We start from the raw sequence: 285,212 nt of genomic DNA on the forward strand, positions 1-285,212 counted from the left end.
CAACAAAAAATCTAACATCCCAATTAAAAAATGGGCAAAAGACCTGAACAGACATTTCTCCAAAGAAGATATACAAATGGCCAACAGTCATATGAAAAGATGTTCAAAATCATTAACAATCAGGGAAATGCAAATTAAATCTACAATGAGATATCACCTCATGCCCGTCAGAATGGCTATAATTAACAAGACAGGAAACAACATGTGTTGGAGAGGATGTGGAGAGAAGGGAACTCTCATACACTGCTGGTGGGAGTGCAAACTGGTGCAGCCACTATGGAAAACAGTATGGAGATTCCTCAAAAAATCAAGGATAGCACTACCATACGATCCAGCTATTCCACTGCTGGGTATTTATCCAAAGAACTTGAAAACACCAATTTGTAAAGGTACATGCACCCCTGTGTTCATTGCAGCATTATTCACAATAGCCAAGACTTGGAAGCAACCTAAGTGCCCATCAAGGGACGAATGGATAAAGAAGCTGTGGTATATATACACAATGGAATACTCCTCAGCCATAAGAAACGATGAAATCCAGCCATTTGTGACAACATGGATGGACATTGAGGGTATTATGCAAAGTGAAATAAGTCAGAGGGAGAAGGTCAAATACCGCATGATTTCCTCCATTAAGTAGTAGATAATAACAACAATAAACAAACACATAGAGACAGAGATTGGATTGGTGGTTACCAGAGGGCAAGGGGGGAGGGAGGAGGGCGAAAGGGGTAATTCAGCCCATGTGTGTGGTGATGGGTTGTAATTAGTATTTGGGTGGTGAACATGATGTAATCTATGCAGAAATAGAAGTATAATGATGTACACCTGAAATTTATACAATGTTATAAACCAATGTTACTGCAATAAACAAAAAATTAAAAAAAAAAAACAGAAGAATGTGTAGTGAATAAAACAAGTTGTTAACGGTTGTTGTTCAAATCTAGTTCATCTTTACTCTTTTTTCAGCTTGACCTATTAATCATTGAAAGAAGTGGATTGAAATCAACCACTCTGATGATATAGTATCAATTTCTCCTTGTAGTTCTACCAATTGTTAATTTATATATTTGGTATCCACTTTTGCAAGTTTAGAATTATTGTGTTGATATGGAGTAAATGTTTGTGTCCCTTCAATTCCTTGTTGAAATCTAATCCCCCATGTGATGGTATTTAGAGGAGGTGCCTTTGGGAGGTTATTGGGTCATGAGGGTGGGGCCCCCATGATGGGATTAGTGCCCTTCTAAGAAGACGCCCCAGAGAGCTAGTTGGATCTCTTTCCACCACTTGAGAACACAATGAAAAGTCAGCAGTCTGCAACCTGGAGGCAGGCTCTCACCAGAACCTGACCATGCTGGCACCTTGATCTTGGGCTTCTAGCCTCCAGAAATGTGAGGAATAAAGGTGTTGCTATGGTAGTTTGTTATAGCAGGCTGAGCTCACTAAGACCTATATTTTCCTGATGGATTGAAACTGTTGTTATGTTGTGACCTTCTCTAGCGTTAGTAACACTTTTTGTATTAAAGTTTATCTTGGCTGATGTGAACATTGCCACCAGCTTTCTTTTGGTCAGTGTTTGCATTTCCTTCTTGGTTCGTGACTTGAAAGCATTGTGTGTTGTTACTTATTAGCTCCTGTAGAGAAGACATTGCTTAATTTTGTTTGTATGCCCAATATTTGTCTTTCCATCCACCACATGGTTCAGATTATTTTTCTGGGTCCACTTTGTTTTCCTCCTGGAGCACTTTTTTAGAAGTCTCATTATTGTAGGTATACTGATATGATTTTCTCTGTCTTTGATTTTCTGAAAATGTCTTTATTTTATGCTCATTCATTAAAGTGTCTTCACAAATTGCACAATTCTAGGTTGAGAGTTATTTTTTCTCAGTACTTTAAATTATAATTCCCCCTTTTGTGGGGGCTTCTTTTTGTTGCTGTTTGAGAAGTCTGTTCTCAGTCCACCTGTTGCTCTTTTGTAGGTGACAGATCTCTCCTTTCCAGCTGCTTTTAAGATATTGTGTTTACAATAGTCTCTGATGCTCACTTTTGTAACTGCACCTTTAATTTCTTAAAAAATTTATTTGTCATTAGTTCATACTCTGTATAAGATCATTATAATATCTGAGGTCCTTGAGGTTCTAAATCTATGGCTTGTTTTTTTTGCTTGACTGTTACTCTCAGTAGTTTGTTTCCTTATGTCTTTGATGATCTTTGAGTATGAACTCAGGCTCAGTTTATCTTAGTCTAGAGAACTGGGGGCCCAAACTGAGATGCTTCGCTACAGAGAGCATTTGTGCCCAGGGGCACCTCAGGCTGAATTCCCAGCAGGTTGCTTCCTTTCTTCCCTTCCTCTTTCTTTCTCCAACTTTCAATATGAAAACTTTCAAATATACGGAAAAGTGGGGGGAAAGTTTTCTTTGATTGTACCAATCAATGAAAGTTATAGACACCGTGGAACTCTGCCCCTGAATACCTTGGCATCCATTTCCTAAGAATCGAGACACTCCAGTTCATCATCACAGTATCTTTATCACTCTTAAGAAACTCAAGTCAACTGGCCATCTAATAATTCCCCCAAATCATCCAAGACCCAGTCCATTCTCACATTTCCCTCACTGTCCCTGAAGGCACTTCTATGGACTTTTAAAAACTAGGATTCAATCAAGGTTCATTGCAATTGATCATTATGTCTCTTTTATTCTAGAACAGTCCCTGTACCTACTTTATATAAAAGAAAAGTTTTTTTCTCTCATACATAATTTCCTAAAGGGGACTCATGGGAGACTGGCTCTCCCACCCACACCACGTGAGTTCCATCCTGGGCCCAAGCTGACTGCTCCGGCTGTCCCTTTCTCCCACCATCAGGAAGGAAGAAAGTGAAGTGGAAGACAGACCTCCTCCTCCCAGCCTCTAATCCACCCCTTCCCTCATCCCTCCACCTCCTCAATCACCCTCCCCGTGGGGCGGACTGTCTCCTCCCCAGGTGGCAGCTGGCTCCTCCCCTGCAATCTCACAGCGCATTTGTGGGGGTCTCTTCCCAGCACTTGCGTAATGGTTGGATCACCCCATTTTCACAGCAAGGAAGGATCATCATAGTCACCCTCCTTTTTAAACATGAAAATGTCAAGGCTGAGAGTAAGAAGGGCTGGGAGAGGTCTCACCTGGACAAGTGGAGTGCTGGCTCCTGAAAGAGGTCAACAGCAGAAACAAACAAGATGCTGAGCTCCACAGGTTTTTGCAAAGTGAGCTGAACCCCTCACTCCTCACCAGCAACTCCCACCGAAATCAAGGTGCAGCGGCCAGGAGTGCCCAGCAGCCTATCTCGCGTGCTCACAGGCACAGGTGTGCACACACGTGTGTGCAGGGTGGGGGCACAGGAGCTGTGCACTGCCACCCTTAGGGACCGAGGCCATTCTTTTGCACTCCCCAGCTGTGAGCAGTGAGATCTGACTCTGCAGCACCCTCCCAGCGTCTGATGGACCATCCCCCTGGGGTACAGTGGCACCTCCTTGGAGTTTTGATTTTCTCTTCCATGATGACTTTGATAGCATCCTGACTCTCTCTCTTTCCTCCTGAGAACCTTAATTAATGCTCAATAACTAAGCATTTACTCCCTGCTTGTTGAAGCACTGGGAGAAAAGTTGGTGGAGGGAAAGAAGCCCATCTGTGGGGAGAAGGAAGTTTGCCTGTGGTGTTCCAGGTGTCTCTCTTTAAATAATATCTGACCGAAGAAAATGTGCACGGACCAGATTTCATCAGGGCAGCTCGAGGCCCAGGTTTATGGTCATTTCCAACCAGGCCCTGGAGGCAGGCTCTGCATCGGATTACTGTCTGCGTCTTCCTCCAGCAGAGACTTAATCACTGTGAACTGCTTCAACATATGAACTGGCTTGCATTTCTTCTCTGTTTATAATTTGTCCTGTCCTGCAAAGGAAATATGATTACAATAATAACGCTTACTTGCCTTATTCTTGACGAGGGCCAATGTCCTTCCCTATATATTCCGATGTATTCACTGGCCCTCACAGCAAACCTGTAATGTGTTAGATTTCAAACCTCATCTTGTTAAATTGCATTTTTCTGATTATAAAATTTTGTCATAAAAATTTTGTAAACCACGAAACCATTTATAGAAGAGGAACAAACAAACACCCATACTCTCACCCGCTGGAGACTCGTGCCTGGCTGTCTGCACATCTGCCCTCCTGGGTCCTCACCACACATTAGCAAGGGCGACACTGAGGGGAGACCCCAGCGTTGGGCGCACCAAGGACCACGAGTGATTGCGCAGCTTGCCCTGACTCAGCGGCCATCGCTGCTCTGAAACCCTGGACCCTCGGCACCGTGAGACTCAATGAACCTTAATCCATGAGCATTTGCTGAGCACCCTCCTCTGGGACCTGAGGAGGGGGCCAAAAAACCAAATAAGAAGTGGCCACGGTGCTCCAGGAGTTCACAAGGGAGGGAGACGGAGGCAGCTATATAATTATCATTCAAGACTGTAGTAGTTTCCTGGGGCTGCTGTAAGATATAACCCCAAATGGGGTGGGGGGGCTGTTTTACAACAGAAATTTATCCTCTCACCACCTGGAAGCCAGGAGTTGGAAATCAAGGTATCAGCGGGACTGTGCTCTCTCTGAAACCGGTAGAGGAGAAGGTCACCTTCCTGCTGTGTCCTCTCCTCTTATAAGCACACCAGTCATTGAATTTGAGGCCCACCCTAAACGCAGAATGACAGCATCTGGAGATCCTTAACTAATTGTATCTGCAAAGACCTTATTTCCAAATAAGGTCACATTCTGAGGTTCCAGGTGGGCATGGGTTCTGGGGGGACCCCATTCAACCCACTACAAAGAAAGACATTGAGGAGTGGGAAGGCGAGGGAGTGTGGAGGGAGGAGCGGTATGGGGCAGTGGTGGGGCTCCTTCGATGAAGAAGGAGCCAAGTTGGCTCTTAAATGGTGGATGCGTTGATCGTATTTTGTCTTACCAGTATCCAGCTTCCCCAACTGACATGGCTCCAATAGGGCGCCAAGCTATGTGTCTCCCCGACAGCCCCTTGCCTCAAGTGGACTCAGAAGCAAGGCTCCAGGCTGCCCAGTCCAAGACCCTGGGTTCCTGGCACAGCGATTGTCCCAGGAGTGAGCACATGGTCCTGGCAGGGCCAGGAAGGCTCTTGGCAGAGATTCCAAGGAAATGCTGAGACTTTTCACCCTTTCAATGATAAATTTGGAGTAGGCAGGCTAGGGGGTGCTGGGCATCGTCCCTGCCATGTGACCTGGGAATGACCCAAGGCACAGGGTGACACCCTCCTTTTGTTTTGTTGCTCCTGCTGGTGTCTAGAAAACATGATTCGGGCCTCAGGACCATTAAAAACGTCCATGAACCAACCCTGCTGCTCTGGATCCCACTCCAGTTGCTACTGGAAGGTTTCTGGCTAATGCAATGGGTGAGACTCTGCAAGGCAGAGGAGAGTTTTGGAGAGTGCCCAGACATGCAGGGATGGCAGAAAACAGAGAAAGGATCACTAGTGGGAGTTGGGGCGACCAGCACACAGGTGTGTGGGGGGAGGGGCTGGAGTGGGGCTGGAAAGCCAAGGGCTGGGGTGCTGGCCTGCCCAGCCCTGCCCAGAGCACACATGGTACATGTGTTCCGCTAGGCATTCCAAGGTCAAGTTCGTTGAAAGGCTGCATTAAACTAAAATAAGTGGGGTTCTTGCCTGCAGCATCTCTCCAATGCATTCAGACACAGCATCTCTTTTCTTAGGGTTTTCCTCAGCACATGTGCTGTAAAAACATGCTTTGGGGGATGCTCTGAGGCAATAGGAAGCAGCTTTTTTTAGAGCAAGGAATGGATAAGACCCTCTCTACATTTCATGGAAAATGTGCTGGTGACTGAGTGACAGGAGGGTGTGCGGTTCCAGTGGTCCTGGCAGGAAGCGGCGAAGACCTGAATGGAGGCTGCTGCAGTGGGTGTGAGTGGAGAAGCTAGGGAGGAAGCTATTTCAGGCAGATCCTTACGACTTGGAGACAGATTGGAGGGATGTGGAGTGAGGAAGGGAGGTGTGGAGGAGGCGGGGGCAGGCGGCGCCTGGAGATCTAGGGAATCCAGTGGGCTGGGGTGGGGTCTGCTCACATTTCCCATGGGCTGATCTGAGCGTTGTCATGAAGAGTGTGACCCAGAACTGCCACCCCGTTCCCAGCTCTTCAGCACTAGGAAGTGCGGGCTTAGCTGAACCACAGCGGGAAGTGCGGGCCTGTGGGCAGCGTGGATCTGCACCAGCCTCTGCCCTGCGCAAGTGCCGGCTGGGAGCCCCTCTTTCAGGTGCCTTTGTGCCGTGGCTGCGTGCACAGCAAAGTCCCTTCCCCTCACAGGAGACTCAAAATGCATTTGAAAATCCTTCTGGAGTTTTGGTCTTCCTTTTAATCCCAGATGGCTTTTTCAGCCTCTGGCACCTATATTTAACCTATTTAATGAGATTTCTTTTGCAGTAATTCCTGAAACTGGTAATCTCTAATTGGGTCAGATTCTCTACCCACAAGCCAGCGATTCTATTTTTAGTGCAAATCCTCAGGCTGAAGCTTCCCTGCCTCTCGGGCGCAGCTGTCAGAGCCGACTTTCAGCCGCGCTCGCTCGCTCTCCCGGCAGACCCTATTTTCCGTCTTCCCCGGTACGTTTCAGGGGAGCCTGTGGGTCCGGCCCTCTCGCCTCCCCCATCTTCAGCTCCGACCCCCAGGAGGGTTTACACAAGTCTATTTAATGCTGGTCAGCTCAGGTCCCCTGTGTCACTGTGAATCACAGAGTCGGTTGCCGGCTTTGGGGCGGCACTAGTGCATGCCTCTCCTGCAGCCTTTTGTCCCCATTGTGGACGGTCCCCCAGGGAGAACGGACACTGAGAGCATTGTTTCATGAGTGCAAAGACCCTGAATGTCACCAGGGAATTCATAGAGAATCCTGCCCTTGTCCTCATTTAGCCGGGGGACCACACTCCGCCTCAGCGGACACAGGCACCACTTCCTGCCACTGCCCTCCTGCCGCCTTCAGGGTGGGATCCCTTTGTCCACACTGACCCCGGTCCTCTCCAGTGGCGGAGCTGACTGCCTGGACACTGCCTGTGTCCCTGCCTTTCTCCAGCTGGACTGTGAGCTCCTGGTGGGCAGGGTGGGGCCTTTGTCACTGCTGCATCTCTGGAACCCAGCCCCAAGTGTCTCCTAAGGTGGCCCTGCCTGCAGGGGCCTGACCAGATCCCCTGATTGAAGTGCCTGCATCTCTGTTTTGCAGCGCATGGGAGCTGCTGCTGGGAAGAGGCCCCAGCCATCTCTGGTGTGGATGTGTGTGTCACTGGAGCCCATCCCGCTCATCAGGTCATCATGGACACCCACAGCCAGGAAAGGCTGAGCCCCGTGTCCTTAAAAGCAGGGGAGCTGGGAGAGGGAGACAGGCTCATGGTGGAGACAGAGCAGTGTCTTGGGATTCTTGCTCCTGTCCCCCGATTGCCCTGTCTACTTCTCAGTGGTCTCTGCCAAGCTGCTGTCTTCCTCTGGGCCTCTTCTGAAAGGTACTGCTCTCTTCCCACCTCCCAGGAACACTCAAGAGGAGGACAGTCAGCCAACGCTCCTTTTCCCCTACCGTTCTCAGGTCTGGATGGAGAGGTCATTCCTAAACTCAAACAATTTCCCATTGACAGGCCTTGGTCTGGTTTTGGTCCAGAAAATCGGGACACCCTCTCTGGTTCCTTTCAAGCCCAGCTCCCATATCCAGCTGATTCCAAATATGACCGCCAGTGTCCTTACTGAGAAACCATGTGTGACGTGGTTCCAAATCAACCAAGAGGTGCTCAGAGGAGCATCAGAGTTGAAGCTGTGTCCTAAACATGCTCTTGGGTGATGCTCCGTCAGGGCGAGGGGCCCGGACACCAGTGCTTCTCTCTCCTGACTCCACATCCCCAGCACCTTCCAACATCCGTGCCATGGCCGCCAGGGATCGCTGCCCCCTGAAGACACACCCAGGCCAGGACATGTGGTGGAGACTGGCACTATTTGTGAAGTCATTCATTATCCCAGGGACAAGTGAAACCTGTCCAGGGAAACCATACAGTGACTGATATCCCTGAGGGTGAGCCACGCCCTCCTCAGCATGGCACAGACTGGATAGACCTCAGAATCGGGAACCAGCAAAGTCCTGCCTGAGACTGACGTCCCTGAGCCCTGGGACATGTGCAGGGCCCGGAAGCCCAGCAAGGACAGAGAGCCACTCCTGAGCATGGCACACAGACCTCAAAAGTCCACTGCCGGATGAGAGCTCCCTTCCTCCTCGGAAAATATCCAAGCACACCTGCCCAGAATCTAATTGCTTTTGAATTTAGTAGAAATAAATTGCAGTTTAGAGAGAATAGGAAGGGGATGCACTTGCTTTGGCTTACTGAGGGAGGTGGGGTTACATTCGAGAAGACGGTTCTTCCCTAGAACACCTGAGAGGGTATGGATGGGCTTGAACCAGCTGCTGTCTCCACCAGAGCACATCCACCACGTCCTCTCTCCCAGGGTCATCTGTACCCTTCTACTTGGCCCATGGCCAGCATCCACTCCTTGTGAGGCCGCTTGTCCCACCAGGACAACACGGAACCCTCACAGGGACCCTGGCTCTGTGCAGGAGAGGAGGTCAGCCCCCCGCCCACCCCGTGTCTGCATCCTTGTCTGGGCACCACAGTGTGCTCTGAGCCTCGAGAGCTTGGGGCACTAGGTCTGCCTGCTGCTGCCAGTAGCCCACCCTCATTGGGGCTCAGGGGCTACCTGCAGAGCCCAGTGTGGCCTGACTCCTCTCCCCCCAACCAGGGGGCTCGCCTGGGGACACATCCTGTGGCTGCATTCTTTGGGAACACTTGCCATGGTGTGGTCACATATTTATCTGTGTGATTACTGGGCTGGCCCTGGCCTCTCCCACCAGCCAGGAGTCCTGCTCTGCTTGATGTTGAATCCTAAGTGACAAAGGCACAAGTGAAAAGGGCAAGTGCCTGTCACACAAACCTCCCCCTGCCAGCTGGGTCTTCCTGCAAACCAGGCACAAAGTCAAACCTTATCTGATGCCTGTCACCCTAGGCCACCTGAGACCTGAGCCCAGAGGTCAGGACGCCAAGTCCCCCAGGACTCATGAGCCCATGGTCACGCAGAGAGGAGCGGCAGAGCTGGCTCTGAAGCCCCACTTAGCATTCTCCCCGGCCCACACGGTGCAGGAATAGTGATGCGTTAAGGGGCTGAACCTGGGACCCCAGTTCCTCTGCCTCTGCTGTGTGGCCCAGTGGGTGACATGCTGGTTGTCTGCTCACTGGTCATCCATCCACTCGTCCAGCTCGGCCCCTGCTTTAGCTTGAGCACCCTCTTACCCTCGGTTCCAGCCATCTGGGCCACGCCCCACAGTTCCAGGGGTGGACACCTCCCTTCCGTGGCCTCGGCCAGGCCGGTCAGGGTGCAGCCTCGCCAGGCCTCCGAGCTGTGGGCTAAGACCATGGCCATTCGCTGCTGAGCGTGGTCCTGAGTCAGCCGTCCAGGCTTTCAGTCAGGAGAGTGAACACAGATTAAGGTATTTGGGGTTGGAGTCTTCTGTCCTTGTCTGTATGGAGGGGTCCTAAACAGATCCCCATGACCATTTCTAATCACTGTCCACAAATCGTGTTCCTGGGCCCCGCACTCCCCAAATGACAAGTCCACCAGGAAATATCTGAGAAAGGCTCGGGAAGCGTGCCCACGTAGTGCACCAGAGGAACACTGTGTCGGCCCTAGTGACGGGAGGAGGCTGAGCCCCACATGTCAACTGACTTCAGGCTTTCTCCACTTTAATGGCTAATCGAGCCCGTTGTGTGGGTCATCTGATTACCTAGAAATGGCTGTGACCAAATTAACTTTACTGAATGTAGTTCCCTATTGAGTGTCCACGGCCTCTTTCCTGACCAACCTGCATTTCCACGAGCTGCTCAGAGTCAATCCACCAGAGGCGGGTCTCTTCCCTATAAACCCACAGGCGAAATTCTGTCCCAAAATACAGCGTGGGAGTGGAATAAGAAACACTTGTCTAGAAGCCACATCTCTGACCAAGTCCAAGGAACTTGGCGCGCTCTCCCCTGAGAGAAGCTGTCTTCGAGCAACTTCCCTGGCTATTGTGGTCTCTGTCCCGAATGCCTGAAATTCATACATTTAGCTCAAAGAGTTTGAATGACGCTTGCCCACTCCTGTGTGCCCAGACGCTGACTTGTTAGAGGCAAAAGCTGTCTGTACTGTGTGCTTACGAAATGCAGGCTCTTTGTGCATTTAGGCCTCTCTTCCCAGTATTACCTTCTGAACCAGCGACTATTACATCCCTAGTCCAGGGAGGAGATGAGGCACAGAGGGATTGAGTATCCTGCCCAGAGTCACTCAGCTGGGAGGGAGGTGCTGGGACACCAGCCTGGCAAGGAGACTCAGGGTCCACACCCTTACCCATGATACCACCCGGCCCCCTGTGGTGGTCATGGTGCTGGACCTGGCTCCAGACTGGGCCCACCCTCCACCACCCCACCCACGATCCAGGGAAATTGGTTTAGTTTCTCCAAGCCAGGGCCCTCAGCCCTGGTGTGAGGTTCAAATGCAAAGATACACACAGTCTTCGTAAAGGGTGAAAAGTCAGAGGGAGGCCCAGCGGCGTTACTGCTGCAAGAAGTGCTACGTTTGTTTCTGTCTCAGGAGTGGCACCAGCCCTCCGTCCTGAGGTGGGGAGAGGACTGTGAGCCGCACAGGACCGGGGGGCCAGTTATCACACGTATTTGTTTTATTGAGAGGAAGGCATATGCTTGGTTACCAGGACATAACTGAATGCCTGTCTTCCCAGACCAGCAGGACACAACGTGACTGACTCTGGTGCTCCCCATCTGCCCCCTCTGACGGGGAGGGGGAGCTCCCCAGAGGAGCAGAATTTCTGGCTGTGACCTGTGCAGGCCCTTTGCTGCTGGTCAATATTTACACTCTCACCATGGAACATTATCCAGGGTAGACCGTATGCTAGGCGTGTTAGTCTGCTAGGGCTGCAGTCACAAAGTACCGCAGACGGGGTCTTAAACAACAGAAATTTATTCTCTCACAGCTGTGGGGGCCAGAAGTCCGAGATGAAGGTGTGGGCAGGGCCACGTCCCTCTGAAGGCGCTGGGGAAGGATCTGTTTCCGGCCTCTCTCCTGCCTTCTGGTGGTTCCGTGGCTTGTGGTAGCATCACTCCAGTCTTCAGGTGTTCTCCCTACGTGTGTCCAAATGTCCCCTTTGCAGAAGGACACCAGTCATATTGGATTAGGACCCACCCTACTCCAGTATAGGCTCATCTTAACTATTTACGTCTGTAATGACCTTGTTTCCAAGTAAGGTCACATTCTGAGGTACTACGGGTTAGGGCTTCAGCATATGAATTTTGGGGGGACACAATTCAACCAATGACACCCACCGAGAACATGGCGTACGCGCACTTCCCTGTCTCTCAGATAACTTCCCCGTTATCCTTGGCTGCAAACTGCCCATCTGAGGCCTTCTCCTTGCAACCCCGCAAACGGGAAGAGAGAAGATTAACCCATCAGCAGTACAAAGTCCACACGGTGACAGGTGACAGTAACTACCCCTCCCATGGGGTTGGTGTGAGGAAGCCTGAGCTCCCACCGGGCTCTGGCTTGTCCTGTCTCTGTGACTCGGGCAGCGCACAGGTATCTCTAGGCCTCTGCCTCCTCGTCAACAGAATGAGGTGGTGGTAAACCTTCTTTCTGGGATGCCACAAGGAGCAAATGGGATGATGGACATGAGAGTGACCTGTGAACTGCACCACGAAGCCCTGGATGCTTTGTTAGGATGAGCATGGGTGGCAGTAAGCAAGGGCATTGTGCCCACGTGTGAACGCTTCCCATCAACCCTGATAAAAATTCTCACAGGCTCTTGAGAAAGCAGGTGGGGCCAATCCTGCCTGTCACATTCGTCGGGTGAGAGAAGAGGGCACTATTGACTTGTGAACTTTGCACCCAGATCACTTTATCGTAATTCTTTCATTCTCATGTAGTTTGATCAATTTTTGGATATTATTCAGGTTTCCTTCCATAAAATCATTAGGACATAAAAATACACTGCACTATTTAAAAAGAGAATCTACTGTTGATACTTGAAAAGAAAAATCCTGCAGACTTTGCCAGCATTTGGGGACAGGCAGAGGGCTAGATGACGGAAGGTGGGCACTTCGCGAAGTCATCAAGAACAGCGGTGGGGTCAGGCCATCTTTCCGGGGCCCTCACTGTTCCAGGGGCTACCAGTTCCAAGAGGGGAGGGAGACAGACGACCAGATGACCAGATAAAGTGAGGAGCATGAACTTTAGTGGAGGGGTCATGGAGGCTCCACAGAGGAGGTGCCCTGCATGGGGAGGCAGTTCCAGGAGGAGGGACCCGGTTGCCACCAAGTATTTCCTGATGTGAGCTGCTGGGGTCATGAAAGAGCCTCCGGCCTAAGCAAAGACAGTGAGGCCCCAACCCCACAACGGTCAGAGCTGATACCTGACCACTTGGGACCCTTCACAAAAATGGCAACTTCATACGGCTCAACTAATACTGATTCCGGAAAAACTACAACCCCTTAAATTCTAATCCTTAGGCCCATATAATTTACCCCCATATAACGCAACGTGGTGCCGGGGCTCTCATCCCTAGAGCCCCCTGGAATCCCTGGAGCACCTGCACCTGGACCACACCAATTACACTGGGTGTCTGGAAGTGGGCCTGGGAAGGACTGCTTGCAGGCCGGCTAGCCTCTTGGTGTCTGTGATTTTCCGGGACGCCAGCTCCTGGTCCACCCATATCGAGCAGTGGCTGAGAAGCAGCGCGGGAGAGTGGCGGGGGTCAGGGGTTCAGCGGGGAGTCCTGACTCCTCTCCATGCCTCCTGGAGCCAGCTGCTTAGTCTGGGATCCTCCTTTGGAAACGGGGACAGAGGCACCGACCGACCCCGGAGGCCATCGTGAGCACCAGTGGAGATACGCAGGTGAAGCGCCAGCACAAAGCCCCTTCCCTTAGAGTGAATGAGTGCAAGCGGTGGGACGTGGGTCGCTGGGTGGACCCACAGGCGTGTACAACCTTCCCTACATTCGTCCTGCTGGAAGAAAACATCTCCGCCATCACTTCGGTTTCCAGCTTAGGGAAAACTGAGCGCCCCTTCTCCTTTTGTCTCCCACTCCATCCCTGCACAAACAGCCTTACACCTTCTTCCCTAGACGTATCACCGCCAGGACTCTAACCTGGCTCGTTAGGCACCCAGGAAGCTCAGCCCCACGCCCCGCGGCCTTGGCCCTCGGGTGGGGCTCTGCTTGTCGTACCTCACCACCTCGCCACAGCTCCTGCGCCCCCGCACTCGCTCACAGGGTTTGGAGAAGCCAGGGCAGGACTTGCCCACAGCCCGCCGCGTGGAGGGTCCCTCGTGCAGAGGGGCCGGGGGAGGGCAGGCCGCCACCTCCCTCCTGACCCTCGGGATCCTCCGGCATTGCTTCACCTTGCAGGGCCCTGGCCCTGGGTCCACAGTCGAGTGCGGGCCCTACTGAGGGCTTGAATTGGGAGGCTGGTTTTATTGAGGGGGCACACATTGGCAGGGTTAAGCCCCCTCATCCCCACGGGGAATCGCGCAAGATTTCAGCATTTTTAATGCTCTAAGAGACCGCCCAAGAGACGGCATAGTGGGTCGCACTGTGCACTGGTGGGGAAACTGAGGCTCGGACGAGCAAGGCGGGCGCCCAAGGTCACGCGGCCTCCGGAGCGGCGCGGGGCGCAAGTTTCAGAGTTGGGGCGCGGGCCGGGGCGCGCGCGTGGGCGGTGCGCGCCCAGGCCAGCGGCTCGGGGCTCGGCTGTCGCAGCGCGGCCGCCGGAGGGCCGCGGCCAGGCGCGGGCGGCGCCAGTGCGCAGGCGCGGCGGGCAGGAGGGGACGCGCTCGGGGCGCGCGCGCGGGCAGCCGGCGCCCCATCTCGGCCCGCCGCGCCCCGGCGCCTCGCCGCCCGCCGCCGCCCCGGCGCCCCGGCCGGCGAGGGCGCGCCCGCGGCCGCGGCCGCTGCATGGCGCTGGGATGGCGGGGGCGCCGCGCGGCCGAGGCGGCGGCGGAGGCGGAGGGGGCGCAAGCGAAGGCGGAGGGGGCGCGGGCGAGCCCGGGGGCGCTGAGCGGGCGGCCCGGCCGGGCGGCCGGCGCAGGCTGCGGGCGTGCGACGAGGAGTTCGCGTGCCCCGAGCTGGAGGCGCTGTTCCGCGGCTACACGCTGCGGCTGGAGCAGGCGGCCACGCTGAAGGCGCTGGCGGTGCTCAGCCTGCTGGCGGGCGCGCTGGCGCTGGCCGAGCTGCTGGGCGCGCCGGGGCCCGCGCCCGGCCTGGCCAAGGGCTCGCACCCCGTGCACTGCGTGCTCTTCCTGGCGCTGCTCGTGGTCACTAACGTCCGGTCGCTGCAGGCGCCCCAGCTGCAGCAGGTCGGCCAGCTCGCGCTGCTCTTTAGCCTCACCTTCGCGCTGCTCTGCTGCCCCTTCGCGCTCGGCGGCCCCGCCGGGGCGCACGCCGGGGCGGCGACGGTGCCGGTGACTGCCGACCAGGGTGTTTGGCAGCTCCTTTTGGTCACCTTCGTGTCCTATGCCCTGCTTCCTGTGCGCAGCCTGCTGGCCATCGGCTTCGGGCTCCTGGTGGCCGCCTCGCACTTGCTGGTCACCGCCACCTTGGTCCCCGCCAAGCGCCCACGTCTCTGGAGGACGGTAAGTGCCGCCGCGTGCCACCCATCCGGTCTGGGACGCACCTGCCCGGGAGGGAGTGGGGCGCTGGGAGCCAGGCGCAAACCTACCGATTGGGTAGGTGCGGAAACTGAGGCTTCGAATGGGGGTGGACGTTCAAGGTCACTCAGCGAGTTGGGAATGTACTGGCGGCTGGCACCCTGGGGTCGGGCTCTCTTCCGAGTTACAGGGCTCTCTTCCGAGTTACAGTCCACATAGTGGCCCTGGATGTGGAGTATGGAGACGGGAGATCGTGGAGAGGGCAAAGATTGGCCCAAGGTCAGGCAGCTGGTGAGCGGTCAAGCGGGGCCAGAGCCGGGTTTCGCCGCTCTTTGGCTGCACCCATCCCCGCAGGAGGGACGGAAAGTGGGCGCGGGGAGCGGCCCCGGGTGGGCAGGGTTCCTCGCCGGCTTGCGCACAGCCCTGGTCTCCTCTCCTTTGCGCCTGGAGCGGGTGCGGGGCTCTCGAGTCCCCCTCCCAGCCCTCCAGCCCCAGGGGATGTGAGGAGGGGGAAAAGACTTTGGTCTCCTCTAGTCGCCCTGGCATCCCTTGTGGACCTGCCTTGGGTCCAGAAGGACAGAGTTTGCCAAGGTCGCACAGGGCTCTGGTCTCTACCGCCCCCGCTCCGCCGCGGCCCCGACCCCAGCTCGCAGCGCCCGAACTTTGTCACTGTCTTGTGGGCCGGGTGGGCGAGACGGTGGCGAGGACAAGGACCATGCGCTTCCCGCGGCTCCGCCCCGGAGCCTGGAGGCGGATGTCTTTGCCGCGTGGGGCTTTCCGAGCTTCTCGCGCAGCGCAGCTCAGTGCACCCGGCTTGGAGGGCGCTGAGAGAGGGTTTGGTTTCTGCCTCTGGCTGCATTTTGGCAGGAGGGTGGCGGACCCGGATCGGGGAGCCCCGGGGAAGGGAAGGCGGCAGATGAAGGAGATGGGGGCGACAAAGGGAAACTGGACAACTGGCGGGGGTGATGGAAGTAAGACAGCTGGGGTGTGAGGGGACCGAGGGCCCCCACCCAAGGACCGAGGGGCGTACCCCCAGATGGTCATGCCCTGGATGCACATGGTCACAGGGGCCATGGGACACACAGGCCAGAGCCATGGCTAGAGCTGCCTTTTAGGGCCCAGAAAGGCCAGCATGTGCTGGGGGCTGGGAGAGGTGGAAGAAGGTGTGTGTGGAGAGGAGCCAGAGAGGGGCGGCAGAAGAGAGGAAGAGGAGTAGGAGTGAAGGCCAGAGACAGAGATGGACTAGGCGGAGATAAAGGCGGAGAGACAGGGAAAAGGGCCAGCCGGCTGCATGCCCAGGGAGGGGGGCTCACAGGGAAGGGAAGACAGAGGGGGAGGGGAGGGGTCTCTAGCAGGCCTCCTGCTTTGCATCCTGTGAGGGCAGGTGGGCCTTGCTTGACCTTCTGGGTGGGGGGGGGCGCTCCTGTACCTCTCCCCCTACAGCCTTCCCATCTGTTGTGTGTTTGGCCCCCACAGCTGGGTCCTCACAGCCAGGACCACCTCCCTACCAGGACCAGTAGGCAGGCCCAGATACCAGGTCAGCTCTGGATGAGAGGGGCCTGAGCTGACCTGGACAGGCTGGGGCGCAGGCAACACTGAGTTCTGGTGTGCCGCGAGTTCAGCTGGTTCAGTGAAAGGCTGTACTATTGTCTTCTTTTTAAATAATGAATGTTGTATGATAGCCTCCAGTCATTCCTTTTAAAGAATTAAAAGATTTAGGGCCGGCCCCATGGCTTAGCGGTTAGGTGCGCGTGCTCCGATGCTGGCGGCCTGGGTTCCGACCCTGAGCGCGCACCGACGTGCCGCTTCTCCGGCCATGCTGAGGCCGCGTCCCACATACATCAACTGGAAGGATATGCAGCTATGACATACAACTATCTACTGGGGCTTTGGGGGGGAAAAAAAAAGAATTAAAAGATTTAAAGAGAGAGAGGAGAGAGTCTGTACAGGTGCCTTGGGCACAGAGAGCTCGGTCCCCCCCACCCCAGGATAAGATGAGCCCCTGTATTCCAGCGGGAGGGAGCCCATCCTGGGAGAACAGATTCTTAGGGAGCTGATATCTGGGGTTCACTGCTACTAGCTGTGACTCCCTGGGCAATGCAGACCCTTCCCTTGCTGAGCCTCAGTTTCCCCGCCTGAATAAAGGGGGGAAGTGGTGTGGTGAAGATGAAAAGTTCATATGGGAAAAGCACATACTTGAAATCTCCTGCCACTTCTAAATCCTTTTGACTTCTTCAGAATGTTCGAATTCAAGTCCACCTGTCGCTATGGGTGGTGGCGATATTGACAGATAGATGGGGATGGATGCAGAGAAACATATGGTGAGGGGACTGGACGACACCTCAGGGATTCTCCCTCTCAATTAGAAAATTCTGGGAGTCTGTGACCCTGTCTTTAATGAGCTCTGCAACTTGGTACTTGACACGAGTGGGGAAGATGGCACCCACATTCACAAAGCATGTCCATTGCTGCCCACTGTTTCACCACCTCCCTGCCTTCCTGCAGTGCAGTCACCTGCTGACAGCGCCAATTCCTCGGGATCCAGTTTGGGGCAGGCAGAAGCTGGTGCAGGGTATGGGGTAGATGCCCAGGAGACGCTCAAGGACTGGATGCATGAGGCAGTCTGTGCAGGGGTGTTGCCTTTGCTGCATACGCGCCGTGTGTCATGGGCCCGCTGGAGAAAGCGTGCTCTGGAGGACTGAGACTGGGGTTCGAGTGTGGGCTCCCAGGGCCTCTGCCCCTCCGCAGGGAGGCTCTTGAGGTTTCCTGCATCAATCCCATGCGGCCCTGGTGTGTGGGGTGCTGGGGATGCGGTCCATGTGCTTTGGGGCTCTGTCGCTGGGGCCTGAGAGCACGCAGAAAGCCGGGTGCATGACTGACTGCACAGTTGACATTCAGGGGGTAATGCTCTGCCCTTCCCCAGGAGGGAGGGTGTGCCTGATGCTGTTCTCCTCTAGGGTAGAAAGGGTTTAGGGGAAATGGCCCTATTCCCACCCAGCCCAGCACTGAGGAGCAGCCCCACAAATATAGACCAGACTAGGTCTCCCCTTCCCAGTCCCTTGCTCTCGGTCCACTGGCTGTACCTAAACTAAATACAATAACTCGTTTTTATTTAACTGATGTGTCAGAACTGAAGGCATCATGTTCAAGAACACCCAGGCCTGCTCAGAGGCAGCAGCAGGGGGAAGGCCAGGCCAGGGTGGGCCGGAGAGCGTGGTGAGCGCTGCAGCCTGGGGGGCCTGGGGTATGAGATGGGGAGGCAGGAGGGGGAGACGCCAGATACAGGACCTGAGCTCTCTTGTGGTGGCACTCACCGATTTACAGAGCCTTCAGGAGCCCAGCTTGGGGAGCAGGGCACAGGCTCAGGGACTGGGGGCAGTGGTGGGGAAGTAGAGTTGGGGTGCTCATGCGAAGGGAGTGAAGGTCCTTGCTGGGAGTGCTGGTGGAGGAGGGCATCTCTGGAGAAGGGCCACCTGGGCAGCTCACCTGCTGGCTCAGGGTGCCAGCCCACAGGGTGACCCCTCCTGCCCTGCCGCTCATGTGCCTGGGGTGTGCGGCCTCCGCCAGCCCAGAGCTTCCCCGCTGTGGGGCCTCTCTCCTCACAGCCCCAGATGCCCACTTCTTGGCCAGGGGGGTCAGGATCCCTGTATTTGGACGTAGCAAGGGTCCACTGCAGTGTGTTTCCAATTTGGTTGCCTATCAACGTCAGTGAAATATGTTCCGTTCCTGAAAGTTTGAACCACAGGCTGCATAACAGAAATCACGACTGTTGCGAGGAGTGAGAGCTGCCTGGAATTCCCTGCCCTCCCCTCCTCTCCCCCCTTGTCTGAGCTCCTGCTGGGAACCCAGCGCTGGCAGGCTGAGAGCAATGTAACCGCTCTCAGAACCACCGGCCAGCTGATGTGCGCCCAGAGTGGGCCCAGGGGTGCGCTGTCCGCGGCTGCCCACCCGGGCTGCGCTCCCCGCTGCCACTCCGCCTGGGCGCACGCGGTGCCCACCACCCCACTCCTCTCCTCCTCTTCCTGATTCAAGGCGGCCCTATAGAGTCCCTCCGGATACCTGTGCTCCTCCCCCAGCGCGGCCCTCCCCCTGCTGCCCCGCCCCCAGTCGCCCTCTCCTAGTTCCGGGTGTCTCCCCCACTAACGTCTCCCCCACTGGCCCCCTTCCCTGCTTGCCCTCTGCCCCATCCCCCAGAGGCCCCTCCTCCTCCAGCTGGTTCTTCTCTTGCTGGAGAAGAACCTGGACCCCCTGGGCACGCCCAGCTCCGTCTCCCCGCCGCCCTGCTCCTCAGCCGGCCCCTCTCCCCGCTGGGCTCCTCCTTCTCCAGCAGGGCTCTGCTGGACCCCTCCCCAGGCTGGGCCCCTTCTCTCCTGCTTGCACCTTCCTCCCCCTACCCTGCCCTTCTGGGCTCTGTCACCCTTCTGCTCACCTGCTTATGCGGTCCACCTGCTTGGGCTGACCCACTGCTTCCCTGGTGGACGCTGGAACAGGGAGGGAGACAGGGGTTCCTCCTGGGGCAGGCTGGGCTGTGTGAAGGTGGAGCGTGGGCTTCCCTGCTGTGGTGAGGGGTGACCCTGCATGCAATCTCTTTGTCCTTGGCTGGACACCCTTTCCCTAGGCCTCTGGTCACTGGCAGGGCTCAGCCCCCACCGCTCCTGCTCTTATAGCCTCTGGCTTCCTATCCCACTGCACATTTACAGCCCTGGCTGCTCCCTGAGCTCCAGGTGCATGTCAGGTGCCTCCTCGAGGCCTCCAGGTCCATGTCCAGTGGGCATCCCGCAGGGACCACCTGGTTCCCGGGACCGGCGCCATCAGCCTCCTGCCTGCCTGGGTGGTTCCCCCAGTTGTCTCCCCACCACCTGGTCATTTCCCTCAGCCTCCTGTCATCCTCCCTCCAAGGCAGCTGGTTCTAATTTTAAAAAGCATCCGGAATCGCCCACATCAGGGCATCAGGACTTAGGATGAGGGGAAATGGGGCCTGGAAGGTCAGGGAGGATTGTTCAGGCATCCCGCGGGCTCCCACCTGCTCTCCTCTGGGAGGTCCTCTGGGCCCGGGCTTCTCTCTGCTGCCCCAGGATGTGCCAGGTAGGAGTTCTGCTCCCACGGTCCCCTGGGCTGTCTGTGTGCTTGGAGTCCAGTCCTGCTGATGGACCTGGCAGAGGGGCTGGGATGAGCTGGAGCAGATACGAAGCATCTGCGGCTGCTTGGTCTGTGGCACCTTCTCTGGATAGTTCTGTGATCCACACTGGGGTGCCAGCCCCTGAGCTGGGGGCTGGGGACACAGTGGGACCCTGTCCTCCGGTAAGCTACAGTCTGTGGGGAGACCCCAGTCAACAACTGGGACCACAGTCTGTGCCTGGGGTAGGGACGTGTGAACCTCAGAGGCGTATATAGGGGACAAGGCAGATGGGGCTCAGGGCAGCTTCCTGAGGACAAGATGCTCCAGCCAAGATACTGGATGAGGCCCAGGGCTGCTGGGTCTGGGGGGGCATCCCTCAAAGTCCTGGGGGCTGCAGGTGCTGGCTGAGGGCTAAGAGGGGACAGAGAGAGGGAGGAGGGGGTGTTGGGGGGGAGGCCCCTGGATTGCGGGCCACAAGGAGCATTTGCCCTTTCTTCTGAAAACATTGCCAGCGCCCGGAAGGATAGTAAGCAGAGGAGGGCTCTGATCAGTCTTCTGATTGGAGGTCCCTGGGGTGCAGTGGGGAGCATGGGTCACACGGAAGCAGAAGAAAGCATGGGGAGGTGACTGCCCTGGGTGGAAGCCTCCTCCCGGCTGGCTGGTGTGGCCAAATGTCTGCTTGCCACTATCCCTACCTGCTGTCAGAGCTGCCGGCCTGCCTTCCGGGGACTCATGATGGTTTTCGGGCGATGTCCTTCTCCTGTCACCTCTCTGAGGTCCAGAAGGCCTGGGTTCAGCTCCTGGTTTGACGGGTAACCTGCACTGTGTTCCTGCAGGCACGGAGCCCAGAAACTTTCTCAGACCATTTTCCTACTCAGGTGGGGATGGGTGGGCTTGTGAGGTTGGTGGAACTCCCAGTGCTGCAGGGGCTCCGCTGCTAGCTGTGGGGCCTTGGGCAGGGGACTCCCTGCCATACCTTGGTTTTCTCCAAGGTTGCTCCCATGGTATTGTAGGGGCAGATGCATCCTTGGGTACCCCTCCCGTCCCCTATTCCCCCGTTACGGGGCCAGCACTCAGCAAAGTGGCAGCTGCCTCTTGTTGTCACTAATTGGTTGTAGCCTGTGACCTATGAGTTTTCTCTGACTCAGGGAACCCATGTCTAGTCGTGGTCAAATGTTGGAAAAGATGCCCCGGATGCTGGTGGCAGGCAGTCTGTCCAGACTGATGTCTTCTGCATGTTTTCCGTCACTTCTGGCCAGTTGTGCTTTTGGGAGCACTACTGTAGCCCTGTCCAGCCAGAGGGAGGCCTGTGTCCGTTGGGGAGGCTGGCCTCCTCGGGTGGGGCTCCACTTGTCCATATGCCGGGCTGGGCAGGGGGCATGAATTTGGACGGGAAAGGCAGCATGGCAGCCCAGCAGCCTGGGTGAGCCTGGTGGGCAAGACCCTGTTCCCCACCCACCAGCTGCAGGCACCTCAGCTTACACGGAGGGGCTGAGCCAGGAAGACAGAAAAGACCTTTCCCGCCCTCAAGTGCTGGCTTCTACCACATCTGAGAAGGTGTCACATATGCCCCTCGTCTCTCTCACACACACATATGTTCATTACACACGCATGTGCACACACATACTGTCACATACTCGTGTGCACACACAAACACATGCAGACACTCACGTGCTCTCACACACACACACATACACTCACACACTTGCAGACACGTTCATGCATGCTTACACAACGCACTTTTATTAGTATTACTACTTTTTCAGGTGGACACATTGTCCTCGTCTGAGGGAAATGGGGCTGGGCAAGGGGTGGCAGAGGCCCAGCGTGGGGCCCAGCTTCTGCCCCTCCAGCCCTGAGACCTTGGGCAACCTCAAGACCTGCCCATGAAGTGAGACCAGCCCCAGGCCTTGCCTGGATGGGGAGGTCAGGTGGAGAGGCCGTGCACGTGGGACTGAGAGCTATGGGGATGAGTGATGAGGGCCAGGACTCTCTCTCCTCTCCATCTTCTTTGTGTGTGCAGTCAGGCAGGGCCAGGCCACGCTTCCTCAGGCTCATGTCCGTCACCTCCCCACGTGTGGGGCGCAGGGTGGGGCCAGTTCCGCCTACCCCCATCCACGGCAGGTTGCCCCTCACTGCCCGTATCTGTATCCCTCCTGTCCTCGACCTCCCTCCCTTGGATCCTCCTCTGTGCCCTTGAGCCCTTGACCTTGTCTTCCTGGATTGGAAGGCGGCAGGACCTGCTTTGATCTCTGAGCTGCAGTGTTCACGCTGCCTCCAACTCAAGGCTGGGAGGAGAGCTTGGAGTTGGTGGGAGCAGAGCTTTTTGCTTCTCAGTGCTCTGGGCAGGACTGTGCAGAGCCTGGACATAGTTCTTGGGGTGGGACCTTTGTGTGTGCACATGCATGTGTGCATGTATATGTGTGCACATGTGTGTGAGCAAGTGTGCATGCATTTGGCTGTGTGTGCATGCCTGTGAGCGTGCATATGTATGTGTGCACACACGTGTGCGCATACATGTGAGCACATGTGTATATGTGTGCATGCTCATGAGAACATGTATATTTATGCACACGTGCTAATGTGTGTGCATGTGCATGACTGTGTGGATGTGTGCATGCACATTTGTGCATGTTTATATGTGTGCACAAGTGGTTGCACATGTATATTCATGCGTGCACATGTGCATGCATACTTATGTGCATGAGTGTGTTCATGCATGTGTGTGAGTGTCTGTGCACGCGTTGGAACATTCAGAGGTCCCAGTCCCATCCTAGACGTGCAGTGTCTAGATCTCTGGGTTTGAGGCGTCCCACTGTCCTCTCAGAATCCGGGACAAACCCTGTGCCAGGCTTGGTGCAGGGTCTGTGTCCTGAGGGCTCACAGCCTGGGTAGCAGGGACATGAGCCGGGTGATCTTGTGTCCACGTCTGGAGTGAGGAGCATGCTCTGTGGTGGGCAGTGGGGCTGGGAGGGGAGCCTGTCTGAGTGGGCACAGCCCTTGGCAATCCTATCGGAAGTGGGGCTGCTGTAGGCCCAGACTCAGGGCATCCTGGCCGTGCTACTGAGGCACGCCAGGTGAGGGACCCTGATGTGGGGAAACAGGATGCCCAGGTGAGGGTCTTAGGTGCAGGGAGACAGGACGCTCATCCAGGTGAGGAACCCCAGGGACAGAACTCCTGCCTGTGGTGTAGATTGCTAGGCTCTCCCCTCCTGCCCCCCGCGCCCTGCAGAGGGGGATGTCCTTGCCCATGGGATGTTCCGAATCTGAAGGCAACTCTCTGTTTTGGTTCTAAAATACAGAGCAGTTGTATCAGGTCCAGCATCTCCTTTGTTGAAGTGAACTCTTCGGCCTTTTGGAAGTGGCCTCGGCTTGGCCTGAGGAAATGCAGGTGTGCCTGTGAGAGGGCGGGCTCTTGTGTCAACTGCTGCAGTGCCCTTCTCTAGGTGACATGGCTCAGCTGGGCACTATCATGTGCGCCACTTATGGTGCACACCTGCTCAGGTGCCCTGGCTTCCTGTGAGCACAGCTGCCTCTGTTGGATGGACAAGGTGTCATTGCTCACACAGTGGCCCATGTGGGGCCTGAGGCGCCACATATCCAAATTTGGGAACATCAGATGTAGCACTCAATGAGGAGAAGGGCCGTCCACAGCAGGGCCTGCCTGTCCACATCAGGCTGTGCCTGGGATCCTGGCACTCCTCCTACTGTCTGACCTGACCCTGTTCTCAGGCTGGCCCTCCCACTTGACCTTGTGTCGCTGTATGTGGTCCTGCTAGCTCCTCCCTGGCAGCTGCCCAATAAGCCCGTGTGATACTGTTTTTTTCCAAGAGTGCCTCCCACATCTGCACTGGCAGCCTTGTGCCACATCTGAGTGAGGGCATCTGCTCTGGAGCATTCTGCTGCTGCTGGGTAAAGGTGATCAAGAGCATTCTGGAGGAGGGGGTGTGGGGTCATCATGAGCCTAGTGCTGGAGTGATGCTGAGTGATGACCTTCTCTGAAATCGTTAGTGTGTATTTCGTGGTGCCTTTGCCTAGTTTCCCTTATGAGAGAAACATTCTTTTGTTAAGAGAATGCGTTGCCTTCCTCAATCAACCATGGCCTCAAAAGGGATCTGAAATGCTTGCTCATTGAACTTGTTTTCTGAGATGGCTGTTTTCTCAAACACTGCATGCCCTGCTGCGTGGATGGCTAGCTCAGTGACCACGTTTTAGAAATCACTGGTTTAGCCGTAGGATTTTGAAACATCCTGATACTTTATTTTAAAACAAATCTTCACTTGCAGATATCACAAATGTTTCCTGGGCATTGACCATGTTGCTGGGGGGACCCCATGGGTGGGACCCTTTTCTAAAGCCCAGTTTGCTCAACCTTCAGAAATGGGCAATGATGTGAGAGCCTGTTTGGGGCTAGAGTCGGTGTCCAGGGTCTAAAGGTGAACGGAGGTGTTGAAACATAGCAGGTACTGTGGATGGGTGGGTGGGGACCCAGAGGCACATTGGTTATGCCGTCCAAGGTGGGCGTGTTTGTGCCTCAACTAGCCTTTCCGGGAGGCACAGACGGTCACTTCGCCATCGGTCACCCACTGGGCAGGGGCGTGCGTAGCTGCCCGTCGTTGATGGAACTGTCCTGGGTGCTCTGCCGCGTGGGGACTTAATCTGTCTTCCTAACGCCACTGCCCTTGTGTTCCTCTCTCTCTCCTGATGGCATCAGCGTATCAGCCTCTCCGAACATGCTCTCCCCTTGCCCTCTGATCTGAAGAGGGAGAGTCCTGGCTTGCTTGGAGGGGGGCTGTGCCCCAGCAGATGAGTGAGCTGGAGTTGCTGCACGAGGGCCCCGACACCAGGAGGTGCCCTAGAATGAAGATCCAAGGGTTCCATCAGAAATGTCACAGCTCCCCCTGGGAATCTGCCCCCAGGTGTGGCGACCACAGCCTGGGTGGTTCAGCTTCAGGGTGCTGGAAACCCCACGGCAGGAGCTCGTGAGAGCCCGTTGCATTCTTTTTTTTGTTTACAATTTGTTTTTATTTGAATTATGGAAACTTCAGACATACACAAGAGTAGAGAGACCGGCACGATGATTTCTTGGGTACCAGCCCCGAGCACCAACAGTTATCAACATTCTGCCATTCTTCTTGCAAATGCTGCTGTTCCTAAAACACTTGTATTAATTCGAAAACAGAGAGCTAACAAGCAATTATGTGAATTTAAAAACACACTTGTGAGTGATGTTGAAAAACCAGCCACGCTTTAAAGAATGACATGCTGCACCTCCCAGCCAGCACACACACTCAGTGGCAGGGCCGGGCGGGCCCCACTCCAGGCGCTGCCCGGGAGGTGAGAGGGAGCCCGATGGGTCATGGGGCCTGGCCCACAGACCAAACCCACAGAGACTTTGCAAGGCTGGGGGGCCCTGCGTGGATTTACCAACCGGAATGTATGCAGTGAGGTGCGGGGGCAGTTGTGTGCGGGCCTCAGCTCCGTCTTTGTCCTGTGGCCAAACTGCTCTCTGTGAGTGTGAGAAGGCCTTCCTCAGAGCACACCTCGTGTCTGCACACCTGTGCACTCCTCCGCAGGAGAGTCTGGTCTGGAAAGCTGTCTCCGGGGCTGGTTCTGTCATTCTTACAGACGTTTTTAATGCTGCCGAGGCTCTGTGCCCTGTGGAGAGGTTTGAGTGCTAAAGAGGGATGGTCTTGGGGTGCTTCAGAACCAGTGGGGGGCCTCCCAGCCCAAGTCAGGGGGTCACGGCGCCCCTGAGTGAAAGAAGGGAAACCCTTGCTGGCAGAGGCAGCAGTGAGAGGGAGCGGTCCCAAGGGAGAGCTGGGGGCTGCATGCACCGCCAGCGCATTTATACGTGTGTGTGCATGCACATGCGTGTGCACCATGCCGTGCACACGCAGTGGAGGGATGGAGACGGGAGAAGCCAGCTTGGGGAAGTGCGCAGAGCCCAGGGCTTGGCGGGTCTCAGGTCCGCCGTGAAGGTAGACAGTGTCCTGGAGACCCCGGGGGTCTGAGTGCCGTGAGCACATTGTGGGGTGACCAGGCTGGATTATGTCCTACCAGCTGAACCCCATGGAATTAACTCTAGCATGGGGGTCCCTTAGGGAAGAGGTACAGGGTGGACCACACTCCTGGGTCCGTGTGGGGACCAGGACCTTGAGCAGCCTCTCAGTCTGGGACCACATGAGTCCCAGTGGTCCTGGTCTTGTCATTCCTAGGAAAATCAGCCTCAGGCAGGGGATCTGCACACTTGTTTTTGCTAGTCACCCATCCTGCATTTGGGGGCACCTGTGTGCCAGCCCCTACCAGTCCTTGGAGCAAAGAAGCCTGCAGGCACGCTCTGGAGGATGGGGTTTCTTTTGGATTGCTGCCTCTCTGTCTCTCCAAGCCAAAAGGCATCTGTTCAGCCAGCGTCCATGGCTCGTGGGTCCCTCAGGAGTGGGGGGCGCTTAGAGATTCCCACCTTGGAGGAGATCCCCTGGGGGGTGCTGAGACGTGGTGCAAGTCTTCCCCAGGGCCAAGTGGAAGTTTCCCACATGGGCCCCCAGGGATACCCCGGGACAGTTACAATGCGTGCCAACTGTGGGCTGCGGTGGGAGCCCCAGGGCCCTCCCTTGGAAGAAGCCTCATCTCACCTGGGCTAGGTGAGGAGTGTTGCTCTCAGCGACCCGCCTCTGTGGCAGGTGATTCTGTCTGGACTGGCTTCTAACTCACCTGGCCCAGGTGCTGTCCTGGAGAGCCTGCCTGATGACCTGCTGCTCTTTTTTTCCTGTGCTGAGCAAAGACTGGCCTAACTGTCCCCATGGACCCACTTGAAGTGTGGATGGCCTTGACCCAGCCTCTTCTGAAGATCACTGCTCCAAGTGTGGTTGCAGGCGGGCTGGGGTGGGGTAATGGCTCCTCTACCCCAACTCCTGATCCTGCAGCCTGTGGTGCAGCTCACGGTGACCTCAAGCCTGCCTGTCTCGTCATTTCTGCACGTTTTGGCAGGTGCTAAGCCATGTGGTCACCATCTTCTGTGCAATTCCAGCCACGAATTCAGAGAGCTTCTTGGGAAGAATAGGAACCCTCAATGGGGAAAGCCTTGCGGGTTTGCATCAATAGATGGTGGGTGAGCCCTGGGGGCTCTCAGGGTGGGATGACAGGTGGTTGGCAGACGCCCTCACTTAGTCTTCCTGCAGTGTGCCTGCTCCCCAGCAATCTCATCTCAACCAGTCCCTTAGACGGGTTCTCCTGGGGGCAGCTCCCACTTCACTGGGGACGGGTGGGTTTCCTGCTGGCATGAATGCAGGTGGCCTGAGCGTGGAGTGGGAGCATCGGCTTGTTTGTGAAGATGCCTCTGAGACATCCTTACTGCAGTTAGTGATGGCCCCGCCTGCAGGACAGATCTGTAGCTCGTAGAAACGAGGTGAGTCACCGGGTGGAGAGGGAGGACAGCTGCTTCCCTGTGAGTGGAGGCTCCAAGGCCATGCAGAGCTGAGTGGGGGACACAGTGGCCGGGGGGTGCATCCAGAGCACCTCGGTGTTGTGTGCTGTGTGGCAGTGAGGGAGAACAGCGGCCCTTGGCCCCGCCCGCTCTACTTGGTGGCCTAGGACCCTGTCACATGAGGATGGAACACCGGCTGGTGGGTTGTCTTGACCAGCTAACGCACCGGCTATTTTGTGCCCCACTTCAACTTCCCGTTCGTGTTTGCAGGCTAACCCCAGAGGTGGGAGAAAGCAAACTAAGATGAGAAAATCTCAAAAGGGAGGTTCCTGTTTTTCTGAATCATAATTTTCATTTTAGGGGCTAGGGTCCACCTTCCACTTCCTTTACAAGGTGGATCTCAGCCTCCGTGCAGGCCCCTCCTCTGGCCTCGTCAGATCAGCTCTCGTGGCTCCAGCCCCCCTTGCAGTTTGATGGCCTCCCTGCTCTGGCCCTGACCCTTTCCAGACCCCCGTGTCTGGTGGGCGATGGGGGTCTCTGCTGCTGTCTGGATCTTGCATCAGAGTCCATCTGTCTCAGCAGTCTGCTCACATTCTTCTCTGCGCCCTGTGTTGCAGCCACTCCCTGACTCCCCTGCACTCATGTCTGGAATCTGCTTTGCTGCTCCTCCCTTAGTTGTCCCTCCTCTCCCATCCCCTGCCTGGCACTCAGGCACTGACTGGCATTGGGCTCACCTCACACTCAGGCCCCACCTCACACTCAGCCCCACCTCACACTCAGCCGCACCTCACACTCAGGCCCCACCTCACACTCAGGCCCCCCCCACACTCAGCCCCACGTCACACTNAGGCCCCACCTCACACTCAGCCCCACCTCACACTCAGGCCCCATCTCACACTCAGGCCCCACCTTACGCTCAGGCCCCCTCACACTCAGTCCCCACCTCACACTCAGGCCCCACCTCACACTCAGGCCCCACCTCATACTCAGGCCCCCTCACACTCAGCCGCACCTCACACTCAGGCCCCCTCACACTCAGCCCCACCTCACACTCAGGCCCCACCTCACACTCAGGCCCCACCTTACGCTCAGGCCCCCTCACACTCAGCCCCACCACACACTCAGGCCCCCTCACACTCAGCCGCACCTCACACTCAGGCCCCACCTCACACTCAGTCCCCACCTCATACTCAGGCCCCACCTCACACTCAGGCCCCCTCACCCTCAGGCCCCCTCACACTCAGCCCCACCTCACACTCAGGCCCCACCTCACACTCAGCCCCACCTCACACTCAGGCCCCATCTCACACTCAGCCGCACCTCACACTCAGGCCCCACCTCACACTCAGGCCCCACCTCACACTCAGGCCCCCTCACACTCAGCCGCACCTCACACTCAGGCCCCACCTCACACTCAGGCCCCCACACTCAGTCCCCACCTCACACTCAGTCCCCACCTCACACTCAGGCCCCATCTCACACTCAGTCCCCACCTTACGCTCAGGCCCCCTCACACTCAGTCCCCACCTCACACTCAGGCCCCACTTCACACTCAGTCCCCACCTCACACTCAGGCCCCATCTCACACTCAGTCCCCACCTTACGCTCAGGCCCCCTCACACTCAGTCCCCACCTCACACTCAGTCCCCACCTCACACTCAGGCCCCCCACACTCAGTCCCCACCTCACACTCAGGCCCCCCTCACACTCAGGCCCCACCTCACACTCAGGCCCCACCTCACACTCAGCCCCACCTCACACTCAGGCCCCATCTCACACTCAGTCCCCACCTTATGCTCAGGCCCCCTCACACTCAGCCCCACCACACACTCAGGCTCCACCTCACACTCAGGCCCCCCTCACACTCAGCCCCACCTCACACTCAGGCCCCACCTCACACTCAGGCCCCACCTCATACTCAGGCCCCCTCACCCTCAGTCCCCACCTCACACTCAGGCCCCACCTCATACTCAGGCCCCCTCACACTCAGCCCCACCTCACACTCATTCCCCACCTCATACTCAGGCCCCACCTCACACTCAGGCCCCCCTCACCCTCAGTCCCCACCTCACACTCAGGCCCCACCTCATACTCAGGCCCCCCTCACACTCAGCCCCACCTCACACTCAGGCCCCATCTCACACTCAGGCCCCCCCCCACACTCAGGCCCCACCTCACACTCAGTCCCCACCTTATGCTCAGGCCCCCTCACACTCAGCCCCACCACACACTCAGGCCCCCTCACACTCAGGCCCCCCACACTCAGGCCCCACCTCACACTCAGTCCCCACCTCATACTCAGGCCCCCTCACCCTCAGGCCCCCTCACACTCAGCCCCACCTCACACCCACCCCCCCCTCCCACTCAGGCCCCACCTCACACTCAGTCCCCACCTTATGCTCAGGCCCCCCTCACGCTCAGCCCCACCTCACACTCAGGCTCCACCTCACACTCAGTCCCCACCTCACACTCAGGCCCCACCTCACACTCAGGCCCCCCCTCACACTCAGCCTCACCTCACACTCAGTCCCCACCTCACACTCAGGCCCTACCTCACACCCAGGCCCCCCCTTACACTCAGCCCCACCTCGCACTCAGGCCCCACCTTACTCTCAGGCCCCGCCTCACACTCAGACCCCGCCTCACATTCAGGCCTCACCTTACACTCAAGCCCCACCTCACTCTTGGCCCCACCTCATACTCAGGCCTCCCTTCACGCTCAGGCCCCACCTCACATTCAATCCCACCTCACAGTAGACCCCACCTCACACCCTGGCCCCACCTCACTCTCAGCCCTGCCTCACACTCAGTCCCCACCTCACCCTCAGGCCCCACCTCACACTCAGGCCCTGCCTCACACTTAGACCCCACCTCACACTTTTCAGGCCTCACTTCACACTTAGGCCCCACCTCACACTTTGGCCTCACCTCACACTCAACCGCACCTCAGAGTAGACCCCACCTCATACCCTGGCCTCACTTCACACTCAGGCCCTGCCTCACACTCAGGCCCTGCCTGACATTGGGCCCGCCTGCCCTGGGCCTCCTCACTCTTAGCCTCTACTCCTGTCCTGTCTGGAGGGCAAGGGGAGGGTGAGGCCACAGCCCTCCCTTTACCAGCCATGTGTCTGGCAGCCCTGATGGCCACTGCAGCCCACACAAGGGTCCATGGGTCCTTCAAGGCCCATCCACCTATGCCTGGATCCAGAGATGGTTTCTGTGGTGTGGCTGGCACTGGAGTTACAGCCTGTGTTTGGGACATCAGGGCCACTCCTTGCCTCATGACCTCGGGGAGGTTTAACCTCTCTAAACCTCTGTCTTCTGTCTGTGTGTGGCCTCCAGGCTTGGTTTACATTCTGCCTCTTGGGTGTGGGCACCCTCCTCCCATAGCCCCCTTGGGGCCCTGCAGTCCTGAACAACTGCCCATGGTGTTCAATAGGTTTTCCCTGGTTAAATTACTTATCTTGAAACCCCTCAGCAATGTAAGATTGACGGCGATGCCTCTCATCGGCGCAGCCCACATCACGCTGGGGCGTCCATGCAGGGCACATTTCATGTGACAGGTACACGTAGAGAGAGAATGTGCCTGCATGTGGGGGGGGGACAGTGAGGCTTGTTGTGCAGGCAGTGGAGCCGCTGTGCACTGTGTGGAGCAGGGCATCATGGTGGGGAAAGAGCACCAAGACAGCGTTCAGTAGTTGGTGGAGATTTAGGAGCAGTGTGGGGTCTCTATCTTCCAGGAGGCCTGGGGGGCTGTGCTGGGTGGGCCAGGTGGTGGAGTGGAAGGCACAGCTCTAGAAGGAGCTCAGAGAGGCCGAGGTGAGGTGGTGGGCTAAGGAGGGAGCAGGGACATGAGACGATGAAGTGCAGGCTGCTGTCTAGAATTCCTAGTGTGCATGAGAGATGCTCCCTTGAGAGGCCTCCCAGTCCTGCCTCGGAAATTAGCCAGGAGCTGGGCATGTGCTTCCTTCTCGAGGGCTGTGGGGGCAGTGGGGGCACTGGGCCAGGGCCCCACTGGAGAGCAGTTAGGTGTGTTCCTGAGTGAGGGGCTGACTGTAGGGATGCTAAGGAAGTGACCGTAAATGCCCAGAGATTTACCTCCAGAGATCCTTGCCCTGCATTGTGAGAGTGACAAAATATTGGAAATCGCTAAGAATGCCATGGAGAGATCATGGTTATGTGAAAGATACCGTTCTTTGCGGCAGTGCGTCCCGCAGTCATTGAAATAGTGACTCTGAACACCTGACAGCCAGAGAGTGTGCGCTCTGTCACACTCCTGGGGGAAGCCAGGTCCTAACTACCTGCTCCAGGATGACAGCCACAGAAAGGCACCACAACGAGAGATGCAAAATGGCCCCAGTTGCTCAGCGGGCCATGGTATGGTGGTGGGTCCTAGGTGACTCACTTTCATGCCTGCGAAGTTGTTGGCAATGTGGCCAGATTACTTTAGTTTTATTTCTCTAAGGGTGTGGACGTTTGGGGTCAGCCTCAGGCCTGGCCTGCTCCGCAGCTCCCCTGCCTGCTGTGAGGGCTGCAGACTGTGGTTCTAGCCCAAAGCCCTGGCAGGTCAGAGGCTAGGTAGGTGCAGTGCTGAACCAGCATGTCTGGTTTACAGACAAGGCCTTGGGGAGGTGGAGTGCCAGCTGGGCGGTCATTTCCAAGGCCGAGAGACACTCCCAGGCAGGCTCTCGACGTGAGCAGGGGCCGCGGGCCTGTGCCTGTTTGTCCTCCTTCTGTCTCTGTGCTCTCCACCATCTGCAAGTAGACATTTTCGTGTAATGGGGACTTGTTTCCCCTCAGCTTTAAGGCAGCTGTCAGAAACCGGAAAAGTGAGCCGTTTAACGACGTCTAGATCTAAGCATTGAGTCCCAGATGAAAACCACTGGCAATATCGGGACTGCCTTTGAAACTCAGCAGAACACGTATTCGTATATTTATGTTTTTATGGAGTTTTACGAATGTCACCAGTTGGCCTTTTGTGTCCAGAAAACTCTGTTGTAGTGACCTCTGCCTGTATTTCCCCATGGAAACTTGCAGATGTGAAGGAAGTGGGAGTCAGCAGAGATGCAGGGCTCCAGAACTCCAGCAGCCCGACAGGGGCCTCCCAGGAGTGGCCTGCAGGGTGCATACGCCCTGAGCCCAGCCCCCGCCTGCCCCCTTGGGGGAGCCGACCTCAGGCACATTGTTTCCTCTGGGCTGCTTCTCCTCCGGAGTGTGTGTTCATGGGGGTGGAGGACGCCACAGCATCGTTCCCCAAATGTGGTTCACCGCTGCACTCCTCCATGGGGAGTGGGCGCCCCTTGGAGGTGTCCCTGTGCAAACACTCAGGCTGAGCGCTCTGTTCAAGGCTGCCGGTGTCCTTTCCTGTCCTGCCCTTAGGCTCGGGGTATTCTGGTGGGCACCGTGATCCTCCGAGGGTGGGTCGACAGTGGCAGCTGGAGGACCTGGGGCATGAAGGAGCCAAGTCACAGGGCAGCGATGACCCCGAGGGGCGCTGACCCTGATGGCCACTGCATGTATTCGGGGTTGGGGGTCTCCCAGAGCGCCAGGGCTCCAGCTCTGGCCGGGGGAGTCTCTGGTGTCGGGTCTGTCCTCACGTGGTGTGCACATGTGTGGGAAGTTGTCAGGCACTGGGCTCATGGCACGGGGTGAGGGAGCCCCCCGACGTGGGTGTGGGGGGCTGGCTGTCTCTGCTGTGGTGAGGTGGATCCAGCTGGCATGGCTGGCCCTGGTCAGGGCCTGCTGGCTGTGACAAGTGGGGAGCTGGGAAAAGTGGCACTGGCTAGGGCAGGAATGTAGGACTCGGGGGCCTGGCAGCCTAGCTTGCCCCCACACAGGCTCTGGCCGGGCAGGGAAGCCAGTTCTCCTGGCTCTCCCCCGCCCAAGGGTGGGCAAGCCTCCAGGGTCCCCACCTGGGCAGGAGCGGCCCAGGCCTGGGGAGGGGTCTCCTGAAGGGGTGTGACTGGGGCTGAGGCAGTCAGGGGTGTTGCCAGGGGGCTTCAGGAGCACAGCCCCCTCTCAGGACCCTTGGAGCACTGGGAGTTCAGGGAGGTCCAGTAGATCATGTCTTGAGCCATGTGGGGCCATCAGACCTTTCTGGTGTTGTCCCATGAGCTCTCCCTTGTCAGTCCCTTGGGCCCTGGGGATGGTGATCCTGGTCCGGACTTTTCCTCTGCTGGCTCCTTAGGCCCAGGCCTTGGTCGGGCTGTACCAGATGCTAGGTCAGTGCACCAGGATGTCTAGTGCACCCTGGGCACATGCATGACTGTCAGAGTGGATGCCTGGGAAGCCCCCGATCCCCAGCGGGGCCAATTAGGGGAGGGGACATAGACATGAGGCGGTTTTATGTTTTTCAATAACTAACCCCCGCACCTTTGCCCTCTAGGTGGTGGCCCTTAACCTCCTGGCCGAGTCACTGCCAGATGTGGAAATGGCGTCATTGCCATGTGCCAGACCCCCAGTTTGTTTTAAATCCAGCCTCAGACCCTACTCAGAGCTCATTTCCTCCCAGCTCATGAAAGGCTTACCAAGCCCACTGTGTCCTGGAGTGGCTGGGGTGGGAGGGACCTGCCTGCCATGGTGGACATTTGGACCCACCTGCTGCATGATGCCAGGTCCTCCCCTCTCTGCACCGGCCGTGGGACCCCAGGTACCCACTGTGGGGTGGGGGTCAGCTGCCTGCCCAGTGGACAGGGGGCTGATGAGCGAGCCCAGTCATGCACACCTGTCTGCAGGTGATTCCATCCCATTCTCCACAGTGCCTCTCCCACCAGCTGTGTGCCCAGGTCCACAGGCAATGGTCTGCTTTGAACCATTGCCGCCCCTTCTGGCATCACAGGAGGGGACCTGAGCACCTTTCCCCGCCGCCCTGGCTGTGGATGCCACCTGCCTGCTGTCCACACCCATGTGCCCTGTGCCTGGTGGAAGGTCCGAGGTCTGCGTCTCGGCGTCAGTTCTCTATGGAGCCGAGGGGAACGAGGACAGGACTTCCTGCTGGGCCAGCGCGTGGAACAGAGATCACACATTTCCTGTCCTGGGGTTTCTGTTTTCTGAAATCAGGTTGAACGAGGACTGAAAATACTGTTTGAAATGATGTGGCCGCTGTCCTGTGGCAGGCATGCTCCTTGGTGTGACGGCTTTGTGAGATGTGGTCAGTCACGGTGAGGCTGATTGCCTGACCAGAGACCGCTGGTCTTTTCCCACATCCGTTACTGCTTCAGACGTGTCCTGGATAGTTCCAAGAAGTGTGGGTGTGGTGCCCACACAGAAGAACCAAGGGCTCCATGCCGTTCCCGCTCTGCAGTAATTCATGCACGACCTTGCACAAATCACTCTCCTTGGCCTCTGTTTCCATCTGTGAAATGGTCTCGTCTGCAGCAGGCGTTAGGGGCTAGGGTTCGGGAGGAGGCATGTAGGGGACTGGCCTTGCTACTGCACGGCTTCTGCCATGCACCCTAGCTCTGTTCTGGGGCTGCGTGACCTGGTCTGCGTGTGCACATGTGTGCACCGTGTCCCATGCCATGCACAGCTCCCGCAAGCCTCAGCCTGCTCCAGAGCCAGTGTCACTTCAGACATGACAGGTCGATGCATTGCCCCTTCTATGCCTGTATCGATCTTGGAAAAGCTGGGGTCCCTCCCACGCGCCCATCCGAGGACGCATGTGAGAGCTGGGAAACAGAATCTCATCAGGCCTCGCCCGAGACAACCTGGAGAGAGAGGTCGGGGAGTGTTGGAAGCAGTAACTGCTATTAAGAACAACAAAAGGAAAGAAAGAAAGAAATAGAACTAAGGGACTAAGGGGAGGATCCCTGAAGTACCTGTGGGGGTTGGTGCATTTTCAGATGTGGTAATCAGGGTACGCTGTTTTGAGAAGGTGACATCTGAGCGGAGCTCCTGGGGGTCAGGCATGAGCCACGTGCTGTCTGGGAAGAGGGCTCCCACCCAGGGACCGCAGGGCAGAGGCCATAAGAAAAGCAGGCCAGGCCAGGGGGACATGAGGAGGTCAGGATGTGTGGGGGCACCCGGCCTGGGCCACAGAGGGCCTTGGGCCCTGGGGGGACTCCGGGCCAGGCCTGTAAAGCAGGGGACAGACCCACTGACCACTAGGCTGCTTGGTCCAGGGGAGCCTGAGGGACAGGAGGAGGACAGGAGTGATATAGGAGGTCAGGTGCCCCATCTGCTGAAAGGAAGTCCTGCCAGTAGGATTTGCTGATGGTGGAAATGGGCCGCAGGCCTGAGAGGTTTCTAGGGGTCCTGGTTAGCTGAGGTGGGAGAGGCTGCTGGGGTGAGTGTTGGAGGGTGATCAGGGGTCCCACCAGGGCTTGTCCCATGCAGGGGTGAGTAGACAGCCAGCTGGAGTAGCTGAGTGGGCCAGGAGGGGTGTGGCTGGACTGGGGCCAGGCTGAAGGTATTGATTTGGGGTCTTGGGCACGGGGATGGGTCCCAAGTTGAGTGTGGATGAGACACCAGAAGTGAGTGGTGTTAGGGGAGGAGGGGGCCCAGGTGTGAGGCGTGGGTGGACAGACCAGAGGAGGCTGGGGAGGGCCGGGGGAGGGGGCTGGTAGCCCTGAGCAGGTGGGCCAGGCACTGGGGCCCGAGCCTGGGCTCAGGATGCAAAGGCGGCCCTGACCTGGCCACAGACTGCCCAGGGCAGCTGTGGAAGGGAAGGTGGGCTGAAGTGGGGCTAAGTAGGCGTGAGGCCTTGTCAGGAGTTTCACTGTGAAGAGGAGAAACATGGGCAGGGCTGGGGGAGGAAGAGGAGTCAAGAGAGGGGTTTTATTTTCAGGTGAGAAATAATCACACGTTGTAGGTTTGCTGCCAAGGACGATCCTATAGAGAGCGGCAGGTCCCAGCTGGGGGGCAGAGGGGAGCCCTGCTGGTGTGGGAGGGGTGAGGGCACTAGCGAGGCGGGCAGAAGGACGTCCCTGAGGGAGGAGGGACAGATGATGACTCCGTTGCAGCTTGAGGAGCATTTGAGGAGCCAGTTGTGCCCTTTAGGAGCCTGCTCGGTGGGGCAGAGGCGTTTCCTTCGCCAGGGCCAGCCGCACACATGGAGCGGGCTTTGACGAGGCGACATTTCCCCAGGTGTTGGACACAATGGGAGAGGGGCAGGGGACTGTCCTGCTGGGCCCTGGGATTTCAGCTGGAGAAGGAAGAGAGAGAGCACAGGGCAGGGCGTCGAAGGGCAGGAAAAGGTGGGAGGTTGGGGTCCTGGCAGAGCCCAGGTGTCCAGGGCATCGTGGGCCATGGGGAGCAGGGGGCAGTGTGGTCCTCAGCGGCCTGTGTGCTGAGGCCAGGTGTGCAGGGCAGGTACCCCAAGGCCAGGTGTGTGGGGCAGGTATCCCGAGGCCTAGACTCCAGGCCGCTGGGCATGTGCCACCCTTGGTAGCTGGGGAGCCTGGCACCTCCCCAGTGCCTGTGTGTCTGAAGAGCTGGGGATGCTAGGGTGGGAGGTAGGACTGGTCACTGCCCAGAAAACCAGTGCGGCTGCCTGCTGTGGGCTCCGGAAGCATTTGCTGGTGGCAGTGGGCAGAGAGAGGCCAGTGCATCCAGCTTGTGCTCGCTGAGACCCCACCTCCAGAATACAGCTGGAGGAGCGTGAGAACAACTGAGGCAGGAGTCTGGTGGGGGAGGAGGGGCCCTGGCGCTCCTGAGGGCGGCATCCCGGGGTGTGACGGCTCAGATTTGCGGTTAGGGAGCAGCAAGCGACAGCTCCCAAGTGGCTGTGGGACCATGAGGAGGGGCCAGGCCTGGTGGCCCTGAGACCCCGAGAACAGGCAGCTGGCACTGGGGGTGCAAAGGGGGGCTGGGTTTCCTCAGAGCGAGGAAGGGAAGAGGGTCCTGGACTTAGGGTGCCACTGCAGCAGGCCGGTCCCCTCGCAACACCGCAAACCCAGAGACCAGGCTGAGGCGTGGGGAGGCCGGGGGGCCACGGGAGGCAGCTCCGCCCCGGCCTCACCTCCTGCAGCTCTCAGGGTGCGTGGTGCTCAGCCTCTACCCCAACACATGCCCTTCCCCCAGCTTGGAACCCCCTCAGCTGAGTTTGCCCACCGCTGCTGCCCCTTCTGCTGCCAGCCTGACCCAACACCAGCTCCAGGCCACACCTGTGGGCAGGTGACCTCTGGACACGTGTTCCTGCGCTGTCACCCTCATCACTGATCACTGACTAGGGACCCAGTCCTGAAACCTCTCTGTGCCCTGTGGGGGTGTGCCGAGCCTCTTGTCATGGCTGTGACTCGTTGTCATGGCCCTGATCGTGGGGTGTGTGTGGAGGAAGGAGAGGACGGCAGGTGTGCAGGTGGCTTTGCCTTCATGTGGGTGGCCTCCTCTTCTGCCTTGCTGGGGGAAGGTTGGTGGGGTGCATGGAAGCCATCCGGGTGTGTGAACACAGAGGCCCAGGCATGAGGCCCCCCCCGATGATCTCTGCTCCCCTTCACCTTGCCTGCCATATTCCAACTGTGGGGCGGCCCATGGGGCTCCTTCTCCATGTGAGCAGCTCAAACGGTGTTATTGGGCAGCTGGGTACTCAGGGACCACCCAGTCCGGCCTCAGTTTCCCTGGGGAACCGTCATGGCTAGAGTAAAGGGAAGGTGTGCTGAAGGGGGGTGTGGAGGTGGTGAGGAGATGGGGCTCCTGGGTGGCCCCGCCTGCCTCCACTCTGCTCTCGATTTCTCCCTTGACCAAACTGTCCAGCCTCTGCTGGCCCTGCTGCACCCTCCCCCTGTCTGCCCCTCAGCCCCTCTGACGCACCCAGACCTCAGTGGGGACACCCACCTTCCCTCGTCTCCGCCCTGGGCTGGCCGAGGGCTTGCTTTCTGGAAAAGCCATGTCTGTGGGGCCCATGACCCTGATCTGTGGCATCCTGGCCCCCTGTGCTGAGCTGACCCAGGGTGCCATGGCCGTTCAGTCGAGTCTCTTGTCCTCCACCCAGCTGTGTGTCCCCCTGAGGAGAGTGACAGCTGAGAGCTCCACTGCAGGGATTCACGGAGGTTGTGGGGGTGCTGGCCCGGGAGGGCATCTCAAGAGGGGTCCGTTGCTGCGTCCCAGGAGGATGTACTGTGTGTTATAGGTTCTAAATGTTCAAAACCTTAAATCGAGGCCAGGAGGAGGCATGTAGAAGCCAAAATGGTTGTGAGACTACTGGGAAGAGAAGCAAGCTTGGTGCAATGACTCACTATTATGTGAATTTTTAGAAATGTGCCCACTACTGTGCCTGTGGGCATGTTAAACACACTCAGTACATGTTTAAATATTGACTACAAAACTGCAATTTGTTATTTCATATATGCTGGTCTTCCCACTGCCACCAGACGAGTGCCTTCGTAAGCAGGTTGGCATGAACTGATCTCAAAATACAGCAGACGGTCTGTTAGAGGACAGAAAACACTGGCCTAACCAGCGGGGCCCAGCACATGTCCCCTAGGCACAGCCAATGCTACCATCCATGCCTCGTGAGAGGCTGGTACAGGCGCCACAGAAGCATTTGCTTTCAGCTCTGCACCTGGTTGAAGCATGGAATACTCCAGCTAGGAGAGACCACCCAGATTTAGAGGGACTGGAGATGTTCATGGTTACAGTGAAGAAGTTCAGGGTCACATGGAGATGATCAGGTCACATGGAAATGTTCAGGTCACATGGAGATGGTAGGTCACATGGAGATGATCAGGGTCACATGGAGATGATCAGGTCACATGGAGATGATAGGTCACATGGAGATGATCAGGGTCACATGGAAATGTTCAGGTCACATGGAGATGGTAGGTCACATGGAGATGATCAGGGTCACATGGAGATGTTCAGGTCACATGGAGATGGTAGGTCACATGGAGATGTTCAGGGTCACATGGAGATGTTCAGGTCACAGGTCACGTGGAAATGATCAGGGTCACATGGAGATGTTCAGGTCACACGTCCCATGGAGATGATCAGGTCCCATGGAGATGATCAGGTCACATGGAGATGCTCAAGGTCATAGCAGGCACTGTTTTGTTAGGACTTTGGGCCACTCTATCAGATGCCCTCACAGAGGATGTCTGTCCCTCTCTCTGGCGCTCAGAGGCGACATTTGGGAGGAATGTTTTCCACCCGTGTCTATGTGGATGTAAATGGTGTACCCACACTTCTGTCAGTTGTACATGAGACTAGACTGGCTCTGTTGAGCTTGCTCTCGAGTTCACTCCTCTGTGTTAGGGAGATGACGGCGGTGTACGGGAGCCCTACAGGTTCATGTCCCTTGGCTTGGCTCCCTCTCGCCTCCTGTGCGCAGCTCTAATATCTCTAGGTGGACATCACTCCCGACTGCAACCCCGTACGTCCATCCTCCCGAGGGCCAGGTGTTTGAGGCTGTCACACACACCTGGAGTCAGGCCAGTCAAACCTCCCCTGTGTGCCCCAGTCTGTCCTCCTCTTCGCACCACCCCGGCCCAGTCTCTGCCCTCCCACCTGCCCCCGGCCCCCAGTCCACGCCCAGGTGCTGTGGTCTCTGTCCCCATGGCCTCTTGGTGTCCCCTGTCCCTGTCCTGCAGCCAGTGCTCTCCAGCCCGGCTCACCCATCATCTGCTGTAAACTTCCGTCCTGCGTGCCACTGTCTGTGCTGTCCCGTGTGTTGTGTGCAGCACGCAGTCCGTGTGGGGAGTGTTTCTGGTTAATCCATTAGGAGCAGTGACACTTGGAACCTGCAGGAAATGCCTGAGTTTAATCAGATGTAGAAATCCTCCATTTTGCGGTGCCTGAGGGGCAGCTGTTTTGTCCAATGCTTATCAACACCGCAGTCCCAGGGAGGTGAGTGGGCGTCCTCTCTCGCTGTTAGCTGCCTGGGGGCCTCGTGAGATGTGCCGTGGTCCTGCTGGCCTGTGAGAGGTGCCCCTGCGGGGCCCTGGGCCCTGTGGCCATGAGAGGTGGGGACAGACCAGCTGGGGAGGCTGAGTGGGGGAAGTGGTGTCTGATCCTTTCCTGGATCTGCCATGATGTGAGGTGTGCCCCAGGGCAAGTGAGTCCTTCTGCCATTGCTGGTCCCTGTGAAGTCCCCCAAGGTCAGTCCTGGGGGGTGTGGAGTTAAGTTAAGGCCAGTGAAAGCAGGAAGTTGTGAAACACTCTCTTCCTTGTACACCCTACTTTAGCTCATGTGTGCGGCGTCCTTTCCTGGTTGAGCAGATCTGAGCGTCTGAGGGTGGGTCTGAGCTGGCGCCCCAGGAGGAGTCCTTCTCACCTGGGCCCCTTTTTCATTTCTCATCCATAGAAGTGGAGTGAGAACCCAGGGCGCCTGGCAGAGCGCAGGGCTCTGAACGCTGTGTTTTCTTCATCTTCATACATACGTGACAGGTGTTCACTTCACACCCAAATGCCGTCCTTTCTTCTTTTTGTTTTTTTTTTGTTTTGTGAGGAAGATCAGCCCTGAGCTAACATCATGCTAATCCTCCTCTTTTTGCTGAGGAAGACCGGCTCTGAGCTAACATCTACTGCCAATCCTCCTCCTTTTTTTCCCCAAAGCCCCAGTAGATAGTTGTGTGTCATAGCTGCACATCCTTCTAGTTGCTGTATGTGGGACGCGGCCTCAGCATGGCCAGAGAAGTGGTGCGTCAGTGCATGCCCGGGATCAGAACCCGGGCCGCCAGCAGCGGAGCACACGCACTTAACCGCTAAGCCACGGGGCCGGCCCTCTTCTTTTTGTTTTTAATCAACTCTCCTTCGCTGCTTCTTTGCAGAGCATTCCATGTAGTCTTTGTGGGAACAACCACTCTCTCTCCACGTTCATATTTTCTAGGTGTAATAGTGTCCTAGGGCTGCCATAACAAATACTGCAGACTGGGCGGCTTAAACAACAGAAATTCATTTTCTCAGTTCTGGAGGCTGGGAGTCCGAGATCAAGGTGTGGGCGGGGTTGGTTCCCCCTGAGGCCTCCCTCCTTGACGTGTAGACGGCTGGCTTCTCCCTGTGTCCTCACATGGTCGTCCCTCTCTGTGTGTCTGTGTCCTCATCTCCTCTTGTAAGGACAACAGTCACATTGGATTAGGGCCCATGCTAGTGACCTCATTTTGACTTATTTACCTCTTGAAAGACCGTCTTGCCAAATACAGTCACACTCTGAGGTATTGGGGATTAGGGCTTCCATATGAATGTTAGGGGGCACACCTTGCATTCTTGCATACTGTTCCATTACCTGACAAGCTTATGGCGTGGATGGGCCCTGCACAGGATGAAGGATGCGCCCGCTGCCTGGGCTCGTGGCCGCGTGAAGCTGACTTTGTGCTGTGGGTCTGGCAGCACATGTGGCCGCCCTGGACAGCACGGTTATTTTGTGGGCTGGTTGTCGGAGGATGTTTAGGGGCTTCTGCCAAGCTTAGGCCCCCTGTGCATGGTGCTCTGCCTTGTTCTCTCCCTTCCAGCTCGGGGCCAACGCCCTGCTCTTCCTCAGCGTGAACATGTTTGGGGTCTTTGTGAGGATCCTGGCCGAGCGCTCCCAGAGGAAGTCCTTCCTGCAGGCCCGGAACTGCATCGAGGACCGGCTGAGGCTGGAGGACGAGAATGAGAAGCAGGTCGGTGTGGCGGGGTCTCACTCACGGGGACATGGGGAGCACAGAGCGGGGAGCACCAAGCGGCCCAGCCTGGCCTGTCTGGGAGGTGGTGGGGCCTCAGGCCTCGGTTGGCCCCCTCTGCCCTCTGTGGGCTGGCCCTTCCTCTCTCTGGGCTGCATGTGCTTCTGGCCCCCTCGGCAAGTCAGAGGAGATGGGGCAGCTGCGGGAGGATGGTGCCCTGGACGTGGAGGTGAAGGAACCGCCACCCTGTCATCCCAGGGCCTCAGTTTACCCATTGGTGACACGAGGTATGGGGCTGTGGAGGAGATGCCAGGGGGCTTCGTGGGACTCGGGTGGAGGCAGAAGCGAGGTGGAGAGCCAGTGCTGCGCGTTTGCTGCCGCTGGAAGGGGCTGAGCTGCTTGAAAGCAACTGACAGTGACATTTGGTTTGCTGGGGGTGGGCATTGGGGCAGGTTGGCCTCCAGATGCAGCCGGAATAGGCTAACTTGGCATTGGTGGCCAACGCGGGTCCTGGCCGGCCTTGGCGCACTGACCTGTGGCCTGAGGGACCCACAGAGGGGCGAGGCTTCTGCTGACCCTGAGCGTGGGGGCGTCTCGGGCACTGTGCCCGTGACCGTGGTTGTCATGGTAGCCCTGCACTAGCAGCTCGGCTGTGAGCCCTCAGAGCACCCTGCCCAGCTCCTGCCACGGTCTGCTGGGGCAGTGGGACTGTCGCCTCCAACCTAAAGGCTGCAGGCTTGGAGGCAGCTGGGCTAGTTTCCCACTGTCCTGAGCCACTGTCAGCCGTCTCCCTGGGCTCATCCCTCGGCACAGTGTTTCCTCATCTGCTGCTGTCCTGGGGCCCAAGAGGCTGCTCTGAGAGCTCTGGGCGAGGCCTTTCACTGGGAGAACCTGGACTCTGCTTCACGACAGTGCTGGTGGCTGAGGCTTATTTTCCTGGGGGTGGGACAGATGGGATTGATTTCTAAATGAGATCCTACCTTGATTGTAGATACAAGGTTAAGTACTGACTGTACATTTAGAAAATGCACACGCATATTTTCATTTATAGATATTATGGTCATACCTAGCATTTACAGTAAAGGTAGGATCTTGCTTAGAAATAGATGGTGTGTGTGGATCTGTGGGGGGGTATGTCTGTGGGAGATATGTGTCTGTGTGTATATTTGTACATTTGTGACATGCATGTGTGCAGGTGTGTGTTGTGTGTGCGCGTGCATGTGTAGATAGGTGTGCTTTTGTTTGTGCGTGTACACGTGTATGTTTGTGGATATGTGGGGCATGTTTGCAGGTTGTACATGTGCACATGTGCGTGTGTGTGCATGTCTCTGTGTGCATGTGTGTGGATTTGCATTCATGTGGACTGTGTGTGTGCATGCCTATGTTTCTGAACGTGTGCGCATGTGTGTATGCTTGTAGATATGTGGGGATATGTGTGTATGTGTGCATGTGTGGGTGCAGATGTGTGTGTATAAGTGTGTGCACACGTGCATGTGTGTGTATAAATAGTGCATCTTCTGGGGCTGTGCCCTGCCGCATGTTTTCCAGACCGGGCGTCAGCACTGATGGAGCATCTCTAGCGCTCTCTGAGAAACACTTGAGCTCAGTGTGATGCTTCTACTCCCAGAAGTGACTCTTTGGAGCCCTCTCCCCTTCACTATACCCCTGAAGGTGACTGGAAAAGTGACTTTTTGGGCTATTGTTATGTGTTTCTGAATCTTCCTTTCCTTTTTCTCCTATTCTCTCTCTCCTTTCTGTCTCCTTTCAAATATCTTCCTTTCCCATCTCCTATTTTTGTCTAATTTCATTTCTTTTCTTGCTGCCTTTCCTGTAGACTACCTCGCTTCCAGCCTTGAAGTATTTTCTAACGCTTGGTGTCCCCTTGTAACTCAAGGTCGGTCCTGTCTGTCAATGCCGGTAGCGATGGTGACGATGCAAGCAATGGCGACGATGCTGGTGATGGCCGTGGGCCACTCTGTGTGCTTGTGTGCTTGTGTGCGAAGATTCTGCAAGGCTGTGTTCTCTCTCTCTGCACCCACGTTCCAGCCCTGGGAATATAGTGGCCACACAGATAGTCCTGCTGTCACGGAGCAGCCACAAGTCTAGCATTTGCGGCTGTACGCATGTCCTTTCACGTGCTTTTACAGCAGCTCCGTGAGTAAGGGTGTGTTTTCTCAGTCCTACAGAGGAGGAAGCCCAGACTCACGGAGGCTCAGAGACATGTCTGAGTTCTTACCACAGAGCTGATGTTCTTAGCATGAAATCTGCAAAATGGTAAATGTCACCCAATCCTGTCAATCCAACTAAATGCTCTGTATTTTCAAGGTTTCACCTTTATGCATATTCTTTTCCCACATCATTGTCATTTTGGTGTATATGTAATTTTATTTCTGCATTTGACTTAACATTTCCCACAGGTATATCCACCCATGTTCTAAACGTAACTGAAGGCAGCTGCTGCTTCTTCCCCTGCACGTGTAACTTGAGTGTTCCCAGCATCTGACATTTAGGCATCATGTTTTTAAAAATGTTTTTTCCTCATGAGCGTCTTTATTCACATAGACTTGAAGTATTTCCTTAGTTACATTTTGAGCAGTGCAAATATGACATTGTTTCTCTCTGTGGGTCCTGGGTATTTTCCAACAAACGTTGTGCTCCATTGTATCTTTATGAGTAATACCTAATTAGGCTCAGCTCTGGGTTGCAGTGGTTCTCTGAGTGGGGCTCAGGGCTGCATCTGATGGGCCTGCCCCTCCCTCCCTGCCTCTCTCTGTCTCTGTCTCTGTCTCTGTCTCTGTCTCTGCTAGGACTTGGTACCTCCTATTTATTCAGATGCTGCTTTCCCTATACTAATGCAGACAGCTGGGTTTTCATGCGTGTTTTCCTCTTGTGTTTCTCTGTGGTGTGCATACTGATCCCTGTGGGTTTGAACGAGCTGCTCACTGTACAGAGGCTGACGCTCCATCAGAGGGATCCCTGTATCCCCGAATCTGTTCCTCTAGCTTTGCTTTTCTTTGTGTAACAATTCAGTCCTTCGTGTTTTCAAACATATCTTTCATTTTCCTATCGAGTTTCATCTGTTGCTTCAAAGCTGAGCAAATGTGTTGGAATATGAAAGTGAGTGAGGCCAGGTCATTTCCATGAGTTCACCTGGTGGGTGAACTTTTTCTGTTGCAGCCTGTGGGGTCACATCACATGACCGCTGTCTCCCTGGGCAGTCTTGTAACTGGCGCTCAGGTCCGTCCCTGCATCTGCTGGCCTGATTTTAGCTTGGGAAGCCTTGTCTCTTTAGGGTGGCAGAGGGGAGCGCTTGGGCTCAGACAGGGCTCAGCCACCTCTTGGGGGCTCTCAAGGCACCAGTGGGCACTCGGTATGTTACAGTTACCCAGGGACTGCCTGGTGAGCCTGGGAGAGCCTTGAGATGGCTGAGGCAACTCTAACCAGCGTGTCAGTGTGAAAACTGCATTCCCCCGAATTATAGATGAGAGACATCCCGACCATACAGGCTTGTCATGACCTGTCTGCATTTTCATGTTTCAACTCATTAACAAAGGAATTCAATTCAATAGCTGCTTCTAGAGTCTTCTCCAGGCCCTGAAACAGTAACTTGGCATCCTGGGTGATGTGAGGGGATATTGGTGGAGCCACCCCAGTTCTGGGAGTGGATGCTTGGGGTGCACCCCAGTTTTGTGGAGGAGATGCTGGAGATGCACCCCAGTTGTGTGGAGGAGATGCTGGTGAATGCACCCTAGTTATGTGGAGGAGATCTGGGGGTGCACCCCAGTTTTGTGGAGGAGATGCTGAGGTGCACCCCGGTTGTGTGGAGGAGATGGTAGGAGATGTACCCCAGTTGTGTGGAGGAGATGCTGGTGGATGCACTATAGTTGTGTGGAGGAGATCTGGGGGTACACCCCAGTTGTGTGGAGAAGATCTGGGGGTACACCCCAGTTTTGTGGAGGAGATCTGGGTGATGCACCCCAGTTTTGTGGAGGGGACGCTGGGGAATGCACCCCTGTTCTGGAAGGGGATGCTGGGGGGACACATCCTGATTCTGGGAGGGGATCCAGGGGGAATGAACTCCAGCTCTGGGAGAGGTGCCAGGGGTCTAGCTCTGGAGTGACTACTGTGTGGCGGTAGGTGTGGGCCATCGGCTTCTGCAGAAGTGGGGAGATGTGGACTGGGACTGGAGGGGTTGGGAATGGGGTCATTGAGGGAGGTTGAGTCGGGCGAGGAACGTGAGCAGAGATGCTGAGCAGGAATGTGCTTGGTGGTTGAGGGGAGCCCTTGAATTTGTTGTGGCCTCAGCGGGAAGGAGACAGGGGAATGTGAGAGAGAGGCCGGGCTTCGCACACTGTGGAAGGTGTGTGCACATGACTGCGTGGTGGGTTTTCCGACATGTATGAGCAGGAAAGAGACCTGGTCAGATGCACGTTTGGGGGTCAGTGCAGAGGTAAGGATGTGGAGGTGGGCGGGAGGCAGACGTACTAGGAGTTTGGCGGGTTGTTCTTTCCTCTCTCCCGCGGTGACTATCTACCCAGAGGTGCCAAGGTTGGAGGCTTTGTGAGACAATAGACGATTGTGCTTTAATGCTCGAAGCAGATGTTTCACTTGAGAGACCCAGGAAACATCTCCCTGGGATGTGTCTGTAGGACAGGCTGTGCTGTGCTTGTGTGGCCACCACTGGCCGGTCAGGGTTTGCGGGAGCGGGGTGCAAGAGGCCCTGCTCTGAAATGCAAACACCCAATGTTAGGAGCCTTGCGTCTCCCAGCTGCCCCACCGTTTTGTTCCCGGACAGGAATCAGCAGATGGAAACTGTTGAGAAGCGTCACTGCTCCTGAATCCTGGGCAGTAATGTGTGTGGGGACTCAGGCTCTTCTCCACTCTTTACAAACCTGAGGCCAAAATTGTTTTGGCCCCAGGTCCTTCAGTTACTTTTTTATGCAGATAGTAAGGCATGCTTGACCTCTGACCCTGGGAAGAGTCTGATTGTCTTAGATAAGGATGCCACTGTGAGCTTTCACCACTTACCCTGCTGGGCTAGGACACATCCTGGGCATTTTGTGCCTGTAATCACTGATTTTGTGGAAACCTATGAAGAAGGTGATAATTGCCCAGTAATCAGGAACGTCCCCTCCCCTCCTATATGGTTTAGAACTAATAGCCCTGCAGTTGCACGGAGGTAATTTTAAAAGAAGGTACCACCACTTTGCGTGCAAAATCTGAGTTTTCATTAATCTCCTGCCCTGCCCCCAGCTGACGCAGACAGGCCTGGTCTCCCCTGAAAGACCCTCAAAGTCTCAAAGACTAGGGCCTCCTCCAGTGTTTTCACAAGTGGAACTATTAGAACAACTCTCCCCTCCTTCTCAGGGCAGCCCAGAGGGAAGCCAGAGGGGCTGGGAGAGGATGGGCAGGAGGCCTGTCTGCTTCGTTGGACACTTACTGTACTTCTAGAAGGTTCTCTGCTATACTTTGAAAAAGCTACCTGAGTAGTCCCTGAGGTTGACTCCTTTGAGAGGGACGTGGATATGCTGATGAGACCTCTTCTCCCACCACATCAGAACAAGCAACGGCCCTTACCCTGTCCCGGGGCTGCCCAACTGTCCTGTCCTTCAAAGTCTTGGCAGAACAGAAGGAAGTGGAGGTCCGAAGGTGTTCTTCCTGTATGAGCTCTTAGATCTTCAAATCTCATTTCAGGCCTGTGCATCATGGGCAAGCATATAAGAACTTGATTCCATTTTATAAATCTGAGAACTGGGGCTGGCTCGGAGAATTTAAATGGCTTAGGAAGGATAATGAAACCAGTGACAAAGTAGCCTTGGCAGAGCGGGGACAGCAGAGGCCGGAACCCAGAATCCCCTCAAACCAGCCGTGACCCACTTTCTCCCTCGACAGTGCCAGGTCTCCTCAGCCATAAAAAGGCTCACACAAGGGTTTTGGGTTTCTGGATTCCCGAGTTAAAATATTCCAAAGGGCTCTGAGGGGCCTTTTAACAGGGCTCTTTCAGTTTCAGAACAAAAATGTCAGAAGTTAGTTCTTTGAAGTAGAAAAGCCTTAGAGAGACCGATGGAGAAGAAATGAGTATTAGGGGTGGGAAAGCCCAGGCTCCAGATAAAGCGGGGTTAAAAACAGATAAGAGGGAAACACTAAGAATGACCTTATGCCAGAATATTTGAAAACTTAGACAAAGTGGACAAAGTCCCAGAAAGGTGTCAGTTACTGAAACTGATTTAAAAAAAAAACAAAAACGCTGGAACATCCTATGACCATTAAAATATTGACTCAGCAATGAAAAGCTTACCAAAAAGTAATCACCAGGCTCAGATGGTTCTACAGATGAATCATACAAATTTCCAAGGAAAACATCATTTTAATCCAATCTCTATAGGATAGAAACTCCTCTGTGAGCACAGGATACCCTTGCTCTGTGATTATGGAGGACAGAGCTAGGATTCCAGAATCTCAGAAATGCGGGTCAGATGGACACACGGGGAGTGGCCCCTGTCCCCCAGTCCTGTGTTCATGAGCAGAATCAGCCCCAAGGCCCTTTGCCTCTTGGTGCCCGAGTGGGTTGGGAGGGACCCAGGTGCCCGCGTGTCTGGTCCCCTTGGCAGTGTTGATGTGTAATGCACAGGGCTCTGGGAGGCGAGGGCCGAGGTGTGTTGCCGGCGAGGGGGACACTACCCTGTCGTGTCGTCACCCCACAATTGCCAGGACACCATGGAAGCAGAGCTGAGGCCACGGTGCTCAGCCCCAGGCCCCCACAACGGCCTTGGCTCAGGCCGGCCCCAGACCTCCTGTCTCAGGCTGTGGGGCGGAGGCTTGGGAGCACCAGATGACCTCCATCCCTCTTCCCACGCAGAGCCAGCTCTGGAAGGCAGAGCTGCTCAGCAGTCCTTCTTGCCTTGAATGCAGGGTGCCTCGTGGTGGATGGTCAGCATGGGTACAGTGAGACATCACCGCCTTCCAGCTGGGTGCTGTATTTCTGTCTACACACACGGCAGACACATCCCACTGGGTTCTTAAAACTCCTCACGTGGCCTCTGCTCAGTGCATGTGAATGGGGAGAGAAATCTCTCTTCCTCTTCTTATAAGGACATCAGTCCTATCAGATTAGGACCCCACCCTTGGACCTCATTAAACCTTAATTACTTCCTAAAAGCCCCATCTCCAGATACAGTCACATTGGAGTTAGGGCTTCAACACACAAGTTTTGGGGAGACACAATTCAGTCCATGGCACCCACCAAACAACATACAATACTCTAGTTCAAGTAGAAGTCAAGTGCATGATTTGAAAGTAAGGAGAAGCTGGCTGCAAGTCCTGGCTGGGTCATGGTTGTGAGGCCTCGCATGTGCACAGGGCTAGGTGGCCCCTGGCCTCTGGGCTCGAGACGTGGCCTCTTTCCTGGGTGGCTGTGTGACATGGAACTCTCCTGCGGTTGGAGGTGGAGAAGCAGCCCCGGGATGGGGAAAGAGGACCCTCCTGCTGGGCTTCTCCCTTCCTTCTTGCTCTGAGCTGGGGAGGCAGGAGGCTGGAGCAGGTGCCAGGACCAGGTTCTTGGCCTCGTGAATGGGTCGCTGACAACCTCTGGGCCTCACATCCACCAGCTCATGCACGGCTCTGGGGTTACTGGTGTGATTATGATACATTTATGGCAAAAGGGAGATTATTCAGTGGGTCTGACCTAATCACCCAACTCCTTTGAAAGGAGAGTGTTTCCTCCTGCTGCGAGCAGAGAGGAGCTCATGGAGGCTCCAAGCAGAAGTTGAGGGGCCTGAAGGTGAAGGGGCCATGTGCCCAGGAGTGCGGGCAGCCTCGGAGTGCTGAAAGTGGCCCTTGTTGACAGCCAGCAAGGACATGGGATCTCGCTCTTCAGACCAAACGTGGCCAGCGTCTGCTGAAGCCTGTGTGAGCTGGGAGCAGATTCTCCCTTGGAACCCCCAAGAGAGTGCTGCCCGGCCAACACCCGGATCTTGGGACTGAGCAGAGAGCCAGTCATGCCATGCTGGGGTAAGGCCTGGCTGTGTCTTAATTTGCCACGTTTGTGGAGAAGGAATAGGTGCAGCTGAACTTCCTGCTTCAAAGTCAGTGTCCTCTGCAGGGCACGCTCACCCATACTCTCCTTTCTCCTTGGCTGCTTGGGAGAGCAGAGCCCCCTGGGCAGACAGGAAGCCACATGCAGGAAAGAGCTGGAGGTTCTGCCGCAGGCCTGGTGGTACTTGTCTCTGCAGCACACGCTGGCTTTCTGACCGATATGGACTCCTGACCATGCCAGGCTGCGTTGGCTGCAGCCCAGAAAGAAGCCAAATCAGAGGCCAGATGGACCGTGTTGAACCGAGCCGTGCACATGTGTACAGATGCCTGGTGCATGCAGATCAGCCGAGATAAGAAGTTCATTTCCTACATACTTTCTTCTCTATTTAAGTAGACATTTCTGGGCCTGACAGGTGATGATGTCTTTCAGTTTCTGGCTGACTATCACACATGTTCCTGTTTCACTCCCGAAGCTGCTCTTAGCATATCAGAAATGCACACAAAATGCATCTTTCTGGGCCCGCTTCCTTGTTTCCATCGGGGACACAGAGCCACCACACCCCAGATAGCGCGTGAGAGCATTTCAATATGGAGAATAGGGAGGTTGAGCTAAGACATCTCATATTGTGAGTTGATTCAGATTCATAAATAAGTTCTAAAACTGAAGCAGTTATGAAATTCCTGTGGAGGATGGTCACCCATGACCCAGCACATCTGAGTGCCTGGCCCATGCCAGGCGCTGGAGACACTGAGACAGAGGTCCCAGTCTTCACCTTGCAAGATGTGGTATAACTGTGGATGGGAGACAGAGAGCAGCAGTTGGCCCCCATGGAGCGTGCCATGTGGAGGATGGGGGTGCTGGGATATGGAGGAGTGAGGGGTCCATGGGATGTGCAGTGTGGAGAAGGAGGGTGCATCGTGAAACATTTGGCCAGGGCTTTGACGGACATGTGGCAGCTTGCCAGGGAGAGGCTGGCAGGTGAGCAGCAGAAGGTGGCATTCAGGCAGTGGGTGGGAGGTCGCAGGTGTTGTTTTGGAGATAGGGCAGGCAGGTTGGTAAGCTGCAACTCTGTCTTCCCTCAGCTTGGAGAGGGTCAAAATGGGGCTGGAAGGGCCACTCCATGGGTGGTGAAGACCACCTGGGGGCCTCGGGGTGTTCACAGCTCCCCACGGGGTCTAACCATGAGGTCTGAGCCTGTCATAGCTGGAGAGTGTAGGGAAGGGGGCCAGAGGCCTCAGAAGGTCATGCTTAGCTCCTAGGGGGCCTCCTCCCCTGCTGCTCCCCACAGCCCAGCCAGGAAGCCTGGGCTTGCAAGATCCTACCCCTGAGATCAGCTTTCTTGCCCTGAGTGCGGAGGCTGCCGCTCCAAGGGCCCTGCTTTTCCTCAAATGCCATTATTAAGTCATAATTCCAATATAACGTACAGCTGTTTATAAAGCACATACTCAATTTGTCATTGTAACAAGGTAAATGGGACAATTTTGGTTCCCCATTGCATAAAAAAATTTATCAAGAGGAAGCAAGCTTCAATTTAAGTGATATAGGATGCATTTTTAAAGAGGTCTGGCCTATTCACAGCACCCTTTAACCTGCACAGTTGTTACTTATTTTTTAATTAAAAAAAGCTTTATTGATCTATAGTTTACATACCATAAAACTCAATTTAAAGTTCAAAACAACTAAATGGTTTCCTCATGTTTAGAGCCATGTAACCGTCGCAATAATCTAATTTCAGGATATTTTCATCACCCCTAAAGAAACTTGTATCTGTTAGCAGTCGCTCCCTATCCCCTCCTCCCAGACCTAGGCACTCACTCATCTGTGTTCTCTCTCTATGGATTTGCCCGTTCTGGATGCTTCATATAAATGGAATCATACAATATATGGCCTTTTGTATCTGGCTTCTTCTACTTTGCATAATGTTCTCAAGGTGCATCTGCATTGTAGCACATGTCAGTGCTTCATTCCTTGTTATGGTTGAAGAGTATTCTACTGTATGGATGAACCACATTCTGTTTATCCATTCGTCAGTTGATGGCCATTTGGGTTGTTTCCACTCTTTGGCTGTTATGAATGATGCTGCTATGAACATTCATGTGCAAGTATTGTGTGGACCAATGTTTTCCTTTCTCTTGGGTGGATATCTGGGAGTGGAGTCTCTGGGTCCTGTGGTAACTCCGTGTTAGCATTTTGAGGAACTGCCAGACTGCCTCGGAAGTGGCTCTACCACTTTACATCCCCACCAGCAATGTATGAGGGTTTTCTCTACATCCAGAATTTGTGTTTTTCCTTAATTCAGCTTTTTATTTTGAGCTAACTGTAGATTCACGTGTAGGTATAAGAAACAATACAGAGAGATCCTGTGTATTCTTCACCCCATTTCCCCAGCAATAACATTATGCAGAACTATTGCACAATGTTGCAGCAGGATATGGACATTGGTACAGCCAAGACATAGAACAGTTCATCACCGCAGGGATGCCTCTTGCTGCCCTTACATGGCCACACCCACTTCCTTCCTCCCCATCTCCAGTCTTAAACCTGGCAACCACTAATCTGTTCTTCATTTCTCTAAATGTGTCATTTAAGGAATGTCCTGTAAGTGAAATCATGCGGTATGTAGACTTTTGGTATTGGCATTTTCCATAATCCTCTGGAGATCCATCCAGGTTGTTGCTGAATCAATAGCTCATTCCTTTACTTCTGAGTCATGTTCTGTGGTGGGGAGGGACTACTGTTTGCTTACCCACTCACCTGTTGAAGGACATCTTGATCGTTTCCAGTTTGGGGCCAGTATGAACAAAGTTGCTGTGAACCCTCATGTACAGGTTTTTGTGTGAACATACGTCTTAATTGCGCTGGCATGAATGTCTAGGAGTGCACTCGCTGGCCTGCATGGTAGGTGTATGTTTAGTTTATTGAGAAATTGTGCAACTGTTTTCCAGGGTGACTGTACCATTTTTCATTCCTGACAGCAAAGTATAGGGGATCCCATTTCTCTGCATCCTCGTCAGCATGTGGTGGTGTCACTGTTTTTTATTGAAACGATAGGTATGTAGTAATGTATCATTGTAGTTTTAATTTGCATTTCCCTCATGGCTATGATGTTGAACATCTTTTCATGTGATTATTTCCTATCTTTGTATCTTCTTTGGGGAAATGTCTGTTGATGTCTTTTGCCCATTTTCTAACTGGATCTATCTATTTATCTATCAGAATAGATAGATAATCTATTAGAATAGAATCTAATAGAATAGAATATCTATTCGTCCATCTATCATCTGTCTATTTATCAATCTGTCCATCTAACCATTTATCATCTATCTGTCTGTCTATGTATGTATGTATGTATGTATGTATGTATGCATCCATCTATCTATCATCTATCATCTGTCTTTTACTCTTGAGCTCTGAGAGTTCTTTATATATTTTAGATACTAGTTCTTTGTTGGATATTTGTTTTTCAAACATTTTCTCCCAGTCTGTAGCTTGTCTTTTGATCCTCTTAACAAGGTTTTTGCAGAGCAGATATTTTTAATTTTGATGAAGTTCAGTTTATCAACTTTCCCTTTTATGGATTGTGCTTTTGGTGTCAAGAAGTCTTTGCCTGGCCCTAGATCCCCAAAATTTCTCTTATGTTTTTCCTAACAGTTTTATAATGTTATTATTTACTTTTTTTTTTTTTTTTTTGGTGAGGAAGATCAGCCCTGTGCTAACATCTGCCAATCCTCCTCTTTTTTTTTTTGCTGAGGAAGACTGGCCCTGGGCTAACATCCATGCCCATGGCCATCTTCCTCGACTTTATATGGGACGCCGCCACAGCATGGCTTGCCAAGCGGTGCGTCGGTGCACGCCCGGGATCCGAACCGGTGAACCGGGCCGCCAGCAGTGGAGCGCGTGCACTTAACCGCCTGCGCCACTGGGCCGGCCCCTATTTACTTTTAAATATATGATATTTTTTAAATTAATATTTGCATAATGTGTGAGGTTTAGATCAAGGCTTATTTTTTTTGCTTATGGATGTCCAGTTGCTCCAGCACTGTTTGTTGAAAACACTACGCCTCCTCCATTGAATTGCTCTTGTACCTTTGTCAAAAATCAGTGGGCGTTTTTATGTGGGTCTATTTCTGAGTTCTGTGTTCTGTGCAATTGCCCTATGTGTTTATCCTTCCACACAGTCTTGATTATTGTGGCTATATCATAAATCTTGAAATCACATAGAGTGATTCCTCCCACTTTCTTGTTCTTTCTCAGAATGATTTTAGTTATTATTGTTTGTTTGCCTTTCTGTATAAGTTTTAGAATAATCTGGCCTATATCTACCAAAGACTTTGCTGGGATTTTGATAGGATTTTTGTTAAGCCTATCAACTTGGGGAGAATTGACGTCTTGACGATATTGAGTCTTCCAGTCCAAGAAAATGATATGTCTCTCCATTTATTTAGATCTTCTTTGACTCTTTAATCAGTGTTTTGTAGTTCTTAGCATGCAAGCCCTATGCTTGTTTTGATAGATTTACACCTAAATATTCCATTTTTTGAATGATTTTAAATATTGTATTTTTAATACCAGTGTCCATGTATTCATTGCTAGTGTATAGAAATACAACTGATTTTTGTATGTTGATCTTGTATTCTATAACCTTCTTAACTCAACTATAGTTCTAGAAGTGTTTTTTTTTTGGTATTGTTTTGATTTTGTAGAGTCCTTTGTATTTCTTATGTAGACCATCATGCCATCTGCAAATAAATACAGTATTATTTCTTCCTTTCCGAAGTGAATGCCTTTTATTTTTTTTTCTTAGCTTATTGCATTGACTGGACCTTCTAGTGCCATGTCAAATAAGGGTGGCGAGAGCTGATTTCCTTGCCTTGTTCCTGGTGAAAGTGTTCAGCGTTACACCATAAGTGTAATGTTAGCTGTAGGCTTTTTCTGGATGTTCTTTGTCAAGGTGAGGGGGTTCCCCTCTCTTCCTATTTTTCTGAGACTTTTCATCATTAATGGTTGTTGAATTTTGTCAAATTATTTTTCTGTATTAATTGCTATGTGATTTTATTTTTGTTGATATGGTGATTGATATTTCAATATTGAACTAGCATTGCATCCCCTGATTAAACCTCACTGGTTAGGTGTTTTTATGTATTGCTGAAATGCTAATAATTGTGTTAAGGGTTTTTACATCTGCTTTCTTCAAGGACATTGGTCTGTAGTTTTTCTCTTTTAGTCTTTGTATGGTTTTGGTGTCAGATAATATTAACTTTATAAAATGATTTGGGGTGTGTTCCCTCATCTATTTTATGGAAGATCTTATGTAGAATTAGTGTTAATTCTTCATGTTCAGGAAAACTATCTGGATCTAGAGCTTTCTTTTGTATCAGTTTTTAAATAAAGAATTTAATTTTTTAATAGATATAGAGCTATTCAAATATTTTGTTGGTAGTATTTATTTCATGTTGGGTGAGGTGTAGTAGTTTGTGTTTTTCGAGAAATTGGTCCATTTCTTCTACATTGTCAAATTTATGTGTGAAGAATTATTACTATTCCCTTTATCCTTTTGATGTCTGCAGGGTCTGTAGTGATATCTCACTTCATTCCTGCTTTTGTTAATTTATGTCATTTCTCTCTTTCTCTCTAGTTTGTTGGTTTTTCTAGAAGTATGTAAATTTTACTGATATATTTAAAGAACCATCTTTTTAGCTCATTGATTTCCTTTATTTATTTATTTTTTCTGTTTTCGGTTTTGTTGATTTCTTCTCATCTTTATTATTTTATTCCTTCTTCTGCTCTTGGTTTATTTTGCTCTTCTTTTTCTAGTTTCTTTAGATTGAATCTTAGATTATTTATTTGATACTTTTCTCTTTTTGAATATATGCATATAGTCTTATAAATTTCCCTCTCAGCACTACATGCCACAACTTTTGATATGTTGTATTTTCACTTTCATTCAGTTGTGTCTATTTAAAAAAATTTGATACAGGATACCTTTGGGATATCCTTTTGACTCATGGATTGTTTAGAAGTATTTTGCTTCATTTCCTAGTGTTTGGAGATTTTTTCTCTTGTTTTCTGCTCTTGATTTCTAGTTTGGGTCCATTATTGTCAGAGAACGTACTCTGTCATTTGAATTCTTTTAAATATGTTGAGGTTTGTTTTATGACCCAGAATATGGCCTACCTTGGTATATGTTCTGTGAGTGCTTAAAAAGAATGTGTATTTTGCACTTCTTGAGTGAGGTGTTCTATAAATGTTGATTAGGTACTGTTGGCTGATGGTGTTCTTGAGTTCTTCTGTATCATTGCTGATTTTTGCCCAGTTATCTGTCATTAATTGATATGGAGTATTTAAGTCTTCGATTGTAATTAGATTTGTCTGTTTCTCCTTTTGGTGCTGTCAGTTTTGGGTTCTCATATTTTGAAGCTGTGTTGTTTGGTGCATTTAGTCTTGCTATATCTTCTTGGTAGATTGACTCTTTTATCATTACATAATGTCTCTCTCTGACTTGTAAGTTTTTCCTTTGAAGTCTAGCTTATCTGATAATAATATAGCCACTCCTATTTTCTTTTGATTAATGTCTGCATTATATATTTTTTTCATCTTTTTCCTTCAACCTGCTTATATTATATTTTACGTGAGTTTCTTGGTGATCCCGTATAGTTGGGTCATGCTTTTTTATCCACTCTGCCAATCTCTGTTTTTTAATTTAAGTATTTGGAACATTTATATTTTATGTAATTATTGTTATGATAGACCTTAAGTCTGTCACTTTATTTTTTTTTCTGTTTTTTTCCTCTGTTTTCTTTTTTCTGCTTTCTTGTATGTTACTTGAATATTGTTTTAAAGTTCAATTTTGATTAATTATTGTGACCTTGAGTGTATCTTTTTGTATAGTTTTTTTAGTGGTTGCTCTAGGTTTTACATTATGCATACATAACTTACCACATCCTATTGTTGTTAACATTTTACCAGATAGAGTGACGTGTAGAAACTCCACCTCCATCTTTGTCCCTCAAGCTCATTTATGATAAAATTGTGTTAAATATTTCTTCTATGTACATTTAGAGCCACATCAGGCAGTGTTACAGTTTTTGCTTTAACCATCAAACAATGGAGAAGGGAAACTATTGCATTTATGCATATATTTGCTCTTACCATGTTCTTTCTTCCTTTTTGATATTCAAAGATCCTTTTCTTGTTTTCCTTCTGTTTAGAGGACTTCCTTTAGCCATTCTTTTAGGGCAAGTCTGCTGGTGGCAAACTCTCTCAGTTTCCCTTCACCTAAGAATGTCTTGATTATCCTTCATTCCTGAAGGGTTCTGGGTTGACAGTTCTTTTCTCTCAGCACTTGAAAAATGTTGTGTCACTTTCTTGTGGCCTCTGCAGTTTCTGATGAGAAATCTGCTCTGATTCAAATTGTCTTTCCTGTATAGGTAAGGTATTGTTACTCTCTCACTGCTTTCAAGACTTGTTTTTCGTCTTTAGTTTTCTGAAGCTTGACTATGTTGCATCTTTGTGTGGATTTCTGTGGTTTGCCCTCTTTGGTGTTCTCTCAGTTTCCTGAATGTGTAGATTTATGCTATTGTCAAATTTGGGAAATTTTCATCCATTATTTCTTTGAATATTTTTTCAGCCACCTTCTTTTTCCTCTTCTGTGACTCCTTTGACATGGATGTTAGATCTTTGTTATAGTCCTATGGATTCCTGTGTTTGTTATTATTTTTTTCAATCTGTTTTCTCTGTGTTCGGTTTAGGCAATTTCTATTGTTCTGCCTTCAAGTTCACTAAGCTTTCCTTTGTTCTTTCCATTCTGCTGTTGAGCGCATCTGTTGAGCTTTTTATTTTATGTTTTTTTTTTTTCAGTTTTACAATTTCCATTTGATTCTTCTTTATATCTTCTATTTCTTTGCTGGAGTTTCTATTTTTTCATTTTTGCAAGTGTGCTTGTGTTTTTTCACTGAATCATTCTTACTATGGCTGCTTTAAGATCCTGTTAGTTACTCTAATTATTCTGTTATCTTGGTGGTGGTGTCTGTTCCTTGATTGCCTTTATTCGTTTGTTGAAATTGTTCCGGTTCTTGGTATGCTGAGTGATTTCCAATCGGAACCTGAACACTTGGAGTATTATGTATGCGGCTCTGTGTCTTATTTGGGCCTTGTGTTTTGGCTGGTTTTCTGTGACTTCACTTGGCAGGGGAAAAGGGGGCCATCACCTGATACTGCCAGCTGGAGATAAAAGTCCAGGATCCACACTGGGCCTCTGTTGGGACTCATGGGGAGGAGGGTTCCTTCTTACTGCCATGCAGGAGAGAGAGTTTTGTCTTTCTGACTGGGAGGGAGAAGCAGGCGAGCCCATGGCCTCCAGTGACTCCGTGGAACAGGGGGCATGTGTTACCAGCCAGAAAGGTGGGGCTCTTTGTGTGGCCTCTTTGACACTCCATTGTGGGGTTGGTGCCTCCTCACAGCCTGAGGAGTGTGGAAGTTTGCATATTTTTCAGTAGTTTGCCTGGAGTAGAGTGGTATTGTCTAATAGTTTTCTTCTCGTGAGGCTGCCCCTATCTTGGTGCTTTGGCCAGAGAGAGCTGGCTTTTCTTGGAACTTCCTGTTGTGCCAACTGGCATTCTGGGTTGCTCACATCTCCAGCACTCAGCTGGGGATACACGAGGCAAAAAGAAAAGACCAGGGCTTCACCTCTGTGCCGTTCCTCAGTTCTGATATCTCTGCCTTCTTCTCTCTGCCTTTCAGAACCTTCTGATGACTGTTTTATGTGTAACATCCAGGATTTTTAGTGTACTTTGTAGGAGGAATAGGGAAAAGTACTTCTCCATCTTCCTGGAAGCAGAGTCCTCAGAATTGTTATTTAAATATCTAATGTTTATTAAGAATAGCACATTTATTTTAAGTCACATTTTGATAGTCAAGATAAATGTATTAAGGTTTTTGCATAGCCCTCATAGGATGCTGGGACACTTTGTATGACCCATATTCATAAATTTGTCCCTTTGATTTCCAGCTTTGTGTCTTATTTTACTGGCTAGAACTTATCAATGTTGTGTCTGCTCCTGATAATGTTTATTGCTGCCTGGGGCTTTAGGACTGGGTTTGAGATTGGATGTGGGTTTCAGATAGTATCTTTATGATGTCAGTGAGCCGTTTTGTCCCAGGTTGTTTGCTGTTTTTGTTTTTCATCAGGGATGGGTGCTTGATCTCTCAGATGCCTATTTTGCTCCCTGTGGGAAAGGTTATGTACTTTGAGTCTTGGTTATTGATGTGTATTGGCTTTAGGTACTACCACTAATCTTGTGGATGGAGCTAATGTTGAGCCTTTGGTCAGAAATACAGCCTGCCATTAGGAACTTCAAATGACAATGGCTCTCACAAGAGTGAGAAAGCTCTTTTCCTCTCATATGCACCTTCCAGGCAGGCATTTTATGGTTGATGTGGCAGATCTGATCCATGCAACCCTCACAACCCAGTCTCTATCTACTTAAATGGTTTGCCATTGCCAGTGTGTGGCTTTCATCCTTCTGAACCAAGGTTGTGGGTAGATATCCAGCCATCATGACTATATCCCCTGCAACAGCAGCAAGGAAGAGAAGAAGAACAAGCTGTCTTTAAGGAATATTCCAGAAGCTCCCACATGATCCTTCAACTTCTGTCTCCTTGGCCACATATAGCTGCACAGGGGGCTGGACAGTGTAGTGTTTATTCCAGGTCACCAAGTCCCCAGATGAGAATAAGGGGCTAGATTGTGGTGCTAGATGTGGAGAAGGGATCCAGGAACAGTGGCTGACTGCCACAGCCATCTCTCCCAGCACCCTGTGCCCCAGCCAGTGTTCCCCTGTGCTGGGGGCTGTGTGCCTGGGCCTCCAGCAGCCTCTTACCCCGTCCTTTGGGATTGGCACTTGCCAGCCCCCAGTGCTCTCCCATCATCTCTTGAGGTCCAGGCTGGTCAGTGTCCCCTCTGCCTTTCAATCCCTCTTTCTTTCCTGGTGTAGCCCCTTGGTCTGTGACTCTTGGTCTCTCCATCACCTCAGCTTCCCTGCCCTAACTCCAAATCATGCAGGGAAGCTGAGGTGATGGAGAGACCAAGAGTCCTACAGGTGTTCCCTCAGACGAGGTCCCCCGCAGGTTGCAGTTCTCTCAGGAAAGTGGTTCCAGGGGTGGTGAGAGAGGGGTGTTTGGAGAATACTGACTGTTAAGGAAGGTGTGAGATAGGCCGTCTTGGGCAATGGGGTGAGGAGTGAGGCTGGAAGGGCCTGGTTGGAGGCAGCAACGTTTCCTCCCTGTGACCTCCTGCTCACTCAGCTGGTGTGCACGGGAAGGCTGGGTGTTCTGCAGGTGATGCCGGCACTTGTCCAGTGCCTCGGGAGTGAGTTGCCTATGGAATGACCATCCAGACTGGGGTGTGGACCCACCTCAGCTCCTGGGGTCAGGCAGGGTCTGCAAGACTGGACTGTGTGCCGGCCATGTGTGAGGAGGGTCTGCATCCCCTCATCCAGGGAAGCTCCTCAGTGCCAATCTCACTGGGGTGGGTGTGTCAAGGAAGTGCAAGGGAGGACCCTGCTGTATCATGCAGGCCCATCTCTCCTGTCCAGGAGCGGCTGCTCATGAGTCTCTTGCCCCGGAATGTCGCCATGGAGATGAAGGAGGACTTCCTGAAGCCCCCCGAGAGGATTTTCCACAAGATTTACATCCAGCGGCATGACAACGTGAGGTAGGGCTGGCGCTGGCCTGGTGGTGGGCCCAGGGAGCTGAGGTGGGAGGTGACGGAGTTGGAGGTGATGTTGGAAGTAGAGGTGATGGTAGAGGTAGAGTTGATAAAGGAGATAGAAGTGATGGAGGAGGTGGGGGTGATGGAGGAGGTAGGGGGTGATGGAGAAGGTGAAGGTGATGAAGGAGATGGGGGTGATGAAGGAGATGGGGGTGATGGTAGAGATGGGGGTAATAGAGGAGGTGGGGGTAATGGAGGAGGTAGGGGGTGATGGAGGAGGTGGGAGTGATGGAGGAGGTGGGGGATGATGGTAGAGGTGGGGTAATGGAGGTGGTGGGCATAATGGAGAAGGTAAGGGGTGATGGGGGAGGTGGGGTGGTGGAGGAGGTGGGAGGTCATGGATGGAGGTGGAAGATGATGATAGAGATGAGAGGTGATGGTATAGGTTGGAGGTGATGGCAGAGGTGGGCATGGACCCCATTTGTGAGGAGGGGAGGAGGCAGGTGTGAGTCAGGAGGCCCAGGTGAGCACCTGCCATTCAGGGAAGCAGGTCCCACAGGAGGAGTGGGGCTGGTAGCTTCTTGGGAGATGCATGTCACAGCTGCTCTTTCCCATTATTTTAGCACCTTCTATTTTGTATGTTGTCTAGAGAGGGTCAGAACTCTGTCCCTAAGCCGGGTTTGGGCAGTATGACATTCTGGGCTTGGAATTTGCTCGCACTGGGTTAACAGCTGAGCGTTATTCTCGTTGGTGCCAGGATCTGTCAGGCGTCCTCCTTCTCTCTGCTCATCTCGTGACATCTCCAGGAGGCAGGGGTTATTGTTCCCGTTTTACACTTGGGGAAACTGAGTCCTCAAAGTGAACCAGCTTGCCCCAGATACTCTGAGGTTTGCTTGTTTGTTTTTAAAGATTCTGTTAAAAACCATTTTATTCTATTAAATCATGCATTCCCTTTCAAAGTACTTGGAATAGCTGAGTGTAGCCTGTTTGGGAATAGCACTTTCCACAAGTGTCTCTCAGGTAGGAGATGGTGGTTTGAAGGACGGAAGTGCTCTCCATTCTTGCTGTCCTTTGCTGACTCTTCTGGGTGTTGGTGTAAGGCCTCCCTGCTCACTGGGCCCCTGCAGACACAAAAGGATAAGAAGAACCTCATTCTGTCTGTGTTGAGTGCTGCAGACTGGGTCTCCACGGCTGGTACTTGTTCATCTGAAATGAGCTGAGGCCTGCTGCTGCCAGCCCCTCCCCGTCAGGATCCCAGCTGTCCCTGTGTGCAAGCCAGTATGGCTAACTGCTGTCTGGTGGGTGCACTCACTCCCACCATCGTGCCTCTTGGTTAGGACCAGTGTCATCCTCCTACAGAGGGGTACAATGAAGTCAGGTGGGGTTAAGGCCCAGTGTGTGGGGTCAGCATTGGAGACCAGGCAGGACAGATCTCCCTGCTGGATACTTGGTTCCATTTAATGTCATCACACTCCTGTGATCCACAGGCACTGTCACCTCCACTTCATAGGTGAGGCAATTGTGGTTCAGCAAAATGAGGTGAGTGTACAGGATTCCCTGGCCAGTGAGTGGCGGGGCTGGTGCTGGACCTGGGATTGGCTGATGCTGATGTCTGCCTAGACTTTTCCCATTTTCCCACTGCCTCTCCTTGCTGGGTGAGGACATGATACAGTGACCCAGCCTCCTGCTGAGAAAACCAAACCACCAGAATGTTCCAAGAAGTACCTTGGGGGGCAGAGTGTCTGCACACAGCAGATAAGGAATCAGACATGTGGGGCTGCAAATGGAGGTGGGTGCAGTGCATGGGTGCTCAAATGCCTTTTCCCTCCCTCTCCTCTGACCCGGGATAGCAAATACAGATGTGGCAAGTCACCACTTCCCTTGGCTGCTGAAAAATCTACACCCATGTTCCCTGGTGGGAGCCTTGTTCCCAGCAGCTAGGGGGCTGATGTGCTAGCTGCAGGCATGACAGCTCCAAGATAGGAGAGAAAGCTTAGGCTTCCTGTCGCTGATGGTACCTTCTCCACCCTAGCCCTTCTGGCCACCTTCCAGCAGGGGTCAGAAACGTCTTTCTACAACCTAGATACAAACATCTCATTGTGGTCCCTACCATCCTTCAGTGGTTCTCCATCACTCCAGACTTAAAGTTTACACTCAGTACACCATTCACTACTCAACTGGCTGATGCCATTGGAGTAAAGACATCTGAAAATCCTCCCCTTCATAAAAGCAGTGACGACACTGGCAAAAATGGTCAGAATCAACATTGTCAGAACACTGGAAATTAACCAAAGTCTTGCAAGAATTCAAGAATGTTTATTTAAGAAAAACAGGTAAATGTTGGTAAGAACAGTGAGCTTTGTTGAGTTCTAACTTGCCCTGTTCCATCCTCCCATCTCCCCAGCTCCATGATAGCTTTGAAAACCAGTAGCTGCAATCACAGTGAAAACCTGCAGCCTGGCAGTCACTGGAGGGGGCAAAACCAGATTGTCGGTCTTTCAAAGCCCCATTCTCAGAGAAGTGTCATTATTCGACTGTCTGGAAATTCCCTGGAAAAACCCACTCACACGCTTGTCTTTATTTGAGCTGACTCAAAGCTTAGTGTGAACAGCCTTTGCCCCAGAAAATTGAAAACAGTCGGTGGCAATTGTTTAACATCAGGGCTGCCTTTGGCAGTGATAACAGTTGAGGCAAATAGCAAGGTAATCAAAAAACTTAAAGGAAAAACTGAGGAATGAGATGTTCATCAGGTGCTTTGAGAGGCTCTGGGAATATTTCTGGGAGTCAGAAGACCACTCACAAGCACAGAGATGTGCACATACTCAGGACAGGCCTCAGAAGGCCCCAGGCTCTCACCTCTGGGTGACCATGAGGCTCTGCGCATGCAGGAAGTGAAGACTAAGGCAGAGTTGTAATCTGCCTGTCTGAGTGTTGAAGGCATGCCCCGATATGCACATAGACCCTGTCGTCAGAGACTGAGAGACTTATTGGCTGCAGGCATGTAAGGAAATTTCTGTTCAGTCATTAGCTGACCACTAAGCTAATGAAGCAGAAACTTTAGTGGCTTTGCACAACAAAGAATACAGACTTTACAGATTTAGTTCAGAAAAGTCACTAAACAACAACATATACAGCAACAACAACAAATCCTGAGGTGGGGTATCTGATTTTCATAGTTGCCACATTATGTTATCCAGTTTTCATTAAAAATATGTGAGACATCCAAGAAAACAAGAATGTATGACTTACACTGGAATAAAAAAAGCAATCAATAGAAGCTGTCCCATAAAAGCCCAGACATTGGACTTATTAGACAAAACTTTAAATTAGCTATTTTAAATATGTGTAAAGAACAAACTGTGTTTAAATAAAGGAAAATATGAGAAAGATTTCTTTTTTATCAAATAGAGAATACTAATAAAGAAATAGAAATTATAAAAAAAGTAGAAATTTTAAATTTGAAAAATACAATAACTAAAGTGAAAAATTCGTTCGAGGGGCTCAACAGCAGATTTGAGCAGAAGGAATCAGTGAACTTGAAGATAGGTTGATTGAGATTACCCAGTCTGAAGAACAGAATGAAAAAAAGGTGAAGAAAAATGAACAGAACCTCAGAGACTTGAGGGACACCATCAAGTGTAGCAACACACTCATAATGAGAGTCCCAGGGGAGAGGAAAGAGAGAAAGGGGCAGAAAGAATATTTGAAAAAACAGGGGCCCAAAATGTTCCAAATGTGATGAAAAACATTAACTTACACATTGAAGAAGCTCAATTAGGATAAACTCAAGGAGATTCACACCTAGACACATCATAATCAAATTGTGAAAAGCCACAGACGAGGAGAGAATCTTGAAAGCAGCCAGAGCGAAGCGACTCATCACATACAAGGGATCCTCAATAAGGTTTTAAGCAGATTTCCCATAAGAAACCATGGAGGCCAGAAGGCGGTGGGATGGCATACTCAAGGGCTGAACTAAATAGATGAGAGTTCTGTACCCAGCAAAAGTCACAGCAGCAGCACCTGCTGTGTCTTCTGCCTGGAACCCTCTTCTAGTATCTTCATGGCTTCCTCCCTCCTCCCTTCAGGACTCAAATGTCGCCTGACCAGTCCTAGTTAACATTGCTCACAGCTCCATACCCATCTTCTCTGCTTTATGTTTCTCTATAGTTACTCTTGTCACCTTTGACATACTGTGAGTGTCTACCTCCCCCAACTGGAATGGAAGCTTTTTGAGGGCACTGATGTTTGAATCTTCTGTTCATTGCTAAACCCCAAGCACCTAGAACAATGCCCAGCACATAAATCCTTCAATAAATATTTGTTGTATTGTAACACTTACAAACTGTTATAAGTAATTATAAACAATTGTCGAGCTCTTATCAGGTGCAAGGTATTAGTTTAAGTGCTTTATGTTTGTTAATTCATTTAACCTTCACAACTCTGTGAGATGGACTCTAGTCTTGTTCCCATTTTACAGATGAAAGGACTGACATGTGGAAGTGTTGGATAAGTTGCCTGGGGTTCTGTTGTAAATGGTGGAGCTGGACAGTCCCACTGGAGTCTAAGCTCTAACCCCTGCTCCCCTCCTGCCCTTCCTCGGGTGACTCTCGGGAGCCTCTCATCATGGAGACTCGTGCTCTGCTGCTTACTGCTGGTACCATGTTCTGACCAGTCTGCGTCTCTTGGCCTTTGACAAGTCATTATATGGTTTCTCACCCACCTTAGTTTTACACATGCCATTGGTACTTCTGAATCAATCCTCCCTCCCTCCCTTCGATCCCTTCCTTCCTTCTTTTCTTCCTCCTTCTCCTTCTTCCCCTCCCTCCCTCCTTCCTTCCTTTCTTCTGTGTCTGGATAATTCCTGGGTGGCCTCTGGACCTCGCTCTAGCCTAGGTGCATCAACAATGTGGGTGCCATGCCTTCCTGCAGAATTCTGGCCTTCTCATATCATCGCTTCACTGTACTGTTGAAATTGTTGATGCCTCTGTTCCTCCGTGCTCTGAGCCTTCTACTCCTGGATGTTGAGCTCCTGAGGAGAGGGACCTGGCATGTAAGAGGCCCTCCACACGTGCTTGTCCGTGTGAATGGAGGGTGTTGGGGTGCTTCAGGGGAGGAAGTTACCTACAAGTAGTTGAGGAGGAGGAAAGGCAGGGGGGTTGGCAGTGCTTAGTCAGTGTTTGTGGAACAAATGAATGACCAGAGACTGAAAAGCCAGTGGATAGAGAAAGGTGTATGAATGAATTATTAGTTATAAAGTAGAGAAGGAAGGGAACAGTGATAGGTTTTCCGAGATGTAAATAAGCCTGAATTTTGTACCAAAACAGAAGGAAAAAAACTGTCTCCCCCCACCCCTTGCAGTTCCTTTTCTCAGCTCACCAGCATCAGTTAGTGACATTTCTAATATCCTAGACGCCCAGGTTTTACTCATTCATTCATTCATTTGCTCAGAACCCAGACACTGATCCCCCTTGCTCTGTGTTAGACGCTGTGGGATGTACAAGTCAGGGTCTGCATCCTCAAGCTTCTCACAGTCTCAGGGATGCTGTCCTGCAGTTAGGCGATTATGATAGGACATGAGACTTGTCGTGGGGTAAATACAGCAGCTCTCTGCGCGTGGGCAGGGCATGGTTGACATGTGGTGGGGTGAGGGTCTCATCAGGGAGAAGCCTCTCTGAGATGTGGGTCCCACTTTCTGCATATGATGTGGGCCCTTGCTTTCTGTATATGATGTGAGTCCCCACTTTCTGTGTATAATGAGGGCCCTCACTTTCTGCCTATGACACTAGTCCTCGCCTCCTGCCTATAACAAGGGCCTCCACTTCCTGCATATGATGTGGGTCCCCACTTTTTGGCAATGAGGTGTTACTGAAAATGCAGATCTGGCATTTCAGGTCTGGAGGGGCACCTGGGTGCTGGTCCAGTGGCTCCGTGATCAGGCCCCTTGGCCTCTCCCATGTGGGTTCAGAGGAGCACCTCATCCTGAGATAGGCCCCTGGTCACATCTCCCTCGTCCGTCACACGTATGGGGTCTCGGGCTGCTTGGAGGACTCTTCAGGAAGACCCCAGCTTCTCCCAAGTGTATGGCTCGGGGAGGGCTCTCTGTTTCTCTACAAGCTCTCTGTCCTCCCTCTGTCCTGCCATGTTGCTTCACTATTTAAGACTTTTAAAGTCTTAGTAGTGTCCAGGAAGATGGCTGTGCGCCGTGGGTGGACACTCTGTTGTTTAGAGTGACCCAGGCTCTGTAGTAAATGGACGCCTGGCATAGAGAGCCTTCGACCCCAGAGAGGTGGGCCCCTGCCCTCGTAGCAGACGGAGGGGCAGCCCCTCCACGCAGTGCAGTAATCCTTTGTGAGCTCTGACCGTGCCCCGGCCTTGTGTCACCTGCATCAGCTGGCAGGAGGGGAAAAGAGAGTGCAGAGGGCCCCTCACTTCTTAAAAGCATGTCACTTCTGCTCACGTGCCACTAGCCACGACCCTGTCAGGGGGTCACCTCACAAAGAGGGGCAGGTCTAGCGGACATGGAGCTGCTCCCCCATGTCCTGGGAGGGGTCATTGTGGGTCACCGAGCTGCTCCCTCCTGTCCTGGGAGGGGTCAGCGGGAGCTCTGAATGGCTCCAGTGTTTACTCCCTCTCTGACCATGAGGGACTCCCATAGCTTCTCCCAGCCTCAGTCTTCTCACCTGTAAAATGGGAACAAAGAAGCCTTCATTTCCAGCCTGTGTTGAGGAATAAATGGGGAGATCTATTTTAAGGTGACTTGTAAATGTCTATACAACCCCAGGGGGTTGTAATTTGTCTAAGAGGCTGGCTCCTGTCTGTCTGTGGAGGGCAGCCTGGCACCCCTTTCTCTTGCAGCATCCTCTTCGCAGACATTGTGGGCTTCACGGGCTTGGCTTCGCAGTGCACGGCCCAGGAGCTGGTGAAACTCCTCAACGAGCTCTTCGGCAAGTTTGATGAATTAGCCACGGTAAGCGCAACCTCCCACTTTGTTCAAGTGTAATTTGAATTGCTTCTGGGGTAAGGATGTGCCAGGTGGATTCCTGTGTTGGAGATGTGGCCTGGACTGATTGTGAAACGGTTTGGCCCAGCACGGCTGTTAGTCACCCATTGTTTCAGCCTCACTGTTCATTGATTCGCTTCCTGGGACCTGAGCGTTGCATTTGCAGATAAGAAAATGCTTGCACTAGCACACTCAGCGCCTCCAATAAAGGGTTCCAGGCAGGAGGCCCTGGCTGTGTTGTGAGGCTGTCTGCGGGTAAGGATGCCTGCAGGCCACCTCGCTGCCTTCTGCCCCCATGGCAGACATCGCTGGCCATCACAGCTCCTGGCCCGAGGTCTGCCTCGGTGGAGGGCCCTGCGGAGCAGGTCTGCAGTGGCCCTCGCTCCGGGCCCGCCACTACCTGGACTTGAAACTTGCCTGCTGCGGGCCAGTTGGTGATGGCTCACGATGCCAGGACCCCTCGCCATGGCAGGCTGATGGTTGGGGTTTTGAGACCTTCCTGGGACAGGTCACATCTAAGTCCTGCAGAGGTCAAGCGAAGGCCGGACTAACAGCTTTGGCTTTCAGTGTGCAGGCCTCTGACGGCCTGGGTTTCCCAGGATCCCAACACCTGCCTTCCCTGCCCTGGGAGGACATGGGGGACATAAGGACATGGAGCCAAGTTCACCTTCCCGTCCAGCCCCGCCCAAGGTGATGCAGAGGGGCCCTGAGTGGGTGGTTGTGAGAGGGCGGGAGGGAGCCGCAAACTGTCCAGTGAGAACCTTTCTCAGAGGAGGTGGCAGTAGAGATCTTGGAAGAAAGAGTGGACGTGCCCCGATGAAGATGAGGAGGGGACCCCCAGCTGGGCCTGGCTCATGCAGTGGCCAGAAGTGGTGAGGAAAGCACCACCTGTGTCAGGGCTGGGTGAGGGGTACCACGCAGGCCACAGACTCAGGCTGGCCCCTGGGCAGGGCACAGAACACCAGGCCCCAGAATTGGCCCTTGACCTGTATGCGGAGTGGCAGTGGTCACACTGGGCCGAGGACGGCCAGGTTGGCTGTACCTGGCAGTAGTCTAGGGGACTGAGGCAGGTGGGAGAACACTGGGCAGCCGACTGCAGGCTCCTGGGTAAGCAAAGGAGACAGGTAGGATGGAGAGGGGGCGTGCGGGATTGTGGACGCTGCCCCGCAACCCCCGCGATTCCCTGGGGGTAGTAGGGGTCCTGAGATGTCCAGTTGTAAGGTCCCTGCCTGCTCCTGAGTGGATGAGTGTCGGAACTGTTTCTCATGTGGTACCCCATGGATAGCCTGGGCCAGTGTTCTGTGGACCCCGTTAGGGAAAGGCTACTTTGTCTTCCTGAGGATGAAAGCAGGAAGCTAGCTCTCCACTCGGGACGGGCGTTCCTTCTGGCTGTAGTGACGTTTTGCAGGGTGCGGAGCCGCCTGTCCCCGTACTGCTCTGGCAGCCACTGGGCTTGTTCCTGGAGCGCAGCTGTGACTCGGCCCAAACAGATGGCACCCTGCCCTCCTGGGAGAAAGCCTCCTGGGTCTTCCTCCCTACCAGACAGACTCCCGTGCTTTCGGGGGAAGCGTGAGGTAGGAGCGAAGGGTGTGAGCGTGGCCGGTGCCCGGATGTGCGGCTCGCTGTTACAGCGTGGGCTCTAGCCCCTTCCGCATTTGGGTTAAGACGTGTGTCTTGTCTGATGCCGGGTGGATCCGGGGGTGGTTGTGACTGGCCGAGGGCTCTAACAGCGCACGCAGGAGCTTTCCCAGGCCTGGCCTTTCCTCCCACCCCCTCACGAGGAAGCTTCTGGATGAGGGTCCCCCTTGGCCCACGGGGGCCTTTTCTCTGGGCACATGCTGCCGACAGGAGGTTCTGCGCTCTTTGCCCCATTGTCCATCTGTCTTCCCAGCAGCTGGAGGTCAGCATTATGGTCCCTGAGGGGTCGGGCCTCCTTTGGTCAGTGACTCGGTGGTAAGCAGTGCCACCAGGCTGCCCCTCCACTGTCCCCAGGAGACCCCCTCACAGCTCCAGGTCTCTAACAGCAGCACTTGACCCCCTACCCCCCAAGAAGGTACAGGAGTCTTTATAGATCCTCCATTCATCCTGTGTCAGATACCCAATTTGCAAACATTTTCTCCCCAGCTTTGGCCCGTTTGTTTATTTTCTTAACAGTGTGGTAGGAAGGGCAGTGTCTTAGTTTTTATGAAGTCTAGTTATCTGTCTCTTCTTTTCTGGATGGTAGCGTTCCCAGCGTGGGCACTCTGCTGGCCCACCCGTGTCTGCTTGTGCTGTCAGAGCAGATGCAGGGCCCACCCACTTCCAGGGGCTTCAGAGATGGACCCTCCCCTTGATGGGAGAGCATGGGGCGGAGATGTGGGCCCCGGGAAAACACAGTGTGAAACGGTGACCCGGACATTCCCTGTCCTGTCCTCTTCCTTCTTCATTAGCTTTGAATACAACTTCAGATGTCTCTTTGCCTCTTTCTTTTTAAAGCGGCTGCTGGCATGGCTCCTTGAGTGCCACCTGATGCTCGAGGCCTGTGCCCTCACCCCAGCCCAGCTGTGACATCTACTGTTACTTTCTATCTGCAACGCCACCCGGGGCACACAGCTGGGGGTCCACTGGGCCTGTTCTGGGGATATCACATGCTCCCTCAAAATGTCAGTGTTCCAAGCATCTCCTCAAATCGGAAGATTTACCTTCTTTTTTTTGGTTAAATTTATTGCTAGGTATTCTGTTCTTTTTGACGCAATTTTAAATGGGATTGTTTTCTTAATTTCTCTTCCTGATAGTTTATTATTAGTGTGTAGAAACACAACAGATTTCTGTCTGTTAATTTTGTATCCTGTAACTTTACTGAATTCATTTATTAGTTCTAACAGTTTTTGTTATGGAGTCTCTAGGGTTTTCTGTATGTAATATCATGTCATCTGCAAATAGAGACAGTTTTACTTTTTCCTTTCCAATTTGGATGCCTTTTGTTTCTTTTGCCGAATTGCTGTGACTGGGGCTTCCAGCACTACGTTAAATAAGAGTGGTGAGAGTGGGCATCCTTGTCTTGTTCCTGATCTTAGAGAAAAAGCTTTCTTTCGTCTTTTCACCATTGACTCTGATGTTAGCTGTGGGCTTGTCATGCCTTTATTATGTTGAGGTACGTTTCCTCCATACCTGCTTGTTAAGAGTTTTTATCATAGATGGATGTTGAATTTTGTCAAATTCTTTTTCTGCATCTCTTGAGATGATCATATGACTTTTATCTTTCATTTTGTTAATGTGGTGTATCACGTTGCTTGATTTGCAGATACTTAACAAACCTTCCATCCCTGGAGTAAATCCCACTTGGTCAAGGTATATGATTCTTTTAATGTACCGTTGAATTCAGTTTATTAATATTTTGTTGAGGATTTTTGCATCTGTGTTCATCAGGAATATTGTCCTGTAATTTTCTTTTCTTGTTGCATCCTTGTCAGGCTTGGTATCAGGGTAATGCTGGCCTCATAAAATGAGTCTGGAAGTGTTCTCTCCTCTTCTATTTTTGGAAGAGTTGGAGAAGGATTGGTTCTTCTTTAAATGTTTGGTAGGATTCACCAGTGAAGCCATCTGGTCCTGGACTTTTCTGTGTTTGGAGATTTTTGATTACTGATTCAATCTCCTTACTAATAGTTGGTCTGTTCAGATTTTCTGTTTCTTCATGATTCAGTCTTGATAGGTTGTATATTTCTAGGCATGTATCCATTTCTTCTAGGTTGTTCAATTTGTTGGCGTATAAGATATTTCCATTTTTATTCACTGCTTGGTTCTTCACCAGGACACTTGCTTGTGTTTGGGACACTGGATTAAATACTTTTATCAAGAGAAGTACACGCACTCCACAGAGCAGGTGCTGCACGCATTGGAGCCATGTGGTGGGTTGGCTGGAGTAAGAGATGTGTTTGGGTGTGTGTATGTGTACATGTATGTGAGTGTGTGTACATGTGTATATGTATGTGAGTGTGTATGTGTACGTGTGAGTGCATTGTGTACACATAAGAGACTTGTGTACATGTATGCAACCGTATACATGTACATGCATGCATGTACACATGTTAATATGAGTTTGTAGGTGTACATGTGTGAATGTGTACATGTGTGCTAACATTTTGTTTAGATTTTTTTCCACTTGTGTTTCTGAAGGATATTAGTCCTTGGCTTTCTCTTCTATGTTGTCTTTATGTGATATCAAAGTAATGCTGATCTCACAGAAGAGTTTGGGAGTATTTCCTCCTCTTCAGTTTTCTGGAAAAGTTTGCATAGAATTGGTATTATTTCATTCTTCAGTGTGTGACAGAATTTACTGGTGAATCCATCTGGACAAGGAGTTGTCTCTGTGGAGGTTTTAACTACAAATTCAATTTCTTTAAATACAGCTAATCAAGTTATCTTTTTTGTTCCTTGAATGAGCTTGGTGGTATTTTTTTTTTTTCTGGCTGAGGAAGATTTGCCCTTAGCTAACATCTGTTGACAGTCCTCCTCTTTTTTTTTTGCTTGAGGAAGATTATCCCTGAGCTAACGTCTGTGCCAGTCTTCCTCTATTTTTGTATGTGGGACACTGCCACAGCATGGTTGGTGAGTGGAGTAGGTCTGTGCCCAGGATCCAACCCCGCAAACCCGAAGTGTAGCGTGTGGAACTTTAGCCACTGAGCCACAGGGCTGTGCCCAGGTTGGTGTTTTTCAATATTTCAAGGAATCTGTCCATTTAATCTGAGTTGTCAAAATTATTAAAGTTCACAGTATTTCCTTGTTATCCTTTTAACATCTCTAGTGATGTCACCTCTCCCATTCCTGATTTGGGTAATTTGTGTCTTCCCTTTTTTCCTGATTATACTGGCTAGAGGTTTATCAATTTTATTGATTTTCTTAAAGAACTTTTTTCTGGTTTCATTGATTTCTCTATTTTCCTTTCTGATTTTTATTATTTTTTCTTTTGTTTATTTTGGTTTTAATTTGACTTTTGTTTTGTAGTTCCTTAAGGTAGAAGCTAAGGCCCTTGATTTGAGACCTTTTTTCCTCTTCTAATATAAGCATTTAACTTTGTGAACTTCCTCTGAAGTACTTTAGCAGCATCCAAAAATTACTGATATGTTGTGTTTTCACTTTTATTCAGTTCCAAATTCTTTCTCATTTCCCTTTCCATTTTTCTTAGACCCATGGATTATTTAGAAGTATTTTTTTGAGGTATTTTGCAAAGATCTTTCTGTTTTTGACTTCAAATCTAATTCTATTTTGGTCAGAGGACATACTTTTTAAATTTGAATCTTCTTAAATTTGTGGCCCACAAATAGTCTACTTTGGTAAATGACTCATGTACCCTTGAAAGTAATGTGTATCCTGCTCTTGTAGAGGTCTTGTGTTCTAGAGTGTTCTATAAATATCTATTAGGCCAGTTGGTTGATAGGGTTGTTCATATCTTCTATATCTTTACTGATTTTCTGGCTACTTGTTCTCTCAATTATTGAGAGAGGGGTATTGAACTCTCCAATATAATTATAGATTTTCCTGTTTCTCCTTTCAGTTCTATCAGTTTTTGCTTCGTGTGTTCTCATGCTCTGTTATTTGATATGTCAACTTTTAAGATTGTTAGGTCCTCTTGATGAATTAACTCTTTTATGATTAAGAAATAACCCTCTTTATCCTGGTAATCTAATTTTTCTGATATTAATAAAGCCTTTCCAGCTTTCCTTTGATTATTGTCAGAAGGCATGTCTTTTTCCATCCTTCTATTTTTAATCTGTTTGCATCTTTTTATTTAAAGTGTTTTCTTTTTTTTAAATCAATCTGACAATCTCTGCTTCTACCTGGGGTGTTTAGCCTATCTGCACTATTAACGTGGTTAGGTTTATGTCTGTCATCTTGCTGTTTGCTCTTGTTTTGTCCCATCTGTTCTTTGTTTTTTTTTTTTTTTCCTGCCATTTTAAGGTTTACTGAGTATGTTCTGTGGCTCCTTCTTACCTCCCTTGTTGGCTTGTTGGTTATAGCTGTTTGTTTTGTGATTTTCGCGGTTGCTCTAGGTCTCTAGAAGGTCTCTTTCACTTATAACGGTCTGCCTCCCAGGATTTATCGCACCACATCACTCACAGCTCACAAGCTCACGTGACATGCCTCCGGTTCTCTCTTCTTGGCCTTTGTGAAATTGTTGCTGTACGTTTTACTCTTTCTTGTTATAAACTCCATTCTACACTGTTATTATTTTTGTTTACACAGTCAGTTCTCTTTTAAAGAGTTATAAATAATCAAATACTTTATGTGTTAACTCATGTTGTTCTGTTTCCATTGGTCTTCATTCATTTAGGTGGCACACATGTAGCATAGTTCCATATGTGCTTATTTTTTTTTGCCTGAAGAACTTCCTCTGATGTTTCTTGTAGTGTGGGCCTGCTGATGACAAAACCTTTCAGTTTTCGTATTTCTGAAAAAACTACTTTGCCTTTATTTTTTGGAATTTCTTTCACTGGGTATAAAATTCTAGGTTGACGGTTTTTTCCCCCTAGAACTTTAAAGTTGTTGCTCTGTTGTCTCTTGTATGTTTTCAGCAAGAAGTCTGCTGTCAATTGCTTGTTCCTCTGTACGAAATGTGTCTTGTTTCTCTGTCTGCTTTTACGATTTTCTCTTCATCACCGTTTTTAAGCAGTTTGAGTTCGATGTGCCTTGGTGTAGTTTTCTTCACATTTCTCGTGCTTGCAGTTTATTGAAAAAGCTTCTTGCATCTGTAGGTTTATAGTTTCACCATATTTGGGGAAAAACCTCAATCACTCCTTTTCAGATACTTTTTATGCCTCTCCCCTCTTCCTTCAGGTACGCCGGTTCCCGCCATGTCAGGATCTTGAAGTTGCCCCACATCTCACTGATGATCGTTTTTAGTTTTTTTGGGTTTTTTTTCTTTTTATTTCATTTTGGATGGTTTCTACTGCTGTGCCTTCAAGTTCACTAGTCTTTGCTCCTGCAGTGTGTGACCTGCCACTTACCCACCCAGTACAGCTTCCGTCCCAGACATTGTATTTTCATCTCTTGAAGTGCAGTTTGGATCTTTTTTCCACTTGTTGAGGTGACTGCTAGGAAGCTCAAAATTAAAATGGCCTCATTTTTTTCTTACTCATTGCTTTTTATCTTTTTTCTTTTGTGCAATGGTGGTGTTGTGTATTTTTTTAAATATATTTTTACTCTAATCTGCTTGAGTCCTGTTTTGAGGAGCCCATGGGACGTGTTTTCCTCCCACATGCTTGTCTTGTATCTGAGGCCGGGTGTGGAGGATGCGCTGACCCCCATGAATGCAGGCTCAGAAAATCACACACAGCTGCAGTCCAAACACATCTTTCTTGATGAAGGTCTCTGCCAGGCAGCTAGACAAACACAGAGCGTGAGCTTGTTTGCTTTAGTTTCCACTAGCTGGCGGTTTGTTTACCCCTTATCCACAGCTGAGGGCCACAGATGTGCACAATATTTTTGACCTTTCTCCCATTTATTGGATCCATTTTGGATTTGTGTTTGCTCTGATGTCCGTGTGTATTTGGGAAACTGGCCACATCCCTTTGAATTGATGGAGAGACACCTGTCCTGGGGCTCAGTCTTGCTCTACCACCACCTGTCACGGACGGGGCCCTTCTCTGGAGGTCAGTTTTCTCAGTGGAAAAGTGAACTCGCTGGATGAAGCAGACGTCCCCTGGCTGGTTCCAGGAGGCCGTGGATAGTGCTCAGTGTGCCGGCTGTGGAGACAAGCCTGAGTTCCAGCTTGGCCTCTTATCAGCCAGGCTGCGTGGGCTGGTCCTGGCCCCATTCCTCAGAGGTGATAGGTGATGAGAACACAGTCCTTAGTTCTGGTCAGGACCCCAGCAATCCTCCAGGGACTGTTTCCAGTGAAAGCTCATTTCACTGGTGTAGCTTCTCAGCCCCAGTGTGGCCATTGCCTGGCACAGGACAGGGTTCACAGTGGATTTAGGATGGTGGAGGGGGTGCACTGAGGAATGGCAGCTGATTTTCATGCGTAATTGGGGTGGACAAGTGCAGGAGGCACTTCCTCTCCAGGTCTGAGCATTCCTGGGGGGTTTGCTGACTCTGCTGATTGGGGACGCCCACCCTTGGGTTTTGTGGTCTGCATTGTCTCTGAACACGGACACCCCAGGAGCCTTTCTGACCCACGAGGACCCAGCATCAGGAGCACTTGGACAAGATGTAATGAGTGTTTCCGTCAGGACCATGAGGGAACACAGGAGACTTGTGGTGCCACAGGTGGAATCCTCTTGATGCTGACATGGCCAGGCTTCTGGCCACAGATGGCAGGACAAGCACGTGCAGCGTCACTGTGCAGTCTGACCATTTTGTTCAACCTTTAATTGCTGAAAGATGACTCCTATGACCTATGTTAGTGAGGGCATTATTTCTTAGTTATTTGTGTTACTCCACTTGTTTCCAAAAGGGACCCATAGAAGCCAGTCTGAGGGCCGCAGCTCCCCCTGCTGAGTCCCGAGCTCACAGGGGTATGTGTTCACTTCCACCCTTCCTGCCCCGTCCTTTCTCCTCCCCAGGGAGGCTTTCCTTAGGCTTGATTCCGGGGCTGGGCCTCTCCAGGCAGCTGTGAGGACTTGCCACACCATCCTCACTTCTTGTGCCTCGGTTTCCCAGCCTGTGAGATGTGAGGAGGAGACCAGAGGGCCCCCCAGCCCGTCCTGCTCCGACTCCCCAGGCCTGTGAGCCACTCGGCTGGCCACATTGCAGGCTGAAGTGTGCTTGTCGGGTAGCTGTGACTCACAGTGTTCCTTCAGCAAATGTGCGCTCAGTGTCGGCGAGGACCGTGCTGGGGTCGAAAGACGGACCTCAGCCTGGGAGCTTACAGCCCCGGAGGGGAGACCTGGAGCTAATAACTTTGTAAAACCAGGATTCTGCTGAACGAGGTGTTTGATAGAGTGTGGTCAGGATATCAACTGGACAGCATGAGCGCAGCCTGGAGAGAGAGGCAGTGAGGTGTATACCCCATGCTCAGCTTGAAAAACTGACCCAAGGCTACAATTTGAAGTGGTAAGAGGCGTCTGTAAAATAGTACATAGAGTCCCAATTTTCAGAATATGTGTGTGTGTAAACTTAATTTCGTAGAGAGAAGGCTGGAATGAAATATTCCATATTACTGTGGTTGTTGCTGAGTCATGAGGTAGGATTTTTAGTTTTCTGAGCTTTCTGCATTCTTAAGAGGAGCCTTGATTTCTTTAATTATTCTTTAATTATCATGAAATAAATATTGTTTCTTAAAAACCAGTAGATGTTTGGAATTCTAATGACCCTGTCATTTGTATTGAGGCCACTTGTAGAAACTTGCTCCCACCCCACCCGAGAGGGTGAAGTCCCTGGAGAGCCAGGAGCTGGGCAGCACGGAGGGGCTGGCAACTCACTCGGTCCTCGCGGAAGAAAATGCCTTGTGAGGTGGCCATCGTCCTGTTCCAGGGCGCTGTTTCCTTGGGCAGAGGCTGTGCATTTACTGTAGGTGGCCGGGGCTGGCTGAACACCCACAGGCCACACGGGGTTAATGGGGTGGACATGGGACTGTGACCCAGGGATACAGGATGCCTGGACAACTGACAACAGTTAGGGAGAGAATCTGTCCTTTCTGTGTTGCTAAAGGTGCGGCCCAGAGCAGATGGCTGTTGGCTTGTCCTTTTTGGGAGAAGATTCCATGCTCTCTCTGGAGTGTGACCATTGCTGCCCAGACTGCAGATGTTCGCAGGGAGCTCGAGGCCCTTCTTGCCAGCTACTTGTATGGATGCTCCTGCTGCACCTGCTTCTGTCTGCAGAGAAAACGTAGGGTGCAGTGTGTGCCTTCACATTAATTCCCAGTCGACTTCTATCATTCAGGAAGGAAACTTTATTCAGCAGCTGTGGTGGCTCAGAGCTGTAGCCTGGCTCCTTCATGAAGAGATGTGATCCGGGCAGAGGGGAGAGGGTGAGGGGGAGCCTGTCTCCTTCATGGAGAGACGTAATCCAGGCAGAGGGGAGGGAGGGAGGGAGAGCCTGGCTCCTTCATGGGGAGATGTGATCCGAGCAGAAGGGAGTGGGTGAGGGAGAGCCTGGCTCTTTCATGGGGAAACGTGATCCGGGCGGAGGGGAGTGGGTGAAGGGGAGCCTGGCTTCTCCATGGGGAGATGTGATCTGGGCGGAGGGGTGGGTGAGGGGGAGCCTGGCTCTTTCATGGGGAAACATGATCCGGGCAGAGGGGAGTGGGTGAGGGGGAGCCTGGCTCCTTCATGGGGAGACGTGATCCGGGTGGAGGGGAGTGGGGGAGGGGGAGCCTGGCTCACTTGAGGCCTGAGTACACAGCTCATGGGGGAATTTGGAGGTGAGAGAAGGTCGTCTGGACTGGGACTGGAGGGCCACGAGTGCCACACAGAGGGGGAGGCTGTGGTCCTTCATTCGACAGCGAGGAGACACGTGTTCACAGTTGGTTCATCCATCAGAAAGCTACGGCCAAGTCCCTACTGTGTGCAGAACTGTCCCAGGGGTCATGAGCAAGTCAGACAACCTGCCCTTGAGGGTTTTAAAACTCGTTTTTTGAAAACTTCACATGTGCACAAAAGTAGAGACAATATCATAACACCCCCAGGCACCGCAAACCCCCCTCAACAGTAGCCAGTGTCCGGCCAGTCTCGTGTGGTCAGCACGCTCTCCTCCCCGGAGCCTAGACATCGCTCACTGTGTCCTTACGCCGGTGGTGAGGAGCTCTTTCGTTGCACACCTCCCGGCCAGCCCACCTGACGCCTCTGTCGCACCTACCAACCTGACCACGGGTGCAGTGTTTCTAACTCCCTCTCTGGCTCGGTCACCCTGCTTGTCTCATGAATGTCTCCTCACCACAGCTGGTCTGTTCCAGTCAGGATACCAATGAGATGGGCCCTCGTCGGATTGGACCTGTGGGTTTTAATTTATGGAGGGGACTGAGCGATGACACAGAGGCCAGTGCCATTGATGGAAGGTTTATCACTCACAGTCCCCAGAATGCCAGGCGCAGAGGCAGAGGAGGTGGAGAGTGTGGCCGGCTTTGTTGGGGTTCCCATGGGAAGGAAGGGGCAAGGCAGGCACGGGGCTGGCCTGTCTGGATAATGGGGGCTCTGGGCTATGGGGGACCCCCATTGTCTGGCCCCTGCCTGGTAACTGGTGGGGATAGTGGCCGGGAGTGTGAGAATCAGATAGAGGAGGTGGAGGGGTGTGGAGTCTAAATCAGCTGGTGGGAATAAGAAGGAGCTGTTTACTGTCTCCAGGAATTAGCCAACCCTGGGAGGGGCCGTCCCTCCCTGCCAGCAAGGCCTTGAGACATCAAACTGTCATAGAATACAGAAAACAGAGAACAAGATGAATGCACACGTCGCGCCCAGTGGATAAACGACGTTTCTTGTTTTTGTTTCTTTCTGTGTAATCTTTCCAGGTGCCCCTGCCCTTTGTGGCGGCTTACCCTGGCGGTGGTTGTGCGTGTGCTCCTCCCGCCCCTGCACCTCCCCTGAACCCGCTGACCTTGGAGACCTGACTTAGGTCCCCAGTTTGTTCACTTGTGTTACTGACCCTTCCCTGGATCACCGGGTGCCTCCCGGTGCTTCTCCCCGGTGCGCACGTCCACCCTCTGGCCTCCTCCCGCCAGGTTCCGGGGAGCAGTGGTTCAGGTGCTGGTGGCAGGACCTGCCCGTTACCCCTTCCCATGACGTCGTGCCGAGGCTTTCACAGCGGCTGCCTTGAGGCCCATTGGTATTTCACTTGGGTTTGCACAATGGTGGTTTTCTGATTATGTCATTTCTTCTGCATTTATTAGCTTGTGATTCTTTTAAAAAGAAGAGCATTTACTCATCAGCTCTTTTGTTATTCTCAAAAACAGTAAATGCTTGATTCTTTTCATTTATTGATCAGTTTTCAGATTAAGGAATTGATGCCCTAGAACCCTCCAAGGGCGTGGTCTCTGAGGTTGACACGGTGCGTCGCCTCTGAGCACGTCTTTAGGGACAGTGGGATGTTCCTGCCTCACAGACTTGGCATTTTCCAGAAGCTCTAGTTTCCTTCAGGGGGAAATGTTCTCCAGCTCATAATCTGGGTTGTCCTTGGTCCTGAGACTTTATGGCAGACAGAGATGAGAGATTTTTTAGAAAAAGAAAAACAAATTCTGATTTCTAATTCTCTTAACTTCACTCCTTTGATTTTTATATTTGTGTCTCTTTTCCTTGATGCTGGAAATCCTAATGACAGTAATATAATTCATTTGTTTTATCCTTTTATGTACAGTCAGTTCAAAATAACATTGCCAACATTATACACAGTCAGACCACCGAATGCAATTTAAGATTCCTCTAGTTGTTTCTTGGATTGTTTTGTCTTTGGATCCCAAAGACATCCCCCTACATAGACAGTCAAGATACGTGTTTTCACGTCGCTTGGAACAATTCTTCTCTGTGTGGTCATGTTACCAATGTGGTCACAGTTAGGTTTATTTCATTTTGGTTTTGATTTTTTGGCATTGCTGTTTTCAATTTGATTTTTCTCTTTAAGTACATAAGATATTTGCATGGCTTCGTCCCTCAGTGCAGACTCTAAGACAAGCTACACTGGGAGACGGCTCCCTGCCCACCGTCTCCCCCCGCCCCATGCGTCAGGCATGTGCGCTCAGGTTGGGGTTGCCCCTTCGTTGTTCCCTTTGGGTACCAGCAGCAAATGTGTACTATGTGTGACTGTTTATTTCTGGAGAGCGTGCCTTGACGGCACGTTGACTTCTCTTGGGCCTGACTGAGGCTGGAGAGACTTCCGGTGCTGGGTTGAGCTGACGGTCCCCGCTGCAGGACAGACGTCTGCAGGGTTCTTGGGGCCCAGCTTTGCTGCTCCTGTGTGGTCCCTCCTCATGAGCGGGAAGTTCCAGGAGCACGGGGGCTGGCACGTGGAGGGGCTCAGTAAAAGGGACTGTGCAAGAATGATTTATGAAAATTGAAGTTGAAATGATTATTTCTCCTACCTTCCAGTGATAGCCACGGCTTCTATGTCGATGCGTTTCTTTTCAACTTTGTAGGGAGGCAGCAGGTGAAACACGTACATCGTAATTGTCGAGACGGACTTGCGGAAATATAGCTGTCTAAAATTTTTTATTCCGTTTCCCCGCTGATAGCCCCGCAGCTAATCTTACAAAGTTAATATGACTTGGCCAGTTGGGTTTTGGATGCAGCCACTCGGGGCACAAACTGGGTCAATGCAAGCTCTCCCTCTGCACCTGCCCTTCCCCTCGTGGTGCCCCCAGTCCCAGCAGCTGACCTGCCTTCCCCGAATCCAGGCCCACATGTCGACCTTGGGCCCCACTGGACCCCACTGTTTCAGAGCTGTGCTCAGGAGGGCTTGGGCGTCTTTGGGTTCTGGAATTGCAGTGAGTCTTCCTGATGCCAGTGAATTCTCTGCTTCTTCCTAAGCCTGGGCGGGTCTGGGAGGGCCGGGTAGGAGGGCGTAGGAGCGAGTTGGTCTCTGCCGTCCGAGGCCCTCACCACGGCTGCCCGTGTAGACAGGGCCAGGTGGGTCCAGAGTTCATCTGTGAGCCTGCAGATCACACCTGGGAAGCAAAACATGAGACCCTCCTAGCTGGATCCTCCTGCAGCCCCCTGGGGCTCTGAGGGGGCTTCTGTCGTCATGTTCTGCCATGCTTGTCCCTTCCCAGCGAGCCCCTCCAAGCCCTCCTCCTCGTTTTTCTTCCTTTCTTTGGCTGGGAAACAGCTGTTCAGGCATCATAAATGCTCCTTGAAGGGCAACTCCAGGTGCTGGCTTTCAATATTTACAGGGCAGATTTTAAAATCGACAACACTGAAACCAATGAAAACACTTTTTTGGTCTCTTAAGCTTGCTAACAAAAGCCGGGACATTTGAGATTTAGGAAAACAGGACGATGAGCCAGCATTTTACAGCCACGATTTCTTCTGGGCAGTGTTGGCTGCCTTGCAGTGGAGCCGGCCAGGGAGGGACATGGCATCGCATCTCAGGACGGTCGCCAAGGACACATCTGCCGCTGAAGGGCTGTAGTTATGCGCCCAAACGTGTGTGTGCTGACGGGTCCCGCTGAGGATGGCTGTTTTTTCAGAAACTTCCCGGAATGCAGGGGACCTCGTCTACCCGTGAGGTCTGCCGAGCACCCTCGGCCCCTGGACGGCGCCTGCTGGACGCCTTTGCCTTTGGTCCTTACTCAGAGATCGGCCATGCAGGGTACTAATGGTCACACCTAAGGCTCTCCAGGGGTGTCTGCCTGCCTTCCTCACAGCCCTCTGTTTACACCTCCTTCTTCCAACGGCACCTGTCATGTGGGGCCTGTTGTAGGACTTCCCTTTTCTGTGGCGGCCAGCCCGAGTCTCTGTGTCATGGGGTGAGGGTGTTTGGGGCAGCGCCCCCCGTGGCCCCTGATTCACCTTTGAATCTGATGGCACTACCGCCCCTTACAAGCTGCCCATCAATTCAATGGCCTGTTCACTCACACACACCTGCCTGTTCAGAGGCCTCGTACTGAGTGAGCACCTGCTCGTTTCAGGGACAGCCTTGTGGGGGACACGCAGAGACGAACAGGAGGCCATGAGGTCATGAGTCTTGGAGACAGCCAGGAACACCGCAGAGCCAGCTGGGGGGCACAGGGACGCCTGCAGTCACCCACGCTCATGCCCCAAGGCGATGCTGATGCATGAGGACACACGTCACCTTTGAGGTCCCCAGAATTGGGCTTGGTGACCCTCCCGAAATTGTCTGCAAGAATAGCGCCCACGTGCCAGTAGGTGCTGTCGCTTCCATGCGCTCCCTGGAGGGAGAGGTCTGGAACCTTCAGATGGACCACTGAGAGGAGGGCCTGAGGAGGCGGGCCATCATAGGTCAGGAGTTTGCACAGGGTCTCTGTGCTTGGGCAGGAGATAGGAGGGAGAGGTCGACGCCTGGTAGTGGTCTCTTGTCTTGTCCCTGGGCCTGCGGGTCTGGTGAAGGTGGCCCGAGTGTGAAGAAAGGGAGAGGATGGGGGAGGAGCTGCCCTCCTGGCCTGCACGGAGTGTCCTGACCTGCTTCTGAGTGTTGGGGATGGAGGACACCCCAGCCACAGGACAGTGATGATAGGGACAGGGGGGATGGACATTCTAGAGGTGCCAGGAGAGAACGCAGTGCTGCCTGCTGGCCTGAAGGCTTGTATGAGTGTGGCCTGGAGAAGCTAGCTGGCTGCTTTCCAGGGGCCCAGACCTCAGCTCTGTAGGGTGGGCACCTGGACCCGGCCGTCTGGCTCTAGGCTCCCAGAGTCTGTCACAGGACAGATCAACACCGAGCATAGCCCGCCTGAGGGACACCGAGAGAACCCCTTCCACAGACAAGGAGGCCACTGTCCTAACGGTTAAGCCGTTGGTCGTTCAGAGGCTGAGTGGCCAGCCCCTGGGCCTGCCTGTGGCCAGCTCCCTGTCCACGGGGGAAGCCTGTGGGGCTCTGGGTGGCACAGGCCCGGTTGCTGGGCTGTCTGAGGGGCCTCCCGACAGGTGCAAGCACTTGCTGCACCTGCATGTCCCGGCATCCCCACGCTGAGGGAGGCCCAGGGCTGGGAAGAGCTGGGCCCCGAGCCGTCCACATGGAGGGTACCCTTCCCTCTGCCACGGGGCAGTGGCCTGGGCCTGTAGAGAGCCTTGTGCAGAAGTCGGGAGCGCGTGTGAGCGCGTGGGGAATGAGAGCCGAGAGCTCTCATCCCAAATGCACTTGCACTAACTTGTAGCATTCCATACAACGGCAGGATTCAGCTCATTTGTAAGAAACCAAAGGGCAGAATGAAATATAAGTTATGGAGTGTGTTCTCAGAGTGGGGTCCACAGAAATCTGGGCTGTACGAGACTGTCTTGGGGTCTGTGAGGTCCTCCTCATCCCAGGACGTGCCGTGAGGCCGATCCCTTCACAGACGTGGCACACACAGGAAGCACGACCGAGTGAACGGTAGACCAGAGGATCCAGCTGTCTCTGCAGAAGTGAGAACAATGCCACACTTCTCACCAATTGCTTTTGTGTCGGAAAATGTCATAATTTTTCATAAAATATGTTACTGTTGTCTTTGAATGCATTAATACATTTTTAAGAATTTCTCAGTTGTAGCTTCTTATTGGTAAACATCCATAGCTATAACCCACTTACAGGGGAGTTTTTTGTGAGGTCCTCAATTATTTTAAGAGGGTAAAGGGGTGCTGAAACTGAAACGTTCTAGAATTGCTGTTTTAGTGCTTTCCTTGGAATAAAACCGCAGCCACAGGGGCCGGCCCTGTGGCGTATCAGTTAAGTGCGTGCGCTCCGCTGCTGGCAGCCCGGGTTCGGATCCCGGGTGTGCACCGACGCACCACTTATCAGGCCGCGTCCCATATAAAGTGGAGAAAGATGGGCACAGATGTTAGCCCAGGGCCAGTCTTCCTCAGCAAAAAGAACATTGGCATGGATGTTAGCTCAGGGCTGATCTTCCTCACAAAACAAAACAAAACAAAAACTGCAGCCACGGTCATGATCACAGGTGACACGAGTGGGTTGGCACATGACAGGTGGTGGTAAGCATCTGACATTTCTCTCTCCATCTCCCCAAATGATGGCGAGGTGGGTGCTGACATTCTGACCGTTGTATAAATGTGAGAGTGGACATTCTGTGGTGCTGGATGCCTTCCGAGGTGTCCCTGTGGGTGGGGAGGTCAGGGCTGAGACCCTGGCAGTCCCCTTGAGAGCTCAGGCCCTGGCAGGTGATTCTTTGGGGACAGCCGCTCCCAGGTCCTCTGAACCTCGACTCAGGGCTAAAACCACGTGCGTGGGGACACTCAGGTGCGTGTGGCAGGCCCTTCCTGGGGCTAGTGTGTGTGTGGGTGGGAGTCTAGTACTTTCCAGAAGGGCCGTCACGTGGTGATCTGCCATGGTGGTCAAGAGGGGCCTGGTGCTAGCCCTTGTGGGAGAGGAGCCCCTCCTTAGCAGAGGACCTGTCTCCCCAGGCTTGGGCAGCTTCCCTACATTGAAGGTTCCGTGGGTTGGCCAGGTGAGCTGAGGGATGGGAGGAGTGGACATCTGCTCTCAGGAACAGGACTGCATGCAGTGTAGGGGAAGCATGGATGCCCCAGGAGGACCCTAATCACAACCATGGGACTGCCCCTGGCTTGGGGTGTGGGGCCCTGGCGTGAGATATGCTCCTGGATCATCGGCATCCAGTGGTGGCGAAGGTGCAGGTGCCTGGCCCCAGGTGCATCACAAACGTGCGCTTTCCCTCTCTCCCTGAAGGAGAACCACTGCCGCCGCATCAAGATCCTCGGAGACTGTTACTACTGTGTGTCCGGCCTCACCCAGCCCAAGACGGACCATGCCCATTGCTGCGTGGAGATGGGCCTGGACATGATCGACACCATCACGTGAGTGCCCGTGGGACCCCATCCACATCAGTCGTGGACACTCACCCCCTTTCATCCCAGAAGGGCCCCCTGTAGGCCTGCATTGTCCTGGCCAGTCTGTCCGAGGTGGGCCACCTGTTCCATGGCTGCAGAGAACTGACGCCATGTGGCGAGGTGCTGGGTGGAGTAGGTCCCACTGGCTCTGTGGAGCTGGGCCTCTGTGATCTCTCCTTTGCATGTTATTGGGACTGCATTTCTTCATCCATGTAACCCCAGGTAGTGTCAGATATGCATTAGTCGTGCAAAAGGAAATTACCTTGATAGCTTAGCCAGATAAGACATTCAGGGAATCGACTGGGGAAAGTTTGGCTCAAATCCAGCAATTTCACATGAAAAGGAGCTGTGTATGCTGTCTTCATGTGGGCAGGTGACCAGGTCTCAGGTGCTCTCTGTGGAGAGAGGGTTGGGTGGAGCAGGTGAGTATTCTGGAACATAGTGGGCCTGGCCTGCCCTTGTCTTGGCCAGCCTTGTCTCATCACGGTCCTTGTCACTGACTGGGATGAGGAATTAAGGGGCCTCTATCTAGTTAGGGAAGGTGTGGAGCTCGGAGATTGAGTGATGGACGGAGCATAGATCCACATTCTGACCCCTCAGCGTCATGGAGAGATGGGTACGGTCCAGGGAGATTGGGCTAATGGGCTGGGGTAAACTTCCACATGCCAGAGCAGAGAAGTAACAGCACAAGAATCCTATGAGGAAGATGTGGCGACAGAATGCACAGAGAATATGCAAACAAAAAGGCTTTAGATATAGGGGTAAACAGCAGGCTCACTGTGCCATCCGTGTGAGGTGGACCTCAGCAAACCATGCACCTGCAGACTGTGTGTAGAAACAGGACATTCAGGAGGAGGGAGGCAGCACCTCGCCAGCACACTCAGCCTGGTACCCCACTTCCCAGGGAGATGTGAGTGAAGCAGAGCCCTGCGGAGCAGTGGTTCTTCAGTGTGCTGCATGTCGGCTCGCCCAGGAGAATCGAATCCCCAATACCTGGTCTGCCCTGAGAGCCTGTGTGGCTGGTCTGGGCTGTAGTCTAGGATTGGGGGTGGTAAAGCCCCTCAGGTGATTTCAATGTGCAGCCAAACATGAGAGCCTCTCCTCTAGGTAATGAAGTGGGCTGGAGGAGAGGCTGGTCAGAATCAAGGAGGAAGGCAAGATGCCTGGCTTGGGGACAACTTAGAAACTCAATGACATCTTCTGTTCTCTGAAAGGGTGTCATATATCACATCATGTCATCTATCACATCATGTCATATATCACATCATATATCATATCATAGCACAATACATCATTTATCACATGTATGCTGTATCACTTCACATCAGGTCATGTCATATATCACAGTATATATCATCATTATATCATATATTATATCACATCATATGTCATATATATGCTGTATCATTTCACACAGCATATCATATATCACATCATATGTCATATAATATACTGTATCACACATCATATATATCTTATCGTATATCACATATAACATCACATCAATTGTCTATCATCATATTGTATATCATATCATGTCATATCACTTTACATCATATATATCACATCTTATATCATGTCACGTCACATCATATTATGTGGTACATCATCACATCACATCATACATCATTTCATATATCATATTACTGAGTATAGTATACATCATATGTCACCTCACATCTTGTTTTGTGTAATCTCCTTGGGGTAAAGTGAGGTTCCATGGGTGGCAGCTATAAGGAGACAGATGTCACCTCATTCATTAGTGTTTGTGAAAGCCCCTGCTCTGTGCAGGCACAGAGGCAGTTAAGAGTTGGCTGGTGCATGTAGGAGCCCGAGTCCCTGACACAGGCCTGACCAGGCTACAGCAGGTGGCTCATGGAGTTGAACCAGGTGGCCTTCTGCCCCTGGAGGTGGGTGATGCTGGTTGGGGTCTTCCTGGAGGAACCTGGTGCTCATCAGCCCCTGAGCCTCCCTGCCTGGCCGGGCCCCCAGACATCGCCGCCCAGGCCCCACTGCAGTTACGACGCCTCGTTTCTCACCTGGGGCTCTGGGCCTTCCTGGTGCTGCCTTGTCTTTTGTTCTCATGTCTGTCTTGCTCGATCACACTTTTCATGGATTAGGACATGTTTCTGTGGGGTGCCCTTTCCTGCTCCTGCCTGGAGGCCTGCATCTGCCCTTTGGGTTTGCACCTGGCACTGAGTTGTGTGGAGCTTCACTGACCCACCTGCCTTCCTCTGCTCCATGGTTCCCCTGCTCCGAGAAACAGGGTCCCCTCGACTGTGTCTCCTGGCCTTTCAGCTGTTGGCTTCCGGTCCCTGGGGTCCTGCCAGGCCCTGAGACCCTTGTCTCCTAGTCTTGTTATCTGAGGTGGTCAGCCCAGGGCTGAGTGAGTGTCTTGCTTGGCCTCCCAAGGCTGCTCTCTGCTTCAGCTCCTGATTCCCAGAGAATTCCAGGGCCTCGGGGCCCCTAGTCTTTGTCTCTACAAATCTGCTGGGCCAAGTTCCTGGCCCTGGACAGGAAGGAAGGCCACCAAAGAGACAGCTCCAACGTGGCCTCCCTCCCAACCAAGCCGTCCTTCCCTCCTCTGACTGCCACAGAGCAGGGCACCGTCAGTGTGCGTTCTGTGTGGCTGGCTTTCAAAAGGGGACCGATTCCTGGGAAGGCCACTCCTGGCGTTCCATAGGCCCTCCTTGCTGGCTGCACTGGGCCTGGTGTCCCCGTCTTACACACAGAAACACATGCAGAACAAATTTTGTTTCTCAGAAGGCAGGGCCCATCCAGACAGAGGTGAGTATTTGTGTATTTCTTTTCCGCCTATCTTGGAGTGGAGTTTCTGACTTGGAACTTTGGAAACACGAGACTTCCTGGAGAAGAACTGAGGAGGACGAGGGCCGTGCCCAGAGTGAGTGTCTGGCTGTGTGTGCTGCCTGGGGAGCGAGGTCTGTGTCTCAGCTGCCTTCTGTCTCGAGCCTGTTTCTCCTCCATCTCCCTTCTCCACAGGAGCAGGCCATCCCTGTGGGGCTGGATTCTGGTGACTGTTCACCGACCTTTGTGGAAAGGCCCTGAGGTGGCCCTGGGTGGCTGGCACAGTGCCGTGGGTGACCAGCAAGGCGATGGAGCTGTGGTGCAGCGCTCTCCCTTGCCAGGGCCACAGAGACGTCTGCTCTAGGGTTGGGACCTCTGATTAGACAGAGGAAATCCAGAGGCAGAAGAGATGGTTTGGGCTGGTTATGAGATTCTTGAAGCATCTTGTGCAGACCACGTGTGTGGTTCTGGGGGTGCTCAGGATTGGGGGGCGTTGGATCACTGTCGTCAGCTCTCTCTTCAGGCTGATGCTTCACTGGCAGCACATCCACCAAGATCCCTCGCTTATGAAACCACAGTCCATCCCAACACAGGATGGACTTATGAGGGTCAGGGCGTTTGCTGCCGCTGGTCAGAGGGGAACTGAGTAAGGTAACCATAAAAACCGAGAAAGAAACCTCTGCAGGGGCAGGAGCGAGCAGGTGTGCAGCCAGACTGGGATCTGACCTTTCTTGAGGCTGAGGAGTCGAGGTCCTTTCCCTTGTCAAGCAAGTGAGGAGTGATCTTGTTTTCTACTTGGTAGGAAGTTCATTCCTATGGGAAAAATGGGTGGAAACATTTACGTGTTCCATATAAAAGACAATGCAAAGAATGCTGACTTGGAAGTGGAGACCCAGGGCTCTTACCCCTTAGGGGGAGTCTCAATGCCTCGAGGCTGGGGGCTCTCCTGGGTGGCCTGAGGCCCTGGGCTCCTGCAGCCAGCCCTGGGGAGTCTGGACCCAGCCCTCACCACTCAAATCAGACCCTTTTCTCAAACCTGTGGACCTAATTAAGGTATTCGGAAAGCTCTGTTAAAAAATCAACACACACTAATATTTATTGGTGTGATTTTTAATAATTATATAAAGTCATACATGTTCTCGGTTTGGGCCAGACGGCTCCTGCCTGTGGGAGGAGTGGAGACAGGGGGAAGTGCCCTGCCTGCCCAGCGAGTTTGGTGACTGGCGTGGTTTTGCCCCTGCAGAGCTGTCTGTACAGAGCTGCACAAATAGCTGTGGATACATCACTTGTTCCTGAACGGCCGGGGGCCTCTACTGAGGAAGCAGGCCGGCCCCTGGATTCCTGGCTCCCCATCTTTGAGGTGCTGCTTGAGGTCCTCGAATCCCTGATTTTCTCTGCTGTAAAAAGAGAACGGAGTTTGCACGCCTGAGCCGTCATGAGGATTAAATGGGATCTCAGCTTAAATGGTCTGGCACAGAAATCCCTGGGTCCCCAGGCACTGCGGGCATCGATTCATCAGTCCCTGGAAAAGGAGCCGACGCAGCAGGGAGCGAGCGGGTCCCTGCTCTGCACGCTCCCCTCGGGGCTCTGATGCGACAGCATTCTGTGCACTTAGAGGAACGGGACTTTGTCCGCTCCACAGGGGAAGGCCTCGTCTGTCACAGGCCTGAGCAAATCCTGAATTAGACCACTAAGCATGCGAGGCGCCATTTTGCTAAATAGACTTGGTCTAGAAGTGGCTCTGCCGGTGGCCTGGGTGTTTTTGGTTTACTCTCTTGAATTAAGGAGAAGTAAATGGCATGTGCTCTTCCTTCCCTGACCCTCCGTGTGCTGTGGTCATTGGTAGACCCCAGTCTACGCAGGCTGGGGCGGCCCAAGCCTAGAGGTCGAATGAGAAGGGATGGTTGAGTGAGAGGAGTCATTTCTGATGGTTCTGGAGGCCCAGCCCCCTCCCGTTTTCTCTGTTCTTGGCAAATGCTGCTCGGTGAGAACAGTTTTGATGCACGATTTATTTAGAAGGGCCTGTCCAGTTAACTGCACATCCACAGGTACCAGAATTGAGATATTTGAGGCAGAACGTGCTGAAAGAGATGACAGATGGAGCATATTGGCAGAGAATGTTCTGGGCTTCAGGGTTTGGTTGGAGGCTGGCCGGGGTGCTGCACTCCGGGAACCGGACAGCCTGCTGGAGGAGGGTGGACATGGGTCCCAGAAGGCCCCGAGCCCTTTGCCCTTTCATGACTACAGAAGTAGGAATGCTGAAAATGCACACAAACACCATTTGTAGGTTTGCTTATTTGCATTTCCCCATACTCATTTCCTTTTGTGAATTTTGAAAAAAAAAAAATTTTTTTTTAACTTTGGTTTTCTTGTTTCAGTATGTGTAACTGGAGATTGGCAAATGACTGAAAAAAAGTTAAAATTGAAAGAAAATACATTCAAAATGTATAAAACTAAATAGGTATTAAAGATATGTCCACAGTCAAACTTCCAGATAACCTTTATTGTAAATCTGTGGCACGTGAACTTCTGAGGTTAGCAAAGCTAAACACCCTAGGATGTGTCTGATTCTAGGCTCTGGCCTCTTGTACTCAGGCCGGTGAGGCTTGGTGGGGAGGCAGTGTCTCGGCATGTTTGCGGGGCCCTCGTGTGCTGTGGTTTTGGGGGACAGGCCCTCCCGTGGCTGAAGTGGACAGTGATGGGCAGAGCTGCTCCTGTTTAGAGGACGGGCCAGGAGGGGTTTGAGTGGAGCCGCTTGAGGGCATGGGGGTGGCTTGGCTGGTGGGAAGCCCCGGCAGGAACCGGACGGGCAGTCTGCAAATGAAAGTTGTGGTGAAGCCAAGCTGGGCAGAAGGCAGACGCCATCCTCGCAGGCGGGTGGGTCCAGCGAGCCTCACACATCTCGTGCTATTACTGACAAATGGGGCATCCGGAGGGCTCAGTGACGAGGCTCCTGGAAGGGGTGTGGAGCGAGGTGGAGGGCAGTGGGGGCTGAGCAGGTTTGACGCAGTTGGCTCTCCTGTCTGTTTCCTCGTGGAGCCTCGGTTGGTGTTTCACACCTGGTGGAAAGAGCAGGATGTTGGCTGGCTCCCTTGAGCATCGAGGTGCACCAGGGTAGGGTTTGAACTCTTCCAGAGTTTGTCAGGGCTCATTCAGCCCTACCCAGGATGACATATAGGGAAACTGAGGCTTGGAGAGGGCAGAGGTCATCGTGGTCCAAGTCGCCAGGCTGGATGGGACTTCCTCAGAAACCCTCATTTCTCTCAGTGGTTGCTCCGCCTCTGCTGGGCTCCTCCCGATGCTCTGTCCTCCGTCCCTGCTCATTGTCCCCTACCCCATCCTTCTCCTAGCCGCTGCCTCCAATCCTTGATCCGAGGACCAGACATTCGCACTGAGACCTGCAGCCCAGTGTGTGTTAGGGAGGGTCAGGGGGCTGGAGCTTGTGGGGCCCGGCCCGTGGTGTGCTCGGGTACAAGTGGTCCCTTTTCTAACGCTGTCGCCCCGGTTATAGTGATGGCTAAATCAGGATCACCATAAACGTGTTGTGCATCATTAACCCACTATCAAGTTATCACCGGATAGTTTTCAGAATCGTGGGATCTATTATAGGCTCTTTCGGCCTTGCCCTTCTTGTGGGAATCCTGGCTCTGTCATCTCTCCTGCTGGACAGAATGGTCTCTTTGACCTGTCTGAGGCTTGCCAAGCCCCAGCTTTAGGACTTTCTTTCTCTTCCATTCTTCTCCCCAGCCCTCTGTGATGTCGTTGACTTAAGTCATGTCCTTGTCATATTCATTATGTTCCAGATGAAAGAGTCCAAATCTCCTTATTTCATTGTGATGTGAAGCCCCTTGTCTTCCTTAACTCTTTTTAATTAAGATTTTTTAAGGAGCCTGGGACACCACCAAGTCTCTGGTCAATGTGGGTCAGCCTGGCACATGGCCATGTGGAGACTGGCCCAGCGGTCAGGGCGTGGCACGGAGCAGTCTCCTCTGGGGGACTCTGACCCAGCTGTCCTGCCAGGACCAGAGTGACAAGGGCTGTGGTGGGCGTGAGTGGATTTACTGTGGTGAAGAATCTGGGAGAGCTTCCAGGAGGCAGCACTGGGGCTGGGCCTACATCGTATTTGGAACAAGGTGGGGGCACATGAATCAACCCCAAGTCTTGGAGCAGGAGTGAGATTTTGCCGTGAGCTCATAGGCTCGGAGTGCCTGCTGTATTGGGTGTGGGGGTCTAGATGTGGTGGGCCGCAGGGCGCCTGCTGCAGGGAGGGGGCTGACGGTGGGTTGTCTCTGCAGGGCAGCCTGAGGGTTGGGGTGGTGTGGCCTGTGCACCTGTTGTCTCCCTTCCCTCTCACGACGGATGGCCTAATCACGGGGCTGCCATGTCCCTGAGCCTTGGCTCAGCCTCCCGGCCCTTCTTGGGGTGGAGCTTTGCCCCTGATGGAGGGAGGCCTGTCTGACACACTTGCCAACCGGGGCCACCTAGTCAGGCCCAGCCTGGGGAAGGGCCAGGGTGCTATGGCTGACCCCTCTCCCCTCCTGCACAGCCTCCCTACGCTTCTGGCCCTTGGAGCACACCAAACAGGCCTGATATTGCTTCCTCAACAACAGGCTTGAGAGTTGTTTTTAATAAAATAATTTCTGCCCTTTGGGGAAATGTAGAAAATACAGAAAAATAGCATCAGAGGGCCTCACCACGTACGGGGGCCACCGTGGGTTCCTTCTGCTCTGACCGTGCCATCGCAGGTGCATCATGCACCTCCTGCATTGACGTTAGTGTGAGCATCATAGAGTTGGAGAAACTGTGCACGGCGCCTGCGTGGGCCACTGAGAGGACTTCTGAGTGCGCCACCTACACGACTGCAGGGAATCTCCTTATCCAAGGAGCATTTAAAGCCACCCTGGATTGCATTGCTCAGCGTTTCCGGCAACGCTGCCACCACCTCCGAGGGCCGGCCTGCAGCAGCCTTAGGGACTCACGCTGTCTGCCAGGGGCTGGAGCTTAGAGACACGAGCGACTTAGGGACTCACGGGCAGGGAAGGTGGAGTGTGTGCACCTGGGCCCTTAGTCTGATTTCAGTGTCCACACGTTTTGTCTTATTTTTTCCCACGAGTTGACTGAAGCATAATTTACATCCCATAAAGCCTGCCCGTTGTTCGGGCCAGGCCACAGGCCTCCCGCAGGCCAGGTGTGGAGCCCATTCTCCCAGTCATGGAGCTTGGGGTCAAACCCTGACTGTTCCCAGGGCTTCTAGGCTGTGGAGACTGTCAGGTGTTCCTGGTGGGTAATCACGCTGGCCTCTGGCCACCAAGCCTGCATGAGCTGTCCTGACTGGGTCAGTGGGACACAGAGCAGGATGGGGGTCCTGGGTTTGGGATCCCAGGCTCATTTCCCTTTGGCGGCTGCCCTAGGTGGGGAGGGAGTGAGGGGAGGTTCACCACTGTGTGAGATGCCCAATGGCTGGGGAGCTGGAGGACCTGGCCTGGAGCGGCCCCTGCCCACCTGGGGCCACAGCTTGGGGGTCAGGCTGACTAGGTCAGGAGACCCCCAACTCCTGCTCATTTTGGCACCTCGAAAGACCCTGCAGCAGGGATGGTGCAGGGCCCGGCTCCCCCGGCACTCATGGCTTTGTGGGAGTGGACAACGGGGCCCCGGCCCACACTATGTGCCTGTGTGTTGCAGGTCTGTGGCCGAGGCCACTGAGGTGGACCTGAACATGCGTGTGGGGCTGCACACTGGCAGGGTCCTCTGCGGGGTCCTGGGCCTGCGCAAGTGGCAGTATGACGTGTGGTCCAACGATGTGACCCTGGCCAATGTCATGGAGGCCGCCGGCCTGCCGGGGTAAGTCGGGGCGAGGTGGGGACCCCATCCTGGGCACTGAGGGTAGGTGCGTGGGATTCCATTTGACCCTCCACGTGGGGACCCCAATGAGGGGGAGGCCCATCCTATCTCAGCCCGCTGCCAGCATGGGAGGGATTTGTGCTTGGCTGGCTCTGGTGCCTAGCCCCTCCCAGCTCTGAGCCTCTGTGCACCCTAAAGAAAGCCGGCACTGAACTGAAGACCGAATGCAGCGGACGTCGGCCGGGGGCTCAGGCCGTCCTAAGTGCTGACTGTGGCGTCTCATTTTGCTTTCTTTCTTTTCATTTTCTCAGACTTACACATGCACAGTGCTGTGGCTTTAGAGCCCCACTAGGGAAGTTACAGAGTTCCTTCTAGAAAGGGGATGCGTTTCCATTGGTTCTTGCACTTCAAATGCCTTCCAATTACAGTCTCCTCCTCTGGTCTCATTTTTCTTCAAACCCTTCCACAAAGCGAAGGCGCAATAGTCTATAAAAAACTAACTGGAGAATGGATGGGAGTTTTCCCCTCCTCCCCTAGCGGTGGGTGGCAGGAGAGCGACGTGATCCCGCCGTCCCGTGATCCTCCTATGGAGGGCTTGGCGCACATGCCTGCAAGGACCGGCTGTGGTTCCCAGAGCTGGAGTTGAGCCTTATAGGCCCGCACAGCTGTGTCTGCTTCTGCACGCGCTGTGTGGACCTCAGGGCGAACCTCTGACCCTCGCTGCTGCCTGCCCTCTCCTGCCCCTCAGGATCCCGCTCTCACCCTGGAGGCCTGGCGTCCTCCGGGCCGCGTCTTCCCCTCCCTCCTGGCCCACCCCAGGGAGGTGGTTGGAGCAGGTGGCAGCTTTCCCTGTACTGAGGCCCTGCGTGTGGCATGGGCCGCCGGTCTTCCACAGGCTGCTCGCTCGGGGGAGCGGCTGCGAAATCACACAACAGGAAGATTTACAGGGCACGCGGAAATAGCAAGCACGGAACTTAGAAACCAACGAATGAAGAGAGGGAGGTGGGGGCAGAGACGTGTGCTGGCAACCTTCCTCAAAGCCATGGCTGAGCAGGCCACAGGACGAAGCCATGGCATTTCTAAGCAAGCTCAAAGACCCCCCTCATTGTCTTCTGTGACCCAGGCTGCCTCTGAGCACCTCCCTCCGGGTGGACCTCACTGCCACCGACCTTCCCCCCACACCCCCTTCCCTCCAGCCCTCCTGCAGCCCCTGCTGTCCCCTCACCAAGTCCAGACCCTTAGCCAGGCCAGATGGTGGCGTGAGCTGCCCACTGCCGTCCTACACATTACACCTGCCCTGGGCAGCTCTATGTTTTAGAACAAGCACAAATGCCACTGTCAGGGGCCCTTCTCTGGGCTCCTGCACCTGGCCAGAGCCTCCTCCCGACTCCCTGCTGACCTGTCACCTTCCTCTCCTTACTCCACGGGTCAGACACAGTGCTGGTGGGCAACTTGAAGAGGGGCCTCATCCTCCCTGCCCCTCTCTCCTACTCCTTCCTTCCCCCCTCCCCTCCTCCACTCCCCCTCTCTGAGATATCTCCTCCCAAAGAAATACGGCCAACCTATAGCATAATGTTTGCAGAGCGCCTGATGTGTGCACATCGATGGGGAGCAGACAGAGCCCCAGGCCCCTGTGGAGTTCTTGTTCTTGGGGGACCACGGCGAGCACCATGCGGAACTTGGAAGACAGGGACAGGGGTTCATTTTCTCCTGTCACTCCGGGTCTCCCCTGGCGCTGGGGTGAGAGGTCGATTAGGGGCTAGGCAGGGGTCTCAGCTGGAGGTTGAGTCTGGGGGTCACAGGCACTTGGGGACACTGAAATCCCAAGACTTGATGCCAACCCACAAGAAGGAGAGAAGGTGATGAAAGCCCATGCCTGGCCCCCAACTCCGAGTTCCTAAAAGAAGGGGAGCAGGGAGGCAGAAAGAAGAGTGAGGGGGGCTGTTCCGGCAGCCAGGTGGAGTGTGCTGAGGGGAGGAGGGGGCGGGCTGTGTCCAGAGCTGCTACTCGTTGAGCAAGAGGAGGACTGGACACCGGATCAGGGCACATGCAGCCAATGGAGGCCTCAGCAGAAGGTTCAGGGCACAGGGAGGGCAGAGGTGTGGCTGCCCAGGGGGCAGAGTGTTGCAGCTCTCTCCAGGGGCTTTCTGCAGAGGAGGGCAGGGAAGAGTCAGGAACGGGAGGAGGCCGGGCCGGGGAGGGGTCCCCAGAAAAGAAAGCTGCTTGGTGAGTGGGGACCAGGAGCTGCCGGCCAGCCCTACCCAGTGCCTCTCGGGGCCTGGTGCCTGTGGTGTGGTGTGTGCACCCCTCGGGGTCCTGCCCTGTCTGTGGGAGGGTGATGGGGCTTTCTCGGTAACCTCCTGAGACTCCTGGGCTCCTGGAGATGGTTCTCACCCTGGGGCGTCGCTGCATTTCCTCTCTTTAGGTCCCATCTTTCTTGTATTATTCGTAATTTGATTCCTTCTTTTGCTTTCTTCATCCATCCATCCATCCACTCATCCATCCATTCAGCAGACATTTACCTTCTACTCACTGGGCATTCAGAGAGTGTGGCCAGACAGACAAATGAATGGACAGATGGACAGATGGATGGATGGGAGGATGCACGGATGGATGGATGGATGGATGGATGGATGGATGGATGGGAGGAATGAATCATTGAATGTCTTTCCCCCAACATTTCATGCCGGGACCCCTACGGCTTGGTTCCTGGGCTCCTTCCCAAGGCTGTATGCCCTGAGTGGTTGCCTTGGAGAGGCCAAGGTCAGGGAGGGGTGGAACACCTGTCTGCTCCTTGCACTGGTGATCTCCAGCTTCATGGCTGGCGGGAGGCCACACATAGACTGCTCTGTTGCCTTGGAGCACACACAGCTCCTGGTCTAGAAATGATCCTTTAAAAAATTCTGCCTAGTGGTGTCATCTCTTCCCAAAATTGATGTTCTGGGTGCATGTTCCAGGCTGCCTCGAAGCAAGCAACATTGGGTCCTGAGCACACTGCCCCTTGCCCCAGAGCCCCAGGGGAACCACAGTTGAGTCATCTGCATCTCTCACTCAGCTCCAGGATGTGGCAGGGACCACCTGCCCTGGGCCCCGCATTCCCTCGGCCCTGCCATCTTAGGACAGTCTCATGCATGACTGGGCCTCTGGTCCCGCAGGCCTTAGAGATGCCGGACATTGGGGACCCCCATTCTGCATCTCCAGGGAAGGAGCTCACGTGGCTCCTTCGTGATGTCAGGCGAGCGATCGTCCAGCGTGAGTGACAGGTGCACTTGCTAGTGAAGGCGGCTCTGTCTCCCTTAGTGGCCTTGCCGCTCAGGGCCTCCAGGCCTCTGATTTCTCCCACAGCCCACACCCTGGCTAGGACCCTGCGTGTCGTCCATCCTACCATGTGCTTCTAGGGCACCTGCACGGAGACCCTTCTCTGTTCCAGAGCTGGGAACGCTCTGCGCTGAGAGCAGTTGATAACATTTGTTTCTCCCCGCTGGCCCCTCAGCTCAGCGACAGGGCTGCATTGTCTGTCTCCATTATTGAATGAATGAGTGAATGAAGGACCAGTGAATGCGTGAGTGGGTGCGCATGCATTTCTAGGGATTGTTGGTGCCCAGGCATCCCTTTGCAGTTCAGGACCAGGCTGGCGGGTGACTGTCCTGGGTGTTCTGGGGCCAGCAGTGGGGGGACGCTCACTCTTGCATAGATGCCCTGTGTTGCTTGCAAGGAATCTAGGAACTTGTGCGGTACTGTGAGGACTCCGGGCTTCAGGGGAGGGTTTGCTTGCTGGGCCATTTGCTTTGTGCCCGAAGACGCGAGTGCTCAGGGCTTTGTCGGGAGCGGAAGCTCAGGCTGTGTCTGGGTTGGGGAGGGGCTGCTGTGCATTTTCAGTCTTGCCTTTTCTGCTCAGCTTGCACTGAGGGCTCCTCTTCCTCTCACCAAGAAACTCACTTGGGCGAGCGTGAGCACTGCGCCTACCCCTCCACTCCCGTGGTGCTGTTCCCACCTGCCCTGCCCACCCTAAGACTGTTTGGGAAGGGGCCCTGGTTTCTCCCTCGCCTCTGGCCGTAAACCCCCTACACCCTATCCCTGCTCTCAGCCCCCCTTTACACACTTCCCCTCTCTGCTGGGGTCCCTCCCCTGCCTCTGCCCCACCCTCTTCTTTCCTGGTGACTGTGCATATGACACAGGGAACCTGGATGTTCCTCTTGGAGCTTGCGATGGCGATGGGACGCATTTGCCATGACCCCACAGGGCCTCGGGCCTCAGGCCTCACAGGCGGGCCCGCCTTGACTCTGAGCAGCAGCGGTCGATCACTGCTCCGTTCCAAACCTCTGCCTCCTCTTGTGCAGGAAGGTTCATATCACGAAGACAACCCTGGCGTGCTTGAATGGTGACTACGAGGTGGAGCCAGGTCATGGACACGAGAGGAACAGTTTTCTGAAAACTCACAACATCGAGACCTTTTTTATTGTGCCATCGCATCGGCGGAAGGTAGGTACCAGGCCCGCCCTATGTAGAGCCTTCTCAAAGACTAATGGTCCTGCCCCCTCCTCAGATCACTGCTTCTCCAGGCCTCGAGGTCTGCGCAGGGGAGGGTGTCCCCATTACCCTCTGCCCTGGGCCTGGCCTTTTGTGCATGTCAGGAAAGGCAGTTGGCAAGGGGAGGGGCCTGGAACTCAGAGTCTGAGCCCTGGGGTCCTCAGCGGCAGGGCCATCCTGCGTCCTCCGGCACCTCCCAGGCCTTCACTGCCTCCATTGCAGGGGTTGGGGATAGGGGTGTGCTGTGGATGGACTGAGGGGTGTTGTGCACACAAGAGGGCTGTGACCATCGTATGTAGGGCACTCGAGGTCACTCTGCCCAGGAAAGATGATCTGGACATGATCGAGGATGACCGAGCTGCTTCTGGGGCGCAGGTGAGGGGCGCAGAGCACAGGTGAAGGGTGAAGGGCTCAGGTGAGGGGTGCGGGGTACTGGTGAGGGGTGGAGGGCTCAGATGGCCACAGGGCTCAGGTGAGGGGTGCAGGACACAGGTGAGGGGCACAAGTCTCAGGTGAGGAGCGCAGGGCTCAGATGGCCACAGGGCACAGGTAGGGGCACAGGACACAGGTGAGGGGCACAGGTCTCAGGTGAGGGGCGCAGGGCTCAGATGGGCACAGGACTCAGGTGAGGGGTACAGGGCTCAGATGGGCACAGGGCTCAGGTGAGGGGCACAGGGCACAAGTGAGGGGCACAGGGCTCAGGTGAGGGGCGCAGGGCACAGGTGAGGGGTGCAGGGCTCAGGTGAGGGACGCAGAGCTCAGGTGAGGGGTGCAGGGCACAGGTGAGGGGCGCGGGGCTCAGGTGAGGGGTGCGGGGCTCAGGTGAGGGGCAGAGACCCAGCTGGCCCCAGTACTCCTTCAGGACACAAGCAGGTCGGATATGAGGGAGAGCTCTGAGGTTCACTGTCCTGGTGTGTCCATTGGCCCAGGCTCTCCAGGCCCTGGGGTACGGCAATCTCCTTGTGCTTTGGGTGACGTAGGTGGGAGTGGCTCAGGCTGGGCATGGTGAGCTGACTCCCGAAGAAGGGGGGTGAGTGTGCGGGAGAAGTGCAGGTGTCGGCATGGCGTGGGGGAGGGCCAGGTGAGAGGTGAGGAACATGGGAGCACAGGGCAGGGCCTGAGGAGGGAGGCCTGCCAGCTGCAGGGACCCAGGAGGATCTGATCCAGGGGAACCAGCCTCTGTGCCCTGCGTGGATGTGGCCTGGTCTGCATGCAGACTCAAACAATGGCATCAGGCGTGGTCACAGTTAGAGGGCAAGCGAGAGTGAGGAGGTGGGTACACCAAGCAGCCCCCTTGGAGAAAGTTGGGATGAGAGGGAGAGAAAAAGGCAAAAGGCAGCAGGGGCATCTCAGGGTTTTAAGGAGTCGAGGAGATTTGAGTGTATTTGTAGGAGCCACTGAAGACAGAGGTGAGAGGTCTGCAGGAGGGTCTCCTGGGTGCCAGTGGGTGATATTCAACAGCCAAGCACTGACCCAGCCAGGTAACATTCAGGGCCCCGGGATCTCTCCCCGACCTGGCCCCTAAACCTTCCCTCTGCTGCGCCCCAGGAATCGAGTGCCTCGCTCTGGTTCAGAGGTGGTGGGTGCAGTTGAGAGCCGAGCGTTTTGGAACCAGGTTGCCAGTTCTGTTCACTGCTGACTCCCAGCACATCCCCAACGCCTGGCGCGTAGTAGGCCTTGAGCAAACGGGCTTGTGACCTCCCTGTCCCTGTCACATTCATGCTCCCCGCCCGAGAGGCAGGATGTGCCACTCACAGCCTTTCTCTTTGCCGCGTGTCTGCACAGATATTTCCAGGGCTGATTCTCTCAGACATAAAGCCGGCCAAGAGGATGAAGTTCAAGACCGTGTGCTACCTGCTGGTGCAGCTCATGCACTGCCGGAAGATGTTCAAGGCCGAGATCCCCTTCTCCAACGTCATGACCTGCGAGGATGACGACAAGGTAGGACGGCCGCTTGCGACTCTGAGTCCCGTCCGCCCTCTGAATGCAGTCCTGTTTCGGTTTGGCGACATCAGCCCTCACCCCTCACCTGTCGTAATCTTGTAAATGCTGTTCTGAGCTGGGCTGCTTTGCTTTCCTTCAAAAATCCTTTTATCATCTTGCATTTTTTTGGTCACTTGGCATTGCTGTATTTGTTGGTCAGTTCACACTAAGATTCCCCTGGCGTTGTCTGAGTCTGCCCTCAGGAGATTCACGCGCTCGGGTGTTCTGCAGCCTCAGGCCTGCCTCTGTCCAGCCTGCCTGCAGCCTTGGGCATATCTTCACCCCAGGCTTGCCCTTCCCCTCCGTGGGGAGCTGGGGAGTGTGGGGAGCTGGAGCATCTCCGGCCTCGTGTCTCTCGTATCAGCGGCCCCTGCTGCTTGGTTGAGTCCCTCTAGTTGATGGAGCACAGCCACCAGCACTTGACTGAGGCTTCCTCTGTGGGTGTTCCTGCAGGGTGGCCTGGATGCGGGATTTTTGACCTTTTTGGGTTGGTTAGAGTCACCTTCAAATCTTCTGGTCTTCTGCTGGGGTCATGCGGGGGCCTGGGTGAACGTGTGGAGATGAGTGAGGGGAGCACTATGGGAGGGTCCGCAGCATCTCTTCAGTCACACAGGCCTTGTGTCTGTAATCCTGGGCCAGAGACCCCAATCCCATCCAGGGAAGACCTCCAGTCCTCTGGGGCAGGAGGGCTGTGTCCTGGGAGCCTGGGGTGAAGTCTGGCGCTTCACCACTTCCTAAGCAGCTTTGAGTGTCCTCCCCATGGTGTCATGTCCTTGGCCCTCTGTTCCTGCTGCCACCCACGACTGCCCCTCCTGAACATTCTCGCTTTCTCCACCACCAGCGTTCTTGGGTCGCCTCTGTCAGTGACCAATTTCCTGTGTCCTGAGTCTGCCTTGCTGTCTTCTCCACTCTTGTTTTCTCTGCCTTTGTGGGTTTTGTGCCTTTAAAAGGAATTTCAGGGGCTGGCCCGGTGGCTTAGCGGTTGGGTGCGCGCACTCTGCTGCTGGTGGCCCGGGTTCGGATCCTGGGCGCTCACCGATGAGCCGCTTCTCTGGCCATGCTGAGGCCGCATACCACATGCAGCAGCTGGAAGGATGTGCAACTACGACATACAACTATCTATTGGGGCTTTGGGGAAGAAAAAAAGGAGGAATATTGGCAATAGATGTTAGCTCAGAGCCGGTCTTCCTCAGCAAAAAGAGGAGGATTAGCACAGATGTTAGCTCAGGGCTGATCTCCCTCACAAAAAAAAAAAAAAAAAAAGGAATTTCATCACTGAAGTTTTAGAGGCTTTTCAGGAAGAAGCAAAATTCTGCTGACTCTCACTCTTGGTGGCTTATTGCCTCCAGGATGTTTTGTGGTTTTGGATGTGAGCTCGTATTTGTGAGAACTTCATCTGGAAATTCCTGAAGAGCTCTATGGATGGTAAATTCCATTGAGAAGAATGGCACCCATGGGGATTTACACTAAATGCTTGGCTCGTGGCTTTTAGATGTTCCAGGTAGTGTGAACGCTGGCCCCAGGCGGCAGGTGTCTCCACACGCATTCCCTGGGCCCTTGGTGCAGAGCTGGGTTGCAGGCAGGTCAGCTTCTTCACCGTCCCCCACTGCACGGTCTTCCCAGCTCGATGTTTGCTGATGGAGCCTCTCGGGACCTGGGGCCTCAGTCGAGGGCTTGCAGCTCACTGCCCACCTCGCTGGCCCTGGTTTCCTGGGATTGCCCCATGGAGACAAAGCGCTTTAGAAACTGGGTCTCCTCAGACTGCAGCGGCCCGGGGCAGCCGCACATCAGCTTCCCGGCCTGGATTCCCACCTTCCTGATGTTTCTGGCGTCTGGTCATTTTCCTCACTTTCTGGCCAGCTCACTTGTGTGTTTTGAGGTGTGTGTGTTAGTACATTTATCCAAAATTTGTAACGGGGGAGTTTGCAGGCCCTCTTGTTTGCTGTGTTGCCCAGCAGAAACTCATTTATTTGCTCTCTTCTTCCCGCTGTGCCCGCCCCCAGACTCAAATCAATGCGCTGGGGCTGGGGGGCAGAGCGAGGTGCCCACTTTGGGCTCGCAATTTAAGTGTGTGCCCCAAACTAAGTATCAGGATAAATGATACTTGATGCAATGTTTTTAACAATCAAATTTAATCTGAAAGAATCCACAGTGAACAAAAAATCAAAGTTTTAGATGAAGGCGGGACCATGCAGAGCTGTTTTGGGGTGGGAGGCAGGGACTGATGTCCCCCAGGGCTCTGCAGAGAGAGGAGCGGGTAGGGAGAGGGAGGGAGCGGGGTCATTCCTGGTCATTGCCCAGGGGCCGGCTGAAGAAGACCTAGGAGCCCAGACAGTGTCCTGGGCAGACGAGCTGACTTGGGAGAGAAACCTGTGACTCCTGGATTCCGACTGCACTTGAGGAGCCCACACAGTTAGTGTCATGTCTCACTCGCGGGGAGGAGCAACCTCGAGCCGTGTGGGCCCAGGGACCATCCCCACTCAGACCTCAGAGCACCAGCAGTCCCTCTACAGCGGCTCCTTAGGTTCAGGAGGAATCACACACCTGGGCTCACTGGCCACCTTCTCTGGCCGCCAGCAGCCCCCTCCTGACCATGGTGCCCCAGGAACCTGCAGGAGCCCTGCCTGCCCCATCCCCTCATCCTGCACCGCCTCTGGGCTGCAGGGCCTTCCCTCTCTCCTTTCACACCTGCCTCTGGAGTTGCCACTGGATTCCTCACCACCGGTGTCCTCCCACGTCCCTGGGGAGTATGGAGCCCTGATGTCCCTGGGCTTCGTCCTCATCTCCTATGGGTCTCCCCCATGTGCTCAGGGTCCCCCAGATCCCGGGTCCATCTCCGACACCCCCAGACATCTCTGATGCTCAGGTCACCTCCACCACTGCCTGGCTGGCCTCACATTGACGAGACCTACAGATCAGTTTATGCTCTGCTCTCAAGCACCCTCCTGCCTCGAGACCCCTTCTCTCTCCATCAGGCCGCCTCCGTCAGACTCTGGTCCTTTCTCTGTGTTCTGTGGCCGATGCCGGGCCCTGGCCCCCCAGCCACCTGCAGGTGAGCTGTGCCCTGCTGCTGGCCCCTTCCCGCCATGGGCAGAGTCTGCTGCCTCCTGCTGAGCCACTTGCCTTAGCATGGTGCGTGCACCTCAGGGTCTGCATCCGCCATCGTTGTACCTCTCACCTTGCGCCCTCACTCCAGGGTCCGAGGCCGTGCGCCCCATCCATCGTGCAGTTTCAGGGCCCCCTATTTGCACACAGCTCCCTGCCAGGAGAGGGTCCCCCGTGCATCCCTGGTTAGCAGCTGGCAGTACGTCCAGACTTGGCCAAACATTGCCGTCTCTGTGCCCCCGTGCCTCGGTCTCCATCTCTGACCCCTCGTCAGAGATGCCCGATTCTGGCCTCTTTGCCCCGTAGGCAGTCTCCCTGCTGGAGAGCTGAGAGACGGCCCAGCCCCTGTGGGAGGGTGCTGCGAGCTCCGCTTGTGTCCTTTCCTCACCGTCTGCCTTGCGACTAGTGAAGACAAGTCCAAAATGGGAGGGGGCGGCGGGGGTTGGCAGTGTCTGCACTGTGAGAGGTTATCAAAGGGGGAAGACAGGGCAGGGACAAGGTGGGTGGCCTGAGGGGTGGCCATGGTGGTCCTGGAGGAATGGAGTGGAGAGGCACACACAGGCGGGGCCAGCGCATGAGCTTGGGCCTTTGGGGAGGAGGCCCTGAGTGACCTGTTGAGTGACCCTGCACAGAGCAGCCGCCTCTGCCTGTGGCCGTTCTCCCGGGGGCGTCCCAGAGCCTGCCTCGCCTCAGGATGAAGTCTGTCTCACACGGTCCTGTCTTCGTCTGTCCGCACCGCCAGGCCTGCAGCATGTACAGGCACCCTCAGTGTGCGATGGAGGCAACCCTGGAGTTGGGGAGCTGGCGGGATCAGGACAGTTCGTTCCACCGCCAGCCGTGGACTTAGTGCGGTGTTTGTGAGCAATTTTGTCTGGAGTTCTGGGGAGTGACTCACAAATATCTGTGGTCAGCCTGAGACCACTGTCCTGCTTGGGTTCTGGTGTTTTCCGGGCTCTCCTGGTTCAGGGGTGTGGTGGGAGCTCAGAGCTGGTGCCGGCCTCCCGGTGGTGTTGCCTTGCAGGGCACCTCTGGGTGGGGAGCCTGGGCTTTGGGGGTTTGGTCTCCCCACTTGTGCTTTCCGGCAGCCACGCAGCCCATGCCAGGCTCCAGGTCATGCCCAAAGAATGGCTCTCATGAATACGCAGGGACAAGGACCTCCAGTGACGACGCCCCATGGCTTCCACTCGCTCTAGGTCTTCTTTCAATATGCCTTTCTGATTATAAAGATAGTGTACTGTAGAGAATGTGGAAAAACGCAAGAATGCACAAGGAAGACAAGCAAAAGCATCCATGTGTAATCCGACCACCCCACAAACAACTTACTGTTAACATTTCAGTCCTTCCACTTTCTTAAGTGTGTGCATATACACATTTTTTAATAAAATTGATGGGGTGATGTATAAGCAGTTGTTATTTTTACTTGCCATTATATCTTCATAAACATTTCCTTATATGATTAAATGTCCCTCAAAATTATGATTCTTTAATTATTGTGTAGAATTGCAGCCTAAGGAGAGACCATTTACTTAGTCAACCTTTGTTGATATTTAGGGCATCTCTGCTTTTTCTTAAATCAAAGTAAATAATTCACAGCGCTTTTGCTCATGAAAGTGCATTTACATCTCTGATAGCTTTGTGAAACGAAATCCTGTGAGCCAGGAGTCTGTGTGAGCGGGTGGCGTGTCGCTGGTTGGAGGCCAGCGTTACCTGGAACCACAGGCGGGAGACCTGCCCTCCCTCCCAGCCCGGCCAGCGTGCGGACACGTCCTCCATCTAGTCTCCTGATACTGAGGGTAGATTTGGTCCTTCTAGAATGGACTCCCGGCTCCCAGTTCTTTCTCTCCTTTTTTAAAAAGGCTGCTTCTGTCCTTCTCTTCATATTTAAAACTACTAAGCATATTAATTTTAAGAAACAAGAGTAGCATGTACGCATGATACACAAATCAAGTCCCCAAACTGTTTGCCATTTGGTGTTTCCACCCAGAAAAATTTGGTCGTGTGCCGGAAGGTGAATGCAAACAGGAACTTACTAATCTGTCCCAGAACTCTGTCTTTTCCCTCAGCGTCAGACCTCGGAGATCCTGGGGTCTGGACAAATCCTAATCATTGTAAAGTGGCCAAACACTCTCCACCTGCAGACACGAGTCTTGCTTCCCAGTGCTGAGTTGACGCACGGGGACTTCTAGATTTTGTTCTCCTGGACACCGGTGCCGAGAACACCGTGTCTTCTGTATGTCTTAGTGAACTTTACATGGATAGCCTAGGATAACCTCTTTTTAGTAAAATTGCCAGGTTAAATGGTGTGTGTATTTTAATTTTTTTTTTTTTTTGGTGAGGAGGATTGGCCCTGAGGTAACATCTGTTGCCAGTCTTCTTCTTTTTGCTTGAAGAAGATTGTCCCTGAACCAATATCTGTGCCAATCTCCTTCCATTTTATATATGGGATGCTGGCACAGCCATGGCTTGATGAGTGGTGTACAGGTCCACGCCCGGGGTCCGAACCTGTGAACCCTGGGCCACAAAGCGGAGCGCATGAACCTAACCACTATGCCACCAGGCCAGCCCCTGTGTTTTAATTTTTGATGGCTGTTGCCAAGTTGTTCTCGCTCACTGTTTGGGGGGCTCACTCCCATGACAGCGTCTGTGAGCACTTGCCTCCTGCCCGACCCGCACTCTCAGCACACGGGAAGTATTGCCGATTGCGTTATGGAGCATCACTCCTGTTTCAGGTCCACTGAGGGCCGCTCCTGCCCCATCATCAGGCTTTTTGTTTTAAACATGGCTAGGAATCTTTTAAAAATGTAATTTCCACCATGTCAATCTGAATTTAATAAAGATAAAATTTCAGCTTATGTTTGATCCATACTTATTGAAACTGATCCTAATAACTTTTTACTTAATTCCCTTGGGTTTCATTGGTATACAGTAATATCTATTTCAAATAGTGATAATTTTGGTTCCTCTTTTCCATCCTTTTTGAAATGATAGTGTTGAGTGGTATTCTTCTTCATTCTGGCTTTAATTAGTTAAAACAAATAGAGTTTTCTCATTAGTTGTGATGCTTTGGGTTGCAAGTGATAATAGATGCTAATTATTTCAAGAAAGTAGCCTACGTGAGGGAGTGTTTGCACTTTTCTAACGAGAAGTGGATGTTGAATTTTAGGAAACACTGTTCAGCGTCTGTGGAGGTGATCGGTCTGGCGGGTTTTCTTCTCTCCTACGTGGTGAGTGAGATACAGGATGCTCCAGTGTTTCACTTGCTTTCTGTGCCTGCTGAATCGGGAAGCCCCAAGTTTATCGTTAGGTACCTGTCTTCACTTGCTGCAAAGGACAGCGGATGGCTCCCCTGCCTGTCACCAGAGCCATGTGTGTACCACTCGTTGTGGCTTTTAGTTGCTGCAGGAGGAGACTGTGAACCCTGAGGTGACAGGCTGACCTGAGGTCGACCCGTGTCCATCCGCCCTGGACGTCAGACCAGGGCACAGTCGCCATCGGCCACTTAGCTTCTGAGCATCTGCAGCTCGGGCAGACGCCCGCTGATCACAAGGGAGCCTCGGGCCAGGTCTGCTCTCCTGGGGACCGCCTGCACTGGCCTTGGGAAGGCCTCTGGGCAGAGCAGACTCGCTGGGCTGCGTCTGAGCCTGGCGTCCTCATTTCTCGGGCCTCGGAAAGGATGTTGTGGCCGTAGGTTGGTTCCCGGGAGAACGTGGGGTTTCTTACCTGGGACTGCCCTTACTGAGCTGTCCCTGCTGGCCCAGCTGGAGAGCTCCAGGCCCGCCGCCGCTCCTCTGCTCCTTGGGCTCAGCCCTTCTGCTGACCCTTCTCCCTCCCAGGCTCCAGTGGGTTCGGCAAGAGATCTCTTCCTCCTTGCTCCCCATAGCTGTGTCCTCGAAGTGGATTAAAGCCAGATCCATCAGCCTTGATGATTCAGCCAATGCACCCAAATTACCAGAGTCCCCGGGGAGCAAGGGGCATCATGCAGATCCTAAGACGTTAGTAGTGAAAGGTAAGATGGCAGCTTTACAAAACGCTTCACAGTTTAGATGAAATGGACAAATTCCTGGTAAAACACAAAAGAGCAAAAAGAGGAGATGGAAATTTGTTGCTCCTTTGTCTGTTAGGAGCTTGGATCTCATTAAAGTCCTTCCCACAGAGGGAACTCCCTGCGCGTGGGTCCCTGTCATTGAAGAAGGGATAATGCCACCTCGAATATGTACTCTTGCAGAGAAGAGAAAGGAGGGGACTCTTTGCAGCTGCTTCGCTGAGGCTGCGGGCACCCAGCCTGAGGAGGATGCACTTGGCCCACCCCCCGCAGCCCCCCGCCCCCAGCCAGCCTGGCCTGCTGCTCCCTGTCCCTGGTGGAAAAGCCCTCTGGGAAAGGTTCAGACAACGGCTTCTCTGTGGAAAGGAGTGGAAGAAAGTTCTTAGGATGATGAGTCATCCCTAGACAGACGTCTCTGAAGTGATGCCATCAGCCAGGGGCCTCGGGCCCTGGGTGTCCCTTCAGCGTGTGAGGGTTGACGGCAGGGCTGCCGAGCAGGCCTATGGGGAGTGTGTAGGGAGGGGGATACGACCTGCAGGCCCGCTGTACCCTGGAGGGGCTGACGCTGGGCAGAGGCCGTTTCTCAGAACGTGGTCTTTGCCAGGTGTCGAGCGTGAAAGGCGATCTAAGACCCGCTCTGTGCTGCAGATGTGGGGACGTTTCTACTGATCTCTGCTGCTTGTCTGCTTGTCTGCCTCAGAAGCACGGTGTCCAAGCTCAGCCCGAGGAAGGGCACTACCACCGAGTCTTTCCCAGGCCGAGGCCTCAACTCCCCACTGCCGGAGTGCCCCATCTTCCCTGTCCCCCAGCTCCTTGCCTCCTGTTACTGTGACAACCACACCCTATGGCAGGTAGGGAGCAGACTGGGATTGGAGGAACCAACTGGCCATAGCACCCAAGGACGCCACTTCAGAGATGTGTGTTCTCAGGGCTCCTGCTACTCAGGAGTGGGTTTCATGGCCTATGAAGAAAAATCCCAATCATGGTGACTTGAAGAAAAGATAAAGTAAATCCAGAGAGCAGGTCAGGGCTAACGTGGTGTCTTCACAAGCATTTTGACCAGACCACATCTATTTCACTATTCTGGCTTGCCTGGTATGTCACCTAATGGTGCAAGATAAATGCTGGGGCTCCAATCATTGCATCCACACTCCAGCCAGCAAAAAGGAGGCAAGGCAGGCGAAAAGCACACCTACCTCCCATGGGGATTCTCCTGAGCATTCCCAAACAGTTCTTCTGCATATAGCTCATTGGCCAGAACTCAGGCACGTGGCCACACCTGGCTGCCAGGGGATGGAGAGAAAGGCAGTTAATTGGCTGAGACCACTACCTTTACAGAAGAAGAACACACGGTCTTTGACCAAGGGGGCATGGATGTGGGGGAGACTGCCACACAGTCACGTCTGAGACCCCAGCATCAGTCGGTCCACAGAAATGTCCTGATGTGGATTGCGGCCCTGTGGCTCTCTCAGCGACAGGTATAGTTCAACCCCTAACTGGCTTTCATAGATGAGAACTACCTGGTCTGTTAAAAATAGGAAAGTAGTAACACAGTGCTTCTCAAACTCGGGCCTGCATCAGGGGCCCTGGAGGTCCGGCCACGGCAGAGCGCTGGGTGCCCCCTGAATCAGCAGCCCTGGGAGGCCCGAGCATGTGCACGCCCAACTGGTTCTCTCTGGAGACCACACCAGAGACCTGTGGCTGTGAAGGACTCAGGCTCAGAGGAGTGGCCCAGGTGGATGAGGAGACTGGAACATCCTGACCCCCGGAGTGCTAGGTGCATCTGAGCCAGCAGAGTAGGGGGAAGAGAGGCAGGGCGGCTTGCAGCTCCACACCCGCTGCCTGGCCTGCCCAGCGCCCTGCCCGCTCTCCACCTCCCTGCTCATGTCCTGCCGGGGACCAGAGGGGCATTCGTCTCTCCAGCGGTGGAGCTGAGCTTGCTGCGGTTCTCCCAGGCCCTGCGCTGCAATCTAGCTGTTTTCCTGCAGGGAGCCTGAAGTTTCCGGCTTGTCTGCCTTGCCCGGGACACCGCGCTGGATGGGGCTCTGGAGGCTGGAGAGCCGCTCCTAACCAGTCCATGGCCTTTGGTGCTCACTTTGACTCCATGGCAGTCATGGGGGAGCCCTCCTTCTGTGGCCACTGAAGACGGTGATGGCCAGTGCCAGGACTCGCTCCGGACCAGGCGACTCTCCTGCTGTTTCCGAGCATGACCGGTCCAGATCCTCACGAGAGTGCCACGAGGTGGCCACATTTGTTCTATTTTACACACAAGGAAATTGGAACACAGAGAAGTTAAGCAGCTCACTCAAGGTTGCAGAGCCCCTGGTTCTCGGATCCCTGCACTTAAACTGCTGTCCTTCCTTTGGTGGGAAAAGAAAGACGCTCAGAGAGCCAAATTCCACGTCAAAACGAGCAACAAGTTTTCTTAACCTTGATTGTCATTCATTTTTCAAGGAAGTATATGTTTGTTCTGGGAAAGTAGAGAAAAGAATAAAAGAGGGAAAAAATCTGTGGTCCCACCACCAAGAAGTGGCCATGGTATCGTTCTGTCCTGTTGAGGGAACCGCAGTTTGATAATCAGAAAAGCGTCGCTGGGGAGGGAGGTGAGTGCGGCAGACGCTGCAGAATGGAGACGGCAGGACTGGGCATCCGGGTGTCCTGAAGGACTCGATGAGCCAGCGCATCTCTCAGTCCCCCTGTCCAGCCACCTGAGTGCCAAGGGCGACGTCAGTCCCCAGAAGTCAGTCCTGCTTGGCGTTTGCCTCTGCAGACCCTGAGCCCGTGGACAGAGCGGCTCCCTGCAATGACTCAGCCCTGCAGTCCGGTGACGATGGTCCCTGCAGCCTTTGCTGGACCCTCAGGGCAGCAGAGCCAGCTCTCCCGTCTCACAGACACAACCTCAGGGGTGGTGGTGGTTTAACGTTTACAAATGTGTCATGTCCCAGGGGCAGAAAGAAGTCGAGGATCACAGGACACCAGCATGTTAACTCAAGGCAGGTTCACGGCTCCTCGCTCCCGCTCCCTGCGCTTGTTTTTAGGCCCAGAAAGCGAGCAGGCGTCCTGTGGAACGGGAAGTGTGATCCCGTGACGTGGAGAAGGCACGGTCAGAGGCTGGCATTTCCTCAGGGAAAAGTCTGGAGGGATGTGCTGCAAAACATCAATGGTTGATTTCCAGGCAGAGATTGCGGGTGACTTAGGTTTTGTTCATTTACTTATTTAATATTCTTCCTGTGCTCTGGAGGTAGCCCTGCATAGTCCCCATTGCACACAGGTAGGCTGTGGAGTCAAGCAGCCTGTACTTGGGTTCTGGTGCCCCTCACCCAGTTTCCTCTTGCGTAACTATGGTACAATATCCAAACTAGGAAGTGGACTGTGGTGTGTGGTGTGTGTGTAGTTCTGTAATTTCATCACATGCTAGATTCGTGTAACCACCTGCGTATCCCGAATCAGAACATTTCTGTCACCACCAGGGTCTCTCCCCTTCATGGTTGCAGCACCCCAACCCCCACAACCATCCCTAAACCCTTGGCTCCCGCTAATCCATTCTCCATCCCCAGAACTGCATCACTTGAGAATGTTGTATACATGGAATCATACAGATGTGACCTTTGAACCTGGCTTTTTCTTCACTCAGCTCTATGCCCTTGAGATCCTTCCAGATTGTTTTGGGTATCAATAGCTCCTACCTTTTCGTGGCCGGCTGATGTTCTGTGGTTGGGATAGACCACCATTTGTTCAACCACTCACCTGTTGAAGGACATTTTGGTTGTTTCCAATTTTGACTATTACAAATAAAACTGCTATAAACCTTCAGGTACAGATTTTTGTGTGGACATAAATGCTCGTTTTCGTGGATAGATGTCCAGGTGTGCTATTAATGGGTCATGTTCCTTTTTTTTTTTTAGAAACTGCCAAACTGGTTTCCAGACTGTCTATACCATTTCACATCCCCCCAGCAGTGTGTCAGTGATCCAGTTTCTTGGTGCTGTCACTATTTTTTTAATTAAATTTTAGCTGTTCTAGAAAGTGTGTAGTGATATCTTGTGATTTTACTTTGCATTTCCCTGATGGCTAATGATGTTGAGCATCTTTTCAGGTGCTTGTTTTCTATCCATATTTTCTTTTCCTCTTTGGTGAAATGTCTCTTTTGTCTGGTTTTATAATGGGATTACTTGATTTTTTTCTACTGGTAACTTTTGAGAGTTCTTGATAAATTCTAGATATGATTCTTTTGTCAGATATGAGCTTTGCAAATATTTTTCTCCCAGTCCGTAGCTTGTCTTTCATCCTCTTAGCAGGGTCTTTCACAGAGCGGATGTTTTTAATTTTGAAGACATCCAATTTATTGAGATTTTTTCTTTTATGAATTGTGGTTTTGGTGTCATGTCTAAGAACCTTTTACATAGCCCACGTCCCAAAGATTTTTACATGTGTTCTTCTAAGAGTTTGATACTTATGTGTTTTATAGTTAAATCTATGACCTATTTTGAGTTAATTTTTTTTTATAAACTGTGAGGTTTAGGTCAAGGTTCATTCTTTTGCTTGTAGATGTCCGATTGCTCCAGCACTGCTTGTTGAAAAGCTCTCCTTCTAGCATTGAATTGCTTTTGCACTTATGTCAAAAGTCATTTGACCATATCTGTGTGAGGCTGTTTCTGGGCTCTCAGTTGTGTTCCAGAGATCTGTGTGTCTGTCCCTCTGCCAACACTACTTTGTCTTGACTGGTGTAGTTATATAATAAGTCTTAAAATTGGGTAGAGTGATTCCTCTTACTTTATTCTTTTTAAGAAAAATGGGCCATTCTAGTCCCTTTGCCTTTCCATTTATTGTTTAGAATAATCTCGTCTATCTACAAGAAAAATCCTGCTGGATTTGACGGGAATTGCATTAAACCTGTGTATGTCAATATGGGGAGAATTGGCATCCGTGCTGTGTGTAGTCTTCTAATCCATGAGTGTGGTATGTCTCTCCATTGACTTAGATCTTTGATTTCTCTCATCAGAATTGTAGAGTTTTCAGCATACAAGTTCTGTGCATGTTTTGTTAGATTTATACCTAGTATTTCATTTTTCCTGGTGACTGTAAATGGTACTGTATTTTAATTTCATTCTTCACATGCTCATTGCTAGTATAAAGAGATACCATTGTTTTTCTTTTCATGTTTATCTTGTATCTGTGACCTTGTGGGCCTCACTTATTTGTTCTAGAAGGTTTTCTGGTTTTGTTTTGTTTTGTTTGCTTTTGGTATGTTCCTTGGGATTTTCTATGTAGACCATTATGTCATCTGCGAATAGAGACGGTTTTCTTTCCAATCTGCCTTGTGTGTCCTTTTCATGCCTCATTGCACTGGCTGGGGTGTCTAGCACTGTGTGTATAGGAGGGTGAGACCAGACCTCCCTGCCTTACTGCAGATCCTGGAGGGAAAGCATTCAGTCTTTCACCATCCAGGATGATGTTAGCTGTAGGTGTTCTCTAGATGTTTTTACCAATTGGGGAAGTTCCCCTCCAGTCTTAGTTTTCTGATCATTTTATCACGAATGAGTATTGAATTTTTGCAAATGATTTTTCTGTATCAATTGATAAGTTCATGGGATTTTTCTTCTTTAACCTGTTAATATGATGGATTACATTGACATTCAGATATTTAAACAGACTTGCATCTCTATAGGTGGTTATGGTGTGTAATTCTATTTATGTATTGCTGAATTCTATTTGCTAATATTTTAAGGATATTTGCATTGATATTCATGAAGTATATGGCCTGTAGTTTTCCTTTTTTGTACTGTCTTTGTCTGGTTTCGGTATCAGGATAATATTGACTTTATAAAGTGAGTTGCAAAGTGTTGCCTCCTCTTCTATTTTCTGGAAGAGATTGTGTAGAATTGATGTTAATTCTTTAAACGTTTGGTAGAATTCTCAAGTGAAACCATCTGGGCATGGAGATTACTTTTTCAGAAATTTTGATTTTCTTATTTTAGCCCCCAAAATGTAACTATTTTAGTTTATTAATCATTTGTAATCCTAATCTAGATGCAAATTTTAACAATATATTAGAAGAATTTCCCATGTTGCCAAATTTTTTTCAATTGAGGTATAATTGACATGTAATATTATGTTAGTTTCAAGTGTACAACATAATGATTCTGTATTTGTATACATTGCAAAATGATAACCACACTAAGTCTAGTTAACATCTGTCACCGTGCTTAGTTACAAAAAATTTTTTTTTCTTTTGATGAGAACTTTTAAGATCTACTATCTTAGCAACTTTCAAATATGCAATACAGTGTTATTAACTGTAGTCACTATGCTATACATCCCCAGGACTTATTTATTTTATAGCCGGAAGTTTGTGCCTTTTGACCCCCTTCACTCATTTTGCCCAAACCCCACCCCCACCTCTGGCAACCATCAGTCCGTTCTCTGTATCTATGAGGCTGGTTATTTTGTGTTTTAAATTCTTCATATAGGTGAGATCATACAGTATTTGTCTTTCTCCGTCTAACTTATTTCACTTAGCATAATGCCCTCAAGGTCCAGCCATGTGATTGCAAATGGCAAGATTTCACTCTTTTTTATGGCTGAATAATATTCCACTGTGTATATGTGTACCACATTCTCTTTATCCATTCATCCATTGATGGACATTTAGGTTGTTTCCATAGCTTGTCTATTATAAATAACGCTGTAATGAACATGGGGGTGTGTATATCCTTTAGAGTCAGTATTTTTGTTTTCTTGAGATAAATACCCAGAAGTGGTATTGCTAGATCATATGGTAGTTCTATTTTTAATTTTTTGAGGAACCTCCATACTGTTTTCCGTAGTGGCTGCACCAATTTACAATCCCACCAACAGTGCACAAGGGTTCTCTTTTCTCCACATCCTTGCCAACACTTGTTATTTCTTGTCTTTTTGATAATAGCCATTCTAACAGGTGTGAGGTGGTAGCTCATTGTGGTTTTGATTTGCATTTCCCTGATGATTAGTGATATTGATCATCTTTTCACATACCTGTTGGCCATCTGTATATCTTCTTTGGAGAAATGTCTGTTAAGGTCCTCTGCCCATTTTGTAATCAGGTTATTTGTTTTTTTGCTATTGAGTTGTATAAGTGCTTTATATTTTGTATGTTAACTTCTTACCAGATATATGATTTGCAAATATTTTCTCCCATTCCGTAAAGTTGCCTTTTCATTTTGTTGATAGTTTCCTTTGCTATGCAGAAGCTTTTTAGTTTGATGTAGTCCTGCTTGTTTATTTTTGCTTTTGTTGCCTTTACTTTTGGTGTCAAATCCAAAAAATCATCACCAAGACCTATGTCAAGGAGCTTTTCCCTGTTTTCTTCTAGGAATTTTATGGTTTCAGGTCTTGCATTCCAGTCTTTAATCCATTTTGAGTTAATTTTTGTGTCTGGTGTAAGCTAGGGGTCCAGTTTCATTCTTTTGCATATGGCTGTCCAGTTTTCCCAACACAATTTATGGAAGAGACTATCCTTTTCCCATTGTGTATTTTTGGTTCTTTTGTCTTAAATTAATTGACCATATATGTGTGCTTTATTTCTGGGCTCTCTGTTCCATTGATCTATGGGTCTGTTTTTATGCCAACACCATACTGTTTTGATGACTATAGATTTGTAATGTAGTTTGAAATCAGGGAGCATGATACCTCCAGCTTTATTCTTCTTTCTCAAGATGATTTTGGCTATTTGGGGTCTTTTGTGGTTCCATACAAATTTTAGGTTTGTTTGTTCTATTTCTGTGAAAAATGACATTGGAATTATTTATTTATTTATTTTTTATTGGTGAGGAAAATTAGCCCTGAACTAACATCTGTTGCCAATCCTCCTCTTTTTGCTGAGGACAATTGGCCCTGGGCTAACATCCGTGCCCATCTTCTTCCACTTTGTATGTGGGACGCCTGCCACAGCATGGCTTGATAAATGGTGCATAGGTCTGCACCTGGGATCCAGACCTGTGAACCTTGGGCCACCAAAGCGGAGCACGCGAACCTAACCACTACGCCATCAGGGCTGGCCCCATGCCATTGGAATTTTGATAGGGATTGCATTGAATCTGTAGATTGCTTTGGGTAGTAAGGACATTTTAACAATATTAGTTCTTTCAGTTTATGAGCACAGAATATCTTTCCGTTATTTGGTTCTTCTTCAGTTTCTTTCATTAATGTCTTATAGTTTTCGGTGTATAGGTCTTTCATCTCCTTGGTTAAATTTGTTCCTGGGTATTTTATTGTTTTTGATCCAATTGTAAATGGGATTTTTAAAAAATTTCTTTCTTATAGTTCATTATTAGTGTATAGATGTGCAACAGATTTTTTTTTTTTTAATTTTAGGGAGTTTATTTTATTTTATTTTATTTTTTGTGAGGAAGACCAGCCCTGAGCTAACATCCAATGCCAATCCTCCTCTCTTTTGCTGAGGAAGACTGGCCCTGGGCTAACATCCATGCCCGTCTTCCTCTACTTTATATGGGACGCTGCCACAGCATGGCTTGCCAAGCGGTACGTCGGTGGGCGCCCAGGATCTGAACCGGCAAACCCCGGGCCGCTGCAGGAGAGCGCACACACTTAACCGCTTGCGCCACTGGGCCGGCCCCGAAATGCAACAGATTTTTGCATGTTGATTTTGTATCTTACTACTTTATTGAAGTCATTTATTCTAACGGTTTTTTGGTGGAGTCTGTAGGGTTTTCTATATATAATATCATTTCATCTGCAAATAGAGGCAGTTTTACATCTTCCTTTCCCATTTGGGTGACTTTTATTTCTTTTCCTTGCCTCATCGTTCTGAGTAGAACTTCAGCACTTTGTTGAATGAAAGTGATGAGAGTAGGTATCTTTTTTTTTTTTTTTCCTGATCTTAGAGGAAAAGCTTTTAGCTTTTCACCATTAAGCATAATGTTAGCTGTGGGTTCGTCATGTATGGTCTTTATTATGTTGAGGTATGTTCCCTCTATACCCACTTCGTTGAGAATTTTTATCATAAGTAGATGTTTAATTTTGTCAAATACTTTTTCTGCATCTATTGGGAAGATCATATAATTTTTATCCTTCATTTTGTTAATGTGGTATATTACGTTGATTGATTTGCAGATGTGGAACCATCCTTGCATTGCTGGAATATATCTCACTTGATCATGGTATATGGTCCGTTTAATGTATTGTTGAATTTGTGTAGTATCGGTGTTAATTCTTTAAACATTTTGTAGACTTCTCAAGTGAAACCATCTGGGTGTGCAATTAGTTTTTCAGGAATTTTTAAATTATGAACTCAATTTCTTTGGTAATTATAGGGCTATTATCTTTCATGTTGGGTGAGTTGTAGTAGTTTGTGTGTTTCGAGGTATAGTTCGTTGATCTACCTTGTCAAATTTACGTGTGTAGAGTTGTTCATAGTATTTCCTTATTGATGTCTGCATCGTCTGTAGTAAAATTGCATTTCATTCCTAAATTTGTTAGTATCTTTTCTCTCTTTTTCTTTGTTACACTTGCTAGAAATTTGTTGATTTTATTGATATTTTCAAAGAACTAGCTTTTTGCATTGCTCTGTGCTGGCACTGTCCCCCACTGTACACATGTGGGGTCCTCTAACCCTCCACACAGTGCTGCCACATAAGTGCCATGTGACCCCCACTTACAGACATGGGAACCCCAACACCAATGATAAGATAACTTGCCTGAGATCTCACTGCCAGCAGGTGGTGGAGCCACGACTGCATCTCTGGTCCCCAAACCTGGCCCCAGGCTCTGCCTTGGGTGGGGATACAGGCTGAGGGAGCATAAGAATTCTTTTCTTCAATAAGTGGAGAATCTGATGATATTCCTTTCTTTCCACGATGGCTGCAGCGGAGGGCGTTGAGAACAGCCTCGGAAAAACTCAGAAACCGCTCGTCTTTCTCTGCAAACGTGTACACCACCCCGGGCACACGCGTCAACAGGTACATCAGCCGCCTCCTAGAAGCCCGCCAGCCAGAGCTGGAGATGGCGGACCTGAACTTCTTCACCCTGAAGTACAAGCAAGCTGAGCGAGAGCGAAAGGTAGGTGACCAGGGCTCCAGAGTGGCTGGCAGTCCCCGGGGCTCCTCAGACGCAGCCGCACGCGCACGGCCCTCCTCCTGGTCTCCGTGGGCACGGCGCTGCCCTTCTCCACGCCGCGATGGCTCCCGGCGTCCCTGCTGCCCTAGAAAGACGCTGCGCGTCTCCCGGGGCCGCCACCTCTGACTGGTGGGTTTCCGTCTCCTAGTACCACCAGCTCCAGGATGAGTACTTCACCAGCGCGGTCGTGCTCGCCCTCACCCTGGCCGCCCTCTTCAGCCTCGTCTACCTTCTGATCATCCCGCAGTAAGTGTTGTCCCTGTGTCCCTCAGTGGGAGGACAAGGTCACCAGGCGTTCTCTTGTGCATGTTCACGTTCGGCTCCTGCACTTACTCTCCCATCACGCGCGACATTTGGCGACAACAGGGCCACACACCAGTTCTCCATTAACTCAAGTGACTAGCTTAGCAGGCTTGATGGCAAGCCGTGGGCCTGCTCACTCTCAGTTTTTAACTTTTAATTTACACAGCTCTTAGACACCCTATATTTTCAGTGTCTCTGTCTACACAACACGCACCAGTGACTTCATGACAAGCCTCTGAGGGAGAAAATGTGCATTGGTTTCTAGGTGTCTGTCATTTTCAGAAATTTTAAATGAGAAAAAGTGCCATCTGGAAAGGAAGAAAAGTATAGTGATTTTAATAACATTTAATCATCATAAGTCAAAGAGATTTTGGCGGTTTTTGTTTTTTGGAAAGGAAGACCCCAGAAAACCTCTACTTTTCTTCCAAATATACCGCTTTCTTAATAAAACCTCCTGAGTGCAGTAGTTGTCTTGTGGTTTTCCAGAAAAGACCTAGAAGCCCCCCCTTCCCGACACTGTGAACCCACGGTGACCACCAGGACGGCCCTAACTGGGGCTCAAGCTTTTTCTAGAAAAGCTGTTCCTGACGAAGCCCAGTAGGAGGGCAGTGCCCAGCAGCCAAGTCTGTGCAACTACAGTCTTGCCTGCAGGAGGGAAGCACCCCTCGGGAACTCTCAGGACTGGAGAGATCCTGGGGGGGTGGGTAGAAGTTGGGGAGCCCTAGGGGCCCTCCCTTAGAAGAGGATCAGCGTGGGCAGGTCCCCAGAGACAACTGCTTCTTCCTGGGGGCCGGGGGACTTGGTGGGGGAGCGGGGTGGATTCCCAGGCACCTCTTGGCCCTCTCCTTGCCCGGTCCACAGTGACCACATCTTCTGTCCCTAGGAACTTGGCCGTCCTGCTCCTGCTGGTGTTCTGCATCTGCTTCCTGGTGGCCTGTGTCCTATACCTGCACATCACCCGGGTCCAGGTACGTGAGTGTGTGTATCCTGTACCTGCACGTCACCCGGGTCCAGGTACGTGAGTGTGTGTGTCCTGTACCTGCACATCACCTGGGTCCAGGTTCGTGAGTGTGTGTGTCCTGTACTGCATGTCACCTGGACAGGCATGTGCGCTGCCTCCCCCTGATGCTTGGCAGGACAGGTAGGGTGGTGGAGGCAGTTCGTCCCCTCACCCTCCTGGCAGGTAGAAAGAGTTGCCATGTAGCAGGAGCTCATTACCCCTCATCGTGTGCTGGATGCTATTTGGAGTTTGGGGAGCGTGCCCCATGGACGCAGTGGCCGGAGACCGATGGCAATTGAATAACATGAACCCAAGGTGCAGTGCTGTTCTCCGGAGTGGGGAGTCCCGTGGGGACAGGAGAGCAATGGCTTGTTGTGCGCGCCTGTGTAGACTGGGGTGTTCACGCTCTCGAGGGTCCTTCGCTGGCTTGCTCTTGCTGGCGTGCACTCTTGGAGCCGGGGATTGAGCTCGCAGCCCCGTGCTGCCTGTGGCTCCTGGGAGAGGACTGTTTGTTCTAGTCCTGCGTTCCTGTCCCATCCTGAGCCTTCATTTCCAAATGTCCCATCTCCCCACTGCACCCCCAGTTGTCACGTCTGGCAGGCCCAGTGTTATTTTTGCATAATTGTTGGAAACAGCAACTTCTTGAGAAGATTAAATCTAGTTTTATTTAACTTCTTCATTATTCACAGGTAACATCTTTTTTTTAAGTAAAAAAAAATGCTGTTTATTCAAACCACATTCCCAGCTCTTTGACTTCCACAGACAGAGTGACATTTGTTTTGGTAACCCTTGACATATCCCACTTCAGATAAGACTTCTTTATTCACATAATTTCAAGTGAAAGCATGACAGATGGATGCTAATTTCTAAAGCTTGCCACACTGTCCCCAGGGCTGGGAACCTGTGTGCCTGATGGTGGACACAGTTCCCTCTGCAGAGGCAGCGCCAGGCTCCACCAGCCCCTTTCTTTCTGAGCGTCGACTCTCCCCCTCGCCCTCCTCGTGGGCCTGAGCGTTTTTCCTAAGTGTGTGATTTTGAAGCATCAGGTCTTCCTGGGAGCTGCAGTGGGCGGGCTCGGGGCCGATGGGCAGGAAGCAGAGTGGGGGGAGCATGCACGGTTCTGACAGCAGGTGGCTTAGGTTCACCGACCGGTGTGCCCGTCAGGGTCTGATCCTCAGCTCTCACACTTACTCGGCAGGCCATGCGCTCGGCTCTGCGTTCACCGTGGGGGCTTGTGCAGAAGATTGCAGGGCTGGGGAGGAGTGGGGCCCCAGCAGACGGGGGCAAGCAGAGGCCCAGCGTGGGCCAAGGAAGGGAGACACGGCCGCACATGCAGGTGGGATCAGCTCCACTGCAGCGGCGCATCCCCGAGAAAGCCTGGGAGGCAACTGGACAGAGTGCTGTCCTCTCTGACATGGGAGGAGGCCACAACCTGGGCGCCTGGGCAGGTGTGGCAACTCCGTGGCCACCTGGGACCTCTGCCTACCCGATTGGCTTGCCCATCGCTAGGGGCTGCCAGCTCTGGAGCCTCAGTGTCTCTGTGACATGGGGTGGGGTTGGGAATAGAAGCCGACATTCATGAAGCACTGGGAGCAGGGTCTGGCACACAGTAGGCTCAACTGAAACCCTTGTTCTTAGAGCAGGAGGAGAGGCTGGAAAAGCCAAGGGACTGGTCAGCAGGGCCTAATCCCGTCAATTCTGAGGCCACGGGGCCTGGACGGGGGAGGGGATGCTCCACAGGCTGCGATGGCACGTGAGGGTCTGCAGTGAGGGCTAGAAAGGGGCAGAGCTGGACCAGCTGGACATGAGGACCCATGTGAGACTGCGCTGCTGGCCGAGGCCATTTCTGCAGCGGTGCTGGCCCTGGGTGGGCGCGATGGGTCCAGGGCTGCCACGGGCCGGGCCAGGAGGAGGAGTGCTGGGAAAGGATAGAGGGAGATGTGCACTGGACCGGTCACTGGGCATCTGCAGGTTTGGGGTGCGCTTCGCTCTCTGGGGCTCCACACCTCCCAGGGCTTGCTGGTTCCGGGGACGTGAGTGCGACGTGGCCTGGAAGGTGGCCAGCGTGTGCCTTGGACAGGCACCCTCATTCTTCCCACCCGAGCCTGGTGCCAACGGTCGCTCTTCAGCCTCGTGTTTCCGTCCTCCTCCCTGGAGCTGGAATCTGCTGCCCTAGTCGTGCCGTAGCGGTCCTCTGGGCATGCGGGGACCCTGCAGGAGGGTGGGGTCCGGGCCTTGGGCTTTCTCCCCTCCCTGCTGCTGGGGAGGGCCTGCCTGGGGAGAGGCAGTGTCCCGGTGTCCCGTCCTGCCCAGACCCAGAGTGCCTGCAGGGTGGGGAAGGGCCAGGACGCTTGCCTGCCACGGCTGGGCTTCAGACTGTGAAGTCGTTTTCTGTGAGGTGTGAACAGAAATGAATGGAAACGTCCTCCTGCACCAAACGTCGTCAGGTTTCAGCTGTGTGTCTGTGGGCCGCGATATAAAACAGGTTTCTTAATTTGCCACCTGGGCAAAGGCTCTGGAGACCCTGCTCCCTTGCAAGGGCGTTTTCTGCAGAGCCGGAGCATGTCCCATGGCGCTGAGAATAAAGCCAGGAGCACGGGGCTGAGGGGAGAGGTCTATGGTTGTGTGGTTGTCCCATTTGCCTAAGGGGTTTAAACTCCGCAGCCACGTGGCTCAGGCGCAGTGGGGTCATCGGCAGAGCGTCGCCCACGTTAGGACTGATTGTCCATGGTGCTGGGCAGCTGCTCTCCTCCCGCCGTCCTTCTGTGCACACTGAGCTTCCCTCCGTATGTTGTCCTGGGCATGGCTTATTCCTTGGCTTCTCCTCTCTGCAGAGAACACATGTCTTGCTCCAGATTTGCACAGCATCCCCAGTTCCGCTTTGTGGCCTTGCCACACTGCTGGGAGCCTGCGTGAAATTCAGCTCATGCTGTGAACAGCCCTTCTTGCTGTGGCTTTCGGGGTGCTCACACTCACCACTGCTGTAGAGTCACTTTCTGAAACAGTGTCGTTGTTTGTGGCTGTGTGGGCAGTGTGCTTTGAGGATGTTCTAACAACCAACAACCAACTGGGCCACGTCTGACTAATTGTAGATCATGTTCTGGGAGAATTTTGCATTGTTTATGTCAGATCAGCTTTTTTCTGTAGTATGATAGACTATTTTTCATGCTGTTTTTTGTCTGTGGATAAATATATATATATATATATATGTATATATCTCATGAAAGAGAACTGATAAGCATTACCCAAATTAACTATAAAAAAAGTAGGCCATCAGGCTTCAGAATTACAGACAACTCTCCTTAAAATTTGTGTGTTTCTGCTCTTCTAAGAGCTCACAGCAAACAAGCTCCAACTCCATGTTGGTCCATATGATCGTCATTGCTCAACTTTCAGATGTGTTTGATCAAACACATTTGTAGGATCAGGTGTGTAGCACTGACTGAGGAGGATCTTAGTACTCCATGGCCAGTAGTCAGAGATCCCTCACTGGGGTGTGATCCAGGTGGCACACCTCCCCTCTCTGGAAGAATATTATTTTGCAAGTAACCAAATAGCTAGCTCAAACAATTTTAAATGATAAAGGGAATTTATTGGTTCATGTATTCAGAAAAACCAGAGGGGAAGAAAGGGAGGGAGGGACAGGGAGGTAGGGAGGGAGGGCCCGGGGTTGGTTTTGGTTTTATCCAATGACTCCATTCTGCCACCTGAGACCTATTTCTCTCTGGGTCCTCTCCCTGCCCATACAGGCCTGGCCCCAGCCCAAGGCTGGCCTCCCTTGGAGTGGCCCAAAGACATCAGCAGCCCAGCTGTACGTCCACCCACCACATCCACGACCACCCACCACATCCACAGTGGGGAGGATGCCTCTCTGGCACCTCCCTCAAAAGAACCCAAATGCTTCCTCTCAGTGGCCCCAGCAAACCTGGCCTCTGTCAGTCAGAGTCCCTCAGAGAAGCAGCACCTCACCAAGAGGGTGTCCGTGCATTCCTCCCGCGTAGAAAGTGTTCCTTGTAGGGATTTGCCCTTCTACCATTGCAGAGCTGGTTTCAGCCTCTGGTGGAGTTTGAAATCCCTGGGGCAGGAGAGGAGAGCACGTGGGTGTAAAGAGGGAGCCCACGAGGACACACTTTCTCTGTCCTGCTCCTCAGGGTTCCCACACCTCCCCCACGCCCTGATTCTAAGGCTGCCCCACCATGGCCACTTTGTTCTTGAGCCCATTGGGGGATGACAGGGGTGGCTGGGGAAAGAGGCTGACTGGTATCCACAGAACAGGTCATCCTATCCACTTGATTATTAAAGTCTCCTCTGCTGAGGTCACCCTTTAGTGAACATTCACATGAGGCATAACTATCTTCACTTTTTTGCCTATTGAAAGAGGTCTATCCACATATTTCTCCTGCAAATTTCCTTGTTACCAATTTTCTAATCATGTTCCTTCCAAGTCCCTGACCATCCAGCCAAACCATTGGCCACCGCCCATGAATCCTTATACAATCACATGTCTGACCATTTCTCCTTCTAAGCAAAGTGCACAGCCTGGTGCACTGGGAGGACTTCTCCTTCAGGGGTGTCCCAGAGAGAGGCTGCCTTGCTGTAGCCATGCACTTCTGGGTGGGGCCTGCATATCATACAGATCCACCCGTAAACCAGGCTCGAGTCTTCTCTTCCTCTGTCGACTGATGGTAGGGAACTCCTCGTGAGGCTACAGGTGCAGGCTGGGGGAGAGAAGGCAGTGTGGCAGGAGTGGGGACCGTGGGCCTTTGGGTCACTTCTTCATGTAACTTTCTCGTGCCTTCAGGGCCTGCTCGGGCCTGATCATATATGTGCCACTTCCATTTGATGAAGGAGTGCTGCTGTGCGCACCCCACTTTATGGCTCGGTGGATCAGACAACCCCAGCTCGTGTTGGTCAGCTCAGGTCTCATGCCAACTTGGTGGCCCGTGGTCGAGTGTTTGGTCTTGAGTGAGGCCCAGTAGCAGGCCAAGAGCTGTTTCTCAGCAGGAGAGTAGTCGCCTCCAGAGAAGGACAGCGCTTGCTCCAAACTCTATTCCGGGCCTGAGTGTGGTTCACATATCGGAGCGGCCAGCAGTTCCTACCCACCACGGAACTCCCGCAGTGGTGGGAGCCGGTGAAACAGCTGTGTGAGGCTGTGGTGGAGCTCGCAGTGCCTGGGGCCGGCAGTGGAGAGGGGAGATGGGGGTTGAGAGAGGTGAGCAGGAACAAGCTAGATCCTGTGAGTCTGAGCTGGCTGGGGCCCACGTCTCCGTTCTCACGTGTTGGGAGTCCTGGAGCTGAGCACACAGCTGGCTGGGGGTCAGGGACCCTGAATCAGGGCCCAGGAGAAGGGTGACTAAATCCTGCAAAGCCTCAGCCCCCTGCATTCTTGTAGGCCCACGTCACATCCCCGACCATGCTCTTGTAACCTGGAGAGGCACTGTGCCTATGGGTGCATTAAATGGGGCCCCTGTGAGGCTGAGTGGGGTCAGCAGCCCCTAAAGTATGGAGTTTTGTGAGAAGAGCGGATACCTGAATGAAATTCTGAATGCTGTTGGCAGGATGGGTGGGGAAAGTCAATGCTTAGGGGCAGCTAAGTGCCCACTCCATCCAGAGAAAGCAATGCTTCCTGGCTGCCTCCACAGTGTGGGGATGTAACGTGAAACGAGGTGATGCTCGAGAAAACTGTAAAGTACTCTAGACCCAGATGCTGACGGTTCGTTGGCATTCTTATTCCAGAGACCATTAACGTAGCGCTGGTACTCAGTGGGCAGGAAACAAATCCGTAAGTGTTGAATGAATTAATCCACGATTCAATAAATAACCATCTATAAATAACCGATTGTGTGAGCGGTTAAAATTTGCCTTGTTTGGTGTTGAATCAATAGAGCTCAAAGAGAGCAATGGGCCCACAGAATGCACATGGGCGGTTGTACGTCCTAGATGTGAAATATCCATGGGAACCTGCCACCGTTTGGCCATTTAGACCACACAAGTGGGAGTGGCGGGTTCACCCTGGTAGGCCTCAAGCATTTTGGCGCCCCTGAGCCTTGCATAGCTGCCCTGACCTGGTCCTGGCAGGCCCCTCCTCCGGCGTTGCAGACCTGGCCCCAGGCAGCCTCCATCTGCAGCCTCTGTGCACCCCGGGCAGGCCTGTCTGGCCTTGGCCCTCCACTCACCGCCTCCCAGGAGACTTTTGTTCTGTTTTCGTCTTCCCGCAGCATCGGGGGCCACACCCCACTCACGGTGCTGCCCCAGGGCTCCTGCAGCTTGCCTGGCCAGGAGGAGCCCCTCCAGTGCTTGCTGAAGGAACCAATGACCTCAGCTGGCTGGGGGCCCAAGTCTCGTGGCCTGCATCCATGTCTTATCTTGGAGATAAGACTGGGAGGGAAGTGAGATACATCAGGTCAATAAGAAGACTGGCCCCAACACAGAACAGCTCTTCTTTCTGAGAAGAGCAGAGGAAGCCAGTGTTTCAGCAAACACAACAGTGTTGGGGCCTAGGGAACCTAGAACTGGGACCCAGATCCATAACCACCACTGTGTGAACTGGAGCAGCCCTCTCGGTGTCCCGGTCCGTAGGGCGAGTGGTGTGGGCTGGTGGTGTCTGGGCTGAGCTTCCTCACCTGTAGAGCGGGGACAGCAATGATCCCGACCTCACAGGGTAGAATGATGAGAGGGACAGCCGTGTAGACGGCCCAGGGTACCCTGGCTGGGCCAGGGTCTCATTAGTGTTTTCTGTAAGGTCCCTGTGTCCTTATTTTTATTTTTATTTCTAATTTCAGGAGTGTGAATCTAAAAAGAACTTCTGACTTTTATCCGTGAAATCATATGTTGAGTATTGCAAAATGTATTTAAGTAGATTTAAAATGAAATTTCTAATAATGTAACAAAAATTATATTAAACCTGTGTGAAGAAAATGATAAAACTTAGTTAAAGGAGATAAAAGAAGACAGACATAAATGGAAATTCTTACCATTTCTGAGACAAAAGGATTCGATATTATGCAAGTGTCAAGTTAATCTATTCAGTTAATTTCAGTACCAATCAAAGTCACAGTGCAGGGGCAGGGGGGAGGTGTTGCTCTTTTTACTTTAAAGACTTCAGTTCGTTTTTTTAATTTTGGCAATTATTTCACCTAGGATATTAAATATGTGAAAACAACCAAGAAATTTGTGTGGAGGATGAATAGTGGGTGAGAATCTAACAGTATTCAGATTGCTCTGTGCATTCTGTAATGTGAATGATTTACTGTGAACAGGAACAACTTTGTAGTAACATGCTACTTTTAAAATGATGCTTTACGGGGCCGGCCTGGTGGTGTAGTGGTTAGGTTCGCGTGCTCCACTTTGGCGGCCCGGGGTTCGCAGGTTTGGATCCTGGGCATGGACCTATGCACTGCTTATCAAGCCGTGCTGTGGCAGGTGTCCCACATATAAAGTAGAGGAGGATAGGCATGGATATTAGCCCAGGGCCAATCTTCCTCAGCAAAAAGAGGAGAATTGGCAACAGATGTTAGCTCAGGGCTAATCTTCCTCACAAAAAATAAAATAAAATAATGCTTTATTGTGCAGTGTTTTCCAGGGTGCCTGACGATCCAGATTCGCACTGTCCTGTGTATTTTCATAGTGGTCTTAATCTACTCTGTGGCCCAAGGATGTGTGGTGAGCATCTCTGACTTGCAGCAAGGGCTGGGTGTGGCAAGAGAGTGAGGTGCAGGGATGACAAGGCACCTACAGGAGCCGTGCTGGAGGGCTTGGCCCAGAGACGAGGAGGAGGCAAGGGAGTCAGAGACAGGCCTGGGGGTGCCCAAGGAAGCCAGGGGAGGGGACTGCATCCAGCAGAAGAAATGAAACCTCCTGGTAAAGGAAGACCTGCCCCTTCATAGTGTGCGGAGGACAGAAGTTGGGGCAGAGTAATAGGACAGAGCGAGGGCAGGAGTAACAAGGTGGAAGTAGGGCAGGAGTAACAGGATGGAGGTAAGGTGTGAGTAACAAGGTGGAGGTAGGGAAGGAGTAACAGGATAGAGGTGGGGCAGGAGTAACAGGATGGAGGTAGGGTGGGAGTGACAGGGTGGAGGTGAGGTGAGAGTAACAGGATGGAGTTGGGGCAGGAGTAACAGGATGGAGGAGGGTGTGGGAGTAACAGGGTGGAGGTGGGGTGAGAGTAACAAGATGGAGGTGGGGTGGGAGTCACACGGTAGAGGTGGGTTGAGAGTAATAGGATGGAACTGACAGGTTTTGAGGAGGCTAGCAGGGGTCTCGTGGCCCTGACCTAGCTCCTAGGGCCCCTGCTCCCCCTCGGCAGTGAGGGGCCTTGAAGTCTGTGAGCACGTGGGAGTGTCTTAGGCCCCACTGGTGGCACTTGGGGCAGTGAGTCAGAGTGGGAGACTGCAGGGAATTTGGGGAGGATGGCCGGCTGCCTGTCCTGAGCAGGGCCTCTCCTATGTGCCTTGCCCCTCCATACCCCTTCAGGTGGGCTGCCTGCCCTGGGCCTGGAGCTCCAGTCCCAACGGGTCCCTGGTGTTCCTGTCGTCTGGCAGCCGGATTCCAGTGCTGCCTGCCCCGCCCTGCGAGTCTGCACCCCACGCCCTGCTCTGCGGCCTGGTGGGCACCCTCCCACTGGCCATATTCCTGCGAGTCTCCTCCTTGCCCAAGATGATCCTGCTGTCCGTGCTCACGGCGTCCTACATCCTGGTCCTGGAGCTCAGCGGGTATACCAAGGCCATGGGGTAGGTGTGTGGCTTCCGCTGGAACAGACCCGCGTGGATGTTGTGAACATGTGCGCAGTGCTGTGGTCCACTTTGCTGATTAGGAAGCTCATTGGTTTCGTGATTTCTCCCTTTCAGCCCAAATTCCAGCAAGGCCTTGGGTTTCCCGGCGAGACGTGGCTCTCAGCCTGGGTCAGTCCTAGGTGCCACTGTGGGTGTCACGTCTGAGGGGCACTCTGTGGACGGGTCTCATGTTCGATGACAAAGTCTTCACAGTGACATGGATTTTCTTCCTCATCTTCCCCAAGGGGCGGCACCGTCTCCGGGCACAGCTTCGAGCCAATTGTGGCCATCCTGCTGTTCTCGTGCACGCTGGCCCTGCATGCCCGGCAGGTGGACGTCAAGCTGCGGCTGGACTACCTCTGGGCCGTGCAGGCAAGATGAGCCCTTTCTACTTGGGGGGTTGACAAAGTAGCCCCTTGGGAGTGGGTGTCAGGTGGGGGCTTCCTGCTGGACCCTGGCGAGCTGTGTGGGAGGGCACTGTGGGCTGGGCAAGGAGTGGGAGTGGGGCTGGTGGGAAGCCAGCACAGGAGGGCTGGAGGGACTGGTTGATGAACCCTGTGTGATGGTCACAGTTTCGTGATTATGAGAGCAGTGAGCTCGCTGTCCCCAGAGGTGTTCCAGCAGAGGGGTGGTGGTACAGAGGGGCTCAGCCTCTGCTGGGCTGGATGTGACACCGGGTCTCGTCAGGGTCGTGGGAAACTCCAGAAAATGCCGAATCTCACACAGCCCACCCCAGATTTAGTAGGCCTGTAGGTGGGGGCAGGAATCTATATTTTCAACGAGTACACTGGGAAATTCTGACACAAGAGGTGTATGGGAGGCTGAGGAGTAATGGACATGTGAGCTGTCCCGGGCCTTGACCCCCGAGGAGGCAGGCGGTGACCGGCAGAGCCCTGCCCACCTGCCATGTAGAGGCGCACTGGGCATAGCCCAGGTCCACTTCTGGGCTCCCACAAAGAGTGGGAGCAGGGCCGATGGGAAGCCACCAGGCCATGTGGTGTGGTGTCTCTGTGCGCCCCCTCATCACTGGCTCTGTGTCCCTGGCTCTGGGAGCTGAGGCTGACGAGGTTTCACACCCAGGCTTCTGGCATTCAAACTTCGTCTGCTCACCTTGCAAACTTCTTGACCCTGAGCAAATGGCTGCCCTTTGGTTTCCTGGTCTAACGATGGGGAGGGGCGTGCAGTAGAATGCAGGCTGATGAATGTTAGCGTAAGACAGTCTTTTTTTTTTGACACATGAAGAAGCAACATTTAATTCTATTTAGTCCTCATGGCAACCCTGCCCAGGAGGTAGGATTACAGATGGGGAATGAGGCATGGACGTAACGAACCCAGGGCCTGAGCCATGATGACCGGGGTCCGAGCAGGTCTGAGGCAGGTGGGAGAGTCCTCATACCAGGGGCCTCAGCAGGGTGTCTGACACCGGATGGGCACAGCCCACAGGGCACGGGGAGGAGCTGGTGACCAGTGGCACACAGGTGGCCAGGTGCACCCCACCGTCACCCCACAGACTCTCCCAGCCGTGGGACAGGCTCAGACACACCTGGTGGGGGCCAGGCTACTCCTGTGCTGCCTGCTGGCATCCTTGCTCCAGGAAGATGGACGAGGCCTGACGGTTTGACGTACACGTTCCTGGGGCTGAATGGGTGGTGGATGGGCAGTGGCTGAGGTCCCGGTTAGCTGCTTCGGGCAGGCAGGCGGGGGTTGGGCCTGGAGTTAGGTGGTCCTCATCCTGAATCTCAGCCACTCACTTTGGGTCTATGTGACTCTGCTCCCCGGCCAGCAGTAAATTGAGGTGTTGGCCCTAATCCAGTGTGTGAGCGTGTTGGTCAGGTTCTGCAGAGAAACAGCCAATCGGATATAGAAAGAAAGAGAAGAGGAAATTTATAACAAGGATTGGCTCTTGCGATTAGGGAGGCCGAGAAGCCCTGCCATCTGCAGTCTGCAGTCAGAGACCAGGACAGCCGAGGGTGCAGTTCAGTCTGAGTCCAAATGTCAGAGAATCAGGAACGCTGATGTCCGAGGGGAAGATGGACCTCCCAGCTCAGGCAGAGAGCCAGTTCTCCCTTCTGCAGCCTTTTTGTTCTATTTGGGCCCCGAGGGATTGGATGGTGTCCACCCACACCTGGGGGAGGGCCATCTGCTTTAGTCGGTCCATCCGTTCGTATGCTGATCTCTCCATAGACACCCGCACAGACACACCCAGCAATAACATGCACCAGCCATCCGGGCACCCCTTAGTCGGTTCAGGTGGACACAGAACATTTACTGTCGCATGAGCAGTAATTGCAGCTTCCCTCTCCTCCTGCTCGGCCGCGGGCCTGGTGCTCGGGAGGTGCCCGGCACGCCTGAGCAGCCTGCAGACACTGTGGTACCACGTCTGACAGTCCCACCCTTTGGGCAAATGACCACTCTGACAAAAACCATGAAAATTGTTGTTTTCCCTCTAGTTTAATTAACCTGTAAAACACAGAAGCCAACTAAGCAGGTTTCTGTCAGCACATGAGGGCAGGTTGTATATTCAAGGTCACAAGGAATTATTCTGTCACTCTGGGTAAACAAAAGGAAGAAAATGTGTGTGCACGTGTGTGTGTATTCCAGGTATATACGTATATCTGTCTATATACATAAACATACCTGTCTACCTATATGCACACACAGATGTGTTAGGAGAAAATCATGGTTTGTTTATTCTTTATTTATGTAACAGCTTTACTGAGCTATAATTCACATCCCACACAGTCCACCCATATAAAGTGTACAATGAGATGGTTTTCAGTGTATTCACAGAGCTGTGCAACCATCACCACAATCAATTAGAGAACCCTGTCCCCGTTAGCAAGGGCTCCCCATTTCTCCCCACCCCCAGCCCTAAGCAACCACTAGTCTACTTTCTGCCCCTGTGGATTTGCCTATTTCATTTATTTTTCAACCTGTTTGCTAAGTTAGTGCCTGTTCTGTGCAAATCCCCACCTGGTGTGTGCCCAGGGAGACCCCTGGTTCTAAGGGGCCTGCAGCCCAGCACTGTCATCACTCCACACCTGGATTCTGGATGCCAGGCGGGCGGGGGCCGCTGAGATCTGGGCCCCTGGGCCCCCTCTCCACGGAGCAGGGACACCCAAGATGGGTTTTCTGGACAGCGTGGGCCCCAAATCCCGCTGCAGACTGGGCGGGGCCTCTGGTGCAGGCATGCACATGGAAACATCCTCCTCTCCTCAAGAGAGATGGGCTGCCGCAGGCATCACTCATGAGAGCCCACCGCTAACCGCGAAGCCCCCAGGGCTTCTTGAGGCCTCCTGGATGCTAGAGACTCGACTGTGGGAGGATGAGGGGCTGGTGTTGAGGGAAGGGGACAAGGCCTGGGGCAGGAAGGGAACCTTCACAGAGACCCCAAGTGGAGAGGTGGCAAGGAGGCTGTTGAGGGGTCAGAGCCTCAGTCCTCCGTGGGCAGGGCTGATGGACTGCCTTAGAGCCAGGACGGCAGGATCCTATCCCCATCTCTAGAAGGCAGCCGGGCAGTGGAGCCAGACAGAGCCAGGGGGCAGTGGAGGCACCCTGGGGGGAGCACCCACACAGCCACAAAGGCTGCCAGGAGGGTGCCTTGGAAGTGGCCCTATGGGGCCTAGCCATGGTTGGGCATCAGGCAAGGGGGCCGTGGTAGAGGTGGGAGTGGTCTCAGGCACGTGTCACTCAGTCTGGGCAGAGGGCATGCTCCATTCGGGTGAGGTCGAGAGAGCTGGTGGCATGTGGACCATCTGAAAGGTGGGCGGGTGTAGGGCAACCCCAGGCTGGTGCAGTGGTGGGGGCACCACAGTGGAGCATCCCTGTCCCAGAACTTGGAGGCAAGGTGGGCCACCAGACAGGATTTACGAACTTCGGCCAAGGGACATGGCCAGACTGCAGCGACCATGCCAGGAGGGACCCAGCATGCTCTCCTCCCTCACTCCCTACTCCTGCTGGCCCCCCACACTGGCTGAACCAAACTGGAAGCAGGCGGCAGGGGGGCCTGTTGGTGGAGTCTTCGGCTGGGCCCCGGTCAGAGCAGATGCCAGTGGAAGAGGCCAGTACACACACTAGTTCCTGGACAGGAGTCTGGACGCTGCAGTTAGCCAAAGCCGCTCCAGGTCACGGAGAGCAGCCTCTTTGTGGCTGGCTGTGCTCAGGAGTTTGGTCTTGCCCAGCTGTGGCTGGCTATCCAGGGAGACCAGGCTGGCTGGTCCCTGAGATGTGTCCACATGCCGTCAGCTGGCCCCTCTGGTTTGAGGACTTTCAGTTAGGATTACCTGCTCAGAGCTTGACAAGAGCGGACTTAGGATGAGCCGGGAAGAGCCGGGCTGGCCTGGAGGTGTGCAAGACTCGGGTCTCCGACTCGATGACTCGGTGCCTGCCCTGCACTTCTCGCTCACAGGGTCACCGAGGCCCTGGCCGTTGGCTCTTGGGAGGGCATTCTCTCTTATCTGGGTTGGCATTGGTGTCCCTCTAAATGTCATTAAGCGCACTGGTTGCCTGACACTGCCCTGGGATTCTCCACCAACGACACCCCTCACCATATCCTGCCCCACTGTGAGGTGAGCTTTCCAGCGAGGTCAGTGCGAGAGAGCCCCTGTGTGTCACCGGGGAAGGGGCCCTGCACGGGACACACGGACGTGTTGTTCCAAGGGTATGTAGCAGGAAGCGCCGCTGCGCTTTCCCGTAATCCCAGCAAAACAAGGACGTTTCTAGACTTTGCCCGTTTGCCCTCTGGATATTTCAGCATGTTGTGCAGACATCAGAGTGCCTCAAACTGTTGCACAATTGCCAGGCCACGGACTTGCCGGGGTAATTATTTACTGAGACCAGGTTGGTCGTGTAAACCTACACAAACAGACAGGCTTTTCCCTCGTGACGACGTCCTCAGCCTCCTGATCCGTAGCTACCGGAATGCTTCTGTTCCCATGAGATTTTTTCCTTTGAACTCTGGAGATAATCCCGATGCTGTTATGTTATAATTTCGATTATAATAAAACAGCTTCTCTCTCTACCAGTGACTCCTTGATCCGAGGGTCACTCCCATTCGTGCAGCTGCCCTCACGGCGTTCGGAGGGACGGCTGGCACAGACGGAGCTCCTGGTGGTGGAGCCCCGCCAGAGGCCTGCCCCGCCTCCACTCACGTCCCCTCTCCGTTCTCCTCTCCTGTGACAGTGACATGGTCCCCGGGTTTGTGGGGGAGTTCTCGCTACACAAGCCACGGCCCCATCAGCCCTGGGTGGGTGATTGCACTGACGCCTCCCCTTGGGGACCTGCTCTTGCCGGATCAGGGAAGGCCCGGGGAGTAACATCCGTGAGGGCACCGAATCCCTGCAGGGTGGGGAAGCTGCCACGCATCTACCTGGCACAATCCACTTGGTTTCAGCACCATCGAGACTTCACATGGCCTCGTGTTGGAGGGCTTCTCTCAGGACTCCGTCTGGGTTGGAAGAAGGACCCAGGAAAACCTTTATGCAGAAGGAGAGCTCCGGCGGTCGGGGGGCTGCCGTGTGCCCACAGCGTTGGCCCGGCCTCTGTGGGGAGCAGTGTAATGGACCTGACACTCCCGCCCTGGATGGACGAGAAGGTGGCTGTCCTCCAACCCTGAGCACGAGCCGTCCACCCGCAGGCCCTCAGCTCACGCGCAGCCTGACGGGCTTCCATCCCGCTAATGGGTGCCTCTTATCTTCCTCCTGAGTATGGAAATTTTCACCTCGCTGCCTGCCTGGTTCAAAAGAGTAGCAAAATGCTGGTAGCCTCAGTTTTGTGACTGGAAAATGGGGCCTCCCGCTTCGAGGCCCTAGTGACCCTCTGAAGCCGCAGACCCTCTCACCCGAAACGTCACTTGGGTTTCTCGCCATCATGGGGCGCCCACTTCTCCTTTTGCTGTGTGTATGTGCAGTGAAAATTCTCAATGTTCTGCAACAGACTCTATTATATCTACAATCACAAAGACGCACGTTTCTAAGCACAGTTAGTGCAGTGTCGCCACCACCTGTGCCAGGCCAGCGGTGTGGAAAGAGGGAGCGTGAGTCTGGGCCTCTGGCAGGCCTTTCACCCCGTGTCTGCTCCCCAGCAGGCCCATCCTCGCTCCCCGAAGCGGGAGTGCGCCCTGGGCGGCAGCACGGCGCTGGCTTCTCCTCCTCCGCTCTGGGGCCTGTGCTCCTGTCCCGGGCTCTGCTGCCCACTGGAGGTGAGTCCGCATGGACCCTGCCCACGGGCTGCTTTTGGTCAAGGGAGGAGAAGAGAGAGGTCTCTGGAAGGAACAAGAGAATATGAGATAGAAGCTGTGAGGGCCCAGGCAGTGCTGTGCAGCCTGGAAAGGAGCCATTTGCTCTAACCAAGGGCTGAGGAGGGCTTCCTGGAGGAGGGGACATCTGACCTGGTCTTTCCACCCTGGCAGGAAATGCTGACTTTTCTCTGAAAAGGGTAATTCTTGGGCTTGGCTTCCTGATATTTTCGCCTAGGCTGAACGTTCAGGTCCTGAGGCTGAGCCTGATGAGCGCCCAGCACGCCGTATGTTGGTGTGAATGTAAACTCAAGGCTGGGAAGAAGGATCTCGTGATTCTGTCCGCGGAACTTCCATAGAGCGGGAGAGCTCTGTCTTCCTGGCCTCAGTTGCCCTCAGTGCGCAGTGAAGGGTGGACGGTGCGGGGCAGGTGAGAACAGATCTCCCGGACGCAGCCTCGCAGCCTTACCCTCATCCTGAGCCTCTTTACCTTTAAAATAGGAGCCCTGTCTCATCCTGTCTGAAACTCCGAGCACATCCCTGCCTCCGCTTACCTCACTGGCCTCGCCCTAGACGTGAGGCCCGGCCGAGCAGCTAACTCGGATGAGGCTTCCTTAGGGTCAGGTCTCTGTTGTCCAGAGGCAGACCTGCCCCTCCCACTCACCGAGCCAATCCGGCCACTCTGTCTGGGCGGCCACGTTGGAAGTCTCAGTGTGTCTGGGCTTCCTGTGTGCTCGCCAGCACAGGGACCCCAGGCCCGTGGTTGGGTGCTGGCCCCTGGCTGCGACATCGCCATAGCCTCGTTTACGCTGGGGACCCTGAGCCGGGGGAAACTCACAAGAGTGTTTGTTGTCTTTTCGTTTTCTGGAGGGAGTGGAGCAGCAAGATGCTAAGTCTTTATAGAGAGCCACACGCACACACTCACACTGTCACCACACATGCACACTTACACTCTCACACGCACTCACTCCCCAGGGCAGTGCAGAAGACACACCCACGTACCTGCGCCCATAGAGCCTAACTGCAACCTTTGAACATTCACTCTCAACTTCTGATGAAGGTCAGGGGCAGCATTTTTAATACATCAGATTCTTCTTATTTAAACTTAAGATGTCATCTCATAGCATAAGGATGAAAACACGTATGTCAGAAACAGGCCTTCCCTGGACTGCCTTCTGATTTGGGGAGCTGTGGGACTCTGTCCTTGGTTCTGAGCTGAGGGAGGAGATGCGGATCTGCGGGCAGGCAGAGGGGCCGGGACAGGCGGCAGGGATCGAGAGCGGTCAGCCGTCATGTCAGCAGGACTCGACGGGTCGGAAGTGCTGAGCTGGGAGCAGGGGGGACAAGGTGCTGAGCGGTCGGGAGGAAAGCCTCTGTGCACGGTCAACCTGTCACAGAGTGTAGCGTCCTTGGCAGAGGCTGGAGGAGCACCTGGGGGACATGCAGACCAACGGTTCGTAATTACACACGCCCAGGTGCCGGCCCCGGGGCCCAGACCCTCCAACGCACCTTGCCCAGCCCTTCTTTTGTTGGTCATTTCCCTGCATCGCCGTGGTCCTGTAGTTTGGGAAGGGCATGAAGCTGAGAGCCAGCATCAGAGTGACCGCTGTTAGGTCCAGGATCTGAGCTAACGGCAGCATGCTGGATCGATGGACCACACTGGGCAAGGTAGAACTGAGAAGAAATTCTGCTTTTAAACACAGTCCTTTTCGAGCACAGGGCAGAGGCAGCCACTTAGTGATGAGGAGAGAGGCCTGGGCAAGCTGGTTGGGAGGTGTGCACTTGGCTCAAGCCCTGGTCCAGGTCAGTGTCCTGCCTGCCGGGCTGCGCTCTGGGCATCCCAGCGTGAAGGTGTGGGCGCCCTGTGTGAGGTGTCTGGGAAGGTGGTGACTACTTGAGGAGCTGGTCTAGATGGATGCGTTAATCACCTTGGAGGCAGGATGACCTGCTAAATGAAATGCCTCTTGAAATGCTGATATTTGGGGGAACAGCCTTCAGACTAGCCCAGGAAGACCTCGGTATCAGGTCTCACTGCAGACAAGGTTGGAGACAAGGTTGTGCACCCCCACGGGTGGAGGGGTGCACATTAGGGACCTAACCTGCAAGGAGAGAAGGCAAGGGGAAAGGCAGGAAAATCCCGGAGTCAGCCCTTTAGAATCAGTGTCTACACCCGGCATTCTGGGGCTCAGCCCAGTTGTACTGCAGCAACAAACACCCCAGAATGTCAGCATTCATCGTGGATCTGCAGAGGTGGATTCCTCTTTCCTCTGCGTGCCGAGTGCAGTTTAGTGAGGGGACCACGTCATTCTATCCCTTGGGGGTCAGACTGGTAGACACAAGCATCCTCAATCTTTGTGGCCCAGGGAGGGGGTGAGGGCTCTTGCCCAGAAGTGATGCGTGTGTCTCCCTTCCCGTGGCAGTGGCCAGGCCCGGCATGTGGGCTTGTGCAGTCCCCTTGGTCCTTGAGTGGAGGAAGCCAGAGAGTGGAGAATGTCAGGAAGGTCTGCCCCAGAGCCCTTGGCGGGGTGGAGGGAACTGCAGGTGCCCGGGCGTGGGGTCTGACTCCACCCCCCCTCACGCTTCACCCTCCTGACGCCGGGTGGGGCTCCTCTGGACATGTGTGCTCTGTGTGGCCTGATTGGCCTGGTCCACCCAAATCTCCACACTTGTCCTCGCTGCGGGGCAGCAGATCTACGTGGAGACGTGCACCATGGTTGATCCACCTGCTCGGCTGCTGCGTGTAGGTGAGCCATGTCTTACAGAGTATCTTATTCTTAAGTGAAAATAAATCATCAAAGGGATGCAGCATGGAGCATTTCAGCCCCAAAGTTAGAGACTAAGTTCTTCTATCCTGGGGGCTGACGACCCTGTGTCTCAGCCGCTCTGCGTGCTTGGGGAGGTTCGGTCTCTGCACTTCCCCAGAAGGAGGTGTGTTTTGTGTCAGTTCTCAGCCCGTGGATAGTCATGCTGTGGGGTGAGAATGCCTGAGGCGCTTCCCTGGGCCTGCACTGTGTGTGTTGAGCCCCCACAGACGTTTCCCCAACCGGAGCCAGTGCTGCTGCTGGACCGCCCTTGTGATCCTTACTGTGGCCACAGGACGCACTGTAGCAAAGACCATCGGGGAGGCTTGAGGAAACAGGTTTATTACTCACAGGTTCTGGAGGGTACATCTAGGGCCCTCAGCACATCTAGGGCCACACAGCGAGCTTGCAGGTAGAGAGAGAGAGCACGGACCTGGTGTTCTGCCTTTGTTGGGGTCAAAGGTAGGGGCCTAGGATTTCTTGGTGAATTCACTCTTTATTGGTGAATAATTGGAAAGGAAAAGCAGGGTCATCGAGCAGTCAGTTGTCTAGGTCACCCAGGACTTCCTAAAAGGGGAACGTCGTGGTGGGCAGCTGGCTCCTTATCCAGCTGTGCAGCTAGTAGCTGTGTTGTGTGTTGATTCACGATGGATGTCTTCCAAATGGATGCCTTGGTAATCAAAAGCTAGTTGTCAGGCACTCACACTACAAGGTGGTTTCCAGAGCTGGGTGTCCTCAGAGATGGGTGTGTGCAACCTGAAAGGCATGTGAGACAGCAAAGTGGGGTTTGGGAAGAAGCCATCTGTGATGATTAGTTTATGTGTCAACTTGACTGGATCATGAAGTGCCCAGGTGTTTGTCCAAACATTATCCTGGGTTGTTTCTGGGTGAGATTAACAGTTGAATTGGTGGACTCAGTAAAGCAGATTGCCCCCTTCAGTGTAGTGGGCCTCATCCAATCAGTTGAAGGTCTGGTAGAACAGAATGTGGATGGAGGAGGATTCAGCCCCTACTGTCTGAGCTCAAGCTGGGACAGCATCCTCTGCCACCAGTGCTCCCAGTCCCAGCCTTTGGGCTAGAGTGAGCTACACCACTGGTTCTCTTGGGTCTTCCTGCAGGTGGGACCTGTCAGCTCCATAATTGCGTGAGCCAATTCCTCATGATAAATCTCTTCCTATACATCTGTATATGTCCTACTGCTTCTTTTTCTCTGGAGAATCCTAAAGAATACAACATCAGAAGGTCTATATCTAGTGAGTTTTCTGAAAATTAAGAAGTGCACTTTCCTGATATTTGAAGAATGAGCTGGCCAGTGGTGGTCTGACTCCGGCCAGATGTCACTTCCAGGACAGAGTCAGGGATGTCACTTCCCAGGCAGAGTGAGGCCAGCACCACCCTTACTCGGTTGTTCATTTTTAGTGAGCATGTCCTTGATTCCAGGTGCCGGGTCAGGGGACTGCTGGTTTGGTGGGTTAGACTGAAAACCCCCACAGCCCTTTGCAGGGGTCACCATGAGAGTCACTACGTCACAGAGGCTCACTGGTCACCTGACATCAACATAGTGAGCAGTTGTCAATTAAGCTATTTTTTGTTTTGTTCTGTTCTGTTTACCAAAAGACAGCTGCTCTCAGGCTGCGAACACTTCTCAGAAGCCACGTAACTGTCAACAGATGCACCTGGTAAATAATTTCTGAAACGTAAGCTCCCATAATCTATCCCTTAAAGTCAGAGGTCAGATTTTTGACACGTGAGAAAGGAAATACCTTTTGAAAGAAACTATGCCATAGAGAGAACATTTTGAAAACATGTATTGATGTGTCTCTGTCATGTGATTTTGTTGGCAGGAATAATGTATGTCACCCACAACAACTCTTTCTTACCAATACTTAGCATTTCCTGGGTGGTTGGAAAATCTTACAAAAGGAGAATTTCAGTGGATTTTATCTTATTTATTAAAAATATAACAGTACAACTCCTTCTGCTTAGTGTGTAAGAAGATAGGCATTTATCAATCAAATTTCAACACAAAGCTTTTCTGTGGATGGATTAAAAAATAGATGATGGGGCCGGCTCTGTGGCTTAGCGGTTAAGTGCGCGCGCTCTGATGCTGGCGGCCCGGGTTCGGATCCCGGGTGCGCCCCGAGGCACCACTTCTCCGTCCAGCGCGAGGCCGAGTCCCACGTACAGCAACTAGAAGGATGTGAACCTATGACATACAACTATCTGCTGGGGCTTTGGGGGGAAAAAAATGAATAAATAAAATCTTTAAAAAAAAAAAATAGATGATGATTTAGGAAGAGAGTTAATCTGATTGCTCATAAATCTAGGTAAATTGTAAATAAATTGAAATAAACTGAATTTAGAACCAGAACTTTTCATCACAAAGTGATAAAACAAGATTCTTTTTAAAAAGTTGAGGCATATTCAGTACATTTCTTTTATTAAAATATTATTAACATTAACAGTATTTTGGAGAGAGCAAAATTTTTGTGCCATTAATAAATATAAAACTGTTAGATTCACTGCAGTCCTGACATTTTTCGTGGAAATAGAACAAAGAATACTAAAATTTATACAGAATAACAAAAGACCCCCAGTAGCCAAAGCAATCCTGAGAAAAAAGAACAAAGCTGGAGGTATCATACTCCCTGACTTCAAATGTACTACAAAGCTATAGTAATCAAAATAACATGGTACTGGCACAAAAACAGACACATAGATCCATGGAACAGAACTGAATGCCCAGAAATAAACCCACACATCTATGGACAGCTAATCTTCAACAAAGGAGGTAAGAACATATAATGGAGAACATACAATGATGAAGTCTCTTCAATAAATGGTGCTGGGAAAACTGGACAACCACATGCAAAAGAATGAAAGTAGACTGTTATCTTATCCCACTTACACAAAAACTAACTCAAAATGAGTTAAAGACTTGAAGGTAAGACCTGAAACCATAAAACTCATAGAAGAAAACAGAGAAAGTGTGCTCTTTGACATTGTTCTTAGCAGTATCTTTTCGAATACTGTCTCTCCTCAGGCAAGGGAAACAAAAGAAAAAATAAACAAATGGGACTACATCAGACTAAAAATCTTCTGCACAGCAAAGGAAACCATCAACAAAATGAAAAGACAACCCACCAGGTGGGAGAAAATATTTGCAAATCATATAACAAGAGGTTAATTTCCAAAATATGTAAAGAACTCATACAACTCAACAACAACAAAATGAACAAACTGATCAAAAAGTGGGCAGAGGATCTGAACAGACATTTTTCCAAAGAAGATACACAGATGGCCAACAGGCACATGAAAAGATGTTCAACATCACTACTTATTAGGGAAATGCAAATCAAAACTACAGTTAGATACCACCTCACGCCCATCAGAATGGCTATAATTAACAAGATAAGAAATAACAACTGTTGGAGAAGATGTGGAGAAAAGGGAACCCTCATACACTACTGGTGAGAATGCAAACTGGTGCAGCCACTATGGAAAACATTATGGAGATTTCTCAAAAAATTAAAACTAGAAATACCATATGATCCAGGTATTCCACTTCTGGGCATTTATCCAAAGAACACAAAAACACTAATTCAAAAAGATGTATGCACCCCTATGTTCATGGCAACATTATTCACAATAGCCAAGACATGGAACCAACCCTTGTGCCCATCAACAGATGAATGGATAAAGGAGATGTGACATATGTATATACAATGAAATACTGCTCAGCCATAACAAAAAGACAAAACTGTGCTATTTGCAACAACGTGGATGGACCTTGAGGGTATTATGCTGAGTGGAATAAGTCAGACAGAGCAAGACAAACACCGTATGATTTCACTCATATGTGGAAGATAGATAAACACATGGATGAGGAGAACAGATTAGTGGTTATCAAAGGAGAAGGGAGAGGGGAGGGGGAAAGGGGTAAAGGGACATGTATGTATGGTGACAGATAAAAACTGGACTGTTGGTGATGAACATGATGCAGTCTATATAGAAACTGAAATGTAGTGATGTACACTTGAAATTGACACAATGTATGCCAATATGACCTCAACAAAACAATTAAAATAAATTAAATAAATAAATAAATATAAAACTGTTATTTTAAAAATACTATTTACTTCCTCTTTATCTTATCCTTCAAAAAACTTTCTTTTGTGTAAGTGAGCGCACCCGTGTTAGCAGGTAATTGGCTATATGTGTCATGGAGAGCTCCCTGGCTCCCTTCTGATCCTTTCCTCTTCCCAACCACTGTATCTGCTGATCCACGTTGACCTTGCCCTCGGCCGCAGCCTCCCATCTGCAGAGCCCCTACTCGTCTGTGCAGGATCTTGTAGTTCCTGTGCTCCTTCTCTTGTGCTCACCTGCTGCTTCTGTCCCTGCCTTAAGGAGCAGGATGAAACCTCTTGTGTGGTCAGTCTCTTTGATAACTAATGGCCCCTGGGGACCTCCCGGGGTTGTTTTCCCAGAACATGTCCTGGAGGAGGCCGGGAGCCAGGGTCCCTCATCCTAGCTTCCCTGTCCCCAGTGCTCAAAGGCGTGCTCATGCCTGGCTTCTGCGGCCACCTGTGGGGATCTCCACTTCTCGCTTCTAACTGGTAGAATCACTACATGACATCAGCAGCTTATAACCAGCTGGCTCAGCTGTTGTTGTTAGTAGAATGACACCACAAAGAGGAGCTGCTTTTCCAGGCTTACTAGGTAGCAAGCGCTCTCCTAACCCCTTGATAAGTAGGAATAGTGTCTCTAAAAATGGATATTTTATACTCATTTTATGTTGAGGAAATCAAAGCACGTCACCATCCACGAAGTGGGACACAAACCAGGCTCGCTGACCTCCAGGCCGCAGCTTTGATGGCCAGGCCACAGGCCACCAATGAGGCGTCCCTGCACCACTGTTATGACATTCGAGAGTCTGATGCCCCCGTAATGCTGACACACACCCAGAGATGTTCCCCAAGCTGAGCTCCTTCTACTGGTGGGGTTTGTGCCATGTGTGGAAGCCAGGGTGAGTGAACAACAGTGATCCCTGAGTGAACAATGGCGACCCTGATGGCTTCTGCGTCTGAGGGTTGGTGCCTGACCACGGGCTGTTGTTGGCACCTTGCCAGCAGCGCCTCGAGCCCTCACAGTGGCCAATGAGTGAGGCCAACGCTGTTGGTTTCATTGGTCTCTGCAAGGTCCAGGAGGTCAGAGGTTTGCCAGCTGGGACTCGGGCCGTACCTGCTGTCTGCTGTGCCGAGTCCTCCTGGTGGGACCCACTGGCCTCTACCCCTGCTCTGGGGAGTCAGCACTGGGCTGAACTCCTTTTGGCGCTGGATCTGCCCCCATCCCAGCTCCCTGCAGCTTTCTACTTGTCTCGGCGCCAAGAGAGACTGAGTCCTGGTGAAGGGGGAGAGGTTCTAGAGGGAATAGGAGCTTGGGGAGGCGTGCGCTGCCTGGCTTTGGGCATTCTGAGTGAGCGAGGCGGGCGGCAGAGCCACTGGTGGTGCTCTGAGGGCACGTCGGAGGCCACCTGGGGGCTGGTGTGACCTGGGAGCAGGCGTGTGCCTTGGAAAGAGCTGCTGTAAGCATCTGGTCCTCAGAAGGTAGCCAGGGGCAGACCCTGGAAATGGGGATGAAGCCTGCCATCGTCTGTCCTTTGAAAGTTCCAGCTGATTGGGGTGGTGACTTATCTAGAAAGTCATGGGTCCTCTGGGTGCTGTAGTGATCTGGTCAGTCTGCCTGGTGGGGGATGGAGAAGAGCCTGTGTGGGCCGTCAGCGCAGCTGGAGCTGTAGTGATCTGGTCACTCTGCCTGGTGGGGGATGGAGAGGAGCCTGTGTGGGCCGTCAGCGCAGCTGGAGCTGTAGTGATCTGGTCAGTCTGCCTGGTGGGGGATGGAGAGGAGCCTGCGTGGGCCGTCAGCGCAGCTGGAGCTGTAGTGATCTGGTCACTCTGCCTGGTGGGGGATGGAGAAGATCCTGCGTGGGCCCTCAGCACAGCTGGAGCTTAGTTTGGATGATTAGAAAGAAGCGCATGTTAAAGGAGAACTGATTCATGAGTCTCCTTCAAGATGGTAAGGCAGACGTTATTCAGGATGGTTGTCATAGGTGCTGGGGCCACTGCAGCAGGGGAGAGAGATGGGGCTCAGCCCCGAATACAGCGTGGGCAAGTGGGGATTCATAGCCAAGGAGCAGGATAGGGGGTCAGTGGATGGAAAATTACTGAGAGGAGACATCAGGGGTGAGGGGGCTTCTGGCTACACCAACCTAACAGGATTCTTGCTGAAGGCAGGCCGGGGTGATGAGACATCATCTGGGGGCGGCTGGGGGATGAGGAACCCGATCAGACATCGGGGTGATCAGCTGTCAAGGATGGGGAGTCTGGTTAAGCTGACTACGCAGGGTTCTTGCTGAAATTGGACAGTGCAGAGATGCACATGGACGCCCTGCAGTCAGGGCCCGGTTGGGAAGAGGGTTCAGAGTCTGGTGTGGGAGAGAATCTGTCACGTGGGGGTTGAGTGAGCGAAGGCAACAGGAGTGGGTGGGGAGTGACTAACAGGGTCCACCATCCCCAGGCAGAGGAGGAGCGAGACGACATGGAGCGAGTGAAGCTGGACAATAAGAGAATTCTCTTCAACCTCCTGCCGGCCCACGTCGCCCAGCACTTCCTCATGTCCAACCCCCGGAACATGGTGAGCATGCGGCCCGCATGGCACCTGCTTCCGGGCGCTGAGGCCCTGCAGGGCATCAAGTCTGGCGGGTCTGGCGGGGTCACAGGCCTGCAGCTGGAGATCCAACCCTGAGTGACCCTTCCATTACTTCTCTGCTTAAAATTGCAGTGGCCGTTTCTGAACCCTCAGCCCACCTCAAGGGTGAGTGGGCCTCTCTGCCCACCCCCAAGGTCGGGTCAGTGCTGGGCCGCCAGGAGGCTCCTGGGACGTCGGGTAGACCAACGCCCCAGAATTAGTGTGTGCTCCCCTTTGAGCCCAGGAGAGAACACAGCACCCACATCTGTGAGGCAGGAGAGCAGCCTCAGTGCAGCCTGGGGGCTCAGAACTTCCTGACTGCCGTGTCCTGCTGAGCAAGCTCCTGATCCAGCACAGAGCAGGACTTACAAGTGCTGATTCAAAAGTAAAGAGGCTCCGGTCAGCTTTTTAGGTCCTAGGGGCACAACCCCCAGGTTCAGCTTGACCGACTTTGGCTTGAAGTAGCTTCCAGGACTCATTTTTCATCCAGCTGGTCCTTGGGGCCGAGCAGAGTGCATTGTTTTCCTAAAACCCTGGGTCCCTATCTGCACCCCCTCACCTTGCTGTGCACAAGAGCTGGACACTGGCTGCAGAGGGATCTGTACCGACCTGTGAGCTGGATGACACCACAGGGTCCTAGAGCCCTCTGAGCCCCTCCTCCTCTGTACTGGGGGTCCCAGAGCCAGCCCTGAAGGCTGCTCCAGCCGCTCTGACCCGACTTTTTGACCCGCAGGACCTCTACTATCAGTCGTACTCACAGGTAGGCGTCATGTTCGCCTCCATCCCCAACTTCAATGACTTCTACATCGAGCTGGACGGCAACAACATGGGGGTGGAGTGCCTGCGCCTCCTCAACGAGATCATCGCTGACTTTGACGAGGTAAGGGCCGCCTCAGCGTCCTGGCTCCCTCGGGACGGGGCAGGGCCGAGAACGACCCTCCTCCTAACCGAGTCCTGGATCCTGCTAGCGATGCATCCCGTTCCCTACAATGGAATGGGGAGAAAGCACATCCATTTGTCTCCTTGAGAATCCCACCCACCGTGACAGTTGAGGAAGGGTCTTTGCCTTAGGATGGGGAGGAGGACCGAGGGGCGGGCCCTGGGCTCCGCATGCTGGGGCTGGCACCTGTCCCCTACCTTGTAAATGCCGGGCTTGGGCTGGGCGGCCTCATCTCCTGAATGGGCAGATGACCGGTCCTGCTTCCCTCCCACTGGGACCTGTTCTCTTGGCTGATGGAGAGCTTGGCTGCTGGAGGGTGGGGATGTGGTCTTCATGTTCCCCCTTGGCTCCTCTTTCAAACGCCTTCACCGACTCCCCTCAGGCCTGCATTTCTCAGTTCAGCCCCAGATCTTGTCTCATGCCCACTTCAAAGAAGACATATTGCTTTCCAGAATGTGCTGCTCCGTTCTGTGGTTGCTCCTGGTGGGTGATCGCTGCGGTGACTTGTCTAAAATGTTATGTAACGTTTAACAGTTTTGTGTTTTAAACAAAGCTCATGGACAAAGACTTTTACAAGGACCTGGAGAAGATCAAGACCATTGGCAGCACCTATATGGCCGCGGTGGGACTGGCGCCCACAGCCGGGGCCAAGGTGAGTGCTGTCTAGGGGAGCTGTGCTCAGGGACTGGGTCCCAGCTCTGCCCCCAGCTGCCCTGGGAACCTGGACAGGTTCCTGGCTCGGGGCCCCGTTTGCCTTCTGCATTGGATTAGGGCAGTGGCCTGTGGGCTATCTTGTCAGTGACCGGTTCTCTCCAGACACAATCTCCTATGGACAGTCAACACAAGGGCCAGTCACATGGGCATCCTCTATCCCCGCCAACCCCACCCTGCTGGCCACACCCCCATCCTGCCAGCCTGGCGTCACTGAGTATTCCCCTTTCCTGATGCAAAACTGAATAAAGTCCTCAGGTTGCCCCTAAAAGAAAAGGCAGAAAAAGAGAGGAAGATGTAAAAAAATATGTAATGAATGGAAAAGTTATAAATATGGTAGATACTAATCCAACTGTATCGATAACCGTTTGAGATGTGAATGGTAAATACACCAATTAAAAGACAGAGACAGATAGAGTGGCTAAAAAACAAGACCCAACTAGGTTTTCTGCAAGAAACACACTTTAAATATAAAGACACAGATACATTAAAAATAAAAGGATGAAGAAAGGGATATGATGCTAGCACTAATAAATAAAATTCACATAGCGATCTTAATTTCAGACAAAGCAAACTTCAGGTTAAGGAAAATTATCATAGATAAAGAAGGGCATTACACAGTGATAAAGGTGTCAGTTCTCCAAGAAGACATAACAATCTGTAATGTTTATGTACTTAATAACAGAGCATCAAAGTATGTGAGGTGAAAACTGATAGAACTGCAAGGAGAAATAGATGAATCCACTACTATAGTTGGAGACTTCAACACCCCTCTCTCAGTAATTGGTAGATCCAACGGGCTGAAAATCAGTAAAGATAGTTGAAAATTGAACAGCACCATCAATCAACTGGATATAATAGACTCTATAGAAAGTCCATCAACAACTGCAGAACATACTTCTTCTGAAGCTCAGATGGATCATTTACCAAGCTAGACCACATTCTGGGCCATAAAACACACCTTAACAAATTTAAAAGAATGTTCTCAGGCTAGAATGGGATGAAATTAGAAATCAATAATAGGAAATAATTGGAAAATTCCAAAATATTTGGAGATTAAGCAACATACTTCTAAATGACACCGGGGTCAAAGATGAAGTCTCAAGAGGAATTTAAAAAATACTTTGAACTAAATAAAATAAAAATGCAGTTTGTCAAAATTTTGGGGGTGTGGCAAAAGCAGTGCTTAAAGAGAAACTTATATCATTGAATTCATATACAGACACACCTTGGCGATACTGCAGGTTTGGTTCCAGACCATTGCAATAAAGTGAATATTGCAATATAGTGAGTCACACAAGTTTTTCAGTTTTCCAGTGCAGATAAAGGTTATGTTTGCACTGTACTGTAGTCTAAGTGTGCAATAGCATTATGTCTAAAAAACAATGTACATACCTTAATTAACAAATACTTTATTGCTAAAAAATGCTAACCATCATCTGAGCCTTCAGCGAGTCTTGACCTTTTCGCGGGTGGAGGGTCTTGTAAAAAGTGCAGTATCTGTGAAGCTCAGTAAAGTGAGGTGCAATAACACAAGGTATGCCTGTGGTAGAAAAGAATAACAATACAAAATCAATACTCTAAGCGTTCATCTTGGGAAACTAGAGAAAGAAGAGCAGTGTAAACCCAAAGCAAGCAGAAGAAAAATAATAAAATTAGAGCAGAACTCAATGAAACTGGAAACAGGTAAGCAGTAAAGAAAATCAATGAAATCAAAAGCTGGCTCTTTGAGAAGAGCAATAAAATTGATAATCTCTAGCCATGCTAGCCAAGAACAAAAGAGAAAACACAAACTACTAATATGAGAAGTGAAAGAGGGGCCATTTGTACTGAACTGATGGACATTAAAAAGATAATAAAAGTATATTATGAATAACTATATGCCCACAAATTTGATAACTTAGATTCCTTGAAAGACACAATCTACTAAAACTCACACAAGGGGAAATAAATAATCTTAATAGACATATATCTATTAAAGAAATTGAATCAATAGTTAATAACCTTCCAAAGCAGAAAGCACTGCCCAGATGGGTTCACTGGTGAACTCCACTGAACATTTAGGGAAGAAATTATACTGATTTTCTAAAATTTCTCCCAGAATATCAAAGTAGAGGAAATACATCCTAACTCATTCTGTGAGTACAGCATTACAATAATAACAAAACCAGATAAAGAAATTACAAGAAAAGAAAATTACAGGCCAGTATTTCTCATGAATATAGATGTATAAATCCCCAATAAATATTAGCCAGTTGAATCCAACAATGTATGAAGAGAATTATGCACCACAAACAAGTTGGATTTACTCCAGATATGCAAGGCTGGCTCAATATTTCAAGATGAATTAATGAAATTCCCCAAATCGACGGGATAAAGAAGAGAAATCATATGATCATAGCAATTGATGCAGAAAAATCGTTTGACAACATCCAACATCCATTCCTGATTTTGAAAAAAAAAAGCTCTCAGCAAACTCTAGGAATAGAGGGAAACTTTCTCAACTCGATAAAGAACATCCTCAAAAACCCTGTAGCTTAACATCATACTTAATTATGAGAAAAAAATGCCTCCCGCTAAGATGAGGAGCAGGGCAGGATGCCCCCCTCACCGCTGCTATTCGGCGTTCATACTGGAAGTCTTAGTTAATGCAGTAAGACAAGAAAAGGAAATAAAAGGTGTACAGATGGGAAGGAAGAACTAAAACTATCTTTGTTCACAGATGACATGATTGTAGATAATAAAAAAGAATCAACAAAATAGTTATAATGAGCAGTTACGTCAAGGTTGCGGGATACAGCTTAAAATACAAAAGTCAATTGCTTTCCTGTATACCAGCAATGAACAAGTGGAATTTGAAATTGGAAACGCAATGCCATTTACGTTAGCACTCCCCAAAATAAAATACTAGGTACAAAATTAACAAAGTGTATACAATATCTCTATGAGGAAAACTATAAAACTCTGATGAAAGAAATCAAAGAAATATAAATAAGTGGAGAGATACTTAATGTTCCTGTATAGGAAGACTCAGTATTGTTAAGATGTCGGTTATTCCCAACTTGAGCTGAAGATTGAACACGATCTCAGTGAAAAGTCCAGCAGGTGATTTGTGATATTGACCGACTGCTCTGAGTTTACATGGAGAGGCAAAAGACGCAGAGTAGTTAGCAATTTAGCAGAAGCAGAACAAAGTTGGAGGGCTGCCACTACCCCACTTCAAGACTTACTGTAAAGCTGCAGTAATCAATGCAGCATAGTATTGGCAAGAGAATAGTCAAATAGATCAGTGGAACAGAATAGAGAGACCAGAAATAGACTTACATAAATATAGTCAACTGATCTTTGACAAAAGGGCAAAGACAATACAACGGAGCAAAGGAGGTCTTCAGCAAATGGTGCTGGAGCAACTGGACATCTCTGTTTTTTTAGAAATGAATCTGGACATAGCCCTTACACACTTCACAAAAATTAACTCAAAGTGGATCACTGACCTAAACGTAAAATGCAAAACTATAAAACATCTAAAAGATAACGTAGGAGAAAATCTAGGTGACCTTGGATTTGGTGATGAGTTTTTCTGTACAACACCAAAAGCACAATCCATGAAAAAAACATTGGTAAGTTGGATCTAATTAAATTTTAAAATTCTGCTCTGTGAAATATACTATAATGAAAAGACAATCCATAGACCTGGAGAAAATCTTTGCAAACTATCTATCTAATAAAGAACTTGTATCTAAAATGTACAAAGAACTCTTAAAACTCAAGAATAAGAAAACAAATAACCCAATGAAAAAGTGGGCAAAAGATCCAAACAGACACCTCACCAAAGAAGATATACAGATGGCAAATTAGCACATGAAAAATTGTTCTACATCGTATGTCATCAGGAAAATGCAAATGAAAACAGCAATGAGATACCACTACACATCTATTAAAATGGCCAAAATCCAGAATTCTGACAACACCAAATGCTGACAAGGCTGGGGAATAACAGGAACTCTCATTCGTTGCTGGTGGGAATGCAAAATGGTGCAGCCACTTGGGAAGACAGTTGAGAGGTTTCCTATGAAACTAAACGTATTCTTACCGTACGATCCAGCTGTCCCCGTCCTTGTCATTTACCCAGAGGAGTTGAAAACTTACGTCCTGCACAAAAACCTGCGCACAGATGTTTATAGCAGCTTTATTCATAATTGCAAAAACCTGAAACTAACCCAAGATGTCTTTCAGTAGGTGAATGGGTAAATAAACTGTTGTTCATCCAGACAATGGAGTATTACTCAGTGCTAAAATGAAATGAGCTACCAAGCCACAAAAAGACATGTAGGAACCTTAAATGCATATTAGCAAGTGAAAGAAGCCAGTCTGAAAAGGCTACATACTGTATGATTCCAACCATATGACATTCTGGAAAAGGCAAAACTATGGAGACAGTGAAAGGATCAGGGGTTGAGAGGTGAATAGGTGGAGCGTGGGGGATTTGGGGGACAGTGAAACTATTCTGTGTTATACTACAGTTGTGGATACATGAAATTCTACGTTTGTCAAAACCCATAGGATGTACAACACACAGAGTGAACCTAATGTGAACTGTGGACTTTAGTTAATAATAATAATGAATCATTGTAGGTGCATCAGTAGTAACAAATGTACCACACCTAAAGCCAGGTATTAATAATGGGGGAAACTGTGTGGGGGGGTAGTATATGGGAACTCTCTATACTATCCGCTCAATTTACCTGTAAACCTAAAACTGTTCTAAAAATATTGTCAGTTAATTTTTTTAAAAAACATTAGTTCCCCAACTTTGAGGACTAGTAAAATATCCCTAAATAAATAAAAATGAGACATTTTGATATCATTAAAAAAAAATGTATGTTGTCATTGTTTCACAAAAGAGAGGATCTTTTAACACTACCAAACAATGAAAGATAGTTTCCATGTGAGGAAGGAGCCTTGGAACTGCTCCCTGACATGTGAACGCTTGTGCAAACCCACTGCGCTGCACTTGTTTGCTTGTTTACCATGGGCCTCTGACAACGTTGTCCCAGCAGGGCTTGGGACATCTGGTCTCCCACTCGCAGGAGCCACCCCCTAGTGCCTGCAGAAGGGTTCTGCTTGGGCTCAGACAGCCTTGGGGTGAGTCCAGTCTCTGCTCTCGGGAGCCAGGAGCCTTGGGCAGCACTGCCCCTCTATCTCAGGCTCCTACCTGTAGAATGGGATGATAAACGCACCGTAGCATGTGGAGTGCTATAGAGTGCCACACAATCCCTGTTGTAGACCATCCAAGCCAGCCCCAGCTGGGCACAGAGAGTGCCTACAGTCAGCAGGGCTGCTGTGTTGTTGATGTGGGATTAAGTCCCTGATGCCACTAGTACAGGCTGGCCCCCGGGGCAGGTCACCTGCTGAGTGTCCCTGGCCACCTCTGCCCTTGCACCCTCCAAACGTAATAATGCGTGTCTTCTCACATCCAGGCTAAGAAGTGCATCTCCTCCCACCTCAGCACGCTGGCGGATTTTGCCATCGAGATGTTCGACGTCCTGGATGAGATCAACTACCAGTCTTACAACGACTTCGTGCTCCGTGTCGGTACGTGGCTCCAAGCCGTCCCATCGCTCGGGCCAGCACACTCTTCCTGCACCCACCCTGGAGGCTGGTGGCCTGGGTCATCTCCCTAAGAGTGGGGGCCAGCGGGCCAGGTCCCCTGGTCTTGCAGGAAGGAGAGTGGTGCCACCCGGATGAGTGCTTGGGGACGCAGGGACAGCTGCCTCTGAAAGCTGGGCATCAGTGGCTTAGGACCTGGGAGAGTTGTTGTCCAGCTCACAAAACACATGGGAAATCTGTTGTCATAGAGACTTTCATATGCACCTCTGAGTCCATACACAACTGGAGAAAAAGGCTCCGAAAATGGTTGTTGATGGTTGTTTTACAATTCAAACGTTTAGTGGCCTTCAGAGCAGACCTGAGAGCTGTGTTGGAGCATGAGGGTTGGAGTGGGTGGAGTTCGGATGTGCTTAGATGTGAGCTCTGTTGTGGGCCTGGTGTTGGTCTGAGGGATGTGCCTTACCCCCAGCCTTCAGGCCTCCTCCTCTGGGCCAGGGACTCTGATTACTAGATGTGGTGACGTGACAGGAAAGAGATCTAAGGCTCCATTGGGGAAATTCTATTTCTCGCTCTGCTATGGGGACATGGCAGGTGAGCCCGGCCTTTGTGCCGGGAGGGCTGGTCACACAGGGATCTGGATGCTGGCTCAGTCTCGTCCACATGGTCTGGGGCATCCAGGTTGGCTGGGGCTGCTCTCCACATCCCACCAGCCAATGAGGAGTTGGCCCCTTTGGGGCTTCTCTTCGGTTCCTTGGTCCACCTGGCCCACAGCAGAGCTCTCCCCAGCTCACACCATCAAGTTCCACCTGGCACGCTCCTCTTGCACCCACCTACACCCTATTGCCTAGGCTTTGGGGGACCGAGTAGGCCAGTGGCTGAAATGTTACTAACATCCTTGGCTAAGCTCAGACAAATCAACGCACGAGTATAGAATGGGAAGATATGGCGTGGCCTTAGCCCCAGCCAGGAAGCCCCAGTTGCTGACACAGCTGCAGAGGCGATTCGGGGCACCCAGGCCTCGTGGCCCTCTCTAGGCCAGTCGGACTCTGAGCCATGTAAAGAGAAGGGGGCCTCCATTCCCCCCTTCAGAGTGTCCTGAAATACTGTGATCAGTTCTGGCTCCCCCACCCTAAGAGTCCATGGGGTCCCATCCAGGGAAACAGAAGCCGTGGTTCTTTCTGGAAAAGGGAGCTGCGGTGGGGGACACACTGTGGTCCTACAGACTGAAGGTCAGCCTTCTTAGTGGCAGGACTCAGCATGGGGTCACTGTTCCAGGAAATGGAACTCTTGCTTGGGATCAGGATGGTGCCGCGCCGGGGGGGCGGTGTGCAAGTAGGGGCTGGGAGCCACCTCCCGCGATGTGGTGGGTCCCTGCTTTAGGAAGGGGTATTGCGCTAGGTGACCCCAGGAATCCATGACCCCACAAGGGGCAGCTCCTGCTCTCGGGAGCTCTCCTCACTAACGACACCATGCCCTGGCTGTTTTTCAGGCATCAACGTTGGCCCCGTGGTGGCCGGGGTGATTGGGGCTCGCAGGCCACAGTATGACATCTGGGGAAACACTGTCAACGTGGCCAGTCGGATGGACAGCACCGGGGTCCAGGGAAGAATCCAGGTCAGCACTCAGGAGTCCCCAGGCGCAGGCACCCATCCTGTAGGCTGGAGACTGAGGTGGAGAGGGAAGGGCCGGTGGGGACAGGATTGGGCCGGACTCCCAGCTCCGCAGATGCACCTGCCCCCTTTCCTGCCTTTTCTGGGTAGGGACACAAAGCCACCGTGTGGTGCAGTGTGTCTTTAGCATGCAGGGCGGGCCAGAGCCCAGCGGCTGTATTTGCTGTTTGGTTTGCCGTGGGGTCCTGGGGGTTGTGCTGTTGAGGGCCATGGTGAGTGACAGGGTCCCAGTCGGCCTGGCTGCTCCAGCCCCTCCATGCACCCCCAGGACCCTGCCTACCTGCCCGGCTGCCTGAGATGGGAAAGGGGCTTCCTCAGGTATTTAAAGAGCAGGGTGCCGTGGGTCCCCCTGATCTGGGAACCTGTGGGCAGCTTGCATGGAATGAGCCTGGTGCCGTGACATCAGCTAAGAGACATCCAGAGATTGAGAAGACAGTGGCTGCTGCTTTTTGTCGGAAGGTGGCAGTGTGATCCGGCTCTTGGGATTTCCCTTAGAACACACGTGAAACTGGGCCTGCCGGCCACCCTGCCTGGGCACTGCAGGCCTCTGGGAGCCTTGGAGGGAAGGAGCCTGTCCATGTGTGTGGCTGCAGCTGGCCTCTGGGGACCTGTGGGGATGGGGCCATGAACGCAGGGCATTCAGAGAACAGGGGCACTTCCCTCCTGCTGTGGCCAGGCCACGGGGCAGCTTGTCTGGGCCTCCATGCCCAGTGCTGGCCATCACCACGTTGTGTTAGCACTGGTCCTTCCACACTACCATAAAGTCTCACTCAGTCCTCTGCAGACCCTGTGAGATATATGCATTCACCCCAGGTTTTTAAAATTTTTTAATTTTATTGAGGTCACATTGGTTCATAACATTATGTCAGTTTCAGGTGTACATCATTTTATTTCAACTTCTGTATAGACTGCATCGTGTTGACCACCAAAACTCTAGTTTCCATCCGTCACCATACACGTATGCCCCTTTACCCCTTTCATCCTTCCCCCACCCCCTTCCCCTCTGGTAACCATCAATCTGTTCTCTGTATCTATGCGTTTGTTTGTTTGCTTATCTTCTACATATGAGTGAAGTCATATGGTAATTGTCTTTCTCCATCTAACATATTTCGCTTAGCATAATACCCTGAAGGTCCATCCATGTTGTCGCAAATAGCACAATTTTGTCTTGTTTTTATGGCTGAACAGTATTCCATTGTATATATATATGTCACATCTCCTTTATCCATTCATCTGTTGATGGGCACATGGGTTGTTTCCATGTCTTGGCTATTGTGAATAATGCTGCCATGAACATAGGGGTGCATACATCTTTTTGAATTAGTGTTTTTGTGTTCTTTGGATAAATGCCCAGAAGTGGAATACCTGGATCATATGGTATTTCTAGTTTTAATTTTTTGAGAAATCTCCATACTGTTTTCCATAGTGGCTGTTCCAGTTTGCATTCCCACCAGTAGTGTATGAGGGTTCCCTTTTCTCCACATCTTCTCCAACAGTTGTTATTTCTTATCTTGTTAATTATAACCATTCTGAGGGGCATAAGGTGGTATCTAATTGTAGTTTTAATTTGCGTTTCCCTAATAAGTAGTGACGTTGAACATCTTTTCATGTGCCTGTTGGTCATCTCTATATTGTCAGGAAAGAGGGAGAATCCCCCTCCGCCCTTTCCCTTGAGGTTCTTATGGCTGGCCAAATAAATAAAAGACAGGTTAGGAGGAGAAAATAATACCAAGTTTAATAACATGTATACGTGGGAGAAACCAGGGAAACTGAGTTTCTCAACACAATAGCAGCAATTCTCATCTTAAATACCACCTTCAGCTAAAGACAAAGGAGGATGTTGTGGGTGGGGAGGGAGACAGAAGGGAGACAGAAATTATAGTAATCAGGAGTATGCGGATTTAAGGCCTCATCCTCCACACTGATAAGTTGCTAGAGAGGCCATCCCTCCTACCCCCCAGGACAGAGAGGGAGATACCTTTACAAATGGAGATTTCCCTTATAAATGTAAATGTTTGTCTGGCAACTCTTTACAGGGCCACCTAGAGAATGTGGCCAGAGAGAGACAGAATTTTTGATAAGATGGGCTTGTTGGTGCCTTTCCTATTGTAACATCTATTTTACATTATATTACAGCCATCCTATGATAGTAACTCCTTCCTGAAACAGGCTTTCTACGTTAAATTTTTTAGGCAGTTTGGGGGAGGTCAGATGTCTGTCAGAGAAGATAATCAAGGTAAAGAGATATATTTCAGGGTCACCAATTTTTGATCTCCCACAATATCTTCTTTGGAAAAATGTCTGTTCATATCCTTTGCCCATTTTTTGATCAGGTTGGGGTTTTTTTGTTATTTAGTTGTATGAGTTCTTTATATATTTTGGAAATTAACCCCTTATTGGCTATGTGATTTACAAATACTTTCTCCCAGTTGCTAGGTTGTCTTTTCATTTTATTTATGGTTTCTTTTGCCTTGCAGAAGCTTTTTAGTTTGATGTAGTCCCATTTGTTTATTTTTTCTTTTGTTTCCCTTGCCTGAGAAGACATGATATTCAAAAAGATACTGCTGAGACTAATGTCAAAGAGCATACTGCCTCTGTTTTCTTCTAGGAGTTTTATGGTTTAAGATCTTACCTTCAAGTCTTTAATCCATTTTGAGTTAATTTTTGTGTATGGTGTAAGATAGAGGTCTACTTTCATTCCTTTGCATGTGGCTGTCCAGTTTTCCCAACATCATTTATTGAAGAGACTTTCCTTTCTCCATTGTATGTTCTTGGCTCCTTGTTGAAAATTAGCTGTCCATAGATGTATGGGTTTATTTCTCAGGCTTTCAGTTCTGTTCCATGGGTCTGTGTGTCTGTTTTTGTGCCAGTACCATGCTATTTTGATTACTATAGCTTTGTAGCATATTTTGAGATCAGGGAGTGTGATACCTCCAGCTTTGTTCTTTTTCTCAGGATTGCTTTGGCTATTGGGGGTCTTTTGTTGTTTGAATAAATTTTAGGGTTCTTTATTCTATTTCCATGGAAAATGTCATTGGGATTCTAATTGGGATTGCATTGAATCTGTACATTGCTTTAGGTAATATGGACATTTTAACTATGTTCATTCTTCCAATCAATGAGCACGGAATATCTTTCCATTTCTTTATGTCTTCTTCAGTTTCTTTCAATAATGTCTTATAATTTTCAGTGTATAGGTCTTTCATCTCCTTGGTAAAATTTATTCCTAGGTATTTTATTCTTTTTGTTGAGATTATCCATGGGATTGTATTCTTGATTTCTCTTTCTTCTAGTTTGTTGTTAGTGTATAGAAATGCAACTGACTTTTGTATGTTGATTTTGTACTATGCAAATTTACTGTATTTATTAATTATTTCTAATAGCTTTTTGGTGGGTTCTTTAGGGTTTTCTATATATAGAATCATGTCATCCATAAATAGTGACAATTTTATTTCTTCCTTTCCAATTTGGATCCCTTTTATTTCTTTTTCTTGCCTCATTGCTCTGGCTAGGACTGCCAATACTATGTTGAATAAGAGTGGCAAGAGTGGGCATCCTTGTCTTGTTCCTGTTCTTAGAGGGATAGCTTTCAGTTTTTCACCATTGAGTATGATGTTGGCTGTGGGTTTTGAAAAGCTATAGGCCAACAAATTGGATAACCTGGAAGAAATGGATAAATTCTTAGAATCATACAACCTCCTGAAACTGAATCAAGAAGAAATAGAGACTCTGAATAGACTAGTCAGTAGTGAGAAGATTGAAACAGTAATTAAAAACCTCCCAAAAAACAAAAGTCCAGGACCAGATGGCTTCTCTGGTGAATTCCACCAAACATTCAAAGAAGATTTAATACCTATCCTTCTCAAACTCTTCCAAAAAATTGGAGAGGACGGGATGCTTCCTAACTCATTTTACAAAGCCTACATTATCCTGATAACAAAACCAGACAAAGACAACACAAGAAAGGAAAATTACAGGCCAATATTGCTGATGAATATGGGTGCAAAAATCCTCAACAAAATATTAGCAAATCAAACACGATAATACATTAAAAGGATGATACACCACGATCAAGTGGGATTTATTCCAGGGACACAGGGATGGTTCAGTATCTGCAAATCAATCAGTGTGATAAACCACGTTAACAAAATAAAGGGTAAAAATCACACATGATCTTCTCAATAGATGCAGAAAAACCTTTGACAAAATTCAACATCCGTTTATGATAACAACTCTCAATAAAATGGCTATAGAAGGAAAGTACCTCAACATAATGGAGGCCATAGATGAAAAACACCCCAGGTTTTGAGAAAGGCACCGAGACGCAGCCACCTGCAGGACATGGTGCAGAAGAGAAGGTTGTCAGCCTGGGGCTCCCCACGTCCTGACTTCAGATCACGTGCCCACACCCAGCATTTGTGGGTGGGTCCTTTGGATTCTTCAGTTGAAAAGACAGGGAGACCAGACTCTTCACAGCACACTGCTGCTGCTCAGAACTTAAGCAGGGTCTCCTCACAGCGTCTGTGCCTGTCTGCATCTTTTGTTGAAACTTCTTTTATTGTGGTGAAATATATATAACGTGAAGTTGACCGTCTTAGCTGTTTTTCAGTGCACAGCTCAGTGGTGTGAATGTATCCACAGTGTCCTGTTGCTGTCACCGCCGGCCGTCCCAGGACGTCATGCTCCTTTTCCAGTATGATCCTTCACCCATGCTCCTCGAAGCCTTCCCCAGGAGCTCGTTATGCCCCAGGGGGTGCTAGCGGAAGCCCCATCCACTCTCCGGCCTGTCCACTGTCCCAAGTCAACATCTCATTTCTAAGTTTCTGAAATCAGATCTGAGTCAGCCACTCCCCTGCTCAGAACCGTCTCTGTCCCCTCAGCCCCTGGGCAGGCCGTTTCCCCGTGGCCTCCTCTTGCCACTGGGCCTGCCCCCGCTGCTGGGCTGCCCCAAGATGTTGCCCACTTGGGGCATCTGTCCCCTGTGCCTGCTCTGTCTGTCCTCCCTTCCATGCTCAAGCCTGTCGGCGCCACACTTTGGGGTCTCCCTTCCTTGGCCCGGCCCCTGGATGACGGGGCTGCTTACCCCCACCCCCGCCAGTGGGCAGGGTCACTGCGTGGAGCTCAGAGCGGATCCGCAGGGAGAACCACAGCCCTGTGTGCCACCAGCACTGCCAGGTCCTGATGTCTCACCCAAGTACTCACCTTGTGGGGTCCCCTCTGGGTGGCTTGCCTGGGCCCCAGCAAGCCCTGTGACCCCCCTTCAGGAACGCCAAGGGGCTCTCTCAAGGCTACTCCCAGCTGTGGGGGCAGAATTCTTCCCATGCCCCTCATGGTCACCTCCCAGAACATCTGTGTCTGGACTCCCTACAGGGCGACGTGTCCTGCTGTCTGCAGTGAGCCCCCGTCCCTCCACACGGACCTCCTTAGAGGACCCGCCTCAAGGGAGGTCTTTGCAGACCAAGGCCTCTCGCCTCCCTCCATCCGGCCTGATGTCAGTCCCCATGCGCTGGGACAGGGTAGCACTGGGGCGGGGCTCTACTGACTTTTGAGTCAACTTGAGTGAAGCCAGCGGAGTCCCTCCGTCCACCCGTGGCACCGTCCATCTCCTGGCCACGTGACCACCTCCTTCGCCGGAGTTCATCACACACTCCTCTGCCCTGTTTAAGGGAGAAATGTGCTCCACTGTCACATCGTTCTTTTAGGGGTTCTTGGCCACAGTCCAGGAGAAATACCCTTCTTTGCCGGGTTTAAATTAAACGTTTGGTTCTTTCCTTGAAGAAGTGGATGAGAGACTCAGATATTAATGATAAAGGTTTGTAAAGAAGTCTCTTACTTTTTCCTGAAGATAATATCTAATCAGATATTACCCACGCCAACCCTAATTCCTTAGCCCTCTGCTGGGAACCTTCCTTCTTTTGTGTCAAAATTCCAAAAAAGGAGACCCCCTCCTCAAGCCTCTGTCCCAGGAGAGGAGACCACAGCCTCCAGGACATCTCAAGGCCCGTTTTCCCAGGAGTGAGGGCGACCAGGGAAGGCTGAGCACAAGGATATCAGGTTCCCCTCTGCCGTCAACTTGGGGACTGAGCAGACACTTCCCTGGAAATGCTGCCTGGGCGCCCAGCACGCCCTCAGACAGGGTGAGGGAGGTCCTTCCCCCCCGGGGGCCACGCAGAGACTCTAGGGAGAGTTCCCAGCCCGCCGCTATGGAGACACAAGGGACCGTCATGCAGCTGGCCAAGAATCGGACTTCTCGGGGGACTCTGGCGTGACTGCCCTCTCGGCGTCTTGGGGGCCTGGTGTCTCTGAGCTCCTGCCCTGGCCCCTCGCCAGGACCCACCATGGTAACGTTGTGACGCCCTGACTCACTGCCTGGGACTTCTGGTTTAACATCTCCAGGCTGAGAGGGCACGGGGGCTGTGGCCCAGCTCCCAGGCGGCCAGCCAGACCCCCTACCCGTCCCTGCCCACGTTCAGACGGTGGCCCTGCTGCATGTGGTGCCCTTGTGGTCAGCATGGGATGACGCATCATTTTACCTCCAGCGTTGCTTTATGCAGCCACCTGGGTATTTTATTACCTCTCATCCTTCCAAAAACAAGAGAAAACAGTGAAAGGAAGGGGCCCTCCCGAACGACAAGACTCACAGGTCCCTCAGTGTGATGTGTCAGGGCTCAAGCTGGACATCGTGGGCCAGGAAGCACAGATCTCTCTGAACCGGTGGATTGTGGGTTCAGTTGTGAAAGGAAAGAACACACAGAGACTCGTACTGCAGTACATTATGCCACCTTGTGTCCAAGAGGCCACATCTGAGTCGGATGTTTGTGACGATGGCGTCTCCCTTTATAACCGGCCAGTCTATTGCTCAGTTCCACACAGGACTTTAGGGGCACCCTGAGCCCTGCTGGGGGACTGAGTGTGGCTGAAGGCCCTGGCTCCAGCCCTGGCGTGGCCCTGATCCGGGTCTTTGGCAGCTTTGGGGCTAGCTCGCCAGCACCCTGGGGAGTCCGGCACCCCCCGTTTTCTCTTGACCGTCTTGAGGGGAGTGAGCCATGTCCAAGTCTTGTGAGTGTAACATTCCATGTCAAGCTGACCAGGGTTCACTTCCTCTACATGGATGGCGTTCTTCTCATTTACAAGTTCTGGGAGGGAGGCTGAGGGCTGGACACTGAGGGATAGAGTGGACAGGGCGAGGGTCCAGGCCCCAGGCACCCACCTGTCCCCGCTGGGCGGTCCTGACTCCCCAAGCTCTGTCCCGATGAGTGGGCAGCAGCAGGCCCAACAAGGAGCCACAGAACTTGCTCCAGAATGCCATGCAACCCCCGGCCCACCTGCAAGGGCACCAGCCAGTGCCTCACTGATGAACAGCCACAGGAATTGCTGGTGTTAACTAATTCGTGGGAATAATAGCATCCTTCGCCTCCTTCTGAAGGTCAAGCCTGCTCTGTTCCTTCCTCTCCTGTCTACACTTGTGGATCAGCCAGATTTGTCTGTTTTTTCCGTGGGGGAGCCTCGGGTCCTCTCCCCAGCACTTTTGGATCTGTCGGCACATGTCACTGCCCTGGGAGCTGTCCAGGTTCTGATGCTTTGTGGTTATTTTTGTTTTCTGTGCTGCTCTGGACAGGTTCCCAGCAGGCGTCGGTTGCCCTTGCTCACTCATTCCTTCCTTCCTTCCTTCATTTGTACCTGCCTTTTTTCATTCATCAAGCGCTTACGAATACCTGCCGCGTGTTTCAGCAGCCGTGGTGAGACAGACCAGGTGTGCGTGGAGACACTAACTGTGCATGAGGGATTAGACAGCGTGTGTGCAAGGAAGCAGGCTGATTGTCAGTGAGTGCAAGAGCCACGTCGAAAACGGCAGTGTGCAAGCACAGTGGGCAGGGTAGAGAGTGGGTCCTGCTGCCCAGCTGTATGGGGACTGACACGCCCTGTGGAGGGGACGTGAGGGCGTAGGCCCAGGATGGATTGAGTTGTTTTAACAGAAGATGCCAGAGATGGGCGACCGCATGAGGGAGGGAGACTGGGAGACAGGGAGGGAGGTGGTCTCCTCCTCCAACATAAAGGGGCAAAGCGAGGAGAAACCAAACAATCGTGTCCTCTTCGTTTACAGAACTTTGTTAGAAAGTGCTTTCTCGTCCTTGAGCTTTTCTCTCACTTGGTGACACAAGAATTCTTCTAACTGAAATATGGACTGGGAACCTGGGAATGAAGGGAGTGAGCCATGCCCTGTTGTCTCTGGGAAACGTGCCCCCACTCTCTGTGCCAGTGGCGCCACGCCAGGGCCCTCCGAGGCCGGGCTGGTGATTTGCACCCCCACCCCCGGCACTGAGGTTCTGTGCCAGCAATGGGGATGGAAGCCAGGCGCTGCCCCGACCCCACTCTCTGCTGTCCCCTCCAGCTGAGCTGGTAGCTGTCAGTCCGCCGACCCTGCAAAACGTCTGAATACCGAGACCCCTGGCCCTGAGCCAGTCCTGTGCCCTGTCTGTCCATGGCTGGAGCTGGGTCCTGTCCAGCCATCTGGCTAGAGCAGCGGGCGGCCATGCAGCTCACCCCCAGCCCTTGGTGCCAGACTGGGTGGGCTCTGTCCACCCACCTGCCGGCTCAGGGCACTCCTATGGTGAACACTGCCTTCTCCTGCTTGTCCAAGGCCAACGGGCAGGCCTCTCTGAGTCCCCTGGGCTCTCTACAGGTTCACGTCCTCACAGAGTCAGCAGAGTGACTATGGGAGGAGCAGAGGCCCTGGCCGGAGAGGCCGGAGCCCGGCGACTGGGGGGTGGACCATGGCGGGTGGAGGAGGGAACCTTCCATGGGCTCCCACTCTGAGGTCCTCCCCTGTTGGCCGTGAGTGATGCCCACTTTCCCCGCTGCAGGTGACAGAGGAGGTGCACCGGCTGCTGCGGCGGGGCGCGTACCGCTTCGTGTGCCGAGGCAAGGTCAGCGTCAAGGGCAAGGGCGAGATGCTGACGTACTTCCTGGAAGGCAGGACCGACGGAAACGGCTCTCAAACTAGATTCCTGAACTCAGAGCGGAAAATGTGTCCTTATGGCAGAGCCGGCCTCCAGACCAGACAGGCCACGGGCCGTCCCCCAGTGCCCCCCGTGGCTGGCTTCCCGGTCACAGCCGGGCTGGCAGCTCTGCAGGGCTCTGGGCTCACCGCCCAGCCCCCTGGCGCACACCTGCCCCCTGGAGCAGCTGGGAAGGAGGCTTAGCGGAGCCCACGCTGGCCGTTGGGGACACAGGGCATGAATGCTCGGGGTGTCGGGCCCTTCAGGGCTCCAACAAGGACCAGCCCGGCCAGCAGAGCAGGGCCGGGGGCCAGCAGCCAGGTTGGGAAGGGGGCGCTGTCCAGGCAGGACCCAAAGCAGCTGGGCGGTGACTCAGGTGAGGGGAGAACCCCGTCCACACGGACATGAGGCCTTCACGGCAGCCGTGCTTGCTCCATCCTCTCCTCGGCAGCAGAGGGAGCAGGCTGCCCTGGGGTTGGCCAGGTCAGCATCGGGCATTGGGACCTTCAGAACATCCACCAGAGCTGCAGGCTACAGCAAGAGCTGTCGAGGTCTGCCTGGCTGGTCTTGAGCCCTGAGACGGATCCGCATCAGTCTAGCCGTGGCATCTCCAGCCCTGGGCAGTGGCCTGCAGGAGCCTGGAGAAGGGGGCAGGCCTTGATTGGCAGGGCCATGAGGGCTGGGACCAGACCTAGAGCTGGCGGGGCCATAGACAGATGGTTCGGGGAGAATTGAGAAGCCCCTGTCCCACTACACAGATGGTGGTGGCCGCTGGCTTTCTTGAAGAGCAATTTTTTGCTAAGAGCCAGAGACGGGTCTTCTGGAATTCTCCAGGGCCCTGCAGCCACATCTCTGAATCATGACCAGCATCAGTTCCTTTTCTGCCTGTGCGCTCTCCACCTACCCCACCTGAGGGCATCGGCTCCTGTAAACCTGGGCATTCCCCTTCTCTGCCTGCGTCACTGGGTTTGTTCAAAGGAGAAAAGACGGTTGGCGTCATTTCTTACCTTTCCTTTCGGCCATGGCGTCTTGGGTTCCTGAATGTTGAATAGCAGTGCAAGGCTGCATTGATTTTGAAAACAAGTGAACTTCACAACCATGAGACAGTCTCCTTGACGGAAGATGTTTCTGTGGCGGAACCAGTTCCTTCCGGACTTAGCATTTTGGAGTGAGTTTATGGCTGTAAATCCAGGTGTCCCTGCTCTGATTTGTAGGGAAAGTGACTGCAGGTCATTCTGTGGATTATCCCACATGTGCTTCTCCACCATCGCCGTGGAGATGGAGACTGAGGACACGCCACGATGTGCTGTTGAGGGGACAAGGGTCCGGGAGAGCCAGTGGGAAGGGACTGGCCAGAAATAGTCAGATAAGGCCTGGTATGTGGAGACCTCAGGTCTCGACTGCAGGAAGGAAGGCAGCTTGAAACTGGAGGGAAGGTTCTGGGCAAGTCAGTAGGGAGACGGACGCTGAGACCCACAGCTCCGATGCACAGCCAGGAGGGTTCTGTGGGCTGCAAGTGAGTCCTGCTCAGTCAAAGACAGCAGCAGGCCTGAGGGGCCCACCCCTCACTGATCCTCAGGGCTCTACCCCCTCCCTGGGGGTCCCGACCTTTCAGGACAGGAACAGGGGCTCACTCTGGACTGAGCCCCATGGGAGTGGCTGGTGGCATCTCCGGGGAGCTCCCATCGTGGGCGTATGAGGTGTGGATCGACTCCTGCCCAGATGTGTACTGTGTGGGGCAGCAGCCCGCAGGCAGCAGGGGCTTGGCTGTCCCTGGGGGAGGCCAGCCCAGGGGCTCTGCAGGGCAGCCAGCATGGCTGGCCACCAGGTCCTGTGGACGGGCAGTGATGTGGACTCGGGCTAGAGGTGGACAGGTGAACGGCCTTCATCAGACATGTTCTGGTTCAGCATCATGGCGCCTCCATCCTGAGAACCAGCCCTATGCTGGGCCAGTGACAGCCCTGGCTCCGTTGAGAAGGACTCAGTGGCCAAATTTCCCCACCCCCCCTTAGGGACGTGGCAAGATTCCTTCAGGGGAAACTGAGTCATCTCAGGAGCCCTGAGGAGCCTGGTGCCTGCTCTTGGTTCTGCCCGTGGGTGCCTGCGTCTACACTCGGCGGCAGAGCTGAGGCCTTTGCCAGGGCCCTGCTGCTGCCTGCTCATTGTAGCTGAGCTCCCAGCCCAGGGCAGTGCGGGGGTCGGGTGGGCAGGAAAGGGGCCCAGCCCTTTGAATATGCTCTGTCACATGGCAAAGGGGGCTTTGCAGAGGGAATTAAGGGCCTAGGCTGTAAGCTGGGGAGAGGATCCTGCACTATCCTGGTGGGCTCAGTGTAACCTCATGGCCCTTTAGAAGTGGACGAGGGAGGCAGGGCAGTCAGCACGATTCACAGCATGAGATCTCTGGTTTAAAGATGGGGGGCCGTGGTTGGTCGAGGGTGAGGACGCCTCAGCCAACAGCCAGCAAGGAACTGGGTTGTCGCTCCCACAACCGCAGGCGCTGAATTCAGCACCAACTCGAGTGATCCAGAGGCAGGTGGAGCCCGAGTGTCCGGGGGGGAGAGCCCCGCCAGTGACCCCAGACTTCCCGGGAGACTCTTGGCCGTCAGCCCAGCCTCACCGTGCCTGGCCCTCGGGTCCACAGAACCGCGAGACCATGCGCGTGCGTTGTGCAAGGCCGCCTGTTACGGCAGCAGTGGGAAGCCATCCCATCTGGGCCTCGACTGTTCGGAAACAGCGAGGTTTCTGCTTCAGTGAGCGATACCACCTTCATCATCAGCAATTCCAAACCCTACTTGCTGCCTGTGGGCAGGAGCCGGGTTTAGCCATAATGTTCCTTGGGTTTGGTGAACACCACTTCCTTTCATTTGTGATAAGACTGTATGATATCGCCTTATTTATTTTTAATCTTGTACAATACTCATGTACAAATGTTAGAGCCCTCTGAGTAGGATTCTCTCTAAGTTATTTATTTTGAGATGCTCTGTAAATAGTGCACCAGTTACAGGTGCTGCCTGTTCCCTCCTACCAAAACAGGGAAAAGCCCAACCCCGTGTGCACAGCGCACATGAGCCCGATGTGTGATGTCCTCATGCATCGATTCCTGCTTGGCGATGCTGCTGCCCTATAGAATGACCCTGTGTGTCCCTTTGTGACCTTTGCATGCCTCTTGTGCCCAACCTCAGTAGAGTAGAATGCAGCCCAAACTTCCAAATGCTTCCACAGACCACCGACCCTGGGCTGGTCCACTCTGCAGGGTCTGTGTCCTGCAGAGTGGACGCCCCCCACAGACCCAGCCAACTGGAGCCTGCCGTGTTTATCAGACTCAGAAGCCACCAGGGCTTCCAGACACCTTCTGTCACTAGAAGCAATAATTCTAACTCTGAACTGTAGAGACAAGTCTGGTCCAAAGCCGATTGGTAGTTCAGACACAAGCCACGTGTGCAAGTTTGCCTGAATTGAACGGCACTATTGGGTGCTGGCACCCCCAGGAACCCTGACCTGTGGGGTTTGTTGTCAGCACCCCGGGCTCAGCAGCAGAGGCCCAGCTTCTGCCCTTGTCAGGTCATCCTTGGGGTGAGGAAGGAGGGAGGCAGGGGCACCCCCAGGTCTGTGCAGATCCGTGACTCTCATTACAGTGAGTCCACGGTGCTGTCCCAGTGGGAGCCGAGCCCTCTGGCCAGGACGCCCGTCTTCTGTGGGAGATCGTGGTTCATGTGTGGGCTCTGGGCTTGGACAGGATCCAGCCAGCCTTCAGAGACACCATGTTCTGTTTCTGCCTGGTGGGAATACTGTGCTGTCGTCCCAATAGCAACCTAGAAATAGCATTTAAATCCCTGCTTTCACCTGCCACTTGAGAAAGAAGGGTTGGGTTGGCCTGTCAGCCCCATGTTTAGGTTTTCTCCCGGGCAGGTGGACCCGTCTCTACACGGCATGTTCCTGTGATCCCCTGGGTCATGGGATCCTACTGGTCTCTACCTGTGTGGCAGGCCCTGCCGGCGACACACATGCACGCACTTATAAGGTAGACATTGCCCTGCGCCTGCCGTGCCGGTGCGGGTCACAGGGAATGAAGTTCACGTGCACACACAAGCCGTGCATCGAGCAGCACTGTGATGAGGGTGGGTCACAGAATCGCTGTTAGTACTTTTAATTCTGAAATGTGCAGAGCTGTGGGCTGTGTATAAAGAAACGCCCGGAAACTGACTTGTCGCCGGTTGTGTAATGGCTTCAATTAAAAAACAACAAAGCAGAAAACAAAAAAATCAACCTTCTTAGAGACAATTGGTTTCAAGATGTTTGCTTTGGTGAAATAAATCAGGGGTGAGCCGTGGCGGCTAGAAGCTGGACGCATGGCAGTATCCCTGGGCCCGAACATCCTGCCTTCCCAGCTGCAATTGGCTTTGAAAGTTCATGTTGGAAGTTGAAGGCAGCATCCCCTCATTCTCATTTAGAACTCCAGGTTCTGTGGCCAGTGGATGAAGACAAGTGTGATGTTTCCTCACACTACCGGTTTCGTGGGGTTTGTGTTTGTTTTCATGGGTCCTTAGGCTGGATGTGGGTTTAAATCAGATTCAGGATGGGCCGAGGGCTATGGTGGGGCGCCCAGAGGTCAGCTGGCAGGACCAGGGGCCCACACTGGGCCGGCCTGGGTGTCAGGAGGCCAATTGTGGTGGCTCAGGCCTCCAAGTTGAGTTCAGGAGACAACAAAGAGGCAGGTCTTACGCGAGGAATGCTGATACCACAGTACCCATCACTGCAGGACACATGCCATGATGAAAGGCCATGGCCAGGTGTCCACAGTTAGCCAAGTAGACAGGAAATGGAGTCACTGTGACCTCTCGTGGGCCCTGGCCCCCCACTGTATACACCAAGTCACACCCAAGTGGATGGGCTGAGGCCAGTCTCTCAGCCCAGACCCTCAACTGCAGCTGGAGCCAGCCCCAAGCCAGAGGCTGTGGGGTGGGGAGGCCTTGAGGAACCCCTTCCTGGAGGGCAGAGTGGGGATGAGGCCAAGGGAATTTGTTCAGGAAGGCTCCATCTGGCTCAGCTGGAGGGAGAACAGTCTCCCAGTTTCGAGTGATCCGAGGATGGACTCGGGATCTAGGGGCTGGTCCAAGGCCTGCGCTGGCGGCAGCCCAGAGGAGTGCTGACAGGCTATTCCCCCTGCCAGTGGGGAGAATGTCTGTGATTCTTTGTGCACTGATGGTGAGGAGCTGAATGCAGGCCCGGTGCCTGAGACAGTGTGGCCCTGGAGCAGCTGAATGTCGGAATGTAGGAGTTTATGGTGCAGAGGGGCACCTGGAGTGGATGGTTCCAGGGCTGGTGTGGCCAGCAGCAGGACACAGGATGGCCAGTCAACCCAGACACAGCTCCTTAGCTTCTCACTGCCGGCCCAGCCCCTGCGGCTGGAACCCTGAGCTTGATTTTCCCTCTCAAAGGGTCAGGTCGCCACGGGACAAGCCCAGAGGGCCACGCCTAGGACGCGAGCCCTCCCACAGAGGCTTCACCTGTGGAAGGCCGAGGAGACACTCTGGGGAAGAATCAGGGGGTTTCCATTGTCTCCTGTTTGTCACACGCACTGGAGGAGGTCCTGTGACGGGATGAGGAAATTTGTCACCTCCATTGTCCATTTCATAAAAACAATAAGCCCCATTTCAGGTGCCCATTTTGGGCCTAGATCTCCCTTAGCAACTTGACTTCATGGTAACAAACTCAGACGTTTGTATTCCTTAATTCCCTGAAAATACAATCCATCTGTTCCACATCAAATCTGTTCACTAAGATAAAAAATAATTACTCTGCCAGAGGCCACGCTTAATTCACGTCTGTGTGTGTGTGTATGCATGACGTGGCATAAGCAGAATTAAAATCAATTATTTGTTCCTGGAATTAGGATGGATTAGTATAAAGAACAAAATTATCTTGGAATCCAGCCTGATGTTGCCCCCAGGACATTTGATGAAATGAGCCTGAACACTCTGCCTTGTCTCCCCTGAGAAATCCTGACCCTGGGAGGAGGGGTAGGGCAGGGACTACAGCTTCCCAGATGCTCTGGCAGGTGCCCCAACCACCCCCCCGCCCGCCGCCAGGGGTCTACATGGTGCTTGGGCCTCTGTCTCCAACCACTGCTCGAGGCTTGGGCCTCTGTCTCCAACCACTGCTTGAGAGAAAGTCTCTCTTTAATTTTTTTAAATTAAATGTCAGTACTGAAGTCCAGGGGCTTAGAGGCACTAAATTGGTTCTATTTTATATTGTTTGTGTGGTTTTCATTTTTGTTTTATTTGGGTTTTTGGTATACATGGAGGTCTGTGGAGAGAACCTCAGGTGGGTGTGGGTGTGGGAGGGAGGGAGGAGTCAGCCACCCCCTTCCACCTCCCTCCCTGGATCCCCGGAGCCATTTGGAGGCTGGCTTTCCCCACGAGCATTTGTCGGCTTCAGTCTCTGGCCTGTGCAGTGGGAAGAGAAAACAGTAGACAGGTGGTCTTCTTGGGTGTGGTTCACAACTGTCTGGAAGAACATTTTGGCAATCAGAAAGCCGCCCACAGTGGCAGCCACCTGTCCTACTGCTGCTGCAGCAACAGCAGGGTTTCTTCAGCTCCCGATGGGTGACAGTCAATTTAGATACAGTCCTTCCTTCCTCTGTGAAATCAGTGAGTCCCTTCCTACACTTCACGAGATTCAGTATGTTCTGCACTAATAACCACAGGGAAAGACCAAGAGTCACTCTTCTGTCTAGTTAAAATATGTCCCCAGTGGACTTTTTCATGTGACCACAAACTAAGGAAACAACTAAGACCCAAATCTAGCTCGAGCACCTTACCTGAGCTTCACTCCTCTCCCCTCCAAATGGCCCGTGGATGGAGGTGTGGTCACAATTCCCACATAGTCGGTGAGGAGTCTGAGGCTCAGAGAAGCTACAGACTTGGGCAAAGTCACACAGCGCTGCGTGGCAGGGCGAGGATTTATCCTGTCCTGTCCATTCCAGCCCCTGGGTTTTCCGTTATCTCCAGTGGCTCTTTGTTGACGGTGAAATCGGCAACACTGTGTTGGTTTTGATGGAGCCTCTAGCTTGTCTGCACGCAAGCGCCCGCCATGGTGCGTGCACCTGGGTGTTGGTTCTGAGCACCTGGGCCGGTCCCAGCAGGCAGGTTTGCCTGGGATGTGCCCCAGGCATGGCAGCGGCCTCGCCTGGACCTCGCCTGGTGAGATGAGTACACTGAATGTCCTCTTGGCTAAACTTTGTCTCTCCTCTAACAGCTGACCTTGCAAGGACATAAAATGTTGGGCGTGAAAAATCCCCACCTTGTCTTATCCTACTTTCTTCCTAAAACTGCATTGCAGCACAACCTGTCATTGTGTCTAAGAAAACAGACTCGCCTGTAGCAAGGAGAATGGCTCTTTCTGTAAGGCCTCTCGAATATCAGACATGGGGAGAACTAGGGGCCCCCAGACGCCCCCAAACCACACATGCTTCTTCACTTACATGGAGCCAACCCGGCTCCCAAGTCCTGGTCAGAGTCATCCAAAGTCATTGTCATGCCACTGGCATGGTGTAGGCGATCAGTTTTCCTTCCTGGGGATTAGAGAATGTCCAAGAGCAGATTTCACTTGGAGTGTTCAGAAGGCCAGACAGGGATCAGGATGGAGGGTGAGAAGTTGGTGACCACAGAGTACACGCGTCCTGGCTCTCCCCCAGGCCCTGCCTCCTGCCGTACCGAGCAGCACAGGCTTCAGATGGGTTGTTTTCCAAAACAGCCGGCAGTAACTTACTGAAAATTGATGTTAAATGGAGAGGATATCCTAGACTAACCCCTGAGAGATCTATCCAACCTCTTGGGCTTAACAACTGTGTGTGGGACAGTCTGCAAGAATAGCCATTCAGAGTGCCATGTCCATGGGTTCTCGCCTCCCATGGTGCGTGCAGTGGGCAGTTGGCCCACCAGCAGCCAGAACTTGTTTCTTGCCCCCACCAGCAACCACCACCCAACTCCAGGCCCTGGGCACAAAGCACACGTCTCAGGGGACCATTCCCTGGTTCTGGGGATCCTGAGAAGCCCGTTCTGCCTCTTGCACACACCGGGCGCGCCGGCATTCCCCGGGCATCAGTCCTGGAGAGGCGCGCGGTCTTGCCTTCATCCCTGTTAAAACTGTGGACACACAGCCATTTGCACTCGGAATCGCATGCCGTGGAGTCCCTAGTTGTGTGGAACCTAGTTTGAACTCGAAAACACGCAGCATACACAACGGGACAGGCCCGCCTTGGGCCATCTGCCGGCTGGCCGCAGAGCGTCCCTGCCACATGGCGGGTCCCGGAGCCTAAGCCTGTGTAGCTCCTGCACTAATTATGCAGCGTCTCCCTCAGTCCCAACACCCCTCCCTCGCTCGTCTCTCATCCACACTGATTGCACACCACCTTGCACAAGCAAAGACGATGTAACGATTATGACCATCTCTTAGTGATAGATTCCATTCTCATTTAGGTAAACCCAAAGTCCACTCTTGGATTTTCTTTACTTGGTGGGAAAGGTTGTGTAAACCCCTAAGCCCTCCGGTGTCCAGCTGGATGTGGCTGTGTCTCTCCATGGGACGCAGAGGGGGTGGGCATGGGGACACGTTCTCCCACCAGTGGAGCTCACTGAGAATGCTTCTTTAGACATGAAAACAAGGTGACTGTATCAGAATGGCAACAACTCAACATCACTGGGTAACTTCTCATGATAGATTTGTATAATCAATACGGGTCTATTTTTACATCAACTGAACACTGTAGAGTTCCTTCCAGTCTTTTCCAAGATTGTTAAATTGAGACAAGTAATTGAATAATTTGTCCTATTTTTATTTAAAAACAAAGTGAATGGACCGAAATGTTAAATGTGAATGTACATTTCTTAATTGCAACTTTTCTACTGAGTGTTTGCACTATACTTTCTGGAATCTTATTTAACAAAAATAAAAGGAAAAAATTGCTTGACTAAACTCTGTGGCCATCTCAATTGAAAAACAAATGGCTGTGTGGATGTTGTAAAGACACTCCTGCCTGTTCCACTTACCCTGCAGGAGGTACTTTCTGTAATTTCCTAAAACATCATCCACACCATCCTTCCTCGGCCGCGGCATGGGCTCTGCTCCTCCTCTGATGAGAAAGCCCTATTGTGTGCCAGCTGGGAGCAGTGCATGGACACACTGCGGCTCTCGATGTTTGCTCCTAAGCAAGAGATTCCAAGGGAAGATAATTTGCATTATTTGCCCTTCCCCACGACTAGTCTCTCTCTGATGAACAAGTGTTCTGTTATTTTGATCTTTTATAAAAGAATAGGAAAAAATCTTGTCTGCCCCAAATAAAATATGAAAGTTGGAGTTCACTCTCTCTATCGATCTGCCATGTATCCTTGCAGACCTAGTGAGTGGAGGGGACCTGGGGCTAAGCCACCTGGACAGGTGGGGATGGCCACCTCCAGGCAGAGGTCACCCCTGATCAGGGCACAGCTCAGGGCTGCCGGGGAAAACATTTAGTAGGAGCCAGTGATGTCTGTCGTGATTTAGGAAAAAATCCATCCCACACCCGAGCAGAGGAGGGTCTTCCCTAATTGTGGTGGATTCTACATCTCCCGCATCCTCAGAAAAGTCCGTGGACCCTGGCTCCCCATGCTGGGGCCTCCTTGAGAGCGGGTTAAGTTGCATCCCTGACCTGGACCTTCCAAAGCCTCAGGCCCAAGAAGGCTGTGGGGTGGTGTGTAGAGTGGTTGGGAGAGGGGCACAGTCACCACGGAGAGCTGAGATCTGCTGGTAGGGAGCCTGGACCACTGTGGAAGCCACAGGCAGAGAAGGGTGCGGGAGATGCTGGGAGAATGGGCAGGAGGAGAGCTGGGGTGCGTGGGCGCGGTGCTCCGGACGTGCTGGGACATCTCACTGGTTCTGTGATGTGTGGGTGCGTGGCAGCTTGGGGAAGTGCTGTCTGAGGGGGGACGGAAGTCTGCACCACCCACCCTAGTGACAGAGGGTGTAAGTCTGGATCCATTTGTGCCGTTAACAGCCATGCTGCAAGCTCCGTGGTGCTGCTAGTGAAGAGAAATTATTCACTGGACGTTTTCCAAAAACAGCAAAGAAGACTTTATTCAAGGCTAGCGCAGAAGGGGAGAGAGGTTGGACTCCACTCTGAATACGGCAGGGACAGCCGGGATTCTCAGCCACTGGCAGAGGAGGGGCAGTGGATGGAAAATTAAGAAGAGGACCTCGGTCAGATGTCCAGGGTGGGGATTCTTGCTGAAGGGCAGGCCAAGGACTTGGACATCAGGGGTGGGGGCTGAGGAACTTGATCAGCTATCAAGGGTAGGGACCCTCCACCAACAGGCTTTGCAGGATTGTTTGCTAAAACTGGGCTCAGCAGGCCAAGGTCAGGCCCAGCAGAGAATCAGCCCCAAGGGGCCTGACCAGAGTGATCAGGGAGGGTTTGCTACTGGCCACGGTGACCAGGACACACCTAATGCCACCCTCAGCTGAAGCCCATCATACCCCTGAATTAGGAGGGCGAGAGAACTAGTGTTGTTGCAGAGAGATATCCAGAGGCTGGTGGGGTGGGAAGGGACAGGGGCAGAGAGTGGACGGCTGGGGCCAGACCCTTGAGACCACCAGAGTGGGGCTGAGGTGTCGGCACATCCCTTAGAGCCAGGAGACCCTCTCAGCTGGGGTGGGGGGCTTTGGAAGGCCTCTAACTGGCGCTGGGAGGTGGCTACCTGACTCAGCTTCTGCCCTCTCCGTCGACACGCATACCCTCGGCCCCTCTCCAGCCAGATGTGCCCCTGAGCTCTAGGCCTCATTTCTAATCCCCATTCGCTGGGCATCTCTCCTCAGAGGTCTGGCAGACATCTCAGAATGAGCACACTCATCCTGATTGCCCCCAAAACCTGCTCTGCCCACAGTCTTCCCCTGTCCTTCTGGACGGCAGCCCTGCTATTTTGAATGCGCAGGAGGAAAGCTGGAGAAGTCCTGACTGTCTCTCAGAATCCAGTCCATTAGGACATTCTATCTTCCCAGCATTGGCTGCCCCTCACCTCCACTGGTCCCATCCTGATCCAGCCTGTCGTCCCTCACCCGGGTTACAGGTTATGGCAGGAGCCCCATGAGCATTCTGGTCACTGAATCTCCCTACCCAGTCTGTTCTCAAAGTGATTCTTCTAAATGCCAGTTGGGTCACAATTTCTCTGCTCAAAGCCTGTGTGGGGTTTACACGACCCCCAGCTCGTGTAAACAGTGGGGGTCTGCCCAGTGGCCCATCAGGTGTTCCCTGGACTGATGCTGCCCCTGTTCTCTGCTGTGTAGGCCCCTCCATCCATATGGACTCCCGGCTGCCCCCAGACACCTCAGACACGCCCCCGAGTGGGATCGATGGGTCTGTCTGCAGGATACGCCTCCACGGCCCCCACAGGGCTCACTCGCTTCTCCAAGTCTTTGCTCAAGTGTCGGCTTCCCCAAGGGGCCCCTTCACTCCCATATTTAAAACTAGCCTACAGCCCTGCCTGCTTTGCTCTCCCCGGCCATCTCCTCCTCCTAAAACACCCAGAATGCCTGGGTTTTGTCTGGATAGCTCTCTGACTCCTTGCTGGACCGTAAACTCCTGAGGGCACGGATGCTGTTCTTTTCATTCATCTACTCCATAGAAATTCACCAAATGAATTAATGAACGAACAGGGTGACCACTTAGCTAATTGTATTAGTCTTCTGGGGCTCCTGTAAAAAAGTACCCCAAACAGGGGGGCTTAAAACAACAGAAATTTACCCTCACATTTCTGGAGACCAGAAGTCTGAAGTCAAGGTGCTGGCAAGGCCATGCTTCCCTCAGAGGCTCTAGCACAGGGGCCCTCCTTGTCTCTTCCAGCTTTAGGTGTCTCCAGGTGTCCTGGGCTCGTGCCTGCATCACCCCAGTCTCTGCCGCTGTCTTCACGTGGCTTCTCCTCCATGTCTGTGTCTTCTTCACCAGGTCGTTGGATTTAGGGCCCACCTTAATTTTATCTTCCGATGCTGCTATGGAATTATTAGTTTCTTTTATAGTTTTAATTTCTAAGACATCATTTGGTGGGTATTTCTTTGTGTGGCACCCTATTATTTCACAATTACTCCCTGAAGACACTATTTCAGCCTCTGGTTCTCTGGCATCTTCCCGTGGATGCAACACGCTCACAATATATGCTGTTTTATTTGTGAAATAGCCAAGAGAATTGCATCTTAAACACTTTAACTAGAGGGTCTACAGATACTTGCATACACTCCATTGTATAAATATAAGCATTTTGTTAATACATGAGAGAAAATGCAACATAAATATCTAGGAAATTATCTTACCTGTAAGACTTTCTCCCTAGAGCCTGTAATTCCCAATCTTTCAAGAAGTTCCCCAAAGTCACATTACCTTTCTTCCTCCCTGGACTCATTCTGAATCTGGACTTTTTAAAGTGTGAAACAAGACAGAGAGAGGTCACTTTACACCAAACACAGACTTTGGAAATAGTTCTCATAAGAGTTTATTTTTAACAATAAAGATGAGATGGAATTACACTGACGTATTTATCTCCACGTTATGCGATTATAGGCAGTTTTTCTGCATCTTTATCTTTTTATTTGAAAAATTATTTTTAAAATCTGATAATTATAACAAAGGAAAAAGCAACTTGATAGTCAGCTTATAAAGGAAGAACTAGCTCATACAACTTACAAATGTTGAAACACACCACCTAGTCAGTAAATTCTTACCACACCTATAGAATATCAGCACAGGGAATGTGAAGTAACCATCCCAATAACTGCAGCCCTCAGCCTGCATCTAACCCTCTTGTGAAGAATTTCATCATTCCTTCTTTACTGGAAACCTCTCAAGAAATGCAGACGTGCCCTCAGGGAGAACCAATTCTTGATCTGGAGTTTTCTGCCCACCCTGAGGCTCGAGAGTAAGCCTCCACCCGTCTCTTAGAGCATCCTCGACCTCACCCTCCCATAGAACCTCCCGGGTCCTGTGGTTTCCATCCAGCCTAAGATTCTGTTGAGGGATGCCCTGTTTTAGGAGTGCCCTGTTTGATTCTGCTCCAGCAATAAGCTTTATCCACATCCCTGAGAAAAGTCAGGCTGCCACCAACAGCCCTGGAGGGGGGGCCATGGAGGTGGCACAGGATGGGACTGGAAGCGTAAGCATTCTTGGTTTGTAGAAGGAAAAAAACCCACACATTTGTAGATAAAGCAGGGATGAAGACATTTACGAGATGAAATCTAACTCTGTATCTGTAACCATGACGTGCCCAGAAAAAGACATGTCTGAGGTGCCTGGACCTGGGAGGTTTGATGTTGGTTTTCTGAGTTAACTGAAGCCCCTGGGCACCCCGTTTCTTCTTCCTGATAGTACAGGGTCATCAGCACCTCCATCCCATCAGTGGGATCTTGATCTCAAGCAGTGAGCTAAGCATTGGAGAGGACAGGGCAGGAGACAGTCGCACGCCACCGCAGGAGGTTAAATCCCTCTAGCCCCCTACTAAACAAAACCAGCGCCCACAACCCCCCAGAGCGCCCTCTACTTGAGGGTCACAGCTTCGGGCCTTTCCTGCAGTGGCAGCTGAAAGCCCGCCGGTGTGAAGCCCCAGGCCTTGCCAGTGGGTGGGTGGGTCGCTGCAAAACATCATCCTGTTCCCTATGTCTTCGTGTCATTCCCGAGTCGAAGGCTCACCTAGATGCACTGGGAACACGGGCAGGGTGGGTGGGGTTACATCACATTTTTGGGTACCCTGGGGGTGGCACTGTGGGTTTCCACCTCACCTGTCTGCACCTGCGCCCCCGTCCCCTCGTCTCAGTTGATGGCTCCGAGAGCCACATTTAGGATCTGAGTGAGGAGATCATCTTCAACCAGTTCCTCCCACCCCACCCGAGAGGCACACAGAGGTCCAGGCTGGACGTGGGGCAAGCCCTGAGGATGGCATGGTGTTGGCAGACAGAAGAGTAAGTCAGGCCGAGGAGGGGCTCCTGTGCATGTTCCCTTCCTGGTCCCCATGACAGATGCTCAGTCGTCATCGATGGTGAGTTCGTGCTGCACGGCTTCTTCAATGTTCTGAAGGAGGCGGATTTCCCACTGCCTCACTCGCTCCATCTGTTGGAGGAAAAGCATCTCTGAGACTCTGCAGGAGCGCTCGCCTCTGCTAGAGATGAGCTGCAGAGGGAAAGCAGATGCCCACCCAGGGCTACAGACCCTCACGCTGGTCAGGCTCTTGGGCACCATCTGGGCCTCGCAAGCCGGCCTGGCCAGTCCTGCATGGTTCTGCCTCCACATGCCGGGCACCGTGACTCCAAAACAGGGCCAGCAACAGCCTAGAGGGCCGAGTCTCAGTGTGGGGACAGATGGGTATGCAAGTGGATGGGGTTAGGACCTGAGGGGCTGGGTCTGACAACGGCACAGAGAGGTTGCTGGGGAGGGCACAGGGACAAGCACATGCCAGGAACACGAGGGCTGCACAGGAGGGGTCCCTGCGGATGGAACGTCTGTGTGAGGCGACTTTCCAACTGTGTTCTCTGGAGCCCCCTCTTCCAGGGGCTACTCAAGGAAGAAAGGAAGGGTAGCCCCCAGGATACTGTGGGGAAGATAGGGTGGGATGACCCTGCTGCTAAACAGGATGAGGGCTCAGGCTCATCGGCACTGGAGCCCGGGGGACAGGCGGCTCGGATGAGGTGGGGTGTGTGCCGGCCTGGGTCTCAGAGGATGAGGCGGGAGGTGGAAGGGAAGAAGGCTGGGGTCTGCCAGCCACGGTTGGCGGGCCCGTTGTGGAGCAGCGTGCTCCTAACAGCCCGAAAGCGTACAAGTAGAAGCAAAGCCACAGGGTAAGAGGAAGAGCTGGAGAAGCTGGTGTGACGGAGGATTCACACATCTGCCCCAGCGGCTGAGGAAGGTGGTCTCTGGTCTGCACAGAGGGGCCACGTGGGCCCAGGGACGGCACTGTCTCTAAGGACCCAGGCCCAGCTGGGCGCAGGTGTGGTTGTGTGACAACCTCCACTCACCGTGAGACTTGCAGGCTCCTTCTCTTCCTCAGCTCTAGAATATTCCAGCCAGGCTCATGCCTCTGCTGGCAGCAGGTGGGAACATTAGCCCCATGGGGAAACTGATCAGCAACAAAAGGCAGGTGTCCTGCAGCGGAGAGGCAGCCGAGGCCTGGGGCAGCCCCCGCACCAGGCCCCCCCCCCAGGAACACACATGGAGCTTCCCATCAGCTCTGCAAGGCCTCGCTCCCACCCAGGACCAGGCACAGCTATAGAATACAGCAGGGCATGAAGGCTAGCATCAGGACCCCCCATGAGCAATGCCCCCAGGAAGGTGAGCGAAGCCAAGCAGAGAGGAGGACAAGGCCCCAAAGGAAACTTATGGGGATGAGCGTTCCTGGAAAGTTAACTCATCCTGCTGTAACCTGGGAAGGCAGGGCCAGATGACCCTCCGAAGAAGAGGAAGGAAAAGGCAAGGGAGGAAAGAGAAAAGAAAGCACTGGAAACAGAAGACAACATGAAAAATGAAAAGATAGTCCACGCTCATGGATTGGCGGAATTAATACTGTTAAAATGTCCATACATCCAAAGCAATCTACAGATTCAGTGCAATCCCTATCAAAACTCCAATGGCATTTTTCACAGAAGTAGAAAAAACAATCCTAAAATTTGTATGGAATCATACAAGACCCTGAATAACCAAAGCAATCTTGAGAAAAAACAAAGCCGGAAGCATCACACTTCCTGATTTCTACTTATAACACAAAGCTATAGTCATCAAAAAAGTGTGGTATTGGCATAAAAATAGATACATAGACCAATGGAACAGAATAGGGAGCTCAGAAATAAACCCATGCATGTATGGTCAATTGCTTTATGGACAAGGCAGCCAAGAATATTCAGTGGGGAAAGGACAGTCTCTTCAATAAATGGTGCTGGGAAAACTGAACAGCCACATGCAAAGAAGGAAATTAGACCACTATCTTACACCAGACACAAAATTATATCAAAATGGATTAAAGACTTGAATGTAAGACTTGAAACCATCAAACTCTTAGAAGAAAACAGAGGACAAAAGGTCCTTGACGTTGGTCTTGACGATGATTTTTTGGATTTGACACCAAAAGCAAAGGCAACAAAAGCAAAAATCAAGTGGGACCACATTAAACTAAAAAGCTTCTGCACAGCAAAGGAAACCATCAACAAAATGAAAAGGCAAGCTAGGGAACGGGAGAAAACATCTGCAAATTATGTATCTGATAAGGGGTTAATATTCAAAATATTCTGACATCAGAAAGGTCCCAGGCCCATCAGCGAGGGAAGGGTGGTGCTTGCTCTCCCAACTGTCATGAGGCTGTCTCCTGGCAGGGTCTTGGCCGGGGACCCAGAGCTCGCAGGGGGACGGGGACAGGGTCGGGGCCTACCGCGGCTGCCAGCTTCCTTGGGTCCCGACGCCTCTTCCTGGCTGTGTATGGGATCCCAGGCAGTCCCAAGTTTCGTGGCCAGTTCCTTGCTCCGGGGGACTCCCTCTGTTCATGCTGCTGGGTGGCTGAGGCTGGCTCAAGTAGGTCCTCCCCAGGATCCCAGGGGTCCAAGTTGGGCTCTAGCCGCCCACTGGACTCCCCGGAGGCCCAGACGGTGGAAAGCCGCCTCTTTGGGAGGGTGGCTGGGGGGGACGGCAGGTCCCAGGAAGAGCGTGCAGGCAATGGGGACCCACCCGCAGAGCCCCTTCCTGGCCAGTAAGGGACCTGGCCCGATGGCCTCCTGCGCCTGCTCAGGGCAGTGCTGTGCTTTAGGAGGGTTCTGGAGGACTGCCGGCGTGTCACTGAAGGAGGGCTCCCATCTTCAGAGGGGCTCGACTCAGGGACCTGTCAAGACAAAGCACCGAGGTTGTCCTAGAAGGTCGCAGGGAGCCGAGCCTGGCCAGGCACTAACCCCAGCACGCATGTTCACCTCGAGGTAGACCACCTAGAGCAGACCCTCCAGTTGTGAGCCTGCGGGGAGCCTGGGGCCCAGGAACCCCAGCGCGGGGCTAGACACTGCCTGCTGTGCCTGCTTTCCCACTAGGTTTGTCCTTTTTTGGTTGAAACTTTAAGCATCCGTCAAAAATTTGTTTTATAAGGATAGGATTGAAGAACAGATGACTTGCAGGTAAAAATATTTTTTTTGAAAAGAAAAGTGCACAACATTGTCAATGACATCATCTTAACATTATACTCAACATAAAAAAGCAAAACCCTTGGCGAACATGGCAGTTTTTTGTACATAGTGAAGTTGTGCTGACGGGGGTGGGGAGTGGGGGTAACGATGCTTTTGGAAAACTCACTATCTCCAACCCCATGACAGCTTGTAGCAACTCCAACACAGCCAATTTTTTTTCTTCCAAAATAAAGCTTTGATTAAACCATTTCCACTCTTGTACTCACAGCCTTTTTTCAGATGCTGATCAACTATACTTGGCAAATCTTTTTATTGTCATCATAAGGTGTTGGTCTCTGCAGTGCTCCTTCAGGTTTTCATGTCAAAATAATTTGGCAGCAGATTTAGCAGTTCAATTGTTTGTTTGTAAGGAGCTCCCATCTGTCTTTTAAACACGTGTTAATCCACGCTGCTAATTAATTCTGCAGTGTATCCAGTCAATTCACTACCAAGTGAGGTCACTGTCAAAGTTATATTGGACTTTTAACTTTATGTTGAATCCCACCTGTGGAATGGGGGAAAATACGTGCAAACCACAAATCTGATAAGAGGATAATGTCCAAAATATACAAGGAACTCATACAACCGAACAGCAAAAAAATAATCCAATTAAAAATGGGCAAAGGGCCTGAATAGATATTTCTCTAACGATGACATACAAATGGCCAAAGGTACATGAAAAGCTGTTCAACATTACTCATCATCAGGGAAATGCAAATCAAAACCACAATGAGATATCACCTCACACCTTTTACAATGGCTATCATCAAAAAGACAAGAGAGGGCCGGCCCTGTGGCTTGGTGGTTAAGTGCGCGCGCTGCGATGCTGGTGGCCCGGGTTCGGATCCCGGGTGCGCATCGAGGCACCACTTCTCCGTTCATCCTGAGGCCGAGTCCCGCATACAGCAACTAGAAGGATGTGCAGCTACGACATACAACTATCCACTGGGGCTTTGGGGGGAAAAAATAAAATAAATAAAATCTTTAAAAAAAAAAAAAAAAAGACAAGAGATAACAAGTGGTGGTGAGGATGTGGGGAAAAGGGAAGTCTTGTGCACTGCTGGTGGGAATGTAAATTGGTGCAGCCACTATGGAAAACAGTATGGATTTTCCTCAAAAAATTAAAAATAGAACCACCATATGATCCAGCTATCCCACTTCTGGGTCTACATCCATAGGCCCTGAAAGCAGGGTCTCAGCAAGATCTGCACCCCATGTTCACTGCAGCGTTCCTCACAGTAGCCAGGATACGTTGAATCCCACTCTCATGAGACAACCTCACGCATTTGGTGTTTGGTAGCAGGTGTAACAGTTTCCTGTTACAATGTCCATTTGAAGCAAAGACACCCAAAACTGTTCAGAAAGAACCGGAACTTTTCTAAAAGAACAAGAGAATAAAATGTTCGAAATGGAACGATTCTGACCTTTCCTGAAGCCTGCTCACGCTGGAGGAGCAGCGACTGCGCGCAGAAGTCGACAAGAACAAGGACTTACATGAGGAAGCTCAGGAAAAGCACATGCACGCTTGACCACAGGCCCCTCCAAGGTCAAGGCCTGAGGGTTGCGTCCTCCAGGGGCCGTCTGCCCAGGGCTGGCTTCTGCTCGGGGTGACGACACTGCTGCTTTGTTTTCTTTGAATTCTTGCTACATATTTGTGCATGAAGAGGATTATCTGGTAGTGAATTTTGGGGGAAGCACAGCTGAAAAGTATATTAATGGTGTCGATGTGATAAACAGCTCAACTCCTCTTAGAACAAAGAATACATGGAATGTTTGACCCAAGGCAGTGGGAAAGTGTATTAGTTATCATTTGCTATGTAACAAATCACACTGAGGTGTAGTGGCCTAAAATAAACATTTGTGATCTCAGTTTCTGTGGGTCAGGAGTTTGGGAGCAACTTGCTGGGCAGTTCCATCTTGGAGTCTCCCCTGGGGTCACCATCAGGCTTTGGCTGCAGTCACCTGGAGGCTCGACTGAGGCTGGAGGGTCTGCATCCGAGGTGGCTCACGACTCATAGGCCTGGCAGGTAGTAGTGATTAAATTTGGTAATTTGATATGTTTTTTGATAAAATAATATTGTAACATATTGAAAGCTTCCAGATAAAACAAATTGTTTTACAAATGTATACTCAGAACAGATGAGCTAGACATACTATGGGAAAAGATGGGACTTCAAATGAGTAGGGAAGAGAGTTTCTCTCTCTCATTACATGTTGTTCTAACTGGTTGGTCATTTGGGGAAAAAAACCCAAAACAATAGTAAAGCCACATTCCTACCTCATGTCTTACACTAAAATAAATGACAAGTGATTCAATATTCTACTCTTTAAAAATTCGTAGATTAATAGGAAAAAAACAGAATAATTTTTAAAAATCTGAAACCAAGTTGGATTCTTATATCACATCATTCACCAAGATAAATTCCAAATGGATAAGATTTAAATGTAAGAAATAAAGCTACAAAAGCATTGGAAGGAAATATGTGTGGGTTCCTCTGTAAACTTGTCAGAAGTGAGGCTTTCTAATGATAACTCACAACACAGAAACTATAAAAGACAAGAATAAGTTAAATAGAATGTTTTTAAACTTCTGCAAAGCAAAAAAAAGTGACATACTAAGTGAAAAAAGATAAACCACAATTCCTACAAAAGACGAACAAGGGGCTACTCTTCCCAAAATCGAGGAAAAGCCAACAACCTAATGGATAAATGTGAAAGGACCCTCAACAGTTCTTTACACACAAATGCTTTTTTAGTATATACTGATGAAGAAAGATCACTATATTTTGGGTAGAGACTTTTTGTGCAAACTGAGGAAAAACAAGAATCTAAAGTTCTAGAAGAAGCTAAAAATGATGTCTACTTATGGCGGGGGTGCTGGGCAGAGAGGAGCAGGGGTCACTGTGAACCTGTTTGTGTTTTACTTTGAAACCATGGGAAGGTATTACCTATTTACAAATGAAAAAGAGAATCTTTATGCCTCTGATGAAGAGACCCAGGCACAGGGAGACTCAGGCAGTGGCCCAAGACCCCCTGATTGGGGGCAAGTGGTTGAGGGGTCCCCACACACTGGGTGCCCCGGGAGCTACAGAGCAGGGTTATGAAGGTCAGGATTTGAACTTCACCTGGGGACCATTACTAATTCCACACTCTCATATTCATCTCGCAGCTGGAGGTGGGCATCCACGGTCCCGCTCAGCCACCACGCCCTGGGGCCGCTGGTCCCCCTCGGCCTCCAGGCTTTCCCCTGAAAGGCCTGAGACCCAGGACTGTGGGCAGAAGATAGGGGGAGGAGGGGTGGGGTGCCGGGTGCCTGGGTAGACGCTGGATCCCCTCTGATGTCTCTGAGATGGCACTGCGGGCCTAGGGCCCAGGTGCGCCCGGCCTCGAGCACAGGGCACGGGCGGGGAGGGGGCGTGGGGCTCGAGGCGCAGCCAGGGAGGGTGGGCAGGGGACGCCGGACAAGGGGAGTCCTTTAGCAACTCGGGCAAGGACCAGGAGGCTCCCGGGTGCCAGCACGAGGCCTGTCCGCCCCGGAGCGCAGGCAGCCCTGGTGGCTGCTCTGCTCTAGCAGGGAGCCCACCGGGCCTCTCCCCCTGCAGCGCCCCTCCCGCCTTACCTGAGCCTTAGTCTGCGGCCGCGCCACCCCCCCACCCCAGGCACATGTCAGACACCTCCACCCCATGGCTCCACCTGGACCCTCTCCACCTACCTGCGCCCGGGGCTCCATCCCGCTCCCCGCGGTGACCGGTCACATGGAAATCTGCTGTGTCAGGTGAGCCCCAGCGCCTTGAAGTACCCCTGCGGCATCACAACCACGGGCTGGGGCAGGTGTGCAAGAGCCCGCCTGTGCTTGGCCTCCACCTGCTGACCCCGTGGCCGCGCAGGCGCAGGGCCCCGCACAGGGCAGGCTGAGTCCTGAGGGTCTCCACCTGGCGGGTTCCTCCCTGTGCACCTGAATGTGTGCATGTTCGGCCTTTGGGAAGTCAGAGGCCCTGGGCGCCTGTGGATTCCCAAACAGTGAGCCATTCCTGGTGCACTCACTACGTGCCAAGTGGTTACCTGCCTCATCACCCCAACTTCGTCCCCAAGGCCCCTGAGACCAGAGACATTCCGTGTCATGTCCTGAGGGCAGAGTCAAAGGGTAGGAAAGCTGAGAGTCACCCACAGCTTTCGGACTCCAAAGTCCCTTCCGCTGCTGAGAAATCCTTAGCAGCCTTCATTCCGTGGTTCTCAAACTTGAGCTGATGAGAACGCCCCTGTGGCTCCTATTGGAGCCCCGCCATGGGCCCAGCCTGAGTTTCTGAGGAGCAGCTCTGCATGGGGACTCAGAATTGACATTTCTAACAACTGCCAGGTGATGCTTTATCAATGAATGGTAATACTACCACAGACTATTGGTAACTTTTTTGTAGTTAGTGCCATTGAGTTGATTCTGACTCCTAGAGCCCCTGTGTACCACAGAGTGGAACCCTGCCCGGTCTTTTCGCTCCGTCCTCTCACCTTCCAGCGCTGTATCAGACAATGCTCTGCTGCTATTCATAGGGTTTTCGTGGCCAATTTTTTCAGAAGCAGGTGGCCAGGTCCTTCTTCCTAGTCTCTCTGAGTCTGGAAGCTCTGCTGAAGCCTGTCCACCATGGGTGACCCTGCTGGAACTTGAAATACTGATGGCAGAGCTTTCAGCATCCCAGCAACCTGCAGCCATCACAATATCACAACAGACAGACAGGTGGTGTGGTTCCCTGACCGGAAACAAGCCCGGACCAAGGCACTGAGCGTGCCGAATCTCAACCACTAGACCACCAGAACTGGCTACTGGTAACTTAATCTGTCAGCCTTAAGCATTTGGGGGTGTGGGACTAAAGAGAGACAACAATAGAGAAGCTAGCACCACTGCCAACCTGAATGCACTCTCTGTGAGTGTTCTTAGACATGCTCTCAACCTCGCAAGGACCCCAAATGCCCCCATTTCAGTGAGGGGAAGACTGACCCCAGAGATGTGGGGTAATTGCTCAAGGTCGTTGAGTGGTGCTTAGCAGAACCAAGACAAGAACCTCAGACTGACTCCAAAATCAGTGCTCTTTGCTGCCTTTCTAGTATTTAGAAAAAGTGTTATTCATCTGAACTTTGCACTAAGTCACTGTGTGATTTCGGGTGAATGGATTTTGTCACTTGTTCTCTCTTTTCTCTGTAAATTGAGGCAATATCCTAAACCTTTGAGATCCCTGAATCCTGGGAGCCTGCCCGAGGCTCAGAAGAGTGTTGAAAGCGATTGTCAGAGGCAGGGGGCCTCTACGGGACCCATCCCCGTCCTGTAGGCACAGGCCGTCTAAGCCGGAGAAATGCTCCAGGTTCAAGTGCTGCGGGAGCTGGACAGGAGCCCTCTGCGCCCTGCTCCTGGGGCTCTCGCAGGGCACAGCCCTCTGGAAGGCAAGTCGGCCTTAGTGCAAGACACCTGAGAGCAGGCAGGGCCTGTGAAGGAGCAAGCCCACTTACAGGAATGACCAGGAGATAGACCAAGCCGGCACTCATTTCCTGTTATGACATCCATGGGGCGTCATCTTTGAGAGCCCCAACAGAAACAGTGCACATAGCTGGGAAAAGGACACTGACTCAATCAGGGCATGTCTAAGGACACCACACTCTGCAGCCAACAATCTGTGTGTAAACACATGTGTATGTACGTGTGCATGCGTGTACTCATACATATGCGTGTGTACGTAAACACACACTACAGACACGATGTTCATAAAACATTAAGGGAATGTTTTATGAGAAAAGGCTGTGGAACAGACAGTATAGTGTGATCCCACTTCAGATATTACATATACACACACACATCCACACACACATGTCCAAAAAGGGGTTCATGGAAATGGTAACATTGGTAATATTTAGGTAGCAGAATGCTGGGTAAATTTTAATGTCACTTAAATCTGTTTCACTTTTTCTAAAAAGAACATGTAATTAGTAAACAATTTTATAAAATAAAGCTCACCTGATACAGTCCCTCATTTTCCAGATGCGGAAGCCGAGAGCGGCAGAAGGGGAGAGTCTGTCCAAAGGCTCGGGGCCAGTCACGTGGGAGCTGCCTGGACACCGTACTGCCCCAGTGTCCTGATGTTTTTCCCCGCACCAAGCCACCCCCAGGATCCCCTGACCTCATGACCCCCAGGGTTCCCCTGACTTCCTGGCACTTAGGCACACTGCTTTGAGCACAGCATAAGGCTCTTCTGTTTGTGTTTGTGAATAAAAACATTGTGAAATCTGCAGTGTGCGTCTAGAGTCACGTAAGTCTGGCAGGCAGTGTCACCTGTCACCAGTGCCCTTCCCCAGCACATTGGGCAGCCCTCTGGGGAGAAGTGTGGGGGTCTGGGGGAGGGGCCCTGCGGGGGCTCCAGGCCAGAACTGGCCCCACACCCTGAAAGCTCAGGTCCCTGCTGAGAGCCCAGTGCACATTCCATTCCTCGCACTGATCCTCAGAGGCTCTGCACCACGGAATCCGAATTCCCCTCACTGTGCAGGCAAAGACCTGGAGAGGCTGAATCCTAGCATGATTCCAAGGATCCAAGATGCAGGCACGCACATGCCCACTAGCCTGCCACGCTGACACCTGTGTTCCTGCCACAAATCATGCTCCTGGCACAGGAGGACCTGCTTCAGAACCTACCTCTTGTCGTTTTGAAAATGCAGGCCCTGGACAATGAGCCATCTCACGGAGCTTTATGATCACGTGTAGGAGATCTTCAGTGTGACGCTTAGTACGAGGTCAACACTCAGCAACTCAGGGCACCTGCTTCCCACGCTGCTCCAGGCACCGTCCTCCACCAGCCTTTCCCAGTCCCGCCTCATGCTGTGTCTTTTCTGAACTCCAGCAAGGTGAATTACTTGTCGTTTCTGTGGTATATACATTTTTCTGTATATTATGATGTTTTGGCATCTTAAAACCTTTCTGGCTGGGGAGAGACCGCTCCTCCTGGGCTAGCCAGCCCTTGGAGACAGCAAGGGGCCCAGCAGGAGCACACCTGTGATATGCAATCTGACCAACCCAGAGCCAGGCCTCCTCTCTCTGGCCTGTGCCCCCAAGAGGCAATATTCCTCTGCCTTAGTCACCCCAGGGCAGGTGCCAGGCAACTAGAGACTGCTGCTATAGCTTAGAGCCCTCCAGAGTTGTTCAAACTAGCCAGTCCTAAACTGTTCACCCTGCCCTCCCTTTTCTGTGGAAACTTATTAAACTTATTAAGGTTTCCACAGAAAAGGGAGGGCAGGGTGAACAGTTGGCTTGGCTCTCCTCCCACACCTGTTTTATATCTCCTAACCACTCAGGAGCTTCTCTATATGGCCCTGCATGGCATGCTGTGCCTCCTATCTCTAGGACCTGGGAGTATAACAGCCTTTTTTCCTTTAAGCCTCATTCTCATCTACTCCTGTGGCCCATCGACTTTAGAATCCCATATCCAACATGTATGTTCTCAGCACAGTTTTGACACAGCCCATATGCTCAAGGTTGCCTTTAACCTCAGGTCATAAATAAGAGGCTAATGGTCGGTACTGCTTGTCAAATACCACAGAGAACAAACCTATAAACTTCATTAATAATCAAATAGGTGCAAAATGTCACAGCACAAGTACTTCTTTAAAATTATTAAAATTTGCAAAGATGAACTGTCACAATACCTTTCAAAACAGAAACACCAGGTCCACATAGTTCACTGGTGAATCCTACTAAACATTTAAGGAAGAAATTATACCAATTATCCATAAACTTCCAGGATATAGAAGCAGAGGAAATAATTTCTAACCCATTCTGTGAGACCAGCACTACCAAATACCAAAATCACATGAAGACATTACAAGAAAGGCAAACTACACACCAATATCTCTCATGAACATAGATGCAAAAATACTCAGCAAAATATTAGCAAATTGAATCCAACAAAGTATAAGAAGAAATATATGCCATGACCAAGTGGGATTTACCCCAGGTATACAAGGCTGGTTAACACTCAAAAATCAATTAATGTAATCCATTACATCAACAGGTTAAGGAAATATCCCATGATCATATCAATAGATGCAGAAAAAGCATTTGACAAAATCCAACACCAACTAATGATAAAAAAAATTCTCAGTAAACTAGAAATAGAGGAGAACTTCCCCAACTTGATAAAGAACATCTACAAGAAAACTACAACTAAATCATGCTTAATGGTGAGAAGCTTGAAGCTCTGCCAATAAGATCAGGAACAAGGTAAGGATGTCCCCTCTCACCACTGCTTTTCAACATTGTAGTGGAAGTCCTAGCTAATGCAATGAGACAGGAAAAGGAAATAGAAGATATACGGATTGGGAAAGAAGAAATGAAACTGTGTTTATTTGCAGATGACATAACAGTCTACGTAAAAAATCTGGAAGAATCTGGGGCCGGCCTGGTGGTGCAGTGGTTAAGTGTGTGTACTCTGCTTCAGTGGCCCGGGGTTCGCAGGTTCGGATCCCAGGTGTGCATCGATGCACCGCTTGTCAAGCCATGCTGTGGCGGCGTCCCATATAAAGTAGAGGAAGATGGCCACGGATGTTAGCCCAGGGCAAATCTTCCTCAGCAGAAAATAGGAGGATTGGCATCAGATGTTAGCTCAGGGCTGGTCTTCCTCACACACACAAAAAGAATCTGGAAGAATCAACCAAAAGAATCCTGGAACCAATAGCAAGGTTGCAGGATACAAGGTTAATATACAAAAGTCAATTCCTTTTGTATATACCATCAATGAATACGTGGCATTTGAAATTAAAAACACAGCACCATTTACATTAGCATTCCCCCAAAATGAAATACTTGTATAAAAATGTAACAAAATATGTACAAGATCTATATGAGGAAAACTACAAAACTCTGATGAAAGATATCAAATAAGAACTAAATAAATGGAGATATATCCCATGTTCATGAACAGGAAGACTCAATATTGTTGAGATGTCAGTTCTTCCCAACTTGTCCTATAGATTCAATACATTCCTGATTAAAATTTAGTAACTTATATTGTAGATATTGACAAACTGATTCTAAAGTTTCTATGGAGAGATGAAGACCCGGAACAGCTGACACAAGATTGACAAAGAACAAAGATGAAGAACTGACGTCACATGAATTCAAGATTTACTATAATTCCATAGTAGATAGATAATAATACATAAATATAATATATATTATATAGCATCTACTGTTATACATGTTATATTTAATATATATTCAATCTTAATATATAAATCTATAACACAGAATGTGGAATTGGCAAATTAATAGACAAATAGAGCAATGGAACAGTTTAGGGAGCCCAGAAATAGACCCCCATAAATATAGTCAACTGGCCTTGGGTAAAGAAATGAAGATAATACAATGCAGTAAGATAGTTTTTTCAACAAATGGTGCTGGAACAACTAGACATCCACGAGCAAAAATTATGAATCTAGACACAGAACTTACACTTTTCACAAAAATTAACTCAAAATGGATCACAGACCTAAATGTAAAATGAAAAATCGTAAGTTCTTAGAAAATAACCTAGGAGAAAACCTAGATGACCTCGGATATGCTGATGACTTTTTATTTTTTATTTATTTACTTATTTTTGAACTTTGCTTAAAAAGTTTATTTTTATCTTAACTGTATGGACCACTATAAAGTTGTTGATGACTTTTTAGATATAACACCAAACACATGATCCATGAAAACAAAAATTTATTAGCTGGACTTTAATAAAATTAAAAACTTCTAATCTGTGAAAGAAAATGTAAAGAGAATGAGAAGAAAAGACACAGACCGGCAGAAAATATTTGTAAAAGACAAATCTAAGTTACTGTTAGCTAAAATGTTGAAAGAACACTTAAAACTCAAAAATAAGAAAACAACCTGATTAATAAATGGCCAAAGTCCATAACAGACACAACCCCAAAGAATATAAACAGATGGCAAATAAGCACATAAAAAAAAATGCTGCACATCGTATGTCATCTGGGAAAAGCAAGTTAAAACAAAGAGATACAAGCACACAGCTATTAGAATGGTCAAAATCCAGACACTGACAATACCAAATGATGAGGAGGGTTTGGAGCAAAAGGAACTCTCATGTATTCCTGGTGACTGTACCCACGTGATGTACACACTGTGATGCAGGTGAGAGCACTCCCATGCAATGCACACACTGTGATGCAGGTGAGAGCATCCCCGTGTGATGTACACACTGTGATGTAGAAGAGAGCATCTCCATGTGATGTACACACTGTGATGCAGTTGAGAACACCTCACACAATGTACACACTGTGATGGAGGTGAGAGCATCCCCATGTGATGTACACCCTGCGATGTAAGTGACAGCACCCCATGTGATGTACACACTGTGATGTAGAAGAGAGCATCCTCATGTGATGTGCACACTGTGATGCAGGTGAGAGCACCTCACATGATGTACACACTGTGATGCAGGTGAGAGCAACCCCATGTGATGTACACACTGTGATGTAGGTGAGAGCATCCCCATGTGATGTACACACTGTGATGCAGGTGAGAACCCCCCCATGTGACAGACCAGCGACAGTCATATAGGAGACTGTCCCCCACTTTTTGGCCCAGGGTCCTTGTCCTTTGCCCGGTCAGAGAGTTAGCAGGGTTGTGTAACCTCATGCCTGGCGGGCATGAGTACGATACATCATTGCCACATTCTGTGGGTGGGAGAGATGCCGCTGCCCCGTGGGTGGGTTCGATGGGGCATGGTGAGGGAGATCTTGGATGTCTGAGGTTGACTGAGGGGCCAATGATATGTTAAGGTCTCTGTGTGCAGAGAGCTGGGGAGGGTGGACCTCCTGGGGAAATCAGGGGGTCAATCTGGTGCAGTATTTTTTCTCCTCATCAAAGTCATAAACACTTTTAACCATCTAATGAAACTACAGACCTCATCTCCAAGAAATTATCAATCAACACTTAATCAAACAACATTATGCCTAACACAGCAGAGAGATCACGGGTTTCCTGCAGCCCATGCAGGGACCCAGGGCAGATTCTTCTTCTGGTTATGACTTTATATACGGGGTAGCGAAGACTCCAAGTGGAATGACTCGCACAAGTTCATCTGGAGGTGAGAAGCAGAATGGAGTCCAGAGTGCTCATGTCTCTTGGCTCCTCCAGAGTTCTCTCCATCACCCATGGAGCCCACCATACCCAACCATAGCAATGACTATTCTATCCATTACCCCCACCCCTGAACTCTCCTACCCTAGCTTCTTTTTTTTGCTGAGGAAGATTGGCTCTGAGCCAACATCTGTGCCCATCTTCCTCTATTTTGTATATGGTATGCCTCCACAGCATGGCTTGATGAGCGGTGCATCAGTCTGCCCCCAGGATTCGAACCTGCAAACCCTGGGCCGCCGAAGTGGAGTGAGCGAACTTAACCACGATGCCACCAGGCCGGCCCTCCATCGCTAGCTTCTTATAGGGTGGTTTATGAGCAAGAGTGGGATCGGGATGGTTTTCTACACCAGGGGACTCAAACTTGGACCGGCATGAGGATCCCTTGGAGAGCCTGGGGAACACAGCAGGCTTGGCATCCCCCCAGAGGTTCTGGGTCTGGGGTCCAGATGGGGCCCGAGAATGTGCATTTCTACATGGGCCCCGGGTGATGTGAGGCCAGTGTAAACCATGACACTTGGTGCCCACAGCTCACATGGCCTCTGATGCCAGAGGACAGGAAATGAATACAGTTGAGCACCATGCATGTGCCAACTCCCATGGCACCCCGAATGTGAGTGCAGGCTGGGTGGCCTGCCATCACAGAGATGACAGCCCTGGTCTTTCCACAGGGCCCCTCGGGCACGGGCCCCGCCCAGGCACACCGTTTGAGCTGCTGTGTTTAGGATCTGGGCTGTGTTGACGTGACAAGAGTGAGGTTACTTTTCCATTTAGATTGCAGGGGTGTGGGCGTGCCTTCAGTTTGCAGAGCGGTGCCCTTCATCTCTCAGGAGACAGGGCAGGAGGCCAGGCCTTTGCATGGATTTGCATCATCCCCCATGTCAATCAGGGAACATAGCAGAACAGCTTTTTGTTTTTACTCCTCCCTTAAAAACAGCTTCCCTTCGGAGGGTCCTCTGGATTGCAGTATTCTCTCCTTTGAAAGTTTGACTTCGCCCTTGACCCTTGCATTGTTTTTCAGAGCACAGATTGCCTAATTTTCTGGGGCTGGTGAGTAAGCAGCATGCTGCGTGAAGGCAGAATTGGAAACACTGGGTGATGGAAGGCCCCGTGCGGTTTCATCCTCCAGAGATCCCCCAGCCTCTGCCCATGACAGCCATGGGAACGCACGCTGCAGCTAAGCATGGTGGTAACAGCTGAGCCCCGGTATTCCGGGCTGACTGTGCCAGCCACTGCATCGTCGTCATTTCACATGAGGAAACTGAGCCCCGGGGAGGTTATAAAATGTGCCAGGCAGGATGTGGAAATCCAAGGTGCCAACACAGGCAGTCTTGCTGGGGAGCCACAGTGCTGTTGGGATGACCGAGCTTCCACGACCTGCCCTTTAGGGGCTGATGAAACTCTCCGAGCCGAGTTCTTCTGATGCAGCAAGAGGCACTTGTACCTGCAGGTCCTGCAACCAAGTGTCATGCAAGATGGCAAAGGCGCTGTGTGTGGCGCCATTTTTGTCACACCCCCTGGGATTGCACAGAGGGGCTGTCTAGATTATGTGCTGCTGCCCTGGCTTTTCTGAAATGGGAACAGTGGTCTCCTTTACTGCAAAGGCAGAGAATTTACAAGGAGAGGAGGTGGCGGGCATCTCCCATGGTGCTGGGACTTCACAAGCTTAACACTCTTTCTTGCCTGGTTGATGGAATGCAGATTCCACATCTGGCACCGAAAACTTCCCATATGTACCACCAAATTACCTTTCAACCTTGCCCCCCCAAAACCCCTAACTGCTCCTGAACTCTCAGACAATTTTGGCCTACCCTACATCAGATGCCCACAGGCTTTGATTCGGGCAAAGCTGACTTCACCCCCGGCTGGTGATGATAAGCTCTACCTCGCAGGATCCTGGGGAGGGTCCTCTGGCAACTTTAATGAGTGCAGCTTGGCACCGGGTACACACACTATGTGTTTAGGAAAGCCTGGCTCCCCATTCCCCCACCATCCCCTGCTCTGCATGCCCTGCGTCCAGGCGCTCCTGGCTCTTGGAGTCTACATTCATTGGTCAGATTCATTCATGGGCCGGGGCGCCCATCCGTGTCATATGCTTGGTGCTGGGGCAGGGGCAACTGTGAGCCTGGCCCCTGCCCACTCAGCCTGGCAGGAGACTCACGAGTAAACGCTGGTTTATGTAGCTCTTCAGTGTGACTCTAATCCAGCGTGTGACATGCTTCAGGAACACAGAAGGGGCACCCCAGTCTACCTGGGAGCCACCAGAAAGGCTTCTCAGAGGATAGGACATTCAGGTGGGTCCTGAGGGATGGAGAAGGGGCAGAGGGAGTTCTGGGTGTCCAAAAGAGCAGGACCAATGTCATGCAGACATGGCAGAGCCTCGGAAAGGGCCCTGAGCCTTTGGGTTGTCACAGGCCCCTTGGAGACGCTGATGAAACCGTGGCACTGCTTCCCAGGGAGCACTCAGAGACACATGGTTGTGCAGGTGACTCCAGAAGTCCTGGATCCTTGAGCAGACCCGTGGCCCTCATCGAAGATGCCCCAGCCTTCACTCTGACTCCACTGCAGCTGTTTCGTGTCCTCCCCCCGACCTCTGACAGTTCTGGGCACGCAGAGACTGTCGCATCTACAGTGTCTGTCAGCATCCCTGCCTCTGCTGCCCTATCCTTCCTCATGGCATTCATCACAAGCCGCACTGCATTTGTGAAAGTATTTGTTGATTGTTTTTCATTCTCTAGATCCTCGAGGCAGGGCTACACCTTGTGTGTGGCTGACCCTCGGCTCCGTCCAGTGTCTGGCCAGTGGATAGTGACTGGCCTGAAGGGTGCTGGAAGGAGGGTCTCAGAACTGGTCTCCGGTCTCCAGGCCTGCTGCCCCGTGATCCTTCCAGTGCTCCCTCCTGACCACTGCACTCTCAGCCCTGCCTAAGCGCCTCCAGTGGTGGGTGGCTCGCTGCCTTAACAACAGCCCCAAACCTCTTCGTCCCACACGGGGGGCCTTTTCCTCGCTGCTCCGCCTGCTGCGTTATTCCAGCTTCCAGGCAGGGAGAACTGCTGATCATTCCCTGAACACACCACCCTCTTCCCAGTTCTCTGCCTCACCCCGCTGCTGTCTTCTGTTCTCCCACTGCGGCTCCCATCCTCGGCTGCTTGGGGAAGTCCCAGTTTCCCTCCCAGACCTGCCTTGGCTGGCACCTTCTCTGGGACGTGCCCAGGCATGGCTTGGCGCCCTTTCTCCTGCCGTGCACCACCCCCCTCTGGACTTCCTACTAAAGTACTTATCATAAGGACCAGATTATAATTAGCCCTCAACAGAGCATGCCTCCCACTAGACTGTGCATCGTGATGGGTTTGGGGCACTGTTAGCCCTCTCCCAATACCTATCTCTGTACCTGCAGCACACCAAGGGAAGAGCTCCCCTCACTCTGCGTGTCCTCTGCTGGGAAAAGGACAGGATGCAAGATGGGAGTTCATGACACACACTGTGGGGTAGGGCTGAAAGAAAGGAGAGGTGGCTGCGGAAGGAGGATCAGGATAGAGCCCTAGAAGAGTGAGGTTAAGAGATGGATGGAGAGATGATGGAGTAGAGAGATGTGGATGATAGAGAGACGTAGATGATTAATAGCGATGTGGATGATAGAAAGATGTGGATGGTAGAGAGATGTGGATGATAGAGAGATGATGGGGTAGAGAGATGTGCATAATAGAGAGATGTGGACGATAGAAAGGTGCATAATAGAGAGATGATGGAGTAGAGAGATGTGGAGGGTAGGGTGAAGTGGATGATGGAGAGATGTAGATGATTGATAGGGATGTGGATGAATGGAAATTCATACACGGAGAACAAGAAGAAGAAAGTCATGGAGATATGACAGTGATTTTTTTTCTGGAGTTGGGGAGAGGGGATGTTAAGGCTGGAAAATGAGCGGGAGTCTGCAGGGCCAGGATTAGGGGAGGCGGGTGAGGCTCTGAGGGTACAACAGGTGAGGAGGGGCTCCCTCTTGGGCCCACCCTGCACCTTGGTGCCAGCAGAGAGTGCTCCTTCACCCTAGTAGGGGCCGGCCCTGAGAGTTAGACCGTGGTGGTGGTGGGGGGCACAGAAGGCCAAGGGCGGCTGTGGATGCCCAACAGTGGGCAGTGGGGCCTGGGATTCACGCTGCACCCAGAAATGACCTCAAGAGCAGCCACCTTGCTGTGACTCAGCCTGCCAAGGGGAGGGCTGCTCACCCCACAGGACAGAGGGGCAGACAGACAGGCACCCCACACCCGCCTCCAGGAAGGTCCCGGCTCCATTTGTGTTGATGAGGTCAGAGAAGGAGAAAGCTCTCTTGGGTCTGATGGCTGTTTGGTTTACTGCTGCTATGAGGCAAGCAATGGAAACATTTGGGAAATCGATCCGTAGAGGAACTTCCATTACGTGCAGGGTGAGCGGGACCTCGGAGAGGGAGGGATGGAGGGACATCCCTGGGCAAGTGCACAACTGGGTGACCCGTCCAGGGCTGGCAAACTGCCGGGCACATGGTAGGCGGGTCCCAAATATTTACCAGATGATTCTCTTGTTCGTGTGTCATTAATAAAGCATTTCAAGTGGGCACGCCAATTCTAAGGTGAGGAGATCAGAGAGAAAATTCAGAGCACAAATTCTTCGTTTGGAAATGAAATCTTTTAGGAACCTACATCAAAAACAATGTTAAACAAGTCAAAACCATTGATCAGTTCCTTAACCAGACACACAACTTTACTCTGTAAAAATAATGACGGATATGACTGTGAACTTCCAACTGCAATTATTTTCACTGCCCTTATTTTGACTGTAGCTGAGGAGATGCACAAGCTGTGGCTATTTATTGATATAGTCCAGCCGGAACTAAAGGCCAGTGACTGGCCCAAGGCCACAGAGCCGGTGAAGTGGCTAGAAAAGGAGTTAGTAAATGAACTTTCATTTGGTTATTCTTGAGATAAGTAATATAACAGACAATGTAAGTATCTGAGAATACTAAATAATGTAATGGTTACTAGATAATGTCAATCCAGAAGGATAAAAAAGAGTGCACAGGGAAAACCAGCCTGGCTCAGTCACCTAATTTCACCACCTTCAAGCAAGCACTAGATTGGTTTCTCATGCCTTCTTCTCAAGATAGCCAATAAATTTAGAATTACACTGACACGTATTCAGTTACTTTTTCGTACACAAACACCAGCATATTGTGTACTTTCTCATTTTTACTTCACTGGGGAATTTTACTTCACTTGCACAACTTGACTAATCTTGGAGATGTTTCCTCATCAGTAAATCTAGAGCTGCCTTGTTCTTGTTAACGGCTGCCTAGTTTCCAGGGACGGGGTGTGGCCAGAGCACCTGCAGGTCCTGGGGTTGGACAGGCCGGTTCTCACTGTCTTTCAAGGTACAGTGACATTTTTCTTGTGACTCAAGAGAATATCCAAGAAATACGAATTTTAACTAAAGAGAAAGCCTCAGTAATTGACTCCTGATAAAAATGTGTTCTGAGGCAGAATGTGAGAGGAAGCTGGAGTCCGCAGCAGTGCCCTGTCTCTAACTGGGCTCTGATCCCCTCTCCTCTTTGGAAGCTCAGTTAACAAGGTTGGTCTCTGGGGGCTGCAGTGAGACTGGGGAGCTTGGCATCAGCCATCGCAGGAACTGTCTGCTTTCCTCCTTCCTCCCTCCTGGGAAAGTCTGTGAAGAGGCAGTTAGGGGGCTGGGGGCCTTCTTCCTGCAGAGGGAGAAGCGGTTCTGGGCTTTGCCGCTGAGCCCGGGCCAGCGCTTGCGGAGACCGGGGTGCTAAGCCAGTCCTCCCTTCCTCTCCCTGGGCCGTGGTTTCCCCATTTGAAAACAGGTGGGTGGGCTGGCCTTGCCCAGCTGGCTTCTCTGCTTTCCCTGGGTCAGCCTAGGAGCGCTGGTAGGTTGGCATCAGGATGCCCCTTGAACAAAACAAGCGAGGGTTATCCTCTACCTGACTGTGCGCTCCTGGTTACAACTGCACTTTGGCTCCAGGTCGGAAGCCATAACAACAGGACAAACACAGTGGGAAACCTGGACCGTTTACCCTCCTTCCACCCACGGTTTGCGCAGGGCCTTGGGCATACGAGCAAAACAAACATTTTGAACACCTGCCTTCGAGCGCGCAGCGCTGCCAATCATTAACCTCAGGGTTCAGGCGGCGCGGCCCGCGCCTTTCATAAGGCGTGCAAGGCGCCCAGCGAGCATCCACCTCCAGGCGAGCATCGGCTACCGCCACCAGACCAGGGAGCATTGGCCAGTGCGCCACCGCCCAGCGAGCACCAGCCACCGCGCCACCGCTGCCGCCGCCACCGCTCAGCGAGCATCGGCCGCTGTCCGCCACCCCGCCCGGCGATGCCAGAGGTCCCCGCAGCTCGCGCCTGGCCTCTCCTGCTCCTGCTGGCTGTCCAGCTCGGCACAGCCGCCGGCGCTCCTCAGCCGTGGCACTGCGCTCCCTGCTCCGCTGAGAGGCTTGCGCTCTGCCCGCCCGTGCCTGCCTCGTGCCCGGAACCCTCCCGGCCCGCCGGCTGCGGCTGCTGCCCGACGTGCGCCCTGCCGCTGGGCGCCGCATGCGGCGTGGCCACTGCGCGCTGCGCCCGCGGGCTCAGCTGCCGCGCGCTGCCTGGGGAGCCGCGGCCCCTGCACGCCCTCACCCGCGGCCAGGGCGCCTGCATGCTCGTGCCCGACGCCGCGCCCAGCGCCGAGGCCACAGGTACCACGATCCACCCACCTGGTCCCCTCCCCTGGGACAGATGAGCGGGCCTGGGGCGGGCAGGGGCAGGGGCTCCGCCAAAGCCTACAGCAAGTGGGGACCAAACTCGCCTAGGCCCAGAGGTCGCAGCCAAAGCCGGTAAGAGGATAGGATCTTAGGTCACCCAGATGAACCCGATCATCGCATGGTCCTCAGGAGGTGCCCAGGAGAGGGGAGGAGAGGCCCAAGGGCAGGCACAACTTGGTGGGAGAGCCGGGGAGAGAGCCCAGCCCCAACCTCACAGCCCACTGATCTATAGATACTCAGACGGTGAGAGAGGAGGGGGGCCGTTCGGGTGCCCCTGGCCCTCCTTTCTGCTGATGAGTGGGCAGCCCCAGTGGCTGGAGCCTCTGGGAAGGCCTGGGATGGAAATTCCTCCTACTGGCCTCCAGGAAGTGTTTGGAATGTCATTCGTAATTTACGTCCTGTGGAGCGAGTACGTGCTTCCCAGTAGTTTACAGAACAGAATGTGCGAGTTTAGGCTGAAAACTCCACTCGCATTCATTGCCATAGAAAAACAGTTTGATGTGTATGTTGCCTCCTAAGAACTTGACGATCAGGCTCTTTCTTGAATTTAGCATGATTTATTTGTAGTGGGAAGCAGAGGAAATGCGTCTCCTTCTACCCCCTCTCTCTACCTCCCCATCGGGGCAGCTGCGTGTCCACTGTGATTCCTGGAGAAATTTGTGGTTCCATAACCTGTGAGGAATGCACTGGAGCCCGTGGCCCTTCCAAGGAGGGGACGAGGTTTTCCTGTTGGGTTCTCTGCCTTCAGAGTCAATGAAATGGAGTCATCTCCATGATCCTCAAAGGAGATGGCTTCCCCTAGGGTCCCTCAGGAGAGGCAGTTCTCTATGATTCTGTTCATGCACCGAATCCAAACACTAGGACTGTCTGCAAGATATCTGGTGACCACCCCCCTCCTCTTCCAGGAGTTGCAAAGAAGTCACTCAGTCTGTGGGAAGGCAGAGCCCCTGGAGTAGAAGGGGAGAGCTACATCTAGACCCCACTTCTAAATGAACCCTACCACCTGTTCATAGGGTACTACTAAACTGCCCATTTTATGGATGGGAAAGCTGAGGTTCCAAGGCTCCTACTAATGGGGTGAGGAACTGAACCGTAATTCCTGGCTTTTTCAGGGCTCTTCCCAGGCCTTGACAAATGTGCACGTGGCTTCCATCCCCTGCTACTTTAGAAGCAAAAACACAGGGCACCCTTGCCAGACCCCAAAATTACTATTTGCCCAGAACAGAACTGGTAATGCTATTGGGGCAGCACTCTTCAGGGTGACCTTCCTAATGTCCCAGCCCAGATTTGCAGGAAAGGAAACAGCTTCAAGGGGGACAGTGCAGACGCTTTGGGAGGGCTCATGGGTTTGTGGCGTTCATTTTTCAGATGCAAAGGGCCCGGCAGCCCCCGACAGCGTGCCCCCTGAGAGCACAGAGATGACCCAGGAGCAGCTTCTAGACAGTTTCCACTTGATGGCCCCATCCAGCGAGGACCTGCCCATCATCTGGAACGCCATCAGTAATTACCGGAACATGAGGTCTCGTGAGATCTCTGACATCAAAAAGTGGAAGGTGAGGCCCTGGGGCAGGTGGAGCCTCTAGCTTGCACCTGCTGTGCCCGGGAGCTGGGTGGGCTTCTCCCTAGTCCTGAGCCCTGGAGATAAACACTTTTCATCCTAAAGCCTAATAGGCATTTCTCAGCTTAGCTTTGCCAAGCTTTTAACACAAGGGCCTTCAGCAGAGGAGCCTGCTGGATGGAAAGAAAATGCAGTTCCTGCTGTGCAACTTTAGATACCTTACTTCACGTCTCTGAGCTCAGCTCTAAGATAAAGACAATGTCTAAAGAGCATTGAGCTATACTATTCTAAAGCTTGGCACAAAGGCTTTACACCCTCTCCCCCATTACTTCTCCCCCACTCTTTTAAAATTGTGGTAAAATATACATAACATAAAATTTATTATTTTAACCATTTTAAAGTATAAAGGTCTGTGGCCTTAAGCACATTCACATTATTCTGCAACCATCACCAGTGTCCATCTCCAGAACTTTTTCCTTTTCCCAGACTGAAACTCTGTCCCCATTAAACGCTGACTTCCCTGTAGCATCTTAATTGACATCCATTTTTAATTCTACCACTTGAGGGCGACAAAGAATCAAAGTTGGAGTGACTTGGGCTGATTTGTGAAAAAAAGAAAGAAAATCGCCTTCACAAACATGCACACCCAAGAAAGTGGAGGTTGGACCCATTTTCTAGACACGTCGGAATTTCATCTGGAAATGATGACAAGTGGAGAAAAGTGTATTCTTATCTCAAATTATCCAGATGAATGCCTTACTCCTCACGGGATTTGCCTTACGTGAAATAACCTTGTAGATGAAAGAGGAAAGTTGTTAAAAATTTAGACGTGTCTGCTGCTAAATTCTCAGTTCAGAGAGCTGTGCCCATTCTCCTTTCAACCAGGTGACTGGTGCCAAAATTACCAATTGGGGGCAAGAGGAGTAGGAGAGAACTCGTGAAGGTGGGAAGCTCTTGTCTCCTGTAGGTGTTTAGAGAATGTTCAGTGAGGGAGGGCATGGCCTTCCCATCTTTTGTCTCAACAGCACAAGACAGAGACCCACACCCTCCTTTTACAGGGGAGAGATGGAGGCCCAGAGAGGGCACATCAGGCCTGTCCTCAGAGCCCATACAGAATGTCTTCCACCAGCTGTCCTTCAGGCTGATAATTCACTTTTTCTTGTCATTTATCCCAATGTCAAATTGCTCTTTCAGGAGCCCTGCCAACGAGAACTCTACAAAGTGCTGGACAGATTAGCCAAGGAGCAGCAGAAGGCAGGGGATGAACTTTACAAATTTTATCTGCCGAACTGCAACAAGCATGGATTCTATCACCCCAAACAGGTATGTGCCTTCACGGAGCCCGCCGCTGCTGCCCACACCCCTGCAACACTCCTCAACCCCCACACTCCTCACACAGGGGCTCCAGTCCCATGCGTGTTCCATAAAGCCCTATCCCTGATCATATTAAGATCCGCTCCTCTGGGACTAGGAGCAGATAGCTCCCAGTAGCTTGAAGACCAGCTCAGTGCTCATGGCCAGAGGAGGACACGCTGTCACTGTGCCAGACTGAACAGGGGGGCTTTCACAGGCCCCTCGCAGTCTGAATCTCAGTTTCTCCTCTGTAACACAAGAGGGAGGGAACAATCTCCTTAGGAATGCTAAGTATTTATTTGGACATCTGTTCTTTTCTTTCTCCCCACAAAAGGAAATGAACTCTAGAATTAAACACATTAGTTTTTTTCGGCTCACAATAAATAAGATCAGAGGAACCAAGACTTAGTTTTGAGGAACCTTTAGGACTCAGTGAAGCACAGGTTCTGTGGATATTACTGGGGGAAACTGAGGGCCAGGCAGAGGTTTATCGCAGATGAGGAATTTGTTGAGGAATACGAGGCAGTGTTGGCCACCCACGGGACATGCTCCCTCCAGGCTCAGCAGCTCTACCATCAGGGCCATGAAGCAGACATCTGTGCACACAATACACCATGTAACACACAAGACATCCTCATCTCAGTGGACATGACCTTAGCCTCCATTTTACGAGGAGAACCAGGAGGGTGTTGGATTTTGCCCTTGGTCACAATCATGGCTAGTTGGTGGTGCCCCTGGCCTGGGCTCTCAGCCTTCCCCCATGTTCTCCGAGTGGTGCTGGGTGGCATGGAGCTCCACCGCCCCCCGGCTTCACGTGGGCTGTTCTTCACCTTGCATCTTGTCTTTGCAGTGCGAGACGTCCCTGGAGGGAGAGGTGGGGCTCTGCTGGTGTGTCTACCCTTGGAGCGGGAAGAAGATCCCAGGGTCTGTGGAGATCAGAGGAGACCCCAAATGCCATCAGTATTTCAACATACAGAACTGAGAACAGGTGCAATATGATCTATTCCTTCACATGAAATATTTAAGTATATAGTATATTTATACAGTAGCATACACACACACTTTTATATATATATATGTATATGTATATATATATATACATATATAGGAACTACTTTTTATACTCCACATATTACTTGACATATAAAGCTGTAGTTTATTTATTCACTCTAAGTTTATTTTTTTCTACACAGTAACTTGTGCTATATTAATTTATATATCATGAAATACTTCACATCACCTTGTATGTAAATATTTGTATTTTAGCTCTTCAAAGGTTCATGCTTCTGTTTTTAAAGAGCATGGGAAAATAGTGCCTAGAAAATAAAAAAATCAAATGTGTAGCAGTGATTTTTTCAAGTGGCTTAACAGAAGATGGTTAAGCCAAGCTTAAGAATGATTCAGTCTGTATATTCCATGGATCTGAGTTTGGGGTAAATTTCAAGGGAAAGTTAAATGTTGATTATATAATCAAAGCTAGATGTGGTGATGTTGCTACATGTTAAAATATGCATTGGATATATCGTCAAACACACTTGCACAATGTAAACATATTCAGAATAAATATTCCACGTGGGAACATTTTTTCTGCTGTAGACATTTATTGAACATACCGTCTTCTTTGTTTCTGAAACTCCTCCATCCGTCACCCTCCCTTCCTCACACATCTTGGGTGTTTCAAGTCTGCAGGTTCCTCGTCCCCACTGCTGGCAGTTGCCCTGCCCACCAAGGGCTCCTATTGCCCAGTGGAGTCGGGCCGCCGGCAGGGCTGGGCACCCCCATTTCCTTGGGCCCTAGGCTCTCTACTTGCCCCTTCCCTTCCTCTTGTAAATAGGCCCGAGTTTCCTCCATCTTAAATGCAGACAGAAACACTTCCTTAATTTCCCCCTTGCCCCTCTCCTTTCTGCCTCCCCTCAGCCCCTATCCTCCCCAGGGCTCTGAGTAGAGTTCTCCAGCTCAGCTCCCTGCTTGACTCTTCTGTTTGCGTGACTCAGCCCTGAGCACAAGGGTCCTCTCTGCTCCGAGGATTCCTTCTTCCTTAAACTGTCGTCTGCTTGCTTTTCCTGACACTGCCCCAGATTCCCACCTGCCCTGCTGACTGCTCCTTCGGCATCTCTCCCTGGATGGGTATCTGGTCCATCTCAGCGGATCCCTCCGGGGCCCTCCTGGCTGCCTCCAGCCCTGTCTCCTGGATGACCCCCTACCCTTGACCATGGGAAAAGCAGGAGCCTCTTGTCACCCCAGGCCACCTCTCTCCTCTCACACCTCCTGGCTCCTCCCTGGTCTGGGCTCCAGCTCCCTGGGGGGCTTGGGTCTCCCCCTTCATCCTCCACTGCATGGCTGGCATCCTACCCCTGCCAAATCCCCAGGAGCAATCTGTGAATTCAGTGTTCAATATCATAATATCTTAAGAATATGGGCACAAAATCCTCAACAAAGTGCTAGCAAACTGAATCCAGCAACATAGTAAAATAGTCGTTCACCATGACCAAGTGGGATTTATATCAGGAATGCAAGCTTGTTTTAACAACATAAAATCGATTAATGTAATAAATCATATCAATAGAACAAAAAACAAAAATCACACGATCCTCTCAATAGACTCAGAAAAAGCATTTGATAATATCCAACATCTCGCATGGATTAAAAAAAAAACTAAACAGACTAGGAATAGAAGTTTCCTTCTGTTTTTCCTTCTATTTTTGTCAGTTTTGTCAAGCTGACAAAAGGTACCTAGAAAAACCCCACAGCTAACATCATAGTTAGTGGTGAAAGTCTGTATGTATTCCCCCTAAGGTCAGAAGCAAGACACGTGTGTCTACTTCTACCACTTCTATTCAACATTGTACTAGAGGTTCTAGCCAGGGAAATTAGGCACGAAAAAGAAATGAAAGGTATTCAAACAAAGGAAGAAGTAGAACTGTATCCATCTGAAGATGACATGAGCTTTTATATGGAAATCCTGGGTAATCCACTAGAAGATTATTAGAACTAATAAACGAGTACAACAACACTGCAGGATACAAGGTCAATATATAAAAACCAACTGTATTTCTATATGCTTGCAATGAACAGTCCAAAAATGAAATTAAGAAGACGGTTTCACCCACAATAGCAACAAAAAAAATTAAATACTTAGTGATACATTTAACAAAAGAAGTACAAAATGTATACTCTGAAAACTGCAAAATCTTGTTGAAAGAAATTAAAGAAGATCTAAATAAAATGGCAAACATACCATGTTCATGGATCAGAAGACTTGACATTGTAAACATGGCAATACACCCTAAACTGACCTACAGATTAAACACAATTCTTTCCAGAATCTCAGCTGACTTCTTTGTAGAAAGTGACAAGCTGATTTTAAAATTCGTATGGAATTGCAAGGGGCCCAGAATAGCCAAAACAATCCTGAAAAAGAAGAACAAAGTAGGAGGACTCACACGGCCTGATTTCAGAACTTACTGCAAAGCAATGGTAACCAAACAATGCGTTACTGGAACAAGGATAGACATAGAGACCAATGGAATAGAATTGAGAGACTATTCCTAAATCCATACATTGATGGTCCGCTGATTTTCAATGAGAGTGGAAAGACCATTTAATGGAGATAAAAAAGTTTTTTCAACAGAAGGGGCGGAGACAACTGGATAGTCACATGCAAAAGAATGAAGTTGAACCCCTACAAAAATTAACTCAAAATAAATTAAAGGTCTAAATGTAAGAGCTAAAAATATGAAACTCTTAGAAGAAAACATAGCAGTAAATTTCATGACCTTGGATTTGGCAAAGGATTCTTAGATATCAAACCAAAAACACAAGCAACAAAACTAAAAAAGATAAATCAGACTCTATCAAAATTAAAAAGTTATGTTCTTCAAAGACTACCATCAAGAAAGTGAAAAAACAACCCACAGATTGGGAGAAAGTATTTCCAAATTACATATCTGAGAATATACTGGTATCTAGAATGTATAAGGAACTCTTACAATTCAATAACATAAAGTCAAATAACCCAATTAAAAAATAGGCAAAGGATGTGAACTGACATTTCTCCAGAGAAGACATACGAATGGTCAATAAGCACATGAAAAGATGCTCAACGTTGTCAGTCACCAAGGAAAATGCATATCAAAACCACAATGAGATACCACTCCACATTCAGTAGGGTGACTTTAATCAAAACAAGTCAAATAACAAGTGTGGGCAAGGATGTGGAGAAATTGGAACCCTCATACAGTGTTGGTGGGAATGTAAAGTGGGGCAACCACTTTGGAAAACAGTCTGGCAGTTCCCTAAATGATTAAACATAGATTTACCATATGACCCAGCCATTCTACTTCTAGGTATAGATCCAAGATAAATGAAAATATATGTCCATGCAAAAACTTGCACACAAATGTTCATAGAAGCATTATTTGTAACAGCCCAAAAGTGGAAGTAATCCAAATGTTCATCAATAGATGAGTGGATACACAAAATATGGTATATCCATACAATGAGATATTATTTAGCCATAAAGAGGAATGAAGTGCTGATACGTGCTACAATATGGATGGACCTTGAAAACAGTATGCTCACTGAAAGAAGCCAGTCATAAATGACCTCACGTTATATGATTCCATTCATACAGAAGTCTGGAACAGGGAAATTTATAGAGACAGAAAGTAATTAGTGGTTGCTTAGAGCTGGGGAGGGGGATGGCAGATGATAGCTGAAGGGTACCGGGGTTCTTATTGAAGTGATGAAAATGTTCAAAAACTGACTGTGATGATGGTTACACATGTTTGTGACTACCGCAAAAACCACTGAATTGTACACTTTAAATGGATGAATCATATAGTATGGAAATTGTATCTTGATAAAGCTGTTAAAAAATATTTTCTGGTTGGAATGACACTGTTAGAATTGAGCTAGTGGAAGAAGACTCCGGAGGCAGTGGTTATGATGGATTCAAGGAGAAGATGAAGGAGGCTAGCAGACGGTACACGGAGGCTGCAGGTGCTGAAGATCGAGGGAGGCAGATTGGGGCATACAAGGGACAGAGAATCAACTTCTGGAAAGAGTCACCTGCTTGCTGGCTCCAGCTTCTCTCCTTCCATTCGTTTTTGAACCCATTCCAATCAATTGCAAAGATTCATCATAATCCCTGGTTTATAACACACACTCATTATTTGGTCCTCGCTTGGCACTCTCTTATTATTTGTTCTATTTTTAATAATGTAATAGGGATCTGTGGTCTCACCATCCAACTTGAAAACTAGAATTCTGGCAATAACCATTCATTGCTTCACTTTGGATATAGTTTTATCTTATCTATACCTATTTTTAAAAATATGTTTTAGTTCAGACTATTTTAGTAATTTTTTTAACTTCATGAGAAGTGTACCAGGCAGCATGTGTGTACCACACAGTGTGTAATCATTAGGGACTTGGTTTTTAAACTTGATGCTACAGAGCTACGCATCACCTGCATGGTTGCATCAACTGCAGTTCATTCATTTAGGGTTCTACAGGGTACCCCCTGTTGCAAATACACCACCGTTTATTCATCCAGGTTCCTGTTGATGGGAGTTAGGTTATTTCTGGGTTTTTAAAAATTGCTAAAAATTTATATTCTCTGAGACTATTTTACATGAAGTCTTCTTGAAATTATATTTGATTGTGTGTTGCTAGGGTATTGAAATTAAATTCATTTGTGTATATTGTTATATCCAGCCATATTGCTAAATACTCTTATTATTTATAATAATTTGTCTGTAGATTCTCTTATGATTTCCATGTAAATGGTCATGACATCTGTAAATTGTGACAGTGTTTTCCAAATGTTAAGCCTCTATTTTTTTTTTGGTCTTATTTTATAAGCTCAGTTCTCTCACACCATGTTGGCTGGAAATGGCGAGAGTGGGTATCCTTGTCTAGTTCAGTTTTCAAAGAGACTGCTTCTAATGTTTCCCCATTTAGGATGATGCTTGCTAGGTTTTTGTTTTTTTAATATTTACATGTTATCAGATAATGGAAGTTCTCTTACATTTTTAATTTATTAACAGTTGTATTGTGTTGAATTTTTCAAACTATTACTGTATCCATTTTTTCTCTTTAATATACTAATGTGATTAATTATATTTACTATATTTATAGATTTTCTAATATTAAATTTTTTTTTATGCCTGGAATGAACTCAAGTTGGTAATGGTAGAATACCTTTTATATGGATTGTGGGACTCAATTTACTAACAATTTTCCTGGGATTTTTACATTGATGAGCACAATGGTCCTGTACGTTTTTTTTCTTTGTATGGTTTAAGTTTTGGGGTTGTACTAGTTTTGTAGGATGAATCCAGGTGTAGTCTTCTCTTTTATACCTTCTTAAAAAGTTTTTATTGAATGGGACAATGTGTTTTTCAAGCATGTGGTAGAACTCGTCAAACCATTTGGACTTGGTGTTTTCTTTATGGGAATATTTTAAACTATTTCTTTAAATGCTATCACAATTACAGGAATATTCAGGCTTTTGATTTGTTCTTTAAAATTATAATTTCTAAATTGGTAATATATAGTGTTGATAGTGTTTTCTTATAATCTGTTTATTTTCTGCTTTATCTGTTATATTCCTTCTCTCATTCATAATATTAGTTGCAACTTTTCCTTTTTGTTCTTTGTAGTCATTCTAGGTGTTTGCCTATTTTGTTAGATTTTTCAAAGAAAAGATAGGCAGATTCAATTGCTAAAAACCAAGATATATCTTATTACATGATCATATTTGTTGGGTTAAGTTTGCTAGTTTTAAAACAAAGTTCCAGATATTCTAAATCCCTGCTGATTTTTTTTTCTTGGTCTGTTTAATAATGAAGAGAGGGTAATTATGTTAATTTTCAAATAAATAGTTTAAAGACATTTTAAAAACACACAAGAGAAGAAGTAATAAAAATAAGAGTAGAAAACAATGACAGAAAAAAGGTACAGTATTTTATTAGGTGCACATATGTTTAGAATGGCTAACTATTCATGGTTCATTTACTCTCCTGCTAGCTTGTAGAGACTTTTTCTCTCTGTAATAAAACATTGTCTTAAAATCTATCTTGTCTGATATTCATCGCTACTCTAGCTTTGTTTTGGATCGATTTTGTCTATATTTTTTCCATCATTTTACTTTCAATCCTTGTCAGTTGTAATACAATATATCTTGAGTTTTACCAATTGAATCTGCCTATCTTTATTTTAACTGGCAAATTTTAACATCTGTTTAAATTAGGGTTTCTCCGTCTCGGCGTTATTGACATTTTGGGTGGGATAATTCTTTGTGGTGGGGGCTGTCCTGTGCCTTGTAGGAAGTTTAGCAGGATCCCTGGCCTCCACCCACTAGATGCCAGTAACACCCTCCATTGTGACACCAAAAATGTCTCCAGACTTTGCCAGATGTCCTTGGGTGGGGGAAGAATTGTCACCACACCCTCGTCAAGGTCGGTGACTGTTATTCGTCAAGTGTGTCGATGTGTTATTCAAACCCTGGTGAGCGGTGGCTGCAGCATCTGTGTGGCCTTGACCCAGTGACTCGAGCGCCCTTGCTCGCTCATTTCTGTGTGTCTAGGGGATGGTGGCTGGGGACACACGGTATTTGGGGATGAGCCTGGGAGGGCAGAGGAGCTCCAAGTGTCTAGCTGGGTGGCCGAGGGTGGAGCGACAGGGGAGAGGAGAGCCAGGTGGATGCAACATCACGTGTTTACCAGACGTGATAGGAGAACACTTAGAAGGAAAGGTGATCAAAGGTGTGGACAGGGCAGAAGTTGGAGGCTAAGGAGAGTGAGGACAAGAAAGGGCACGTGATTCAGTGATTCCATGAAGACAAGTCCTGTAGGCTTATAGAGCCGGCATCCTGTGTGTAGCTCACGGCTCACAGTGGCTGCAAAGGGCTTGCCAAGCTCCTGTCTGGGCTTCCCAGACACTGGCCAGCTGCTGAAGTGCCCATAGTTGACCCCAAGAACCCCATGTCCTGTTGGCACCTGCTGTCCCCATGAGCTTGCTCTGCTGGCCAGCTCCGTCCCTCCAGCCTCAGGACTTTGCAGGCACCCCAACTCCCCAGAACCTGCCCTCTCCTTTTCCTGGCTTCCGATGTGCTCTCTCGATGACCAACCCTACACCCCAGTTCTTGGAACACTTACCGAGCTCACCGCTCAGCACACACAACTCTGTGATGAGGAACCCATCTTAGATGTATTATTAATGGGTCAGTTATGGCTCTAAACAGCTGATTCCCTGACATGCAGTTTATCCTTCGATGCCTGGAAGTAACAGGCTCAGAACTTTGCCTGAAGTGGCTCTGTGACAAGGGGCAATTGTCCCAAGGCTGCAGAGAGGGGACCGAGACCCCAGACCTGCACCCCCCAGCATCTCCCTGAGTCTCCCTCCCCCTCCTGCCTGGTCCACTCTCTTCTCCAAACAGAGGGTGGGGTGAGAGGGCCACAAAATCATCCTGCATGTGTTCCATGCCTGGTCCCCTCGGTTGTGAAGGCTGCCCTGGGTGGTGACAGATAGGACAATGGGGGACAAAACCTAAAGGCAAAGACAGCCAGTCATGAGGTGTGTCTGCTGATCTGTTCCCACCTGCCCACTCCTGTGACAGGACCGGGGTCAACACCCCGGCCTCCCGGACCTGGAGGCTCACAGCAGACAAGACCCAGTGTCTCCATGGGGCCAGCGGAGGCTTCCAGGCTGTCTCCTTGGGTTCTCTTGCTGGAGGCAGAAGCAAATAAAGGCATTTGTCTAAGTCTTCTACCGCAGCCGGAACATCCTATACTCTCTGGATGATGTCATTAGTAACCCACCATCCGGAGCCAGTCACCAACAAGGGGAAAAGGATTTCTTTATGGTAAAAACTTTATTTACTATTTATAAATACATTGCAAGACAAACTTTCCAAAAATACTTTTTTTTCCAAAAACTTAATTAAAAAAATAAAGAAAAGCTAATAGGTAGGCAGAATGTCTCGAGACCCCTTTGTGTTCTCAAGGAGGGCTGTGCATAGCATGTGTCCACCCCAGAGGCTGGGCGGGCAGCACAGGGCCTCCTCGGCGCTAACCCCGCCAACCTCAAGGGCTGGCCTCCGGGGTAGCCGGCCCTGCACAGGCTCCTCTCCTCGGTCCTGGCCATAGTTATGTTCTCTAGCATGGCTAACGTCTCATCTAGCATTATCTAGTGTGGGTCCTAGCATATCTGGATGATGACGTATATAACGTTAACAGGTCATGAAGAACGTGTTTTCTCTGTGTATATGTGTGAGTTAGAAAGAAAAGCAGGATGATGCCAAGTGCAGCCAGCACGGGCATTCTGTGTGCTCCCAGGGTCCTCGCTGGGCTCCCCAACAAGCCATTCATCTTTCCTGGTTAGATAAAATTATTATTGTTATGTTTACACTGTGCCAAGGAGGACAGAGGTGAGAGATGAAAATAAACCTCCTTTAGCTTTAAGGAGCTTATCCTCAAAAATCAACTTGGTCATGAACTGTTGAATAGGAAAACACTATTTTCTATGGTCATTGAAGGATCGTGCTATTATTTGTGATGCCTTTTGCTGTCCCACTGCCCCCCTGCCCTGTGGGGCCACCAGGAAAGGCTGTGTCTTCAAGGAGCTGCTGACAAAGAAGGGTCAGAAATACCTGCCTTCACAGGTTCCCAGAGTTCCCTAGAACATCCTTGGTCATGTTTTTTTACAAGTAAGACTCTATCTTATTCTCTCCACTAGTTCCCAAGCAGCACAGGTCACTTGAAGATAGGAAATAGCTTCTTGGTCGAGGGACCCAGGCCCTTGCTTCAAAGATGTAAGCTGCAGGCGGTGCGTGGGGATGTCAGACACCAGAGGGCAGGGGGTCCTGTTCCCGACAAGCCTGTGCTCATTTCACAGGGTGGGGAGGAGGCGTTCGTCTGCAGAAGCAACACAGTCGCTGCGGCACGAAGCAGAGGCGGAGCTCCCAGACGGTGTGAGGTCCGGCCGCACTGCGCTTGAGTTTACAAGTATTTTTATAGGAAGCAACAAGAAAAACCACACTGCGTTTTACTGATGACTGGGAAGTAGAAAGATGCTCAAGTTCACCATTAGAAGAACCCTAGGCATTTCAAACATCTCTTTCTAAACTTTGGTTTTAAAAAAAGTCAGATCACCACAAAAAGAAATATAAATCGAGGCTGTAGCCAGCTGCTGATCATGTCGTTGGCAGTCTTTTGTGCAAAATAAGGCGTATTTCAGCTCCACATGAACTAAAACAAAGAGAAAAAGAAACATATTGAAATAACTGCCCCTTGAATCGAGAGGGTTCAAGTCCTGCCTGGGACGATCAGGTCAACACCCGGGCACTCGGCGGCTAGGGCTCCCCTACACTTTGTAACAAGGCAAAGAACACCGCAAGGGGCTTGCAGGGTTCACTGTCACAGTCACCCTGAAACTAGAATGATTTTTTTCCAACTTGCAAGGAAACAAAACTTATCACTAAAAATGAAAATTTCTTCCGTTTACTTAAACTTGTCTTGAGTAGACGAAAGGAAATACATATTTATTCTTTTTTTCCCCACTAGCGCTCTCATATATTAAAAGAAAGAAAATATTGAATGTGATAGCATTCTTCAAAATGATAGTTTAAAATTTCATTTTTGTATTAGATTTAAATAAACTTTATTAAAATTATATTAATCAAAGACTATCAGAACAGCCAGAATATATTTTACAGAAAAACAAATAGCCACACCCTTTAGAAACACGTTCCTTTAACAAGTTCTTTCGGATTAAAACAGTTTACCTGTGAAGATAAATGAACCATCAAAGCTGAACTCTGAAAATCTCACATTATATGTGTGTGAATATTTACAGGTTCTAAGTTCTTTAAAATGAAGGGAAGCATCTTTGAGGCCACCTGGCCACAGACCCTCTTTCCCTGAGTTGTTCAGCTGGGTTGGGGGGCCTCCTTGCACCTTCCTGAGGGGTCTGTCCTATATATCTGTCCTCTAGCTGCAGCCCCTGAGTCACCAGCCCCGGGGCAGCCCGCGGCCTGCAGACCCTCCCTCCCACCCCAGCCCTTCTGGGAGGCAGAGGCCCAGGGCCAGGAGGCTGTGGCCCCTTGAGCCACTCAGGTCCCAGGGCTTACGTGGCCGCGGGTCTACTTGCTCTCCATGCTGTAGCACTGCACGTCGCCTTTGCCCTTGGCGTCGTAGCCCGGGAGGGGCTGCCCGTACTTGTCCACACACCAGCAGAAGCCCCGCTTCCGGCCTTTGGAAGGACGGCACTGTGGGCAGAGCACAGAAGATGGTGCGATAGTGAACCCCGGGAGGCCCCCACTGTGGGGGTCCTGATGACAGGGGCAGGTGCCCAGGGCCAAAGGCGGAGCACGCTGTCAGGGCCCAGGGTGGTCTCCCAGCATGGCCTCTGCTATGCTGAGAGGCACCACGGAGAGGCCAGGCAGAGCCCCGTGTGCACAGCGTGGCGGCATGCTCTTTGTGCGGGTGGGATTCTCTAGAAAAGCAGCAGGCAGGGCAGGTCTGTGTCCTTCAGGGTCTCAGAAGACCCTGGACCTTCTGCCCCGCAGGCCTATCTGCTGAACGAGGGAATGAGAACGTCCCTCGTGCCCTGCTCATGTCACGTCTGTGTCTTTCAGAGCACGCCCAGGCCGCACACATGGTAACTTCTCAGTGCACGCTTGCTGAATAAGCGACGGAAAGAACCACACGAACAGAAGACCTGACTAGAATGATCGCCTGCTGAATAGTGACTGGTGGAAGACAGGCATGAGAGGAGGCCAAGGAGACTAGTGGCCACTGAGGGAGATGGGCCCTCTGACCAAGGCCACCACCAGGAACACTCTGGAGGAGGCCACACTGTTTTGTGGCTAATCCTGCAGATGCCATGGTAGGAACTGTCCAGTTGGGAAGCTGACTGAAATGCTGCCATAACATACTCGTAATCCAAGGAGGCGCATTTATTGTGGCTTAAAATAACCGCCTCTCCAACAGGTTTGATCTTTTATAGCCTGTCGTTCTCTGGAAGGCACGAGTGTGCAAGGGACCAACACGGGACCTCAGGGTAAGCTTCTGGTCCTGTGACCTCACGTCAGCCTTCTTGGAAATTCTCTACAATAGTTATTCAAAATGTCAGTGCAATGCAAGTGCCGGTGTGTCTGCATCCCTTTATGGTTCACAAAGGGCTCCTGGGTGGCACTGCTTTGCTCTGTGGGTCGGGAGGGAGACACCCAGGGTTTCGGGTTTTAGAGAAAGCAGCCTTGGGTCGGTCTCTGGTGCTGTCATGGGCCAGGAGCTAGGGCTGCGGCCAGCGCTGGGGGTTGGCAAAGCAAGCCTCTCCTCTGCACTGGGGACAGAGGGAGAGAAAGGAAACACGCGAGGACACCGCTTACCTGCTTCTTCTTGTAGAAGCCCTTCTTGTCGCAGTTGGGGATGTGGACGCCCCTGGGGCTGAGCATGTTCAGGAACTTGAGGTGGTTCAGCGTGTCCTCCATTTCCCGGCGGCAGGGCCCCTGGGGAGGAGGCCGTGTTACTCGGGAGCTCGCACTACCTCAGAAAATCCCGGGCGCCCATCGAGCCCCCCCGAGTGGACCTGCAATGTGCTCCTCAAATGTCTTTTGCCTGAGTTAGTTGTCGACATTCCTAGAAGGACGCCGACTGCGGCTCCTGTCTTCCTCGTGAAATCCCCAGAACAAGGCACAGAGGCGAGGACAGAGTCCCCACAGGCCAGGACACACAGAGACCAAGGGAACGAAATAAAGCGGCCTCGGGAGCACATTTCTCTGTACCACAGAGGCCTGGAGAGCACGCGATGCGCTTTTATGGATGTTATTTCTCCTCGACCTCGGGAGATCTCCGAGATCGGGAAGGGTCCCATCCTTTACTTAAGGAGGGGCTCGAAGCTGCCCATGGCATCAGCTGGACCACTGGGATTTACCGACGGGGCTCTCGAGTAAAGAGTGACTCTGGCGTCCCTCCCCTGCCCCCTCCTCCCCAGGAGGAAAAGCTCTTACATATTCTGTCTCCCGCTTGGACTCGGAGGAGAAGTTCTGGGTGTCTGTGCTCTGGGACTCGTAGTCCACCTTGTAGCGCTGGCTGTCCTTGGCATGGCCTTTCTTGATGACGTCCATCTTGGTGTGGAGGGTGTGGAATTTGGGGTCTGGCACTCGGTGTGTGCTGGGGAGGGCCTGGTTGTCCATACTCCCGGCACTGTGGTGGTCCTCCTCCGACTCACTGCTGTTTCCTTGAAAAGCATAAGAGACACAAAGATGGTTGTGGACATTTAACAACATTCTTCTCAAAATCTTAATACTGCGACCAAGTCACATCTAAGCAGAAATGTTATTCAACAATTCCAAATATGTTTAAAAAAACACCTTGATAACGTATCGTTCCGTAACATTAGCAGAAGCAGCCACCTTTTAGGAGTGAAACACGACATGTGCTTTTAGGAAGCAGGAGCAGCTGAAGGACACGCTTTTCACCTCTCAGCTTTCAAGTGTCTCTCATGCTCCACCAGCAGGGGTCAGACCCGAGCCAGGGAAGGCTCTGCTGGCGATTCAGATACGCTCAGGGCTGCTCCAATGCGGGCCTCCCACGTGTGCGACTCGGTGGATACACACCTTCTCCGCTACTCCCGGCCCTGCTGGGGGACGATGGCAGCAATCTGGGTGTCAACAAGCCCTGGAGGGGTTCCGACGCTCACTCAGGTTTAACCAGCACTGGCCTAAGCGCTACCAGGCAAAAGGCTCCAGGGGATCTCTGCCGGCTCAGACAGGGAAACTGAATTCCTCTCCACAAAGCGCCTTTGCCGCATGTCCCCAGACTCACGCAGGCATGTCTGGTGGTGCTTTATAGGTCCTGCCGTTACATCTCTAACACTCAATGCCCACTCAGGGTCTGGGACGCCCAGAAGAGCTGCACAGACCCTGCACATCCTGGGGCACTTTCCTGGGGAGGCCCTTCATCCCATTTGCACAGGAGCAAACAGGACCCTGACATCACCAAAGCTCTGCTCAAGGCTTACATTCCTCAGTGCCAAAGAACTTTCACTCCCTGAAAAGGAAGCACCTCCTGTGGATCCCTCTGGGGAATCAACATGCTAATAGACACAGACTTGACATTGACGTGGGAATGTCCACAATGTCCCTGAGATTTCAAGTATACTGACTAAATGTGTGGCTGATGTATACCTAGAATGCTCTCTCTGTTCCCCTTCCTCTTGCCTGACTCTATGCAGCCAGGTAACTGTCATGCGATCATTTCACTTGACAAGCCACGCCCTGATGCCTCCCTCCCAGGAGGGGCTCCTTTCGCCATCTGGTCCTGAATCTACTATGCCTGGGATGCCAAGTGCCCTGCTCCAGCTGAAGACTCCTGGGAACACGCCTGTCACAGTGGCAGCCCGCCCACCTGCCTGGAAGCCAGCCAAGGCCTCCGGCTCTGGACTCCGCCAAGGAGCAAGAGCCTAGCTCGGAGAATGCCCCCGGCGGGCTAAGCGCTGCTGAAGGACGCAAAGCTTCTGTTGCAGATGCTCCACTCTCTCCTGGAGGCCCGAGGGCAGGTGCACTCACGGGGGTGTTTGGGGAAGCCCCTCTCCTCTCTGGGTCTCGAGTTCCTCACTCAGAAAACAGTCCCATGGCAAGGAGGAGTTGCAAAGTTCTCAAGGGGTCCGGTGTCTGGGGAAGCACAAATTCCTCTAGCCCAGAGCCTGCTGGACTAAGATATTAATTGGTAGGATTTGGTTTCAATTTCCTTTCACCTTAGTGTTTTCTTTTCTGTTTCAGGGAAGTACTGGGGCAAAGGAGATGCTAAGAATATGTAAATACACATATTTGCATTTCTTTTCCAAGAACTCTGAGTAATTTCTTAAACTTCCTTGGTTTGTTTCTAATGCCTGCTGACTTAGAGATGAAGGGAAAACCTTTCCATTTAAGCAACAGATAATTTTGACTTTTGACTGTCATTTAAATTTACCTATCCCTCCTCCTAAGTGGATTTTAGAGGTCACTTAGATCTTTTCATAATCTTATAATAAGCCACATCAACCTACACTATGGAGCTACTCGTAACAGTAGTAATCATAATGTGTGTTATAGTCTAACTAAAAGAGACAATGTTTATAAGAACTTCTAAGATCACTTTTTGAATGTCCAAAAAAATGCCCTAGAACCATAAAGTACATACACAGCAAATGACATAACTTTGCCCTGGGTCTAAGGATTTTAAGCCTGTCTACTAGTATAAAACAGTGTATGTTTTAGGCAATTGGAATTTTGCCTTTCCACCAATCCTGGAGTGGTGTTTCTCTGGAATAAATAGAGCCATCCCTGCCTAGCAAGGAAACAGCCCCACCGGGGAGTGGAAATCTGCAGGTGTGAAAATTACAAGGGGACTTCCCTCTGCTGGTCCTAGATGGGAGCTTGCCCACTGCGCTCTGTCCAGCTGGTGGCGGGAGGTGGAGGCAGAATTCTCCTAGCCTTCAGCTATGTGGGAACTTCATTCATAACTAAGCGAGGCTGGCAAAGCCTGCTTGAAATTTAGAGGAACAGCTGCCAACAGCATTTAGACTTCTTTCCTAAGGGAAGGATGTGATGTCCTTCACAGAGTCGCGGGCCTGGTAGTGGCAGAGACAGCGGAGCAACTCTGCCAAACACTAGGAATTTTTTGTCCTCAGGGCTCCTGTGAACTGGACCGCATTCCTTCCACTTCTGACTGAGATGGCACATAGTCCCGGAGTTTATTCCAACTCTCTTCGCTGACACTGACGTCCGTGCGTCCACACTCCCGGCAGCCTCCGCACCTGGGGTTTGTCTGAGGGCCACACAGGTACCAGGGCGGGTGGGGTGCACAAGGGGAACGATCCAGTAAGCGGCATAGGCAGTTCAGCCCTCACTATCCTCCCTGCCTCTGGGGGACCCTGGTGAGTCACTTCTTTCTGAACGTCAGTTTGTCCAACGGAAAACGATACCATTACCAGATTCCCACCTCGCTGGTTTTGGACACTCCGGGAGGTGACAGTGCTTTGCAAACCGTAAGTCTGTGCAAATGTTAGTATTTTTAAAGACAGGTACAATTTCCTACAACGTGCCTGCCCACCTTCCCCAGTCGCCTCCCTGCGCCCTCGGCCCCCACAGCATCCTCGGCACAAGCACGCTCGCTCCCAGTTCGTGGGAAACAGACCGCGTTCCAGGGTTGGGCCGCACAGTCCACGCCCACGTTCCCGCGCTACGCGGGCGCACAGGCCGGAGAATCTCTGTCCTGGATATTTCCATTGGCTGCGCTAATAGTGGAACCCGCTCCCTCCCTCCCCATGAAATCTTTGACCCATTTTCACCAAAAGCGCTGTGCAATTTACAAGCACTCTGCACTCAGAGAGCGGAGCTAGTATACGGCCGGCTGCAGAGGGTCCCTCGGGCAAGCACCCTCGCCTCGCGGGGCCTCAGTTTCCCCACGTAAAACCCTTGCGGGGGGAAGAGCAGCGGAGTTTCCGCAGCCGCACCATCCCACCCCCGGCCTTGGCGATGGGGCGCCGGGCCCGGGATGCTGCGGCAGCGCACCTGGCGCGGGCGGCTCACCTGGCGCGGATGGCGCGGGCAGCAAGTAGGCACGCAGGCGGCCGGCGGCGCTGGCGTTGGTGCAGAGCCCGCGGCCATCCAGCAGCGCCTGCAGCGGGCGCGGCTCGCCGGGTGGCGGCTGGCAGCGGAGGCCGGCGCCGCAGCGCTCGGTGTAGACGCCGCAGGGCTGGCCCTCGCGCAGCGCGCACGTCAGGCAGCAGCCGCAGCCCGGCTCGCGCACCAGCTCGGCGCACGCGGACGCAGCGGGCGGCGGCGGGCACTGGGCCAGCGCGCGCGCGTCGCACGGCTCGCAGCGCACCACGGGGCCCGCGCCCGCCAAGCCCGCGCCGGCTCGCGCCGCCGGCGGCCCACGGAGCAGCGTCAGCGCGGTCAGCGCCGCGGCCCAGAGCACGGGGCGCGCCCGCTGCATGGCGCCCGCCGCGGGGGCCCGCTACTTGGCCGGCCGGGGCGCGCGGGGACGGGGCGACAGCGCGCGGCGCGAGGCTGCGGGAGCAGGGTAGGGAGCCGCCAGTCCTCAGCGCTGCGCTGCCGCGCTCGCATCTGGGCGGCCCGGGCGCGCCGGCTGCTATATAGAAGCCGGGGTGGCCGAGGACACGCCCCGGAACGGCGCGCCAGTGGTGGTGGGGGGGGCAGCGGGGGCGGGCCAGAGCGAACCAGGCTCCGGGGGCCCGCGCCTCGCCATGGGCAGCCGGGCAGAATGCGGGGCTGCGCAGCGCTAGGACGGCCGGGCACCTGCTCCCCGCGCACATGCCTGGCGCCCCCGGTACCCTGCCGTCCCCGGGGCCTCTGGTGTCTCCCCGCCCCAGGCCACCCCAGCGCCGCCGACCGCCCTCGGCCACCCCGATGCCTACGCCCTTCTCCCTCTGCACCCTAAGGTGACGTCGCCCCACGGCGAGCCGGCGTAGGGGAAACTGGCGTGTGCTGCTCCTCACTCGTGTGTACTTTGCAAAGCTTTCCAAAATTTAAGTCCTTGGGTCTAGGAAGTCGTGGGACGTTTCTGAATGAAAATACCCGATTCGCTTCGGAGTCTCGGCGAGCCAAGGCACTCGAGGTTTTATCTGCACCGCTGGGCCTTTGGCACCCTCAGCCTCCCCCTCCACCCCCCGACCCAACAAAAGCGCATCTGCAGGTGCGTACTTGGCTGTCGCCCTTTCTAGGTCCCCTTCTCAAAGCGCTGGAGGCTCACGCTTGCCTTTTCACTTCAAGTCCTAGTTGGCAGAGTGGGCCGGCGGAGAATGTGTCCTTAGGACGGCTTGTCGAAGATTTGACGTCACGACTGTTCTTGTTTTAGGTTTCCTCCCTGATAACGTTCTCAGATAGAGTTTACATGCACAACCGAACAATAATGAAAACAATAAAGCGGGCACCGCTGAAGCGTAATTAATAACCGAATAGTCCTCAACATTGGTGATTTTCACTATCAGTTTTTCAGGCCGCTTTGTATCCCTGTACTAAGTTCTCTCCGGTGCGTTGAAATGGAGATTTTGTGACTCGCGCTCATCTGTGCAATCTGAATACTTTGCACTAGGGTGCAAGTCCGAGGGCGCAATTGCGCCCTTGAGGTCGCGGTGAACCGGGCTGGCCTGCTCCGTGCGGGTCCTTTCAACGGTGTCTGCGTGCCCCTTTCCCAGGCGACCAACAGAGGACGCCAGTGGTCCAGGATTGAATGGAGAATTACACTTCCCAAGGCTATTTTATGAAGAGCTTGTGCTTCTGCAGTGGGAACCGGTCAGACCATCGTGGGAATGGACTTTCCTGGACGCTGTTGAAAATAGATACTTGCCCTAGGAGGTGGATAGGTGTCTTGGAGAAGCCTTTTGCAGTTTCCGGTAGAAACAGCAAACTTGCGTTTCCCCCTCCACCCCGGCCAGCCCGCTAGGCAGCCATGGGTGAGGTTAACATCCATCCACTGTCTTTCCCACCTCTCTCTCTGTGTGTACATGTGTATGTATGTGTATGTGTATATATCTCCTTCCCTTAGTATGGGAAGACCAATTTACTCATATCAAATAAGTCATAAATAAAATATAGTAATAAGTGAGGATCTACAATGGAGAAGAGATCAAAGACACACCGAGGGGGCCTGTCCCTCAGCCCGGCAAAGGCGCAGCCCCTGAGGCCCTTGTCGGCTCCCGCAGTCTAGCGCTCAGCTGTGGGAGACCCGCCCTGTTTACCCTCAAGTACACCATAACCGTCCTTTAGGTCCCTCTCCTGTCTCCCTCCTTGTAACTGTATGTTCTCTGCTTTGACAGCCAAGAACAGGGTCTCCGATTTCATTGGAAAATTAAAGGAAACAAAACAAATCCCTCAGGGTTACATTTGTTCCTGAAATAACCATGGACACTGGACTCAAATTAGAGCAGGGTTTTGTATCAAGATTCTTGAGGTTGCAGGTCCGCCTTTGTCTAGTACAGTGTCGTACACGGGGCTGTTCTGGTCATTGGTCAGTGTGGCACTTTTTACTAGCGTTGTCTTCTGAGCAGTGGACAGGGGAAGCCCGGGGAGAATATCCAAGTCCGACCCCTCGGGTGCTCCTGCTTTTCAGATGGCGGAGCCCCGGCCTCGGCAGCTGGAGAAAAGGCTCCTGTTCCGCGCGGAGTCCCTAGGGGGCGCCGAAGCGCCAGGGTGTCCCGGAAGAAGCCTGAGAGCACGGAACGCCAAAGGTTACGTTGTAACTCTCGATGGATATTCCATAGCAACGTTTTATCTAGGCTGTCATCGCCTTTCTCGTGAAATCTTGCAGCAGCGACGTAGGGAGAATTGTATTTCATTATTTAGCCATTCTTGTCTGACAAAACTGCAGGGAAACCCCTCCAGAATCTAATTGTTGCAGGCAGGACTTGGATAGGATAAAACTTAATTTTGTGGCATGCTAGTTAATTTTGTCAGACTTTCGATTAATCTGGCATTTGTGGTTTTTGACATAAATTAGAGTGGTTAGTGGGAAAGATGTTTTTCCCTGGATGAAGGTACTTGGTATACAATTGCTTAATAATTGTAGTGTTCAACCATTGGAATAACAGACAGGAGACGGGATATATCCCTTTTCACTAACAAAATTCACTTGGGCTGATTGTGATTCATGATTGCTGGGGTCAGCCTGGTCATCCTAACCAGGTGACATAAGCCACTCATTTCTTTGAGCCCACTGCCGCACCTGACAGGCTCCTTGTCTCCATGTGACATCGGCTACTTTGCTTCTCTTAGGCTTTCCCTGGACCCGCCACCTAGGGTCTCTCTCCCTGCCCTGAGCAGCAAGCTCTCTCTTCCATGTCCTCAGAAGTATGTGTCAGGTTTACTTACCACAGTAGACTTCGAACAGAAAGGTCCAAACTCCTAGAGGCAAGTGATGCTGGGACCTCATTTTAGGACTCAGTGGCACTTTCCCTAAATAAAGCCTCAGCGTTTCCTGCTAGGGGAGGTCTGCATGGGGACAGGGAACCTAATTTCCCCTTCATCAGATCGCCTGCTAGGTAAGCCTCCCAGTTATGTATTTTGGGTTTAGGAGTGCATTAAGACATCACTGCTGATAAAAACTAGCAATGACTGTAACCTACAAATGACACCATTAGAATTTGTCTGTCCATTTAGCCCACAAACTGAGCATGTACACGTGCCCAGTCTTTTTAGCCAGCCTGTGAGACCCTATGGCAGCTTCCCAGATAGTGATGGGCAGTGTGACCATGGGGAACACAGAGGGGTTTACATTGTGTTTGTGACCCAGGGAAGGGGGCAGCAGACCCTGCCTATGTGGTCAGAAGAAGCTTCAGAGAGGTGGTGGCATTTCAGTTGAGTTGTAAGGGGTGTGGAAGAGTCCAGCTGAGGGAGGAAGGCAGAGGAAGGACTGTTGCTCCGGAAGGACTGTGTGCCTGGAGGGAGGGGGGTCCTTGTAAGAGATGGCATGGGTATTGGCATGTGTCCTTTGGGGAAGGTGGAATTCTGAGGTTTGGAAGAAAAGAGAAGGAAACGTAAAAAGGTGAGTTGGAAAGGTGGTAACGATGGCATTGGAGCCAGGGACTTCAGACTTGGTGCTGCCCTGTTTGGTCAGCAGTTTGGAGATAGATGAAGGGCTTCCAGAGAAAGAGCTTGGGTGCGTTCTGAACAGAAGACAAGCCCTCCTGCCCCTACACCCCCAGAGGAAGGCAGGTTCCGTTCAGCACAATGATGCCCTGTCTATGGCCTTTTCTTTCACGGTGGCGTGGCTTTTCACATGGGCACCCACACCCATGCCCGCATAGTCAGTAATTTACAGGAAGAGGGCTGTTTCTCTGTCCTAGTCATTCTCACAGGGGCAATTCCTGTGTCTGTCTCAGAGCCAGCTTTTGTTCAAGGCCGAAACTTCAGGAACAATGAGAAAGATCGGGGCCTTGAACACAAGAGACCTGAGTGGATGCCCACCTGCTTGCTGGCTTCTCCCCTTCTGAACCTTGATTCCAGGACCAGGTAGGGGCACTGGAACATATCTCACAGCATCGACGGAAGGATTAGCTCTTGGACACTGTTGCCTTGGATATGAGAAGACGCAGTTCGTTCCAGTCTTCACAGAGCCAACTGAACAAACCTTAAATTAGAGGTTGTATTCTGAAATGGATTCCAGCATACAGTCCAGACTCCTCCTGGGGGCCTGTCGCCTCAGTTCAAAGGTTAGCATGTTGACAGTGGATGCTCTCTTTGGGGATGGTGTGCAGTCTTCAAACTGGCCATGAGAGTAACAGCTTCTTTCCCTGGCAAATAGGAAACAAGGAAGATTTAGGGGCATTTTTGATTTAGCTGGTTTGCTCCTGGCACCAATGTCAACCTGTTCCCTCCCCAAGGGCAGCTGTGGTGCCACATCTTTCTTATTGTCCAGCTTTGCAAAGCTGGGTGGGAAGGGAAAGATTCCCACTAGCTCTTCCCTCATGGGTAGAAGGATCCTGGCGGTGCTATTATATCTCTCGTTTACTGGAAATGAGGTAATGCAATCCCTCTTTCATCCTTGGTTGGATTTCCTAGGGCACAATCTACAGATTCCTCCCTCCTTATATATCTACCTGTATCTCCCTGTCGATAGATCAATATAGATGGGTAGATTTTTTTTCTCTTTTCCTGAGGTATAATTGACATACAGTTGAGTACGCAGATTTGAATACACAATTTGATAAGTTTTGACATTTGTCCTCTAAGGGTTTTATAATTTGGCTTTTACATTTAGGCCTATGGTTCACTTTGAGTTAATTTTCAGATGTGGTGTGAGGGATGGATTGAAGTTATATGGATATCCTACTTCCAGCATCATTTTCTGAAAAGACTGTCCTTCTCCACTGATTGCCTTCATGCCTTTGTTGGGAATCGGTTGACTATATAGATGTGGGTGCATTTCTGGGTTCTCTCTTCTTTCCCTTTATTTCTTTTTCTTGCCTTGTTACACTGGCTAGAACTTCTAGTGTAATGCTTAATTGTAATAGTAAAAGAGGACATCCTTAGTTTGTTTCTGGTCTTAGGGGAAAAGCATCCAGACTTTTACGATCAAGGATGATATTAGCTGTGGTTTTGCGTGGATGACATTTATCAGGATGAGAAAGTTCTTCTCTCTTCCTTTTTAATTTCCTTTAGGGAGCATTTTACTAAGAATTGATGCTGACTTTTATTGAATGGCTTTCTCTATTGAAATAATCATATAGCTTTTCTTTCTTAGATTATTAATTTGGTGAATTACATAGAATGATTTTCAAATGTTAAACCAGCCTTGCATTCTTGGGATAGCCCTCCTTCCCCCAGTGTCTTGGTCATGGTGTATTATTCTTTTTATATATTGCTCAACTTGGTTTGCTAAAATGTTTTTTTTCAGAATTTTTACATATATGTTCATGAGGCATATTGATCTGTAGTTTTTTTTTTTTTTCCTTGAAATATCTTATTTCTGGAAGAGTTTTTATAGCATTAATATTATTTATTCCTTCTTTATATATTTGATAGAGTTTACCAGTGAAGCCGTCTGGGCTTGAAGTTCTCTTTATAGGAAGTTTTTTATTTGTTTTGTTTTGATTTCCTCCCTGCAGGCCCAGAAGGTGGAGTATCAAGCAACAGAGGATCATTGTCGGGCCCTGAGACCCATGGAATTTGCCTTGCTGGGTTTCAGACTTGCTTGGGACCCATGGCCCTTTTATTCCTTCCAATTTCTCCCTTTTGGAAGAGGAATGCCTATCCTCTGCCTGTCCCCCCATTGTATTTTGGAAGCAGATAACATGTTTTCTATTTTAAAAGGTCTACACGTGGAGAGGAATTTTGTTTAGGGATGGATCATAACCACAATATCAGCTGTTTGGGCCATTTAGACAGTTAGATGATGAGATTTGCAACTTTTGGAACTGATCATATTTAGACGAGATTTGGGATTTAGAGTAAATTCTGGAATGGAGGATATTGAGATGAGGTGAATGAATTTTGTATGTGGGACAGATGTCAGTTTTTGGAGGCCAGAGGGTGAACCATACTGGATTGAATAGTGTCACCCAAAATTCACGTACACATGGAACCTCAGAATGTGAACTTATTTTTAAATAAGTTCTTTGCAGATGTAATGAGCTAAGAGGAGGTCATATAGGGTTAGAGCGGGCCCCAAATCCAATGACTGGTGTCTGTATAAGAGGAGAGAGATAGAGACACACACAGAAGGGAGAAGGCCACACGAAGAGAGAGGCAGAAATTGGAGTGATGTAGCTATGAGCCAAGGAATGCCAAGGATTGCCTGCACCACCATAAGCTGGGAGAGGCAAGAAAATATTCTACCAAGAGTCTCAGAGGGAGCGTGGCCCTGCTGACACCTTCCTTTCAGACTTCTGGCCTCCAGAACTGGGAGAGAATAAATTTCTATCATTTTAAGCCACCCAATTTGTGGTAATTTGTTAGGATGCCTTAAGAAACGAATATATTTTGTATTTTAAACAATGAGATTCTATGACATTACCAAAGCAGTGAGTGAGGTCATGATGAACAGAGGACCAACACTAAGCCTGAGACTTTAGAGGTCAGGAAAAAAAAAAAGGAGGAACAATTAAAAAAAAGGGGGGCTGAATGATCAGTGAGGAAGGGGAAAAACCAGAATAGGTATGAAGTGAGAGGAGCAGAGGGCAAGCAGAGATCTGGAAGCGCGAGAGAGGGAACGGCTGGGAAGATGGAGCAGGATTGCTGGCAGCATTCAGGACCCGCTGGAATGTCATGAATCTAAAATGAGACTAATGAGCATGGCTGTGTCCTGTTCTCCAGCTATATTCAGCGACAGGTGCAGGCAAAGGGCAGGCAGAGAGTTGGACTTAACCCCATGTGATTTTCCCAAGAGAGTGAGCTGAAGGGAGCAGGACCAGGAATCAAGACGGGCGGGCTGTGAGGGGCCAGAGAATTTAGGCTCTAAAATCAATTCTCCTTTGGGTCTGATCAGCTTTGCTTCGTGTATTGTGAGGCTCTGAATTCTGCATACACACGTATTTCTATGTGTTCTGGGTGAATTGAACCTTTTGTCATCATGTCACGTTCCTCCTTGCCCTGTTACTTGTCCTTCCCCTGAAATATACTCATTTGATGTTAGCCCAAACACTCGAGTTTCTTTTGATTATGGTTTGCCTGCTATGTCTTTTCCTATCCTTTTATTTTTTTTGACTGGCCCACTTTACTTAAGAATTAGACAATTCTTTTAGAAGAATTTGAGAATTAGACAATGAAGTCATTCTTTAAAAATTGTGGGATCTGTTTTCAAAGAATAATCCCAGATACTTAATTCATCCAAGCAATTTTCTACTGTCAGCAATCAGACTTGTTAAATCCTCACTTAGTGTTCACCGAAAGATTGATCAATGCCATATGAAAGGTGAACTCTCGTGGATATTCGTGTCCGTTTTATCATCAGAGGCAATTTGTGCTGAAGTTTTTTTTTTATGGAAGATAACCTGCTTATATATGGATAATTTGCCTCAGAGAACTTCTGAGAAACGCAGTATAAACATTTATACTATAGACGGAGTCCACTGTCTCCACTGGGACTCCGCAGAGTCAACAGATTTGCTTGAAAGCCAGTACAAAGTGACCTCGGCACGAGATTGGATTGTGTGACTGCCTCCTAAAAAAAGAGCATGCTTGGTTTATACATGGCTTTTAACCTTGAACTACAATTAGGCTGCAAATCGGCACCCTCCCAACCTCTAGTCAGCTGTGTGGAGATGTGCAGGTTCTCGGAACATCATCTAGACTCTGGTTTCCAGGCTTTGATGGAGACCTCAGAGGCATTCAGAAGTCCATGTGCTTACGTGCAGGGTGGGGTGAACCTGAAAATTCCACTTTCCTCCATTAGTGACTGGCCGCATGTCCCAAAGTATGCATGCAAACATCTGGATGACCATCTGGTCACCTGGCAGACCTCCTTTTATTTTTAATCCATAGCTGTCTTTCTAACCTGTTTATGCCTCCCTGCTTCTGAGGGAAAATCCTCAGTTATTGACATCTTTACTCCCTTTTATGTAATGTGTCACATTCTCTAGCTCATTAATTTTTTTCTTTATCTTTTGTTTTCTGAAGTTTGATTATGAAGTGTTTGGGTGTGGTTTTATTTGAGTTTATCATCTTTAATATTTCTCACTTCTTGAATCTGTAAATTCCTGTTATTCACCAATTTGGGGAAGTTTTCAGCTATTATTTTTTCAAATTATTTTTTCTGTGCCAATCCTTTCCTCCGTATTATGTTGATATCATCACGTACGTCGATGGCACAACTCACATCATGTTTTTTTGATCTTTTTTTCTCTCTGTTCTTCAGATTGGGTAATTTCTATGAATCTATTTTCAAGTTCATTAACTCTTTCCTCCATGGTGTCCATTTTGTTATTGAGTCGATCCAGTGAATTTTTATTTCATATATTGTATCTTTCTCTTCTAAAATTTTCATTGGGTTATTTTTTACATTTCCTTTCTCTGTTGAGAACTTCAGTCTTTTCTTTCACTTCAAGTTTGTTTTCTTTGGCCTCATGGATCGAGGTTATAGTAGCCACCTTAAGTCTCTGTCTGATCATTTCTACATCTGGGCTGTCTGGAGGCTGGCCTTTATTGACTGCCTTTTCTCTCAAGGATTATTCATACTATCCTGATTTTATGGACTGTGTCCTCCACACGAGGAATGTTCTATTCCTCAGACTCTAGGTTCAGGGTCCTTCTGGAGAATGCTGATGCTTTTGTTTGTTTATTTGTTTGTTTGTTTTCGCAGGATATCAACTTGGTTAGGTCTAAACACAAGTTCTATTTCACTGTCTGTCTGTGGCCAGTGGTTCTAATTTCAGTCTTGCTTTTAAAATTTTTCAATGCTGCTGTGGTTCTGCCCCGTGCCTGAATCACAGGTTGTTCTGTGACCTGGGCTGTGGTCTAAATCTCAGTTCAGCTCTCAAAGCATTTGCAATGCTACTTTGGGTTCGTGCCGTTCACGTGCCATTTGGGGTGAGCCTGGGACTTGTGGAGGTCCCCACACAGAGTTAGCCAGGCCCTTCACCAGCTATCTTTGCTCTGGGATTAATTCACGTTCTCTGGCCTGCAGAGGTCCCTTTTCCTGGTTTCTCTGGCCAGAAGCGTGGTGGCTTCACCTGGAGGATTGGTCATGCTGTAGCTGTGGCTCCAGGGCTGGGCATGCCTTCAGGGCAAAGCTTGGGAGAAAAGAATGGGAAAAATACCAGGCAATTCCCCTCTATGCTCTTAGCCTCAGGGGCCCTTTCTCTTGGTTTCTCTGGCCAGAGGGGCTGCTCTTGGGTCAACATCTTGAGAGAAAAGAGAAAGTTTAAACCAGGAAACAGCCCTCCTGGGCTACTTTTCCATGCTTTCATTCCCCTCCACAATTGGCTGGCTTTTGCTTTCTAGATGTTTTCCTTGTAGTCAGCAGGCAGTACATCTGTGGACGTCTCCCTCCATCTTAGACAGTAGAGTTCCTAGCTGGTTACTTTTCATCGTTTTGTTTTTACTTCTTCCTACTAGTTTTGAAGGCGTTCTTTAGTCATTTTGTAGTACTGCCTAGAAATTACAACATGTCTTCTTGATTTATAAAATTCTAATGTTAGTTAATATTTTATTCTATTTCTGTGTAATGAAAGCACAGTCAGATATTTTAGTTCTATTTGTACCCTCCCTGATTTCTATGCTGTGGTTATGGTGTATTTTAATTCTATCTGTATATTCTAAACCCCAGAAAATGTTATTGTTTTTGTTTTAATACAGTTGGAGTTCATTTACACAGTGTCATCTGTATTCCTTCCTGTGTCTTCAATTGTCCATCTGCCATAATGCTCCTTCTACCAGAAGTACACCCTTCAGCATTTTCTAGTATTGTATTCTATTGACAAACGTTCCCAGCTTTTATCCGAAAATTTCTTTATGATCCTTTATTTTTTGTTTACAAATTCTGTCAGATGATCTGCTTAAGAATGAAAAACTTGCATTGATTGTTGTCGTTTCTGGCTAACGCCACATGCACGAATGTAAGGTCATTTTGTTTTTTCTGTGGAGCAATCCTCAGCCTATATTTTGATCTTTTAAGCTTTGTTGCAGGAGTTGGATGATGTGATCTGTATGTTTCTGCTCTGTGTATACATTGACCTACCCAATTATTTAAGCACTCTAGCCCTCTTGCCTTCTCACTTTGTCTTATTTCATAAAATGGATATTATTTTCAATTTTTCTGGAGCAAAGTCAACACCGTGATTCAATTGTTTCCATCACTAAATCATTTTCAGCATTTGCTGGTTCTCCGTGGCTCGCATGCTGCGAAGCTTTCTCCTTGGCAACGCATTTTCTGTTTCCTTGTCTCTCAAATGTGTGGGCTTCTCGTTAGGTGTGGTGTTGTCACATGGACAGTGAGCACTGTCTTCACGGATGGATCTCCTCGTTTTCTCTTCTCTTGCCTCCGTGGATCTGAGGGTCGAAGGCTTGATACCAGTGTTGTGGAAGGAGGCAACTGCAGCTGAGAACAGTTTTTTCAAAGGGACTTTACTTCTCTGTCTGTGTCTTTTCTGCTCTGGGTTTAGCCAAGCTCCTTTTTTGGGTCCAGACCAGGTGTGGCTGGCTCCCATTCCTGGTGGGGGAGCGTGTTCCTTTTTCTCTTTGGAGAGAGGTGAGCTCTCCATCTCACGGGCCTGAGTCTCCCATGACCTGCTCTCTGCTTGAAGGAAGAACTCTTAAAGTCCTGGGGCCCAGGCTTGGAGACCAAGCTGCCCAGGCCTGTGCCTTCTTGTGATGCCCGCGGGTTCCACTGCCACAGCCATCAGGGCTTCCTCGGGTGCAGTTTTCTCACCAGTTTCGAGGTCTCCTCTCCAATGAGGGTGCTTTGGGAGCCTCAGATCTTCTCCATTTGGATCCTGTGGGTCTGTGCTGTTTCCTCAGTGAAGTTTCAGAATTTCCCAGGAGTTCTTATTAAACCTGGTCCCATTTCCACTGTTCCTAATAGAAACTCTTTTGAGTTCCTGGAGTGTTTTGGCTTCCAGTCTTATCTTTTCAGGTTGCAGTTTTTCCCATGGGTTTTATATTTCTATATAATTTCTGTTCCGTGTGGAGGTGAGAGAGTAATACTCATCTCCTCAACTTACTCTCTCTTCCAAATACCTTCTTTTAGGTGACTTTTAAAAATTCTCTTTCTCTCCTTTTATGTTTTTATTTCATTTATTTTTCCTGATCGTCAAGGAATTCATGCTTATGTGACCCAATTTAGAAAGTCAGAAAAAGTGTAAATCAGGAAACATCCCTTAGACTCTGCCTGGTCTTTGTCCCAGTTCCTGGGAGGGAACCTCCAAACCCCTGGGGTTTTCTGAGTCATAGGAGTGTCTTTTCTTCATGGTGGCCTCTGGATAGCTGCAGGCTGAGGCCTGGCCACACCAGAAAAACCAACCATGGGCTTAGAGAGTTAGGGCTTTGAGCCACTGATATCAGCCCAACCTCCAGGGAGAGGGCCTGGAGATGTCATGGTTAATGGTTCAATCAATCATGCCTATCTAGTGAAACTCCAATAAAAACTCTGGGCACCTGAAGCTCAGATGAGCTTCCTGGTTAGTGGCACCCATTGATGTGCCCTGAGGGTGACCTGCCCTGATTCTGTGGGGACATGGGAGGCATGGGATCTCCCTGTCTGGGTCTCTCTCAGATCTCATCCTGTGCATCTCTTCTTTTGGCTGCTCCTGGTTTATATCCTTTATTTCCTGTAATAAAACTGTAATCATAGGTTCAACACTTTCCTAAGTTCTGTGTATTAAGTCCAGTGAATTATTGAACCTCAAGGGTTGTGGGAATTCCTGAATTTGTGGCCAGTTGGTCAGAAGTGAGGCTGGCCGGGGAACCCCTGAGCTTGTGGCTGGTATCTGATGGGAGGGCAGTCTTATTGGAGGCTATGCCCTTAACCTGTGGAGTCTGACCTCACTCCAGGTGGTCTGTGTCAGTATTGCATTGCAGAACCCCACCCCTCAGATGCTCTGCCTACTCACTTGTGCATAAATTTTGTTCTTCTTTATAGTTGAGATTATCCTATTTATATAATATTTTATCTCTTTTTTTGGTTATACGAGACATCCAATTTGAGATTTTAGCTCTACCTTCCTGATGTTACATTTGCAAGTTAAGTATTGCTCCTACTGTTAAAACTTCTTTCTTTACTTATCCTTTTTGGCTACATAGAATCTCATTTTTCCAGTATACTGAATGTCTTTTGTTATTTCTTTATTGCTTGACATTTATGTTGTTCTCAGTGTAATTATGCCATGAGATTATTACTCCCAACTTCTTTGTAAATAAAGCTTTGATCACATTTTGAATTTTCTCAATAGATACCTAGAAATAGAACTACTACTATATTACAAGATATGTCAATTTTAAAGCTCTTTGCCAAGATTTTTGTTTTAATTTGAAAATTTGTTTTTGAGGTAAAATATACATACAGTGAAACACGTCTAAATGTATAGTTTGATGGATTTTGACCAAGGTATACACTTGTTTAACTGTAACCTACCCTCTATCGAGATACAGAATATTCCCGTCACTATAGAAACCTCCCTTTCCAATCAATACCCACCTCTCACGCCCTAGAAGGAAGCTCCATTCTGATTTCTATCATCATAGGTTAGTTTTTGGCTGTTCTAGGATATTATGATCATTATAAATAAAGCTGATAAGAACCTTCTTGTACAAATCTTTTCACAGAGATGTCCTTTCTTTCTTCTTGGGTCTCTTTTAATCTATAAGTTCCTTCTCTAGTTTTTTATTGAGTTACTTTTTGGAGACCCTGGACCCTTTGTCCTGTAGAGAGCCCCACAGTCTGGTCTTTGCCTCTTGTACCTCTGAGGCTTTGTATAACATGTTCCTCCATCCCTTGTATTTCCGTAAGTCAGTAGTTAGACCAAGAGATATTTCATTCAGTTTTTTGGCAAGAATTCTTTATAGGTGATAATATTTCTATCCGGAGGCATAATATTGCAGGTTGTCTCCTTTTTGAGGTGTAAGTTGCCCTTTATGAACATTGCTTAGAACCGCTAATTCATGCCCACTTACAAAGTGGTGGTATTTAAATTCTGTTTTCTTAATTTATTAGCCAGAATACCCCAATGAAGAAAACCTCCTAAGGCATCATCTGCCTGAGAGACACCAGGGCAGCAAGTGGGACCCAGCAGCCCAGTCCTGGAGGCCTCCTTGACCCAAATGGCCTGAGACTCTCCTCCCTGATGGCCCGGCTGGGGAGCTCCACTCTCCCTGTAAGCATCAGGGACCAATAAGATCTGCAGCAACACAAAATCTACCAAGCAAGCAAAAACAAAACCACAAAGACTTGGGACATTAAATTGTCATTCAAACCGTAGCCCACAAAATAGGCCAGGACCTGTGTGCTAGATGTAGAGGTGACTGACTACTGAAATACAAGACTTGAATAGGACTTACTGCCTCCAAAAGTTTATATGCAGTATGATTCCATTTATGATATATCTTTGAGATAAAATTTTAGAAGTAGAGAGCAGATTAGTGGCTGCCAAGGGTTAGGGACAGGGTAGGGGACAACAGGAGGGAGACAGGTATGGTTATGAAAGGGCAGCAGGAGGAGGGAACCTTGTGTTGATGGGACTGTTCTGTATCTTCACTGTGGTGTATACACAAATCCACACTCATGATTAAATTTTATAGAACTAAACACACACACAAATTATTACAATTAAAACTGGGACAACCCACCTGAATACATTCAATGGATCCATGTCAATGTTTTGGTTGTGATATTGTACTAAAATTTTGTAAAATGTTACCATTAGGGGAAACTGCCTAAAAGGTACATGGGGTCTTTCTGTATTGTTTCTTACAAGTGCATGTGGAACTGCAATTATCTCAATAAAAATTTCCATTAAGTATATCAATGCAACCAAAACTTAGTTCCTGGAAAAAAATAAATAACACCAATAAAGCTTTAGCTAGATCAATCAAGACAGAAAGAGAAAACACAAATTGGGAATATCAAGAATGAACAAGGGGACATCATTACAGATCCTACAGCCCTTAAAAAAACGTTATAAGAGAACATTATGTACGATTTTATGCAATCAATTCAACTACTTAGATGAAGAGAATAAATTTTTTGAAAGACACAAATTACTGAAGTTGACACAAAGGAACATATAAAAGTGACATAAAAATTCAAGTCCTAGGTATATGTACCCTGTTTGCCTCTTGCATTATTTCCAGGATTTATAGTTGCATTTTGCAGGGGAAGAGCAGGGAAAAATGAGTCTGTGCTATCTTTCAGATCAGAAGTTGTTTTATTGATTTTTTCACTACTGTATGTTTTCTCATTCATTGATTCCTATTCTCTATTATTTCTCTCCTTTTACTAACTTTAGATTTAATTTGTTTCTTCTCAAACCTCTTAAGGTGTAAACTTAGATCATAGATTTAACTTTTTCCCATTCTAATTTAAACATTTTAAGCCGCAAATTTCACTCTAATCACTTCTTTAGCTGCTTCCTCCCAAATGGAGCCAACAGCCTCTCCCTGCCTGCCTGTATGGGAACTGCCTACGGTCCCTGCTTGCCGTCTGGGTATGAGGAGGGGAAGCTGCAGCAGTTCCAGACCGTGGAACCATCTGCATGGACTCCCTGGGTGCCTGGAGCTAGCAGTACAATGAGAACAAAATTACAATGCCCAACAAGGTGGCAAGTTATCCACTTGTTTTCCCTTGATTGTTATTTCAACAATTTGTATTGATCTGGAAGACATTTTATTTCAGCCAAGCACACACACAGACCATCGAGAGGTGTTCCCCACAGTGATATGCCCACTGTGAATGCCTTGGGGGTTGCAGCCATGTATGGTTGGGAGGGTCCAGTCATCCCGAGTTCTGTGGAGAAGATCTCCTGTGTGTGAGGTCTTGGGCTAAACCTGGAAACTGGGTTTAGAGAAAGCCTGGGAGAATGAGAAGAGGAGGGTGTTCTGGGCAAATATTTCAAATCAGAGACTAGAAAAATAACAACTTCCCCTGGTGTGTGGGCATGTCAGCCGCTTTTAAAGAGTCAGGTGGGAGCCGGCCCCGTAACTTAGCGGTTAAGTGCGTGTGCTCTGCTACTGGCGGCCCGGGTTCGGATCCCAGGCGTGCACCCGACGCACCGCTTGTCCGGCCATGCTGAGGCAGCGTCCCACATACAGCAACTAGAAGGATGTGCAACTATGACATACAACTATCTACTGGGGCGTTGGGGAAAAAAAAAAGGAGGAGGATTAGCAATAGATGTTAGCTCAGAGCCAGTCTTCCTCAGCAAAAAGAGGAGGATTGGCATGAATTTTAGCTCAGGGCTGATCTTCCTCAAAAAAAAAAAAAAATAAAGAGTCGGGTGGAATATTTATTGCTGGACAAGATTCCATTCTCAGTGAGGCAATGTAAAAGATTTCTGATCTGAGATACTTTCCTCTTCCATTTAAAATAGCCTCCCCCAAGGATTGTATATGTATGTGTGTGTGTTTGTGCACGTGTGTGAGCATGTGCATGCACATATGTAAGTGTGTAGATATATGCATGAGTGTGTATATGTGAGTGTGAGATTTTGTGAGTATATGCGTCTGCGAGTGTATAGGCACACATGTGAGTGTGCAAATATATGCATGAGTATGAGTGTATGTGACTGAGAGTTTGTGTGTGTGCTTTTGTGTGGGTAGATGAGTGCATGTGAATGTGTGTATGCCTGTGTGAGGGAGACACAAATCCACATTTTCTGATGTGTTTTTAGTTTAACACAATGTTAGTTGAAGCCATCATGAAGCAATCTTACCGAGACTGCAAAAGTACAAGCATCAATTCAAGTTGAAAACAAATTTAATGGCCAAAGTTAGCTTGTATTTTTTTGAAATTCAGAAAATAATTTTCATTAATTTTAGGTTGAGGGAGTTAAAAAAAATAAAACCTGTGTAAAGACCGCTCATTGTGACCCCCTCGCTTTTTGCTAAAGTGACCAGATAATATGGGATTTATTTAAAACGTGGTCAATTGTTAGCTTCACAAATTCAGCGGCTTCTGAACGCGCAGAGAAACACATTGAAATATATAAAATAAATGAGGTGTAAGAGGAAGTAACTCCTCTAACAAACTACAACAAATGAACAAATTCCCAGTCCAACAGCCAGGCTGGATGGAGGGACCCTGCCCTCCTGTGTGAGCTTCACAGAACGCGGATCCACCAGATGACAGCGCCGGGGTTTGGAGGAGCCCCCAAACCTTGCCTCAATTCCAAATCTGGGGGCTTTCTGGATTCTGGTTAGCTTGATGAGGAAAAAGTAATTAGGCGTATCCAAATCCTCACTGCTTTGAAGGCTAAGTTCTACTTTAAAACTGACCAAGCGTGCGAGACCCCCAAATCCAAATCCTGGAACATGGCCTCTCCTGGGGGCAGGCCCAGACTGGGGCAGGTGCCCCATGTGGAACTTCCCTGCCAGTGGTAGTGCTGATGTGGTCCCCCAACCCGGACACAGCAGGTTTGGGGCCCTAATCACAGCACCCCACTTCCCCACAGGGATTCAAAATAAAAATAACACTGAGGTAAGTGTGACGAAACCTGGAGATGGGGTGATCATTTGAATGGTGACTCCCTTTGCCACAAGAGCTCGGTAGGAGTTGGGAGGCTTGTTGGTGGGAGCAGTTTGCTTTGCTCATCCAGACTGAGCCCACCAGCCCGGGGGCACAGGTGGGGTCCAGGCTGGCCCAGGCACAGGAAGCGAAGGCGGAGTCTCAGAGCCTGGCACCCATGTCGGGGGCCGGGAGGGGCCAGGTCTGGTCTTTCCTCTTCTCCCCTGCTCTGCCCTGTGTGGCGGGACCTCAGGGTGTTTCCATCTCCTCTCACCCAGTTCAGGCGGCTCTGGAGGTGCATCTCATTGGGACTTCGCACCTGGCCCACCTGTGCTGGGCCTGGGTCCTGGTTCCCATGGGAGGCCCTGTGTGGCTGGTGCCCAGTTGGCCAGTGGGATCTGATCCCTGGGATGGCCGAGTTGGCAAACCTCTGTGTGGGCCTCAGGGATGACGTTCTTCTCCATTGGGACAGGTTCATGGCCATGCAGGGCTCCCTAAAGTGAAGACACACTATCCCCACGTTTGCTTTCATGCTGAAAGACCTGGTGTGCTTCTGTCAGGAGAAGGCTTTTTCCCTGAAGTTATGAACCTGCACCAGCCTTGAGGACATCAGTCCTGGGGGGGTTGTTTCCCTTCGAGTCCTGGGACATCCTTTATTATCAGGGCCTGTATGGCCTGTGAGGAATGCTTAGTTACACTGGCAAGTCTTAGAGCAGAACTCCATCCCCCGGTCTGTACCTAGACCAGAGCACCATCTCTCTGGTCTGTTCCTAGAGCAGAGCTCCATCTCCCTGGTCTGTCCCTAGACCAGAGCATGGTCTCCCTGGTATCTCCTAGACCAGAGCTCCATCCCCTGGTCTGTCCCTAGAGCAGAGCTCCATCTCCCTGGTCTGTCCCTAGACCAGAGCACAGTCTCCCTGGTATCTCCTAGACCAGAGTACCATCTCCCGGTCTGTCCCTAGAGCAGAGCTCCATCCCCTGGTCTGTCCCTAGACCAGAGCTTCGTCTCCCTGGTCTGTCCCTAGAGCAAAGCTCCGTCTCCCTGGTCTGTCCCTAGAGCAGAGTTCCGTCTCCCTGGTCTGTCCCTAGACCAGAGCTCCGTCTCCCTGGTCTGTCCCTAGAGCACAGCTCCGTCTCCCTGGTCTGTCCCTAGACCAGAGCTCCGTCTCCCTGGTCTGTCCCTAGAGCACAGCTCCGTCTCCCTGGTCTGTCCCTAGAGCACAGCTCTGTCTCCCTGGTCTGTCCCTCTGCTGCAGGCACCTTGTGAGCCAGGGTGCTCACGACCTCGAGATTTCTATCTGTGCAGGCTTATGCCATCAGGTCATAAAAGTCATCATGGTGGCCCTGTAATACTGATCCAGCTAACCGTTTTGAAGAAAAAAGTACTCTAAGGAAAAGTTATTCTATAATTAGTAACCTATGTTGTTGATATTTTTCAGTTAAAAAAGTCATCAATATGTTAATTAATATGTTAATGCCAATTAATGTTAATCAGTATGTAGGATTCTGATACCATCTCCACTTCTGATCACCAAATCTGATGTTGGCAGTGTTTCCCACACCAGCCAGTTTTCTAACATTAGTTGGGTGTCTTACAATTTAACTCAGTTCTGACACTATTTACCTGGAAATAGCATTTGATCCCATATGTTAAGGGCTCAGTCCCAAAGGAGTGCCCCCCCTCTTTCTGATGCCAATCACAAGTCCAGGTTGTCACCTGTGCTTCTCACTGACTGGCTATAAATTAGGGTTCCCACGACCCCCTCCTTGGGTTCGATTAATTTGCTAGAGTGGCTCACAGAACTCACAGAACATTTTCCTTACTAAATTACTGGTTTATTATAAAAGGATGTAACTCAGAAACAGCCAGATGAGATGCATAGAGCTAGGTATAAGAGTGCCACTCTCCTCGAATCTCCACATGTTCACCAACCCACAAGCTCTCTGAACCTCGTCCTCTTGGGTTTTACGGAGTCTTCATTACAGAGGCAGGATTGATGAAATCATTGGCTCTTGGTGATCAAACTCAGTCTCCAGCCCCTCTCTGCTTCCTGGAGGTCTAGGGACGGGACTGAAAGTTCCAATCCTCTTGTCACACGGATGTTTCCACTGGCAACCAGCCCCCATCCTTAGGTGAGGTCCAAAAGTCAGCTCACTAACATAATAAAAGACACCTTTATCACTCATCACAGAAAATTCCAAAGGTTTTAAGAGCTGTGAGCCAAAGACCAAATATATCTTTCTTATTATAAATCACAGTATCACAATATGTTAATTAGTATGTTAATCGAGTCCACACAAAACTAGTTTCAGAACACCTTGTTTTGTCCAGTGGAAGGGTGCCTTCTCTTTAGCCCTTTGCAGTCAGAACCTGGCATATTCCCTCTGCTTGCAGGGAGTGGTTGGAGACGAGCATATTTTGGCTCCTCAACCCCTTTGTAAGGTTAAGATCCCCCACAGAGGTCTTAAACATGGTTCTTGGAAGACAGACAGTTCTGCTCACAACCAAACCTGCTAAATTCTCGGTAAGTGGGTACAACTTTGTTTTCTGCAGCAACTATTTCCAAGGAGGGCTATCAGCAGTGGGTTGAAACCCACCAGAAAATCCACTCTGAAGGGATTTTTGGCTTTACAAGAATCAGGAAGCCACAGAAATCTCCTAAGTAGAGTCTGCCTGCTGCAATCTGGCCGACTAAGCTGGTTAATGCTTTGGTTGTGGTTTGAGAATCTAAAAGCTTTGGATGAAGGAATGGAGTTTTGTCCCTCGTCACTGATGGCTGCCAGTTTGAAATGAAGAATGAGAACTGTAAAGGAATGCACAGATGCTGTCACAGGCTTAAACAATGAGCAGAAACAACAGAACAGGGCTTTTCCCCTCTTAAAAATGAGTACCTTCCAGTGGTCCTATAGCAGACATGGAAACGCAATGATTTGGAAATATCAAATACCATGTAATGACACAGGTTCAACGCAAAGAAATTAAAATGCTGATGTACTCTTAAGAAAATTTAGGAAAAAATAATAAGTATAATTACACATAATCGTTTTTATATTGTAACTGAGCAAAAAGGGGCTTGTTCTGCCCGCTGCAATCCAGTGCCCATCAATTGCAAACGAGTTGGTGGTTGAGAAAGGACAATTTATACGATTAACTGGCACAATCAGAAGATGGTGGACTAGTGTCCTAAAGAACCATCTTAAAGTCATACAGAATCTTGAGGCAGTTATATAGGGGAAATGGGCAGGGAAGGAGGGGGTTTAGGGATGTCCATCATCTGGTGTGACGGACTTCAAGGAGCCTCATTATCTCTTTCTTCTGTCATTTGTGATGGGTACCAACACAGAGCTTTTCTCTCTGGAGGTCATCATGTTCCTGGGGAACTCAGAGAACAAAGTTATCACTATCACAGCTGGGAGATATATGTGAGCAAGAGTCATAGAAATAGCAGATCATGTATTTTGCAAAAATGAGAGGTGCTTAATCATCTAGGCTACGTGCAGGCTAGAGTGCATTCTCAGAGACTGGTGAGTCAGGATTACAGTTGCAATATTGCCTCCTTTCCCTAAGATGGCTTCCCTCATGCTAACCTAAGATCTAGCTGTTACAATACCAAAGTAGATATTTCCAGAGGGTAATTGGCTCCTGTGATCATAGATTTCCCAAGGTATTAACTGTTCTTGGACTCACTTGAGTCTCTTGCTTAGTATCTTGCCACAGTGGAGTGGACACCCGTTCCCTTCTATGTCAGTGCTGTGAACTTCATCTTCTCAGTCCTAAAGGGCAGCATTATTGCTGTTATAGCTACTTTTCTTATTACAGAAGCTTTTTGAAGGATAAATGTGTTTTAGTTAGATTGAACGTAAGAAAGAGAACTCAGCACAGGTGGCTAAGCCGTGGGGCTGGATGCAGCTGGTGGTCCAGGGAGAGCAGGTGGTCCAGGGTATCGGGGAGACAGGTGCTCAAGTTTCATGATTTAGGCCTCCTTTAGCGTGTTGCTCTTTTCAACGATGTTGGGATTTCTCCCAGACCACGGTCCCTGTCCTGCGCGCCTCACTTCTGTGTAGGCCCATTGGCAGGGTCAGAGGCCGTGGCTGCACCGCGCTGCCAAAGGGCTGGGTGGCATGAGGCCTGCCCAAGTTCAGGGGTTTCTATGACCAAAAAGAGGGCTCACAATCCAGTTTTCCATGGACAAAGCGGACACACCTTTGGGCCTCCTGTCAGCCTCTGCCTGAATCGTTTTTTTTTTTTTTAAACTGGGGTATAGTTCTTTACTTCACAAAGATCCTTTGAATGCATGTAGAGAGAGGGATTTGCCAAGTTAGTCTTTCTTCTGACATGAGTGCCTTCACCGCCCAAATCTTCCGTGATCTGAGGCAGTGTCAATTGAGCATCTCAGTGGCATTTGGACTTGGCCATTTGCTGCTTCAAAGCCTCTTCTGGGGCTGTGCTGGGATTTGGCACCAGAGCAGATGTTTCAGGCTGTGCTGGGCTAGGGTTGATCAAAGGCGTGTCCTCTTGCTGGAGGAGAAGGGAGCTCTGGCCCATGGCCACTGGCAGAAGCAAATAAAAATCCTGTGTCCGGGGACGTACCCTCAACTTAACATCACAGACTTGTGACGAAGCCTGGCTGAGCATCTGTTCCAATTCCAAAATTACAAAACACACAAGAAAAGAAGCCACCATGAGTGTGAGTCAGCTGAACTCACAGGACTCCTGAGACCTTCAGGAAATGGGATCAGAACCATTCAGGAAAAGTATTCTGCTTGGAGTGAGCTTTTATTTCAAAAGTAGCAGAATTTCATCATCCACACCTCTTTTGTACATGGCTCTTCTGGACAAGGAAATTCCAGTGTTTACCTCTGTTATGACTTCCAGTGACCAAGAATCTGGAAAATTCTCCAGTCAGGTGAGAGTTGAGGGAAATAGGTTTTCTTGTGATATTCTGGAGCAGTTTGATATTATGTGTGGGGTCATAATGAAGGTGGAGTTGTGGGACAGAAATGGTCCCTCTCCAAATGAGCACGCAATTTTCTGTTAGGATTTTACTCACATCTTCTTAATATATTAATTACTCAATCTCATTTGCCAAACCACAATTTTTGGATTGGAGGACATTATTTGATAAGTGAAGGTCAGGCAAGAACAAGAAATCTTGGTGTTTAGAAAGAATTCGGGCAGAGTCCTGCGATGGTGGTTATAGGATGGGTGGAGTCGGGGAGAACAGAGGAAGGTGCTCCCATGTCCAGGGTGGCTGGGGCTGTGGGGACGGGGTGTTATCCCTGCCTCACTGGGCCCCATCTGCCCTCACCTCCCTCACTTGGCTTCACCTGGCCTCACCTGGCCTCATCTGCCCTCACCTGTCCTCAACTTCTCCCCCTCTCTCCTCCCAGAGGTGGATGTGGCCGTCGATTGGCAGTGTGCTTCAGGTCCCCCCCATGCTCTTCTATGTTGTGTGGAATTTGAACAGGATCGTGATGTCCCTGTGGTGGCGTGAGCACCTTGTTTCCTACAGCACTCTGTCTCCAGGTCCTCCTCTGCCAGCAACCGCACATCATTTCATCCTTTTAATGGCCAGGGGCATTTCATACGGTGGATGCGCCTTCAGATATTAAACGTCTCCCCTTACCCAGGCGAGGAAGTGTTCAATGACTAAACCGTATGCAATAGGTTGGGCTGTTAAGCTTTTAATTAGCTAAAAATCAACATGGCTGATGCTGGAAATCAACAGCTACCCGTTGTATGCTGAGCTTCCCAAGTGAGGTTTTCCTTCTCTTCTGACTCACTTCTTTTTCTGATAAAAGCAAAAACATAAGGAAAACAACTCTCTTTGGATGAAGAATCTCGTTAACTGAGAGGCGTTCAGGTGAACATTTTGGGAATTTAGTTGCAGAGACAGAAGGATGTTTCATGTTCTGTATTTTACTTTTCTCCTTTTGTGTCCTTTCCCACCATTCATGGAGCTCCCCTCCCTTCCCCAAAGGCTTTGTGAGGAGGAACCCCGAGCATTTTGGAGAAGCCTCTGAAGTCACTGCAGATCCTTCCTACCTCCCTGAGCACGCATATTTTGTGATACATCAGACTAGGCTGTTAACTCCAGGAGGACCATACATATTGCAAATGTGTGTCACTCGTTAACATTCTGACTGTATCTGCCTGTCTTCATCCTACGCATAACAAAATATTTTATTCCAGGGAGGACTGGAACTTTCATGGCATAGGGGGAGAGGTTTCTAAAGCGTCACCCATGCTGGTCAGTTATGTCCCCAGTCACTGCAGGGGAAGCCATGAAGTCTGTGTGGGTGTTTGCCACCTCTGGGGCCAGCAGTCTCTTGCTACCTTCCTGGGCCGTTGAAGGAGAGGCATCCAATGAGGAGCAAGGAGGTGCCTTATCAGATAAGCCAGGTGGTGGAAGTTTTATCAGTTAATACTTGGCCATCTTCCTGCAAATCCACAGAAACGTCCCAATCTGTGGAGGAAACTTCCACTTCTAGAATCTGCTGTTTCTGTGGCAGCAGACATTGGCCGTTTCTTCCCACTTTGTTTCTGAGGTTGACGTGGCTTTGTGCTGTTCCGGTGATTGACGAGGAGACTTCCAGCCCCTTGGGAATGCGTTCTCGGAGCCCAGCGCTGTTGTTTAGACACCGTCCAGAATGAATTGATTTCCAGGTGCTGTGTTCATTTTCAGATAGCTTTTGGCAGCAGGAGAAGGTGTGGTTTGGAGCCCTTGGCCTTTTTGAGTTGTTTTTGGAATGAAAAATGACCTCTGAGCAGTTCTCTTTGTGCCGGAGGCCTTGTATCAATCGCCAAACAGGTATCTGACATTTCTTGAGCCCGGAGAGCATGGGACGCCAGGCCAGAGGCTGGGTGCAGAGCAGCGGGGAGGGGCCCACGTCCAGAAGGGTCACGGGCACTGCGGACATGACTTCAGGGCAGGGGAGGCCTCTGTGGCTGCTCCTGCCTGGGGCATGGGGGAGGCAGGCATTTGCCTGCAGGAGACCGGGAGAGAGTAGAGGTGGGGAAAGCCCAGAGAGGCCACCGTTTGGACCGGGGAAGAATTCTGCGAGGTCGAGGAGAGGCAGGAGGCAAGTTTGAGGGGGTGCTCTGGGACCAGAGGGTGGGTGGCTCCTGTGTGGCCTGCACTGCATTTGACCCTCATTTTCATACCCTGCTGCCATGAATTTTGATATTATTGGCTTTTGTTTCATTTTGGCAGGACACTTTGATGGGCTTCTAAAAACGGACAGGACTGTTGTTCTTGCACTTGGTGCTAAAAATGTGAGGCCCTGGCCTGTGTTGCCCTCGCAGGCTTCCTCCTCGGGGGCCGTTGCTGTTTCTGTTTCCAGAATTGATGACTCTGCAGAAGCCTGCATAAGCCGGGAGGACACTCCTGCCTGAATCCAAGTCTGCCACCTCAGAATGTGCTGGAAAAGCTAATGGGGTTCGGGTTGCTGTGTGGATTCCTCATCCTGTTCAGAAGGAGAGAGGTTGGACGTGGATTGCAGTACCTCTGTTAGTTTGAAGCACTCGGGTCTTGTGCAGGGAAATAACCGAGACCCGGTGATGATCTGGGAGCTGACATAGGACAGAAGCCACTGCAAGTGCCCGCTGATGTCAACAGTGACCCCGAGGGCGCCATGCTCCTTCTCTTGTCCGTGGTCTCGCCTTGTAGCGCTCCTTTCTCCCTCCAGTTCTGTTCACTGTGCCTTTTATTTCACTTCCTTTGTCCTGTCTGCTTCTCTTATTTCTGAGACGGCATCTTGGTCCACCTCTCATGTAACTTGAGTGACAGCTGTGTGCCTGCCGCCTCTCCACTGCTGTGAAGGCTGTCCTCTTGGGGACTGGGGGCCCTGTCCCCTGCTCTCGGTTTCATCAGGACTTCTGGTGGTTTCATAGTGTCATCTCACAGAAAAACAGCCTCTTTCTTTTGAGAGACCGACTCTCCTCGTCTCCCGGAGCGTAGTTTTCGGTGGGGACTGGCAATTGCAGCCCTCAGTCAGACGCCTCAGGCAGATGGATTTGTCTGGGAATGGGCCTGTGACCCAACTCGAGCCCACAGGACCCCTTCCTGGGAGTGTTCTGTGTGGAGCTAGCAGAGAAGGCATAACGTTTCCTCTGAGGTCAGTGCTGTGGGAGCCCACCTGTCCAGGCCCACTTGGCCCTCATCCCCCAGGGTGGGCACAGAAGCTGCTGGCTGAGTGTGTGAATGGGCGCAAGGATGGGTGGGTTTCTCCCTGGATCCTACTGTCCCTGAAGCGAGCTGGCTCTGATTCTTCCAACGCCTTCTCACGTGTGCCCTCAGGGCTCCGATGCTGTCTTTTCCTTGTGACACCATGTTTCACTGCCCCAAAAGGTGGGTTAAATTCAGTGAAATTGGGGGGCATCGTCCTTGGCCTGGGCCCCGCAGGGAATGTGTAATTTGGGCCCAGGACATGTCCAGAGCAGGGTGTGCCTGAGGCCTCGAAGCTGAGTCATCCCCAGGGCCCAGGCTAAATATCCAGTCTTAGGAAAGGACTTCCAGACATGCCATCCTCATTAGTGCCCCCCCAACCATGCTGTGGCAGTGTCAGGGAGCCCGCCCTGGATGGCACAAGTCCTCAGTAGGGGGCGGGCTTCGGTCATTGGGTTGTGGGGCCCTGAGGAGCTGTGGGGGCAGGTGAGGGTGTGGACATGTTCGTTTGGAGACGATGTCTCCAGGTGTGGGGTGAGAGGTGTGGAGGAGCCAGGGACCAGGCTGTGGCCTCCGTCAGAGTCCATTTGAGAACCAAGCGGACACCCCACGCCAAGGCTAGTCCCCCAGGCAGGACCCAGAGCCATTTCAGAGGTGAGACCTGGGAAGAGGATGCGAGCATGGGTGAGCCAGAGGAAGGAACTCACTCGCTTCCTAAAATAGCTGCAGGATCCCGTTTCTCCTCCAGCTCTTCCCAACCTGTGCAGGTGCACCTGCTCCCATTTAGGAGAGAGGGCCCCTCTGAACGCAGGTCCCTAGGCTAAAGGTGCTCAGGGGCCTTGAGACACACAGTGCAGCCTCTGCGGTCCTGGGCTCCCTCACCCCAGCAGCTCACCAGCCTCGTGGAAGTCTGAGCTGCACACAGAATGTTCTGGAATGCTCCCTGCACACCCTGGGTGAGGGGACACAGAGCTGGAATGCTCACGATCCATCTTAAAAATGGATGATCACTTTGTATACTACTCCATTATATGTCTTTTTATTTAAGGTAAATGTGATGTTTTAGATTATTTACTATGAAGGAAATTTAATGCTGCAGTATCTTGTTTAATCCACACTGAAGCATCTTAAGGTGCTTGTTATTGTTGTTATTGCGACTGAAACTTCCACTTACATTGGAAGGGTTGAGGGAGGCTAGAATGTTAGGGCCCATCAGTAGTCATGCCGTGTGTCCCTGGAGCCAAACCGTGGGCTCCCAGCCAGGCGGGAATAAAACAGCCAGCAGTTCCCTAGGGCAGGGGCCTGTGGGTGCCCACGGCATGGTTGTTTCTTTCATCTTCCCAGCAATGACCACCCGGTGTCCTGAAAGGGGAATTGACCACCTAAGGGTGGAGAGGCTGCTGAGGTCGTGCACCCGACACCTTCAGGGCCACGTTTCGGGCAGCCATGCCGCAGTGGTCTCCTCCTGGTTGGCTCTTTAGGATCTCCCTGGTCTCAGGGCAGAAGGCCAGGCCTCGAGGGACCAGCTGCCCCCTTGCCCTTGCCATCCCTCTGTGGTCATTTGTTAGTTGTGCTTTCCTTTCCCAAAGTCAAAGGAACAAAGCACAAAGGCCCTTTCATTCTGCAGAGCCCTTTACTTGTTTAAATCAAGCCTTCATGGTGGAGGCCGCAGGCTGGGAGGGGGCAGCCCTGACTCCGCCCCTTCCTTCTGCTGCCTGCCAGCCTCCGGCAGGAAGTGAAACTCTCAGACAGTTGGCCTGTGTGTGAAGCACACAGTTCCCATCTCCATTGGTGGGTTGGACCAGCTGTCAGCCTCCTGAGCTGGGGGTGTCCGCTCCTGGGGTCTCCAAACGATAGGCGATCGGTTAGTATCAATGGGCTTTCCTTCCCGGGTTTCCTTAGCAGATGGTGTTCTAACACCCTGTGCACGGGCTGAATTTTCCTGCCCTACAAACTCATATGTCAAAGCCTGAATCCCCAGTGAGATAGTGTTAGAAGGTGGGGCCTCTGAGAGGTGGTGAAGGTCAAATGAGGTCACTAGGGTGGGGCCCCATGGTGGGATTAGTGCCCTTAGAAGAAGAGGAAGAGACCAGAGCTTGCTCTCTCTCCCCCATGTGAGGACACAGGGAGAAAGCTGCTGTCTGCAAGTCTAGAAGAGGCTCCTCACCAGGAACTGACCCTGCTGGCACCCTGGTCGCAGACTTCTAGCCTCCAGAACGGTGAGCAATCAATGTTTAGGTCCCAGCCTGTGGGATTTTGTTATGGCGTCCAAGCTCACCAAGACACCTTGGTCCCTCACCTGTCACGGTCCATGATGCTCCATGTGTGGGGGCACCCCAAGGGGGATGGGGGAACCTGGATGTGTCCTTTGGAGAAGTCCTTTCTCCTGGAGTTCTGATGGGGCGTCTGTGCTGCGTGGGGAGTCATGAAGCAACCCGAGCTTAAATCCAGAGCCCAGCACACCTGGGCAGGTCCTGCTGTCTGCCTTCAGGAAAGGGACGGGTTTCCATGGTCTCCTCCATGCTCTCCGAGGTTGGGTCCTGAGGATGAAAGCTCATACCTGGTGGAGAGGGCGCCCACAGCTGTCCCTCCAGAGCCTGGTGAAGCTGTCTGCAGGGAGGGTGCAGCGCAAGACGTGGGTCACATGGGCCTCGGACTGACCCTTGAGGTGTCACTCCCCAGGGAAGGACTCTTGTGGGGCGCCGTGGGCGGAGGCCGGAGATTCCGGTCGCTCTGGAAACATGGATCTTGGTAACACATAGACAGCTTTGAAAATTTGCCAGCAGCAGGCGCCTTCAACAACTCACACAGGCAGAGCCAAGGGTTTGACCTCTTCCAGAAGCAATGGCAGCGGTCTCGTAGACCCACCATGCTCACCGCCAGCAGGCACGTCTGACAGGTCTAAGCCTGCGTTATGCATTCTCACTCTTGAAGACATCCTTGGAAGTGGGCATTATTGACACTCAGAGATTCAATACCATTTCTGCAGATACTCAGCTATGCAAGTCGATGGCAGAGCTGGGGTTCAGAGCTGGCGGGGGCCCCCGGGACCTGCCTTTGCTCTCTGAGCCTGATTCCTCTATGCTGGAGGGGTCTTTCTTCTCAGGGACTGACATTTTAGTGAATGGAGGTGGTGAGGGTGGGGTACAATGGAACACTGATGCAAAAGCTCTGTCCCAAATAGAGTGTGCTCCACGCCAACCAGGGACTACCCCACGGGAAGGTCCCTGCCCTGCAGGAGGGCCCACACTCCAGCTGGGATACTGAGTTTGCAAGGGTCAGTGGGATGCCCAGGCCTTGTCTCCAGCTTCCCTATAATGTAGAGAGGTAGACGTCACTGCCACCTCCACTTCCCTCAGACGCTGAGACCTTGAGGACCAGGCCAAAAGGCACACAGCTCACAGAGGCTCACAGAAGTGAGGTGGGGTGTGCTCTAGGAATCCTGAGGGCCAGGCCGTCTCCCCAGCAGGGCTAGGTGCTGGGGATGCAGGGAATGCTCTGGGAGGGGCGCCTAGCCTTAGGGGGTCAGGCTCCATGGGTGCCCCAGGAGAACGTTCCAACTAGGCAAGCCCCATGGGCCACGACCCTGCTGTCTTCCCTGGAAGTGGGGGGGCTGGGAGGTGTGGGCAGGAGGAGGCCAGGGACCTGGTGGGCACCCACAAAAGTGTGCAGGTTTCACGTCTGAGTTTCCAGCAGGTCTGAGTCTAGGCCTTGAGGGGAGGTTGCGGAGGGCAGCATATCCCCAGTGGGGGCCTCCTATGTCTGGGGGCAGAGGCTGGAGATGGGCCGGGGGCCCTGGGGCCGGGGGCCAGGGAGGCCGAGTGTCAAAGAGAAGAACGGAACTGAAACTCAAGGCTCCTATGTCTGGATGGAAAAACCAGCTGCACCTCCTCATTCCATTGTGTGAGTATCTTAACAACACAGGGTTATTCATTCCTGGAGCAGCCCCCGGGGCCAGGCGTGGGAGAGGCCCTGTAGGAGCAGTGATGGGTGGGGTTTCAGGAGGGCCTTAGAGAACCAGCTAATTCAATCCCATGTAACTGATGGGAATTAAGGTCCCCGGAGGGGAAGTGAGGAGCGGGTGTTACGGACACAAGCAGGCATGGGAATCACCTCCAGTGGCCTGTGAAGTGAGCTCTGAGTGTCAGTCCCTTGTTCTCCAGCCTGCCCTCCTGTTCTGCAACATCACTCTCTCCCAGACACCCAGTGCCTCCCAGGTGCACCCCCTACTCCCCTGGGCTCCCTTGTCAGGCCTGGTGGAGGCGGGAGGTGCGGTTCCTGTTGGGGGCCATGGCATCCAGAGCTGCCTCAGCATCAGCGCTTGCTGCCCTTCTCGCCAGCCTCTCGGGTCAGCTCCAGCCAGCCCGGCCAAAGGAGACTGGCTCATCCCACATGTAGCTTACTGATTCTGTGCAGGGACCCTCAGGAGCACAGACTCTCTCTCCTCGCAGCTCCATCCCCAGCACAAGCCATGTGCTCCCACAAATGTTAGGGGACTTGAACCAACTGGAGGGAAACTCTGCCAGGTGCGCTGAGCAGGCCGGGTGTCTTCTCTGGGTTCCCTTTGTAGGACTGGGAACATGGGAAATGAGCTTCTTGGTAGAGGGTGGAGTGGCGCAGCTCCCTAAAACCCTGGCCCTCGAGAGGCTGCCCATAGGGCCCGTGTGGCTCTCCCTGAGGCCTCGGTTCCTGCAGGGGTAACACTTTACTTGAATGTTCCTCTTTGAAGTTGACATCTCCGCACATGTGACTTCTTCGTATCTTATCTTATCTTCTTCTTCTTATCTTCACACAGCATTTCCAGCTGTGTGAATTTCCAGCATTCCAAGGGTTTCTACAAGCCCCATTTTCTGCTGCTGAGAAAGACACAGGATCCCCCTGGGGGCAGCCCTTAGTCCAGACCAGTGGATGTGTGGTGGAAGGGGGTGAGGCTGCAATAGTGACATTCACTGCCCCCTTCCATCGTCACAGTTCTTCGTGATCTGTGACTCCAAATTTGAGTGATGGTGCTGGGTCCAAAGGATGGTGCATCCAACGCCTTCTGGAGGAGCTCTCCAAGGCTACCCTGACCATTACAAGTGAGGGGTCGGACAAGACTGCACAGCAGAGTGGCCAGAGGACCCATTAACCATGCTCAGGAGAGCTCGTGTCCAGAGACCTGCGGAGAGGCGCTGACTCCTTTCACTGAGGGGCAGCACTTTACTGGGAATCCCACAGCGAGCCCCAGTCTGGGCTCTGTTGGTTTTCTGTACATCTTGGGCAAGTGTCTCCTTTGGCCCTTTGTAAAGGGAATAGTGGGAAGTCCTACCATCCTGTGGCCACGGCTTCTTATGAGGCTGGAAATAAGCAGGGCCTGAGACAATCTTTCACAATCTGCAAATTGTGCCAATGGGGTGTTGATGTATTTGTCTATAAGAGTTATTTCTTCAAAGAATATCACAGGGATCATGGTTTGGCTCAGCTCAGCCCTCAGATCATTATTTTGGCCTATATCAAAGAAAAGACAAGAATGTGAGTCTTTAGGATGAGCTGGCATTTTCAGTTCTCACCTCTTCACACAGTGATGCTGTCTGCTGGCCCCAAAGGCACTGAGTTTGCTGTCCTGGCCCTGAGCCCATCAGAGCCTGCTGTGGCTGGGGCCAGAGGGTAAGAGGCTGGGGGCCTGGGGCCAGGGGATGGAGACTGGAGGCTAGGGGCTAGCTGAAGATCCTGAGCGTACTTGTCCAAGTCGGTTAACATTCTGCCTGCAGAAAAGGCATGGGCTCAACTCAGAATGAATCCCCTCCTACGCATTTTGCGTTTCAGCCCCTCTGACACTTCAGCAGTTTCTGATATTTAATGTCCTCATTTTGTTTCAGAAAGAGGAGAATGCCACGTCCCTGAGTAGTGGGACATGTCTGAGTGGCTGGGGACAATTTGGTTACCCTGGCAACGGAAATGGTTACCCACACAAACGTTTGGGGTACAATCTGAGTGTCCAGCAAGTGGGGACTTTTGCTGTGAGCACTCTCACATCCACCTGGTCCTGTTCTGACTCACAGTGCAGCTCCGATCATGGAGAAGCTCAGAGAAATTCCAGGCTCCCAGGAATCTGGAACAGCACTTTGGCCCATTTCTGACTGTAGTCAGGTTCCTTAAAACAGAAGGTGCTGTAGGAAATGTTCAAACTCCTTTCCTGTCACATTCTGCAGAGTCTGCAAAGTGGCAACTTGGTGTCTCTGAGGTGCCCAAATGCTCTTTCAACCAGGAGGAGAGGCACGCAGGGTTTTATGCCTGCTGAATTCTGGGCAGCAACAATGGGGCCCTAGAAGAGGCCTGTGTTTCTGCGAGATGGATATCAACCCAGAGTCTGTGGGGTCTGAGGCCAGGTGGGGGATGAAGCCAGGCTGGGGGCCCCCCTGGGACTGGCAGGTCCCATCCAGCCCCTGAGGTGGCTGAGGGGCTATTCCTTCCTCGCTGCTCCATGGGCATCTGAGGCCTGGCACTGTGATGGGGGTCACAGCTCAGCCATGGTCTGCCTCAGCCATCTGTGCCCTCCCGGGGCAGGACCCATGTCTGGTAGTCTGTGTCCCTCCTGCACTGGTGATGTTGCAGCCGAGGAGCTAAGGTGAAGGGTGGGGCAGGTGTTTGGCAGCACAGGTTGGGGCAGACCTGGTGGATGACCTTGGGCCTGAGTTTTCCCATCCTTAAGATGTAAGACAGGTTTGTGAGGGGCACAGTGGCCTGGCACTATGGTCGGCTGACTGGGTGGTGTTATGGCTCATGACAGGGAAGAACTGAATTGAGAGTAAGTGCCTGGGAACATTTACAGCAAACTGACAGAGGAATTTTATGTCTGTTGAATCTAACAAAAATTGGGATTCGTTTTTTGCATGTATTTATTTCATTTCATTTTTTAAGAAACTTATTTTCATTTTATTTATTTTTATTTTTTTATTTTTGGTGAGGAAGATTGGCCTTGAGCTAACATCTGTTGCCAATCTTCCTCTTTTTGCTTGAGGAAGATTGTCCCTCAGCTAACATCTGCGCTAATCTTCCTCTATTTTGTATATGGGATGCTGCCACAGCATGGATCTATGAGCAGTGCATATGTCCGGGCCTGGGCTCCAAACCCGAGAACCCCAGGCCACTGGAGTGGAGTGTGCGAACTTAACCACTACGCCACCAGGCCAGCCTTGTATTTCATTTCACCTTTTTTAAGAAACTTTTTTTCATTTTATTTTACAAAAGGAATAGTTCCCAAAGGATTGGAAGGTAAAACACATACTGGGGTTCCTTCACCATGGGTGCTGTGGGAGCAGTGCGCTAACTCAGGGCTAGCTCAGGTACCTCCGGTCACTCCTGGCAGGGAGCTAACACAGGCCACTCAGGGAACACAGGTGACTCAGGGTGGTAGCCTAACACAGAGAACTCAGAATAGTGACCTAACACAGGTAGCTCAGGTAACTCAGGTAACACAGGTAACACAGGTAAAGCAAGGCAGTGACCTAATACAGGTAACTCAGGGCAGTGAGCTAACACAAAGAACACAGGGAACAAAGGTAACTCAGAATGGTGACCCAACACAGGTAACACAGGTAACTCAGGGAAGTGACGTAACACAAGTAACTCAGGTCACTCAGAACCATGAGGCTCCAGTTCTGAAGAATGTGTGTACTTGTTTTTAATAATGTTTAATATAGATTTTGACTCAGTGAATTAATCCAGGGAAACCACTGCTCATGTGTGAAGCAAACCTAAGCCACTGTGTTTAATCTGGAGCCTGGTGACAGTAGTGGTGGGTGCTCTGCTTACTTCCCACAGAAGCCTCCGGAGCTGCCATCCCGGGGGCATGCTCATATGCCCTGGAATCCGTCAGGTGGCAGAATGTGAGGGCCTGAAACATGACCAGCTCAGCGTTCTCCAAATTTCCTTAGCAACGCAAATATTCTTTCACAAACAAAATCTTGTATGGAACCCCAATATATAAAATTCTATAACGATGAGGACAGTGTTTTATAGATTTCCTTTATAATTTCAAATTGATAATGTATATTATTTCTGATGAAGCCAATCAACAAAAATTTGAAGACTCTTTTGATGAACCCAAATATTTTCAGTTGTTTTAATGCTTCCCCTGTAATGAGTTACATGGTACCAAAAAAATAAATAATCCAAATTCCTAAAAGTAAATAGCAGTATAAGAATTTTTAAACTTTTTCCTGAAGTTATTTGTTCATTCTTGAATTTGAGGAAAATAATAGAACCTTATGGTTAAAGACGTGCTTAAAAGAATTTGAAATATATTTGTATTGCATAATGCAAGAAGTATTTTTCTTGAATTGTGGTAAAATTCACATAACATAAAATTTACCATTTTAACCATTTTAAAGTGCAAATTCAGTGGCTTTTGGTACGTTCATAATGTGCAGCCATGACCCCTATCTAATTGCAGAACGTTTTCATCACCCCGAAAAGAACCCTATCTCCCTTAGCAGTTGTTCCCATCCCCTACCCACCCCACTCCAGCCCCTGGCAGCCACTGATCTGCTCTCTTTCTCTATGGAGTCCCAGGTCTGCACAAAACGAATTTTCTTGGCCATGAAGAACACGTCAAGGGGTTCCTGGGTGCTGATAGTCAGCATACAACACATTTAAGTAGGCACGTTTTCACTAAAGTTTTTAAAATAGTTAAAACACATTTAAATGAAGTGGAAGCAACTATTTGAAGTTCACAGAAGCACCTCTGCAGACACACTGGGTTCCAGGGAGTGGAGTTTGAGAACCACAGTGCGAATCTGCTACTCCTGTTTTGCATGTGGAGAACGTCAGCTGCAAAGAAAGGAAGGGACCTGGAGGTGGTTGTGGGGAGGACGGGCCCGAGTCCTTGTCCCCAGCTCCTTAAACGTCCCGGCAGCTGCTGTAGGGTTGTAGCCTGATGTTCTCGCATCCTAAAGACATGGCTTGGGGGCGGGGCACAACGTGGGCTGCCTCGAGATTCTCTGAAGATGCCATGAGACAGGGCCATCGCCTGCTTCTCTGTGGTCACAGATGCATGGACTTAGGGCCAGGACGGAGAAGTGACAAGGAGAGAGATTGGCTCAGTCTAAAGAAAACGTTCTGCCCCAAATATGTCCTGTCCCACCCTGCGGGGCTGTGTCTCCCCATGATCGTGTGACACCCAGAGACGGGTACGATCTCGACAAGAATGCCTGGGATCCAAGCCTCGGGCGTGTGGGCAGCCACGTAACCCCGAACAGGCCTTCTGACTCCAAATGTGTGTGTTGTGTTGGAGTTCAACCTTCACCCCGGCCTCGAGGTCAGGGATCCCTGACAGGAATGAGGACTAGTGAGTCACTAGTCCGTGCCTGCTGGACCATGCAGACTTGCTGGCAGTGCCTTACTTTAGCCTCACAGAAACCCTCTGAGGCAGGTATGTCAGCCCCATTTTATAAGGATTAAGGACGTATCCAAGGTCACAGCTAGGAGAGAGCCGAGCAGAATTGAAACCCCTGAAGCCTCTAGTCTTTCTGTCCTGCCACAGGCCTCCATCTTTGCCCAACCTCTGGGACAGTCTGGCTCAGGACACTAGACAGTGACCCAAGCGCGTGTGGGGTACCGCTCTGGGGACTGGAGGTAGCAACATTCCAGACCTGGGGTTTCTTCTGTCCCTAGATTGTGTCCCCAGGTCTTGTGGCTCCTCCTCATCGCCCAGGCCCTCAGAGAGCCTTTCCTGACCTCTGGGTCAAGCGGCCTCCTCCCGCCCCTCGCTGCCTGACCCTCTGGTCTCCCCAGCACCAGAATGCAGGCTTCCTAAAGAGGGCACTGTCTGCTCGCTCACTCCTGGAACACTGCCCAGCACAGAGGAAGCACTCAGCAACGATGTGTGGAATGGGTGCGGGAAACAGGGAGGAGCAGGTCAGGGCCTCATTTTCAAGGAGTTTACTTCCTAATGGGGGTGGAGTGGGCGGACACAACGAACAAACCAAAATGACCGAGACGACTTTAGGTTGTGACAGATGAAGGTGAAGTGATGATGACAAGGGGGCCTGTCCAAAGATTGACACTTGATTTAAGACTGACAAGGTGAAGGTGTCAGCCAGGAGAAGAGCAAAGGAAGAAGCTGGAGGCAGGAAAGAGCCTGCACAAAGGCCCTGGGGCAGGAACGAACTCAGTAGGTCTGAATACAGAGATGAGGCCTATGTGCTTGGAAGGGAATGAACCAGGGAGAATTTAGGAGCCAGGGTGGGCTCCAGGGCCCGGGTGCCCTTTCAAACCCCCTGAATCACTGGCCTGCGCTGGGCCCAGCCACAGTCGCTGCCAAGCTCTGCAAGTGCTCCTGGTGAGAAGCTAGGACATACATATCTGATGTGTGGCCCAGAGGCCGGGAGGTCATGCCGAAGGATCTGGGTAGTTGATCCCCAAAAATGATCTGTGAGGGCACCCACTGCACACTCAGGCGTTCAGCTGGGCTCCTTTTCAGTCCACGTATTCCACAGCTTTTAAATGTTCCTTCCTGACAGTATGAATCTTGATTTCATGACACCAAGAAGAATCATCAAGAAAACAAAGCTATGCGGCTGAAACGTTGCTATCGTGTTGAGTCATCAGCAGTTACCAAAGGAAAAAGAAAAAAAATCCCACTACCTCTCTGCTAACTATTTTACAGCAACTTAAAAGATTCTACGAAGTGCCTGTGTTTTAAAACAATTATTGACCATGAGAACAGCAGGCAGCTGGTGAGGAGGCCGTTGTCTACACAGCCCGCCCTCCCCCAGGTCAGGGACCTGTCTGTGCTGTTTCCTCCAAGCCTCTTACTTGCACATGTCGGTTGTTCTTGACTGATTGGCAAAGATAAGCTTAATGATACCCTGAGATGGGAACTCAGGGATTCAGGCCCATCTGATGCACGCAGACCTAAGGCTCTTGGGTCTAAATAACGGGAATTTGGATTTTGCCTTGGCTGTCCACCACCAGAAATTGGGGGACCTCTGAAAAGGAAACCGCACAGCCTCTAGCTGTCCAGGTGCCATTGGCCAGAAATGGCTCCAGGGAGATTTTACTTAAGAAAAAATGGCTGGCTGTGCGGGGTCAGCCCTGGACCGACAAGCCTGCAGCTGTCCAGCATGGCCCGGGGGCCGATGCAATGGGTGCTGAAGCGGACTTGGTGGAACCTGCCCATGAGGGGGAAGCAGGGCCCCGATTCCTATCCAGGGAGCAGGGCAGGGACCAGATGGGCCTGTGGCGAGGAGGTGCGGGGCCTCAGAGCAGCTGCCCTGCTCACACACTGCTGGCTGCAGGCTCAGGGATCAGACGAGAGCATCACAGTCTGTCCACACTGGACAGCTTGCTTCTTTGAGCCTAGTTTTCTCATCAGAGAGGGGCGTGAGTAGAGTGCCTGCTTCCTAATCTATTTTGGTTGCACTTGCCTCCTCTCTGGCCAGGTCTCTGGGGCGGCAAGGTTGGAAGCAACCCTGGCCCCCACCTGGTAACCCGCACAGCGGGCTGTTGGCCGGCTGTCCTCCCCTCCAGGGCGGGTGAACCTGTGGGTCTCTGATGGCTGCCAGCCCCTGCCCAGGCCTGGCCCTCTCTCTCGGTGCCTCAGGGCTCCCCGGCTCTTCTTCCAGGACAGCAGTCCCCGGGGAGGTTCTAAGAATAGCATCCTCTCCAAGACTCTCACTTCCCAAGTCTGAACTGACTTTGCAGTACTAAATAAATATTGAACAAAGTTGACCCTCTCTCTCCTGCCAAAAACTGCAGCTTTTTCTAAAATCTATGTTAACAGCTTCCCAAAACTTTCCCCTGTAAGAATACTTGCTGAAAAGCTGGTATCTCATAAAATAAACATACGTTAAACTCCAAGGAACTTAGGAAGTCCAACGTAGTCTGGGAAAAATCATAACCCAGGAAGAAAATCTTCAAAAATATTTTTTTTCTTAGCTTCTTGAGTAATGGAGTTTAGTCCGGAGTTTAAACAAAGCCAAATTTAAAATCTGTTATTTAGCATTATTTAACAACAAAAAAATCTGCCCTCCCTCTTAAGCCATGATTTGAATATTCCTTCTCTTCAAAGAGCTTTCGGCTCACAATAAAAATAACAGTCAAACCTAGCGCCAGCTTGATGAGGTGATTATTTTGCTTCAAACCCTGAGGGATCCCGCTGCTCTTTGGAAGAAATCCCAGGCCCTGAACGAGGCTCTCACCATTCAGCCTTGCTGTTTACCACTCTCTCTACATGCCTCCACCCAGCGCCTCCTCCCCCGGAAGGGATCAGCTCCTTCAGGGGACTCTTCTATCCTTCACGTGCCCACAGAGGCCAGAGAGGAGGACTAGAGCTGCAGCTGAATGCAAGTCTTTGCAGAATGCCTTGTGGTCCTCCCAGACCCTGGGATCGATCATGAAGGCCTGTGAAGAACTATCATTTCTAAGTCTCTTCCCTGGGTCCAGGAGCCTGTCATGTGAGTTTCCTATCACCTCCTGGGTTCTGAGCAGGTGTGAGGCCTTCCGTCTGCCTCAGTTCAGGCTCAGCTGCAGGTGACAGAATTGCTTCCCTGCAGCGTGGCAAGGCGTTCCATCACTACCACGGCTGTCCTCTGGCCCCCTTTCGGCGCCCCCCCACACAAGGAGCTGGGGAGCTGGCACCTTCAGCTGCCCTTCCTTCTGCCGTCTTTGCACATGATAAACTGTCTGAACCCGAGGGGACCTCACCGTTTCTCTGTCTGCTGAATGAGTCGTGTCAGGCTGCCTTGTACTCAACACCCCCTCTACCCCCCCACCGCGCCCCAAGATTCAAGCCGCTGTTTGGGGCTTTCTATAGGAAAAATGTAGCTTTTGGAGTCAATTGAAATGACAAAATGCTGAAGGCTGGCATGTGCTGGGCACGAGCGGAGTGTCACAGTGTTGCTTACATGAGTCCTTCTCCTCGCGTTTCGGAAGGGACGGCCTTGTCCCACCCGAAGAGAGGAAAGTGGGCTGGGAGGGTACCGTCCTGTGGCCGAGTTGCACAACCATTGGTGGCAGGGCTCTGATGGGCGACCACGGTCCCCCAGTCTCCGAATGACTTTGCTGCACTCTGATGGCACCGATAGTAACCGGGATGCTCTAACTGTTGGCACGTGCATAGTTTTTATAGCTTTCAAAACTCTGCCCAGTATTGCTGCCTTGGATCTCAACCTAAACCGGTTGACAAGATTAGCCTAGCATCCCGCAGATGAGGAGGAAGCCCACAAGAAGGTGGCTTGTCCAGTCCTGTGCGTGGCCGTGGACCGCTTTCCAGGGTAGAGGCATGTTAAAGCGGCCGCAGGAACCTGGGATTGGGACTGGCGGGGCCGCAGAGGGGCCCAGTGCCAAACAGGACTGAGAATCGTGGCCAGTACAGGCAGGATGGCGCGTGCTGGTGGGAGGGCAGCTGGGGTGGCCGCCCAGGGCACAGGGGTGGGCAGGCAGCTGGAGTTGGTTGCACAGCTGGAAGGCCACAGGGACCTTAACGCCGGTGCAGAGGCAAGGCCATCGCAGAACTGGCGGGTGGGCCTGCATGCATTTGCCATCCGGGTTCCGCTGAAGAGGACCCGTCAAACCAACCCCTCAGGTTTCCCGTCACACTGCCCGGCTTCTGGCAAACATCAGGGTGAGCCGCAGGCAGAGGGCTGGGGCAGAGTAGCGAGTGAGGAAGCTGCTCAGGCAGGGGTGGCCCACGGCGGGAGATGAGGCTGAGGAGGTGACACAGCCCCCAGGGGTGCTGCTTTCTCCTCGGTCCCAGAGGACTCAGAGCCGTGAACCTGAGGGCCTGGGAGACCTGGCCTGTTGTGCTGTGGCCCCTCGCAGCATGTGGCCACGTCCTCCTGCACCATGAGGGGCTGTGAGGGAAGAGCTGGGGCTGTGGAGACACTGGGGTGGGGGCTCCAGGATGCATGCATTAGCCCTCACTTGTCCTAAGTTTTATACCCTAGGTCCTCCTGAGGCATTTCAGAAACCACCCCCGGAGTCTAACCATGGAAGTGGAAAGCAGAAGTGGCCACACGCATGTGCCCCCGAGTGGGAGCTGCTCTTGGTGTAGAAACTCTCGTCTCCTCTCTCCACGGCCACCCCAACCTGGAGCAGCAGCCCCTACAGGCGTTCTCCCCAAGTTCCCCACCCAAACTGGGGCTGAGTCGGGTCCCAGGAGCACTCTGGCTGGAAAGATAAAGCTATTCTTACTCCTGTGAAATTCTGTAGGTTGGAAGGCGGGTGGCGCATGGGTAAAGGCTTTAGACAACGCAAGGCCAGAAAGTTTAACAGCGAGTCTGCAGCCCAACAGGCGTCACCCGCGGTCCCTGGGCCAGGTGAGAGCAGGTGTGCTGACTTTTGATGTTGGGGGCGCACAGGCTGCAGAAGTTTCTTGTCATCTACAAGACATGTTCAAACCCTGAAGGTGTGTAGGCCCCGTGGAGTCTTCCTGGTTTAGACATGTTATGCTGTCGGAAGCAACAGCTGCTGCCTCAGTGTAACTGGGAAAGTGCGCGTTCCTTAAGGACTCCCCAAGGAGGGGCCTGGACATTCTCAAGCAGTTTTGGTTGTTCTCAAAGCCACTTTGACTCAGGACTTGCCAACATGCCAAGGGACACACTCACCCTCAGGTGCCACAGAGCTGGGACCAGATTCTCCAGAGACGTGACTATTCAGTCCCTTTAACAAACACCTACTAGCACTTTCCATGCCTGCCCAGTGATGAGGACTCAGAATCCACACTCCTGGGCCTGGGCGGGGCGTGCACACACTGTGTGTGCCACGTGAACGTTCTGCCCTCGAGGAGGAGGAGCACATCCCTCCCCAGGTGTGGGACACACAGCGACTTCCCTCCGAAGAGCAGGGTGTGGAAAGGCCAAAGGAGGGACTTCATGGTGGAGAAGCCTGACACGCACAGCTCAGCCAGGAGACCAAGGTCCCATCCCGGGGTGAGCCAGGTGGCAGCCTGCAGCCTGGAAAGCAAGTGCTCAGAAGGGTACTATACCCCTCTGCTCTTCCTCCCCAGACCTGTCGTTCTAAGGTCATCATGAGAAAAACGTCAGAAGAATCTCAGTTGAGGGACAGTCTCCAAAATCCCTGACCAGCAATCCTCAACACTGTCCAGGTCACTGAAAACAAGGAAAAGTATGAGAACCCGCCACAGCCCAGAGGAGCTGGAGGAGACAGGACAACTAAATGTCATGTGGTGTCCTGGAACGGGACAAGGACTTTACATTACAACTGAGGAAACCTGAGTGATGTGTGGGTGTTCGTTAGTAATCACTTACCAGCATTGGTCATTGTTTGTGACAAATGTGCCATACCAATGTAAGATGTTAGTAACGGGAAATGGGGTGTGGGGCAGTGAGAACTCTCTTTATTCACAATTTTTCCTTACTCTGTTCACAACTTTTTCAGCCCAAACTGTTCTGAAATAAAAAGTTCATTTAAGAAAAACAAGATGATCCCGCCCAGGAGGCATTCACAGGTGTCCCACCAACAGGACGGGGCTGGTGGATGCCTGCAGACAACTGCGATGACCAGCGGCCGAGTGGCTGCTCAGTGGACGATGACAGATCCATTTAAGACACAGTGTCCCAGGTGACCGGATGTGATGCCCCAGGGACCGGGGCCTTGACAGAGGCCGCGGTCCTGCAGGAGCAGCTGGGTGAGGAGCAGTGAGATAGGGGTCACGACAGACTCTCTGACCCCATCAGTGACCACAGGCTGTGAGATCAGCAGGGCCTGAGTGGACAGACATGGAGACTGACGCTGAGAAGGCAAAGAGAGGAGCCAAGGCCACGCCGAGATCAGCGCTCACATCCAACAGGTAATGACACACGAGGGCCTCAAGCCCTGCACCAAATGAGGGGCTGTGTCCAGTGCATCAGTGGTACAGACCCCACGAGGCACATAGCCCAGGAAACCGCAGGTCTTGAAAATGAATTCCATGTACATGTCTATTTTTCCTCATTCTGGTAAGACTGCCCTCATTTTGATTTGGGGAGTCACCTCTCCCAGGCCTCACCGATCAGCATATTTTCTCCTCAGGCACAGGAATCCAAACCAGTCCACCAAAACCAGTCCCAGACACGAGGAGAGGGTCCCCTTGGAGCCTGGAATGAAACCAAAATAGAAGTTGGCAAAACAAACGTTGAAGAGAGAGAGACCAAAGCTTGATCTCCTGGATCCAGCTGCTCCTGAAGTCCACGCCTGAGCCCTACATTTTGCTTGTCATTCTGCTTAAGCCAGTTTGAGTTGGATTTATGCTCTTTTAGAGTCCTTATGAATCAACTACTCCTGAGAAATATCACAGCATGGTGAGTACATCTGTCCCCAGGGGCCCACGCTGGGAGACAGTTTGTGAAAGGGGAGTGGATGAAGTGGTATTATCTGGAGTCCAATCAAGGTGAACAGGGTGTAAAAAAGGACAGAAGGCCACAGCCAGCCAGCCTCATAATGGCACTGTAGGGCCAAAATACCAGAGTTTTTTTCTCTAAAGCCCCAGTGCATAGCTGTGTATCCTAGTTGTAGGTCTTTTTAGCTCTTCTATTTGGGACCCTGCCTCAGCGTGGTTGATGAGCGGTGAGTAGGTCCACGCCCAGGATCCAAACCAGCAAACTCTGGGCCTCCTAAGCGGAGCATGCAAACTTAACTGATACACTACCTGGCCGGCCCCAGAATACCAGCATTTATCCATGGGTTTGCATCATGACTAAAGTTGCTGTTCTGTCATCACGACAGAAGGGGTGTCTTCCTGAGACCTAAGGAAGGAAGGAACGGAGGAAGCTGACTCCAGGCGGCCCACTTGCTTCTGCCGGCAGGAGACACCCGCAAGAAGTGGAACTTCAGCAAGTCCCAGATCAACGTGGAAAATCTTCGAGAAGCTGCAGCTCCTTTTTCTAATCCTAACAACAACTTCCTGAGCTGTGTGATCGTTAATTTGGGGTGAAGAGGATGGAAACATTGTTATACAGAGAATAAACAGGAGGGTGCTCCTTTTAACCTTGGAACTTGACGATCTGTGCTGATCTAGCACATTCTCCACCGGAGCGCCTCGGTCGCTGAGCTGGGGTCACCATCTGCAGGCAGGTGGATCCGTCCGTTTTGGGGGAGACTGGTTAGTGTGAGCCCACAGGGGCTTATGGCTTTGGGGAGCCTGAGGAGGGTTGGGTTTATGGACCTGAAAATGAAGTTTAAGTTCCCAAATAACGTGTCTAATTAACCAATGTAACATTGAAAATAACAATCTCACAGGAAAATGCCACCAATTTCTGATTTCCTGTCTAGTAAAACCTTCATGAAGGATGTTGGATTTCTAAATAGAACTAAGGTTGAATGTGCCAGTGGCAGTGCATGGTGACGAGAGATGTAACTGGGCATGAGAGGTCGGGGGGGCAAGGAGAGGAGGGCAGAGCTCACTTGGGGACATGAGCAAAGGAGAAAAAGCAACAGGACCAAACAGAGCAGTGTGAGGAGTGGCAGTCAGCTCCCCCGGAAGACACCCACCCACCCTTTAGGGAGCCTAGTGACCCTGGACAGCACCCCCGAGGCCTCTACTTTGTCATTTAGAGCTGTCTTCTGGCTGTGGAGATTCATTTCCTGACCTAGGGTGTTCCAGCTCACCTCCAACTCCGCTTCCAGTCTGTGTTTTGAGAAGTGGTAACGCAGCTCTTGAAAAGTTTCTCTTTCTTGCAAAGTCATCCAGTTCATGAGTTAATGAGGGCCGGTCAGCCAAAGGATTGCCAAGCGCAGAGCATTACCAATCGATAGACGTGTAATCAAGGGGGGAAATGCAGACACACGCAGAGTGGTGGCTTTGAGTGGCTGCTCTGAGTCCAGCCCCGGGGAGCGCCAGGCCAGCTGGACTTGACTTGCAGTAGGGAGCTTGTCAACGTCTTGAGGAGCTCCACCATCTGACTGCCCGTTGACAGCATCACTTGGGCTACGTGTTGAGCATGGACTTGAGCGGACAAGGTTGAACAGATAGAGAGCAGTGAGGAGTATGTCCCAGGTGGCCAAGTGCGGGGCGGGGATGGAGGTGACGGGGACGACTTAAGAGAGCCCTCAAGATGGCACTGCCGTCAGCTGAGACAGGAGCTCTGCGCGTGGAGGGTCTGGAGGAGAGAGAGGGGTCAGGTTTGGCCATATTGAGTCTGAGGAGTGGATCAGTCACATGTGGGGAGGGGTGAGGGTGAGTATCCGAGTCTGAGCTCTGTGTGGAGCCTCTGTCTCCTGCCTTCCCTGCCTCTCCCCTGCAAGGACCGACTACTAGATCTTCAGTGACCCTCAGGCTCTGGGCAGACCCCAAGTGCAGCACTTTTATTGAGATGTCTTTTATATACCAGGGTGCCATATAGTTCACCCATTTAAATTGGAAAATTCAGTGGATTTTAATATACTCATAGTTATGCAACCATCACCATAATATAATTCTAGAACATTTTTCATCACCCCAAAAAGAAACCCTGCATCCATTAGCAGACACTCTCCATTTCCTAGTGTGGCACTTCTAAATGTTAATTATTCCTATTTTTTAAGCCTGTCTGTAAGTCCCTTAATGATAAAGAACCCCATGGTATTTGTTTTTGCCTCACTAGCCTATAAAAATTACTCAAAAATCACTTTTGCAGGAATGAACTAACTTTTAAATATAAAACGTTTTTAAAAAATGACCCAGGAATTGTGCATCTTTAAGAGAGGAGGACCCCTTTGCATTTCTGTGTTATTTGTGTGGCTGCTGCAGGATTTTTCAGATCTTCCTGAGAAACTGATGGGAGGCTATGGAGATAAACAATGACTACTTTTTTCTTTCTTGGCTATATTTCTGTAGCATCTATTGTAAACAAAACAGAGAAAAGAGTCTTCCTAAACCTAATGCAAATATCTCAAATGCAAGGAAGCCAATGGTGAAAAATGTAATGTCAAAGTTCAGATTATTATAAATACATGGCATAAATCACATCTGCTCATTAAACTTAATTCCAAGGAACAATAACAAAAGCAAAGGGATGTTGTAAAGTTTCTCGGGAGAAATAAAGTAGTTGATAAATTCTTGGTTTTAACGGTTTTATGTTATGATGCTCTGTCTCATTTTGGCCAAGTGTTTATGGACCCAGATGACACACTTGGAGCTGGAAGAAACCACAACAGAAACCTCCTCTGACGCCTTCACCTAGGAGTCGAGAACTAGAGAGTGGTGCCCTGGGACCTCCCCCGGCTTAGTGGCAGGGCTTGCCCCAAGCAGGGGGCCACAGTGTATTAGCTCAAACCAGTAGGAATTATGTACTAACTGGGTCTGTAGGGTAGACCAATCGTTTTCAAATGCTATTTTAAGGCTCAGGAACGTTTTGTCAAATGAAGTGTTTTGTGGATCAACAGTAAGAAAGGATTAGGGCAGGATCATTCTGCTGGGGCTGGGGGTGGCCTGGCTTCCCTGGTGCTGTAGTGCTGACTCGGGTTAGTGAGTCCTGAGAACACCCCTCTCCTGTGCTCATCCGAAACACGGGGCTCACCCCCTGAATACAGTCATTGGTGTGCTTGTTTTTCTTCCCTTCCAATGGTGGACTCTCTGAACAGAATGATTGTGTCTCTCATGAAACTGTATATCTCCACTCACGACCTCCAGGAAGAGTAACTTAGCTCTCCTGCCTGCCAGGTACTGTTCCAGGTGCTGGAGATCCAGACCTGAGGAGAACAGTCGTCTCGTCCTCGTGGCGCTAATATCCTGTCGCATAAGAATCAAATAAAGAAACAGCGATATGACACGCTGTGGGGACGAGTGCTGTGGAGAAAAAGCAGCAGAGGGAGGGGGACAGGAAGTACCAGGGAAGCTGGGGTTTTCAGAGGCAGTCAGAGAAGGCATCCCTAATAAAGTGACATTTACCTAGATACATAAAGAAGTGAGGGAGGGACATGCATATCAGGGGGCACAAGTGCAAAGGCCCTGAGGCAGAAGCCTGTATGGTAAGTTAGAGGAACAGCAATGAGTCCAGCATGGAACGGAGCTCGAACAGAGTGAGTGGGTTAGGAGGCGTGGACAGAAAGGGCTCAATGAGCCAGATTATGCAGGGCTCTGCAGGCCACTGTACGGATTTGGGGTGGGGACACTGGAACAGAGGAGTGATATAATCTGATTCAGGTTTTGAAAGGCTCACTCTGGCTGCTCTATTGAGAATAGATGATAGAAATCTGAATGTGGAAGCAGGGAGACCCACCAGGAGGCTCCTGCAGGAATCCAGCCCAGTAATGGCAAATCCATCTTTCCAGTTCATCAGGCCTCTCAGCTCCACAGTTTTCATGACCTACATTCCAATCCATCTGCAACTCCTTTTGGCTGTACCTTCTAAGTGTTCCTGCTTCTTATCCTCCACTGCCCCTGGTCCAAGGCACCCTCACGTCTAGTCTCATTATTGCAGTTGGCTTCCCGGCCTCGGTCCTCCTGATAGTCTCCTCTTGATGGAGCAGTCAGTGGATCTTTTAAAGTGTAAGTCAGGGGAGTGATGTCATGGAAGTTGGCAGAGTAGGGAACTCCAAAACTCTGGCCCTTTACTAAAACAACAAGCAAGCTGACAAAAACTGTCAGAATCAACTTTTCCAAATTTTAGAATCTAATAAAAAATTGACAACCAAGAGAATGCTTCATGAATGAAGAAGCTCCTAAATTTCAGTATGAGAGCCCTGTGGCATTTTAACTTGCCTGCCTGCAACCCTCCACCTCCAGCTCCGTGGTAGCTATGGGGATGTTGCCCTGTGTTCCTAGTGTGACTTGCTGGTGCCAGAACGGGCAATATAGACCTTGGTCTCAAAGGATTATGGTTGTGTGTCTGTCTGGTGGCTCCCTGAGGGACTGGTCTGGGGCTGGCCTTTGTTTCATTTGCCTAGGAATTTTCTTAAGGCTGGAGCAGCCTCCTGGGTGGCATTTGTCAAAGCATTTAAAGGCAAATATATTAGCTGCAGCTGCCTGAAGCAAGGGATAACACATGAGATGAGCAGCACACAGACTGGAAGGCTTAGGAAGAGGCTGGAGAAGGATAAAAATGAAGGAATGAGGCTTTGATAAAGCTTCCACATATGCTGGGGAATCTAGGAGGCCATACACATGCCCAGGCCTGGATGCATACTCAGAAAAGACTGGAGAAGACCCTGAACTTTCATCTCTGGCTGATCTTTAGGCTCTGCTCAAGCTGGGAGTGAATGCTAAGGCAAAGTTGTGAATGGCCTAGCTAAGCATTGAAGGAGTGTCCAAACACAGGACCATTTGCAGACTGGGAGAGGACTTTATTATGTCAGCTTCAGGGATGTAAGGAAATCTCTGTTAAATCGCTGGCTGACCACTAAGCTAACAGAAGTGAGACTTTAGTGACCACACATGGCAAAGAATGGTCTTTACAGAAAGAGTTTAGAAGAGTCACTAAATAAACAACTACAATCCACAAAAAGCAGCAATAACAAACACTGGGGAGACAGAGACTATGATTTCCAGAGTTCACATTATAATATTAAAAATGTCCAGTTTCCAACCAAAAATTACAACACAAGCAAAGAAACAAGAAAGTATAGCCCACTCACAGGAGAAAATAAATGAGCAGAAATTGTCCCTGAGGAAGCCCTGACATTGGATTTACTATTAAGAGACTTTGAATCAATGATCCTAAATCTGCTCAGAGAGCTAATAGACAACTAAAAGAAACCAGGAAAATAATATCTACACAAATAGAGAATGCAGTCATGAGCTGTATAAAGATGTTTCAGTCAATGATGGATCACATATGCAACAGTGGTCTCAAAAAATTAGTACCATACAGCCTAGGTGTGTAGTAAGCTATACCATCTAGGTTTGTGTAAATACGCTCTATGATGTTCGCACAACAACGATATTGCCTAACAACGTATTTCTCAGAATGGATCCTCATTGTTAAGTGATGCGTGACTGCATTAACAAAGAGATAGAAAATATAAAAATAAACCAAATAGAAATTCTGAAGCTTAAAACTACAATATCTGAAATAAAAAATTCACTACAGGGATTCAACAGCAAATTTGATGAGGAAGAAGAAAGAATCAGCAAACTTGGAGAGCTCAATTTAGATTATCCAGTCTGAGAGACAGAAAGGAAAAAGACTGATGAAAAATGAACAGATCCTAAGAGACCTGTAGGACACCATCAAGTGTAACATCGTATGTAATGCGAGTCCCAGAAGAAGAAAAGGGAGAAAAAGCGGCAAAAAAAATATTTAAAGAAATAACGTCCAAAAATTCTGCAAATTTGATGAATTCATGAACCCACGCATTCAAGAATCTCAGTAAACTCCAAACAGAATAAACACAAAGTGATCCATACCATGACACATTATAATTAGACTTTCAAAAGACAAAGGGAAAGAAAAAAATCTTGAAAGCAGCAAGTGAGAGGCAACTTGTCATGTTCATGTACAAGGGATCCAAAATAAGAATAACAGCCAATTTTTCATTAGCAAGCGTGGAGGCTAGAAGGAAGTGGAATAACATATTCAAAGTGCTGATAGAAATAATCTTTAATAAAGAATGCTATGTCTCACAAAACTGTCCTTCAAGAATGAAGGAGAAATTAAGACATTCCCAGTTAAACGAAAGCTGAGGGAATTAATTGCAAGTAGGCTTGACCTACAAGAAATGCTGAAAGGACTCCTGCAGGCTGAAGTGAAGGGACACTAGACAGTAACTCAAAGCCAGGTGAAGAAATAAAGAAGTTCAGTAAAGCTAAATACAGGGGTAAATATAAAAGCTAGTATTACGGTATTTCTGGCTTGCAACTTTTCTTTCTTTTTCCTATACGGTTTAAAATTCAAATGCATAAAACAATAATGAAATTTATGTTCATGGGAACTCAATGTATAAAGATGTAATCTGTGATGATAATTGCATAAAGAGATGGATGGGGCTGTATAGTGGCAGCATTTTGTATACAATTGAAGCTAAGTTGGTACTGTTCAAGCTCATTGTTATGAAGTTAAGATGTTAATTGTAACCTCCAGATTATGAAGGAGGAAATAACTAAAGATTTAGTTAAGAAAACAACTAAAAACTCTACAGAAAAGAAAATGAGAATGGAATCAAAATGGTACACTAGAAAAAATCAATTAAACACAAGACAAGGTAGTGATGGACGAATTGAGAAACAAAAAAAAGATATAACACATATAGAATATAAATATACATATTTACATAGTGAAAGGGCGAAAGCAAGCCCTTCTTTGACAGTAATTACTTTAACTTTAAGTGGATTAAACTACCCACTTAAAAGGCAGATATTTGCAGCATGTGTTAAAAAAAACATGATCCAACGATATGCTGTCTACGAGTGGCCTGTTTTAGGTACAAAGACACGAAAATGCTGAAAGTAAAAGGATGGCTAAGCAATTCCATGCAGATATTAATCAAAAGGTAAATTGGAGGGGAAAAGGGCGTGTAAAGATCGAAGCAGAGAGTGGAGTGATGTGGCCAGTTGCCAAGGATTGCCACAGTATCTAGAAGTGAAGGAATCAAGGAACAGATTCTCTTCTGGAGTTCCTGAAGGAACTAGCTGTGCTGACAGCTTGATTTTAGCCCCTGAAGACATATTTTTGACTCTTGCTCTCCAGAACTTTAAGAGAATATATATGTGTTGACTTAAGCCACTAAATTTGTGATAATTTGTTATGCCAGCAACAGGAAACAAATATATCGTCTCAGTGAAAGCAGGTCTTTTTGTCTTTTTTTTTTCCCTTTCACTGCAGAATTTCCAGCTCTTAGAGGTAGTCTTCAATAAATATTTGTTGAGTGAAATGAATGAAGTCTAATTTTATGGTCCAGATTTAGGTAGGTGGGGTAAATGTTGTAAGAGAACAAGTTGAAGTTCTCTTGGCATTGCTTTTGCTTGCATGGGGAAGCACTGTCATCAGCCAAGAATGAGAGTGAAGGGGTTGGTGTCGGTTTGAAAGGAAAAGAAGGTGTGAGAATCTCCCAAGCACAGTGGGAGTTGATCTGGACTAGGTGCTTGGTCATTAAAGAACATAAATTGAGATTGTCAGCATGGTTGTGTATTTTTCTCCAATTAGAGCTGTGAGGAGGCATGGAGTTGGTAGAGTCATACATTTAATTAGTCTTGGGAATTTTCCAGGGTAATATGATAGAGGCAGAGTGGGCAAGGGAGCTGGGTGTTTGCAAGAGAGTTATATAGTGACAAACCCTGCAATCTAAGCTTGGTCAGGAGGAAATGAGGACATGGAGTAAAACGTTGCCCAAATCAATGGATTAGAATTCATAACAGGAATCAACGTCTTGTTGGAGTAACAGTACCAGAGGGAATGAGCTCAAATGATGTCAGGAGATGGAAGGGTGCAATGTTTGAAATAAAGTGGATGGAGAAGCTGTGGTCATTAGTGATGTCAAGATCTGGGGGTGGCTATGGGGGTGGCTGAGGCTGGGTAGAAGACCAACTCTTTGCAGAAGAGGAAATTAAGGAAGGGAAGAGCCAGACACCGAGAGGATCTCTGTTGTGCGTATTAAAGAGAGATTGGAGAGATCATGGTGATCCAGGCGCTAAAACTACCAAAGAGTGCAGGGGAAGGACCAGTCTAGAGATTACTGTAATGGATGACAACCATTCAATAAAAAACAACTGAATGTGCCACATGCCAGGCACTTACGGGTAGGGTCTTACGGGAGACTGTAGGGAGGAGGGGTGAAGAATAATCTCAAAGTGTCAGTGAGCAAGGAGGATTCCTACCCTACCCCCAAGCCCAGCAGATTGGGGGCAGTGGGGAAAACAGTAGACGCCTGAGAGGCGCCCAGGGGCAGCAGAGCAAGCACGGGGTCAGTTGGAGCACACCCACAAAGAAGGACAGGAGAAGAGAAGTGCGTATTTTCTGATGAAAGACTGTGCAGGCTTTGAAGTGTTGGGAAGGGGTGTGAGCTGGAGTCAGAAAGGGGGATGCACGGGAGAGTCTGGGGGGTGAGGGGTGACCAGGGGCGCTGGACTTCCTGTGTTCGCTCATGGACACCCAGCACCTGGCTAAAAGCACCATAGTTAAGTGCTTGGAGGAATGGATGGACACATAATTAATGAACGGACTGGAAAGATGGCTGAATGATTCCACCAACTTTGCCTCGGGCCCTATTTAGAATCAGAACTGATCTGTTCTCTCTTTCAATAACTGCAAAAATGGCGACGATTTTATTCTTTCTAAGTGACTTCCTTTCAAAATCAGGCGAGGATCTTGGCAGATGTGTGGGGTGTCCTTGAGAACCTGCAAGCATACAGGAAAGTGATATGAAAGCATGAAGTTCCCTATTTGGACCAGAAGCCAAGTGTGGTCACGTTGCACCTGGGTTGATCAGGTCCTGGACCTGGTGCACTGTTTGAATTTCGGGTTATTCACGCAGTTGCCTTTTGACCTCTCATGTCTGTGCAGCTGCCCTTTTGGGGAGGACTGTGGTAAGTATTTGGGGAGGTGTCCTGTATTTTCTGCAAGGAGAAACTAGGTAGTTTATACCTATGTATGAGCTTTAACACAAACTTCATACAAATGTGTCCACTTTCAGGAGCTACAGTGCTGAGCCCCACTGTCTCAGGGAGGGCTTGCTTGCTCCATTATTTCGGAGCTGGGAGGGAGCGCTGGGATCCATGACCAGAGGCATGGTCTGAGCTTTGTCCCTTTGTAGCCGGGAGCTGAGAGCAGCTGTCTGCGTTTATAAAATGAAGCCATCTACTTTTTTAGTCTGATCCCCAAATTGTTCCCTTTTAGATACCCCACAATCCAAGATCAGAAAATGCCAGATTGTCGAAGCACCTTCTTGTCAAGTTGGCAGTTTCCCAGGAGTTTGATGAGCAAATATATATCTGCTCTCTTTTTCAAGGGGAAAGGGAGAAAAGTGGAAAGAGTGATTAGAACATACTTTGAATTTCTTCCTCCCCCGCCCTACACACCAGATACCACAAGAACTAATATGAGTCAAATGACTGGAATAAGACTTCATCTGATTATAGAGGACACAATATTGGGCACAGGTGCTAATCATTAGAGAACGACAGGGGACCCTGGAAGAATGAAGATCACGGCAAGAGACGGCACCTCAAGGAATTTGCATTGAAACCCAAGCAGAAAATGTCTGACCTGGTGTCTGGACACCTCAAGATGGCCTTAGGGAGATGCTGTGATGGTGTAAGCAGGTGTGGCTTTCTCGCCCAGGTTTGGGGTCAGCTCTCTCCCCTTCCCCATGGCAGGTGTCTCAGTTTTCACCCAAATGTCCAGGCTGCCCATCTCAGCCTCATACCCTTTTATGGACTGAAGATTTGTGTCCGCTGAAAATTCATACATTGAAGCCCTAACCCCAAGTGTGATGGTATTTGGAGGTGGGGCCTTTGGGAAATGATTAGGGTTAGATGAGGTCATGAGGGTGGGGTCCCCTGGATTAGTGTCATTGTAAGAAGAGACCCCAGAGAGCTTCCTCTCTCTCTCTCTGTCTCTCTCTCACTCTTCCATGTGAGAAGATGACCATCTATAAGCCTGGAAGAAACTCTCACCAGGAACAGGACTGGCACCTTGATCTTGGACTTCTCTTCTCCAGAACTGTGAGAAGATAAATGTCTGTGGTTGAAGTCTCCAGCCTGTGGTACTTTGTCATAGCAGCCGGGCTGATGAAGACATGCCCCTCTTAGCACCTGAGCCAGGAAGACTGGCACACAGACTTTGAGGCAGAGAGACCTGGGCTCACCTGCTCTTCGTCACCTACCTTGCTCCGTGGTCCTGCAACACCCCCATCTGGATTAGAAAGCCCTCCACACACCACATCTGTTCCTTGTCCTGTGGGTGATTCCCTCCTTGGTCTCTAGGCCATCAGCTCTTCAGGTGCTCATGCAACAGCCCAAGTGGCCCTGGCTCCTCCCCTCCCGGTGGCCGGGGTCATTGAGAGCCACATCACCACATGATCCGTCTTTCCTCTCATGGTCCTCGGCCCACCCACTATCACATGCCGTTTGTACTGAACCCTTGTAAGGCTGTGTTATGGGCTGAATCGTGTCCCTCAAATTCATATGTTGGTGTTCTAATCCCCAGGATCTCAGAATGTGACCATATCTGGAGACAGGGTCCTTAAAGAGGTGATTAAGTTAAAATAAGGTCGCTAGGGTAGACCTTCACCCAATGTGACAGGTGTCCTTGTAAGAAGAGGAGATTAGGACACAGACATAGCCAGAGGGACGACCATGTGAAGACACAGGGAGAAGATGGCTGTCTACACGCCAAGAAGAGAGGCCTTAGGAGAAACCAATCTGCTGACACCTTGGTCTCAGATTTCTAGCATCCAGAACTGTCAGGAATAAATGTCTGTTGTTTAAGCTGCCCTGACTGTGGAGTTTTGTTATGGCCGCCACGCTAACTCTCGCTTTCACCTCTCTGGGTGTCACCTGCACGTCTCCCCAGGATGGCCTTTCTTTGATCTCCATGGGGGCTAACTCCCATCCTTTTCCGGGATTTCGCTCAGGCATTTTGAGGGGTTCAGGAAGCCTTCTCTACACCACCCAGCTAGGCTGTCCCCCTGGGGCACCCCAGCTCCCTGGCGGGCCTCCCTCATAGGGCTTATTCTGGTGTGCTTCCAGTCTCCTCCTTGACCACGGAGTCCTCCAGCGTCCAGTTGTCATCTTCCAATTCTGCGTTATCAGTGCACTGTATCGTCTGGGGTATGAGACAAGCTCAATAAACATGTGTGGAATAAGGGAGCAAATGCATTGCAGCGGTAAACCAATGTGGAAATGGAGTAATTATTTGTCACAAAACCACAGGGTCTATTTTAGTCAGACGCAGCCATGCTATGGGTGCTGCCTTGGCCTTTTGGTTTGAATCAACTAGTAATCGCCTTGATGGTCCAGTTCACTTTGTATTCCTGATGTGACTATGATGTCAGTCAGAGATAAATAGATCCACCTTTAGGGAAGACTTATTTGAACTGAGGCAAGGAGAGTGACATTCTCTTGTTTTTGATACCTATTGAAATGTCATATTGGCTTTTTTCAGAAAGCCAAGATGACATCATAGCCTCTTGAAAGAGTGTTATTTCTGATCTCCAAGGAGCACATGGAATCGTTTTCCTTTTTACTAAGTGGGAGAACAGCTTTTTCATTATAGTACAACTTTTTAGGGAAAAAGCATTCCCTGGCTGGTGTTTCATTTTAAAATTAAAAAGGCAAAAACACATTACAGAAGCTAAATGCCACAGAGGTGGAAGGTAGTCTATGAAGTCGTGTTTGAACCCACCCTCCCTGCCTCTTGGGGGCTGACCCCTGTTACACCAGCGCCTGCGGAGCTGGGGCTGCTGCCTGGCCCTCACTCCTCCTGGTCTGGGAGGAACCCACTCGCCTGCCAGGCTTGGTGGGCCGGACTGCCCTGTAGCCTCTTCATGATCTTCCAGCCCCATGATGCTGTAAAACAGCTCTGCTTTTAAGTTTTAGGCTCCACTTGGAGTTTGTATATAGAGAGAATTTGGAAGAATAAATCCACCTAAAACTGTTTTTACCCAGTCCTATGTGACGCCTGTTGTTCCTCATTCTTGGAACCTGTGTGGAGCTTTTTACGATAATTAGTTGCTTAAGATTTTATTTCCTCGTCATTTGTCTTAATGTTTACTGTCTGTTTCCCAGGATACTGACAAGACAATGAAACGAAAAGGGCCTTGACATGCCCTTTATGTGGTCTCCATAGTTGTGGTTGGCAGAGGGGTCTCAGGTTCACAGCGAGAAAGCAGAGGTCCGAGTGGCCAGTTTGGTTTCTTGGCTGCATTTTCGTGTGAACTTCCCTCCATCTCTACCTGGGCTGTGCCTTGTCTCCGGGGTGCCTGAGATTGCTGGACATGTTGAAAACAAAGGCAAGGATGTGCCCAGTGAGGTGCTGTTATTATAGAGAATGGTTCTCGGGAGCGCGAACGGCTTTCCCGGTGGCACCTCATCTTATTGTCATGGAACACTAGTGTGGAATGGTTGAGCTCTGTGTGGATTTCCCAAATTGGAAATACCATGGCTAGCAAAGATGTGCCACCAATGAGAACAGTCCAGGAGCTTTCTTAACCTCTCCAGACCTCAGTTTCTCCATCTGCAGCAGAGAGGGAAGAGAGAGTGGAAGGGGGTCCTGAAGCTGGCACTCAGTCATGTGTGCGAGGCGGTCGGGGTGCAGCAAGGGGTAGTTCCTCCACACCTTCGTGCTTCCTCATCTTTGCATCCGGAATCCTCATTCTGCACGGTGGGGAGGGTGCTACCTTCAGAGTCACACAGCCTGAGTTTGGACGTGGGTCTTTCTTGCCATTACTGTCTTTGGGAAGACTATCTCACCTTTCCAAGTCTCAGCTTCCTCTTCTGTAAGAGGGCAAAAACACCTATCTTGTTGGGCTGTTTTGAGGGTAAAAAATACTATGAAGCATTGAACATGTTCCTAGAACATCGGGTATGCTCAATTCATGGCAACTGTTATTATTTTTAAAATAAAATACCTCCAAACTACAGGACTGCCTGAAACATATCGATATATATATTTTTTATTTCTAGAACCATCATATGCCAAATGCTCTTGGGATCTAGAATTCTAATTTTCTGGAAATAAATTAGTGACTTGAATGGTTGGCAAGAAAGAAATGTTTTATGTTGTTTTTTATTCTTTTATTCTCTTCTCACAAAGTAAGAAATTGATCATTAGCAAGCTTAATTTAAAATAATGCTAAACAGAAAGTATGTGTGACAGTGCTTATTTATTCTAGGGCTCTAAAACTACGCATAGTGAAAAAAGTCCTAGAACAGAGGCCAGCAAGCTTTTCCTGAAAAGGACCAGATGGTAAATATTTTAGACTCTGCAGGCCACACTGTCTCTGTTGCAAATACTCCACTCTGTCATTTTGTGCAAAAGCAGCTGTAAATAATACAAAATGCTATGAGTGTGGCTACAGACCAGTAAAAATTTACTTACAAAACAGACACAGGGCTGGATTGGGCCTGTGGGCTGTAGTTTGCCAACTCCAATCCTAGATCTAAGGGAGGGTCAGCTTCTTACTAGCTGTGTGACACTGGCCTGTCACGTTCCCATACGTATCTCACTTTCCTCATTTCAAATGAAGGGCCAGTCTGAAGATTCTAAACAATATATGCAAATGTACCCAGCCCAATGCCAGGTGTGAACTAATGGAACTCACTCTGGCCTTTTTTGCCTTGGGACCACAATCCATGCTTCTGTTCACGATTAATTTAATTCTGGAGTAGTGAAGGCATTTTGTGTCTCATCTATTTGTAGGGACTGGGCACTGTGTTGAGAAGGATGCTGAGACCATCCGGGCTTGGCTGGGAGGCATGTGCTGATGGTCCATTCCTAGACTGCACTGTTTCTTTTTTTCTTGTTATGTTCCCTGTACTTCTCTTATTCAGCCATTTTCTTCTGCCTTATTTAGTCTGCTTGTTCCTTCTTATCATCTCACAGCATCGCTTGCCTTTGTTTGCATTGGGAAGTGGTTGATATTTATAATGCTGGAGTGAGAGGAGATGTCAGCCTGACTATTTCTTTGGAAAATCTAAACTCTAATTTTAATCTGATGATTAATTGAAACATGCTTTTCGTGGATTAGTATTTTCTTAAGAAAAAGGATAAAAATATTTCTACGTGTATGTTCGTAAGTGGGTGATGTTGTCAAACTTATCTTAGGCACGACTTTTTTCATTTTCTAAGATTCATTTATTCTTTTCTTGTCCCCAGAATTATGATAGTGGATTAATTTCTGCCATTCAGAGTGGGATGCAGATGATGAGACCACATCATTCTCCGCAGCCTTCCTCATGTGCCCTGTGACCTAAGGGTGGACGCCATCTACACAGATCAAGGAGGGCTGGGCCAGTTCTACAGAGGCTTTATGTGCAGGCAAGTGTTTCTGGAAAGATTCTTTTTCTGTGTTTGTAAAATTAGGGAGCAGTCCATAAGACTGCATTCTGACACCAATGCAGAGTTCAGGAGTTCTCAAGACCCTCCCCCCAGATAATTCACTAGATAATAGTGATAATTCACTAGGAGAATTCATAGAACTCATTGAAAGCTGCTATACTTGTGATCATGGTTCGCTACAGTGAAAGGACACAGACTGAATTCAGCCAAGGGAAGAGATGCAGGGGGCAGAGTCGAGAAAGTTTCCAAACTCAGAGCTTCCACCTGTTCACTCCTGTTGGAGTCTTGGACAGTGTTAACTCCTGCTGCTAATGATGTGTGACAATACTCACTCAATATTGCCAACCAGGGAAGCTTGCCTGAGCCTTGTGCCCAAAGTTTCTACTGGTGCTTGATCACGTAGGCAAGGTTCATCACCCATGAGGCTGACCTTTAGTCTCCAGCCCCTCCAGAGAATGAATGGATGCTGCATGACCCAAAGCCCCCATAATAAATCTCATTGGTGGACTGCCCGGAGGCAAGCCCCTAGGGCACAGATGAGCTTTCTGGTTGGAAATACTCTGTGTGTGTTGTCACATATCTTTGCTGGGAGGAACTGGTGCTCCCCTTGGCTCCACTTGGAAAGAACAACTGGAAGCTCTGCATTAGAACACTCCTGGGCTCTGCTCCAGCTCTCTCATCCCTTGTCTGATTTTAATCTGTATTCTTTTACTGTAATAAACTGTGGACTTGAGTATAACAGCTTTCAATCAGTTACATGAGTTTTTCCAGTGAATTATCAAACCTAAGGGTGATCTTGGGAACTCCCAAAGTCTGTGGTTGGTGTCAGATGTGAGGGTGGTCTGGTGAATTGCCCTTCTGACTTTATAGTTGGTGTCAAAAGTGGGATTAGATAGCCTCACTCTGACTCACAGAAACATGTGGCTTTGGAAGAATAAAGATGAGGCAGTTGGAATTGATGAACATTTTATTCCTGGAAGTCTACAGGGTCACCCATGGTATGAAAATGCAGCTGTGGTTGCCATTGGTTACAGGAGGTAAAAGTTACTGATGGAATTTAAAAATGATAGATCCAACTCCTGAGCAGTTGGCTCACTGGATGCATAAGGAAATGCAAACTAATAGGAAATAAGCCAAATATACAACCCTTTGGTTATTGTTATTTGTAATAGCTAAAATGAAAGTAAAATAAAGTGTTGGAGAAGATCCTGATGCTGGGTCAAGCTTGGATTCCAGCCAGTCTGAGCTATATCTGGTGGCCTTAGGGCTGCCACAAAAGGGAAAAGTCATACTGAAATGTCAGATAGCCAAGAAAGTTAGCATGATTTGTAAGAAAATGGAGTGAAAAAAGTGAACATTGATGGGGAAAACAAAGGTCTTTATGCAGCACTTTCAGAGGTTGGGTGGACAGATGGAAGCCCCTACTGGTCCCCCAACGTGGAAGAGTCCTAAACAAATCTGCCATATTTACCCTAGTTTAGAGGAATATAAAAAACCAGAAGGCTCAGACGACAATGGAAACTTGGTCTTGAATTGCCTTGCGTGATGGTCCCACAAACTAATCAGTGTAAGCATTGACTAAAGGGCCAGTGTACCTTGGCCTGACTCCTGGTAGGGGATTGAAAGCTATATGCACGTGAACGGGTAAAGTGGTCAGGGGTGGAGAGAGACTTTTCTTGTGACTTGGTCATGTGGGAGTCCAATGCACTGTTAACTGAAAACCTGTTGATGAAGTCCAAACAGGAGCTATAGTTGAACTGAAAAGATATGGGGATACAATGAAGGTGAAAGTTTGGATGAAAACTGGGATGTTTGGACAGACTTTATACGAAGTGGTTGCATCTCTTTTATCTGAATATATTGTGAGAATGGATGTTACTCCTGAATGGGAACAGTCTTCTATCTAGCACTGTAAAACAGAAGGCATGTAAATATGCCCTTCAGACAATACTGATTGGACATGTCAAACAGGAATGAGTACTATTGCCTAAGTCCACACAGGCTATTAATTTAAAGCAGTATAGGACACCTGGTAGACAAAAAGAGATTCTGTACAATAGCCCTGTGTGGACAGCTGACTGGGGCTTAGGGCAAAATCTGTGATGTCAGACCACTGAGATTTTGGATCAGAAAATTTCCACTTGGGACAAATTACTAGCTTGGTATTGGACATTAATTGAAACTACCCTTATGACTGAAGGACATAATCTTGAAACCTGAAATACCCAAAACATCTTGGACAATGCTGGACAAATGCTCTAATGGGAGGGGTAGTGCCAAGAAGAATTCCATAACAAAATGGAAATGGTTTGCACTGCTGGGGGGCATGAAAGGAGATATTCATTGCATTCATGAGCAGGGAGCCCTTTTTCCCCTAGAGCTGGCTTGGAACCCCTTGAGGATCTTATGGCCGCTTGGTTGGTGCCCTATGAATAACTCTTGCTTGACTGACAAAGACCTGCTTGGTTTATGGATGACAGTTCCAAGGTGAATTCATAGCATCCTGTTTGGAAGGCTGCCACTCTGGCGGAAGAAGGTAAAAACAAACCATCTCAGTGGGCTGAACAGTATGCTGTTTGGTCTTATGTGTGGGTTTTTATCAACTCATGGAGAGTTGCCAATGGCTAGTCATGTGATTGGGCAGATGGGCCTGATGGGGAAAATTGGCTTTTTAAAGAGATGTGTGTATGGGTATAGTCCCATAAATCACTATGGGGATTTGAGAGGTGCGTTAAATTAGGACATACTGATACCCATCAGAAGAACTCTCTTCCGGGATCAGAATGTGATTGGAATTAGCAAATGGAAATCCTGGTTTACTCACCTGAGGTGGCCACCTGGGTCCATGAAATAAATGAAGATGGGGACACTGCAGCAATGCAGAAATGGACGGAACATAGACACATTCCTCTTGCACTCTCTGAGGACAAAATACCAACAAGAACTGTTCTGTCTGCCAGTGAGAGAGAGAGAGAGAGAGAGAGAGGGAGAGAGAGAGAGAGAGAGGGAGAGAGAGAGAGAGAGAGAGGGACTGCAGATGGCTTTGGGGCAGATTTCCTTTAGGGAAGGCCCTGCACACAGCTGGCCAGTCAGACTGATGCCTGTGGCCCCAGGAAGCTAGAAATGGTCATGACAGGAATAGGCACTTACTTCGGACTCGGCTTTGCATACCCAGTAGTGATGCAAATACTCAAGATACTAGAAAGTGACTGGAGGAGAAGACACTATCAACTTGGACCACTGAGTGACACTTTTTTAGATTCAGGAACAATCTTTATAGATCATAGTCTCCAACAATGGATGAAGAGATACCACATCACATGGGCATATCATGTTGCATGTCATCCTCTGAGTAATGGTTTTCCAGAGAACTGGAGCTGGCAGTTGAAACATTTGTTGTCTAAAACAGGGTGAGAGAAAGGCATGAAGGGCTGGCTCATAGACCTTCACAAGTATGTGCTCACACTCAGCACGAGGGGGCCAACAACAGTCCCTGCTACATAGATTCTTCCACTTTACTGGGCGGCTGGTGGAGAGCAGGAGGAGAAGGCTGGGCAACTGTAAAATCCTCCCACATCACCTCACCTTTCTCTTTTCCTACCTGATGCAGTGGTCCCAGGACCAGGGCTGCAATGGTAGGTGCTGAGAGCAGGCATGATTCCTCAATGAGAAAGTATAAATTTATCTTTGAATCTTATGTCAGAATTCCTAAGGGATTCTTTCTTTCAACCTCTCTGTGAAAATTAGAGAAATCTCTATCTGGAAAAATTGGGGCTGACACTGAATGCAGCTGTTTGCCTAGAGGTTGAGATAGCCCACTACTTCTGCACCTTATGACCCTGCACTACCAGAGCAGGAGTGGACTGAGTGGGAGGCAATTGCTAGAATAGTATTGTTGCCTGCAGACTGGACCAGCACGGTGGCCAAACCTAAAGTCCCTTCAAAAGGTGGAAAAGTCCAGGTAAAATAAATGACAAATGGAGAGAAGGAGACAGAGTAGCTGAGGGTAAAGGAATGAAGAAACAGGTTATGCCCCAAGAGAAATCCAATATTACGTTGGTGCCTTGAGAGAGGCTCAGAGCAAGAGATGGTATTGTCTCCTAGCTCAGTTACACTGGCTGTCTGAAAGGGTGAAGGTATATATTGCCAAGACCACTCCCACTTTTGGAACCTGACAAGGTCAAATGGAAGCCTGCAAATCTAAATGGCATCACTCTGGGAGACAGTTGGTCATTTGGTCATACGTTGTGATGATGAACTGGACCAACTGTTAATGACTGAATGGGACTGAAGTAACACACCAGTATCTTTCAACTCATTTTTCAGGTTACATTTGGTACTGTCTTGTGATGAGGGTGACACTGGTCTTATTGGTAAGACTCAACTACCTTATATGAACAAGTCTATGATGATACTGACATTGATGATCAGCTGTATTGAGAGACTGGGTTATGCTTATAATACCAATGAAAAATGACAGACAGAAGGAAGATTTGGAGTTGGCTAACCATCAGTTAACTCCCATGCAAATAGTTCTGCACAAGTTTATAACAATGTACAAATAGCTACAGGTCAGGTTGGCAGGGGTGGGGGGAGAGCATCCAAGTTAGTAGGAAAATATGAAAGATGTGTGGAACGGCTTTATAGGATGGATTTAAATCTATCCCTACCCCACACTGGCTCTTCCACTTTAGGCGCATTCATACTGATACTCTTGGTATATCTGCCACAGAAATGCTATACAAAATGTAGGTGTTCAGTTAAATATGAACATTTAACTGTAAGAGCTTTGAGCATTGCCAACCACGAAAGCTCACCAGAGCACTGTCTCCAGAGTTTCTGTTGGGGCTGGGTCACATAGACATGGTTGACTGCCCATGTGACTGTTAGTCTCCAGCCCCTCCAGAGGTCAAGCTGACACTGTATGGTCAAAAGGCTCCACCATAAATCACTTTGTTAGACTGTCCAATGTGGGTCAAAGCCCCAGGTAAACAGACACTCTTATCAAGCAGGACCTGCCAAGTCCTAGATGTCACTCCCCAAAGCCAGGCTTATTCCTCTTTGGGAAGGTTAACTCCACGCTCCATAGGGTCAGTCAGTGGAACGGGATCCAGAGCATACGCACAGTTCAGTATTTAATAGAGCAGAAAGTCTAGTGGGCACGAAGTTGACATGTACATATGGCTATTCTAAAATTCTGCAGGTTCTAGTGGAGAGTTTGTTGAGCTATTTATCACGCAATTACAAAAGTGTTGAGGTATGCAGGATTTCTGACCACGATTGGTTGCCAATCCAGAATTGGTTAAACAGATGTTGGAGGAGTAAAAAGACAAAAGAGGAACACTGAAATAGTACAGGAAAAATCAGGTTTGCAGAGGTTATATGGGCTTGGATCTGAGAGATGAAAGTGTAATATCCAGCACACACCTTTTAATAACAGGCATTTCTCCTACTTTCAGGGCTTGCTTCCATTCTCACATACTGAATCTCCAAGGGGAAAGGAAGGCTTGTGGGACCTGATCTTTGCTGTCCCCTCCCACTCCTTGCTCTGCCCTCAAGAGCTCCCTGTTCCTCTTGCAGCCCTTCAGATGCCCCTTCTGTGCTACACAATGAGTCTATCAGGCCCCTCACCATCCCATCACCAAATGGCCACTGTCACTCTTCCAATGTGATGCCCGCAGAGTGCACCTGGTGGGCTTTGCCTAGCGCAGACACAACAGCCCTGTGCCCGTAAGTTTGTGCAAATTAGGTTATTCAGTAGCCGTTCTGCAACTCTGACTTTGGGAAGAGTACATACAGACTGTTTATTTGTCCAAATATTTCTTCATTTCTTCATTCATTCACTCTGCATTTTCGGAGGACCATAGCACTTTTGCTATGAAAGAGTATAATTGATTATTTAAATAATTCCAATGCACTTCTTATCTGTCTCCGCTTAGACTTAGGGTGAAGAAGAAGTTCCACTCAGGCTTTTTGACCCTGACTGGACTTTATATGCATTGAGTTTGTACTTTCAGGTAGTCCAGGACCTTCAAAATGAGAATTAACAGAAACACAGCACTCCTGAACCGCTCGGAAGTAGCCAGCGCAAAAACTTCTCTGGAGTTTAGGACACACAGAATTCTCACAGAAAAACTAGCCTTGCTAAAAATCAACTCAGCATAAAGGATTTCAAAAATACACCAAGGAACTTGCAGTTTTACCTCCAACATGCAGAGCTTGGGAGTCACGACTGACATCCTTATAACAAGAAAAGGAAAGAAAAATCAACAACTTTTCTCAGACCCATCAAAGAAGTGAGGTCACAGGGCAAACTACCCCCCTGAAATCTGGAGAGGCAGGCACACCCAGAAAGATGCAGCATCTGAGATCTGTTTACTTGGAGCAGTAGCTGCTTGATGCCATAAACTGGTAGAAACACTTAGCTAGTAACTTTCACTAATTTTGGAGGTTGAAGGTAGACTAACCATGAGAGTGAAGATGGCCCTGGCGCCACAGCAATTGGGGCACCCACATTTTTGCGTACGTTTCTTCTAGGAACCTATGTTAGTTTCCTAGGGTTGCTATAACAAAATGCCACAAACTGAGTGGCTTAAAACAACAGAAATTTACGGTCTTAAGTTCTGGAGATGAAATATCTGAAATCAAGGTGTTGATATGATTGGTTCTTTCTGAAGGTCGTGCCTACAACAAACATTAAAAGCATTCCAACTCCTAGCCAGATAATCTCTACAATAAAGGTCTATTTACCTCAATACCTATTACCCTATGCAACATGTCTGGCTTGCAATAAAAAATTTACAAGATATGCCAAAAGGTGAAACAAAATAAACAACCAAAAAACGCAGGCATTATGAAGAGACAAAACAATCATCAGAACCAGACTCCTGTATGACACAGATATTGGGATTATTAGACAGGGAATTTAAAGTAACTATGTGAAGAGTTAAAAAAAAAAAAGAAAATATGCAAGGCCAGATGGGTAATGTCAGAAAAGAAATGGATACTATAAAAATGTATCAAGGGGCTGGCCTGGTGGCGTAGTGGTTAAGTTTGGACGCTCCACACTGGTGGCCTGGGGTTCACAGGTTCATATCCTGGGCACGGACCTACACACCGCTCATCAAGCTAAGCTGTGGCAGTGTCCCACATACAAAATAAAGGAAGATTGGTACAGATGTTAGCTCAGGGACAATCTTCCTCAAGCAAAAAGAAGATTAAGAATAGCAATTATCTATAAAGCAAGCAGAAAAAAAGAAACTAAAAATTAGAGCAGAAATCAATGAACAGGAAAACAATAGAGAAAATTAATGTATGAAAAATATGATTATTTGAAAAGTTCAATGAAATTGATAAACCTCTAGCCAGGCTAACATGTAAAAAGATAATATACAAATTACCAATATTGAGAATGAAAGAGGAATGATCACTACTCACCCATGGTCATTAAAAGGGTAATAAGGGAATACTGCAAACAACTGTATGTCCATATATTTTATAACTGAAGTGAAATAGACAAATTGCTTGAAAGACACAAACTATAAAAATCCACTCAAGGAGGAATAGATAACCTGACTGTCCCTATATCTACTAAAGAAATTGAATTGGTCGTCAAAACATTCTAAACAAGACGATATCAATTCCTGGGGCCGGCCTGGTGGCACAAATGGTTAAGTGCACGTGCTCCTCTGTGGCAGCCCGGGGTTCACCGGTTCGGATTCCGGGCCCGCACCGATGCACCGCTTGTCAGGTCACGCTGTGGCAGCATCCCATATAAAGTGGAGGAAGACGAGCATGGATGTTAGCCCAGGGCCAGTCTACCTTAGCAAAAGGAGGAGGATTGGCAGATGTTAGCTCAGGGCTGATCTTCCTCACACACACACAAAAAAGATATCAATTCCTGATGGTTTCAGTGGTGAATTCTGTCAAATATTCAAAGACATAATACCCACTCTACACGATATCATCCAGAAATACAAAAGGAAGGGACACTTCTGAACTCATTTTATAAGACCAGCATTACCCTAATTACCAAAATCAGATAAAGATATTATAAAAAAACTGTGGAAAAATATCTCTCATTAACATCAATGCAAAAAAATGCTTAACAAATATTACCAAATCAAATTCTGCAGTATATATAAGAGGATAATACATTACAGTCAAGTGGAGTTCATTACAGGAATGCAAGGTTGGTTCAACATTCACAAATCAATAAAGATAATGTATTATATTTTCAGACTAAATGAGAAAAGTCACAAGAATATATTATATGCATAAAAAGTATTTTATAAAATTCAACACCAACTCATGGTAAAAACTCTCAAAAATCTAGGAATATAAAAGAATATCCTTAACCTAATAAAGGGTATACATATAGGAAAATTACTACAGTTGTATCTCACATAATGACAGTTCAGTCAGCAATGAAAAAAACCTATGATGGTGGTCCCATAAGATTAGCATCATATAGCCTAGGTGTGTAGTAGGCTATATCTAGGTTTGTGTAAGTACACTCTGTAGTATTCACACAATGACAAAATTTCCTAATAATGCGTTTCTCAGAATGTATCCCCATCATTAAGCGATGTACTAATTTTAGTACTAATTTAATCCCAACTGTAATAAAATGATTAATCTCCTTCTAGGATTGAGAACAAACCAAAGCTGTCCTCTCTCATCACTCCTATTCAATATCTTACCGAAGGCCCTAGCTAGTGCAATAAGACTAGAAAAAGAACTAAAAGATATACAAATTGGGAAGGCTGAAATTAAATTGCTTTTATTTGAAGATGACATGCTTTTCTATGTAGAAAGAATCTACCAAAAACCTCTTGGAACTAATAAGCAAGTTTAGCAAGATCCAGGAATAAGTTAAATATACAAAACACATATACCTGCAATGAACAATTGGAATAAGAAATTAAAAACAACTACCATTTACAATAGAACCAATACAAATGTAGTTCTTGGGTAGAAATCTAACAAAATATGTATAGGATCTGTGTGGGGAAAGCTAAAAAGCACTGAAGAAAGAAATCACAAAAGATCTAAATAAATGGAAAGGTATTCTGTATCCTTGGATTGGAAGAATCAATATTGTTAAAATGTCAATTCTTTCTAATTTCACCTGTAGTTTCAATGCAATCTCAATAAAACTTCCAGCAACATTTTCTGTAGAAACAGGTGAACTTATTCTAAAATTTATGTGAAAAGGCACACGTGCTAGAATAGCCAACACATTGCTGAAAAAGAAGAACAATGTTGGAGGATTCACACTACTAGGTTTCAAGACACACTGTAGAGCTATGTTAATCAAGTCAGTAGAGTATTGGTGAAAGAACAGACACATAGATCAATGGAACTAAATAGAGAGCCCAGAAATAAACCTATACAAATACAGTCAACTCATTTTTTACAAGGACATAAAAGCAATTTAACGAAGAAAAGAGAGTCTTTTCAACAAATGGTGTTGCTACATTAGATATCCACATGCAAAAATGAACTCCAACACAGACCTCACACCTTACACAAATATCAACTCAAGATGGATCATAAACCTAAGTATAAACACAAAACTATAAAACTTCTATTAAACAGAGGATAAAATTAGCATGACCTTGGACTTGTTGATGAGTTTTTAGATGCAATACCAAAAACTTGAACCCTGAAAAAAAATTTGCAAGTAGACTTTATCAAAATTTAATACTTTTCCTTTGTTTTGGACACTATGGAGAGAATGAAAAGACCACAATAAACTGGGAGAAAACATTTCAAACCATGTTTGATAAGGAACTTTTATCCAGAACAGAACAATACAGGCACTCAACAATACAGAAATAAACATCCCAATTAAAAAGTGGTCAAAAGATCTGATGAGACACCTCACCAAAGAAGATACACAGGTTTCAAATAAGCATATGAAAAGACACTCAGCATTATTTGTTATTAGCTAATGCAAATTAAAATAAATAATACTACTGGTTTTAGAGTGGCTAAAAACCAAAAACAAAACAACACTGTCAATACCAACTACTGGTGAGGATGCGGGGTGGGAGGAACTCTCATTCATTGCTGGTGAGAGTGCAAAATGTTACAGCCACTTTGGAAGACAATTTGGTAGTTTATTACAAAGCTAAAAATAGCCTTACCATATCATTAGCAATTGTGCTCCTAGGTATTTACTCAAGTGATTTGAAAACATATGTCTACACAAAACTGGACTCAAATGTTTATAGCAGTTTTATTCATAATTGCCCAAACTGGAAGTAACAAAGATGTCCTTCAGTAGATGAATCGATAAACAAACTGTAGTACATTTATACTATGGAATACTATTCAGTGATCAAAAGGAACAAGATATTAATCCATGTCACAGCATAGTTGTACCTTCAATGCATGTAGCTAAGTGAAAGAAGCCAGTCGGAGAAGGCTACATACTGTATGATTCCATTTACTATATGACATTCTGGAAAAGGCGAAGCTATAAGGATGGAAAATAAATCATTCGTTACCAGGGGTTAGGTGATGATAAGGAATTTCTTGGGATTGTGAAACTGTTCTGTATGGTATTGTACTTGTGGATGCATGACACTATCCATCTGAACTTGACAGCACAAAGAATGAATATTAATGTATGCAAATTAAAGAAGTCAACTAGGAAGGTGCAAGACCCCAGGACTGAATGCAGACTATGACTACAGAATCTTAGTGTATTACATATGATATGTGCTGTGACATAACCTCACTGAAGGAGTTGAGAAAAAAGAGGTGCAAAGTACCTATGTAACGTTGAAAGTGACTGGAAATGATAAGACTAAAGACTAAAGACAAAAGGAACAGTATGGAGCACTGAACTTCAGTTGGTAAAGGTGATTCGCACCAGAATACAGATTAACAATTCTCAAACCACCATCCATGTACACTGGAACTGAACAAATCAGTCAGTGGATGGAGGATGGTGAGAACTGTGCCCACTGTTGCAGTAGAGATTAAAGACAAGCTGAAGGAGGCTAGAAGGAACCATGTGAGCCTGGACCAGAGTCCAAGACATCATAATGAACTCTTTTCCAGCTCACCACAGATGCTGATGGATAAATATAAAAATAATTACACATTAGTACACACACATTTATTTCTCAGCTCTGTTCACTGTGAGGGCTGGAAGCAATGACGCTCCAGTCCAAAGGACACACTCAGCACTTAGATCTTGATTTCTAATGCCATTCCCCAATTAAAGAAGCCATGACTTCTTGGAGAAATGGCTGACTTTAGGGCTAATGAAGGAAACACACAAGATGAGCCTGGAACATCTTGTGGTGCCAGAAAGTAAGGAAGTGCTCAAAACAAAACAAAGCAATGCTGGGGGCGTGTCAAAGGGACACAGAAGCCAACTGAAAGAGCTCCCTATGGCCAAAGTTGGTACAATTTGAGTTATAAAATAAATAATGCAGTATTAAATTATAACCAAAATTTAAAATAAATATCCATGGGTCCATACTGATACAAATAAGTGACTGAGTGGTAAATATGTCAGGGAGAAGAAACAAATCTCTGTACAAAGGAATTCCAAACAATATATGTGCACATTCCCCCCTCAAGGAGATGGAGCTTAACTCCCCATCTCTTAAATGTGAGCTGTCCTCAGGGAGTTTTTTCTGTAGAGTACAGTATGAAAAGAAGAGAAGGAGAGGAAACTTACAGTTGAGGAACCTTGGAACACTACCTTAACCAGGTAACCAGTATAACATCATTGGTGTTATGGTGTGTTGTGGTGTGTTAAGGGTAACAACATACCCCTGACATGGTGTATTTGGCATTTCGTCTCTGTTCCTCCTTTTAAAAACCCATGATCTCAGTCTAATCATGAGGAAAATATCAGATAAACTCAAATTTAGGGATAGTCTACAGAATATCTGACCAGTACTCTTCAAAACTATCAAGGTCATCAAAAGTAAGAAACGTCCGAGAAAGTGTCACAGCCAAGAGAAGCCTAAGGAAATGACTGAATATACTATGGCATCCTGGAAGAGAAAAAAGGACATTAGGACAAAACTAGTAAAATCTAAGTAAACTGTGGATTTATTTAATAGCAATGTACCAATATAAGATGTTAATGACAGGAGAAAATGAGTGTTGAATATACGGAACTCTCTGTACTGTCTGTGCAATTTTATTTGTAAATCTAAAACTATTCTAAAATGAAAAAGTTCATTTAAATACAAAAAGTATATGAAGAAAAATTAATCTACCCTGAGTGAATCAGCAGATGTAGTCACCAATAAAATTAGAATTCCCAACACTAGAGATAACAAAATGACACTCTGAAAGCTAATATAAAACAAGTATGTTTAAAATGCTTCAAGACATCAAATAAGAATTTGAATCTTTAAGGATACATACAGATAGCCCTCTGTATCAGCAGGTTCTGCATCTGTGGATTCAACCAATGTGGATTGAAAGGCCTACAATGGTTGCTTCCGGTCTGAACATGTACAGACTTTTTTTTCTTGTCATTATTCCCTAAACAATACAGTATAACAGCTATTTATGTAACATTTACATTGTATTAGGTGTTTTAAGTTATCTAGAGATGATTTAATGTATGCAGGAGGATGTGCAGTGGTCATATGCAAATACTACACCATTTTATATAAAAGACTTGAGCATCTGTGGATTTTGGCATCTGCCAGGAGTCCTGGAACCAATATGTATAGTCATATTCTTATGCATGTATATATATACATATATATATATATAGAGGCATATTTTAAAAAGAATCAAAAGAGTTTCTAAAATTAAAAAACAGAGTAATAAATATTAAAATCTCTAGATATGTTTAACTACAGATTGGAAGCAACTGAAGAGAAGTTTACATAATTAGAAGTTAGATATGAAGAAATTGTTCTGAAAGAAGCTGAAAGAGATAAAGGTATGGAAAATATGAAAGAGTTTAAGAGACTTAAAGTATATTTTGAGAACTTTCAACACAGGACTGGAAGAGTTAAGAAAAAGAGGAGAGGTCCTGGGAAGGGCAACATGTGACTACAATGGCTAAACACTTTCCATAACTGATGGAAAATGTGATTTCTGTCTGAAGAAGCACAGTAAGTGCTAAGCTGGTGTAGTGGGTTGAATGGTGTCCTCAGAAAATTCGTGTCTGCCCAGAACCTTAGAA

The 285,212-nt window shown here is 50.3% G+C and overlaps 4 protein-coding genes across 10 annotated transcripts; 2 read left to right on the plus strand and 2 right to left on the minus strand.

The window, feature by feature from the left end:
* The first annotated feature begins 14,080 nt into the window (after positions 1 to 14,080).
* On the plus strand, positions 14,081 to 170,217 carry ADCY1 (adenylate cyclase 1). 5 transcript variants are annotated; one of them, XM_087430283.1, is made up of 20 exons: positions 14,081 to 14,761; positions 41,706 to 41,855; positions 60,483 to 60,601; positions 67,457 to 67,568; positions 84,858 to 84,985; positions 93,506 to 93,664; positions 98,005 to 98,146; positions 99,980 to 100,135; positions 117,189 to 117,380; positions 117,586 to 117,683; positions 118,624 to 118,708; positions 126,313 to 126,402; positions 127,213 to 127,469; positions 127,757 to 127,883; positions 143,124 to 143,240; positions 144,028 to 144,174; positions 144,788 to 144,886; positions 150,426 to 150,540; positions 152,045 to 152,169; positions 161,090 to 170,217. In XM_087430283.1, the coding sequence occupies exons 1-20, from the start codon at positions 14,096 to 14,098 to the stop codon at positions 161,426 to 161,428; spliced, it is 3,423 nt and encodes a 1,140-aa protein (XP_087286409.1). In that variant the 5' UTR covers positions 14,081 to 14,095; the 3' UTR covers positions 161,429 to 170,217. The 5 variants fall into 5 exon arrangements, with proteins under 5 accessions (XP_087286409.1, XP_087286435.1, XP_087286450.1 ...); XM_087430407.1 differs by lacking the exon at positions 14,081 to 14,761 and adding an exon at positions 14,984 to 15,055; XM_087430309.1 differs by lacking the exon at positions 93,506 to 93,664.
* A 5,045-nt stretch (positions 170,218 to 175,262) lies between these two features.
* CCDC201 (coiled-coil domain containing 201) lies at positions 175,263 to 185,141 on the minus strand. Its single transcript, XM_087433986.1, has 6 exons — positions 185,100 to 185,141; positions 184,428 to 184,709; positions 182,492 to 182,554; positions 181,597 to 181,698; positions 177,655 to 178,098; positions 175,263 to 175,349 (listed from the first exon to the last, which is right to left on the minus strand). The coding sequence occupies exons 1-6, from the start codon at positions 185,139 to 185,141 to the stop codon at positions 175,263 to 175,265; spliced, it is 1,020 nt and encodes a 339-aa protein (XP_087290112.1).
* Positions 185,142 to 195,980: 10,839 nt separating this feature from the next.
* Positions 195,981 to 200,438, plus strand: IGFBP1 (insulin like growth factor binding protein 1). 3 transcript variants are annotated; one of them, XM_004438348.3, is made up of 4 exons: positions 195,981 to 196,338; positions 197,773 to 197,957; positions 199,157 to 199,285; positions 200,166 to 200,438. In XM_004438348.3, exons 1-4 carry the CDS (start codon positions 195,981 to 195,983, stop codon positions 200,295 to 200,297), a joined length of 804 nt encoding a protein of 267 aa, XP_004438405.1. In that variant the 3' UTR covers positions 200,298 to 200,438. The 3 variants fall into 3 exon arrangements, with proteins under 3 accessions (XP_004438405.1, XP_087290819.1, XP_087290823.1); XM_087434693.1 differs by having other exon boundaries at positions 197,791 to 197,957; XM_087434697.1 differs by having other exon boundaries at positions 195,981 to 196,313; positions 197,781 to 197,957.
* Positions 200,439 to 208,174: 7,736 nt separating this feature from the next.
* On the minus strand, positions 208,175 to 216,386 carry IGFBP3 (insulin like growth factor binding protein 3). Its single transcript, XM_004438350.3, has 5 exons — positions 215,895 to 216,386; positions 212,331 to 212,560; positions 211,710 to 211,829; positions 210,450 to 210,587; positions 208,175 to 209,568 (listed from the first exon to the last, which is right to left on the minus strand). The coding sequence occupies exons 1-4, from the start codon at positions 216,301 to 216,303 to the stop codon at positions 210,462 to 210,464; spliced, it is 885 nt and encodes a 294-aa protein (XP_004438407.2). The 5' UTR covers positions 216,304 to 216,386; the 3' UTR covers positions 208,175 to 209,568; positions 210,450 to 210,461.
* Positions 216,387 to 285,212: the final 68,826 nt, after the last annotated feature.

This window comes from Ceratotherium simum, chromosome 1, assembly GCF_057802395.1.
Source record: "Ceratotherium simum simum isolate JZ-2026a chromosome 1, ASM5780239v1, whole genome shotgun sequence".
Classification (NCBI taxonomy): Eukaryota; Metazoa; Chordata; class Mammalia; order Perissodactyla; family Rhinocerotidae; genus Ceratotherium; species Ceratotherium simum.

Excerpts from the sequence above, each read along its gene's own strand:
- IGFBP1 (XM_004438348.3), top strand. The coding sequence starts at position 195,981 with ATGCCAGAGGTCCCCGCAGCTCGCGCCTGGCCTCTCCTGCTCCTGCTG. Across the intron at positions 197,958-199,156 it reads CTGACATCAAAAAGTGGAAG|GAGCCCTGCCAACGAGAACT; the intron begins GTGAGGCCCTGG and ends TTGCTCTTTCAG. Across the intron at positions 199,286-200,165 it reads GATTCTATCACCCCAAACAG|TGCGAGACGTCCCTGGAGGG; the intron begins GTATGTGCCTTC and ends TTGTCTTTGCAG.
- IGFBP3 (XM_004438350.3), bottom strand. The coding sequence starts at position 216,303 with ATGCAGCGGGCGCGCCCCGTGCTCTGGGCCGCGGCGCTGACCGCGCTG. Across the intron at positions 212,561-215,894 it reads GCCCGCGCCATCCGCGCCAG|GAAACAGCAGTGAGTCGGAG; the intron begins GTGAGCCGCCCG and ends ATGCTTTTCAAG. Across the intron at positions 210,588-211,709 it reads GCTTCTACAAGAAGAAGCAG|TGCCGTCCTTCCAAAGGCCG; the intron begins GTAAGCGGTGTC and ends CTCTGCCCACAG.
- ADCY1 (XM_087430283.1), top strand. The coding sequence starts at position 14,096 with ATGGCGGGGGCGCCGCGCGGCCGAGGCGGCGGCGGAGGCGGAGGGGGC. Across the intron at positions 41,856-60,482 it reads AGGACGAGAATGAGAAGCAG|GAGCGGCTGCTCATGAGTCT; the intron begins GTCGGTGTGGCG and ends TCTCCTGTCCAG. Across the intron at positions 152,170-161,089 it reads GGGTCCAGGGAAGAATCCAG|GTGACAGAGGAGGTGCACCG; the intron begins GTCAGCACTCAG and ends TCCCCGCTGCAG.
- CCDC201 (XM_087433986.1), bottom strand. The coding sequence starts at position 185,141 with ATGGCTCATTGTCCAGGGCCTGCATTTTCAAAACGACAAGAG. Across the intron at positions 182,555-184,427 it reads AAAATGAGGGACTGTATCAG|GACATGACACGGAATGTCTC; the intron begins GTGAGCTTTATT and ends CTCTGCCCTCAG. Across the intron at positions 181,699-182,491 it reads AAGTTGGGGTGATGAGGCAG|TCCTGGGTCTCAGGCCTTTC; the intron begins GTAACCACTTGG and ends TTCTGCCCACAG.